The sequence below is a fragment of the Tamandua tetradactyla genome, chromosome 1 (assembly GCF_023851605.1).
Source record: "Tamandua tetradactyla isolate mTamTet1 chromosome 1, mTamTet1.pri, whole genome shotgun sequence".
NCBI classification, from domain to species: domain Eukaryota; kingdom Metazoa; phylum Chordata; class Mammalia; order Pilosa; family Myrmecophagidae; genus Tamandua; species Tamandua tetradactyla.
This window is the reverse complement of record NC_135327.1, coordinates 61,388,745-61,653,484: the sequence shown is the minus strand read 5'-3', so window position 1 is coordinate 61,653,484 and position 264,740 is coordinate 61,388,745. Positions and strand designations below refer to the sequence as shown.

The 264,740-nt window shown below is 53.8% G+C and overlaps 11 protein-coding genes across 27 annotated transcripts in view; 6 read left to right on the top strand and 5 right to left on the bottom strand.

Moving 5' to 3' along the window:
- The window catches only part of MYT1 (myelin transcription factor 1), a 142,772-nt gene extending 80,978 nt beyond the window's left edge, over positions 1 to 61,794 (bottom strand). The window contains exons 1-20 of the mRNA XM_077157179.1: positions 61,571 to 61,794; positions 47,106 to 47,206; positions 38,383 to 38,437; positions 36,003 to 36,065; positions 35,680 to 35,919; positions 33,848 to 34,645; positions 31,448 to 31,582; positions 28,678 to 28,768; positions 27,323 to 27,436; positions 23,136 to 23,350; positions 21,660 to 21,784; positions 20,588 to 20,851; positions 18,909 to 19,063; positions 17,037 to 17,099; positions 16,859 to 16,927; positions 12,589 to 12,651; positions 12,152 to 12,235; positions 10,581 to 10,802; positions 9,964 to 10,055; positions 9,444 to 9,547 (exon numbers count right to left, since the gene is read on the bottom strand). Of these exons, the coding sequence (XP_077013294.1) occupies positions 9,444 to 9,547; positions 9,964 to 10,055; positions 10,581 to 10,802; positions 12,152 to 12,235; positions 12,589 to 12,651; positions 16,859 to 16,927; positions 17,037 to 17,099; positions 18,909 to 19,063; positions 20,588 to 20,851; positions 21,660 to 21,784; positions 23,136 to 23,350; positions 27,323 to 27,436; positions 28,678 to 28,768; positions 31,448 to 31,582; positions 33,848 to 34,645; positions 35,680 to 35,919; positions 36,003 to 36,065; positions 38,383 to 38,437 (2,952 nt within the window). The 5' untranslated portion in view covers positions 47,106 to 47,206; positions 61,571 to 61,794. The remainder of the gene's footprint in view (positions 1 to 9,443; positions 9,548 to 9,963; positions 10,056 to 10,580; positions 10,803 to 12,151; positions 12,236 to 12,588; positions 12,652 to 16,858; positions 16,928 to 17,036; positions 17,100 to 18,908; positions 19,064 to 20,587; positions 20,852 to 21,659; positions 21,785 to 23,135; positions 23,351 to 27,322; positions 27,437 to 28,677; positions 28,769 to 31,447; positions 31,583 to 33,847; positions 34,646 to 35,679; positions 35,920 to 36,002; positions 36,066 to 38,382; positions 38,438 to 47,105; positions 47,207 to 61,570) is intronic.
- Positions 61,795 to 96,658: 34,864 nt separating this feature from the next.
- OPRL1 (opioid related nociceptin receptor 1) lies at positions 96,659 to 101,336 on the bottom strand. 3 transcript variants are annotated; one of them, XM_077161783.1, is made up of 3 exons: positions 101,085 to 101,336; positions 98,708 to 99,063; positions 96,659 to 98,506 (listed from the first exon to the last, which is right to left on the bottom strand). In XM_077161783.1, exons 1-3 carry the CDS (start codon positions 101,315 to 101,317, stop codon positions 97,983 to 97,985), a joined length of 1,113 nt encoding a protein of 370 aa, XP_077017898.1. In that variant the 5' UTR covers positions 101,318 to 101,336; the 3' UTR covers positions 96,659 to 97,982. The 3 variants fall into 3 exon arrangements, with proteins under 3 accessions (XP_077017898.1, XP_077017909.1, XP_077017915.1); XM_077161794.1 differs by having other exon boundaries at positions 101,100 to 101,336; XM_077161800.1 differs by having other exon boundaries at positions 101,045 to 101,112.
- A 4,333-nt stretch (positions 101,337 to 105,669) lies between these two features.
- LKAAEAR1 (LKAAEAR motif containing 1) lies at positions 105,670 to 107,413 on the top strand. Of its 2 annotated transcripts, XM_077161771.1 has the most exons (5): positions 105,670 to 105,728; positions 106,178 to 106,344; positions 106,565 to 106,980; positions 107,101 to 107,223; positions 107,302 to 107,412. In XM_077161771.1, the coding sequence occupies exons 2-5, from the start codon at positions 106,209 to 106,211 to the stop codon at positions 107,356 to 107,358; spliced, it is 732 nt and encodes a 243-aa protein (XP_077017886.1). In that variant the 5' UTR covers positions 105,670 to 105,728; positions 106,178 to 106,208; the 3' UTR covers positions 107,359 to 107,412. The 2 variants fall into 2 exon arrangements, with proteins under 2 accessions (XP_077017886.1, XP_077017880.1); XM_077161765.1 differs by having other exon boundaries at positions 107,101 to 107,413.
- Positions 107,414 to 110,594: 3,181 nt separating this feature from the next.
- RGS19 (regulator of G protein signaling 19) lies at positions 110,595 to 116,822 on the top strand. 8 transcript variants are annotated; one of them, XM_077117653.1, is made up of 6 exons: positions 110,911 to 111,229; positions 113,511 to 113,608; positions 113,753 to 113,886; positions 115,081 to 115,155; positions 115,424 to 115,658; positions 115,737 to 116,814. In XM_077117653.1, the coding sequence occupies exons 2-6, from the start codon at positions 113,579 to 113,581 to the stop codon at positions 115,926 to 115,928; spliced, it is 666 nt and encodes a 221-aa protein (XP_076973768.1). In that variant the 5' UTR covers positions 110,911 to 111,229; positions 113,511 to 113,578; the 3' UTR covers positions 115,929 to 116,814. The 8 variants fall into 8 exon arrangements, with proteins under 8 accessions (XP_076973749.1, XP_076973754.1, XP_076973768.1 ...); XM_077117635.1 differs by lacking the exon at positions 110,911 to 111,229 and adding an exon at positions 111,546 to 111,744; XM_077117634.1 differs by lacking the exon at positions 110,911 to 111,229 and adding an exon at positions 110,595 to 110,652 and having other exon boundaries at positions 113,511 to 113,886; positions 115,737 to 116,822.
- Positions 116,823 to 117,209: 387 nt separating this feature from the next.
- Positions 117,210 to 125,833, bottom strand: TCEA2 (transcription elongation factor A2). Its single transcript, XM_077117628.1, has 10 exons — positions 125,573 to 125,833; positions 122,824 to 122,886; positions 122,366 to 122,471; positions 120,749 to 120,830; positions 119,465 to 119,595; positions 119,206 to 119,262; positions 118,953 to 119,107; positions 118,719 to 118,865; positions 117,609 to 117,680; positions 117,210 to 117,418 (listed from the first exon to the last, which is right to left on the bottom strand). The coding sequence occupies exons 1-10, from the start codon at positions 125,642 to 125,644 to the stop codon at positions 117,410 to 117,412; spliced, it is 894 nt and encodes a 297-aa protein (XP_076973743.1). The 5' UTR covers positions 125,645 to 125,833; the 3' UTR covers positions 117,210 to 117,409.
- Positions 125,834 to 142,471: 16,638 nt separating this feature from the next.
- Positions 142,472 to 144,355, top strand: SOX18 (SRY-box transcription factor 18). The gene is made up of 2 exons (XM_077117623.1): positions 142,472 to 142,907; positions 143,155 to 144,355. Exons 1-2 carry the CDS (start codon positions 142,553 to 142,555, stop codon positions 143,967 to 143,969), a joined length of 1,170 nt encoding a protein of 389 aa, XP_076973738.1. The 5' UTR covers positions 142,472 to 142,552; the 3' UTR covers positions 143,970 to 144,355.
- A 7,502-nt stretch (positions 144,356 to 151,857) lies between these two features.
- On the bottom strand, positions 151,858 to 155,174 carry C1H20orf204 (chromosome 1 C20orf204 homolog). The gene is made up of 7 exons (XM_077157166.1): positions 155,142 to 155,174; positions 154,859 to 154,985; positions 154,634 to 154,741; positions 154,483 to 154,538; positions 152,665 to 153,282; positions 152,405 to 152,557; positions 151,858 to 152,256 (listed from the first exon to the last, which is right to left on the bottom strand). The coding sequence occupies exons 1-7, from the start codon at positions 155,172 to 155,174 to the stop codon at positions 152,119 to 152,121; spliced, it is 1,233 nt and encodes a 410-aa protein (XP_077013281.1). The 3' UTR covers positions 151,858 to 152,118.
- A 548-nt stretch (positions 155,175 to 155,722) lies between these two features.
- Positions 155,723 to 224,813, bottom strand: PRPF6 (pre-mRNA processing factor 6). The gene is made up of 21 exons (XM_077117619.1): positions 224,610 to 224,813; positions 222,683 to 222,851; positions 221,686 to 221,804; positions 204,623 to 204,701; positions 203,938 to 204,114; positions 203,570 to 203,725; positions 189,045 to 189,139; positions 188,433 to 188,589; positions 187,438 to 187,600; positions 176,469 to 176,587; positions 175,247 to 175,465; positions 168,223 to 168,345; positions 164,890 to 165,011; positions 163,162 to 163,300; positions 162,333 to 162,452; positions 161,730 to 161,906; positions 160,785 to 160,918; positions 159,944 to 160,035; positions 159,035 to 159,149; positions 156,591 to 156,717; positions 155,723 to 156,014 (listed from the first exon to the last, which is right to left on the bottom strand). The coding sequence occupies exons 1-21, from the start codon at positions 224,678 to 224,680 to the stop codon at positions 155,862 to 155,864; spliced, it is 2,826 nt and encodes a 941-aa protein (XP_076973734.1). The 5' UTR covers positions 224,681 to 224,813; the 3' UTR covers positions 155,723 to 155,861.
- Positions 224,814 to 227,258: 2,445 nt separating this feature from the next.
- Positions 227,259 to 231,706, top strand: SAMD10 (sterile alpha motif domain containing 10). Its single transcript, XM_077117622.1, has 5 exons — positions 227,259 to 227,364; positions 229,256 to 229,437; positions 229,569 to 229,740; positions 230,144 to 230,284; positions 230,393 to 231,706. The coding sequence occupies exons 1-5, from the start codon at positions 227,259 to 227,261 to the stop codon at positions 230,413 to 230,415; spliced, it is 624 nt and encodes a 207-aa protein (XP_076973737.1). The 3' UTR covers positions 230,416 to 231,706.
- Positions 231,707 to 234,134: 2,428 nt separating this feature from the next.
- On the top strand, positions 234,135 to 244,786 carry ZNF512B (zinc finger protein 512B). Of its 4 annotated transcripts, XM_077117602.1 has the most exons (18): positions 234,151 to 234,195; positions 235,856 to 236,046; positions 236,273 to 236,415; positions 236,748 to 236,876; positions 237,009 to 237,613; positions 237,714 to 237,940; positions 238,040 to 238,111; positions 238,194 to 238,340; positions 238,468 to 238,592; positions 238,857 to 238,949; positions 239,067 to 239,165; positions 239,290 to 239,460; positions 239,604 to 239,798; positions 240,128 to 240,229; positions 240,500 to 240,562; positions 240,916 to 241,014; positions 241,301 to 241,522; positions 244,130 to 244,786. In XM_077117602.1, the coding sequence occupies exons 2-18, from the start codon at positions 235,923 to 235,925 to the stop codon at positions 244,163 to 244,165; spliced, it is 2,652 nt and encodes an 883-aa protein (XP_076973717.1). In that variant the 5' UTR covers positions 234,151 to 234,195; positions 235,856 to 235,922; the 3' UTR covers positions 244,166 to 244,786. The 4 variants fall into 4 exon arrangements, with proteins under 4 accessions (XP_076973729.1, XP_076973717.1, XP_076973720.1 ...); XM_077117614.1 differs by lacking the exon at positions 236,273 to 236,415 and having other exon boundaries at positions 234,135 to 234,195; positions 235,921 to 236,046; XM_077117605.1 differs by having other exon boundaries at positions 241,301 to 244,786.
- A 188-nt stretch (positions 244,787 to 244,974) lies between these two features.
- Positions 244,975 to 257,406, top strand: UCKL1 (uridine-cytidine kinase 1 like 1). 4 transcript variants are annotated; one of them, XM_077117576.1, is made up of 15 exons: positions 244,975 to 245,104; positions 251,810 to 252,000; positions 252,119 to 252,225; positions 252,336 to 252,506; positions 252,583 to 252,654; positions 253,033 to 253,222; positions 253,345 to 253,406; positions 255,015 to 255,034; positions 255,969 to 256,067; positions 256,133 to 256,226; positions 256,319 to 256,381; positions 256,470 to 256,592; positions 256,714 to 256,821; positions 256,892 to 257,048; positions 257,120 to 257,406. In XM_077117576.1, exons 1-15 carry the CDS (start codon positions 244,986 to 244,988, stop codon positions 257,197 to 257,199), a joined length of 1,656 nt encoding a protein of 551 aa, XP_076973691.1. In that variant the 5' UTR covers positions 244,975 to 244,985; the 3' UTR covers positions 257,200 to 257,406. The 4 variants fall into 4 exon arrangements, with proteins under 4 accessions (XP_076973691.1, XP_076973693.1, XP_076973706.1 ...); XM_077117578.1 differs by lacking the exon at positions 255,015 to 255,034 and adding an exon at positions 253,913 to 253,929 and having other exon boundaries at positions 257,120 to 257,405; XM_077117591.1 differs by lacking the exon at positions 244,975 to 245,104 and adding an exon at positions 245,191 to 248,898 and having other exon boundaries at positions 251,813 to 252,000.
- Positions 257,407 to 264,740: the final 7,334 nt, after the last annotated feature.

Here is a 264,740-nt window from a genome sequence, read left to right as displayed (position 1 = left end):
ACAGGACCATGAACCTGACTGGATTACTAACTTGATAGGACCATTAACCTGACTGGATTATTAACCTGACACAATCTCTAACTGACAGAACCACTAACTAATACTTCTAACCTTTTTATAGGACCACTAACCTGGCAGGACTACTAACCTGACAAGATTCCAACCTGACAGGACTACTAAACTAAGGTCTACTACCTTACAGGACCTCTAACTCCTTAGAGGAATATTAAATTGATATGGCCTCTAACCTGACAGGTCCATGGCCAGGCAATACTAACCTGATAGGTCTAACCTAATATCTACTAACATGACAGGACCACTAGCCAGACAGGACTACTGACCCTGAGAGGACAATTAACCTGATAGGACTATTAAACAGACAGGACCACTAAACTGAAGGATCTATACCCCTGACAGGAAGAGCAAACTGACAGGATCACTAATTTCATAAGACTACTAACTGTGACATGACTACTAACGTGGCAGGACAATTATCCTGACAGGACCACTCACTTGACAGGTTCACCCACTTGTCAGGACCACTAAACTGACACAATCATAAACCTTACAGAACTACCACTCTGAAGGTTTTATACCCATGACAGGACTACTAAACTCACAGAACTACTAACCTGACAGGATCACTACCTGAAGGATTACTAACCGTAAGGATTACTAACTTAACAGGAGCACCTTTCTGACAGAACTACTAACTTGATAGGACCATAACCTCAAGGATGTCTACTCTGATCCGACAACCAACCTGACAGGACAACTAACTTGGTAGAACCACAAACCTGACACAGCTACTGAACTGTAGGATTTCTACCCCTAAGAGGACAACTACCCTGTCAGCTTTACGAACCTGACAAGACCACTGATCTGACACAACTACTGACCCTGACAGGACTACTAACCTGACAGGATTATAAACCTGACAGAACCACTAACCAGACAGGACCACTAATCTGAAGGATGTCTACCTATGATAGGTCCACTCCTGGGTGGAGCCATTACATGACAGTACTATTAACCTGACTGGATCACTTACTGACAGGACCATTGACAATAACAGTACTACTAGGATTAACTGGAAAACTCGAGCTCTAAGTCTAATAATCCTAACAAGAGTACTGATCCTGACAGGACTATTAACCTGAGAGGACCACAACCTTACAGGATTACTAACCAGAGGATTTCTACCCCTGACAGATTCACTTACGTGACAAAATCATTAACCTGACAGGACCACCTATTTGACAGGATTACTAACCTGACAGAACCAAAAGCCTGACAAGATTACTAACCAGACAGGACAACCAACCCTGACAGAAATACTAACCTGAAAATACCACTAACCTGACAGGATTTCTCACCTGACAGGACATCTAACCTGACAGGACCTTTACTTTCACAGGACCTCTAACCTGACAGGACCATGAACCTGACTGGATTACTAACTTGATAGGACCATTAACCTGACTGGATTATTAACCTGACACAATCTCTAACCTGACAGAACCACTAACTTAATATCTACTAACCTCTTTATAGGACCACTAACCTGGCAAGACTACTAACCTGACAAGATTTCCAACCTGACAGGACTACTAAACTAAGGTCTACTACCTGACAGGACCTCTAACTCCTTAGAGGAATATTAAATTGATATGGCCTCTAACCTGACAGGTCCATGGCCAGGCAATACTAACCTGATAGGACTAACCTAATATCTACTAACATGACAGGACCACCAGCCAGACAGAACTACTGACCCTGAGAGGACAATTAACCTGATAGGACTATTAAACAGACAGGACCACTAAACTGAAGGATCTATACCCCTGACAGGAAGAGTAAACTGACAGGACCACTAATTTCATAAGACTACTAACTGTGACATGACTACTAACGTGGCAGGACAACTATCCTGACAGGACCACTCACTTGACAGGTTCACTCACTTGTCAGGACCACTAAACTGACACAATCATAAACCTGACAGAACTACCAACCTGAAGGTTTTATACCCATGACAGGTCTACTCAACTGACAGAACTACTAACCTGACAGGATCACTAACCTGAAGGATTACTAACCGTAAGGACTACTAACTTAACAGGACCACCTTTCTGACAGAACTACTAACTTGATAGGACCATAACCTCAAGGATGTCTTCTCTTGATGGGACCACTAACCTGACAGGACAACTAACTTGGTAGAACCACAAACCTGACACAACTTCTGAACTGAAGGATTTCTACCCCTAAGAGGAAAACTAAACTGTCAGGATTACGAACCTGACAAGACCACTTATCTGACACAACTACTGACCCTGACAGGACTACAAACCTGACAGGATTATAAACCTGACAGAACCACTAACCTGACAGGACCACTAATCTGAAGGATGTCTACCTATGATAGGTCCACTAACCTGGGTGGAGCCATTACATGACAGTACTATTAACCTGACTGGATCACTTACTGACAGGACCATTGACAATAACAGTACTACTAGGATTAACTGGAAAACTCGAGCTCTAAGTCTAATAATCCTAACAAGAGTACTGATCCTGACAGGACTATTAACCTGAGAGGACCACAACCTTACAGGATTACTAACCAGAGGATTTCTACCCCTGACAGATTCACTTACGTGACAAAATCATTAACCTGACAGGACCACCTATTTGACAGGATTACTAACCTGACAGGACCAAAAGCCTGACAAGATTACTAACCAGACAGGACAACCAACCCTGACAGAAATACTAACCTGAAAATACCACTAACCTGACAGGACTTCTCACCTGACAGGACATCTAAACTGACAGGACCTTTACTTTCACAGGACCTCTAACCTGACAGGACCATGAACCTGACTGGATGACTAACTTGATAGGACCATTAACCTGACTGGATTATTAACCTGACACAATCTCTAACCTGACAGAACCACTAACTTAATACCTACTAACCTTTTTATAGGACCACTAACCTGGCAGGACTACTAACCTGACAAGATTTCCAACCTGACAGGACTACTAAACTAAGGTCTACTACCTGACAGGACCTCTAACTCCTAGAGGAATATTAAATTGATATGGCCTCTAACCTGACAGGTCCATGGCCAGGCAATACTAACCTGATAGGACTAACCTAATATCTACTAACAAGACAGGACCACTAGCCAGACAGGACTACTGACCCTGAGAGGACAATTAACCTGATAGGACTATTAAACAGACAGGACCACTAAACTGAAGGATCTATACCCCTGACAGGAAGAGTAAACTGACAGGACCACTAATTTCATAAGACTACTAACTGTGACATGACTACTAACGTGGCAGGACAACTATCCTGACAGGACCACTCACTTGACAGGTTCACCCACTTGTCAGGACCACTAAACTGACACAATCATAAACCTTACAGAACTACCACTCTGAAGGTTTTATACCCATGACAGGACTACTAAACTGACAGAACTACTAACCTGACAGGATCACTAACCTGAAGGATTACAACCGTAAGAACTACTAACTTAACAGGACCACCTTTCTGACAGAACTACTAACTTGATAGGACCATAACCTCAAGGATGTCTACTCTTGATGGGATCACTAACCTTACAGGACAACTAACTTGGTAGAACCACAAACCTGACACAACTACTGAACTGAAGGATTTCTGCCCCTAAGAGGACAACTAACCTGTCAGCTTTACGAACCTGACAAGGCCCTGATCTGACACAACTGCTGACCCTGACAGGACTACTAACCTGACAGGATTATAAACCTGACAGAACCACTAACCTGACAGGACCACTAATCTGAAGGATGTCTACCTATGATAGGTCCACTAACCTGGGTGGAGCCATTACATGACAGTACTATTAACCTGACTGGATCACTTACTGACAGGACCATTGACAATAACAGTACTACTAGGATTAACTGGAAAACTCGAGCTCTAAGTCTAATAATCCTAACAAGAGTACTGATCCTGACAGGACTATTAACCTGAGAGGACCACAACCTTACAGGATTACTAACCAGAGGATTTCTACCCCTGACAGATTCACTTACGTGACAAAATCATTAACCTGACAGGACCACCTATTTGACAGGATTACTAACCTGACAGGACCAAAAGCCTGACAAGATTACTAACCAGACAGGACAACCAACCCTGACAGAAATACTAACCTGAAAATACCACTAACCTGACAGGACTTCTCACCTGACAGGACATCTAACCTGACAGGACCTTTACTTTCACAGGACCTCTAACCTGACAGGACCATGAACCTGACTGGATTACTAACTTGATAGGACCATTAACCTGACTGGATTATTAACCTGACACAATCTCTAACCTGACAGAACCACTAACTTAATACCTAGTAACCTTTTTATAGGACCACTAACCTGGCAGGACTACTAACCTGACAAGATTTCCAACCTGACAGGACTACTAAACTAACGTCTACTACCTGACAGGACCTCTAACTCCTTAGAGGAATATTAAATTGATATGGCCTCTAACCTGACAGGTCCATGGCTGGGCAATACTAACCTGATAGGACTAACCTAATATCTACTAACATGACAGGACCACTAGCCAGACAGGACTACTGACCCTGAGAGGACAATTAATCTGATAGGACTATTAAACAGACAGGACCACTAAACTGAAGGATCTATACCCCTGACAGGAAGAGTAAACTGACAGGACCACTAATTTCATAAGACTACTAACTGTGACATGACTACTAACGTGGCAGGACAACTATCCTGACAGGACCACTCTCTTGACAGGTTCACCCACTTGTCAGGACCACTAAACTGACACAATCATAAACCTGACAGAACTACCAACCTGAAGGTTTTATACCCATGACAGGACTACTAAACTGACAGAACTACTAACCTGACAGGATCACTAACCTGAAGGATTACTAACCGTAAGGACTACTAACTTAACAGGACCACCTTTCTGACAGAACTACTAACTTGATAGGACCATAACCTCAAGGATGTCTACTCTTGATGGGACCACTAACCTGACAGGACAACTAACTTGGTAGAACCACAAACCTGACACAACTACTGAACTGAAGGATTTCTACCCCTAAGAGGACAACTAACCTGTCAGCTTTACGAACCTGACAAGACCACTGATCTGACACAACTGCTGACCCTGACAGGACTACTAACCTGACAGGATTATAAACCTGACAGAACCACTAACCTGACAGGACCACTAATCTGAAGGATGTCTACCTATGATAGGTCCACTAACCTGGGTGGAGCCATTACATGACAGTACTATTAAGCTGACTGGATCACTTACTGACAGGACCATTGACAATAACAGTACTGCTAGGATTAACTGAAAAACTCGAGCTCTAAGTCTAATAATCCTAACAAGAGTACTGATCCTGACAGGACTATTAACCTGAGAGGACCACAACCTTACAGGATTACTAACCAGAGGATTTCTACCCCTGACAGATTCACTTACGTGACAAAATCATTAACCTGACAGGACCACCTATTTGACAGGATTACTAACCTGACAGGACCAAAAGCCTGACAAGATTACTAACCAGACAGGACAACCAACCCTGACAGAAATACTAACCTGAAAATACCACTAACCTGACAGGACTTCTCACCTGACAGGACATCTAACCTGACAGGACCTTTACTTTCAAAGGACCTCTACCTGACAGGACCATGAACCTGACTGGATTACTAACTTGATAGGACCATTAACCTGACTGGATTATTAACCTGACACAATGTCTAACCTGACAGAACCACTAACTTAATACCTACTAACCTTTTTATAGGACCACTAACCTGGCAGGACTACTAACCTGACAAGATTTCCAACCTGACAGGACTACTAAACTAAGGTCTACTACCTGACAGGACCTCTAACTCCTTAGAGGAATATTAAATTGATATGGCCTCTAACCTGACAGGTCCATGGCCAGGCAATACTAACCTGATAGGACTAACCTAATATCTACTAAGATGACAGGACCACTAGCCAGACAGGACTACTGACCCTGAAAAGACCACTAACCTGACAGGACTTTTAACCTGTTGGGACCACTAAACTGACAGGACAACTAAACTGACAGGGTTATTAAACTGACAAGGCTTTTCACTTCCAGAGGACCACTAACCTTACAGGACCACTAACCTGACTTGATTACTAACCTTGGGTTTTTCTACCCTTTATAGGCCACTTCACCTAACAGGACCATTAATCTTACAGGCACACTAAATATAAATTACTAACCTGACAGGACCAAAAGCCTGACAAGATTACTAACCAGACAGGACAACCAACCCTGACAGAAATACTAACCTAAAAATACCACTAACCTGTCAGGACTTCTCACCTGACAGGACATCTAACCTGACAGGACCTTTACTTTCACAGGACCTCTAACCTGACAGGACCATGAACCTGACTGGATTACTAACTTGATAGGACCATTAACCTGACTGGATTATTAACCTGACAAAATCTCTAACCTGACAGAACCACTAACTTAATATCTACTAACCTTTTTATAGGACCACTAACCTGGCAGGACTACTAACCTGACAAGATTTCCAACCTGACAGAACTACTAAACTAAGGTCTACTACCTGACAGGACCTCTAACTCCTTAGATGAATATTAAATTGATATGGCCTCTAACCTGACAGGTCCATGGCCAGGCAATACTAACCTGATAGGACTAACCTAATATCTACTAACATGACAGGACCACTAGCCAGACAGGACTACTGACCCTGATAGTACCACTAACCTGACAGGACTATTAACCTGTTGGGACCTCTAAACTGACAGGACAACTAAATTGACAGGGTTATTAAACTGACAAGACTTTTCACTTCGAGAGGACCACTAACCTTACAGGACCACTAACCTGACTTGATTACTAACCTTGGGTTTTTCTACCCTTTATTGGCCACTTCACCTAACAGGACCATTAATCTAACAGGCACACTAAATGGACAGGACTACTAACAAGACAGGATTGCTCACCTAATTTTAACTAACCTGACAGAACCACAAACCTTAGAGGACACTAACCTGACACAATTACTAGCCTTAAAGGACTGTGAAGATATGGTCTACTAACCTCACCGGAACACTAACTTGACAGAACTAATAACCTGACAGGATCACTAACTTAACAGTAGTACTAACCTGCTAGATCCAGTAACCTGACAGGATCAGTAACCTGAGAGATCCACTACCCATCATACTAACTTCAGAGGACCGCTAACCTGACAGAATTACTGACCTGATAGGACTAACCTAAGATCTACTAACCTGACAAGATTACTAACCTGACAAGACCACTGACTTGATAAAACCACTACCTGACAGCACCACTAACATGACAAGACTAATAACTCGACAGGGTTACTAACCTGACAAGACTATTAACCATGAGATGACCACTAACTTGACAGCACAACTAACCTACAGAACTACTAATCTGTCAGGACCTTTAACCTGACATAATTACTAACCTGAAAGGACTGCTGAGCTAAAGTCTACTCACCTCACAGGACCACTAACTTGGCACAACCAAACAAACAGGACCACTAACTGGACAAGACCTCTAACCTGACAAGACCACTTAACTGACAAGACCTCTAAACTGACAGGACCTCTAACCTGACAGGACCACTAACCTGACAGGAGCACTAACCCGACAAGACCTTTAACCTGACAGGACCATGAACCTGACAGGACCCCTAACCTGACAGGACCACGAACCTGACAAGACCACTAACCTGACTGGATTATTAACCTGATAGGATCTCTAACCTGACAGGACCACGAACCTGACAGCACCTCTAACCTGACAGGACCTCTAACCTGACAGGATCTCTAACATGACAGCACCTCTAACCTGACAGGACCTCTAGCCTGACAGTATTTCTAATCTGACAGAACCATTAACCTGACAGGACCACTGACCTGAGTGGACCACTAACCTGTCAGGATCTCTAACCTGAGAGGATCCAATGCTGCAGGACGCCCTCGTAGGGACCACCAGCGGGTTCGGGTGCCCCCTCACTCAGGATGGGTCCTCACCCCCACTGGAGCCCTTGCAGACATAACACAGAAGCCACTGAGCAAGAAGCCTGAGACCAAGTGACTGAGGAGCAGACTTGCACAACTCAGTCACCGTCATGAGCCCCGCACGTGGCAGAGGAGCCAGGACTTTGCCTAGATGGCATCTTGACTCGACATTCCTTGGCATCCATCTGTGAGCCAAGGAGTTGCCATTGTCCAAGCAGCCCCATGTCATGGTGTCTGCTCTCAGCAGCCAGGGAACAGAAGCCCTACCTCCATCAGACTCAGCCTGTGGCCCATGAGCCCCAGCCCCAGCCCCAGCCCCAGCCCCAGCCTCAGCCTCAGCCCCAGCTGCAGGCCCAGCCCCTTCCCCACAGCCCCACAGCCCCACAGCCCCACAAGTCTGACAATCACCCACCCTGAAGGGAATGCCTAAGGTATTGGCTGTACCAGACAGATCCCACCCACCCTGGCCCCCATCCTGATGTGCTGTCAACCCTGCCAGATTTGCTGTGCTCACAGCCCTCCCCTACTTCCCTGACTTGTGACCAACGACTGGCACCTTCTGCCACCTACAAGACACTGACAGCCACCAAGCATGAGTGACACCAAGCACTGAACACCACTGAGCACCACCGAGCACCAGGTACCACCAAGCACCAGGCATCATCAAGCACTGAGTACCACCAAGCACCAGGCACCACCAAGCACCAGGCATCATCAAGCACTGAGCACCAACGAGCACTGAGTGGCACTGAGCATTAGGCATCACCAAGCACTGGACACCACTGAGCACTGAGTGTCACTGAACACGGAGCACCACCGAACACTGAGGCCCCCACCCAAGCTTGAGCACCACCAAGTACTAAGCATCCCAAAGCACTGGGAATCACCAAGCACTGAACACCACTGAACACCACTGAGCACCACTGTGCACTGGGCAGCACCAAGCACTGAGTAACACCAAGCACTGAGCACCACCATGCATTGAGTGTCACCAAGCACTGAGCACCTCCAAGCACTGAGCACCACCATGCACTGAGTGTCACCGAGCTCTAGGCACCACTGAGCACTGGATGCCACTGAGACTGAGCATCACCAAGCACTGAGAACCCACATCACCCAGCTCAGCCCTTGGGGCAACTTTGACCATGGCTTGACCACTGCCCACCTCACAGAAGGGGCTAGGATGGAGGGTGGGATCCATGGTGAGTGTGAGGTGCTGGGGTGGATGAACAGGGGCCTGGATGCAGTGTAGGGGGCTGGGTGGGAGATCAGGGCTCGGATGCAGCTTGGGGTCTGGAGCGGGAGCCACCTGTGACTGCAGCTTCACCATGGCGGCCTCCATCTCTGAGTTGGACTCATTCAGGTCGCGGATCTCCTTGTTAAGCTGCTTGATCTCCTCATCGTTCTCTAGCACTGCACAGAGAGAAAGGGGTCATGGCTCTGCCTCAAAGCTGACAAGGAATCCAGAGCTGGCCCATGGTGGGACCTGGTCCCAAGAGGGCCTTGGTCAGCCGGGTTCCAGGCTGAGGCTGTCAGTGCCAGCGTCCATGCTCACCATTCCCCATTCACTCTGGGACACAGAGTCTGAGTTTGCCTTGGACGCTTTTAGGGCTGTTTGTGGTTTGCCACCTGGCTTAGGCCACAGGTGGGGAATATTACTCTCTTTGGTGGGAATGAACTGCTGAGATAAGTGGAATTTCCCTGATGATGCCGCATGTCCTTGGCTCCCTCTCTCAACAAGCTAAGGGCAGGGGTCCCCAGACTTCCGGGCTCTGCCCCCAAATTCCACCCACAGTGCAAAGCGGAGCCACGCTTGTCGGTATCTTTACCTTCACTCGTCTTGAACTTGGTGCTGAGAATCTCATCTCCTGAGAGTTTTCCTTTCTTTCCAGCAAAAGTCGCTCTGGGGCAGCCAGACAAGCTAGAGGTGGACAATCGGCATTTGGGGACAGTCTAAGGCCATCCTGTCTCGCAGACGACCCCATGGGCCTCCCCGGGGCTGAGCGCCCCCTCAGCCCCTAGGGCCCCCCTCCCTGGTGGCTGCAGCCACACTGACTGGCAGTGCTGGCCGCTCGGCCGGCCCCCTGCGGACACCCCAGGCACCTCCACAGTGTGGTCGAATGCAAGAAGACCTTGGATAGAGGCTTTCTGACGGAAAATGCATAAAAACGTGTGCATTCTCAGGTGTAATTTTACTTTTATTAGTGATTTTACCCCAAAGGAACCCAAAACATCCTGGGTACAGGTACCTCGGGCCCAGGGGCAGACTTAGGGGAACTCCACCGGACCCTCCCAAATCCTGTTGGCCCTCCTCCTCTCCCCCTCCACTGCACCCCCAGCACCCCCACCACTCAGGGGCATCGCCCCACCCTGGGCTGCGACATGTCCTTGGCTCCACTGCCTGCATGTGGGCCTAGCACCCAACCGCCCCGGCCCTCCCTGTCACCTCCGGTGGGTGAGGAAGCTCCCGTTGGCATGGCCGGAGCCGTCACAGCCTGGCGTGGGGCAGGTGGGCCCCTCATTCTTCAGCGCCTTCCAGGGGAACGGTGAGCCGTTGAGGGGGCCATCCTTCTGCCTTCGGGCGGCCAGCGGACAGCCCGATGCGCTCCTGTGCGACGCGTACTTGCCACTTATGTGGCCGAGCCCCACACAGCCTGGGACCGGGCACCTGCACACAAGACGGGCTGCATGGGCGCAGGTCCTGACCCGCCTTCCAAGTGGGAACCCCAGGCAGAGGGGTGCAGGCTGTGGGGGCAGCGGGGCCCCCGGCGAGGAGACTGGGCCCCTAGGCAAGATGAGGGCTGGAAAGGACACATCAAGGTGGGGACGCACAAGGGGTAGACACCACTCGCAGGGTCAGATCTTCAGGATGCAGCAGCCGTGGGCAGCACAGCCTAGGGGGCGGCTTGGGGCGCCCGCGCTGCCATCCCTGCTGCTGGCAGGGCTGGCTGTACAATTGTGGTGAAAGGAACTTCCCACAATGCGCAGCCGCAGCTTCATCTCACACCAGCAGACCTAGGAAGCAGCCTCCTTCCCCCGCAGCCCCGCTGCGCTGCACCTCCATGGTTCCCACAGCTGCCTGCGAAGGGCCCAGCCTGCAGCAGACACAGTGACCCATCTCCGAGGGCACCAAGCGGAGGTGCCGCTGGCTGCCTCCATCTCTTCTGAACTTGCTGACCTGCCCCTTTAGTCACCCCACCATGGGGCTAGGAGATCACATCGTTTTTATAAAGCATAATTGACAGCACATTAGAAACAAGAAAATTGTTTTCTGTGTTAATTTGAAAAATGCTGATCTTGATTTTAATCATTGGCAAGTGCAGCACAATTCGCTTCCAACATCCTGCCAGCAGGATCCTGGCTAAGTCCCTAACAGTGCTACACTCCTATCAACTCAAGCAAATTCCTGAATTCTCGGGAAGAAAAGTACTTTTTACTGACCCCAGCACTTAGCCTTCTCAATACCAGCAACTACATGTTCTACATCAATTTAACATTTGTTAGTTTTGTTGCAAAACATGACTAACCAAACCACAGCCTTGCTACGCCAAACAGCTGGCAAGAGCCCCTCCAGGAGGAGAAGGCCCTTGAGACAATCCCTCTGCCAGCTGCAAGCTTCTCCACTGACCCAGGGCAGCGGTGGAGCCACCCGTGTCTCTACTCACTTGCCTTGGGGACCACCCATAAATGGGGTACACGGAGACCTCCAATGGGAGAATGAGCTTGCAATGAGTCCCACTGAGTGGGTTCCTTTGGGGCAGGCAGGCCTGAGCGCCCTCACTGTCCCCCCATGGCCCAGCTTGGATCCTAGGGCAGACAGGACACATCCCAGCCCCTTGTCATTGTGGGCCCTTGCCTAGGGCTGACCTCACGGATGCCTCACTGGACACAGGCATTTCTCCCACCAGCACCAACGGTCCGGCCTCAGCACTGTCTTACTCTTCCCTCCCTGCCTCCCACACCCAACCCAGTGCATTGTGCTCAGTTGTGCAGCCTTTAGTGCCTGCAGCGACTTACTTCATGAGCTCAGGGTCTTCTTTGTCGTCCTTGGTGGGCGTGGTCTTGACCCCACTTTTCTTGGCCCGAGGGCAGCCTGACAAACTGTTTTTGAAAGAGGGAACATGCCTTCATCTCCACATACTCACCTGCCTTGCTTGCCGCTCCCTCAAGCTCCCTCAATTTTATCTGGCATGTTCTGTGACCCCCGGCCCAGACAGGCAGGCAGAGCCCACGATGGACCTTGGGCCACTGCACAGCCCAGGCCTCTGGTTGCCATATGCTGCACTCCATCCCTGTCCCTGTTCTCAATGCAGGGAGTCACCTGCTTGCACTGGGAAGCAGCAGCACTTCAGGTTAAAGACAAAATGGGCTATAGCGCTGGCGACGCTCCTACCTGCCCAGAGCTGCCCATCCAAGGCCACCCACCCACCGCCCACTCCCGATCCAGGCCTCACCTCCGGTGCGACGCATAGTTCCCTGTGATATGTCCAGAGCCATCGCAGCCAGGTGTGGGGCACCTGTGGAGGAAAGCGAGGCTGGGACCAGCACCCCAGCCCCCGCTGCTTCCAAGGGCCCTACTCCCCAAAGGGGAGGTCCTCTGTCCTCTGCCCTCCTGGGGCCCTGCCTCCTCCCTCCAGCCCTCCCTGGGCACCTGCCCACAGGAAGGCACCAGGTGCAGGAGCCCCCGCTGCTGCCAAGATGCCGACCTGCCTGATGCCCGCCCCATCACAGAAGGCAGGTTCCAGGATGCATCTGGAAGGTGCAGACGTGACATGTGCTCACAGGAGGGCTGCTGTGAGGCACCTATTATGTGCAGAGTCCTGTGGCACTGCAGATTCTCACTCCACAACTTCACACGCCTGTGGCTTTTTTTGAGGTAGGGAGGGGAAGGCGACGCACAGCACAAGACCCATGTGTGCCCAGAAACAGCTGGTGAGGGTGGCACGGTCTCCATAAACCGCCTTTCCCCCACATGGGTTGGGGGGCGAGTGGGTCCCACGCGTGCCACAGCAGCAGCCCCAATCCCCAGCCCTGCAGGCAGTGTCCCAACAGCACCGGGACCCTCAAGCCTAGGCCTCCTCTTGTCTGCACATGGGAGACTGCAGCAAGCTGTTCTCTGGCCCCACAACTGGGGCCAGGCCACACGGACACTGTCAACCCTGGACGGACACTAGTCTTTCCATTGCCCAGAGAGACTGACAGAGGCTCAGCCCCCAGGGCCATGGGGTGGGCCTGCTCCTGTGCACCCTTCCTGGTCTTCGACCCCACAAACGCAGGGCCCAGAATGGAGACATCTCCCCTCCAGGTGGTTCGGCGGCCTGGGCACCTAGGGGACCCCATGCCACAGCCAAGCTTGCCCCGGGCGCCCCTACCTCCTAAGAACCAGAACCCTGCAGACCCCTGTGCTGCTTCCCAAACCCTGAGAGCCTGATGCTAGCTTGTTGCCATCAGAGACCCCTGCCCACCCCACCCCTTCTGCAGCATCTCAGCCTTTCTCAGGGTGCTCTTCTGGTGCACACATCAGACTCCTCTGGCCTGGCCACCAGCCAACCTGTCAACTCTTTCTTCCCCCATGTCTTGACATAACTCAAACCCATTTTCTGTTACGACCACTTCTCTGTGGTCACATTTGGTCAATTTCTAACCCACATCTTTTGAGCCAAGTGGGGTTTGCATTTCAGTGGGCACCACTCACCACCCCACCTAGAAGGCTCATGTAGGTCCTTACAGCGTCAAGGTAGTCCTCGGCTGCATAGGGCCCCACCTCCCCCATCTCAGTGGACCCTGGATGCAGCTTGCTGAGTTTCAGGCCCCCTCTCATGCCTCTGTGTGCAGCTCCACTGGCCTTGCGGCCAGTCCCCCACAAAGTATTGAGTGGTGCCAGAACCCCCTACAGCTTGAGAAAGCTAAGTCCAAAGGAAGACACAATGGCCCACATCTCCTGCTTGGCACCTCCTTTTCAGCCTCAGGGGACTGCTAATAAGGCTAAAGAGTCAGTGTTGCAGAGGTAGCAGCAGAAGACGTGGCCACTATAGCCAGGGTCACTGTTGGGAGGTGCCAGGGCCCAAGGGCTGCAAATGCCACTCTAGGCTCAACAGAAACAAGCATGTGCCACGAGAGCAGATCCACAGGGGCGGCCCTGTCTTGGTCACTGACCAGGCAGCCCAGAAGACAACACCATGTTCTGCCTGTCCATGTCCACCCTCCATGTCTGTGTCCATAGTCATATTCATATCCATGTCTGTGTCCATGTTGTCATCTGTGTCCACCACCCATGTCCACGTCTGTGCTGCCATCTGTGTCCATGTCCACATCCACGTCCACATCCGTGTCCACGTCCATGTCCACCATCTGTGTCCCCCATCTGTGTCCACGTCCATGTCCATGCTGCCACCAGTGTCTATGCCCACATGTCCACATCCATGTCCACATCTGTGCCTGTGTCTGTGTCCTTGCTGATCTGGCAGTGATCTCAGGAAGAAGGTGCAGTGTCCGCAGGCCAGCAGTCCACCCTCCTCTCTGCTGGGCCTCACAGAGCCCCTGAGCTCAAGGGCACCTGTTCCTCCACAGTGGCTGCCCTGCCCCCTCATGGGGTCATGACTTGACCACAGTCCTGAGAGTCATGTCCAAGAGCAAGAGCACGTGTGTCATGCTGTTGGGAGCCGGTGACAACCCTGGGCAGCTGACAGCACTGATCTTCCTTAGACTTCCTCAGAGCCCCTGCCAGCTGTGGAGCCCAGAGTCTGCGGCCCCTCCTGCCACCTGCTTCCAGCCCAATGTGTGGGCAGAGAAGGAGAGTCCTTATTTCAGGGAAGTGCTCTGCTTGGCAGTCCACCTGAGGCCCGACTGATGGGGTGGACCACCCCCACCTGCCAAAGCCCATTGTGCCTTGCAGAGGTCACAAAGAGAGCCCTCAGGGGGCCCAGTGCACAGACAGTGATGGGCTGGCAAAACCAGTGCTGGTGGAAGGGAAGAGTGAATGTCTCGGGATTCATCTGAAAACAGGAAACCTGCCACCAACTGAGACTGCTGCTGCACCTGCGCTTTGAGAGGAAGCCACCTGATGAGGTGCAGATACCTTGGCCCATCGCCCCTCAGCTTAGGGGCCACCACCAAGCCTGATGCTCAAGTGGTGGGAGCAGAGAGGGAGGAAAAGGGGGTCCCATGCCCAGAGGAGGGGCAGCACGGGTCTATGTCCAGCCCAGGCCAGGAGGGGGCCTTTGGAGAGGTTGGGGGTGCCTCAAGCCACCCACCCCAACATTGCTGAGACCAATAAGGAAGATTTTTTTGTTGCTGTATCAAAAGATTTTGGGGGGGTTAAAGTTTTTCCTGGGGACTTTTTCTTAAGAGGGCCTTTCCAGATCCCCAGAGAAGGAACATCAGCTGCTCATGTGACCCACATCCACAGCTCTAAAATTACTCAACCCCTTAAACTGGAAAGTTACTATAATGTTTCTTCCTAGGTAGAAAAGAAAGTAGAATTGGAAATGAAAATCGGAAAAACAAGCACAAGAAAAGTGGCACAGAAGAGGAAGGAAAGGAGAGAAGAAGCAAGGTGGGGATGGAGAGATTCAGGGGGACAAAAGGGACAAAGCATCCCAGCTTTCGATTCCTGGGGCCTGGCGGATCAGGTGCGGGCGGGGCCTAGAACATGAGTGAACACGTGGACCTGCCACATGAACCAATGAAAATGCTCATGTGAAAAGCCTGTTGGAAGCCCTGCCAGGCCCTGTCTATGTGCAGTGACACATTCCTCCCCGGACCAGCCTCCAGAATAGACACAGCCAGGCTAGAGGGTGGCATGGGGGTCTGAGCGCCCTGTCCCATTTCCAATCCAACTCAGGCCCAGGAGCCCTCATCTTGGAAGCACCATGTCCCTGCTCCCAGCTGGACCCCAGAACGGGATAAGCCAGTGAAGCTGGGGGACTGGATTCAATGACCCCCAACACAGAGGCCCATGGGAGGGAGAACACCCCTGAAAGGGATGACCTGAGAGGATGAGGCAGGTCCTCCTCCCACCAAAGTCTCTACCAGAGCCTCCACTTTGGCTCAGCCCAAGGCCTCTGATGAAAGCCCAAGGTTCAGCCGAAGGCAGGGAAATCCAAGACACAGCAGTGCCCAGTTCAAACCCGCAAAAGAACAGATATGCCTGGTTGGCACAGGGTGTCAGAGTGGGTGAGCCAGTGTCCACAGGGCCCTGCCTTGATGTGGGGGGCAAGGAGGAGCAGAAACAGAGATGAAGCAGCTCAGCCAAGAAAAAGGGTGAGCACAGAGGAGTGGCCAAGCCAGAAGCAGTAGGAGCAGCAGCAGGAGGTTGAGGGGGGGCTTCTTTCATCCCCAGCATCCAGTTCATTTAGCAAGAGCCAAGCAGTCTGCAGCTCACTGGCCACACAGATTTATGACCACAGACAGTTCTGGGCTTTTCCTAAATCTCTGAGGCAGTGAGGAAAGCAGTGTCCAGGCAGCCCACCAAGGGCCCTCGGGAGAGGCTGGGCCAGGCTACCATGGCCTCTGCCTCCACAGGGTGCAGACAGATGGAGCACTCAGAGCGGGGAGCCCAGCCAAGTGGATCACCTCCCTGGCCCCGGTCTCCACTGCCCCCATCCCAGGAGGCAGAGGCCAGCCTGGAGCTGGAGCCTTGGAGAAGGCTGGTTAGGGCTGAGCCTCCCAGGAGGAGAGGAAAGCAAGGTGCCAGGAGACAGGAGTCAGGGAGCGCAAACGTACTTGAGGTCAGCAGAGTGAGCAGCCATGAGGTTTCTGAGGCTCTTGTCAGCAAGAGGACAACCAGAGAGGCTGAAAGAGAAGAGGTGGATGTCAGGGTAAGCAGGAGCAGTGGAGAGGGAGAAAGAAGGACCAGACCCACCACAAGCACCCAGGCCAGACCGGACCCGGCGGGACGAACCTGCGGTGGGAGGCATAGTTCCCAGTGATGTGGCCGCTGCCGTCACAGCCAGGGGTGGGACAGCTGGACAAAGGAAAAGAGCGTCAGAGCTGCAGAGCAGGGCACATGGTTCCAGGCTTGCCCCCACAGCGCCTGTCTAGGAGGGCTGGAACAGCGCACCTCCAGGCTCACGCTGCATCCTCGAGGCACAGCCCCTCGCCTCTGACCATTAGCTTCTCCCACGCAACTTAAGAAGGAAAAGGGATCAAATTAAAATTGAAGGGAACTTAGGATGCTCTGAAGCATGTGCCTACGGACATGTAGACAGAGCATGCCTGCCCCTTGCGGTCCTGAAGCAGCATGGCCTTTCCAGGGGAGGGGACAAAGTGACAGTAGAGAACACCACAGGGCTGAGGGCAGGGGGGCCCTGGGAGTGAGCTCTGGGCACGTGGGAGGGCTGAATCCTCAGGCCACCTGTGCCCCAGGGACCTAGCCTAGCTTCTTCCATGGAGCGTGGTAGTTGGCCTCTAAGGAAGGGTAGCTCAGAGCACTGGTTAGTTAGAAAGCCACAGGCATTTGGCTTTGAGATGACTTTTAATCACGGTGTAGCTCACATGCTCTTCTGGTTATGTCAATTCCATTTTGAGAGTGGTTCCCCTTTCCCGGGCACTCATGAGATTGGAGGGGGACCCCTAGATGCAGGGGGTCAGCAGAGCCAAGAGTGATGGGCCATAAAGCATCCTCTAACTACCACTCACCCAGGAGCAGGGCTAGGGATGAGGTCAGGATGAGGTCAGGCTCAGAAAGGAGGTTAGTCTCAGGGACAAGGTTAGCCTCTGGATGTGGTTAGGATGACATCAGACTCCAGGAAGAGATTGGTCTCAGGGATAAGGTCAAAATGAGGTTGGGATGAGGCTGGGCTCAGGGATGTCAGAACAAGTCAGGCTTGGGATGAAGTAGGACTTGGAGATGTCAGGCTCAGGGATGAGGTCAGGTTGAGCTTGGGCTTAGGGATGAGGTTGGGCTTGGGGATAAGGTTGGGCTCATGATGAGGTCAGACTCAAGTGCAAGTCAGTCCAAGAATGAGGTCAGAACAAGCTTGGGTTCTGCGATGAGGTGGGGTCAGGACGAGCTCAGGTTCAGGAACAAGGTAGGGCTCAGGATGGGATCAGGCTCAGGTCCAATGTCGGGCTCGGGACGAAGCTGGGCTCTGGGATGAGGTAGAGTTCAGGACAAGGTCAGGCTCAGGGACAAGGTAGGGCTCAGGATGAGGCTGAGCTCTGGAATGAGGTGGGGCTCAGGATGAGGTCAGGATCAAGTCCAACATAGGGCTCGGGACGAGGCTGGGCTCTGGGATGAGGTTGGGCTCAGGACAAGGTCAGATTCAAGTGCAGTTCAGCTCAGGTATGAGGTGAGGATGGTGTTGGACTCTGGGCTTAGGGACATAGCCAGGATGATGTTGGGTTTGGGGATAAGGTTGGGCATGGCCCCTGGTCACCCCAAGGCCCCTGAGGAACTCTCTCTCAACTCCCCGCAGTCCCCCACCCTGGTCCTGCTCTGTGGCTGAACAGGGAGTTCTGTCTTGCTCTCAGTCACTTTCAGAGGATGATGTCAGAGCCCAGTGCAGTGCAGAGGTGCTGAGGAACCTCTTTCAAGGGTTGCCTGCTGCCCAGCTGGGGAGGATTCTCGAGGAAGAGGCCCCAGTCTTTGCCTCAATTCCTCAAGGCACAAGAGGAGTAAAGTGAAGTAGGCTGGAGGGTGGTTAGAGTGCCAGAGTGAGCAGAAAGCCCCAGTGGAGGAGACCCGACCGGTACAGGTTCAGGCATTGTCACACTCCTTTCCAGACTGTAGAAGCTGCTCCAGGAGTCCTGATGGCTGAGGAGGGCAACTTACGTAAGCAGCTCCTTCTTTATGTCCTTGGAAAGAAACTTCAGCTTGAAATTGGTTAGCGTGACTTCCCCAGGATACTTCCGCTCCTCAAAATTCTCTTCCGACACTTCTTGGTCATCTGCTTCAGAAGAAGCAAAAGAATGGGCTGCTGGCTCTGACTGCAAAAAACCAGCAGGGACATGTTTTAACTGGCTGGCGGGGAGGCCCGGGCGGTGACCCGGGGTAGGGCTGAGGCAGAGGAACCCTAGGACTGGGTCCAAGGAGGCATTTTCAGGAGTGTCCTGTCTTCTTGGTCAGGTTGGAGGATTTATTCCCCCAAACACAGAAAACAATGCCTCTGAGGTGCTAGGACATCCCCACCCCATCCCACCAGCCAGAGGCCACATTTCCGGGCTTCTGTCTGGACAGGGAAGGTGGTGGCCCAAAATGAGGAAGCCCAGGGCCCGTGGGTCACCAGCACTGATGCTGCTACTGAAGTAGTTCTAAGCACAACAAAGCGTGGCGTGCTCTGAACCGGGCACTGGACTCTGGAGACAGCAGACACTACATAAATACTCCTTAAAATGACATGAAGAAGAGGCTCAATTCCTCACAGGCACAAGAGGAATAACACAAAAGTCATGAATTCTGATGAAAACAATGACAGGGCCTGCAATTGCCTGGCCCGATACCCATGCCCGGTGTGACACGTTGGTCACAACGGCATGCAGGAACGGCTGTGAGAGAACAGCGCCGTGGACACTGTGTGTACTGGGCACAGCTCCTGCCATAAGGGTCAGGGTTTTGTAAGAGTCAGCAGGAAGGGGGCTGCTGTATGTCAGGATTCCAAGCCCACACTGTCCCAGAACCCTAGACAGGGCCCCTAACCCCAGGCCTGCCGCACCCCCTGAAGAATGGGATAGCTGCAAAGCCAGCACGAGGGGGCATGAGGACGAGATGATTTGGCCTTGTGAGGGCAAGACCGTGGTGGGGTGGGAACGCAGGGGAACTGGCAGACCTGGCCATGCCATGCCAGCCCTGGAGAGATGCCCACATTGCTGGTATAGCCCGGGCTATGCAGGGGCCACTCCAACCTCTGGGGCTTGCAGCCACAGGGCCTGAGCACTGGGAGCTGAGCTTGGCCAGGTAGCACACACACCTCTCAGGGAAAGCCCAGAGCCCACAGCCTGTGTCTGAAAGGGAGAGCATCCTGCACTTCCCAGCTCCAGTGTCAGTCCAGGCTGGGACTTGGGGCCCATGGCCAATTCCAGGGGCTGCCAGGCTGTGAAGCACCTGCCTGCACCAGCAGATAAGTTCTGCAGCTTGGTGGGAGCATGCAAGTCCCAGGAAAGTTCAGAGACTGACATCACCTGTGGGATCTGAAAGCTCTGCTCTTCCCCTCTCCTCACAGAACCTCATGTTCATGCCTGATCTTGTGCTCTATTGGGACAAGGCCACAGAGACAAGATGCAGCATGGCCTCTGGGCTGAGAGATCTAAGAGGGCAGATGGGGAACAGTGATGAGACCCAAATATGGACACAGGCAGGACTCCCCCAGAGGTTCTGTCAGAAGCTCATGGCAGGGACAAGTTCACTGTGTTATCCAGCCTGCCTGCCACCTCTGAGTCTAACTCCACAGCCCATGGCCCACAAACCACAATCTCTTGATCCCACGACCCCATGGGCTGGTACATGGCACCCACCTCCTCAGGCTCCTCCTCGCGCTGGCGGCTGGGCTTGGTATAATCCAGGGGTCCATCCCACTCATCCTGGCGGGAGGCTTGGCTAGACTGGGGAGAGGTCAAAGAGCTGCTGGTGGTGCTGGTCAGGCGCTGGGGGGCCTCAGGCGACTTCACACTGGGACTGCTGCTGCAGCTGCTGCTGCTGGGGAAGGCGCTGTCGCGCTTGCGGTGCTTGCGCATGCTCAGGTCCAGGGTCCCATTCTCATCCACCTCAATGTCCACAGACTGCAAAGGCAAAGAGGAAATGGCATGCCTGCTTCCAGGACTTTCTGACCAGTGAGTACTAGAGAGAGCCCAGGCAGGTTCCTTTGGAAGCCAAGAAGAAGCCAATCAAGGGCAGGAAGTCTTTGCAAAGAAAGAACTGACTTACCAAATCCTGAAACTTTCAGGGAGGACACTCCACCCTGTCCTCTCACTTTCTCACAGAACAACAAATGGACCCTGAGACAAGGCACAGCATGCGCTAGACTGGACCATCCAAGCCAAGAGTATAAGAGCAAACACCAGACACGGCAGGCACACGTGGAACACAGCATGAACATGGATATGACAAGACACACATGGGACATGGTATGAGCATGGACATGGCAGGTACACATGGGACCCAGCATGAGCACAGACATAGCAGAAGACACGTGGGGCCCAGCATGAGCACAGACACGGCAGAGGACATGTGAGATACAGCATGAGCATGGACATGGCAGGCACATATGGGACATGGCATGAGCACAGGCATGGCAGGCACATGTGGGACACAACATGAGCACAGACATGGCAGGCACATGTGAGACACAGCACAAACACAGATATGGCAGGCACACATAGGACATGGCATGAGCACAGACATGGCAGGCACACGTGGGACATGGCATGAGCATGGACTCAGACATGGCAGGCACACGTGGGACATGGCATGAGCACAGACACAGCATGTGTACAGCCACAGACACGGCAAGCACAGGTGGGGTGCAGTGTGGCTCAGTGCCCCTTCCCTCCTAGCTCCTCGGTTCGACCCCCTCAAGGACAGACTGACCTTGCTGGGGGGCTGCTGTGGCTTGGTGCTGAGGTTCTCGGGCCTCTCCCAGCAGCGCGTGGAGAGGTTCAGGATGGCGGTGGCAGCCATGTGTGCCGCCTCAGCATCGTGGGCGTAGTCGAAGCCTGTGAAAGGGGGTGCTCTTCACACAGGTGCTGGGGGCCTGTGGTGGGGAAAGAGGCCCAGGAGAGGGGTCTGGCCGCACAAACGGAGCAAGAGCTGGCTGATGCTCAGCTGGACCGGGAGGCAGTGCAGCCGCATGCCAGGGCACTTGGGGGATCCTGGGGCCTGCTTACCCTCCCTGCCCTCCTATTGGGCCACATTTTGACCTGATCAAAATTTGGAGAAAAAGAGAAAATACCCCTCAGATGTTCAGCCAACGTGTGAGCTCCAACAAAAACACGTCTATCAGAGACCACTTCTTGCGACCAAAGAATCCTCCAGTAGGATGCAATGTTTTAACTATCACTCAAGGAAGAATATTTTGTAAAAACACCTCAAAGAGTGCTACCATGTTTAGACTGACTATGGGGTCCCGATCACTGGCCACAGCCTTCATAATGCAACATTGTTACTTTCAGTTAACATGAAGCATGAGGCAGCACGTTGTCTCTTCTACGGGTTGTAGCGCAAAATCACTTGCAGGCAAGACGCTTCTGAGGAGTGGCCATGCTGCAGGCGTGCCATGGAAGGCCTAAGCATGTGAATGCACAAAGGCAGCAGGCGTCCCTGCACTGCGACCTGATGGGCACGTTCTGTCAAAGAGGGGAAGCTGGTACGTGCGTCAGTCAGGCATTTTTTATGTTAACATGCAGGATGCACATCACTGCTCAGTAAGATCTGTGTCTGGGGGCCAGCCCCACCCCAGGCTGGATGCCACTTTTCCTATTGTGTTCCCCAGGGGTGCTTTTCCATTTCCTGTGCCTTTGCACAGCTGAGAGGCTTTCCGTCCACAAGTCAGTGAAATGACAAGAGCAGCAGAGTGACCACCCTTGAAGGTTTGTAGGAACAATTTCTGTCAGTACAACTACCAGAACATGTATTGCTGACATTGCTAAAACACGTCGCTTCCAACATGACAGTCCCGGCCAGAAAGCAGAGGGCTTTGCAGTCAGGGTAAGGCCCTGCCCAGACTCGGTGCTGGGGAGCCAACACCCCATCTCAAGCACCAGCGCCCTTTAGACAGAAGCAGACCAAACAGGCTATGAGGACAAATGGAGAGTGGACAATCTCCCAGGATGGACCATGGCAGCAGTTTCACTCTTAAATCTTTGGACCTGTCCACCCAGAGTAACCGTGAGGCTCATGGGGATGCGGGTCAGGCATGGAGTCAGCAGCCACAGGGGTCAGGAATTGAGACCCCAGCCCTTGAGGCCCAGCCTCAGAATCAAGATGCAGCACCAGCTCCTCCAGTCCTTGACTGCCCTTCCCAGAAGCAACATGGAAGGAGGAATGAAAACAATTCTCCCAACTTACATTTAAAGGCTTTAGGTGAGGTTTCGCTGGTCTGAATCTTTGGGGCAAGCATGTGTTTGCCAAAAACCTGAGCATCGAAACTCGCATAGTCGAAGGTGACCTTGGAGAGCTTCTCCAGCTCCTTGGCCAGGCTGGCCCTGGGCGTGGTGGGAGCCACACTGGGCCTATAACTCCCATACGGTGGGGCCTCCAGCTGCTTCACGAAGCACACAGGCCTGGGGTGCAGGGACAGAGACACAAAGCCTGTGACAACAGGGAACCAGGCCCAGGCTCCCCCTGCCCTCTCCACACCTCCCGCCCAGGCAGGGGCCCCACAAAACTGTGAGGGTACAGACCTGCACTCCCCTCTACTCCCCATCACTGATCTTTGTCACAGCTCTATTCCTGGTGAGCTTTCCACAGGCTGGCCCAGAGTGCGCATGGAGCCTGAGGAATGTGCAATGAGGGGAAGCGACTGGGACCTTGGAGAAAACATGGCCATGTCTTCATGCAGGGAGCAGCAGCCAGAACAGGGAGCCAGAGACTCTCCCTAGAGCTTATGGGAACATGTTTCAAACAGTTCAACCAACAAGCAGTGTGAGCCAGGGAACCCCCTGATACTGTGTCAAATGTTAGGGACTCCGAAATCAATAGGTCAAACTCTTGACCTTGAGGCTTGCTGTGGTGAAGCTTATGTATATAGCAGAGAAGCTTAGCCTACCTATAGGCTTGCCTAAGAGTTACTTCTGGAGGACCTCTTTTGTTGCTTAGATGTGGCCTCTCTCTAAGCCCAACTCTGCAAGAGAAATCATTGCCCTCCCCACTGCATGAGACATGACATCCGGGAATGAAAGTCTCCCTGGTGGCATGGGAGATGACTCCCAGGGATGAGCCTGGCCTTGGCACCATGGGATCAACAATGCCATCCTGACCAAAATGGGGAAAAGAAGTGTAACAAATAAAATATCAGTGGCCGAGAGAGTTCAGATAGATTCGAGAGGCTACTCTGGAGGTTGCTCTTACACAGGCTTCAGTTAGACAATTCTACCTATCAAAACCTGCCAAACCCCAACCAGAACCATTCCAGCCAATCCTAAAGAACACCTTGGGCAATATATAAGCTTCTACAAAGGTTCCAGCACTACGATTACTTTACAGAAACCTACGACCTCCAGATGGAGACTGGACGAGGTAAGTCCTGAAAAGTAGAGGGGCCAGCCTCTCCAGAACATCAACTAGTTCCATCCCCCTATTTCATATTGTCAACAGCCATTTCTAACATGAAAAAGCTAGAATGGCTATAGCCCAAATATCCCTAAAGAATGGGAGAAAGATCAAATATGATGGTGGAGTTATACAGACAAAGTTGGGTTTAACAAATAAGTATGACAGCTGAATCATATTGCTATTTCTTTTAGTCTCCAGTATCTTAGAGTACCTAGAGTTGTAACCCATTCCAAACTCTGAAATCTGTTCTTCAACTAATTGTTGTGATGTACTTTGAAATCCATTACTTTTTTGTATATATGTTACTTTTCAAAAAAAAGTCTAATGTGATAAATGCACAGCTATATGATGATATTGTGAACCATTGATTGCACACTTGGGATGATTGCATGGTATGTGAAAACATAATATATATCAATAAAAATAAATATTTTTTTAACTCAACAAAATGGTTAAAAAAATGTAATTAAAGAAAATATCCCCCAGAAGTGAGTGTGTGCCTAAAATGGGGTGTTTCTGCCTACAGATTGTACACCCAACTTTGGTCTTAAAATAGGGAATATCTTGAGAATATGCATGAAATGGGTTATATCTGCTCCACCACAAAAAAGGTAATAATTCTGTCTTTTAATATCTGTCAATTGCCTACGATGCATCACATTTGGGTTTAATGCTTACTCAATGACAAAATTGCTTTTCTTTTGAAAAGAAAAACAGTGTAAACCCTTGACAGAGAGTCTAACAGGGAGTCACTTGAAGGCAGAAATCCCCCGCCCAGGAGCTTTTGGAGATTCCCAGCAAGGAGGAGGTCCGAAGGTGTCTAGGGCTACCTGCCTGGCTCAGGGCAGGGGCTTGACCCTCAACCTGTCTCGGCTGAGAGCAGGAGCTGGAATGGACCTGCCCCAGCCCCCTGTCTGGCCACTGTACATTAAACTGCACACTGGTGCGATTTTCAACAGACTTGCTGAGCCAGAGCTCCAGCCTTCGGGATGCAACAGCAAGTGCAGCAGGTCTAGCAGAGTGCTGGCAGAGCCTTTCACTTGGCCCCAGCCCATGAGACGAGAAATATGGCCCAGGGACAAGACCCCACACTAGCCAAAGGGAGTCTTCTGAGACATGGAATAGCCACCAGCACCAGTGAGGACTTCCCATTGCCATGGGAATGAAATGCCATGATCGCCCGTCAGTGTCATGAGCTGAAGTAGAAGCAGACTTTTCTCTGTACAGGTGAACACGGGTCCATGGCTCAGGCTGCTGCCTCCAAGTATGAAACCAAAACCATGACTCCCAGTGAGGCCGTGGGACACACAAGCTACGCCCTCTCCCACCAATTGGCTCATCCAGCCTCTTCCCCAACCCCACATCCACCCCACCCCATCTCCCAATCGCCCACCCTCACATCCCACAGCCCCACATCCCACCCATGACAGCGCCATGGCCTGAGGTGGGCAGCCCTGATGAGCTCCGAGCCTCTGGCTTGAATTTTCTCTCCTGACAGCAGGGCTGATGGCAGCACCCACAGGAGCCATGTGGTCTGCAGAGGCCATTGCTCCTCCACTCTTCAGGTCACAGGGAGGAGCCTGAGCATCTCCAAGTCAGCTTTCAAGGTCCTTGGCTAACAAGAGCCATGTCCGTGCATGTGCACCCCAACACACGTACACACACAAACATGCAAGCACATGCATGCTTGCACCACACATGCACAGACATTCAGGCACTTGCACATACTTGCACATGCATACACAAACATGCGGGCATGCATGCGTGCACACACACATGCACAAACATGCAGGTGTGTATGCACACACAAACAAACTTGCAGGTGTGCACACACTTACACATGCATGTATGCACACAAACATGCAGACACATGCATGCTCACACACACACATGCACAGACATGCAGGCATGCACACATTCACACATGCATGTACCACAAACATGCAAGCTTGTGTACACACATGCACAGACATGCAAGCATGCACACGCTGGCACACTGGCACATATACAAACATGCAGGCACACCCACACTTGCACAAGCACATATACATACAAACATGCAGGCATGTACACACTCACACACAGAGACATGCAGGTGTGCACACACTCACACATGCACACATACACATACACAAACATGCAGGCATGCACCCGCTCACACACACATGTGTATAGACATGCAGGCATGCACGCGCAGACATGCAGGCACATGCACACTCACACTTACATGCACAGACATGCAGGTGCACACACATTCACACATAAATGCACACACACAAGCATGAAGGTGCATGCACACTCACACACACAAGCGTGCAGGCACATGCACACTTGTACATGCATGCACACACACAAACATACAGACATGCACACTCACACATGTACACACACAGGTGCACACTTGCTCACACAAACATGTGGGCACACACATGCACAAACATGCAGGCACACAAATGCACAAACATACAGGTGCATGTCCTTACACACACAGGCATATGCACAAACATGCAGGCATGCATACACACACCAAGAAAACATGCAGGTGCATACACATTCCCACACACATGCACAAGCATACAGGCATGTGCACAAACATGCACACACAAAACATGCAGGTGCTCATACTCACACATGCACACCTTGTGTGTACACTGCCTATGCACCGTGTGCCTGTGCCAGCCCTCGCCCTCGGGGAGGGTCTGTCAGGGGTGCAGGAGGCAGAGGACAGGCAGAGACCAGTGGCTTCAGGGCTGCCAGGACAGGTGCGGCCCTTGGCTGCAGGTCTACTCTTCCCAGCAGGACCCCACACCCTGTGGATGGGCGGATCCTGAGCACCCTCCCAAACTGCCCTCCAGCGCCGTCCCTGGGAAGCTCCAGACCCCCACCAGGCATCAGCGTGTGTGTGCATGCACACACACATATATGTGAGCACACATGTGCACACAAGAGCCTAGGACAGTGCTGTACCTCATGTCACTCACCTCAGGGTCCGATCTGAACTGGAGCTGCTCTGGGGAGGGTCCCCTGCCTGTGCTTGTGGCTTCTCATGAGATTTGGCTAATTTTTCGGCAGCAGCGATGGGACACCCTGACAAGCTGGAAGAAGCAAGGGGGTCATAAGAGCCTCATGGGCCTTCCCGGGCCCACGGTGCTGTCATCAGTTGGAGAAACAGATGCCAGGAGGACACCCTCAGGGGAATGCACAGGATACCCTAACCCCTTTATCTGCACAGCTAACGCTTATACAGGATCGTCCTTCTCGGGGCACAGAAGGTGCCACATGGGGACAAGAATCCCACAGGCAGAGGCTTCCTCTTGGGCTGCTGCTCTCAGGCCCTCAGACTGCATGGAAGGTGCTCACTTTCCACTTGGGGAAATTCTAAGCCAACGGTTAAGAGATGAAGCAACCTCCCCCAGCATGGCCCAGCCCTGGGCAAGGGCCCTGCAGGGTCTGTCCGACAGGCCTTGCCCCCACTGCTCACTACATCCCAGGGCTGAGCTCTGAGCATAGCCGCTGCCTCCCTGGGGTCAGGAGGTCAGCAGACTCAGGTGTGCATGGAGCCCCAGCCCAGACCCCAGCGCGGATCCCAGCCTGTACAAGGCGCAGCCGATGTGAAGATGAGGGGACGTGCCCGCTTAAAAAGAGCCCAATCTCAGACATGGAGGGAGAGGCTCTATCTGTTGGACATGATCATCCATGAGCCAGAGCACTAGCTCCACCCAGAGAAGCAACAAGGCATCTTTCACCCGGTGTAAATGCAGCATCTTGTAGGAATTTACTCTCCTCAAAAGGTGCGGCCTCAAAGGCTCTGGGGTCCTGCCAGCAGCAACACCTCAGGGCGTCCCCGGGCACTCTGGGAGAGGCCAGGAGACAGACGGGCTCTGGTCGCCGAAAGTGGGCACCCAGCGATCACCAAGGCCAGCATGTGTTCCGGGAGCTTCCACCTGGGCCTCAGCCCTGCACAGAGTGGCCCATCCATTCCCCACAATTTAATCCAGCCTGAGCAGGCCCCTATAGTCTCCACCCTTTCAGCAGCCCACAGTCACCACTTGGCTTCCACACAAGCAGTGGGCCTCCCCACACACCCCCATGCCCCCTGAGCCTCCAGCCCTACCCCATACTCCCCCGAGCCCGCCTCCAGCCTCTCCACACACTCCCCAGTGCCCCCTGAGCCTCCAGCCTCCCCACACACACCCACGTCCCCTGAGCCCACCTCCGGCCTCTCAGAACCCCCAGCTCACAGGGGTTCGGCAGCAGACTTCTGAATGCTGCCTGCTCCCCCCAATCCCCCACATCACCTCGGGCAGGTGGGCAGAAAGGATGGGGTCCCAGGTACCTTCTATGTGTGTTCCGGTTGCTATTCACGTGGCCCTGCCCGGTGCAGCCGGGAGTGGGACACTTCAGCACATTCTCGTGCATGGCCAGAACTGCAAGGGAAGGTGTGGGGCAGAGGATGAGGGCACAGCAGGCGGCAGTGCAGCCAGACAGACAGGCCGACAGGGCATCCTGAGTGCAGGCCCACGACCGCAGCTACCCCAGTCCCTCAGCCTGCCCAGGCCCAACCCCCACCTATCGTACCAGAGGCCAGACTCAGCTCTCAAACCTCCATGTGTTTTGCCCGTCTAAACTCATTCTTCCCCAAGAGCAGACATGCCCCCTTCCCCTTTCCTCCCATACCCTGGTAAACCCTAATCTGCTTCCTATCTGCAAATTTGCTATTTCCAGCCATCCTGTATAAGTGATATCACACAATTTTTGTCCTTATGTGTCTTACTTATTTCAATGAGCATAATGTTTTCAAGATTCCTCCGTGTTGCAGCACATCTCATAACTTCATTTTTTCTTGCAGTCAAGTAATGTTCCATTGTGTGAAAGTACCACATTCTGTTAATCCACTCATCTGCTGATGGACACAGGTTGCTTCCACCTTTGGTTATTATGAATAGTGCTGCCATAAACATTGGTGTGCAGATATTTATTTGAGATACTGCCTTAAAAGTTTATTTAGGTATACATGTAGAAGTGGAATTGCCAGGCCATATGGTAGTTCTCTGCTACTTTCCACAGTGGCTGCAACATTTTACATTCCCACCAACAATGCATTAGAGTTTCAATTTCTCCACATCCTCACCAACATTTGTTATTTTCCATTGGTTTTGTGGTTGTTGTTGTTGTTTCAAATAATAGCCATCTTAGAGTATGTGAAATGGTATCTCATTGTGGTTTTGACTTATATTTCCCTAATGGCTAATGATGTTGAACATCTTTCATATGCTTATTAGCCATTGGTATATCTTCTTTGAGAAATGTGTGAAGTCCTTTGCCCATTTTTTAAATGGATTGTTTGTCTTTTTGTTGTTGAGCTGTAGGAGTTCTTTATATACTCTGAATATTAAATCCTTATCAGATACATGGTTTGCATCTTCTCCCATTCTGTAGATTGTCTTTTCACTCTCTTGATAATTTACTCTGATATGCAAAAATTTTAATGAAGTTTTAATAGTCACATTTATCTACTATTTCTTTTATGCCTGTGCTTTTGGCATTATATCTAAGAATCCTTACTGAGTCCCAGGTCATGAAGATCTGCCCCGTCTAAGAGTTTTACAGTTTTAGCTCTTCTCCATAGGTCATTGATCCAATTTTAGTTTATTTTTCTATATGGTGTAAGGTAGGGTCCACTTTCACTCTTCGCATATGGATATCCATGCAATGGGTGTCCCAGCACCATTTCTTAAAGAGATTATTCTTTCCCCAGTACATATGCTTAGCAATCGAGCTGGAAATCAATTGCCATAGTAACGGATCTATTTCTGGACTTTCTATTCTGTTCTACTGTCTGTCTATTCTTATTAGCATACCACACTGTTTTGAGTACTATAGCTTTGTAGTACAATTTGAAATTGAGAAGCATGAGCACACCAGCGCAGTTTTCCTTTTTTCAAGATTGTTTTGGCCATCCCATGTGAATTTAAGGATCAGTTTTACAATTTCTGCAAAAAAAAAAGCTGCTGGAATTTTGATAGGGATTGCATTGAATGTGTATATTGCTTTGAGTAGTATTGACATCTGAACTACATTAATTCTTCCAGTCCATGAATATGTGATGTCTTGCCATTTACGTAGGTCTTTAATTTCTCTCAGCAATGTTTTATAGTTTTCAGGGTACAAGTCTTTCATATTCTTAGCTAAATTTATTCCTAGATAATTTATTCTTTTAGATGCTCTTATAAATGGAATATTTTCCTAATTTCTTCTTTGGATTGTTAATTGCTAGTGTTTGGAAACAATTGATATTTTGTGTGTTGATTTTACACCCTGCCACTTGGCTGAACTTGTTTATTAGCTCTAATGGTTGATCTAATGGTCTAATAATCATGTCATCTGCAAAAAAGAGATAGGTTTACTCTTCTTTTCCAATTTGGATGCCTCTTATTTCTGTTTCTTCCTAATTACTCTAGTTGGCACTTCTAGAACAATATTGGATAGCAATAGTGAAAGCAGGCATTTTTGTGTTGTGCTTGATCTTAGTGGAAAGCTTTCAGTCTTTCATCATTGCGTTTGATATTAGCTGTGGTTTTTTCATAATTGGCTTTTATCGTGCTGATAAAATTCCCCTTCTAGTCCTAGTTTTCTGAGTGTTTAACAAAATGGATGCTGGATTCTGTCAAATGAGTTTTCTGCACCTACTGAGTTACTCACATGGGTTTTCCCCCTTTCCTTCTATTTGTGTGGTGTATTACATTCTAAACTTAATTTTCACAATAACTTCTTCTGGCCTAAATGTGAAGACAAGTGCCTTCCCCCTCAGAGCCTTCCACAGCTCAAGTGCACTGTGGCTCTGTCCTTCTCCTGTTCTCCCTCCCCTCTCACGCCCCCAGCAGCCCCTCCCAGTCTATTCCCCTTAGTGTTGGTCATCCCATATCTGTGGCTCTTCTGTGGCTCTGGCCCAGGTACCTCCACGTGGACAGCTGGGCATGGCACATGTCCCAGCCTTGTAGGGCTCAAGTTTGGGCTCAGCTATTTGGGGAGCAAAGAGAGGGCAGGGCCAGGGAGCCCCTCCTTGTGGAGCCCCCTGGTCTGGGGGTGGCTGGGGAGCCACTCACTCTCCGGGGGGATCCTGTCCTTGTGGGGGCAGCCCGACAGGCTGCGGTGGTGTGGGTACAGGCCAGTCACATGGCCGGTGCCGTCACAGCCTGGCGTTGGGCATTTGATCTCACGCTTTTCAGCTCTAGAAGGGTCTGAAACACATAAGAAATATCAGTTAGCAGCAGGAAGGCAGCCATGAGGGAGGTGGTGAGCAGAGGGAGGTGAGTGGCAGTCAGGGGCAGGGTGCTGCCTAGAAGCCCGAGACAGACATGGCTGGCAAGGAGGGGCCCTGGAAGAACTAGGCTGCCCGTTGTCCACGTGGAAATGGGAAAGCTCGGGGACTGCCCCAATCATCCAAATAGCAGGACATGCCGTGTTTCTACAGGAAAATCTCAGGTGTGGCTGGACTTCTTTGTTCTGTCCCTGCTGCTGACACTGTGCAAAACCCACTAACTCTGGGGAGCCGACCAAGCCAACAAGAGCCCCCCGTGGCAGCCTCTGCACAGAGAGGCATGCAATGATGTCACTGCCCAGCTGTCCTTATAATTTTTCCAGAATGAGGAAAACAGGGTAACTTCCCATGGCACAAAGCTCAGTGAGTGAACCTGCTACCCTGCACTGACCTAGGGGGGCCCTGCCACATGTGGGGACTGGAGGGGACATGTGTCCGGGTGCAGATGACCCTCAGGGCATGGCCAGTGCCCAGACTCCTCTGGGTGGAGTTAACCCCTCCAGAGGGGCCAGCTCAGACCTGGCCCCACCCGGGGGAGGGCTGGGCCCAGCAGGAATGGCACTAGGCACCTTTGGCGCCCAAATCTGAGCTCCTTCTGCCTCTTAAGTATGCTCCTCTTGCACCTCAGCACTGTCCAGGATTGCGCCTGCTTCTGTGTCCTGATATCTGTCTCTGACCCAGCCCTGCCCAAGGCTCCCAGCTCAGCCCCCTATAGCACCCCAAGATGCTTCCCCTGGGCCCCCAAAATCTATCCCTGAAAGCAGGACCCCCTTAATCTGCCCCCCTAAATGTCTTTCCCAAGACCTGAGTCCCCCAATATCAATTCCTGGGGTGTCTCTATGTCTTTACTTTTCATTCAGTGCCCCATTACAAGAGTGTCCACCCATGTCCACCCTGACCTGCGAGCTGGCTACTAGGGTCTCGGATTGACACCCCATACTAGGTCCCCATACCCACCCCAAGTCTATGTCACCCTAAAATGTGTCTCCTCAATATCATCTCCCCTTCATCCTGTGTCTCCCTGTGCAACATCCCCTCAACTCCTAAGCTTGAGTCTGTACTGGTTGAATCTGGGACCCCCCCAACGGCTGCACTCCAAGTCTGTGTCATCCTCAAATCCTGCCCCCATCTGAGTCTCCTCAGTTCCAGTCCTCTGAGCTTGTCTCATCCTGCATGGGAGACCTCAGAACATCTGTCCCCAGCATCTCTGTTCCACCTGGCAATGCCCTGAGCTCTGTCTCCTTCAGGTCCCTGCCTCTCCCAGACCAAGTGTGCCCGCCCAGTCCAGGTATGCCCACTCAGCCCAGGTGTGCCCTCCCAGCCCCAGGTGTGCCCGCCCAGCCCCAGATATGCCCGCCCAACCCCAGGCGTGCCCACCCAGCCTTAGGCATGCCCTCCCAGCCCAAGTGTGCCCTCCCAGCCCCAGGTGTGCCCGCCCAGCCCAGGTGTGCCCTCCCAGCCCCAGGCGTGCCCTCCCAACCCCAGGCGTGCCCTCCCAGCCCAGGTGTGCCCACCCGGCCCCAGATGTGCCTTCCCAGCCCCAGATGCACCTGCCAAGCCTCAGGTATGCCCTCCCAGAGCCAGGTATGTTGCCCCAGCCCCACGGCCATGTCCCCCACATCTCTGTTTTCTGCTGCAGTGTCCAAATCGGCCCCCGGTGGAAGTGGACATCCCTTTCCCCATTCTTTGTTGGTCTCAGACCTCAGGCCAAGCAGGCACATGAACCGGCAGAGCCAGCCTGTCCTCGGGAACTGATGCCCCAAATACAGATGGGCCTGGGCCTTCAGCTCCAGCCCCTTCCCCTTGTGGGCCCCAAAGCCCCCACAGAAGCCCAGCCTGGCAATCTTTGCTACAACAGAGGCCACTCAGCAAGGCTGGGGGACATGTTCCCTCCCCCTGCCCCTCCTGCCTGCCCAGCTGGCCCCAGGCCTGGGAGAGGGCCACGGTGCCCCAACATTGCTAAGCAGACCCGGCACAGGGGCATCTCCTTCCCAGGGCATGTGCAGTGAGGTGCAAGTTCTGTGCAGCCCAGTCCTCCCCAGGACGATGTCCTCTGCCCCAGGAGGTCCGGGCCGGCCAAACCCTCTGGGCAGCAGAGCCCTGCCCCTCCCTGGGCTGGCCCCACTCACCTTGAGGCCTCAGCTCACAGCCCCACCCACCTGGGGGGCCCGTGTGCCGCCCCTACCTTTGCCATAGAAGCTCTTCCGCGCAGCGTCCGGGGCCTTCGCTGCCTTCCCCTCGCTGGGGCCGCCCGGCTCCCGGAGCACGCACACCTGCCGGGCCTTCAGGGCGATGGCCTGCTCCAGGAGGCCCAGGTTCCCACGCGTCATCACGTCATACATCTCCGAGGCGTCTGTGGCTGCCGACCTAGCGGAATGGGCGTCCTCATCCCTGCCATCATCCGAATGCGCCTCCACGACACCAGGGAGCACTGGTAGGGGGCTGGGGGACACGGGACCTTTCTGGCCCGAAGTGTGAGGGCTGTCCTCCCCACAGACCACCCCAGGGGCTGCCTCCTCCTCCTCCTCTTCCTCCTCCTCCTCCTCTTCTTCTTCCTCCTCCTCCTCCTCCTCCTCTTCTTCCTCCTCCTCCTCTTCCTCTTCCTCCTCCTCTTCTTCTTCCTCCTCCTCCTCCTCCTCTTCCTCTTCCTCCTCCTCACAGTCCGGGGTGGCTTTCTGCTTCCCAGGCTCTCCACTGGCCAAGCCATCCAGGGGCCGCTCACTGATGACCTCCACCACCTCCTCGGCGTCCTCTGGCTGGAGGAAATCGCCTCTTTCCCCGATGTCGCTGGCAGCCCCCTCAGCAGCTGCCTCCTCCAGGTGCACCTGGCCTGGGTCCCCCGGCAGGCTCTGGTCGGCAATCTGCCCCAAGTTCAGGAGAGACGCAGCGACGATTTCCTGGCAGCTGCTGCAGCTGCCCCGGGACGACACAGTGGGACTGCGGACAGGGCTGGCACCAAGGCGCGGTGGGGCAGAGCCCCTCCCTGCACAGAGCAGAGGGGCCGCATGGGCTCAGGCCCCCGCCCACCCCACACCACAGGGAGACGCCAGGGACTGGGAGCCAGACATGGCCATGCCCCCAACCCCGGCCAAGCCTACGGAGCAGCGAGTGAACACTGGCACACCACTCATTGTACCTGTGTTTTCTCAATCACATGCAACCCCACTTTATAAAGTGAAGCTACTCCCCTGGGCAAAGTGCAAATCTTATTTTTAAAATGTGTTTCATAATTGGCCCAAATCTAAACCTTTCAGCAGTAGAAACCAGGATTCACTGGGCCCAGGCCTGCGGGGCTGGTCGACAAGGACCCAGGGGCCCTGCGCCCATAGCCACCACAGCCCACGTCTAGCCCCTTTAGGCCACCCACGCCAGAGGCCAGGGCAGGGGCTGGACATGCAGTTGGGCTCCCCAGGCTCCCGGGGATGCACCTGTGCCCTGGGCCACCAGATGTAGCGGACAGGGTACGGCATGTCCAGTCCTGGGCTCAGGGCCACAGCCCCCTCCCCACTGTTCCAGGTGCCCTCTGCCAAAGGAGCCACCACCCTGGCTAGCCCCAGACACCATCCCAGCACCTGCCCTTCAAGCTCCACAGCCAAGCTGAGCCCTCAGAGGGCCAGGCAGCGGTCTCCAGCCAGGTCACACGGCCAGGACGGGCTGACCACATCTCTAACATGCGCACAGACACACAGACACAGTGGTTCTGCCTACCACCTCTCCACCCTCAGTCGTACCCCACACATGGGGTGTCCAACAGACTGGGGGTGTCCCACACTCAGGGTTCCACATGCTTGGGGTGTCACACGGTTGGGGTGCCACACACTTGGGTGTCACATGCACAGGGTGCCACACACTTGGGGCAGGTGCACCCCCGCAGGCCCCTCCTCAGGAAGCTGCACATGTCAGCACAAGACCTGCCTTGTTCTCAGGCAGGGCTTTCTCTGCGCCCTTGGGCCCCCCCAGAAGCCCCCAGGGCCGCTCTAAGCGCTCTTTATTCAGGGAGAAAGAGCAACAAAGCACCTTCAGCTGGCTCTGAGCGATGAATCTCCTCCTGCCCCGACATCTCGGCCTCGTCCTCCTCCAGAGTTCCTTCCGATTCATCCGAAACAGAGGCTCCCTTCACCTCGGCGTCCTCGCTGCCGTCGCTGTCCACACTGTAGCCCTCGTCAGGGCCAGCGCAGTGGCTGTGATTTCTCTTGGTCGCCAGGTGCTCCTCGCCACCCTCCACTTCCTCCTCTTGGCCAGCGGCAGCTCTGCAAGCTGGAGGGACGAGGAGAGAGCTGTGACCCTACCCTGCACCCATCACACCCCCTGCCCAGAGCCCCACCTCCACAGAGCCTTACCTCCGGTGGCGGGAGTACTTCCCCCGCACATGCCCGGAACCCGTGCATCCTGGTGTGGGGCAGCTGCGGGAGAGGACAGGATGGTCAGCCAGTCCCTTGCCCAAGCCACCACCCCCGGCAGACCGCCTCCCCCAAAGGCCCCCAGAACAGCTGCTGGCAGGGTGAGAAAGTGAGTAAGAACTCATTACAGCTTCTGCGCAGGTACAAAGGTCCTAAAGCCAGCACTGCCCGTCCTTCCCTTTCCACAGGGCCAGCACCTCACAAACACGGCCACAGAACTTCCATGCACCAGAGGCCTAGTCCCTTCCTGCGGCTCAGGGGCAGACGCCAAGTGGCTCCCAGTTCCCCGAGGGACCTGGACAAGAGAGCCCAGACCCACCCTGCCCAGGCTGCAGCAAAGATGCCAGATCCACTCCGGGCATGAGGGTAAGAGAGGCCAGAGAACAAGAGAGGCGGCGGTGGGGCAGGGGCCAGGCAGACTTGCCCCGTTTTATTATGCATCGAGCCACCTTATCCTAATTGTGGGGCCTGTTGTCTTTGCTTTTGCTGAAGATCTAGCTTGGAGATTTTACACAAACAGCTCCTTGTCATTGGGGTTGAAGCTGAGGTCCCAATTAGTCAATAATCTGAGTTAATCAGGCAACTTGTGGCGGCCACCTCTCTGGCCCCTTCCTCTCTCAGCTTCAGAACAAATACATCTGCTCTGGATTGCTGTTCTCCTGCCTTTCCAGGCACAGGAGGCCCAGGTGCTTCAGCAGCTGCTGGATCCTCCTCCTGGTCACCACGGCCCACATCGAGCACCAAGGAGGTGCCCCTGTCCCGAATGGAGGCTGCAGGTGCCTCTGCGCTCCTGGTCTGCCCAACCCACAGTCCAGGTCCCCAGGCTGTGCCTGCCTTCAGGGAGGCCTCGTGCTAAGGACCCCCTGCCTCAAGGAACCCCCCATGAATAGACGACCTGAAGCTTGAGTCCCAGCCAGGGCTGGGCTAAAAGCACTCAGATGTATGATTAAGTTCCTCAATTGGATAAACTTTAACCCCTGAGCCTCAATTTCCCCAAACACCTGTGAGGTAGGGCTCCCAGCACCAGGCCCTGCTCCCAGGAGTTTCGCCAAGGCCCTAACTTTACAGCTAGCACAGGCTCAGGCTCTCATGTACTTTAACTCTGGAGCCAGTACAATCTCACAGGGCCCTAACCCTAACCCTAACCCCTCAGGGTCCTGACCCTAACCCTAACTCCTCAGGAGGCTCTGAACCTAACCCTAACCACTCACGGACCCTATCCTTAACAACTGAAAAGTGTTTGGAGGGAGAGAGGATTGGGGGGTGCTGCAAGGCACGGTACTGATGCTTGAAAGCTCGGAGGAATCTCTGCCAGGGGTGGCAGGTACCTCTGGCTCCAAGGAGTGCCCCTGGCTGCAGGCCACCTAGGTGAGCTGCCGCTGGGAAGATCATGGGTCCCCCTGGACACCAGGAGGCAAAGGTTGCTGGGTCTAGGAGCTGGTGCAGTGACCACGTCCTCCCCGCACATCCCCCTGGCCCTTTCCTTGGCCATCAGCCCAAATATGAGGTCTCTGCCCTTATCAGGGAAGGAGGCCTGGGGCCACCCATTTCTGAGCCCCCTCTGGGCCACAGACCAGAGCCCACAGGTAAAGGTGGGCGCCGCAGCCCCCAGCCCCCATCTCCTCGCCCCCCAGCCCAGCCTCCAGGCACGAAGAACTGCTCTCAGGCTGCTCCTTCATTATGAGGCCACAAGACTCTGCCTGGACTTGGGGACCTCCTATCGCCAGCGGGAGCCCCTGGTGCCAGGCCATGGCTCATCTCAGCCCCCCAACGCTGCGCACTGGTCATTTCGGGGCTGGGGAGGCAGTCTAAGCCCCTCTGTGTCAGGTCAGGGTCTGGGACACACACGGGGGGCCCAGGGGAAAGTCAGGAAGGAAGAGGGCACAGGGGGCATTTGTGCCAATCCAGGAGGGCTGCGCACACAGGCCCCCACCCCCCAGAAACCGTCTTACCTGAGTCAGCTCCTGTGGCCTCTGGGCCCTGGAGGAAGAAGGGAACAGGGAAAGCACAGTAGGGTTAGAATACAGAAGCCACTTCCCCACCCCGAACTGCGGGTCTGTCCCGACATGCCACCTGTCCAGCAGGCATCCAGGAAGAGCCCTTGGGCGGGGAACAGACTCAGGCCCTGCTCAAGCCAGCCTGCAGGCTCTCGGTGCCAAAGGATGAGAGCAGTAGAAGGCATAAGGCTGCATTGGTTCCCGTGACCCCAGCACCTGCTGGGGAGCAGTGCGTGGGACTCGAGCCTTCACTGTGGGATCTGTGCTCCTGAGCAAAAACATGAGGGCGCGACTTGTCAGCTAATGAACAGCACTGCACTCACCTCGGGCAGCCTTGGACCGTGTGCGAGCTCGCTTGTCCTCACTCTCCAAGCTCATCTGCAAGTAGAAAACAGCTGGATGTCAAGGGGGAATTCGCGGCATCTCCCCATAAGGACAGGGTCCCTGGGTTCCCTCACCAAGGGGAATCTATGGCCCCAGAATGACAAGGAACAAACTCAGAGGCCGGGAGGAGGGCTGCAGCCAGGCACAGCAGGAAGGAGGGACTGCTGGCTTCTAGAAAGAACCGGGCTCCTCAGTCTACACACCACCTGGAGTGCGTCCCCCCTGCCCCCCACCCCCACCCCCCCCACCTCAGCCCCAGCGGCCCTGGCCCAGCACACAGACCTGGCTCTCCACGGCAGCAGGAGGAGGCGGCCCCACCCGCCAGCTTCATCTGCCCCAATGTGCAGCCAACACCCAAGGCCTTCAGTGCTTCAGAGACCACAGAGGAGGATTCACAAAGGGGATCCACATAGGGGGGTCAACACAGAGGGGTCCACGCAGGGGGTTCACAGAGGGGGACCCACACAGGGGGATCCACAGAAAGAGGTCCACAGAGGGGTTGTCCATGAAGGGGATCCACAGAGGGGACATCCAGGCCACAGGGGAGGCAACCTGGGTGTGCTGCAGTTGTGTCCAGCGAGGACCTGCGGCCCTGACAATGTCGTCCCCAACAGGAGGGAGTGTCCAACTCATGTCTACACCTGTGGGCGGCAGCTCGGGGGCCTGGAGGGGCAACCGCAGGGCCCTAGCTGCTCTAGTCACCACATTGAAAAGGTTTACACATGGCAGATAGAATTAATTGTAATACTAAATTTTATTTAACCCAGTACATCCAAAATCAATACATGCATGATCAGTATAAAGGTATCCATGGGACACTTTGCACTCTTGCTTGTACTAACGGAAATCGGTGTGTGCCTCTGCCACTGTGCGGTGGTGGCCCCCAAGGCAGGCAGTGGTCTCAGGGGACAGCCAGGCCCATCAATGCTGCCAGGACAGGCGCCCAGCACTGCCCAGACCCCAGACCCACTGGCTGCCAACCTGAGCCCACACAGCATCCTGCCCTTGGCCGGCCATGGCACAGGGAGCCTGGGGGGAGCCCCAAGAGTGTGATAGGCTGGGGGACAACGAGAAATTGTGGCTACACGTCCCTGTACAGTGTCTGGGCAGGCAGGACCGAGGGGGGCTTGGCTGGGGACACACTTGTCCACGGGAGGGGCAGGCAGATGAGTACCAGCCCCAAGGGGTCCACACAGGGGTCTATACAGGGGGTCCACACAAGGGGTCCACAGAGGGGTGTCCACGCAGGGGGATCCACAGAGGAGGGTTCACACAGGGGATCCACACAGGGGGGTCAACACAGGGGGGTCCACGCAGGGGGACCCACACAGGGGGATCCACAGAAGGAGGTCCACAGAGGGGTTGTCCATGAAGGGGATCCACAGAGGGGACATCCATGCAGGGGGTCCACGAAGGGGGGCCCACAGAGGGGGGGGTCCAAAGAAGGGGGTCCACATATGGGGGTCTCAGAGAGGCATCCACAGAGGGGAGGTCCATGCAGGGGGTCCAGTCAGGGTGTCCATGCAGGGGGGGTCCACACAGGAGGGCTCACAGAGGGGGTCCACGCAGGGGGGTCCACACAGGGGGGTCTATGCAAGGGGTCACACACGGGGGAGGTGTTCACATGCGGGAAGGTGTTAGAGCATGGTGGGGGTCAGCAGGCCAGGGTGTTCAGCAGGGGGGGGGAGGGGTGTTGGTCACACATGGGACAGGACACACAATGGGGAAATACGACAGGCCAGGGGGTTCACACACAGGAATGGGTGCTGCCGGTGCTTCAGCCCTGCCCCTGCAGTGGGGAGGGTCCATCAGCAGCCACCCAGTGTTCCTTCTCCCATGGCACATATCCCAGCCAGGCAAGAACCCCTTACAAGGTTGTGGGGGAAACGGGAGAGCCAGGGGGCTAGGAAGGGCAGCAGTGCCCGGGTATCACAGGGAAAAGAAGGAATTCCCCAAACGAGGAAGATGGAACGTGGCATATGGCCCGCAAGTCGCACGCTAATATGCAGTGATTTATGTGATTTGTTAAAAATGAAAAATCAACTGATTGCATATGTAGAATGGAATGATTTCTAAATGTTGTTAGTTAATTTTTTTTAATTAATAAAAAAATAGAAAAAAAAAAGAATGAAAAATCAAAACCTGTAGTAATTTACACAACGTGTCAACTCGGGGCGCAGAGCAGGAGCTCGAGCCGTGCACCGATTCACCTCCCAATCAATAGAAGACAATTCCTATGATCTGGAGATTCCCTGCAGACCGAGGTGCACATACTAAGAGAGGAGCAGGTGTGGAAGGGACTTGACTGTGTGTGTGCGAGCCTTCAAGTATGCACTGCACCAAGCTGGGAGCTGGCAGGTGCCTGCCCTACAAGCCACACCGCAGGGCTAATTGCCAACCCCTCATGTTCAGCCGAAACGCAATCTACAACTCTTTTTTCTTTTTTTTTTTTTGGCCAGTTTTTCCCAAGGAAATAGGCAAGCATTCTGCTAGGTTAACATGTGCTGTGGCAATTTGGATTTCCTGCAGATAAATCATTCAAAAAGCAGAGAACAGGGAGGTTGCAGAGATGTGTCCTGGAGCTGCCCGTAGGCACAGCTAACAGCTGCAGCATTCATTTTGTCAAGCACCTTTCTGTTTGCAATTCATCTGCATCAGATAATCACTGAGCACGAGGTTCCCTTCATGCATGTAGCTTTCATTTCTAAAGGAGGAAAAGCCTTCTGTGGGAGGAAATACCAGGCTCTTTAATATCAGAATGAGTTAGTGAAGAGCTGAGTGACTTGAACTCCAACAAGGAAGCAGGGACTTTGATTTCTGAGCACTGAAACTGGCAGTACTGGGTGGCAGAGCAGACATCGGACAGTGGGGGCACAGTTGTAAAAACCACTGCCAGCCAGTTTACATCATTACCTTCTCAGTTGAGCTCAGAGCACTTCACAGATGGGTTCTCTGCTGTCCTCCTCATGACTGCAAGATTGGCATGCCCCACATTGCAGATGGAAAGCTGCTGCCCATGGCAGACCCAGGCAAGAGCACAGACAGCACCCAGCACCCAGAATCAGTACCCAGTACCCTCTACTCAGCACCTGGCACCCAGAACCAATACCCAGCACCCAGAACCTGGGACCCAGCACCCAGTACCCAGCACCCATCTGGCACCCAGAACCAAGCACTAAGCACCCTCACCCAGCACCTGGCACCTGGTACCCAGAACCCAGCACCATGCACCCAGCACCAAATCACCATATTTGTGGGCCCTGTGGCAGCTCCAAGGTCAGTTTATTGATGGAAAGACAAAGAGTTGCTTCCCAATATTTCATTGTTCTACTTTTTCAAAAACCCTTACATTAGTCCAGCACAGAACAACCAGGTCTCTGGTTTTGTACAGGTTGCAAACATCACAATGGCCTCTAGCCTGGAGGGTAAAAAGGCCTCTTTGTCATAGCCAAGGCTAAGGCAGGGTCAGGTCAACTTCACTTTCACCCCCACTGTGGGACCCAGCAATCCCAATCAAACCAGCTGCCTGTACTGTCTAGTTTTTTATTATCAACTTGATTCTGTCACCCAGAGCATGTTTCAGAGCTTCCCTGTTCTCCTTCAACCTTTTCTTCATTCTAATATTTCATTAGTTCATTCTTAATAGGAAACATGAAAACTAGGGGAGGAGAGCTGCTTATGAATGCCGACATGCAATGTTTCACCCCATCTTTTCACAAGAAAGAGTGGTCTCTTCATCAGTCCTCTAACCTGCTTTATTAGGACACATAAAAGTAATGGTCACTCAAGAGGGCGTGTCCACCCAGTCTGTCCGTACTTTTTTAGTAAAGTCTAAATTAATTATGTAAGTTATTTTAAAATATACACCATTCTCACCCTGATGTGGCCCATTTTTTAAAACTCATTTGCATTACAGACAAAACTGAGTTGCTTGGGCGGGCCACGGTGGCTCAGTGGCAGAGTTCTCATCTGCTGTGCTGGGTGACTGTGCATGCAAAAAAAAACTGAATTGCTTGAATTTGACATTTACAAATTTAGGGACTGAGACAGCAGCTGAAGTGAGTAGCCCTGAAGCGGCCTGGCCCGGCCGGGCTCAGGTTGCACTGGCGAGTCAGGCATGGCCACAACACTCTTGGTTCTCGTCTCTTATGGGGACAGTGGCCTCGGGCTTGACTTCCCAGTATGGCAGGCTGGAGCCTGTTCACCTGCCCCAAAAGGCCCCATACCATCCTCCCCTTTACACTGAGGCTGCTCACCTCCCCACCCCACTCTGAGCTGAGCCCTGCCCTGCAGTCCCTCCCTCACTCCCCAGTCCTTCCCTCACACATTTCCCCCCAGTCCCTCCCTCACCCCCATCCCTCTCTCAGAGCCATCCCCTGGCTCACCTTTCTGTCTCTGCCTCATTCACTTTCTCTCTCTCTTTTTCTCTTAGGTCTTCCAAGGGCCTTCAGAGCCCAGGAGCCCCCCATCTCTCCACCTCGTTTCTCATCCCTTCCACAGGGACAGCCAAAGACTGTTCAGAGAGCAGACCCTCAGCCGCCTGGCTCTGCTCTTACCCTTGCCTTGGCACCGTGGTTCACACATCCTTCACTCCAGGGCCTCATCTGCCTCCACACATGCTCAGCCTCCCCGCCGACACACAGCTCTGGGGTGGGCCCTGGGAGACTGTGCCCACCTCCAGCACCTGCCCCTGGGCTGGGCCACAGTGAGGGGAAGAGTGGACACAGCCAGCAGACTCAAGGAGCCCTTGGGCCCAGCCCCAGCCCACCTACACATGCCATGAGGCCCTGAGGCCACCCAGGGACCAAGGAGAGGGCCTACATCATGGCCACTGCCATGGATGCTGCCTCGGAGAGGAGCTGGCTTGGGGAGGATGCAGGCGGAGCTGCTACCCATCGTGAGGCAAAGCCACGGGGTCTGAGGCTCCCATGGCCCCCTGCAGCTGTGGCCGAAGTTGCCAAATCACTCTCCACCCTGCCACAGGAGGCAGCCATCAGCTGGGTGGCAGACTAAACCCCAATCCCTAGAGGGGGTCCCAGGCCGCTCAGTGGGCTTCAGCTGTGGCTGAAGCAGTGGTTCCTGGTGCTGCAGGTGAAGAAACATGCAGCCGAGAGGGCCAGACAGAGAAAAGGGGCTGGGACAAACTGGGTCCTCCTGTGACAGGCAGCAGTGTGGGGGCCACGGATAGGCATGGGACAAGCCCGGCCCACAGGGATCCCTTGTAAGAGGGCAGGATAAACATTCCTTATGTCTTCTTATTTGGATTCTGTTACTTGCAGCTGAAAGTCTCCCAAACAGAAAAATCCAGAAGTAGCACAAGCGAGCGTATAAATGCCATGCACATTGCATAAACCAAGGATTTCAAGGAAGGGAGAGATGGGTGTGAAACAGGGTAGTTGGAAATGGCTTCCTGGAGGAGGGCAATCAACCCTAAGAGCTGGAGACCAAGAGAAGCTCAGAGGGGGGCTTGGGGATGGGCAGGGGTTGCACAGGGGAGGCAGGTCCCTGTGTGTAGGGCTGACCTGAGGGTGGTCAGGGAGGGAGGAGCTGGATGCATCCTCGGGTGGCCAACGCCTTCTCCCCAACCCCCACTCCAACCAGCCACCTCTCTCTCCTCTGCTTGTTTGCCTCACAGCCTCATCCCCATCTGAAGCAAACACATGCTTGCTGTGCTCCCTCCTGCAAAGAGAAGGCAGCATGCTACAGGACATGTTTGCTGCTGTGCCGCCAGGGTCTGAAAAGCATGTGTGTGCTCAGTACATGCTATTTAAGGATGGACAGAAGGATGCACGGACAGACAAAGGAAGGAAGGAAGGAAATCCTGGAATGTAGCAAGGGGGGGTCAGAGGGGGCTAAGCACAGACAGGAGTGTGGGGACCTGGAGCCAGGACAGCGGTCTGGCCTCCTGAGACCTTTGAGGACAGTCACCAGCTCTGAGCTAGAGAAGGAGGCAGGCTGGTGTTTTGGTGTTTTATTCTCCAACATATATGTTGCAATAGGCAAAGCTGGAGAAGTTAGAACACACTGAAGAAATATTTTAAATCCATCAGCTCCCAGTGACCCTGTGGAAGATTCAACCTTCTTGTATACCTCTTTTCCTCTGAGCAGACTCAAAAGAAGGGGGGGGCATTGCCTGACTCTGGGGGGCGAGGACCCAGGGAAGTCATGGGAGGTGAGAAGGGAAGAGGGACATCAGCAGGAGAGGGCAGGGAGAGTGGCCGTTTCCTGCCCTGCACTTGAGAATTGAAATGCAGCATCTGGGTACTTTTCTTGCACCCAGCACTCCAGTGATCCCTTTGGCTGCAGCCTGCCTGGCTGTCCCTGCCCCCTGAGCAGGCTCCTACTTGGAAGTTGTAGAAGTTCTCCTACCTCAGAACACCCTAGCAAAAATCCTGCTCTCCATTCTCCAGCCCCCCAAAAGCCATCAGTCTCCCCCTGATTCCCTGCAGTGTTGGTTCCTGACCTCTTCTTTGGGAGACGTCCCACTGTGTGTCTGACATCCCACCCACTGTGTGACCTACCTGCAGCTGAATAACCCACGGTCATTTTCTACCTCCCTTCGCTTGTAGACAGACCCCTCCCATGTGCTATTTACTAAACACATGTCTCAGATGAGATCCAGCATGGGATCGGGGCGCACTCCAACCTCAAATTAGAAATTATAGCTCTATAATAGATGCCCATTGAAGCAGCCATGTCCGCTTCCATCTGTTAAATACTTCAACCTAAATGGAATTTCCACCCACACAGTTTTGCAGAAACATTGAGTTCGGCCAGAAAAGCCATACATCCTTATGCCAAAGCATCTGCCCATCTGGCCTTTCAGGGGATCCACTCTGGGTGGCAGGAAGTTGGGCTAGCAGAACCCCCATTCCTTCATCAACCTTCTCTTTGGTTCCATAATTCTGCAGCACCCAAATAGTTCATTCTTCAAAGTCAAAAAGGACTTTAAGGAGTTATATTATTGCATACTGCCTAGAATGTGCCCAAACTCACCTCCACCCACTTCCTGGAACACCCGCCCACAAATCACCCTGCGCTGTCCACATGCCTGGTGCTGAAACCAGAGGCCAGCAGCACCAGTGAACACCTCCCAGGTCTGGGTCCAAGATGACAAAGGCTGGCACTGATGCCACATGGTCTGGTGGCACTGCTTCCTCCACACCTTCCACTCCTGTGCCCTGCATCCTCCAAGACCCTCAAAAGGCACCCCTGCCCAAGCCAGGTGAGTCTCCTGGAAATCAGCTCCTTCATGGACATAGCCTTCCCCTTGCCCAACTCTCTCTGAACTCCAGCGTCTTCATTCCGAAGAGGTACCATTCCTGTTTAAGCTGGGACCAGGAAAGTGACTCTAGGGCAGTGTCAATGTTGCCAGACAATCAGTGGGTTTGTCCACTGGGACTGAGCCTTGAGCTCTCCCATGCCGTCCACAGCAGGTCCAGAGCCTGACAGTGCACCGTGCTGGGCCTGGGAGTGGCCGCAGCTTTGCCCTTCACTGACCTAGCTCCAAGAAGCTGCAGCACACCTCCCCAGAGCCACTGGCCTCCTGCCAGGGGACTCTGGTGACCAAGTGGCTTCTGCCCAGGAAGCTCCTTTAGGTCCTTAGAGCTGGACTAGGGTGAGGTGAAAGAAGCACCTTTCTTGGTGCAAAGTTTAAGAGGGAACCAAAAACTCAGATATCAAGATGCACACTATTTTAATGCAACATTTGTAAAAATCAAAATTAATACAAAAAATCCGCGATGAAAAAGTATCAATTAGTTTCCAATAAAGACAGGATTGATTTAAATTAAAAACCAAAAAATAAAGGTGATACTTTTTTGTCCCAGGTTCCAACAGGCTCAGCAGGACACTGTTACTCTTACTGGAATAAAAATACAGGTGGAGGGGCTTAACAAGGTAGATGCTACAAAACAGCCAAAATGCACATTTCAGTCATCAGATTCAAAAGAAAAATGTTGGGCTTTGAGAGTAAAATGCACCCTCACATGAGGTTCCTGCTTCAAAGAAGGGGGTGTTCTCTATCCTCAGATGGGAGCCCTGGTCTCGGTGGCTATTACCGGGGTTGTACCTCAGACCCTGGACAGAGAACACGTCTACATGTCAAGGAAGGGCCCACTCAGAATCCACCTCTATTTCCACCTCCAAGGGACACAGGATCCCCGGGGCCTGGCTTCACCCACAGCGAGGGGAGGAGGGGTCTAGAAGTGGAGCTTGGCCTTGGAGAACCTGGACTCACCGTTGGTGGGTCTAGCAGGTCTGAGCACACCATCTGCCTCCACTTAGGAAGATCGGAAAAAGCAAGATCAGCAGACCACATGCACTTCTGCCAGCCAAGTCTGCTTTCAGAACCCAAAGGGACCCTTTCAGAGCCCAGGGTGAGCAGAGGACGGGGTCCTGGGGTACACTGTGCTGCCTGCTGTGATCAAAGCAGGGCTCTGGTGGGGATGTAAGAGTGTGCTGCCACATTTTAGTGGTATCTTACTCAAAGTTGTATTTCTTCCTTTAGCGTCAAAGTGATCAGAGCATTCATAGCCTTATTTCCCATTCAGCCTCCAAATCTGGACTCCGTGTTTCATGCCCAGGGGCTGAGAAGAATTTTGCATGGACAGCTTGCCAGGCGGAGCCCCAGGAGGGGCCATAGACCCTCCGAGCGCCTCACCTTGCTGTGCCTGCCCAGGAGGTTTTTTGAGGTTCTGCAGCTGTTCGTCCTGTCTCCGTGTGTCCACCTTTGACTCAGCAGCTCACCCCGGAACTCATTTTCTGAAGGTTTAAAAAAATACAGCGTCAGAGAAAGAAACCGAGACGGCTGCTGACCAGCTGTGCTGGCTCAAGTGGAGAAAGCAGGAGTATGTGCCAGTTACGCAGTCCACCTTTCTGGAGTCCACCAGAAGGGCAGGCAATGACGGCAGCCCATGTTCTTGGGACCAGAAAACAGCACCCTCTAACTCAGGCACTTTTCCCAGACTCTGAGCGCCTCACCTGCCTCTGCACCCACCCTGCCAGCTCCATGCCCACAAACAGCCTTTTCAACCCCAGGGGGCAGGTGCAAGTCCAGGTGAAGCCTGCCTTGGGCACACTTGGTATTTAAGCTCTCCAAAGTTAAAATTGAGCTCACTGATAAGTAATCATTCACATCACAGCTAGGTCCTTCAGTGCCCCGGAACAGTTCACAGTGCAGACGCACATGCAAAAAAGACTGCTGGGCACTCCTCCCGGGCCCCTGAGGCCACCCGCCGGCCCCAAGCTTGCCCCCCCAGGACCACAGGATGCTTTGTCCTTGTCCTCGGTGTTTTTCCTGCCCCTGTGCCCTGCCTCTCTCCAGGGCAATGCCTCCAGTTAATATTTAATTCCTCACATAAATTCATATGTCTAAGCAGAGGCTGAGCACATCAGCTGGACATGACAAAGAAATGCCTTGTGTACCTAGTCCCTGCACGTCACTCCATGTTTCCATGGCAACCAGCCTTCTACAACTGCGGCATTTCAAAAGAAGGTCATTAAGTAACCAACAATAAAACAGGAAATGAGCATTCCTGCATTCTGCTTCTTCTTGGGGAGCTCTGAGTTCTGCTGAAGACAACCCTGGCACACACATCAGCTTTTTCCTTTGGCGATTTTGATCTGCATCCCCAAGTGCTGTTTTCTCTGGAGCCCGTGGGGGGCACACTGGGAGGGGCTGTCACACAGACACGTGACCCAAGACCCCACAGTGCCCCTCCCTTCTGTGGCCCAGCCCCGAGAGAGCCTTGAAGGAACCAGAGTTCTGCCCTCACTCTAATAAGGGAGCACGCAACCCCCAAGAACTGCAAAGCTCTGTAAAATGGGCCCCGGGCAGGTGGGAGGTGTCTCTGAGTGGGGGCAGGGCACTTCCCCGGGTGATCAGATCTGAACCCACGGAACAGATGCCACAGCAGCTAACGAGAGGAAGGAGCAGAGAGCCCCACCCCACGGGGTGGAGGGATAGTGGAGCGGACTTGGGCGAGTCCAAACATGAGTAAGCAGGAGTCATGCTGGTCACATTGGTGACACGCGGGTGTGCAGTGGCCTCAATGGTGATGGACTGCAGCTAAGGTGTGTCCAGGCCACGGAGCAGCTGGGCTTTGCTTCCTGCACATCCTGTCACAAGCTGGGATGACAGGTGGGGGTTTGCAGGTGCCTGGAGTTAGCAGCTGGGAAGAAACTCATCCATGGCAGGACTGTGGCTGCCCCCAGGAGCGCCTCTCCCACACCTGCTATCGGGTGCAACTGGCAGGTGGGGGCGTCCGGGAAGAAATGCCCGGGACCCTCCCCCCTCCCCAAACTCCTTGGTGCCAGGGCAGCTCTGGCCTCAGCCCCAGGGCCCACATGTGCTGGCCACACACCAGGGCCTGAGAAACGCCCACTGCAGGCAACACTGCCCACAGCCATGCAGCAGCTTCTCTTGGCATGCTTGGCAGCTGTCCTGGCACACAGCACACAGGTAGGATCACGTAGGAGAGCACGACCTGCACCTGATCCACTCCTTCTATGGGAATTTCATGGCAGCAAACTGCAGTTCCGACTAGTGAGCCAGGAACACATGGCGGCCACACCTGGGTCTACACATAGGGAGGACCATCCTGGAGTCATGCTCGGGTCCATGCATGGGGAGGACCATCCCAGGGTCACGCTTGGGCTCACGTGTAGGGAGGATCAGCTGGCGGCCACACTTGGGCTTACACGTAGGGAGGACGATTCCAGGGTCATGCTTGGGCCCATGCATAGGGAGGATCATCTTAGGGTCACGCGTAGGGAGAACTGTCCCAGGGTCATGCGTAGGTGCGACTATCCTGGGGTCCCACTCGAGCCCACGCGTGGGGAGGATGGTCCTGAGGTCAAGTGTAGGGAGGATCGTCTTGGGGGTCACACGTAAGGAAGACGGTCCTGGGTGCACGCATTGGGAGAACCATCCAGGGGTCACGCATAGGAACGACCATCCTGAGCCCACATGTTGGAAGGACCATCCCAGGGTCATGAGTAGGGACGACTGTCCTGGGGTCACGCATAGGGATGAATTTCTTGGGGTCACACGTAAGGAGGATTGTCCTGGGGCCATGCACAGGGAGGACCATCCTAGGTCCACAGTCGGGTCCACACATTGGACTGTCTTGGACTGTCAGCAGCTATCATTCTTCACTGTTCCCGAGATCCCTGGCAGCTCATGGGGCGCCAGACACTGAGCCTCACCCCTCCGGCCCAGCCCACTGGCCGCACAGAGGAGCCCTGGCCTCATGAGCCAGCCATGAAGTGAGCCAGCCGACCACTCCCAGCTGGTACGGCAGGCACAGGACACTCAGTCCACACAGAGCTCAGGTCACCCCTGGAGTCAGGCCGCTGCAGAGGCCCTGAGGGGAGAGCTGTATGTGCCTGGGCTACCTAGAGCCCTTGCTGGGAGTGAGGGTCCTCCATGGGCTCTGGCATTCCACAACACAAGACTGTGCTATGGTGGGCTACATCCCCCTCCTCAAATAAAAAGCAAATGTCAGCAAGGCTAAGAAGGGCCAGGAGGGGTGATGGAAAAGCAAACGCTCCCAGAGTAGCCTTGGAGTTTGCATCTCTGGTGACCAAGGCTGGCTTTGAGGCCAGAGGCTGTTAGTAGCCCCCCACTCCCAGCATGGGAAAGGAGGGCAGTCGTCGTGGGAGTGGTCACCTCTCAGCTTTCCCGTGCCCTCACAGTCAGTTGGGGTGTCTCCCTGCCATCTCCATGGAACAGGAAGCTGTCCTCTCCCTGTCCCAGCCCCAACAGGAGGTGTGGTCTCTCTCGGCTGAGCCACCCCTCTCTGGACCGGGTACCTCACTCCTTCCAATACTTGGTACAGATGCTGGTGGACAGTTGGGTAGTGAGCTCTTTTGGTGGGAGCCAATGAAGTGTGTGTGTGCACGTGTGCATTTGCACTATGTGTGCATGTGTGTGTGCACGTGGCTGTGCTGCATGTGTACGTGCATGGTCGTTCTCTGGTTCATATGTGTGCATGTGTGTGCACTGTGCGTGTGCTGCATGTGCACATGCATGACCATTCTCTGGTCAAGTGTTGTCCATCATGGTCCATGGCACAGTCACTGCCTCCACTGACCATGAGCTCCTTGGAGACAAAGCTCATGGATCATTCATGTATCATCACCACCGAAGTCCAGCCTAAGGCCAGGCCTGTCATGCTACCCAGTAGCTCTTTGTTGATGAATGAATGAATGAATGAATGAATGAAAAGATACCAAGTTGTGGTCATACCAGTCCAAACCATCATCTCCAGGCCTTAGATTTGTGTGTTGCACTTGGAACAATGGAAAGGAGAGGTGCGGCTCCCTCAAAGGATGTACTGGAATTTTTAGGAGGGATATGTGTGACAACAGGCTGCAAATCAAAATTATCAACACACTCCCTTAAGTTGGGAAATAGTTGATACAATGTGAGCATCACAGAGAGACATGGGTATGGAAAGAGCTACCACCGATCCCACCCCAGAGAGGCACATTTACATTGTGCCTTGAGTGAGGCAGAGCACTGTGGCCTTGTGTGCACAGTACATGGCAGTGGCTGGAGCATCAAAGGGTTAAGAGGTGTACCCTGATAGAAGCAGAGAGACTGTGCAGAAAGTAGAAAAGTGACTGAAACTTGGGGTGATAGAAATGAGATTCAAACAGACTTAGAGTCTGTTTATGGTCTAACACTACTTAGACGAATGTAATCCCTATCAAACTCCCAACTGCTTTTGCTGCAAAATTCAACAAGCTGATTCTAAAATTTCTAAGGAAATTCAAGGAATTCACAATAGCCAAAAACATTTTAACAAGGAAGAACAAAACTAAAGAACTCACACTGCCTCATCTCAAAACTTGCTACAAAGCTATAGTAGTCAAAACAGTGTGGTGCTAGCATAAGGACAGACATATAAACCAGTGAGTAGAACTAGAGGTCCAAAAATAAAAACACACATCTATGGCCAGTTGATTTTCAACAAAAGCACTAAGACAATTCATGGAGAAAGAATAGGCTTTTCAACAAATGATGTTGGGACAACTGGATATCCACATGGAAAACAATGAAGTTGGACTCCTATCTCACCCCATACCTCAAAATTAACTCACAGTGAACCATAGATCTAACTGTAAGAGCTAAAACTCTTAGAAGAAAACATAGGGGAAAATCTTCCTTTGTGTTAAGCAATGATTTCAAAAGCGCAAGTGATAACAGAAAAAAATGATATATTGAACTTCATCAAAATTTAAAGTTTTTGTACTTCAAACCACACCATCAAGACAGTGAAAGGATGGAGAGAAAATGTTTGGGAATGACATATCTAATAAGGGATTTGTATCCAGAATACAGAATTAAAAACTCTTAGAACTCAATAAGAAGAAAAAAAGTAACACAATTAAAAATGGGCAAAAAAAAAAAAAAAATGGGCAAAGGATTTGAACAGGCATTTCTCCAAAGAAGTTACACAGATGGCCAAAAAACACGTGACAAGGTGTTCAACATCATCAGTCTTTAGCGTAATGTGATTCAAAACCACAGTGAGATACCACTTCACACAACCAGGATGGACATTAAGAAAAAAAAACAAAAACAATAAGCAGACAATAACAAGTATCAGTTGGGACGTGGAAAAATTGGACTTCTAATAAACTGTGGGTAGAAAAGTAAAATGGCTCAAGCACTTTGGATGCCAATTTAAACAGTTCTTTAAAATTTAAACATAGAGTTATTGTATGACCCAAAACATCCATTCATAGATGCATATCAAGAAAAATGAAAACACATGTCCCCACACAGACTTGTGCACAACTGTGCACAGCAGCTTTATTCATACTAGCTAAAAAGTGAAAACAACCCAAATGTTCAACAACTGATAAGTGGATAAATAAAATGTGTTCTATCTGTACAACGGAACATTATTCAGCTTTAAGAAGGAATGAAGTTCTGATACATGCCACAACACAGATGAACCCTGCGACATGATGCTAAAAAAACGAAGCCAGAAACAAAAAGCCATATATTGTGTAATTCCATTTATATGAAATGTCCATAATAGGCAAATCCGTCGAGACAGAGAGTAGATTAGTAGCTGCCTAAGGCTTGGGGCGGGGGTGGGCAATGTACCGACGGAGAATGACCACTTTCAGTTATGGGGCTTCTTCCTGGTGTGACAAAAATGTGCGAAAGTTAAATTGTCATGATAAAAGCACAATAAATAAATTAAAAACCGCCAAACTGTGCACTTCAAATGGGGGAATGTTACAATGTGTAAATTATATCCCTAAAAAGCTGTCTTTAAAAAGAACTCAACAGCACATGTGGGGGCGCCCACATGGTCACAATCTCAGGGGTGCTGGCTCCTGCCAGGGCAACTAGGGAGACCTCTAGCCTCAGCTCTGGCCACCGATGGGAAGGCCAGCCAGGCCCAGAGTGACCTGAGTGCGGCCGCAGCACCAACACCAGGGCCGTCCACTAGAAGTCTCGGTGTGCTTGGTGCAGCCGTGGGGAACCGCCTGGCAGATGCTCCCCTCTGGAAATCATTTCCTGCCTCGAGGAAAGGCCCCCACCCTGAAGGCACACAGTGGCCAGGGTTTGCTGTGTCCACTGCCCCCATAGCTGGCCAGATTGAAGAGAACACCCAGCAGGGAGGGAGAAAGGTTAGGCCAGAAACATTGGAAAGCCCCCGTGCACCCAGCCCATGGGCCCCAGCAGCCAAGTGGGGAGGCCCTGGGCAAAGGCCCTTGGCGCCCAGAAGTCCACCATCCTGACCAGCCTTGGCCCAGGGAGCTCTGGGACAGCAGGAGCCTGCACCGGATGAGTGGACAGACGTTTGGGGATGCACAGCCCACTCCCTGCATAGAAGATGGCCTGGAGGGGAGGGGCAAAGCCAGGACCAGGGGACTGGATGGAGCTGGGGAGGTGACAGGAGAGTGGATTTGGAGCATGGGACACCGCTGTCTGACTTCCCAATCTGGAAGTAAAACATGAACCAAATTGAAAAATACAATAGAAGAGGTGGGAGACAGAAGTGAAGAAATCTTCTCAAAAAGTGAGCAAAAAGATAAAGAGACAGAAAATAAGGAGAAAAAACTGAGAAAAGGGGAGGACCTGACATCAATTTGGGAGTTCCAGAGAGAATCAAGAAAATTGGAGAGAAGGAATATAATCAAATAATATAAAATTATTTTTCAGGACTAAAGGAAATTTTTTTCTTACACAAAAGGCCCACGAAGTGCACACACAGAGGAAGCAGCCTGCCCTGCATTCAAGCCAACCATTGCAGGGATGCTTCTCACAGCGTCCAGGGGACAGGCCCGGCACGGCCTGTGGTTCCCCAGCACAAGGGGTGAGCACTCGATTCCAGTCCAGCCTGAGGACCACCGCGTCCGGCTGCCCCAGACAGCCCCAAACACGTGGGGACGCAGCCCCGGCCTCTGCAGATGGGGCACCCTGACCCTGCGCTGGGATTCAGGCGGGGATGTCTGTGGGAGGGCGTGTAGGGATGGGGAGGGGGCTCTTGTGCACCAGGGCCGGCAGAGGTCAGCACGCAGTGGGGTGGGGAGCTGGGGCAGGGAGGGTGACCGTGCAGCCACGGCAGCTCCTCGGAGGCACAGGAAGAGGCTTCGTGCAGTTGCATCGGGAGTTGCATTGGCAGTTGCATTGGCAGTTGCATTGGGAAGGGGGAGTTCTGGAGATCCACGTGGAGCAGCACTGGGATCGGTCCCACCACAGTCCTCGTGGTAGAAGAATAAGCACAGATGTGAGCATGTGTGCACACCCACACCCTCGCTGACAGGTCAGGCTCTAGGGTGACCAGGGCGTCTGCAAGGCGACCATGTGGGCCAGCCTGGGGACTCCATCGCACCAGGGATCCCTCGAGCCTCAGAGGAGATGCTGACCGAGACTGCTGCCCACAGGGATCGTGGATCCAGCCAGCAGCAGGCACAAGCCAACCGACAGTCGAGGCAGAACAGGACAACTCTGCAGTTCCAAGCCCCACATGCTGACCTCGGCCTGCCCGGGACCCCACGCTGGCCACCAACTCGTCAATGGCTCTGGGGTGGTTCTGACCCATCCCTGCAGCTTTTCTGCAAGTTTGCAATCGTTTTCAAACACATTTCTAAGAATAACAGGCAGGCATGGGGAGTGGCTGGTGAGGGCTCTGCAAGATGGGAAGAAGGCACTCAGCCCCCTTCCCGCTCCCTGACACCCCAGGAAAGCCCCTCCCAGCCCAGCCCATTTGCATCCAGCAGTGGGGCAGCAGAGGGGCAGGCCAGACCCCATCCCCTTGCCAGCCTGTAACTGCCCAGAGCCGGAAGGTACACCCACCTCCCACCCTCAGCCTCACTCCAACAATCACCCTCACTCTAACCTCTCACCCCTCACCTCTCACCCCACACCTTCACCTCTCACCCCACACCTTCACCTCTCACCCCTAACCTCTCACCCCACACTCTCATTTCTAGCCTCACCTCTCACCCTTCACCCCCACCCTCACCCTCACCTCTCACCCTAACCTCTCAACTCTTACCCCACACCCTCATCCCTCACCCCTTATCCTCACTACTTACTTTTCACCCCCTGCCTCTCACCCTTCACCTCTCACCCTTTACCTCTCACCCTTCACCCCACACCATAACCACTTTCCTTCCCTCCACACCCTAACTATTCACCTCTCACCCCTTACCTCTCATCCCTCATCTCTCACCCCTCAACTCTCACCCCCACCAATCACCCCCACCTCTCACCCTTCACCTCTCACCCTTCATCCCACACCCTAACCTCTCAACCCTCACTCCACACCCTCACCCTTCACCTTTCGTCTCTCACCCCTATCCTCACCTCTCACCTCTCACCTCACCCTTCCCTCTTGCCCCAACCCCTGCCACTGGGCACAGTGCAACCCCCTCTCTCCAGCGAGGGCCCCCCTATGGAAGGACTTTGGTAGGAATAACAAGCAGGGCCAAGAGGGAAATGAGGGCACGTTTTGCTCTTTTTCAGCTGGAATTTAGAGAAAAGTAAAATGAAGACCTGCTGAGTGGAGCAGACCTGCTTTTGCTGAGTTTAGGTGAAAATGAGAGGAGCGGGTGGCAGGGTGGGGGGAGCGTCCACAGTGCTGCACTCTGCGCGTTTCTCTCATTATTTGGAGCCCAGCCCTGCCATATCCCTGATCGAAGCTCGCTGCTGAGAAAATGATAGAGATGGAACTTCCCCGTCACCCTCTTTCCTTTCATTTATATGCAAATAGTGACCTTTCACCCAGCCTGTCTCAAAGAAGTGTTTCCTTAAACATGCAAATAGCATGTTGCAGGCGGCTGCTGGGGCTGAGGCTTTTTTATATTATTATTATTATTCCTTTTAACCTCACCAACACTGCAAAAACAATGGCTAAACTGCTCGCAGTAATAACGACTTTCCAAACTGAATCGCAGGTCCCAGCGGCACCTGTCACGGGGGCACAATCTGGGGGTGCCCGAGAACCCCCTGCAGAGGGCAACAGGACAGGCGGGGGCTGCAGGCGGGGCCGGAGAGAGCGGGTGCACCCCACACCCTGCTTAAGGCTCACTGCAGCGCCCTCTGCTTCCCTACCACATCCCTGAGAGCATGGCTTTTCACAATGCACCGCCAGGCCTCCCTGCAGCTGCCTGGATGCTCGTCCCCTGTTCCCTGGCTGCCTGTCCATCTGTCCCCTATCCACCTGGCCCCTGGCCCCTGGCTGCCTGTCCACCTGTCTCCTATCCACCTGTCCACCTGTCCCCCGGCCACCTGTTGGCTGGTGCACCCCGAAACTGGCTGGGGCCTGGACAAACCAGGCAACAGTTCTGAGGGGTAAGGGGAGTGGGAGGCGGCCCTGGTGGCTTCAAACAACCTTTGGAGATGCACCTGCAGGACTAGATCCAGCCAAAGCCAGTGAAGGGACAGGGCAGGCGCCCTCTGCCCTGGCCCAGTACTCGTGGGCTGCTGACAACACCCCAGTCCTTCCAACCCAGGAGCCAAAGCCAAATAGAGGCAGAGCAGGCAGAAGAGCAGCCCAAGAGGAGCCCCAAGGACAAGCGTCTGGAGGGGCAGCAGGTGGGGGTGGCCACTGTCTGTCCCCACAACACCCACACCCTACCACTGTCCCTTATAGGCCCAGAGACTTGGGGAGAGAGGGGTAACAAAGATCAGAGGCACACGTCTCCTTGTCAGGGTACCCATTCTGAGCACCAAACCCGAACTGAATTTTGGGGAGCAGCAGAGGGTTCAGTGACCTGGGCAGCGAGCGGGGCGCCCACAGGAGGGGCTAGAAGCGCTGGGCGGGGCCCAGCCACGACAGCAGGCCATAGCCCTTGGGTAAGCCCCTGTAGGACTCCGGACTAGCAATCGGATTCGGATTCGGAGGTGAGGGGGGCGTGGGCCGAGGAGTCATGGGGTTCAGCCGCTGACCGTGCACTCCATGGGGGCAGGTGGACAAGGTCTCTGGACACCACCCAGAAACCAGAGGTCGCACCCCCTTCCCTGCAGGCCAGCACAGCCACGGGCCCCTGGCATCTCCACGGACTCTCCAGCCCCGGTGCTTCACACTCTTAAAAATTCTGAGGCCAGCAAAAGCATTTGTGTCATTTTATAAAAAAAAAAAAAAAAAAAAAATTCGGAGGGTTTCTTGTCGGGGTGGGGGTTGGGGGGTGGAAGGGGAAACCACCTCACAGCACCCCGTGTGGATGCACGAGAGGCCCGGGGCTCACAGCAGGGTAAATGCTCACGGAGAGTGTACCGGGAGGGTGCAGGACTGGAGCCAGGCACAACAAGGCCACACAAGGACCTGAACCACTTAGACGAAACCAAGTTAAACCACAAAAACGAAAAGAGGCGCTGCTTCAGTTTGGATTCTGTGTCTCTGTGGATGGACGTAGCCTTGGTTTAGCAGAGGCAGAAACGACTTCAAGAGGCAAATGAGGGTGGAAAAATCAAAACTGAAAATTCTTCAACTAAGCGTTGACGTAGTTTTTTCTTCCACCTGATATTACATCAAAGCCGTGAAACCCCAGCAGGGGCAGCCTTGCCAGTGTCCCCAGGCCAGCAGCTGGGGGCCTGTGGGATAGGAAAGAACAGCCGGTGACCAGGAGGTTGGGGGGGGGGAGCTGGGGAAGTGGAGGGATGGGGTGGGGGTGGCAGACGGAGGTCACACTGGGGCAGGCCAGGCCATGGGTGCTGGCCTTGCGCCCAGAAGCCCTGAGCTTTCACTATCCAGCAGCAGAGCGAGCGCGTCGGTCTGAGACTGGGCTTCCTCGCGCTCTCAGCCTGGCCACTCCAGGTTCCCTGTCGGTAATTTCTGGGTTCCCAATTTCAAGGCCCTGTTTTTGCCCAAAGAAAACTTTGGTAAAGTCGATGTGTGAGAACTGGAAACTCCAGCACTCAAGCCGACCATGCCACTGGTGGTTGACCACTGACCGGCCGTTCAAGCCCTGGGCTCTGGGGTGCCCAGCAGCATGTCCACGTTGGATGAACCCCAAGGCCAGGCCCCCAGTGAGGGCTGCCGCACCTCAGGTCAGGGGCCACCAGAGAAGTCCTACCCTGAGAACCCACCAGCCTCATGGGTGGGGGGCCGCGTGCACGTGGGGAGGGCCGCTACCAACCCTGCCCGGCCTCTGCTGCTGCTGTCTGTGGGCCAGGGCTCACCCACCCACAACGCCAGGCCCCCACCCAGCAAGGAGAACTCAGAGGCCAAGAGCCCACCACCAGGCAGAGTGGGGGCTCCGTGGAGGTCCCGAGGCCATGCTGTGAGGGCAGGGCTGTGTCCGAGAGACCCTGCCCGTGCACACCCTCCCGCCATGTGGCCGGAGAATGGGAATTTTCCAGGAGACAAGATGGAGACGAGGAGAGGACACAGTAGCTCTGCCAGAGCCCTTCAACCAAATTGAAACCATCATGTGAGAAGCCAAGCATGAGGCGAGGGGCCCTGGCTGGCTCGTTTGCGGGCAGCTGAGGCCGCATGGCACATCCACCCGCCCTGTCACCCAGAAGCAAAGCCACCCCCGGCCACCTCTGACCCGCACTCTTGCCCCTCCTCCAGAGGGTACCGCCCTCCAGCGACCCAGGCCCAGGCAGGGGCCTGAATGGAGCTCCCAGCCTGGCCAGCACGCTCCCGACAGCTCCTTGACACCCTATTCCTGAGGGAGCCCCAGACGCCGCGACCACAGGCATCCCACCATGCTGGAAAGCCTCGTCCTTCTCCAAGCTAAATGGCCATTGCAGGTGCCTCCGGGGGATTAACCTTCCCTCTGACTTCCTTTCCTTTCCATCTGGTGAAAATAACATTGCTTTTTTTTTTCAAGTGCAGATTTAAAAATGAGAGAGAGCTGGGATGGTGAGTAAAGCCCGGCTTCCCACAAGCCAAGGGCAGGCTCGTGGCTGAGCTGATGGGGCCAGGCCTGCACCAGGTGTCCATGAAAATGAAAGGGAGAAAGGGGAGACTGCAGTGATGCTCTGACACACTAGTCTGTTCTCTCTGAAGTAGGTTTGGTGAGAACCTGAAATTTTAAACATTCTAATTTAGGTGAGAATGCCTTTCTCTCATTTTTGTTTTGAGTTTTTTAAGTGACATTTGGTGGAACTTGGCCATCCATTAAAGACAGAAAATATGCCGAGAGCCTCGGGACATGGCTGAGGCCACAAATAGCATGTTCTACACTCCCCCCCCCCCCAAACTCCTCTGCAGGCCTGTGGGAGGGGGAGGGACAAGGCCAGGTGGAGTGGCCCTCGGCAGCCCTGGGGCTCGGGGAGGGGAAGCCCCTGGGAGCAGCGCCTGTGGGCAGCACTCTCTTTTCTTCTGGGAAACGGAGCACGTTGGGAGCTGATTAACCTCCTAATGATGCTGCTTCTCAAAGACCATTTTCCTGTAAATGCCACAAAAATCCCGTTAAAATGACATCTGTAGACAACAAGCTTCTGGTTTATTCACGAGCAAGTTCACAAGGAAAGGGCACATCAGTGAGGCTTTAGGCTGAGGATGGCAGCCCGGCCACGGGCAACACCGTGTCCTTCCACGGCACCGCAGTCAAATACAAACCTCAGGGCCAAGCTCAGGCGACCCCAGGCCAGTCCACCTCCCGCTGCCCAGCTGGCTTCTCCCTTGGGAAGCCAGCCCTCCCGTCCTCGCTGCCCAGGGGCGGGTAAGCCCCCATGGCTCCCTCTTTCAAAGCAGCCGTGGGAGGAGGAGCTGGGCTGTACAGCAAACTCCAGTTTTGCAGACACCAGCATCGGCAGCATGGCCTCAATCCTTCCCTGCCCCACGTGCTCCCACCACACAGGCCAGCATGTCCTCATCTGCACATTTAGTGACCCCCCAGGAAGGAGGAGGTCAACAGAGCTTGGGAGTAGGGAGTGCTCTGGGCAGTCCCAAGGAGGCGCCCACCACTCCTGACACACCACAGCTGGTCCCTACCTCCCCACCTAGGCCAGCCTCTGCTGCACGTCGGCTGCCTGGAGCCAGCATCCCCACTCCACCCCCTCAGCTGTCTCCTGAACCCCTTCAGCTGGACCTCATAAATGCCAATGTGATCTTGGGACAGAGCGATTGTGTAACTGCCGTGACCTCTGTCCACTGAGCAGGGTCACCTTGGAGGCAGCCCTCCTCCCTGGGGCACTGGAGGCATTTGGGGCGATGAGTGACTCCTGCCTTTCCAGAACCTTCCTTGAGGCCCAGGAGCCTGGTTCTGAGCCGTGGGCCATGCCCCTGGCTATGCTAAACATGGCATCTGAGCTTCAGGGTCCAAGGAGGCCAGGATGGAAAGGCCTCTCTGTCCAAGTCTCTGTGGCTCCTGCCCAGCTTTGGGATTAAAGAGCATCCCACAAAGGGACCCCTGCTGGTTCGAGTGGCCTGCACAGTGCCCAGGGCTGGGGGACATTCTAAGGACATGGAGCAGAAGAATTCTTGAGGCTACAAGAAAACAGTCTCTGATATGGCCTCCTCTGCACAACCAGAGGGGCATTGGGGGGGGCAGGGGGGAGGTGGGGAGGGGCCAGGACGCTGGAGTCTGCCCTCCTGCCCTTTTGTTTACCATTAATTAGCCGGCCACACGGCCAGGGAGCCCAGGGCAGGGCCCCCCAAGTGTGGGTCCTGGGACCCAGCAGCTGGTGAGGGTCGCTCAGCCCCCTCCGGGCCAGAGAGCAGTCAGGGCGGGTTCAGCCAGAGTCTTGGGAGGGAGGCATCCATGTGCAGCACCTTGCCCAGCTGCCTGCCTGCCTCCCACCAGCTGTCCAGGTCTGCCCCTCAAGTCGTGGCCTCAAGTTCCTCCAGGATCTCATTAAACCCCCAGGGAGAAACTTCCCCCCCCCCCCCCGCAAAAAAAATGCCAGCTGCAGTCCTCACCGTTGCCCAGCACTGCCCAACAAGACAAGCCCTGGGGGCAGCGGCGGGTGGGGACCTCAGGCTGCCCAGCACCTAGCTGCCCGCAGAAGTGACTGAGGACATGACGCCCATGGCCTGGGGCACGCTGGTCCCGAAAAACGGCTCGGATGTACTTCTCAGCAAACCCTGATTTCTCATTTCCAATGTGAGAACGCAGTGACATCAACACCACAGGAGCCCAGACTCGACCCCACAGTCACAGAAGATGAAAAGGAGCTGAGAGCATCCGCCGAGGGTCCAACCAGCGCCCCTATCCTGCCGACACGCATCAGACGTGGTCCCCTAAGTTTGGAAACAGGTGAAACAGGTAAAACGCCCGTGTGCAGGTCAGCCGCGCGAGTAAAGGCCCGAGCCCAGCCGGCTGTCCCCGCGTGCAGCCGTCGCCCCACGGCCACGGACGCATCTGCTCTTCCTCATCCAGAAACACCCACAAAGTTTCCCGCCTCGGTACCGGCCTTTCTCAGCTGAACGTCTTCTGTCAGACACAGAACATGTCCGCGAGAATCTCACGGAGGCCGAGAGCACGCGGGGAGGGGCAGGGCAGGGGAGGGAAGCAGGGCCGCGCACTGAGGAGAAAGCTGGTGCCCCCGCACTCCCGGAGCAGCCCCAGCCCCTCTCTGCCTGCCGGGGAAGCCTCCGTCTGAGGCGCTGCCGGGCGCTCTCTCCCCGGCCGGTCCAAGGTGAAAAGCCGGGCGCTGGCTTCTGCCTTTGTCAGCGAAAGAACATAATATTGACTTACCTTTCCCCACAGCTATTGTCTGACGACTTTCAGAATGACATCACGGAAAAGCAATCATGAAATTTACATGGGGTGCGGGCTGCGCGGGGAGCAGCTGCCCTCGCAGCGGTCACATGTGGGGACGACCGTGTGCGGGTTTCAATTAAGTCTCTTCTCCCGTCAGTATGCGAACTCCTAAGCCAGCTCCGGCGACGTCTCATTTACTTAATGACCGCTCTCATTAGCGCCGCGGCACCGGCTGGCGAGGAGGCTCCTTTGTAAATACGCTACCCATGAACCCTCGGGGCTCCAATATATCTGTTTACTCTCCGAGGTGAAATAAATTTACAGTAGAGCATCAAAAAGATGGATCTGCTGACTTGGGGAGCGAGCGGCACCCGGCCCGCGGAAGCCTGACCTCCCTGTTCTCAGCCTAGCCGACAGGCGGTGCCTGCGTTTGCCCGTACGGATTCATAATTTATATGCAGTATGATTGGGGGTTCTTTTATGCAAAACACACAAAAGGGCAAAGAAGGTTGCAATCGCCATCCTCACCCCCCTCGGCTTCCTCCGCCAGTGGTACAGTCCAATAATTCCTAATAGCAGCCGCCCAGAACGGCAGATGCCCGGTGAGCGCAGCACAAGTGCTTCACAATATTTATTGGTGGCTGGGAACATGCCGCGGAGAAGTTATTTCCCTGATGAACCGGCAGCATTACATGTTGGCTCATCTGAATATTCAAGTGCTGTGACTTCAGTAGGTATGTATTTTTGTTAAGTGTGTAAAAGGCCACGGGCAACAAAAAAGACACACAAAGTATAGATCAGGAAAAGGCACTGTTCTTTTCCTACTTTCCTTTTCTATTTTAATTTTTAAAACAACAAACTCCTGTCAAAGAGATCATAGAGACCCCCTCCCGCACAAATATGCACCCTTAGAGCCTAGGACCCATCCTGTCAGAAGAAGCGCTTCGCTCAAGTTTTCTCTTCTGTCTTTTCCCAAGTCCTTTTTAAACTGCCTGAAATGAATTATCCAATAAAAATCAAGAGAGAAAAATCTATAACACACACAACAGAAGCTCCCACCCACTCTTTAAGCAAACCCCACTGTCACTTTCTCATCTCAGTTTGTGATTTTTTTTCCCCAGTCAGGGATAGATGTAGGAAGTTCCTCAGGAAGAGTTCCCAAGAGCCAGGCTATTCTGTCCAAATTCCCTTTTCCTCTGACCAGGCAGTAAGGAGCTGCCCTCGCCACAGTGAGGAGGTGACCTAGCGGCAGATACCGCAAAGACGCAGGTTACCAGACAGTTCGGCAAGAATCATGGCACACAAGTTCAGTACAGAGATTCCAGCTGACAGAAAACACTATTTCTTGGTAAATTATGCAGGCACACAACTCTCCCAACTTAATTAGTAGTAAAGGGTTCAAGCCACCAAAAACATGAAAAAGACAAAACTAAAACACAAAGCTTTTGCTAAGACAGTATGTTCTGAAAATCAACAACTCCTTTTCTACGAACAGTTATTTTTAATATGCAGTGTGTGCTCTCACAACTACGTATAAACCAATGAGCTTCATCTTAAAAGCAAGCATATTATATCTTCATGCACACACATTATTCTCAACAAATAAAACACAAAATGCACACAGGGCAATCTTGTAAATTGAGCAAGAAGAAATTAGCTCAAACCCACACTGGTCAAACTTGAGATGAAATACCAATTAGCCAAATGAAAACAGTTGAAGCTCCTACAATGGCTGCCTACCATTTCTTATTCTTCCATAAGCTCACATCCATTAGCATAAAAGGGCATACTCAGTTGAGAGCACTCCTGAAAAGCCATCTTCTATCTCCTCTGGACATGTGGTGAGTGCTAGGATATTTTACATCCCAAACCTTTGGCATTCAGAAATTCGATTAAACCCTTATCGGCAAGCTGCAGGCTCAGGGCAGCCCAAGCTCCATTGTTCCACCTCAAAGATAGAATCAAAGGGAGGGTCGTTGCTGAATCAGCCTTATTCCCCAACAATAGCCTATGTTTTGTGAAAGCTGTTCAATCCAGACATGTAACCATCAAACTTAAGAAACAACAACAAAACAGAGGAATCCATGGGAAGAAATCAATATATGAACAAAAAGACCTTGTGTGGCATAATTATTTTTCCAGGTAACAGAAATTATATTTGCACAAGCTTAAGTCCTTCAGCATTTGACATTTTCCCCTCTTGAATAGCATGGCCTTCCTAAGATGAGAAGCTCTGGCAGCTGGAGACGGCACCTCTAGAGCCACCTGAGCGTCCACAGGGCACTTGGCAACTTCAAATCAGAATCTGTCACAGAGCTGCCACGGATAGTTAAAACTGCAGGAACCGGTTCAGAAGAGGGATTTTGATGAGTAAAGGTTCAAAACATTTAGCTGAACAGTCAAAAAAAACAAAGGAACAAGTGTGGGGCGGAGAAGGACTTTTCCGCCGTCCCTGAAACCTGCCGACTTCTCTCCAGACCCTGGGCTGGAGTAGCGGACAGCACGGTCAGCACTCTGGACAGCGTCCTCCCCGCAGCCGGGCCCTTTGTTCACATCTGAACGGGTCTCTAAACTCTAGACGGGGAGAGACAATTCCACACCCAAGGCTCCCAAACAAACAGATACCTGCCTGGAAGGGGCAATAGCAACTTGTGATATAAAACTCTTATGGGGGTAAGAAAATGGTCAGGATGTTTAAAATCATTAACTATTTTCTTTTCTATAACTAAGCATGGAATAGATTGTTCCTTTGAGTTTTACTTCATGAAAATCTATTGAGTGCTGCATGTGACTTTTTAATTTTAAGTTTGGGAAGTTCCACAGGGAAATAACTTCTGTCTGTTTGGTGGGTCCTTGTATTCCGGGAAGGGGAGGGGGGGGTGCAGTGCAAGACACGACCCGCGGCTGCAGCCAGGCGCTCTGAGGAAGTGCTTTGTGCGAATCGGGGGAGAGGCGTAATGGCCGCTTAGCTGGCAAGATCATTACAAATGAAGGATAATTACTTGTGCAAATCTGCACGCAGACATTCCAAGTGTCAATTCATTTGCTTTATAAAAACTCTTTCAAGTAATTTTGGTCTAAACTTTCTGCATTTGTAATTGGCACCACCTTGTCCGGTGACCAGCTGGGGGTGAGGGTTTTCTTGTTCCCTCTGAAAGCCCCCTGCAGATGGGCGCCTGCCTTAGCGCCGCAGACGACAATTAGGGCGGTGTGTGCAGGAGAGGCGGTCAGCATTAATATTGCATGCAGCAGCTGAGGGTGGGGGTTGCTGCCCCAGGCAGCCCTGGCAGATGGAGCAAACAAAACGCAGAGCCACTTTTGCCTTCACTTTGGGCTGACTTTGTGTGCCTGTTTTACACTCTCCTTCAGGCTCACACACATTTTCACCCAGGTTGCAGACCTCTCACCCTCTCCTCTCTCGCACACACTCCCTGGGTCATACTGTGAGATGGTTTCACGCTGACACATCGGACACAGGCCCTTTCGTCTGACACTGCGTGAACACACGGACACATACACGAGCTGTTGCTCAAACACACCGGCTCTTGGTGAGGGGTTCCGGGGACAGCAATGCCTTCAGGAGGGAAGTGCTGGCCACCCCCCAAGAGGAAGGCGTGAAGACATGCATCCCTCTCCCACCCCATGCCTTCCCGGTGGCCCAGGGCCAGCAGAGCGCACAGCCCATCCCACCCCTCGCAAGCCCACCCTGGACAGGCCCTGGGCAGTGGGTCACATGGCCAGCTGGCGGGGCTGTGCCCAGCATCCTTCAAGGGGCCCTAGCCTTGCTGTCACCTCCTTGGCTGCCCAGGGCGCTGAAAGTGGGGACACAGCCAGTGGCCCCTGCAGCCTCGCGGCAGCAGCACACCACCACAGGGTGATCTACGCACCCAGGAAGGCCCCGCAAGAAGTCATCCTCGCCGGCACCCAAATCTTCATGTGGAAAAGTTGCCACACAAACTTGTGGGTCCTGGAGTCCTGGGGCCCCTTCTGCCTCCAGCAGAACAGGGGTGGGAGTGGGAAAGCCAGACAGAGGACGCTGCAGCCAATGGGGTTCATGGGTTTCAGACAATGGCTCCAGCCCCCGCCCCTCACAGGAGACCAGGCCAGCCCCTCCCTGAGCTCCTTCTCGCCGGGATGGAGGGAGATCCCAGCCTGCTGGTGATGCTGGTGAATCCCACATGTTGCCCCTTTCCACATTCTCACCCCACCCAGTAATCCGAGCTTTGGGTGCTGGGTCAAGGGAGTGGGCAGTGTTGGTAGAACCAGACCCCAGGGAGCAGGGGCCATGGGTGAGGGGTCAGCACCAGGTTAGGTCCAGAGCTGGTGAGGGACCAGACTAGGGAGCGATCGGTTCTACAGGGACTTTGGCCTCCACCAACAAGACACACCCCCACAGAAAGGGTAAATAACTGAGCAATGTCCACTGCCACCACCCGTCCCAGGGCAGAAAACTTGGAGAAAAGGCTGGGAGAGGTGTAGAGAGAGGGTAATTCCAGGAACCGGAACAGTTTCAACCTCCTATGGAACCAAGACCCTGCAGGCAGAGTCTGGGCATACAAGAGAGAGGGGCAGAAGGAGCTGGCACTGACCAGGAAGAGCTTTGGTTTGGACCTTGCATCAACTCATCCAGATCAGGATGGGGAGGTGGGAGGTGGAAGTGGAGGTGAAGGTGGGAAGTGAGAAGTGGAGGTGGAGATAGAGGTGGGAAGTGAGAGGTGAAGATAGAGGTGGAGGTGGAGGTGGGAAATGGAGGTGGAGGTGAAGGTGGGAAGTAAGAGGTGTAGGTGAAGGTAGAGGTAGAGGTGGAAGTGGAGGTGGGAAGTGAGAGGTGGAGATGGGAAATGGAGGTGGAGGTGGAGGCGGAGGCAGAGGTGGGAGAGGTATGAAACAAGGACCTTACTTGGAAGATTAGAGTCTTATCAAGCAGTGTCTGTGACCCTTCGCTGCCACAGGAGACTTTTGGATCAATAAGCTTGGCCATGTGGTCACCCAGTTTCACGCTTCCTGCCCACTTACCAGCTTCCTGTGCTGAATGGAAGAAATACACACCCTGAGAACCAGGACCCAGTAAACTCACCGCCCCAGAGCCCCCCACCCCCTTCTGCCCGCAGCAGGGCGTGTGGCTGGGAGCAGCTTCCTGGGCTCCCCTGGGCTCCCTCACTGACAGCCCAGGGCTTTGCAGGCTGACACGACGCTGTCCACCGTGTCAACCTGGCACCGACCAGCCTGCAGGTACCCTGGACCTCAGGTTCCTTAGCTCCACTCTGAAGCTTTGGGTGGGGGCTTTTGGGTGAGGGGTGTTTCCCCCGGGCACCATTGGGTCTGCAGCCTCCCTGCATCCCCCCCACAGGAGCGTCAGAGAGGGGTCTCAGCCCAGAGTCAGGAAGGACCCAGAAGTGATCCTTGCAAGCATGCAAAGGGGCGTGGTCTGGGCAAGCTGTTTTCTGAGGTCAGCCACGCCAGGGCAGGGGGCCGTGATGCGAGGTCATCCACCTAGGCTCTGAGCCAGCTTGGTCCTAGGACAGGATGGCACCGGGGTCACGGCCCTCCATGGGATCCTGGCATCCGTGGGCAGCTCATGGCAGATTCAGCAATGGCTCAGCCCTTTCTGCAGGGCGTGAGCCCCGAAGAACAAGGAAGGAGGCCACCGCCAGAATAGCAGGACACTCACTGCACAGCCCAGGGAGACAGAGCTCATCCTGCAGCATGTGCAATCTAGGTCAGACTGAAGGAGGGACTGGCAGCAGCCCAGGCAGCGGTTTGCATCCTCACAGACCACAGCTGGCCTCAGGCAGGGCAGGGACAGGCCGGGGCCGGGAGTGGGCTACAGGAGGGGAGAAGAGAGTCTGTGCAGGGCCCAGGATACAACCTCAGCCTCGTAGCAGTGGGGGGTGGGGGCATGTGGTCCCAACAGGACACTGACCCAGATGGCGTGTGTGAGAGGGACACAACCTGGGAAAAGGCCTCTGGCCAGAAGGCAGCACCCCAGAGGAGCTCCGGGGGTAAGATTGGACCTTGCGGGGGGGGGGGGGGGGGGCTCATGCAGCCAGCTGGGGGCATGCTTGTATCCGGTATTGAGGGAACCCAGGGGCTGGGCAAGGACACAGGGGTGCCTGATGGTTTTGGGGGTCCCCAGAAGGCTGGGACTTCAGGACTGAGAGGTGGGGAAGAGAACTAAGTGAAATGAGATGAGCCAGGCAACGAGTGAACAAAGCACAGGCACAGGCACACGTGTGACAGACAGAGGCAGGATGGGGCAGACCAGGATACCGAGGGAAAAAGAAGGAGCTGCAGGGGAGACAGGCAGAACTCCAGGGCCTCAGGGAGCAGGTCGTGGGGGTACCCCAAGATTTCGCTGTCACCGAGAACCCCCAGCATCACTGCGCACGCACACGCATATGAACAGAGGGACGGCCGCGCTGCTCCAGGCTCTACGTAAATGACTTTGGAACTGTCCCCAGAGCAGATGGCCTTGCTGATACGGCCACCAGGTGACCAGAGAGAGGAGGGGCCCTAGGCAGCCGTCCGGCAGGCCTGGCTGGCAAGTATCCTGAGGAGGGGGATGCAGGGAGGCTGCAGACCTAGTGGCACCCGAGGGGAAACACCCCTCACCTGAAAGCCCCCACCCAAGGCTTCAGAGTGGAGCTAAGGAAGCCTGAGGTCCAGGGTACCCCTAGGCTGGTCGGTCAGGGGAGCCACCTGCTGGGGCTCTGCCCCAAGATGCCAGGGCAGGAGCTTGGACAACTGATCCCTAGGTGTTAGGGGCAGTGCCCGGCTGCTCCCAGCCCCCACACCATGGCAAGGGGTAGAGGAGAGCCTGGCCCTGAGCATGGAAGCCTTGAGGAAGGTCTACGTTCGCCACACCACCCTCCCCTCCAACAGCCCCCAACCCTGTGGGGCCTTCCCCACTTGGGGCTCGGTCCAGGCCAGGAGAAGTCACCCGGGGGGTACCCGCATGTGCAGGGCTCCCCCACCTCCTTGAAAAGCTAACAGGGTGTCCCCTCCCCCACGCAGAATGATTTAGACGGGTGAGGGGCCACAGAGGGACTGCAGGGGTGCCTCCTTCATGGGGAAGCACAGCTCAGGGATGCTCCCGGTGAGGAGGGGGCCAGAGGCGGCAGATGGGAGCATGAGCAAAGCTGCAGGGACAGCAGGAGGCAGCTGAGATGCCTGAAGGCCATGTCCACTGGATGGCCACAGAGGACATGGAGCAGGAGTCCTTAGGGCCTCAGCCTGGTCATCTGGGACTGCCCAACTGACCAGGGTGCCTGAACCAGGTCAGACCTCACAGCTCTACCCAGGACCCCAGGCCCCACTGTCCCCTGGACCCCAACCCAATTCAAGCACCAAGTGTCTCCCCAAGGCAGACACTGGGGTACTGCAGGGCCCAGGCCCCCCACTCACCACACACGTGCACGCAGACAGCCTCGTCAGCTCCCCACCCCAGGAGCCCAGAAGGGTGGGGTGGGGAAGAGGCTGCAGGAAAAGTCCCACTCTCTATGTACCCAGACCCTGCCTTGCCCACTGTCCACAAACAGGCCCCTACAGCCTCAGTTCCTCCTTACACCATCCACACAGGCAGCTTGCCAATTGTCAGACAAGGACCCGAGGCTATGATGAAGCACAACTAAATTCCCAGGGGAACGAAGGGCAGATCAGAGAGTCCCCCAGACACCACTGCCCTCTCCTGGTGCAGGATCACAGCCCCAGTGGGGGTCAGGACGCCATACCCTCATGGCCATTATTGGGCCACCTGAGCACCTTTGTGCAAATGCCACGTGAGCACAGGATGGGAGCCAGAGACCTGGGGAGCTGGGAAGGGGTTGTTTCAGGGCCAAGGGCACACCCCCACCCTAGAGAGTCCCATGTCTGCCAGGGAGGTCACTAAGACCCTGGCTGGGAACACCAATTCAATAGGCTAAACCTTCGATCTTGGGGTTCGTCACTATGAAACTTTTTCCTGCAAAGGAGAAGCTAAGCCTACTTGTAATTATGCCTAAGAGTCACACCCAGAGAACCTCTTTTGTTGCTCAGATGTGGCCTTTCTCTCTAAGCAAATTCAGCAGGTGAGCTCAATGCCCTCTCTCCCTACATGGGACATGACTCCTAGGGGTATAAATCTCCCTGGTCATGTGGGACAGAAATCCCAGGATGAGCAGGGCCCTGACATCAAGTGATTTAGAAAAACTTCTTGAACAAAAGGCAGAAGAAAGAAATGAGTCAAAATAGTTTCAGTGGCTGAGAGATTTCAAGCAGAGTCAAAAGGTTATCTTGGAGGTTATTCTTACACATCATATAGATATTCATTTTTAATTTATGGTGTATTGGAGTGGCTGGAGGGAAGTACCTGAAACTGTTGAGCTGTGTTCCAGTAGCCTTTATTCTTAAAGACGGTTGTATAAAGATGTAACATTTACAATGTGACTGTGTGATTGTGAAAACCTTACATTTGAGGCTCCTTTTATCCAGGGTATGAACAGATGAGTAAAAAAGTATGGATAAAATAAATAAATAACAGGGGGACAAAAGATCAAATAAATTGGGTAAATGGAAATGCTAGAGGTCAATGAGAGGGAGAGATAAGGGGTACGGGATGTATGGATTTTTTCTTTTTTCTTTTTATTTCTTTTTCTGGAGTGATGCAAATGTTCTACAAATAATCATGGTGAATATATACAGCTATGTGATGATATTTGAGCCATTGATTGTACACCATGTATGGAACGTATGTGTATGAAGATTTCTTAATAAAAATATTTAAAGAGAAGACCCTGGCCAGCACCCAAGGCCCTGGCCTGGAGAAGGGCTGCTCAGACTCAGCCCTTTCCATAAAGCTACTGGGGCCTATGCACACAGCCACAACGTCTCATTGGAAAACCGTCAGGCCAGTTAGATCGTGGTCATGAACAGGACACCTAAGCCTAACCCTCACATGCATCAACACAAGGTCAGGCTAATATCCCCAGGTTACAGGCTCAGAAAGGTCAAAGGGCTTCCCTGAGGCCACAACCAGGTATGGCTGGGGGCAGAGCAGGTTCCAGCCCTGCTGGGATTCACAAAGTCTCATCTCCTGGTCCACATCCGCCATAACAACTTGCAGGAGGCTCAGTCACATGGCGTCCCTGTAGGACAGGACGTGCGTGAGAGCTTCCACCAGGGACCCCCATGCAGACCCCAGGGTGGAACCCACATGCACACGGGGTGGGCAATGCCAACTGACAGACATACACCCAGGTACACACCCGCATCCACACCTGGACCTGCCTGGGTGGGGGAGGGGCACAAGCACATGCACACATACACACATGCATGCACTGAAGACATGCACAGACACATGCACGAGCATGCATTGTGCATACACACATACACTCAAGCACACACACAAGATGTCCACAGACGCACACACATGCACAGACATGTGCACACACAAGCACACTCACAAACATTCATAGACACATGCACAGGCACGCACATGCATTCATGCACAGGTGTGCACAGAAGCACACACACACAGGCAGTCCTAAGACCATACAGACCCCCAGGTCTAAATCACAGTTGTTGCCGCATCCAGAATGCACAGAAGACACCTCCCCGGACATCCCATCCTGTGCCCTCGCTATCTCCATCTCCCTCATCCATCTGGGTCTGAGTGGGGCTCAGAAACAAGGCCAACTTGCTTCCAAATTAAAAACCCCAGAAACCCCATTAGGCTCCAAATTAGCCAGGCAGGCTGCAGGCCTGCCAATGCAGCCATTTCCTGTGTGCGACTGAGCACACATGAGCCCGATGTTTGTCAAGAGCCTATTTTCCCACTGCCCCACAGAAAGCAGGTGCCCGGAGAGAAGCAGGAGGGAGACTTATCTGAGGATTATACTTTTAGGTTAAAATTGCCTCCACTGTCTCTGACTCTGGTGTCCCCGCCCTAGGCCCAGAAAGTTTGTGATCATGTTCATTTTCTTACAAAAGGGCAGGGGTAGGCCCAGGGCAGAGCCAAATCCAGACCTGCACCTGTCCCTGGGAGGTGGGGCTGCCCCGAGGGGCACAACAACTAGCCAGTCTTCTCAGATCACCTCCCAAAACAAACTCAAATTAATTCACTTCAGAGGCGCCTTGCTGGCACAACAGCACCAGCCCAGTCCACTGGTCTGCTCAGCCAGGTCCCCGGGTCCAGGCACTCTCCACCTGGAAAGCCACATGATTGGTTCTCTCAGGTCCCCGGGTTCCCCTTCCAACCTCACCTTCTCGACAGGCTGGTCCTGACCTGCTCGCCTTGGCCCCATCCACCGATCAACCTCAGACACAGAGTGCAGCTGAAGGGTGCACTGTGAGTGCCATTTACTTGCCTGTCTGCCCCCTAGGTAGACACTCCCCATGGACAGGGATGTGGCTGTTTGTGTAGAGGCTCCAAGTTCCCACAAGAGTTTCTTGGCATTGAGGGCGCTCCTTAATGTTTGATGAATGAGTGAGTTTGAGTGAGTGGTGAATGAACTGACTGATGTTCTGAGCTCTCCCCAGAGCAGCCAGTGAGATTTTAAAATGTAAATCAGCAGTGGCTGCGCACTGAGGACACAGCAGCCTCCCAAGTCCAGACGCTGCCTGAAGAGGCCCTGCCCTGTGCACCCCGATCCCAGCACTCCACCTGCCCTCGCAGGAGCTCCTCCTCAAAGAGGGCACCCTGGCCCTCCAAGCCCCCGTGAATGCACATGCCCACTGTGCTTGCTGCCCCCATAGAAATGGGTGAAGCCAACTATGTGTTTGATTCTTACCCAGTCCCCCAGCTGAAGGTGAGTCTTCTCCACAGCACCCCCACAGTGCCCGCCCATCCCCACGGCACCCCACAGTGCCCGCCTACGCCCATGGAAGGAAGGATGGATGGATGGATGGATGGATGGATGGGTGAGTGGGTTAGTGGGTGGAATGAGATGAATCAGAGGGAGTGAAGGGCACCTGCTTCCAGGTAGCGTTACCTGAGCTTGCCCTGTGAGCTGGGGCAATTCTCACCCATCTCTTGTTTGTACCTTCATTGGGTGAAAGTAAAATGCCTCCCTCAGTTTGACCTGAGTTGGGAGGTGGGGGGACACACCCAGAAACAAGGACCTTGTAGCCGGAAGCCACATAGTCCACACACACCCTGGTCTCCCCATTAAAGGGTTGCCTCCACCTCACAGCAGGCCAGTGCATCCTGATACAGAAAACCCCAAACCACGGGGTCTCTGTCATCAGCAAAGGGACCACGACTTGGGTCCTTTCCTGTTTGGGCGCCTGTCTCAGCAGCCACAGCTCAGCCCCACCCCTCACCCCCCCGTAACTTGCCTCTCCAATGCCAAGAGTCTCCCAGGCTGGGCTGGGCTCTCCAGTACCCCCTCACCACCTCCTCACCACTCCTGTCCATCCGTATTCCACAGATCCACTGCCCAGCAGTCTGGGGGGCAAAGAGGGTGAGCAGGACATTGGGAGCCCCAGCCAGCATTGCTAGCACTGGAGGTAGGGGGGACACTGGCTACCCTGGGCACAGAGCCACACTGCCATGAAGCTGCCCTCTTGTAAATGTGGGGGGCAGCTCCTAGAGGCCCAGCCATGTTCTTGGCTCACTAGAACCAACCCTTTAGGTACCCACCTTCTCCCAATCATGTGGCCTCTTGACCAGAAGGTCTGTGGGGGCCACTGGACAGGGGGGTCTGTGAGATCATCCCCAGCAGGCCTGGCAGTAGGGAGCACTGCTCAACACAGGGAATCCTGTTTGGACATCAGGGAGTGACACTGCAGGCCCTGGGGACCCCATTGGTGCCAGTCACAAGCAGAAGCCCAATGCTCCTCCCGGGTTCCAGTGCCCAGGCACCAGGATGGCAGCCACCATCCCATAACAGCAGCCTCATCACCCCATCACTGCAACAGAACCTGTCACCCAAGACCCACCTGGCTGCGGGTGCCTCACACACCCTGTAATTAACTACCCACATCTCCAGCCACTGATGAGAAAACTGAGGCCCAGAGGTTGAGCCTTCGCTCAGGGTCACATTGCCTAGCAAGAAGAGGGCAGGAATGCTGTGTGCACACACAGACATGTGCACATATTCAAATCCAGGCCTTCGGCCTCCAGAGGGTTCATGAACACTAGGCTCTAGGGCCTGCAGGTGGGAACCTGTATGTCAAAGAAATGACAGAAGCTTCCAGGAAGTGCTCAGCCTGAGGCAGATGCAGGCACAGACACAGGCTGCACAAGGGGTTGTGTGCATGGCTGTTGTGAACTGTACCTGTGTGCCTGTGTCTGCATGCTTGTGTGTGCATATAATGTGTGCATGTCTGTGTGCAAAGCCAGGTGTGTATACCCATGTGTGCACATTTGTGTGTGCATGTCTGTGTGTATACATCCAAATGCACATGTCCATGTGTGCATGTCTGTATGTGCATGTCCATGTGTGCACATTTGTGCGCTTGTCCGTATCTGCATGTCCATGTGTGCATGTTTGTGTGTACACATCCATTAGTGCACATCTTTGTGTACATATTTGCATGTGCATGTCCAAGTGCACACATCCATGTGCACATGTCTCTATGTGTACACATCTGCATGGGCTTGCCTGAGTGTACATGTCCATGTGCACATGTCTGTGTGTGTATGTCCATGTGTGCACATCCGTGTGCATATGTCTATGTGTGCACACACCATTCCTGCCCCCACAGAGGGGATGGGGATGGATAAAGCTCAGAAGAGACACATCCTGCCCCTCACCCACAAGCGAGCCTGCGGGACCAGCCCCCTTCAAGCAGACCTGATGTGTGTGAGCTCTGCCTCCCCACCACCCTCCACTCCCTGGTGGTCTACCTTTTCCCCCTCAGGCTATGAGACCCTCCTTGCAGTGGCCACGTGGGGTCTGCAATCCAGCACATCATGAATCTCAGGCTCCCACAAGCCTTTGCAAGCACTGACCCCTGCAGAGAAGCTCCGTCCCCCCGTTACTGCAGCAGCAGTCCCCGTCTCGAGGGTGAGCATCCTTGCTCCACAGGCTGACCCGGAGCCCTGGGCCTCTGGTTCTGCAGCGCTGCCTAGTCCCCTGGTTTCTCCTGCTAGACAGAGCCACCCAAGACACAGTCACAGGCCACAGCCAGAAGCTACCTTAACTGCTTTGCCTTCTGCAGCTGATGTCTTCTTTGCCTCTATTAGGTGGTTTCCACCTTTAGCCTCTAGGTGGTTTCCACCTTTAGCCTCTGTGGGGCCGTTATACGGGACATTGCATCATCAGGAAGTGAAAACTGTCCTGGGAATGGGAGTGAGTGTAGGGAGAAGTCATGGCTGTCAAGTGTCTTCTGAGACCTGACCGCTTCTCGCCACGCCCTGGACTTCTGGGGGCAGAGGGGAGGAGGCAGTACTGTTGGCCATGAGGCCCCCAGTCCCTCAAGGCTAAGCTCAGTCCAAGCCCAGGGACCAGCACAGGGCAGCCAGGAGTCTCTCCCAGGACCTGAAAGCCACCCCCCAGCTGGAGGGGCCCACACACTGTGTCTTGAAACAGCAGTGACCTGAGGTCGGAGGTCACAGCAAGGCTGTGGGTGGTCCCAACATTTCTAAAGGGGTGTTCCTGAGTTGTGAGACCCCCAAAGCAGTCCCCTTGAAGAACTGCAGTCACCCCTTCCCCAGGCCAGCTGCGGCCAGCTTGGGGGCCAAGCGTAGTGGGTGCATGGTAGGGTCCGTTCAAGGCTCCGTGCATGGGCCGCTAGTGTGGGTTAGGGGGCTGCGTTCAACAATGAGGCCTCCATCACACCCCTCAGGCCGGCTCAGGCAGAGCCCCCTAAGCCTGCCCAGACCCCACAGTGCTGCCACGGGAAGCCACTTTGGCTCCTTGCGTGAACAGCATCGTGGCATCCCTGCTGCGTTGGGGTATCCCCTCCTCGACAAGGACCCCCGGCTCCTCACACTGCACTCTGCCCATGGGGTCCTCTGTAAGCTGCCTTCACACCCCCTCTCCTGGCCTCTTCCACCCACCCCCCCACCCCATCCCCACAGGCCCCTGTTCCTCCTCATCACACCTGGCCCTGAACAGGAACCTGTGTTCCCTCGGCTAACTGGTTTCTCAACCAGACCGTGGGCCAGCAGCCGCGTGTGCAAGGGAGGAGCGGCCACTGCCCGGCACGCCCCGTCTGTGGGTGGCTGCAGCACGGGGGTCTCACCGAGGAGGCGCAGTGAACAGGCCTCCTTTGAGAGGCTGGGGGAGCAGGGAGGGGCAGGCCGGAAGCCCTGGGGGGCGCATGCCGCCCCACACAAAGGGCTCTGTCTGCAGAGGCAGCCGGCGCTGCACCTGCCCAGTCCCGTGAGCACAGACTCCCCCCACCAGGGCAGCGAGGGAGCACTGGCGGGGAGCCCAGGCCTTTGACCGGAGGGGTCCCAGTGTGCCCTCCATGACCCCCAGGCTCACCCCCAGAGCTGCAGAAACCCCATCCCCCAGATGTGGGAGCAGACCATGCTGCAGTCACTCTGAGTTCAGGAGAGTCAGGGAAGTCCAGGTGAACAGTCATGGGAAGGTCTGTGGGGGAGAGAGGGAAGGAGTGGGAGAGAGAAAGAGCAGGGGCGGGGGTAGCCGAGTGGAAACCAGAGCCAGCGTGGTCCCCCTGGCCAGCCCCCCAGCTCCTCCTTCCTCACCGGCTGGGCTGGCTTAGAGGACGGAGGAGAATCGCCACGTGCAGCAACCCCCGTTCCTCCCCCAGCCCCCTGATGCCCCCACATCAGCCCCACTTAGGGGCTGGGTATGACCACAGCTCCTAGCAGGCACCCTCCTCCCCCCTCCACCTTCCTCTCCCCCACCCCCTCCTCTTCCTCCTTCCCTCCTCTTCCCTTCCCCCTCCCCATCTCCCCTCCTCCCTTCCCTCCCTCCCTTCCCCAGCTCAGAGGAGGAGAAAGCAAAGGGTGGGGGCTTGGGAACGTCCCACCTCTCATAAGCCCCGTCCCAGGCAGCAAGGAGGGACTCTTCGGAGAGAGACAGAGTGGACAGAGGCAGGACCCCAGAGGCTGCCTCCGCCCCGCCCGCAGCAGCTGCCAAGCAGGGAGGAGAGGAAGTGGGTCCCTGCTGCAGCCCGCCTCCAATTCTCTCTAATTGCTTTAAAGTTGTGCTCAGGGGACTGATTGAAAACAGAGTCTTGGCAGGGGCACGGCTGCCCAAGAAATCAGACATCCATCCCCCACCTCCACGCAGACACGGGGGGCCTCGCAGCAGCTCAGGCCTCCAGCCAAGTTGGCTATTTGTGTCCGGACCCCAGGCCCAACCTAAGCCCCAGCAAACGCCAGCATAGGACACATGACAGGGATGGACAGGAGGGACAGGTGGTACCCCAGTCCCTGAACGCGTGCTGAATGCACAAGAGACTTGGGGCGCCCACCGCAGGCCCCACGTGCCGGCCAGAGATGGGCGGAGGGCTCCCACGTGGTATGCTGTGTTCCTGCCGTGTTCGGGCACAGGAGACCCTCCAAGCCTGGGCAGAAGACCACAGACCCCAGGGGAAGAGGACCGGGAAACCTGGAGCTAGGACGAGTGTGAACTTCACCAGTTCAAGACGCTCTGGAGCCCCCACTGGGTCGCTCTCCAGCCCCCTCCCTGAGCCCCCACCTCATGTGCACACCCACAGGCACCCGGGGCCATGTGCTGAGACTGGTCCCTCTTTTTCTCTTGGAGCAAATCCTCTGTGGGGGTGGATCCTGGCATCCTTCACCACCAGCCACCTTTGGCCGAGACACTCCATCCATTGAGGAGCTCGAGCAATGCTGAGGGGCTGGGACGGGGTTCTTCCCCTCCTCCTGTGAGGCTCACCCACACGTGGCACACCCAGACCCCCGATCCCCAATCCCCAGCCCTCAGGGAAGCCCCCACAGCGTCCCCGGAGATCCTCTGCCTGTCCTCTGTCCCAAAGGGCATGATGGGGGTTCAGGCGCGAGGGCTCGGCCCTCCCTGGACAGAGAAGGACCCCAAAGGTTCCTTCCTCCCACCATACCCCATCTATGCAGAGACCCCCAGGCCAACCTGAGCCCCCTCTGACCTCCCACTCCAGGCTCCTACCCTGTCCTTCACCTGCAGGTCCAGTGGATCCTCCGACAGCTCGACACATACCTCCTGGCCACACATAGGTGCACACACCAGACAAGCACCGAGCCCACGTCCAGGTCGTGGCCAGAGCTGTTTGCTGGTTTCATTAGAAGAGGGAAGCAGCAGAGGCCGACACGGACGGGCCCCGCTTATGCAGCTGGAGGGAGGGGCCTTGGCCTGTCGCCCTCCCTAGATCTGCCAGCGCCCCAGGAATCTCCACCTGCCTCTCAGAGGCCTCTGTGCTCACCTTCTACATGTGCACACACATGTGCACACACATTCACACACACATGTACTCTTATGCATGCACACACCCACAAATACACGCTCACATGTGCACACGTATGCATGAAGGAGCACTGTACATTGCATGTGTGTGGCTGCAGGTGCATGAGTGGCAGGTGTACACCATTTGTATGCACATGTATCATGCACACACATATGTGTTCACATACACACATGCCCTGTTGAAGCTCCAAAATCGAAAGCTCTGAATATGAATCCAAAGATCCTCTCTGGCCCCCCAGCCCACCTGGGAGCTGCCGCTGGTCCATCAAGACCACTCTGCTGGGGCTGGGCTCTGGCCCTAAGGCTGACCTGCTGAGGGGAGAGGGAGGAGCAGAAGGCAGGAGATGCCTGCCATTCAGGGCAGCGGCTGGGAGAAAGGGCCTCAGAGCCCCCGACAAGGGAGGCTGGCAAGGGTGGTTTCATTTTAAGGGACAAACAATGGTGTGAACAAATGCAAGCCCCAACGCTTTATGAGGAAGCATGAGCTGTAGTTCCACAGGACTCAGAGAGCGGGGGCAGGAGCTGTATGTTGGGAACCTCAGGAGTGAAGTTTAAGTTTGCACAACTCCTGGCCTCCTGAGAGAGCTGTGAAAAAGCCAGAGGGAGCAGAGACTCGCCTGAGGACTGGTGAGACCTGGAGCTGAAGCGAGCAACAGCAGGAAAGGGCAGCAGGCACCAGGCAGGACCCAGGGCCAGGCCTCCCGACGATGGGAACTGGCTGCAGGAGCCACAGAGCAGGAGGCAGAAGGGCCGCGCAGGGTAGGGTGGGGGGCCACCCACTCAAGGGAGCATGACCCTAGGGGCGCAGCGGCTGCTGGGCCCCGAGAACACATGTAGGTGAGAAGCATCAGACTCAGCAGGACTCAGGGAAGTGGGACTGTTGGTGGCTGGGTGATGAGCTGATTGGAAAAATGAATAAACAGCAATTGCCTGATGAAAAATGTTTATGGTGCAATTAGCAGCTGTGCCATAAATAAAAGTTTAACTGTGTTTATTATAAACTTGTTGAGCCACAGTTCTCATGATTGAGCCTTTCAAACCCTGTTACTCCGCAAGCACCTTCTGCACGATGCATAATTAGATGTGCTCTCGGCTTCAGAAAGGGCTTCTGACTCATTTTTCTTCTGTGGCCATCTCGACCCCACTATGTCTTGCACAGCCCAGGCCAGTGCCCAGTCCCTGAGGAAGAAAGGATAGGCACGGTCGGCGTGGCGCCCGGAATCTCATCACCATCCCTGCCCTGGCGACACCAGGTGCGCCTGCTCTCCTGTGTTCCAGGTGGCTGTGCTTCAGTCTGACTCAGCTCTGAGCACCCCTCCATGGAGGCCGGCCCCGGCCGCCCACCCTTCCCTGAGGAGTCTGCCCTGGACGCGCCCGCCTCCCGAGCCCCTCCCCTAACCAAAGCCTGCCTGGGATCCTAAAAAGGCCTTCTCTGCCCAGCACCCCTGGGCTCACCCTCTCCACGCGGTACTGCCTCATCCACCCCCACCCACTTTCCTCATCCAATGTCTTCACCTGCGCGCTGTCCACCTGCCGCCTACCCTGAGGGCCCTGTGCCCTCTTCGAGGTGTTTATGATTTTTCCCATGTACAACACACAAGAACAGTATGCAACGGTTTTTCGTTCGTCATAATGTAATCATGCAGAACAAAACTCTCAGCAACTTGGTTTTTCCACTTGACTTTCTCTTGGAGGTTTACCCGAGTTGATCTGGTCCATTGTTCTAACCTGATGTGGTATCACACGGAACTGCTAGGCGCAGCCCCGCGCTTTCCTGTAGGGACACTGTGTCTTCTTCCTTGTCATGACCAGAAACTGCAGGGCTGCAGGTGGAGTCAGCGCCACACCAGGCCCCAGGTCACTGCGCCTGCTCTCGGGTGCCAACTCCTCATGTGGCCGGGGTCCATGGGGCAACCCAGGCTCAGGAGGGTGGTGTCCCTACAGATACCCGCAGCTGCCCGGGATGACCACAGAGACTGGTGAGGCCCCTCCCATACCCTCACCCACTGGGGAGCACTGGGGCCTGGTACCTTCTCTTCAGAGCCGGCCAACATTGCTCTCACTGCCCCAGAAGACCCTCTGGCGGCCGTTTGCTTCCACAGATATCGGGGTTCCCTGCGTCCAAAGTGCAGCTCAAACCCTGTGCAGCCATTTTTTCACCCAGAGAGGGTGGAAACAAGGCCCTGGGCCCCCAACCATCTCTCCCCTGCTCCTGTCTGAAAAGCTTGTTGCTCCACAACCTATGGTGCCCGTTTTCTCTTGTCCAGTGTGTGCTTTTCATACGCATTTCAGCATCTTTCTATATTTTGAAGACTAATCTTTGCTGCTTGTGTGAGTTGCAAGGGCTCTCTCACACTCCAGCTCCTCTTCCCATCTGGCCTGAGTTGCCCGTGCCCACTGCCTTACACCCACTCGCAGACCTGCCCCTGCCCATGCCCTCTGCCCTGCATTCCACACACACCAGCCCCCTGCCTGCGCCTGCGGCCCCTCAGAACCAGCCAGGGCCCTCCTGGCAGCAGCCACACAGCACTTTGTTTCTTCACACTTAAAAATATTTTGAGTGTTTTAGAGTCCTTTTCATCAAAGAAGCAACAGAGCTGCATTGCTAACTTGGAAGCAGAGAGGAAGCTTCCCAAGCGTGTTTTCCCTTGACCGTCACCAGCCCCTTACTTCCTCTTGCCACAGGACCTTTGCATGAGCTGACAACCCCTTTTCACCTTGCCCTGGCCCACAGGTCACATCCTCGCAGACCAGTTCTCACTTTCTTCCCTGTGTTTTCCTTCTCTGCTGAGGACATCTCCCCAGAACCCCCACCCCCGACCCTGGCCCGCTGAGCATGTCTCTCTCCCGCACTGGCCTGCGAATGATGGCAGAAAGGTGAGCTGTCCCTTTAATTTCTTCCCCTGGTAAAGCTTCTTGACTACAAAAACAACATTTTAATTTAAATTCTGATTCCACATTCATTCTCAGAGTGGCTCTGAGCAGGATTTCATTAAAGGCTTTAATAGATTTTATAGGACTTGTCACACCCGGAAAGGTGATGAAGCAAATGCATTTTCTCTGCTTCCAGAGTTTCAACAACAGCTCAGAAAACAAATTTACCATGGAAATGCAGAGCAGACCAGCCTGGTCCAGACAAGTGAGGGCCTCACCAAGGTAAACAGAGAGCCACTTCCAGAGGAGCCAAAGGAAACATGAGGCCCGAGCCAGGCCAGGGGTTGAGCAGGTCCTGGGTGGCCCAGCTGCAGCCTCCCCACCGAGCCCCCCACCAGCCTTGAGCGGCCCTGCCTTAGGGCAGGGGGTGCCCGTGTGATTTTGACCTGGCTGCTTTCCCTCTTTTCTCAGAGAACATGGCCCTGAGCCCAAAGGGGCCAGCCACTAAGGTCCAAGCTCACCCCAGATTGCTCAGGGCTGCTCTGACTCTAAACTGAGCATCCCTCATTCCAGCGACCCCTCATGCCAGGTAAACTGGGAAGGTGGGCCCAGGGGTGGCCAGGCAAGGGTTCCTCATGGGAGGAGGCGCTGGTCTCCCACTCCCCTGCCCCCACGGTGTGCAGCCATCCTCCCAGGGCTGCCCCCCCAACCCCCACCCCAGGCTGGCATTGGAAAGGTAAGGGAATAGCCCTGCCCTCGGCCTCCACCTGGGGCACCCATGTCCTAACAGGCGGGGCTGGACATACTTTGTGGACGTGCCCAGTTCCTGGACTGCGCTGTCAGTGCACCTGTGGAGGACAGAGTGGGGGATGTTTCTCCCCCAGGGGCCTTATCTGAGGCCTCGCGGGCCTGAGGGGACCCCAGAGGGCTTTCTCTTCACTGCACCCTTTATCTGGCCTGCCCCAAAGCTCCCACCTCGAGAGTACCATCTGCCTCCGGGCCTGTATGCTAGAGGAGTCAGACCTTAAACCAAAGCAAACTATTGTAACCACGCACAATGGCCAACCATCACAGGAAAGATTGACTACCTAGCATAATAAAAGATCTGTATAAAAAAGTTACCATAAACCAAGACAGAGGTGAAATAAAACACAGCGAAGTATCTGCAACCCACCCCCTCCATAGCCCTAGGGACTCTGCACAGAGGGTGGGCCAGGGGCTCAAGCTGTGATCAGGGTAGGAAATGCAAATGACTTTGAAATAAAGTTTTCTATTGTGAAATACAGCATATATACAAAGAAAAGAAAGAAAAAGCAATAATTTTCAAAGCACACGCCAACAGGCAGCTACAGAATAGACTCCAGAGTTTGTCGTGGGCGACCATTCCACTGTCTCAGTTTTCCTTCCAGCTGCTCCAAAACACTAGAGGCTGAAGGAATGTTATATGGTGACTCATACTTATTTGTTAAATCCCATTTTCTCTGTTACACTTCATCCCTCTCCTTTAATCCTTCTCCCAATCTACAGGGATCTTTGGGCAATGCCCATTCTGACTTTTTCATGTTGAGAAGGAGTGTCGACACTAGAGGATACGGGGATGTGATTAACTTATAATCATGGAGAGGCTGGTCCCTCAGGTTTCAGGATTTATCTGGTCTAGGCACCCTCTGGAAATGATAGGTTCCAGGAAAGCAAACTTAGCACATGAAACCTTTATAGAGTCTCAGTTTGAGACCCAGGTGTTCTTAAGAGTCAAAAGGAGTGATGTTGGTTGGGATTTAGCACACCATAGCAATCAGCACTATCTAACTGAAGCTTGCATAGAGCAGCCTCCACAATAGCCTTTTCACTCCATTTGATCTCTCTTGGCCACTGATGCCTTATTTTATTACACTTCTTTTTCCCTTTTGGTTAGAAAGGCATCATTGATCCCACGGTGCCAGGGCCAGGCTCATTCTCAGGAGTCACACCCAACGTTGTCAGGGAGATTTTCATCCCTGAATGGTTTATACCACATGGGGGGAGGGCACTGATTTTCCTTGCAGAGTTGGGCTTAGACAGAGAGAGAGGCCACTTCAGACCAACAAAGAGGCTTTCTGGAAGCAACTCTTAGGCCTCATTATGGGTAGTCCTAGCCTCTCCCTTACAGAAATAAGTTTCATAAAGGCAAGCCTCAAAATCCAGGGCTTGACCTCATTTCTTGGGAGTCCCCAGTGGTTGAGAGGGCACCCGGGGTTTCCCAGATTGGAGAGTTTAATAGTTCCTTATATGTATTCTGCCTTTGGACCCTCAAGGGGCTCTACCAATACTTCTTAACTATCCACCCACCACAGTTTGAGGTGAATCCAAGTATTATATTAAGCTATAAAGAAACAAAGGCCTTGTTCCCATTCTGGACTCCAGGAGTTTGGTTTGTTTAAATGAGCTATCCAGAGCAGCGGATTTAGATCGCATGTTACTGAAAAATTCAGGTTCTAGGCACAATAAACCTCTCCGCCTTTGGTCTCATAAAGTAGCTACAGGTCTAGAGTACATACACTATCGTCTTCTACCCCGTATTCTGATTTACCTTAGTCCCAGCCAGGTCAGCTTTGTTTTTTGTTTCTGATTGAAGCCTGATCTCTTTTTCAGTCACTTTAACTGTTACTGTATACAGCTATGCTAACTTTCAGGACTGTAGCTCTTCATTTCTGGGTCTTAGGTGTCACAGAGTTCCTCAGAGTTCCAGGGAAATACCAGCTGATACACATATAACTCAGCATCTCAGAATCTAGAACCACATTTACAACTTCAGGCTAAGGGGTGGCTCTGTAAGGACTTACAATGTAGGCTCCAATGTTCTTACAAGTATTTTCTGAGAGAGACCTTAGCATATTTGTTCTTTTGTTTCTGGCTTACTTTGTACAACACGTCTCCAAGGTTTGTTCCGTTTGTTGTGTGCCTCTCGACGTCCTTCCTTTTTGTAGCAGCACCACATTCCATCAGATAAACACACCACAGTTCACCATTCTGCTTCTCAGTCATTGCACCCTTCGGCTCCTCCATCTACTGGGCATGACGGATGATGTCCAAAATAAGCCAGCCACGCCTTACAGTGTCACTTAGTTGTACAATCAGCAGCACTCTCAATTTTAGACAGCTTTCATTGGTCTATAGCAGCAAAAAAACAAAACAAAACATCACCAACTATCAAATCAAAACTACCCTTTACCACTTGCAATCCCCTCTGCAGTTAGTTGACCCTCTTGGTGCTATGGCAGTGTTGATGTTCTACTGTTAACTACTGGCATTTTTACTCCACCCCCACCCCCCATATCCCTCTACTATTGACTCTTTGTCCACTATTGAACCATTGAAATATTTCACACGATAAGTTATTTATAATTGTAGATTTAATCAATAGGATACATGGCACTACACACCCCCTTTCACTCATATTCACCTTCGGTATGGCAATGTTACTTACAACCCCACTAATTAGCTACCGCCACTTCTATCTGTTCCCTTTCATTTAGGTTCAACCTCATTGGGTAGCCTTTCCCCTGTCTCTAGCTTTTGTGTACCTCTAGGTCTGCTGTATCTAGAGTGTAACCTCTGAGTTTATCTTTACCAGAGTCATAATAGTGAAATCATACAGTATCTGTCCTTTTGCATCTGGCTTATTTCACTCAGCATTATGTCCTCAAGGTTCATCCACATTTTCATATATTTGGGGACCTCATTTTGTCTAACTGCTGCATAATATTCCATCATATGTGCATACCACATTTTGTTTATCCACTCATCTGTTGATGGGCCCTTGGACTGTTTCCATGTATTGGTAATTGTGAATAGTGCTGCTATGAACATCAGTGTGCAAATATCTGTTCATATCACTGCTCTCAGAAATTCTGGGTATATACCGAGTATTAGTATTGCCAGGTCATAGGGAAACTCAATATTTAGTTTTCTAAGAAGCTGCCAAACTGTCTTCCACAGTGGCTGCACCATTACACATTCCCACCAGCAATGAATAACTGTTCCTATTTCTCCACATCCTAGTCAACATTTGTAGTTCCCTGTTTGTTTAATAGCAAGCATTCTTATAGGCCTGAGGTAGTATCTCATTGTTGTCTTGATTTGCATTTCCCTTATAGCTAATGAGAATGAGCATCTCCTCACATGCTTTTTAGTTATCTGTGTTTGCTCTTTAGAAAAGTGTCTAGTCACATCCTTTGCCCATTTTATGATTGGGTTTGTTCTTTTGTTGTTGAGCTCTGAGGGTGGATTTTTGCGCCTTTTTCTGATGAGGATCCCAAATCTTCATTGGATTCTTAACAGTCACTGAGCCCTTTTGAGAAGAGTTGAGAATTCCTGCCAGAGAGCTCTGTGACGTGGGACAGTTCCCTTAGAAATATCTTGATGTCTGAAATACAACTTAAACCTGTGATTCCCAGCCCTGGCTACACACTATGAAAACCTGGGCAGTGTTTCAAAAATACAGCTGCCTAGACCCCAAGCCAGTCTCCAGGGTGGGTGAGTGAGTAGAGCTTTTTTAAAAACACCCAGCTGATTCCAATGAGCATCTAGGACAAAATATTCCACAGACACAAATGCTCCTCCTAAGATTTGTACCAAGTTCTGATGGATGTTTTAATTGTCACTATTAAGGATATTTGCCTCCTGTTTAAAGCCAGATGCATGTTTACCTTGGGTTTAATTTAATCTGTAGAATTGACTTGGTTTCTTTTACAAATTACTAGCAAGTTGAGAATTAATTGCTGCACTGAATTCTGGCATTATCGTCCTGCTTTGGGGATATAAAACTCAGGTTGGGTTTTACTTCTTAACTCAGACTGGTTGCTATGAGAATGACACTGACCCCATAAATCAGCTCATGGGAGTTTTGACCAAATTTGTACCTTGTGCTGCTCTTTCTGGCCGCCAAAGGCAATGCCCCTCTCCAGAGGCCTGTGCCAGCCCCATGCCTCGGGGCAACCGTTGGGCTCCGCCAAGTTCTCCAGAGACGCAGCCCCCACTCTGCGGGACCCCGTGCTGCCCACACCCTCCATACTTCTCACACAGCTCCTTCTCCCGGGAGGACGCACCCACCCACGGCAACAGCACTCAGCTCCCTGGACCTATGACCTCACTTCCTACAGCAAAGCTCCATCTGTGCACCAAGAGCACATCCAGAAAGGAAAAGTCATTTTCCAGAATGCATCACCTCTCGATGAGTACACCTGTGCAGGTGGACATCCCAGCTGCCAGGAGGTGGCAGGAAGAATGAGTCTGCCCCCTGTGCTCACAGAGGTGGAGTGCGGGGAGAGACAGGAATGCCACAGTCCCCCGTGGTGCATCTCCTAAAAAAGCAGCACCCACCTCCCCCAGGGGACAGCTTCAGGCCAGCACCCAGGCTCTGGGCCTGCATCCACAGACTGTTCTCTTCCCCGGCTGCCATGGCTTCCTGAGGGCCAGTTGCCCAGAAAAAAACAAAGAAGAAACAAGCACAAGGCTGGGGAATAAAACGACCCTCACTGGGACCCCACGAAGAAACTGAGGGGCAGGCTTAGCCCTGGCTGCCATGGCCACAGGGATGGGGCCTGAGTGGGGGGCCCAAACCCATGTGCCCCAGAAGAGACGTTTGGGGGATGCCAGTGGCGAACTGTCCTTCCCAAGATTTTTGACCATCATAGCCATTCCAGAGCCAAAACCTACACCATGTTTTTGAAGAGCCCGGTTGTCTGACTTTGCAGAGTTCTCCTTCCAAACCAAAAAGGATTATGAAGGAAGAAATGCCTTAAAATGACCAGCTGGCAGCAAAGAAAAGTTCTGCAGCTGTGTCCTCTGAACACTTTAGAGGACAAACTCCCAAGTCCCTGGCAGTGAGCAGGGATGAATGCCAAGGGAACTGGCAGAGGCCATGCCTCTGTGTTTAGATGAAGCCCTTACACATCACCATCAACATGATTGCTCATCCGTAACCCACCCGTCACCCCAGGTGCACAGTCCGCAGGAACTATGCTGTCTTGTTCACCAGTGACCCCCTCCCCCAATTCCAAGTGCTGGTCTGGCAAACATAGATAGATATGTTGAACAAATGAATGGAAGGGTGGGGATGGATGGGTATGAATGGATGATGGATGGATGGATGGATGATGGATGGATGGATAAATGGGTGGAGGGATTGGCAGATGGGTGGATGGGTGGATGGATGAGTCGATGGATGGATAGAAGGGTAGGTAGATGAATGGATGATGGATGGATAGTGCTTCCCAGATTCCAGGGTGTTTTAATATACCAGTATCTCATTTCATCCTCACAACTGAAAGGTATTGTTTCCCCAGACGTGAAAGTGAGGGTTACAGTAGATTGAATCAGTCCCCCACAAAAGATATGTTCAAGTCCTCTGGGTATGAACCCATTTCTAAATGAGAACTTTAAGGAGGTTATTACTAACGTGTTGTGTTGGTTCAAAAGGATTTATGTACCCTTGAAAAGCCTTGTTTTAATTCCAATCAGTCTTGTGGGAACAACGGTTTCTTCTGATCCTGTCCAGTGCTACAGGTTGGAAATTTGATTATGGTATCTCCACAGAGATGTGGCTCAATCAATTGTGAGTATTAAACTTGATTAGATAGAGACGTGTCTCCACCCATTCCACATGGGTCTTGATGAGTTTACTGGAATCCTATAAAAGAAGTATTTTTAGAGAAAGCTTCAGAATGCCACAGAACCACAAAGCAGAGAGCCCACCAGCCAGTAACCTTTGGAGATGAAGAAGGAAAACCTCCCGAGGAGCTTCATGAAGCAAGAGGCCTAGAGAGAAAGATAGCAGACATCTCCATGTCCACCAAGTGCCTTTCCAGCTGAGAGAGAAACCCTGAACATCATCAGCCTTCTTGAACCAAGGTATCTTTCCCTGGATGCCTTAGATTGGATATTTCTATAGACTTGTTTTAATTGGGACATTTTCTCAGCCTTAGAATTGTAAACTAGCAACTTATTAAATTCTCCCTTTTAAAAGCCATTCCATTTCTGGTATATCACATTCCGGCAGCTAGCAAACTAGAACAGGTGTGGACCTAGGAATAGGCCAAATTGAATCAGGGTGAAACTTAACCCATATAACTGGAGTTCTTATAGAGAGAGGAAATCTAGACAGAAACACAGATGACTGAACAGAAGAAGTAGGAATCAGGAGAACCTATGTGACAGCAGCTGAGATGCAAACCAAGGAATCCCAAGGACTGCAACAATTCAGAACGCTAAAGACTCCAGGAAAAAGCCTGGGCTGTCAAGACTTTGATTTGGGAGTCTAGCTTCTGAAACTATGAACCAAGAAATTCCTGTTGTTTAAGTCAGCCAGCATGTGGAATTTGTCACAGCAGCCGTGGCAAACTAAGGTAAGACTCAAAGAGTGAAGAGGCTTGCCCAAGGTCACACAGCCCAAGGGTACACCCTCAAGGTCACACAGCTGGCAAGACAAACCTGAAACTCCAGCCCAGGACTCCTGCCATCAGACTTCACCATTCTCTGTCCCGGGGGTACCCACAATCCCCCTCAGAGCCAACTCCCCATGCTAAATCTGTCACCAAGCCTGCGTGCAACACACCTCCACCCCTTGCTCCCAGTTTGGGGCCTCCAACTATATCCTCCACCAACCTTCTACCCGGTGTCTGGCAGGACTGTGTGGGGACACCAATGTGGCTGCCACGGCTGTCTAAACTCTCTGTGGCTCCCAACTTCTCAGGACGAAGCTTAGCACCCCATCATGGTGTGAACACTCACCGGGCACACCCTCCCCTGCTCCTCCACCCCTTTCCTGGCCAACTCCCACTCACCCTGAGAATTACAGCTCAGCCGTCCCTACCCAGGAGCCCCCCAACTCCCAGGCCAGTCCCAGCACACACTTGCAGCAAGACACTGTGCTCTGGTATCTCCACCCAGAATGGAGCCCCTGCCCCACCCCAGACACCCACCTGCCCATAAACCTGTGCTGGGGGCCCCACCCGAAACCCCACAGGCACCCGTGAGCAGGCCACTGGTACCTGGTAAGAGGGAAGGAGTGCAGGAGGGCCAGGTGGGGCCTGCTAAGGATCTCCCCGCTGGGCAAATGTCCTGCTCCTCAGGGCAATGGTCAGAACTGACCACTGGGGGTCAGCATTGAGTTGCATCTCACAGATGCTGGCTAGGCTCGGAGCTGGAGGGGCTTGACCATCCCAGAGCTGCCCCAGCCCCAGGGAAAACAGCTGCCCCCTCGGTCAGGCAGACGGGGCTGCAAGGAGAACGCCTCCCAGGGCAAGGCCCCAGGACTCAGCTTGTGCTGGCCTCCTGTCTCCCAGTTCGCTGCACAGGTCAAGGAGCCCCCACGCAGCCTCCAGGAAGCCCTCCTGCACTGGGGCCTGCAGCTTGCCACTCTTCCCCACCACACTGAAGCTCAAATGAGTGAGGACAGGGAGGTGGGGTCACTCGTCCTGGGTCACACTCCAGTCCTGCCCTCCCGGGCACCACCCGGTCTACCTCCCCCAGAAGGACCAGGCCACAAACACATCCTTGACTGGCCAGGTCTAGAGCACAGGTCCACAGGGCTCTTGGCCCAGGCCCAGGCACAGTGACTCTTGGCCATAAGGGCAGCCTCTGGGGCTTCCCAGCACCCTTGGGGGGCGGGGCAAGGGGTGTATTCAGTGTCTCGATAAGCGAGGCCCCCACATGCCTCAGCAACAGGAGGTATGGAGGGAGTCCTTCGGACTGGAAACCTCGCCCAGAAGATGAGCTCAGGGTCCTTGTGGCTTCCTGCTGGCAGAGCTCACCTCGACACCCACCTGCGGGGCGTGCTGTGAGGGCCCATCCCCAGGGACCCGGCCACCAGGACCAGCCCTCTGTGCTGCTGCAGTCCCGAAGCTGCAGGAGAGTGTGCAAGGAGCCGGGAGGGAGATCCCGGGGCCGATGTGGGGGTGAAAGGGAGGTGCCACGGCTGCAGCCGACCAGCAATAGGCCCAGGCGAGCCCTCAGGGCCGCGAGGCCATGAGACTGACCAGGGAATTGGTTGAAGGTAGAAAGAGAGCGCACCAGGAGAGAGGCCGATGGGGGTGGGAGTGGGGAGGGGCACTGGGACCACTCAAAGGTGCTCAGCGCTCAGCCATGGTGGGTGTGGGTACAGTCCAGCCCAGCACAGCCACCCGGAGGTCAGAGAGCAGTACCTCTTGGGCCCCCAGCCAGCCCCATGGCCAATGCTTGCACCAAGCTTCCAGCATCTTGGTGTTTCTAGGACAGAGGGGCATTCAATGTTGAAACCAGGACTGTCCTGAGAAAATGGGATGGCTGGTCACCCCGCATCCCACAGAGGGACACTCGAGGTCACGAGGTCACCAGAATGTGGCTCTTGAGAGGGGAGGGCCAGAGTGGATGCAGTGTGTCTGGAAGATGCATCACCCACACAGTTGCCATGGCAACAGGAAAGCCAGCAGCCAAGGACCGCTCCTGCCAGGGAGGGGCCGAGCCCCCAGTTCTCCCAGGGCTGGGCAGGACACAGGCCTCTCTTCAGGGTGAGGGGCTCCCTCAAGATGGCCTTGAGTTGCAGCTCTGAGGTCAGCCTGGCCACACCCAGGCCCGGCATGGACACAGCCTGCCCCGTCTAGCAAATGAACAGACAGAGAAGGAGCTCCATGATGTGTCTGCAGAGACTTGGGTATAGAAGGGGATCTGACTGTGGACCAAGGTGGGGTCCCCCAGGCTCTTCCTGGGCAGCTGTCCTGCTGAGCTGGCGTCTGCCCAACACTTGTTCCCTCTCACCCCAGGCCCTCTCTGGGCTCTGCTCCTCGGCAGAAGCCGCGAAGCCCTTTCTGCCCCATCCCTGCCAGCCTGGCTTCCCCTGGGGGCCTCCAGCCTGAGTTCCGGCCCCAGCGGCTGAGCAGCCACTTCCAGGTGCCCCCAGGTGCCCGGCCCTGCGCGCTGCATTAGGGCTGCTGCGCTCACAGTGGCCCGAGCCCACACCCTAGTTCCTGGCACTCCTTAGGAGAGGGTCTCTAGTGGGGTCAGCCTGGCAGGGGGAGCAGCTGAATGTTGGTCCCAAAAAGGTGTGTCCTGCTTTCTCAGGACCTGTGAATATAACTTTATTTGGATAAAGGGTCTTGCAGTCAGAATTGAGTGAAGGATCTCGAGTGAGCCATTCTGGGCTCTCCACAGCTGGGAGGCGGGATCCCCGAGGGCCACAATTCCAGGGGCTGGTGGAGGTGGGACCCCCAAGGGGCCGCCTAGCTGCCCTGGACTTCGGCTTCCGGCCCCCAGAGCCCCCTCCAACTGTGGTGATAACGCAACCACCACCTCCACCTGGGCCCGCACCTGCTGGCCTTGACCTCTGAGTCAAATCCCACACTCTGAGGGGCACAGACAGGATGCGATGGCCGCCTGGCCATCCGTGAGGTCAGCTCTGTGCCCCTCCTTCTCCAAAGCTCAGATGGCTGCACCCACCTACCCACTGCACCCTCCTGTGGCGCCTGCCTACCTATAGCACCCACACACCCACCCCAGCACCTGGCCTGCATCGGAGTCTGTTGCTGGCTTAACAGGGAGCACAGAGCAGCCCCCAGGAGGGAGGCCAGGGTGCGGCAGGGCATGACTGGAGTCCCCAGAGCTGAGAGCACCCCCCAACCTGGAGGTGCCTTCCTGGGCTAGAGCAGCAGTGAAGGGCCCGGCCTCATGGGTGCCACCCAGGCCGCTGGCCCTTGGGGCTCCCCTTCCCCTCCCCTTGGCTGACTCCCCTCCACCACCACCCTGCAGGGACCTCCTCAGGGCCCGCCCAGCAGCCTGCTTGTCTCCTACCCTGGCTGTCTGCACCCTCCAAAGGGCATTTGAGGCAGAAGCTTCTCCGGGCCCAGCTGCCCTGAGTCACTCCACATCCCTACCCTGGCTTGGTGTCCCCTACCCACCCTCTGCAGGGACTGAGGGACAGTGCAGGACCTACAAACTGGGGCCTCCTGCCTGGGGCCTCTGCACTACAGAGGGGGCTCTGAATCTACGTGGAAAATGGCACCTACGGGCACAGACCCCACAGCCCCCACTTCCCAGGAAGCTCTGCGTCCTCAGAGAAGACCAGCCCTCCATGGCTAAGCTGCGTAGCCATCCACTCACAGGCTCCTGGGGGCCTGGCACACCCAGACACACTCGCCGTGCAGAGCCTGTAGCAGCAGGGGAGGGGACTGGAGGGCACACAGACACAAACACATGCGTGCAGGTGCTCCAGGCCCAGAGGCTATGTACCCATGTATGCTTGCAATCTCTAGGCATGTGTGCATGTGCACATTTACATCCATATGAGTGTGTCTGTGTGTCTATGTGAATGTCTACATGTGCACGTCTGTACATGTGTGTCTCTAAGTAAGTCTGTATGTATGTGTGTATGCATGTGTTTATTTGTGTCTGTATGTGGATATATTTGTGTGTCTGTGAGTGTATTTGTGCGATTATGTGTCTGTGCATGTGTGCGATTGAGTGTATATCTGCGTGTATTTATGCATGTGTGTGTCTCTGTGTGTTTGTATTTGTGCATGTGTCTGTGTGTGTGTGCCTGTACAGGTGTGAGCCCATGTGAGCACTAAGCATCGCAGCCAGAGTAAAGCAGGCTCGTGGGCTCTGAGCAGCCTCTGGCCCCTGCCCAGATCCCCAGCCCACCCCCAGCCCCACCCTCCTGGCCCCTCCTCTCCACCTCCCAGGCAGCTCCCAGCCTCCCGCAGAATCTGATAAGGCCCCATCATCTCTACTGGGACAACCTGGTCAGCCCAGGGTGGGGGAGCATTTGCAAGCCTGAGGGCTGGGGGGGCACACAGTATGGAAGGGGATGAACCTGGGGTCCCTAGGGAGAGGAGGGGCATCTGCGGCCTGCGCAGACCCCCAGCTCCCGGTCCCAGGCCCGCTCACATGTGAAAGGTCAGGAGAAGGCCACAGGCCAGCCAGGCTGGACAGGAGAACAGAGACTGGTCGGGAGGCTGAAGTTCTTGGCTTGCAGAGTGCAATGGGGAGCCCCAGGAGGGCTGTGTCTGAGGGACTCCCACTGAGATGCTGGACTGTGGCCCCAGCCCTGAGAAGACCCACCTGGAAAACCCAGCTCTGCAGGAAGGGGATGGGGTCTTTGGGGCCCAGGCTGCGAGTGCAGTGGGAGCAAGGAGGGTCAACTGCAAGGCAGGCTTGCAGCAAAGATCCCCCCCTGTGCTGGGCACATGGGGCAAGGTGGGGACACATGATGACACAGGCCGCCCTGGGCCTGATTCCCAGGAGGCCCAGTCCCCCACCGATACCTTGCACAAGCCTGCCCCTCTGACTGTGAATTAACCCAGGACTCCCCTCACCTACCAGCACCCCCCGATCATGACAGGCAGTTGCAGGGCTACAACCCCAGAGTGCTTCACACAGACCCCCCAGTAGCCCAGGGCCCCCCACCCTACCTGCCTTGGAATCCACAAATGCAGACTCGGGAAGGGGCGGCCACCCCAAGCACCCATCCTGACTCATGCCAAAGAGACTCGGAGACCCCTCCATGCTTGCCTCACCGTGTGTTTAATGGCCAGAGGGGTGGGCCCGAGGAAGCATAATCAGTGCAGGAGAGTGAACTGTTCCTACCACTGAGTGCTGCACAGCTGAGGGGCTGGGGGGTGGGTCGGGGGCTGGTGGGAGGCTGGGGGGCTTGCGGGGGGTGCAGGGCAAAGCTGGAGGCCTGAGGGGGGCGGCCCAGGGACTGGCCCAAGACACAAAGCATAGCTGGGTGGCTGGGGGAACACGGGTGGCTGGGGGGCCCGGGTGGCTGGGGGGAGGTGCAGGGTTCAACACTTTTGACCAAGGACATGGCACTGTGTGCACGGTTTCGTGTCTGCTATTCCTTCAGCAAAAGGCAAAAAGGCAGTGAGTGGTCTGCAGCTGACCAGTTCTACTCTGCAGCCACTTCAGGAGAGCCAGCCCAGGTGCTGGGAGTCTCCAAAGACTCCCCAGTGCCGTGTCTATAGGCATGTGTGCATCTGCAGGGCGCACCTGGCCAGTGTCAGGGCACGACTGGGTGCCTTTGCACCTCTGTCCATGACTCACTGTGCATGTGCGTGTCTTGGTGCACCTCGTGTGCCTGCCTGTGCCAGGGGTGCCTATAGGCACCTGGGCTGCGGGGCCTGGGCATGCTACCGAAGGACCCTGTTTCTGAGTTTGGGCATTGGGGGTGGGCCAGGGAGGGCCGCTGTAAGGACCAATCCAAGCCCCTCCCTAGAGGCCAGCAGCTGCTGCCTCTGCAGGAAGAAGGGAACAGGACGAGAACTGCCCAGCCACAGGCGCTGCCCAGGAGGCTGAGAGCCCCCAAGGGCCCTCCACGATGTGGCTAGCGAGGCCCCTGCATCACCGAGGCCAGCACTGAGCACTCAGCCCGAGCTGGTGAGGTTACTGAGGGCTGACCCCAAAGCTTTTGGTTGTTTCTTCCCTAGAATCCAGGCCCAGGAGGGCCCTGCCCAGATACCCCAACTCAAGGGCATCCCCAGACACAGGCTGCAGCCTCCAGGCAATGGCAACCCTTTCCTCAAGCCTCCCTGGGGACAGCAGCTCCTCCCTGATCGCCATCAGTCTGCACCCCTGTCTGTGCCATGACAGCCCCAGCCTCAGGGCCCAGCCCAGGTAGACGGCTCTGGAACCAGGCTGGTTTGGGGCCAGTGTGCCCACTCGCCACCTCCCGTGGGCACCTGTGTGTGTGCAAAGCCACGTTGTCTGCTCTGTGGACATCCTGCCACCTGGCCTCCACTGCAGCTCTGACGGGGACCTGTCCAGATGCCCACACCGGCTCATGTGCAAGCCTTTGCACACCTTTCCAGATGGGCTCCTGTCGGAGCTGCTGCGCCCCTTCTCAGGCCACCGCCCTAGTGCCCCAACTGCTTCCCCTCCCACCAAGGCTCATCCCTTGAAGAGACTGCCCCAGGGTCACAGCCACCCCGGGTCACAGTCGCCCAGGGTCATAGCTGCCCCAGGTCACAGCCGCCTAGGGCCAAAGCTGCCCCGGATCACATCCACCTCAGGTCACACCTGCCCTAGGTCACACCTGATGCATATCGCACTTGCCCTAGGTCACAAGTGCCCCAGGTCACACCCACCCCTAAGTCACAACCACCTTGTGTTCACGTCCACCTCATCACAACCTCTGTCACACCCACCCTATCACACTTGCCCCATTGCAGAACCACCCCATGTCACACCCTGTCACACTCACCCTGTCACATCCACCCTGTGTCATACTCTATCACGCCTGCCCCATATCACTCTCACTCCATGCCATACACCCATGTCACGCCTCCGTGTTCACACCTACCCTGTGTCACACCTACCCCATGTCACACCTGCCCTCAGAAAGATGGAGACCTGCAGAGGCCTGCTCTGGGGCCAGCGTTTGTCTCTGTGTCCTGGACAGCCCGGCTGGATGGTGGCAGGATTTGGACCCTGGCCCTGCCCCCACCTGCCCTACCCAAGCAGACAGCCCTGAACACACAAACATTGCAGAAATACTGACTGTGCGGGTGGACAGACTCCTGGATGGCTCCTCCCATGACCTCTCTGGGGATCCAGGGGGAGTCCGGTGGGGCTCATCCTGGGCTAGGGGCCATATGTCACAGCAGGACCCTCGGCAACGCCAGATGTGGCTGCAGAGCTTGCCAAAGGGGCCCCGCAACGTGCTCTAGTGGCTTGAAACTCTCTGCCATGGCCCACGCCCCTCAGGCCCCCCCGCCATCGCCCATACTCATCGTGCCTTCCAACTGTCACCCGTGCCCCTTGTGCTCCCCCAACCCGCACCCCTCATATCCCACCGCCGTGGCCCATTACCCCTCGTTCCCCACCTGCCATCACCTGTGCCCCTCATCACCTCCCTCACTGTGGCCCATGCCACTCATGGCCCCTCGCCGTGGCCTGCGTAAGACACAGGGCCCTTCTGCCAGGACCTCTGTGCCCTGGTCTGGAAAGCACATCTGTTACCTGCACCCGGAACTGTGGCCTGGAGCCTGGATTTGGCAAGCACCAGCTTCATGGCACAGTGCAGTGGGTGCCCAGCGTCAGCAGCTCAGAGACCAGTGGCCATGAGGGCAGTGGGACCACAGGCAGGTCCCTGTGGGCCCCTATGGGGGGCCTTGGCTCCCATTGCTTGGCCCCATGTCCGGTGATCCACCTCTGTGAGCAGCCCACTATCTTCCTATATGACCCTCCTCTGTCCAAAGAGCCTTATGACCCAGAACTCCGGCCACCTGCCCACCTGGCATGCAGGATGGCCACTGGCCACACATCGAGGCAGTCCCAGAAAGGGGCCTTCACCTCAACATCACTCTGTCCACACAGGGCTCTCTTCACTGCAAACAGGGCAGCACCTGCTCCTGGCCACGAAGCTGAGGCAAGCCATTTGCAGTAGCCCAGTGTGTGTGGCCAGTCCTGTCGCCCAGTTCAGCCTCTGTCGTGCAGGCTCTTGCCCGCCTCTATGCCCTCACCAGCCCGGGGTGTGCCACAGTCCCACTGCTCCTCTAGAAAGTCAGGAGCCACTCAAGTGGCACTGACACTGGTTATCCCCCTGACAATACCTCAACAATTATCAATGCTGCATAACAAATTTCCCCAAAACTTGGCAACTTCAAACCACACATATTCATTATTGCACAGCTTCTGTGGGTCAGGAACTGGGGCGCAGCTTAGCAGGGTGCTTCTGACTGAGGGTTTCATGCAATTTCAGTCATGGTGTTGGCCGAGTGCATGTCATCTGCAGGATTGACTGGGGTTGGAGGACCTGCTCCAAGGAAGGTCCCAAGCTCGCTGCGGGCAGGACATCTCAGCTCCTCACCCAGGGTCTCCCCGTCCTCATGAGCAAGTGATCCTAGAAAGAGCCAGAAGGATCCTGCAGTCTGGTCCAGTGGGAAGGAGCAGCCACTACACCAGGAGGGCTCAAGAGGTGCAATAGCTGGCTGCTTAGGTGCAAGCAGGCGTCTCCAATCCAAGCCCTGTGAGCCCAAACAGAGCCCATCCGGGAAGCTGAAACACAGGGCAAGTGAGCAGGACCATCCGGGATCTCCCAGCCTCCCCATCTCTGCGCTAACCCAGAAACCCAGCCAGCTGCCCTGGGCAGAGGCACGGCAGACTGTGGACAGCTATATCAGCCTGCAAGATGACCCCAACACAGTTCAGGCCTGGTTTCGTGCACAGGAAATCAAGCTTATCGCATGCAAAGCTACATGAAGATGCAGAAATCCACAGCTCACAATGTTCTCCAGACAAGGAACACACTCCCCCAATCACTAGGAGCCCCCGGCCTGGCAGGGGAGGCAGGAGAACGGGTGCCCAGTTCACCTGCAGGAAGAGCATTTGCAAAACAGGCAGGAGAGGCTGGTTCTCAGGCAACAAGGACAGCGAGCCCCCACCCCCTGGGGGCCCTGCCAACCCTGTGCTAACTCTGTGAGTGCAGCTTCCATTTTGGCACCATTTCCAATGAGTTCTGGAGACAGAGCAGAGACTCAGAGGGAGATGATGGGCAGATGCGGGGACCCCCACCCCCAGGCAGAGCGCGCTGCCCCTGAGGGTGCAGCCCCTGGGAGACACATGGTTCCTCCCCTCACCCCGCCTCCCTATATGCAGGAGCAACGTATGCAGCGTTGACAGCTTCCAGAAGGGAAAAGCCTCCTGGAGTGGCCCAGTGGTACACAGGGACAGGCAGGGGTAGCGCTGCACCAGCACATGCATGACGCCACCGTGGAAAGAGCCACCGGGCAGGGTCAGGACAGACAGGCTCTGGGCAGCAGTGCCTCGCTGAGGGGGTCCCTTCAGGGGCACTGCCCTGAAGACCTGGGGCACAGGGCTGCGCGGGGCGTCTCCGGGCGACGTGCCTTGAGCCTGGAGTATGCAGGTCAAGACCCAGCAGGGGAGAGCCAGGCACAGGTCCCTCAAAGCACGGGGTGTCTGCGTGGGTTCCACGTTTTCCCTGGGAGGCAGACGCTGCCCGCAGTGTCCCCGCTTCCCCCCATGCCAGGAGGCCCACTTAGTCTGTGAGGTCAGCACGGCGGCCTGCCCTTGGGCTCACTGAGGTCCTCGGCCAGCACCCCCGGGCCAGCGCCTGCCTATACGGCAGTGACCTGTGTGAGCTCCGTGTTGGGCGTGGATGGGCTCTGTGGGCTGACGGGCACCAGGGGCAGGTCCACGCCTAGTCACGCGGGCCGCGGCACCGCCTCTGAGGTCCTGCAAGCCAAGGCCACGTCCCTGGCGACGCTGCGCACCCGATCAGACGCTTGGCCCTCTCGGCGCAGGGCAGACGTGCAGCAGAACCTGCGGAAGCAGGCCTTGAAGTTCTCATCCAGGAAAGCATAGAGCACAGGGTTGAGGCAGCTGTTGACATAGCCGAGTGCCGTACAGAAGCGCAGGACGGCCACGGCGGCCTCACTGCCCGGCTGCACGCCCAGCCCCTGTACCAGCACAAACACCTGTACAGGCGTCCAGCAGCCCACGAACACGGCCACTACCACAAGCACCAGCCGTGTGATGCGCCGCAGGTTCCGGTCCTTCTCGCAGGAGCCCGAGAGCAGGCGGACACTGCGCAGCCGCCGCACCATGAGGCTGTAGCAGACGGAGATGATGAGCACAGGCACGACGAAGGAAAAGAGAAAGACGCAGACAGCAAACACAGGGCCCCAGTAATCCTGCGGGGCGGGGATCTCCACCAGACACTCGGTCTCTGCAGGAAACCAAACAGGGACAGGGCTCGGCTTTAGGGGACGGGCGGAGGCCAGGAGCAGGGGGAGCACCGTTGGAGGAAGGGGAGCATAGAACTACGGTAACACAGTTCTGGGGAGTAGGTGGAGATCAGCTCTGGGGAGGACAAGAGCATGGGTCTGGGTGGCAGGGGGAGCACAGCTCCAGAGAGGAGGCCACTGACCTTCTTCCTCGGCCTGTGCGGAGCCCATGATGGCCACAGGAATGCCAACAGTGGAGGCCAGCACCCAGATGGCTACGTTGACGGCCTGGGCTTTGCTGGATGTGCGGACATCAAGGGCGCGGATGGGGTGGCAGATGGCCACGTAGCGGTCCACGCTCATGGCTGTCAGGGTGAAGGTGCTGGCAAACATGTTGTAGTAGTCGATGGCAATAACCGCCTTGCACAGGGCATTCCCGAAAGGCCAGAAGCCCAGGAGGATATCTGTGCCCTGGAAGGGCAGTGTCAACAGGACGAGCGTGTCTGCCAGGGCCAGGTTAAAGATGTAAATGTTGGTGGCAGTCTTCATCTTGGTGTGTCTGTGGGGAGAACAGGGAGATGAAAGGCTTCACTTGGTCACCCTGGCTGGACCTGGCAGCAAAGGGCCAGGGGCTACTCCTGTGGACCACCCCAAGGAGCGTCCACTCTGAGGCCTTCAACATCGGAGGCCCCAGAGGAGCTTGTCAAAATGCAAGCTCCTGGCCCAACCCAAGGCACCACGTCTGGTCTCAGGGGATGAACCTTGGGGCCAACATCTTAACAAGCTTTGCAGGGGTTGCTGACCAACAAGAAAGGGGTTTAGAGTTTTAAAGAGCAGACTGCTTTGGGAAAGCTGAGGCTTGCAGGGTGCCAGAGCACACAGATGACTCCCCATGAACAAAGCAGCAGGAATCATAAGAGAAAGAACTAGAATGCCCCCTTTGCAATCTCTCCCAAGAACCCTTTTGACTAAAATGCTGGCCCAGCAGCTGTCAGCAGCTTCCAAGGGACCTATACCTATAAGAACACAACAAGGCTTTCTCCAGCCGCACTATTGCTTAGTGAGGAGACAGATGATGGTGACAGGGACAGGTAGAACACTAATGGTGTCTGGTTGCATCCAAAACAGTGCTTGGAAAATTGTAGACACTTAATAAATATTTGTTGAATGAACTAATGGTTGGTGATAATTGTGGTGATGGTGGAGAAGGTAGTAGAGACGGTGTAATGGTGGTGACAATGGTAATGGAGGTGGAAGTAGTGGTGAAAGTGGTGGAGGTGAGGGTGGTGGTGGTGGTGATGGTGGTGATGGTGGTGATGATGGAGATGGAGGTAGTGGTGGAGATGGAGGTAGTGGTGGTGGTGATGGAGATGATGGTGATGGTGGTGGAGGTGGAGGTAGTGGTGTTAGTGATGAAGGTGAGGGTGGTGGCAGTGGTAGTACTGATGGTGGTGGTGGTGGAGCTGGAGGTTATGGTGGTGGAGATGGAGGTGATGGTGGTGGTGATGGAGGTGAGAGTGGTATAGTGTCAACCCCAGAGGTGACAATGTCCCATGTCAATTTAGCTGCCATGAAGGAATCTGGCTAGTTCTTCCTCTGAAAGAGGGACTAAGAATAAGAACAAAGATGGCTCAATTGTAGCCAATCTCCCTCACTTTCCAGATGGTGAAAATGAGGCCTGGAGGGAAGCAGGGCTTGCTCAGTGTCCCGCAGATGACCCCCGGCCCTGTCCTCCCTGCACTAGCATGTTCCTACCCCTGACCCCTCTGGCTAGTTACCTTGGAGGTCATAAGGGGCCACTTGCTTCAGAGCCCTGAGGACACTCTTCAGAGTCACATTGTCTTGGGCCAAGTAAGAACCTCACCCTGACCAGGTCCTTCACCTGCTCCCTACCCACTGAAGAACACCCTATGGCATTTGAGACAACACTCCATCCTCAGCCCCTTTATGCCCCTCTCATCTGGTCAATCCCACAGCCCACCACACCCCTGCTCAGGACATCATCCTTTTCTGCCTGAGCCATCTCCAGCCTTCCACTGCCCAATCCTCAACTCCATATGGAACCTTCCTGGCCCCGCCCCTATGCTCCCCCAGCCGCCCATCACCCCCAGCCTGGCCACCCTCATTCTGGCAGCTCTCAGCATCAGCAGACCCCGGAGGTGACCGAGCCTTGAGCCATGGGGCAGAGTGAACAGGCCTATCCAAGAACCAGGTGGACCATAGAACTGCCTCCAGGGACACTGCTAGGAGACCATGAGGCCAGCCATATCGCACCCATCTGAGATGGACCCCGCCCATCCCCTCCTGCCACCCCTCCCCTGTCCCATCCACTGGTCAAGTCACCTTCCCCAGAGGAACTGAGAGTCCACAACTCAGGAAAGTCCCCAGCCCTGGACAGTGTGACCAGGGGTTTGATAGGCTGTTCAGTAAATCACCCTCCACCCTCATCCTGACAGCCTCCTGCCTTGGTTTCCCCCTCTGCAGAAGTCTGATTGGTCAAGACACAGTGGCTTGTAGATGGGCGCCTGGGGTGGGGTCACCTTATGGGGCTCACAGGGGGACCTGCAGGGCCAGGCCTACCTGAGGATAACATACATGACGAGGCAGTTCCCCAGCAGCCCGCCTGCGCACACGGCCAGGTAGAGCGCCACGACGGTCACCTTGAGCCCCAGGGGCAGGAAGGCCCCACGGCTAGTGTTGAGCAGCAGGTGGGGGGGCAGCAGGCTGTGGTTGGGGCTCAGGAAGGAGAGGTTGCCTTGCAGGTGGCTGCCGTAGAGGACCTCCCAAAACGGGGCGGGGAAGAGGGACTCCATGTTGACCTGTGCAGCCACTCGGCACCTGGGGCCAAGCTGAGAGAGACACACTGTGGCTATGCACCAGAGCACACGTGCAGCGAGCTGTCAGAGCCCAGCACGTGGGCCCAGCAGGCAGCCACGGGCCTGTGGCACACACACACACATAGGACACAAATGCACGCACAGGACATGCAGGCACATGAGTGTACTCAGCACATAATGCACACACTGTGCACAGGACATGCAGGCACACATGTGTACATATAGGAAGCACAGGTACACACTGCACACAGGATGTAGAGGCACAGGTGCACACACAGCAAATACAGGCACATGAGTGCACACCTACGATATACAGGCACACATGGGCACACAAGACATACTTGCACACACAGTACTTACAGGCACACATGTGTGAACACTAGGACACATGAAGACACGCAGAAAGGTATAGACACAGTTGGGGGCAGAAAACAGAGAGGTATGTGCATGCACAAGCACAAGGACAAGAACTCAATCAGGGGTGAGTTACCCCTGAGACACGTCTCTACCCAGAGACTCATGTACACACAGCAAGCATATGCAGGACCACAGGGACATACAAGTACACAGAGAGGCCCACACCTACCCTTGTGCACCACCACACACACAATCAGAAAAGCCCATGACCCCCAGGACGTGGGGCAGTGGCCCCTTTCTGTCCCTCCCCTAGCTCTGCCTGGAGAAAGTGCAGCCCTTGGGCAGGTCGCCTGCCCTGCCCCCACACCTGGTGCCCAGGCCTTACCTCGGGACCAGTGAGGGGACCCTGGAGAGAGACCCCAGCCTCCACAGGCCAGCGGGGCAGCGTGGAGCAGGCCAGAGGCTATCCCCTGCTCACTCAGCCCTGCTGGGGCTGGGGCTACGGCTGCTGGCTGCTGCGGCGGCAGCAGCTGCTCCTTCTCCTCTGTAGACGCCAGACCAGACGCAGCCGCGAGCTGCGAGCCAGGAGCTGGGGGAGGCGGCGACGGCTGGGGGAGGGGCTGTGCGGCCGGCAGGGGGGAGCTGCCGGGAGGTGGGTCACCGCACCCAGGCCCATTAGGGCCCCACAGAGGACACAGACAGCTATGCTGCGGACCAGCAGGCAGAGTGTGGCTCAGACAGACACAGGGAAGAGACATATGGACAAGGAGAGACACACGTACAGGCTCAGACGTGGGACAGGCATATAGACACGGGGCAGAGACCTGGAGAGACTCACAAACACATGTTGGCAGACTCGGACATGTGTGGGGACCGTGGCCGAGACCCAGGGGCCGGGGTTATGCGCAGGCCTGCCCACCCCAGCGGGGCACATGTGGACCTGGCCCATGTTGCCCAGCCGGGGTCCCCACAGCAGATCCCCTACCAGTCCTGGCCCAGAGGCTCTCAGCACAGTGGAACCCGGCACATTGGGCCAGACCTGAGCACCCAGCATCCCGATGCCAGTGGCCCTGCCCGACCCTGCCACCCCAAAGGTGGCAATGGCAGAAGAGGCCGAGAGCCACTTACTGGCATGGCAGAGACAGGACTTGAACCCAGGTCTGTCTGTTGCTTGAATCATCGGCCACGGCCCGAGCCTGTGCAGCATGCATAAAATCATCTCCTTCCCAGCAGACCCCTGACCTGAGTCACCAGCCCCGTCCCACAAGGTCACGCCTCCCGGCTGGCTTCAGAGGCGATTCAGGCCCAGAGCATCCATCTCTAAGAGTGGGGCCTGGTTGCTAGGTGACGGCTGCAGTGTCGCTAGGCTACCTGGAGACAAGGCGAGGGCTGCACAGCCGACGCCCCAGGACTCAGCTCTGTACCCTCACTGGAGGCACTTGGGGGATACATGTGCACACACAGCACATCCAGAGACACACTTGGGGTCACTCAGGGCCATGTCAAGTGCAGACGTTCGTAAGGACACGCCCCACGCACGTTCTGCACCTCTGTACAGCAACGTCCTGTGAGGCAGGGGTAACAGGCCCTCTTGTGCCTCCCCCAGGCAAGCCAACCACCAGGCTCATGGGGCTGGGTTCGGGAGTTCGCGAGGGTTCAGGGTTCAGGGTTCAGGGGCCACGCGAGGTTCGGGAGTGTGGGGATGCGACCAGGCAGCCTCAGACCCCCATGGCACCCCACCCCGTGGGCCTGTCCGGGTCTGAGCTGCCCCCAGCCCCCAACCTTGGCCCTCGACTGCCCCAGCCTCTCACCCCTAGTTCCCCTGCCCGAGAAGGGGCCCTGGGGGCAAGGGCAGGCCCACCCCTGCTCCAGACCTGCTCCCAGATGGGTGTCCTACCCACTCTGGTGCCTGTTCTCACTCGGGCTTCCCCTGTGAGTACCTGGCCCAGTACCCCCGTTCTCACTCAGGCTCCCCCTGTGTGTACCTGGCCCAGCCCCCCTTTTTGCCTTCTGCCCCTCAGCCCAGATGGAAGCCTGCCTTGTTCCCTCCACTCACCCTGCTAACGCTGTAATGCTGCCGCCATGTCCCACGGACCCCCATAGAGCCCCAAGCTACAGATGGAGGAGCGGCCCTGCCTTATGGGGTAGGTCGGGCCAGAGTTCCCTGGGCCAGGTGGTGGCTCAGTCCAGGGCCCTGCACGGCTTTCTGAAAAGGGGACTCCCTAAAATGCACCCTGAGAGGCAAGGCATAAAAGGGACAGCGGGGGACACGCGTACAGGGGTCAGAGACATGCACAGCCTGTGCCGGCGAGGTCACCCCAGGATGGAGGAAGCACCAGACGCATGCAGCATGAACAGCACTTAGAGCCCAGCAGGTGCCTCTTGGGGCTCACAGGCCACGTTTGGGGGTCACAGACACTTCGGCACAGCCTCGGTCCCCAGAGGGAGGTTCGCATCTGCAAACCTGGACAAACACCCCACTTCTCTTTTCCGCCAAGTAGGCGGGACTTCCCTGTCTTTCCTCAGCCCAGGTGGCCACAGGAGTCAGTAGGGAGCACCCAATGCAGAGTCCTGCAGCCACTCTGGCCCATTAAAAAAAATTAAAGTATTTTAATAATCTTGAGTTTTGCCATAAATGAAATTAAACATTTGTGATTTAAACTTTTTAATAGTTACATACAGAGACAAAAGATATGAGTTCCAGCTTTTTGATATAGTATTAAATGTTGTCATTTACTAAAACAGGCATTTGATTGTGGGGTTTTATCTTCAGGTTTTGGCCCCTCTACATGCATTCAGAACTCAGCATGTTCATCAGCCCTTGAAGAGCATGCAAGCCCAAGCCACAAAACTGACAGCCGAAGCCCGCCGGCCCACACCCCTGTGCTGAAGGGACCAGACAGGAGGGGGCAAAGTTTTTCAGTCTTACAAAAACAGAGGGTCACAGCCCCTTCTTGCAAGAGAACGAAAGAAACAGCCCAGCCCCTCTGTGCACCCCCACCCAGGAGCCATGCGCCCATCACACTGCCCCCAGGAAGCTGGGGGGAGGGTTCCCCATGAGGCAGGCCAACGTCCTGGTGTCCTCAAGGGCTCTGGAGGAGGGCCCACCCAAACCCGGGTGCACCCCAACAAGCCGGCTAGTGCTGAAGCCGAGAGACAGGTGGGGCGAGGGCTGGGGAGGGGTCCCAGAGGCCCCTTCCACCAGGAGGTTAAGAGCAAGTTTCTGAATCCCAGGGCCAGAAAGACCCACGCCTCAGCAGAGATGTCCCCTGAAGCAGGATAGCCTCCCAGGGGCTCCTCCAGCACATCTGCGGGCCCAGCCAGCCCCAGCCTCAGATGGGTGTGGTCATCTATGGTGGACTTGCTCTCGTTTCCGTGCACATGAGTTAATGAAATATAGAATAAACTGAGAATACATAGATAAAGTATTGAATTAACAAATTGGGGAAACTCAGTCACAAAATAAATACATTGTGAAATTAACAAATGCAGAAATAGATGACACTACAGAAAAAGAGGACTCAGAACCTGGAGATTTAGGGCTCACCGAAACCTGGTCTGGTCTTGGGGAATGCCTGGGACCCCAAACTGGCCCTGGCAGAGTGAAGGGTCCCGAGCTATGCCTGCTTTCCTCATCCTGTGACCACATGCAGTGACACTGAGGGGGGCTGCGGGGCCGGGGCAGAGGGACTCACCGTGCTAGCCGGGTTCCCAGCCCCCAAAACCTTGTCCCAGAAGATCCCTCAAGCCAGGACACAGGCCCCAGTCCCCAGAACTGCTTCTGGGATACCAGAGGGGCCAGGCCAGCCCCCGAGAGCCCACAGTCACCTTCTCTCCGACCCATAGCCCCCCAGAAGGGGTCAGGGAGGTCTCCGAGTACCCCGAGCCCGCTCTGTGGGTGCCCCTCCAAAGGTGCCTCCCACCCCACTGGGTTGGGGGAGGGGTGGCATGTCTGGTTGCCAGGCAACCGTGTCAACAAGCCCAGAGAGTCCCACGCTGAGGTGAAGGCCCCCACCTGAGAAGGCAGAAGGTACAGTGGGGGCCCAGATGGCTGGGGGAGGCAGTAAGAGGGCGAGGGGGCGGCCACAGGCCCAGTACGGTACTAGGAGGGGACCCTTGGCGCGTCTCTCTGTGGCCCTTGTGGACCCTCCTCCACCCCACAGCCCCACCCGGGGTCCTCCAGCCCCAGCAAGGAACAAGCCAGGAGAAAGGAGGCCCTGTTGCCCGAGCATGTGTCCCCTCAGCTCTGAGCCTCTTGCATCCCCAGACTGATAGGGACATCATTGCATATATAGGTCAGTGCTTACCCAGCTTCTGCTAGGGTCCTCCACTCCTGCCACCCCAAAACCCCAATAAGAAGCCGAGGGCCCTGGGCCAGTGAGGAGCAGAAAGATCAGCCCAGCCACTGGGTTGGGGGTTGGATGCCATTAACTGCTGATAGTGGGTGCAGACATGGAGGGTGGAGTGAGCACTTTGCAGGAGATGGTCCGAAAGGCCTCCCCAGGACCCCATGTGCTCGCCACCCCCGGCAGAGCCCGGCATCAACTCAGAGGTCTGGACCAGCATTTTCTCAGCGACACTAAGCATCCGTTCAGCGGCAAGGGCTTCCTCAAGTCACCTGTGGGCTGGAAAGTTCCAGCTGCCTGGTGAGCAGGCTCTTCCAAGGGGCAGATGGGCTTGTGCCAGGCTGGAGACAGGGGGTGTGCCGGGAACCCCTTCCACAAAGATGCAGGGGCTCAGGTCCTGCAGGAGCTCAGAGGCGAGCAGGAGCTCAGAGGCGAGCAGGAGCAAGCAGCCCAGCAGGTGGGGAGCAGGCAGGGCTAGGCCCCTCTGGGCTCCACACCAGGGCGCCCTCTCTCAGGGCAGGGTGGAGGATGCAGCCGCCAGAGGGGGCTGCGGAGGCTAGGCGCCAGCGCCCGCGGGAGCAATCCAGGAAGGGGGTGCCGGGCACAGGGCCCTGCGAGGAGCGCGCCAAGCAGGCGCCCGCGGCGAGGCCACCCAAGCCAGGTTGGGCGCTGACGCCGGAGGAGCTGGCGGCCATGGGCCCCGCGCAACGCCACCGCTACCTGCTCTTTGGGGATCTGCTGGAGGACGTGGGTGTGGCCACGTCCCTCTTTCCTCGCGAGTCGCTGGAGCCGCTGGCCCGCATGCCTGACCCGCGCACATGGACACAGCCCCTGGAACCGCCCGCGCAGCGCCACAATCAGCTTCTGGGCGTCCTCAAGGCCGCAGAGGCCGGCGGGCGGGTCCATGCCCTGCGGCTGCGCTACACCCGCATGCGGGTGAGGCCTGGCCCGTGGCACCTGCGGGGGCGGAGGCTGTCCAAGCTGGTCGGGGGAGTCCGCGGAGGTTAGGGGCGGGGCCATGAGTCTCGTCCGCCCAGTGACCCTTGGGGCCCCCAGGCGGAGGAGATCTCGCTCCTCATCCAGCAGCAGAAGTCAGCACGGGCCGCCGTGCGCCTGGAGCTCTTCCTGCCACCGCAGCTGAAGCCCACGCGGGTCCCCGATCCCTTGGACCGCCAGGAGGTGCCGCCAGGTGCAGGAGGGAGTGCACAGGGGGGCGTTGCCCCCCAGCATACAGGCCCCAGCCCTTGTCCCTCGCAGCGGAGGCGTGTGGAGACCATCCTGGAGGAGAGGACCAATGGCAGCATCTTCCCATGATGACCTGACCCTGGCAGAGCAGACCGTGCCCACTGCTCCACATAAAGTCCTGTCTCTCCAGTTGCCTCTGGCCTTCTTTCTTTCCCTTCCGGGCACAGTATAGACACTGCCTCTAAAGACCCGCTGTAGCCGTGCCCCCAGCAAAGTAGGGAAAGGCGAGTGGGTAAGTAATGAAGTGAGGGAGAGGAACAGCTCTGTTCCCCCCAACCCAGGGCTGCCCCCCAGCAAACAATCCAGAGCCCTGCAAGTCCATGGGGGCGCTATGGGGGGCGGGGAGGAGACAAGAGCCTGATTCTGCAACAGTCATACCTCCCAGAAATGAGGGCAGGTTCCAAGAGAAAGTGAGGCTCCAGTGGACCCCAACTAACAGATTATCCAATGGAGGAGGTTGGCATTCTGGGTAGGGGGTATGACTGCACAAGCATAAGTGTGGCCAGTTGGAAAGCTGCCTCAGACAAGCTGCCCACATGGCCTGGGGAACTGAGAGGCCCCTCAGTGAGGCCCCTGCCATGCCAGACAGAAAGCCTGGCCCTCAGGTCTGCCTCCATCCTGAACCTCCTCCCGCACCCCTCGGTCCCTCCCATTCACATACGTGGAGCACAGGGTCACCCTGACAAAAAGCCAGCCTTCTATAAAGCCTCCGAGCTCCTGAGCAGATGTACCAGGGTGCCATGACAATTGCTCCCCCCAACGTGTGCCCCCGCTGCAGTTGGGCTCCCCCTGGTCCCCTCTCCCTTTCCCAAAGGGGCATTCGTTCCTGCCAGAGCTAGTACCTCACCCCAGAGGCCAATCATGGCTTCGACGGGGTCAGCAGGGATGCGGTGCCTCTGCCCACTCAGTCAGCCGCCCTCCCAACTTCACCTTCAACCCATCACTCTTCCTGGGGTTGTTGCTGCCTTGGCCTGGATCCAAGCCCGGAACTATGTGGGGAGCTCAGAAACTGGGGGCACTTCTGGGAAGGAGGGGCCACTCTAAAGAGGAGAACTCGGAGCATCATCCGGAGAAATGGGGAAGGGACAGTGTAAGGGGCAGGGACAGGGGAGAGATGGGTCAGGGAGGTAGAGAAGGTGGGCTTGGCAGGGGACAGGGAGGGGAAGGGAGGCAACTTCTGACAGGACACAGCTGGCTCTGGGCACCCTCCCTGCAGCCACACCCAGCTGGCCACCTCCTCCTCAGACTTCTCTGAGCCCCATTTCACCTTAAAAATGGAGGTCACGCGGTTGTTGCAAGGGGGTGCCATAGGGGAGAGGTTCTTTCTGCATCAGGCAGGCAGGCATGGGCCCAATCCCTGCCAACGGCTGAGGGACAGGGCGGAGACAGACACACAGATCCCAAGGAGAGTGCCAGCAGGACAGTGGGCTCCTGCAATGTTCTCCTGCCCCAGGTCTCAGGTGAGCACCCAGAGGCCCCTGGACCCCCATCCCTGGTCGGGGATCGGGGTGAGACAGAGTCTCCAGGACTGGGGAGGCAGTTAGGGAAAGTGGCTGAGGACACTTTTTTGGGGTTTGCTGGGAGGGCTCTTCTGACTTGCAGAAAGTGCCATGTGCTGGCAAAGTGCAGGGTCGAGGTCCCAAGTGATGAGTACAGGGACTGGGGGCTGAAGCTCTGGAACCTGAGAGCCCCAGACTTAAGTCCCATCTTCACCATCACCGGCCATGTGGCCTTCAAATTATTGGTATATGGGAGTGATCTTACCCAGTACAGCTCTTGGGAAATACAAGGGGGTCCTTTTCCAGAGGAAGCCACACTGAGGAGGACTTACCAGGAAGGATGGAAAAGGGCAGAGGGGTGGAGGCTAGGGGAATGGTGAGAAGGCCTGAGTGAGTGGGCGGCATGAGAGAAGTGCATTGATCCCACCCATTGCCCGCTGCCCTTTGCACCCGCACTTCTCAGAGGCACGACACTGAGGAGGGTCGACTATCTGCGGTCAGTCTCAGACCATGACCAGGCACTTGCCTGTCTTTTCCAAGCCCCCATCATGTCCTCATACACAAAAATGCAGAAACGATGCCCGACACTTGGGACAACTGTCTGAACAAAGCAAGCCCCAGCCGTCTGCTGGGTGCTGCCCAACGGCAGCCAGGCCCCAGGCTGACCCTGGCCCTGACTGAGGGCCCACTTCATTCTCTGACCTCGCTGCTGTCTCCCACCCACCCCTACCTCTGCAGCTCTGGAAGAGCCAGAGCACTTGCCCAGCACCCCCAGGCCTGGGCCCGCTTTTCTTTCAGCCATGGCCACTTCCCAGTCTCCCGGAAGGCCCCCAGGCCACTGAGTGCCGCAGCCCCTGCCCTTCCACCCTCTCACCTCTGGCGCAGCACCGGGTCACCCACCCAGTGGGCGGCTCCAGGGCTGTCTGGCAGACAGGAGACCACAGTACTTGCTGACTGAGGAGCACACGGCCCTTTCACCACCCAGGGTTCTGTAAAGTGTGCTCACACGCGACTTGTGCAACTGGAAGGCATTTTGTGAGTGAAACAGGGCCACACACGGGACCGCGGACACACCACCCATTGCCAGAGCAAGGTCAGGGCCACCCTGGCATGGGCCCAGAGCATTCTGGGATAAGGCACTTAACCCGCAGCTGTGCCTAAAAGAGGAGAGCCCTCCAAAGAGAGGAAAGGGCACCAATGGCAAAGGGGACTGTGCAGTCTCTAAATGCCAGGACACTTTGGGGCCACTGAGGTCTAAGAAAGGCCTCTGACAGTCCGCTCCACACTGCCCATGGATGCCAGAGCGGGAAACCCCTACTGCCCAGGCTTCTGAACCCGACTTGGGCGATGAGAGGCGCGAGCAAGGCCCCGGGATCCATGGGACAGCCCTTCCCAGAGTGGGTAGCACGTTGGTGGGTCTCTCGTTGGTGGCCTCGCACCAGAAAGGAATGTCGTGGGCACCCCACAGCTGGCCACAGCTGGAATGGCGGGTTCCAGAGCGGGGCTCACGGCCACACCCCCGCCTCGGCCGTGGCAGCCCGGAAGCCCCACGACCAGCTCCTCACCTCCCGGGGCCCATCCCAGGTGGCCGCTGGGCTGAGGTGCCGCGCTGGTCTGGGTGGGCGGGAAGGGGGCGGTGGAGTCGTGGGACCCCGGGGCGGGGGCGGGCGCGGCGGCGGGGGCGGGGCGGGGGCGGACGGACACCTCCCCCGTCCGCGCGAGGAAGTCCCGGCCCCGCGCTTTGGGGAAGTGAGGCCAAGGCGCCTGCGCACTGCGTCCCGCGCCCCCTCCCCGACTAGCGGGCGGGGACCTGGGAGCGCGCGGGGCCGGCGGCGGTAGCGCGGGCGGCACGGGAGCGCGACCGGTGAGTGCGCGCGCGCGCGCGCGGCCCCGGAACGGCGGCCTGCTCGCTCCCGATGCCCGGCCGGGGGCAGTGGGCCAGAAACCTACGGACCGGGCGCTCGAATCCGTGCCCCGGGGACTCCCGGCTCCGGTCCACGTGGCCCCGGGGCCGTGGCGGGACTGGGACCCACCCCCCGCGCGTGGGGGAGGGGCGCTGTAGCCAGGTTCCCCTTTTTCTGCAGCTCAGAGCCTGGGGAAGTGATTGCTCAAAGGTGGGGGCCGGAAGGACCCAGGTTTCCGCGTCTCCCGCCCCCCGCCTGCCTGGTGGGGAGGGGCCGAGGCGGGACACCCTTTCCGCCCCCGCCCCCACCCCAGTTGGATCTGGCAGCCACTCAGCCGTGGGCGCCTGAGGGGAGGCGCTGCGCCCCCGACCCCAGCCGATCTGGGCTCCGGCGCCGGCCTTGTCCTGAGCACCGCAGGGCTGTCTCCTGCCGTCGGACTTGAGTACCTCCTGCTGCAGTGCACGCCCCTTCGACAGCTAGGGTGGGGCCCCGCGCGAACCTGGCCCCTCCCGCCCCCACCCCGCCTTTGGGTCGCTGGTGAGTGAGGCGAGTTCCTTAAGCGGAGGATGGGGTCGTCAGAAGCTGGAGGATAGGGTCGTAAGGGAGGAGACGGGTCCAGAGCACCTCCAGCCCCGAGGGAGCCGGGCGTCGCCCCCACCGCTCCAGAGGCGGGGCCTGGCCGTAGAGGCCGGGCGGCTGGCTGAGGGACCCGGCCGGGGCTCCCCCACAGCCCAGCCCCGGAGGGCTGCGGACAGGAGAGGGCGGCGGCTGGTTCCGCAAGCGGTGGGAATCGGGCCCTCGGTCGTCCCCCCCCCCCCCCCACCAAAGGTTACGGCATTTTTTTCTGGGATTGTCACATTTTCTTATTCTTTTTTTGGACTGGGCAGGCTCAGGGACGGACGTTCTTTTTCCTTCTGAGGAGCGGAGCGGCAACGATTCCCCAGGGAGCCTCTGTCCCCAGAGGCCAGGCTAGCCGTCTAGAAAGACTCTCCTATCTCAGAACTGGGGGCCAAACCCCCAGAACCGCAGCGTGAGGGGCAGGGGGACCTTAGGTCAGGCCGGTACCCGCCCCCAGAGACAGAAATGCCCAGAGCCCCAAGAGGACACGGCGTGGGGCCCCAGTCCGGGTGACGGGCTGCAGGGACCCAGATCCAGGGATTGAAAAGAAGGGGCGTGGCCTCCACCTCTGTACCAAACTCGGCCCCCAGCATCCTGGCCTGCACCCCAGGACAGGCCCCTCCTCCACTTCAGAAGTGTCTGGAGCGGGCAGCGGAATGGGAGACAGTCGTGAGGGTGCTGGGGGAGGGAAAAGGACTGGGGCCCTCAGAGAACGGGGGGCGGAGGAGCGTGGGCAGAGGAGGAAGAGTGGCTCTGGGGAAGTCACAGCCCTGTCTAGGGGACAGCAGCGAGACCTCAGGTTGCCACTCCCCTTCCTTTCCCTAGAAACCCGACCCCAAGAGAAAGCCGTGCTACGGGGTGCTTTCTGTCTCTCCGCTGCCGGGGATGCTGTGGGACGCAATTTGAGGGGGGCCCTCAAGATCCCAGGGGAAGCGGGGCAGGGGATGAGGGCCGGTGGGAGCAGGGCGCCCAGGTCTTCGTGTGAGCTCCAGGCACTGGCCGGTGGACGCGGAGCTGTGGCCGGCCCTGTGCTGGGGCCTCCACTCCTCTCCTTCCTGGGAGACCCTCCGTGCCAACAGCTACGGAAACCAGGGATCAGGGCCATGAGCTCCCGGCTGGGCGGGGAGAAAATAAAGTGGACCAGGTCATGAGCTTCCTGGCCGCTGGATTAGCAGATGGTCTGGGGGTCAGGGCGGCCTGTGCGGAAGCGCCGAGGTCGGTGGGCGCTACCTGGGGCGAGGCGCGCGCGGGGGAGGCGTTCAAAACTGCCTCCAGGGCACTGATTGGCCGGGCCTCGGCCTCGCGAGCGGACCTGGGACTTGTGGTCCGTTCCCCGCGACTGGGGGCGGCCTCACCCCTAGAGCCCTCCCTGCGTTGGGGGCGCAGGCAGAGGTTCTGCGCCGGGAAAGGGGCCGCGCACACGCGGGGCAGGACGCGGCGCCTCCAGCGTGTCCCCCGCCGAGACCCCCTCCCCAGCGAAGGGACCGCGTGGCACCGACTGCCGAAGATGGGCGCCCGGGCCACGGCGGTTTCCGTGGGCGGGGCGGGGAAGAGGGAGCGTGCCGGGCAGGGCCAGCGCGAAGGTTGAGGGGCCACCTGCCCCCCCCCTCGGGAGGGCCCCCTAGCCTCCCGGCCTGCTCTACCTCCTGCACATCGGGAAATCCAGCCCCAGTCTCCCTCACATCCTCCAGGCTGCAGGCCCAGCCTGCTCCTGCTCTTTGGGCACATAGGACTCTTGTGGAGAAGCCCCACCTAACTCTATCCCCACCCCACTCTGGGCAGAAAACCCCAGATGAAGGGCACTGGGTAAGGGGGGCTCCGAATGTGTGACCACCACCCCGACCATCAACCTAAGGGCCCCCATCCCCTTGGGGTGGGGCTGTGAGCCGGAAACCAAGAAAGAGGAACCCAGGCTTCCGGCTTCCCAGGCCAGAGTGGGTGGGGGTGCCCCAGAACTGCCTGTGGGGACCTCATCTGGAGTAAAGCCTGGGTCAGGGGCCCGAAGACCCCTCCCCACTCACCCTGGACCCCTCACAACCCCATTGGGGCAGAGTGGGGTCTGGAAATGGGAGACAGGAGCAGGTGCTCCATGGGGCAGAGAGCTTGGCAAGGGAGAGACACTCCCTCCCCCAGCACCCTCCTGAGGGCAGACAGGGGCCAGGGTCTCAGCCCTCAATCAGAACCTTGCCTCTCTCCCCAGACCCCCAGGCTGCAGTGAGGGTCCCGGAGCTGGCACCACGGAGCCTGGGGGAACCCCTCTGTCCATCCATGCCTGCCCCACATGAGGCTGAGAAGCAGGTGCACCCCCACCCCCGGGGGAGCTGGGGTGTGGGTTCAGGCTGGGTGGGTGGCTCATGCCCTAGGGAGTGTCGCCCCCTGTGGGCAGGTGGGAGGAAATGGGCAAGTGGGCTCTGGCCTGGGCTGAGTGCTCCCTCCCCCCAGTATACAGGGCCCGAGGAGGCGGACCAGCCCCCCTCAATGTCCGGTCATGATGCGGGCCCCCCAGTGGCCTCCCCGGCTGCCCCCAGCCGCAACCCCTGCTGTTTGTGCTGGTGCTGCTGCTGCAGTTGTTCCTGGTACGTGTGGGCTGGGGGTGAGTGTGGAGGGGTAGGTCTGGGGTACAGGCGTAGGGTGCAATGGCTGGGGTGGGGTCAAGCCTCATGGACAGGTTCCCCTCCCTATGCTCCAGTGAGCCAAGCAGCCAGCAGAGCACCCAGGCCCTGCTCCCCAGCCCCTCATGTCCTCTGAAGGCAGGACACACACTACTAGCAGGGCCCAGTGGTCAGGGCCCCTCCAGGAGTCGGGGTGTGAGCCAGGCTGGGCCTGGAGTCCTCCGAGGAGAACAAGGCAAGCAGGAATCCCACAGAGGGCCTGGGGCTGTTGGGGCCCCTCTGAGGAGGGGGGTGTGAGCAGAGCCCTGGAAGATGGCAGCCCTGAGAGGACGAGGGGAAAACTCCAGCATGGGGTCCACCGCACAGGGTCTAAGGCGAGGGAGCGCTGTGCAGCAAGGGCAGACGTGGTGCCTCCAGATGAAAGGAGGTGTCTGGGCTTTGGGACCGTTAGGTGTTCGGTGGGCCGAGGGCTGCTGGGACCCAAAGTGGGATTAGATGACCAGTGAGAAACCAAGGCCTGAGCCCAGGCCAGAGTTGGGGGGAAGGACAGCAGGACAGGTGGCAGCAGGGATGGGGATTCATGGTGACAAGGGCCTGCTAGGAGCTCTGACTGAGGGGTGGGGGCAGGAGGGAGATGGGAGGACAAGAAGAGGGACTGGCCTAGTTCTGAGGGAGGCATGGGCTTGGGAGATGGTTCTTGTGTGGGAGGGAGGGAGATGCGGGAGAGAGGACTCCCCAGGGAGAGTCAGGTGAGCCCCAGTGCCCAGTGGATGGAACCTGCACACAGGCCTAGTTGGGGGAAGGGGTAGGGCCGAGGGCAAGCAGGTGAGCACATAGGGCCCCCAAAGGCAAGAAGTTGGGGTCCCCACCTCAAACCCTGCAAAGAAGTACAATGAGGGTGCAGGTGGTGGCAGTCAGCAGCCTGGACAGGTGGATTCCAGAGGGATGGAGAGAGGGAGGGGGACAGAGCACACTGGGAAAGGAGCAGGGACTCCAGTAGATGCCCCTCTCTACAGCGGGTTTACATGTGCCAAGCACCACATCACGTTTTCCTGTGTGTGTAGTATGTTCACACATGTCTGTTTACCCATGTGCTGAGCCCGCGTCCATGGTATCCACGTAAGCCAAGGGCAGCCACCCCCTTCTTTCTGCCATCAGGAACGAGGAGCGGCGGCGAGCATGGCGGGCATCTCGGGATACCAAACTGCAGCCCCTGCCCAGCTGTGAAGCCTGGTGAGTCCAAGGCCCATGTGCTTGCATGTGAGTGTGCATGTGTGTGGGTTTTATATGCATGTGTTTGCATGCATGTGGGTGTGCATATATGTGAGTGCACGTGTGTGTGTGTGTGTGTGTGCAAGCATGTAGATATGCATTGTGTGGGCATTCTCATGTGTTTGTGTGCAGGTATGCATGCGTGCAAGCGTCTGCATGCTAGGGGTGGGTCCAGGCACAGGAAATGTGGGCCTCACAGGCCTGATGGACCTGGTCCTGGTGCCTGCAGCGTGGCTCCAAGCCCCGAGGAGGTGCGCAGCTGGGCGCAGTCATTTGACAAGCTGATGCACAGCCCAGCTGGGCGCGCCACTTTCCGCGAGTTCCTGCGCACGGAGTACAGTGAGGAGAACATGCTCTTCTGGCTGGCCTGCGAGGAGCTCAAGGCCGAGGCCAACCAGCACGTGGTAGACGAGAAGGCGCGGCTCATCTACGCAGACTATGTGTCCATCCTTTCCCCCAAGGAGGTGCGCAACCACTGGCCGGGTTGGGCATGGCTGGGCAGGGTGGGGTGTGGCCTTCATGACAGCCCACCTGTCCCCCAGGTGAGCCTGGACTCGCGCGTGCGGGAGGGCATCAACAAGAAGATGCAGGAGCCATCTGCGCACACGTTCGATGACGCACAGCTGCAGATCTACACACTCATGCACCGGGACTCCTACCCCCGCTTCCTGGGCTCACCCACTTTCCGCGCCCTGCTGCACAGGGGCGCCTCGGAGTCCTCATCTGAGGCCTAGAGCTACCCACCTGGGCAGCACAGACACGCTCGGGACTCCCAGCACCCCTGCCAGGGCAGAGTCTTGGTTCCCTTTCTAGGCAGGTTCACAGGTGCCTGAGGGCTCTGGCAGCCTGGCCAGGCCTGCACCTGAGGAGCCCCAGGCCCTCGCGTGCATGCTCCAAGGTCCAGCCAAGGGGCAGGAGTGAGGGTGTCCGAGCGCAGACAGCTCCTCCCTTCCTGCCCCAGGTACTCGCCAGGCTCCTGCAGGGCAGGAGCAGGCTCCCTCCTGGAGGCCACCTGGGGGCCACCAGCCCCAGGAGCACACCCCCAACCCCTCCCCAGCAGTCACGGGCCCTGAGAAATGCCTTCGAGAAGAGAACTGCTGCTCCCAGCTATTTCATCACACATGGAGACCTTCAGACCACTGCTGTTCACACCCTGGAATCACATCTGGGACCTCAGAACCAGCGTGGAGGCAACAGGACCCTGATTTCTATTTTATAAACTCATAAACTTTACAGCTAGAAACGTCCTTACTTTACGTGTTTTATCAAAAGAAAAAAGAGAAATATTTATCTCCATTTTTCTGCCCAATAGGATGTCTTACTATCAAAGATGTGTTTTAAACAAAGTCTGTTTACTCAATGTTCAGAAGGGCTAGAGAAGGAGAAAGCAGTTCCAGGGCCAACACTGCCCGCTAGGGCCTCTTGGAGCCCCCTAACCCTATGGCCTGGCCCAGAAGAGGGGCTCTGGGTGTCCTCTGCCAGGTAGAGACTGGCCCTGGGCTCTGCCCCGCCAAACACATCCCAGACTCCTGACCCTCACCACTCTTTAAACAGAGGCTCCATAGGCAGGCTCTGCTTAGCCCTGCCCAGAACATATGGACTCCAGCTGAGCAGAACACTAGTCCCACAGTGCCACCATAGGCCTGGAGGGCACAGCCCCTGGCAGGTATCAGAGGCTGTACCCCCAAGGGCTGGCCACTGCTATCCAGATGGAGGCAGCCAGTGCCCGTGTACACACCCCACCACATGTATACCTTCTAAGGGTGCGCACACCCCACACACTTGTGCTATGCACACAGCACCCACCCTCACCTGCAGGCGCGCCGGGCAGAGCCTCCTGTCCTCATCAGGCGTCACTGTCACCTGGCACCGTGACCCACTGCACCTCCTCCAGTTGCTGCCTAAACCTGGGCAGGGGGGCATCCATAGTAGAGGAGATGGAACAGGCATGAAAGGCAGGCCCAGCCGGCAGCTAGAGCCGGGCATGGCCTAAGAGGACAACAAGGACAGCTGGGTGGCAAAAAAAAAACATTTAATAGATCTGGAAAAAGGGGAAAAGTTGCACAGCAGGCAGAATGGGGGTGAGGACAGGGCGTGTGCCCTCTGGGGAGGGCCAGGGCAGGGGGCGGGGGGTGTCTTCAGAGAAGCTGTGTCTGGCAGAATGCAGGAGGACAGACCAAGGGTCAGCCAAGGCTGAGGCAGGGTGACCAAGAGTTCAGCAGAACTGCAAGAATTGGGACGCAAGGCTGTGACCCCAGCAAGACCAAGGACTGGATACCCCCTCAGAATGCCCACCCACCACCTCAAGGCGCCCAAGAGGCTGGCTGGGCAGGAACCTCTGTTCACATGACCAGGCACCACACAGGCCATGGCTGCTGACCAAAGACAACCCGGAGCGGCCGCGCGTACACTACCTTCCAGCGGTTTCCACACTCATTGCAGACAACAAAGGTGGTCATGGGCTCATCGGAACTGCGTGTTTGCACCTGGGGGAGAAGGGGGAGTGATAGTTAGAGGAGACCCCCAGCCAGGCCCCAGAGCCGCCTCAGGGGCCCAGCCTCTGGGCAAGGCTCTCTCTGCAGCCTGGCCCCATGACGTCCTGAGCTGAGGCTGCCCAGAGACCCCCATGTTCCTGAACGGGCCCCAGCCTCTCCTGCCAGTCTCAGTCCAGGCAACTCCCAGGCCTATGAGCCTGGCAGGACAGACTCCATCGCTGGGCCAGCACAACGCCCCACAGCATACCCACAGGTCTGAGAGACGTGGGCACCTGCCCCAGGGAACCTATGTCCCACATGGGGGCACCTCCCAGAGGGTCAGGAAGAAGACATCTAACCACTGAGGCCCCTCCGGGGACAGGCTGCGGTGCACTCACTTCCAAACAGAGAATGAGGGAGGTTCACAGGCCCGAGGGCAGGCAGGCACCTCGCACTCATGCCCCGACACCAGTCCTGACGGGCCTGGGCTGAGCAGGCCCCTAAGTAGCAGCCAGACAGGCAGCCCAGCACCCTCCACCATGCCTTGGGGACACCCTCCATGCGGTGTCTGTGTCCTGTACCTGGGGGCCTTAGAAGGAGCTCCTTGAAGGTCACCACCACTCCCTGGTTCAGGTGGGGACCCACCCCGGCAAGCTCACACCTACACTGTCCATGCCACGAAAGGGAACCCCAGCCCAGCCGCGATCAGCACAGACACACCAAGGTCCGACATGGAGGAACCCTGGCCCCTGACTCAGAAGCCACTGGCATGACCCACCCCACACCTGCCAAGACCTTCCCCAATGGCTGAAATTGTGGGCAGTGGAGCGAAACTGATGCCCAAGGACACCTGCACTAGGTGCTCACTTGGGCATAGATGTGTAGGGTGCACACTTGGGTGTAGGTGTGGGGCGTTTACCCAGGTGCAAGTGTGGCAGTGCTCGCCCGGGTACTGGCACTCACCTGGGTGTGAGTGTGAGGCATCTGCCTGGGTATGGGTGTGGGGGGGCTCGCCCGGGTGCAGGTGTGCATGGGTGTGCGGACACTCACTTGGGTGTAGGTGCAGTTCTTTTTCTTGCACTTGCCACAGGTGAACAGGTCAGTCTGCGTGCCCCCCGTGCGGGCCATCTGGTGCTCACGGATGGCTTCCTTGGTCATGGCCCTGCGGATCTCCTTCAGCTCCTCGCTGGCCATCTCCTGGGGCGAAGGTCCGTGGGCTCAGCCCACCCGCACTCCTCCTGCCCCTTGCAGGGGCCCCTTCCCCACTCCCTCCCCACAGCGCACCTCCGATGTCATAACAGCGATGCGCTGGGGCGTGATAGCCCCACACAGCACATTGCGCCGCAGCTCTGGGTTCTTGGCATCCCTCAGGTTGGCGATGCGGCTGCGCACGCGGTTCTTGTACTTCATGTGTGTGTTCCCAACATCCCGGAAGATGTGTGTGACTAGTCAAGGCTGGTCCCATCTGAGGCCTGGCTGCAGGCTCTAGGCCCCTGTCCGTCCCCACCCCAGGAGCCCAGCCCTGCACAAAGGATATATTCCTCAATCTGGGCTGACAGACGCTCGCAGTCCGCACCAACAGCCGCGTGGTCGTCTATGAGGGGAGCCGCCAGCAGCGGCCACACAGGGCGCTATCCCTGCAGTCCGTGCATCTCACCTGCCACCCTCTGCCTACCCAGCACCCCAGCGGCCTCCAATTCCAGGAGGGCAGCCGTGAGCTGGGGAAGGGGCAGGGACTCCCCAGGCCCCCCAGAAGCACACCTCGCGGGCAGCCAGCCCCGGCCCTGGGCACTCACGGTCCGTCCGCAGGGCAGCGGTCAGCATCTCTCGGCACTTGTTGCGCACGGCGTCACAGGTGACGGGCACCGGGGGGAACGTGGTGATGCGGGGGGCCGCTGGCATCCTGGGGGGCTCCAATCTCTTGCGGCTGCAGGGGCATGCCGCTGGGTTCATGCACAGCCCATGTGACCCCCAGCCTGGGGTCTGGCCCGGGGACAGCCTCCAAACCAGAGGGGCCACATGAGCTGGGGGTGCAGTTCACAGGACAGCTGGCATCACAGCCAGAGTACCCATCGGTGAGACCTGACAGACCCTGAGGATTGAGCAACACCCAGGGGGACCTCACTGCACACATACCTGTCTGCACCCCAGACAGGAGCTTCACCCAACAGGCGATGCTGGAGCAGAGGGAGTGGGACCTGGAGGCCCGGGTGTGGGACAGGAAGCACGTGGGCAGCCACAGCCCCAGTGGGTCAGGGCCACGGTCCCCAAATGAGGACACACCTCTAGCCCCAGCTTGGCCTCAGACCACTGTCACCACGGGCCAGGACAAGCGTGGGCATTCAGGCCACCGTCAGGGCCCAGGGCCCAGGCCCAGGAACACCCATCACTGCCAGGTCAGCAAGAGGCAACGACCTACAGCCGCTGCAGTAGAACGGGCTCAGGGGCCGCAAGACCAGCTTTGCTGTCACAGATGACCAACCATCAGGAATAAAACAGGCAAGGACACCTCCTTCCAGAGGCCTGAACGGCCAGGCTGCAGCTACCCAGCCCAGCCCAGCCCTTGCGCCGTGTCCCCCAGCACCTGCAGGAAGCTAGCAGGAAGCAGGATGTCCCAAGGGGAGCAGCTGCAGGTGCGCAAATGAGGTGGTCCCGGCATCCTCCCCGCTGCCCACTCACCCGACCAGCCCTTCGCTCTCCAGAAAGCACTGGGGGGAGCTCACCAAGGCCAGCTGGCCACAGCCAGAATAGGACAGGAACTGGCTGGAGCAAGGCCCCTCTGACCAGGGGGGGCTCACAGGTGCCGGCACCTTGAAAGGGCAGCTCGCATGCAGACACAGACATACATCTGCTCAACACAGGGGGCCAGCAGCCAGGGTCACAGGTGGGGCCAGGCCCAGAGGCCCCATGTCAAGAGGAACATTTGAGGAAAGTTCTAAAGGGGCCAGCTGACCACGTGGCCTCCTGGCAGGAGACCCTATTCACAAGGAGCTCCCTCTGAAGGACCCCTTTCCTGCAGAGGAAATAGGCATGGCGCTCCCAGCTTGGCCTGGTCACCACAAAGCAGCGTAGCACACTACCTGGGATCCTTGGCTCCAGGGCTGTCCTTCGAGGATGGAGTGGGTACAGTCCTCTGCTCCCGGACAGTGGCGTCTGAAGCATCTGCAGTTGACAGAATGAGGGGGGGTGGGCAGGAGGCTCACTGGGTCATCAGGGCAAAGGAGAAGATGGGGCCAGGCTAGGAGAGGAAAGCAAACCACCCCCCAGGAGGCCAGAGGAGCTGCTGAAGGGCTCCTGGGCGAGGGGTGAGAGGGGGGCTGCCAGGGGGTCAGGGAGGCAGGAGGTGTCAGGGGCATGCTGGGACTCCCAGGGGGTGCGAGGGGCTGCTGCAGGGACCCTCTCTCAGCAACCTGTCAGCCTCAGCAGATTCTGCCACCCCTGTCCAACACCCCTTCCCCATAAGTGTTCCCTCCCCACTCCATCCCCAGCTGCCCATTTTGGCAGCGCCTGACCCCAGTGTACAGAGGTCCACCAGGCAGCAGCTTGCTGCACGGTGGGGGGAGGCCATGTGTGTACGGACTTGGGCCCAAGCAGTGGAGGACCACGGCACGCAAGCCGGACTGTGGCCACCCTCACCTCCCTGAGCCCCTGAAGAGCCATGCTAGGGCCCATGCTGGGGCTGGGATCTTGCCATGGTTGGGGCAAGGGCCCCAGTGCCCATCCCCGGATGAGGACTATCCCCAGCCACAGGCACAGTGCACCTGTCCCACACAAAGCCCGACGGCTTGCAGGACAGAGGGAGCCCGATGCTGGTGCTTTTTGCAGGGGCTGGCGGACAGAGTCAGGGGGCAGTTGGGAAGGGCGAAAGGCCTCCCAGCGTTCACAGGGGGCTGCCTGCCTGTCCGGGGTGGGGGGCATCACTGTTGCTGGCCTCAGGAAGAGGCAGGCTGTCTGCCCAGCCTCCCAGCCCGGGGCATCCCATGTGCCTTTCCCTGCGAGTGACCTTCATCTCGAACCGGCCCTGCCAGGGCTTCTCTTCCTCAACTATCCTCAGTGCTGATCAGCCAGTCTTTGTCCTGACTCCCTTTTCTCCTTGTTCTCTGGATCTCCCTCCCCAACACACATGCTTCCCCCATGCATGTGTAGCATGCAACACACATGCTAGCCAAGGCCTCCTACAACCCTGCCTGTCTGAGCCACCGCTGAAGAGGCCTCCACTTCCTGGGACAGGCTCTGTCACTGCCCTACTCCCAGGCCTTCCCCACATGGCTCCATCCTGGTCACCGAACTGCCAGCCACCCCGTTCACCCCCATCCTGCCGCCAAGAGGGCTTACTGTTCAGCAGTGGCCACGGCCACTCGATACACCACTGCCTCTGGTCACCTGCACCAGTCCCTCCTGCCGGCCCGGACACAGTCCCCTCTCTCTCCCATTGCAGACACTGGCCTTGCTGGTCCTCCAGTGCTAAGCCCCCACCTCTGCTCCCCTTCTGCACGGATGCCAGCAGCATGTCAGGCACCCTGCAGATGGCCCCAAAGGCCACGGAAGGCTTCTAGCGATGGGCAGACACTGCCCGACTCCTCTCCCTACCTCCTAGTTAAACAAATGGCCAAGGGCAACATAAGTTGAGCAGCTGAAAGCCAGTGCTTCTCAGGGTACCCCTGACCCCACCAGGCTCATGGATGCTTGACCCACACCTAGGAGTTTCTTCCAGGACTTGATCAGCGACTTGGCGAGAGCAATGACCTCCTCGTCTGAGCTCTGCTTCCGCAGGGCATTGACGGACATCCCGATGCGGGTAGACTGCAAGGCAGGTGGGGGAGGGGCGTAAGGAGGCCTCTTGGGGGCTATCCCGCCTCACACAGCCCCACGGCCCCCCAGGCAACGGCAGAGTAGTCCCTCCCCATCCATTTGGGACCTGGAGCCTCAGCAGGCCCCCACAGCCCCCTCAGCAGCCCCTGCCAAGGACACTGCCAGCTCAGCTCTAAGAAGCCGAGAAGCCATGAAAGGATAGAAGTTCCCAGAAACATGTGTTAGGACAGAGCCAAGCCCGCGGGCCCAGGTGCCCTGACCAGCCCCCCAGTACCCTGCAGGCCACCCCAGCTCTGAGCTCAGCGAAGCTCACAGGGACTCACCTGGGCTCACAGGGACTCACCTGGAGCAGACGCAGTGTGACGGGCATGGCCTTCAGCTCACGCAGCAGGTCCATTGCCCCCTCCTGGAAGGAGAAGGGGACCTCAACTAAGCGGCCTTCAGGAAGGTCAGTGGAAAGGGCAGGGGGAGTCAGGAGGGGGCAGGCAGTAAGAATCTACATGCCGCCCAGGCCAAAAGGAAATGGGACCCTCCACCTGGTGACCAACATTGCAAAGTGCCTCTCATCAGCCCGGAGGGGCAGGAATGAGAAGGACAATCCAGCCCAGCCTTCCAACCTGACAACTTCCTCATAACCACCTTACATCACTCTCTAATCTAGACCCCACAGAGGCCCAGAAGAGCATCTGTGGGGCACTGCACCTCCCAGCAGGTGATTGAGAGCCACATCTCAGGGGACAGTATGGCCAGCCCAGAGGAACAAACAGTCAACCCAGGTAGGTGTGGTCCTGTGTCTTCCACCCACCTGTCCCCATGTCTTGGGCAGAGGTTGTGGGTTTCCCTACTGAGGACCCCACCAGGGGCATGTCCTCCTGCTCAGGACAAACCCTCAGTGGCATCGGCTGATCTGGTGGGCCCAGCTCTGCACCTCCACCCCTCACCTGGGCCATGATCCCATGGGTCTTCCTCCTCTGACCCTGCCCCCAATCTGGCAGATGCATCCCCTCAGCTCTTCTGTTCCAATACCCCTGGTGCTGCCAGCCAGCACTCAGGCGCAGAGTCCCTCCCAGTCCCAGCTAAGCGGAAGCCACATGCCTCAGGGCCTTCACGCCTCCCTGGAGTACTAAAGGTCTCACCTCTATCCTTCCTCCAAATCTTTGCTCCAATGACACTACCTAAGCAAGGCTTTTCCTATTGAAACTGCAACCTGTGCCCACCCTACTTGACTGCCTCCAGATGCATCACTTTATCCCATATTGACATGTCTCTCCCCACCAGACAAGGGCAGGGGGCCAGGGATGACCCCTGAGGGATCAACAACCCAGCCACCCAAGGGAATAAGAGTTAAGAGGTCCTGAAGCCTAGAGGCTTTGGGGGGGGGGGTGGGCGGCTCAGCTGGACACTCCCCACCCCCACCCCAGGCTGCCTCTCTGCTCAGCAGGCCCCACCCCTGGGGTGACTTCGGAAGGGACAGACAGCCCCGCCCACCACTCATCCCCAACCAGTCTCCTGGGGACCAGAGGAGGCATAAAAATGTCGGTGTGGGAGCCATGGCTGCGGCAACGACTTCTGGCTTCCCCAAACACAGCCCCACATCTCCGGAGGGACTTCAGACGCTTAGGCAAGCTGCAGACTCTGACGGGTGGAGCCCCCCACCCCCACCCGCCCCTCTCCCCATCTTCTGAGGACTGAGCTTCCCACCTAGACACGACCCTCAGTGCGCCCTCCCTGGGTCCCGTGATTTTTGGCACACACACCCAGCTTGGGCATTATCCTGTTTGTCTCCTTTACCAGGGGAAGCGACTTCGTCCCGCAGTCATTTCTGGAAATGGCTACATCAAGGCTCAGCCTCGCCTGGGCTCTCTGTTGGTCCTTTCACGCACATTGCGCACAGACCCCAGGACAAAAGCCCGAGCAGGCCCAACTCTGACTGGGTGAAGGGCCAAGTGGGAGCCGCCCCTCCCCATGCATCCCCAGGCAGACCCCAGCCCAGAACCCGTCACCCGAGATCCAGACTCAACCCTACCCAAAACCTCTCCCAAACCAGCCTGGAGGTCTACACAGGTATCTCAGGCCCATGACTCACCCCCTGGGTCAGGCCTGAGAGCAGAGCCGCAGCTGACACCCCTGGAGGCGCCCCATGAGTGCACCCCAGAGGCCCCGCCCCCAGGAGCTCAGTCTGAAGGAAGAATAGGTCATGTTTCTTGAGCAGAGTGCCACTGCTGTCTGCGGCAGGACCGCGGTGACCCCTCCCCACTACCCTGTGGGCAGGTGCAACCCACCAAGGATGCTTCCTGAGTGACCTCCTGGGGGCAACCCCAGCATCCTGGGCCATCCTAGCGGCCATGGCACTGTGCCTCCGAGTAACAAAGGACTCAGGTGGGTCCTCGGGGGTCTTATAAAAGCCCACAGGCTTCAGCCTGAAGATCTCTACACATCGACCCCCCCCCCCAAGTCGCTGCAGGCTGCGTTCTGGCTAAGGGAGCGAGGGAGCGTTTATTAAAGACCTGGACTTTGGGGATGGGGGTGAGGGGGTCGCTGCCTGGAAAGGCCTCTGGCCTGTGAAAAGGGATGAGAAGGAAGACCTAGGGGAGGCACTGGTAGCTGCGGGGAAAGGGGCTAAGGGAGTGAGGAGCTCAGACGGAGGCGAGAAAAGGGATGGGGAACCTGGGCTGAGAGAAGCTCTGAGTTGCAAACCAGGGTTGAGGAGGGGGAGATCTAAAGCCAGAGAGGCCATCCAGGCAGGAAGGGAGGAAGGCCAGGGGGGCGGGGCAACCCCAGGAAAGTTTCCACTGGCCCGCGCTCGGGGGTCACAGCCCAGGCTTGAGGGTCTTGGTGTGGCGGGAGGGGTCTGAATTCCGGCCCGGCGGTTCACGGGAAAAGGTCCGGGCCAGATCGCGGTCAGTGCCGGGGGCGCGGGGTTGAAGGCAGAGGTGGCCCCGGGCGGGGGCTTCGGACTGAGGCGGGGGTCTCCCCGCGTCCCGAGGCTCTGCCGGGACGGGGTCTCGTCCTGCCGCTCGGGGCCCCAGGCGCGGACGGCGGGGCCTCGACGGGGCGGGGGTCCCGGGTTCCTGGCGGCCCGCGCCCCTCACCGCGCTCTTCTTGGTCACCATCTTGTCCAGCCTGCGGGCGATCCGCGCAATCTCCTCCTCCTTGCCCATCATCGCCACCGGGAAGGCGCCCTAGCGCCCGCCGCACCAGTCCCGGCAGCCCGACTGGGACCCCAACCCGATAGCCGCTGCCTCCCACACCGCAGCGACTCCCAGCCCACCGCTGCCTGCGCAGCCCCGCCGCGGGTGGGAGACCTTCGGTTCAAACACCCAACCCCGCGGCCGCCGCGCTGCATGTTGGGGCGCGTAGTTCCCGCGCCCGTCCGCCCCGCGCGCGCTCCCTGCATCGGACCACGACTCCCAAGCTGCCCCGCGCGCGCTCACAGCCCTCTGGGAAGTGTAGTCCCGAAACTGACCGTCGCCGCGGCCCGTGCCAGCCGGAAGACTCGCAGTACCAGAAACCACCGCGAGGAGGAGCTGCGGGCCGCGTCAGCCCCGGGGGTTTGCAGGGAACGCAGAGGCTGCAGGGCAAGGGGCCGGGCCCTGGAGGGTGGTCCGCCGGTCCCGGGTCGGGGGCCGTGTTACGCCCCGTCGCGGGCCCCTGCGTTGCCTCTGAGGCTTCTGCGGGGGTCCGGCAGTATTGGGTTTGTGTCTGGCGCCTTCGAGCCCGTTCCCTCACACGGGTGACCCAGCAGAACCTCCCACCCCACAGCCCTGCTCACCAAACCCCCCGACCGGCCCACCACCACAGAGACCCCTTCCGCCCGGGTGGCCTGCCTCTGCCCGAAAGTTCTCCCTCGTCATACCCAGACTCAGTTTGGGTTGACCCCAACCGCTACTCAGAAGGTCATCTCTCCAAGACCCAGCTTGGGGGCGTCCGGGAGGCAAGCATAAGCTGGAGGCTGCTGACTCAGGGGTCAGCCTGGCGGGCTAGAATCCCGAGCTCTACACCTCCAGCCGTCCTTGGACCACTCCGTGCCTCCATTTCCCCATCTGTGAAATATAGAGGACAGTACCTGCCTTGCAGTGCTTCTGGCAGGTTGAATCGTGATTGATGTCAGGCACTGAGAACAGCCTGGGATGGGGCAGTTAGAGTCGTGGTGCCTGTGGTTGCAGAGCAGATGCTCAGGGTCGGGACCTGGCTGGGGGTGGTGGTGGGGCAACAGGGGCAGCGTCCATATTAGATGCCTGCCACTTCCTCAGCAATGCAGACGCCAGGGTGGTCTGCAGGAGTGTTCACGATTCTGGGGAGGATGCTCCCAGATACCCTGGTTCTCAGTGCCATTAATGATATATGACCCAGCTCTCAGCAGTCACAGTGAAAAGAAAAACATGGAGGAGTGTGGGGCAATGGTGGAGTAGGAAGTTCCAGGAATCAGACCCTCCACAAAGCAAATACTGAACTGAAAAGAACTGTTCAAATCAACTATTTTAAAACACTGGAGTCTAGTGGAACACTGTGCAGCATCCAGAGAAGAGCAGGAGGAAGAGGCTGGTAAATTGAATGAGTATCAGTGAATTTTACCCTCATGCAGGAGCTCCCATTCCCCTGTCTAGGACAGGCAACATGGGGACTCCTGGTACAGCTTGCTGGTGCCAGGGTAGACTCTAGGGAAATAAGCCTCCAAAATCCGGGCCTGTGTGGTCTAATCCCTGATCACAGCTCCTGATCGACTACTTAAGATCACTGAGGGGTCTGACTCAGAAGCACCTAAAGTTCCCACCTCAGGCAGAGGAGTTTAAAGAGGCAGTACTTATTTTCTCCCTCTTTTCCCTTTCCATAACCATTTGGGAGTAAAAATTGTCTAGAAAAGTCACAAGTTGACAGCTCCAGTCTCAACAACAACAACACAAACTAGCAATCCCAAAAGAGTGGGAGAACTATGTTCCTAGACTTATAACAAGATAATACCCAGAATGTACAGTTCTCAACAGAAAATTTAAAAACACCAAGAAACAGGATAGTATGACCCAATCACAGGAAAAAAAGAATTTGCCAGAAACCAGCCCAGAAGAAGCTCATACACTGGTATTAAAAGTCAAAAACTTAAAATCAACTGTCTTAAATATATTCAATGATCTAAAGCAACCCAATATAAAGAACTAAAGGAAATTAGGAAACACTGTCTTAACAAAATAAAGAGATGGAAATTATTAAAAGGAAGCAAGCAGAAATGAACTGAGATGAAAACTCATCAGATTCAACAGCAAATTTGAACAGGCCAAAAAAAGGATCCATAAATTTGAAGACAATACAACTGAAATTATACAGTATGAGGAGCAGAAAGAACGAAACTATGAAGAAAAATGACAGAGCCTGAGGGAGCCGTGGGACACCATCATAGGTACAACATACTCATCACCGGAGTCCCAGAAGGACGAGAGAAAGCGAGAAAGAGGCAGGAAAAATGTTTGAAGGAATAATGGCCAAATCTAATGAAAGAGATGAATTTAAGCATCCTGGAAATACGACAAACTTTAAGCAGGACAGACTCTGAAAGATCCATTCCAAGATACAGTGTTGCAAAACTGTCAAAATGCAAAGCTAGAGAAGATGTTGAAGGCAAGAGAGAAACGAGTCTTCACATGCACGGCAACCCCGATACGAGTAACACACTTCTAATAAAAAGCAGTGGAGGCCAGAAGTCAGGGAGGCGGCACATTGAGAGACTTTAAAGAAAAAACTGTCTACCAAAAATTCTATACTTGGCATAATTATCCTTCAAAAATAATGGACACGGACAGGCAACCGTGGCTCAGTGGCAGAGTGCCGGAGACCCGGGTTCAATTCCCAGTGCCTGCCCGTGTAAAAAATAAATAAATAAAATAAATAATAAATAAAGGAGACTAAGACATTTACAGATAAACAAAAGCTGAAAGAGATCGTTGCCACAAGACCTAGGCTGCAAGAAATCCCTTTAATGAGTCCATTAGGCTAAAAATGAAAGGATTCTAGATGGTAACAAGGAGCCATACGAAAAAGTAAAGGTAACGTCATATGTAAACATAAAATCCTATATTGTTGTATATATAACAGGCATGAATTAACAGGCAAATGTGTAAAATCACATTTAAACTCGATGTTAATGGACATACAATGTATAAAGATGTAAACTGAGCCAGTAACAAAATAAAGAGGGAGGGAAAGAAATATATGGGAGTAGAGAGTTTGTATACTACCGAAACTAGGTTATTACTACTCAAACCAGGTTGTTATTTTAGGATATTAATTGTAATTAAAAAGGTAACTTCTAATAAAGTTAAAAATATATAAAGAAAAGGAAAGAAGGGAAGCAAATTGTACACTATAAAAATGCAACTAAAAAGGTGACATTTTCCACTGAGCACATGCCATTCAAGTTTTCTGTTGATTGCACCACTATATAAAACAGCAATGCCAAGGGGGTGGGGGGCAAATGAATGTTGTGCACACTTTGAATTACTTTGCATGGTCTCATTTGAGATAATTGGTGTAAGAATCGTTGACTTTGTTTTTACATTTGGAAACATCAAACACAAATGAAAATGAAAAAAAGCAACTACATATTTTTAAAAGATAGTAATGGAATAATTGAGGAACAAAAAGGCTACAAGACATACAGAAAACAAATAGCTAAATGGCAAAAGTAAATCCTTCCTTCTCACTTATTACCTGGATGTCAGTGGAATAAACTCACCTATTAAAAGGCAGTGGATTTAATCCAATCAGTTAAAGACTTTTAAGGGAGAGTTGATGACTTCGACAGTCAGAAGAGAGAATTATTCAGTTTGCAGCCTGCCCTACAGAATTTGGACTTGTGCATCCTGCAGTTGTATCAGACACTTTTATAAATTCTCATATTTACAGATATCTCCTGTTGGTTCTATTTCCTTAAAGAACCCTGACTAATACAGCTTTGGTACTGGGAGTCCTTCTTGGGAAAATTAAAATAATTTTTTAAATATGAAAAATGTGTTTTTGCAATTGGTTTTCTACTCTAATTAGTTTCAAAGGCACTAATGACTCTATTCCCAATAATCAAGGCGGCTCTGACAGTCTGTGACATAAGTTGGCGATACAGATGAACAAAGTATCACCATTTGATTCTCCTAGTCATATGCTTATATGAGACAAGGCTCTGGGTGACAATGTTTTTGACACAGTTACAGAGTTTCGGGGGGGTTAGAGGTATAATGATGTTGGTTGGTTGTGTTAGATACACTGAATATAGTTAGAAGAGAAAAAGATGAACTAAAGTCTTCAAATTTGCAACTTAAACACCATATGAAAGATGTTAAAGTTTCTTTGTGTGCCCTGAAAGAAAATCTTATTTCCTGTGGTCACAGACTTGAGATCTCTGAAAATCAGACCCACAGTCTCGTTATATAAGTAGCAGATTTACGACATAAACTGAATTCTCAACCTTGCAGGATGTCTGCTATTAAAGTAAGGGTTTTGACTGAAAAAGCATGGAATCCTGAAAATTGGACTGGGGTCCTATGGGTTGATAATGATGGCATGGGTTGGAATCCTGGATTCTGCTGAGTTGTTACTAGATAAACCTGTAATGGTGTGTCCTGAGTAAACAGCCACCCCACCTCCAGCCTGCCCTGAGAAACGGGCCCCTCAACCACCACCTAAAGAGATTAACCCTTTCAGTGCCTGCTAAACTTGTAACCACCTCCCCTGGGGAAACAGCCTTCACCCCTCTGTCTGGAGAGATTAATCCTGTTTCACAAGATGAAACTGCAACAAAATGCCCTGAAATAATTGGCTTGAAAGATACTTTTAATGCTTTTCATGACCCACCCCTTGAAGGTTTTTTCCAAGACCTATAACTAGACTAAAGTCCCATCAGGTCCTGAAAGGTGAGGTACAAGATGTGACCCATGAGGAGGTTCACTATATTTCAAAAGAACTGCGAAAGTTTTCCCATTTATACAGACAGAAATCCGGGGAATCGATGTAGTGATGGATATTAAGGGTGTGAAGTAAGCGTGGAAGGAATATGAAGTTGGATTACACTGAATTTTTTATATGGCCTCACTAAGCAGAAATTCTGCATTCAGTGTTGTAGCTCGAGGGGTTAGAAAAGGTGTTAACAGTTAGTTTGGGTGATTAGCTGAAACATGGATCAAGAGGTGGCCAACTGTGCTGGTTTGAAAGGATATATGGCCCCTAGAAAAGCCATGTTTTAATCTAAATCCCATTTCAAAAAAGCAGAATAATCCCTGTTCAATATTGTATGTTTGAAACTGTGATTGGATCGTCTCCCTGGATGATGTGATTTAGTCAAGAGTGGTTGTTAAACTGGATTAGGTGACGACATGTCTCCACCCATTTGGGTGGGTCTTGATTGGTTTACTGGAGTCCTATAAAAGAGGAAATATTTTGAAAAAGACATTCAGAGAGAGCAGAGCAGAATTACATAACCATGAGAAGGAGAGTCCACCAGCCAGCAACCTTTGGAGATGAAGAAGGAAAATGTCTCCCGGGGAGCTTCATGAAACAGGAAGCCAGGAGAAGAAACTAGCAGATGATGCCATGTTTGCCATGTGCCTTCTCACTTGAGAGAGAAACCCTGAACTTCATCGGCCTTCCTGAACCAAGGTATCTTTCCCTGGATGGATACCTTTGATTGGTCATTTCTATAGACTTGTTTTCATTGGGACGTTTTCTCAGCCTTAGAACTGTAAACTAGCAACTTATTAAATTCCTCTTTTTAAAACCCGTTCTGTTCCGGTATATTGCATTCCAGCAGCTAGCAAACTAGAACACCAACATTACCTGAGATGGAAATGCCAGAACTGCCCTGGTATAATGTAGATGAGGGGATCCAGAGGCTTAGAGAGATGGGACTGTTAGTGTGGATTTTTCATGGGAGACTTGCTCACAGGAATGTCCAGAGGACACACCTTTTATCAAGACTCTGAAAAATAAATTTGTGAGACTAGCTCCATCGTCCCTGAAGAGCACTGTAGTTGCTCTTCTCTACAGGTCAGATATTACTATGGGAACTGCTGTCACTGAGCTGGAATCCTTAAGCACAATAGGGATAATTGGATCCTGAGTTGGCAGAAGCCAGGTGACAGCAGTTAATTGCCAGAGACAAGATGGGCATAGCCACCATAATGGACAGCAGACCCAAAACAGCATCCCAAAATACTCAGAGTCAAAAGTCTCTGATTCATAGAGACTTGTGGTGTTAGCTAGTAGATCATGGGGTACCTAGAAGTAAAACAGATGGGCAGTCTTCTAAATTCTTGCGTTGTATAAGCAGAAGAGCTCTAGGTCAAGTGAACTGAAGTCTAACTTTAATTAAAAAAAACAGAGAGTCATGGCCCATTAATCAATTCTCAGACTTGAGACAGATTACAGACCCTTGGATGAAGGAAGGGCCAGTTGTCCTTGGGGAAGGACCCCGTAACACTGCCCAAAATTTACACTGTTGGCATTCCCCCCAGCCTTCCCCAAGGAGACCTACGGCCTTTTACCAGGGTGACTGTGCTTTAGGGGAAAGGAAATGATCAGATATTTGGGGGATTATTAGACACAGGCTCAGAAGCAATATTAATTCCAGGAGACCCAAAACATCACTCTGGTCCACCAATCAGAGTAAGAGCTTATGGAGGCCAGGTGATCAATGGAGTTTTAGCTCAGGTCCGTCTCACAATGGGTCCAGTGGGCCCCTGAACCCATTCTGTGGTTATTTCCCCAGTTCCAGAATGCATAATTGGAATAGACATACTGAGCAACTGGCAGGATCCCCTCATTGGCTCCCGGGCTTGTGGAGTGAGGGCTATTATGGTAGGAAAGGCCAGGTAGAAGCTGCTAGAGCTGCCCCTACCTAGCAAAATAATAAATCATAAGCAATACTGGATTCCTGGAGGGATTGCAGAGATTAGTGTCACTCTTAAGGGGTGGTGATTCCCCCCACAACCCCATTCAACTCTCCTATTTGGCCTGTGCAGAAAACAGATGGGGCTTGGAGAATGACAGTAGATCATCATAAACTTAACCAGGTGATGACTCCAATTGCAGCTGCTGTACTAGATGTGGCATCATTGCTTAAGCAAATCAAAACATCCCTTTTGCCTGGTATGCAGCTATTGATCTGCAAATGCTTTTTTCTCAATAGCCATTAGTAAAGACCACCAAAAGTTTGCTTTCAGGTGGCAAATCCAGCAGTATACATTCACTGTCCTGCCTCAGGGGTATATCAATTCTCCAGCCCTATGTCCTAATCTTGTCCACAGGGGCCTTCATTGTTTCTCCCTCCCACAAAACATCACACTGGTCGGTTATATTGATGATATCATGATGACTGGACCTAGTGAATAGGAAGTAGCAACTACTCTAGATTTATTAGTAAGGTATTTGTGTGTCAGGGGATGGAAGATAAATCCAACAAAAATACTGAGGGGCCTTCCACCTCAGTGAACTTTCTAGATGTCCAGTGATTTGAGGCATGTTGAGATATACCTTATAAGGTGAAGGATAAGCTGTTGCATCTGGCCCCTCCTATGACCAAAAAGGAGGCACAATGCCTAATTGGCTTCTTTGGATTTTGGAAACAACATATACCCCATTTGGGTGTGCTACTCTGGCCCATTTACCACGTGGCCAGAAAAGCTGCTAGTTTTGAATGGGGACCAGAACAAAAGGAGGCTCTGCAACAGGTCCAGGCTGCTGTGCAAACAGCTGTACCACTTGGGCCATTAGATCCAGCAGATCCAATGGTGCTGGAAGTGTCAGTGGCAAGTACAGATGCTGTCTGGAGCCTCTGGCAGGTCCCTACAGGAGAATCACAATGCAGACCCTTAGGATTTTGGAGCAAAGCCTTACCATTTGCTGCAGATAACTACTCTCCTTTTGAGAAACAGTTTTTGGCCTGCTACTGGGCCTCAGTAGATACTGAACGCTTAACCATGGGCCACCAACTTACCATGAGACTTGGGTTGCCTGTCATGAGATGGGTATTGTCTGACCCACCAAGTCAGAAAGTTGGGCATGCGCAGCAGCACTCTATCATAAAATGGAAATGGCATATATGAAATAGGGCCACAGCAGGTCATGAAGGCACAAGTAAGTTACATGAGGAAATGTCCCAAATGCCCATGATCTCCACTCCTGCCACATTACCTTCTCTTTCCCATCCCAGAGCTATGGCTTTTTTGGTGAGTTCCCTAAAATCAGTTGACTGGTTCTAAGAGATAGCTTGGGTCTGGTCTATAGATGGTTCTCCCAATATGCAGGTATCACCTGAAAGAGGACAGTTGCAGCGCTGCAAGCCCCTTTCTGGGCTATTTCTGAAGGACAGTGATGAGGAGAGATCCCCACAGCAGGCAGAACTTCAAGCAGAGCACCTGGTTGCTCATTTTGCTTGGGGAACTGCCCGGAGGTGTGTTGTAAACTGACTCATGAGCTGTTGCTAATGGTTTGGCTGGATGGTCAAAGATTTGAAAAGAACATCATTGGAAAATAGGTTACAAAGAGGTCTGGGGAAGAGGTATGTGGATAGACCTTTCTGAAAGGGCAAAAAACCTGAAGGTATTAGTGTCCTATGTGAATGTTTATCAGAGGGTCACTACAGCAGAAGAAGATTTAATAAATAAGTGGATGAAATGACCTATTCTGTGGATACCAATCAGCCTCTTTCCTCAGCCACTCCTGCCATTGCCCAATGGGCTTATGAACAAAGTGGTCATGGTGGTAGGGATGGAGGTTATGCATGGGCTCAGCAACATGGACTTCCACTCACCAAGACCGACCTGGCCACAGCCACTGCTGAGTGCCCAATCTGTAAGCAGCAGAGACCCACACTCAGTGCCCAATATGGCACCATTCCTCAAGGTGATCAGCCTGCTACCTGGTGGCAGGTTGATTATATTGGACCACTTCCATCATGGAAGGGGCAGCAATTTGTTTTAACTGGAATAGACACATACTCAGGATATGGGTTTGCCTTACCTGCACACAATGCTCCCACAAAAACTACCATCTGTGGATTTATGGAATGCCTTATCCACCATCATGGTATTCCACACAGCACTGCTTCTGATCAAGGAACTCATTTCACAGAAAATGAAGTGCAGGAACAGGCTCATGGAATTCTCTGGTCTTACCATGTTTGCCATCATCCAGAGACAGCAGAATTGACAGAACGGTGGAATGGCCTTTTGAAGACCCAATTATGGCACCAACTAGGTGGCAATACCTTGCAGAGCTGGGGCAATATTCTCCAGGAGGCTTTGTATGCTCTGACTCAGCATCCATTCTACATGCTGTTTTTCCCATAGCCAGAATTCATGGGTCCCAGAATCAAGGGGTGGAAATGGGAGTGGCACCACTCGCTATCACCCCTAGTGATCCACTATGAAATTTTTTGTTTGCTGTCCCTGCGACCTTGAGCTCTGCTGGTCTACAGGTCTTATTCCAAAAGGAGGAGTGCTCCTGCCAGGAGACACAACAGTGATTCCATTGAACTGGAAGTTAAGACTACCACCTGGTCACTTTGGCCTTCTCATGCCTCTAAATCAAAAGACAAGGAAGGGGATTACTGTTCTGACTAGGGTGATTGACCCTGACTATCAGGGGGAAATAGGACTGCAACTACAACAATGGAGGTAAAGAAGAGTTGTCCTGAAATACAAGAGATCCCCTAGGGCATCCTGTGATTAAAGTCAGTGGAAAACTGCAACAACCCAATCCAGGCAGGAATACCAATGGTCCAGAAACTTTAGGAATGAAGGTCTGGGTCACTCCACGAGGCAAAGAACCATGGCCAGCTGAAGTGCTTGCTGAGGGTAAAGGGAACATGGAACGGGTAGTGGAAGAAGGTAGTGATAAATATGAACTACGACCACAGGACCAGTTACAGAAATGAGAACTGTGATAGAACGAATACGTCTTCCATGTTTTGCTGTATTTGTACATAAAGCAAATATCTTTGTTTTCTTCTCTATTATATCCCCTTATGTGATGTAAGTTGTATTGTTCATGTCATATTATATATGTTATAGGACACCAAGTTTAAGAGTGAATATTACCCAAGGACTTGTACCCTGTTCTGGAGAGATTTAGTTTATTTCTGGTTGTACACAGGACAGTTGAGTATTGTTAGGTGAAAAATACATCTGTTATTGTGTTCTGTGTAGATATTAAGTGTGTTTCGGTACAACTGGTTTCATTTGTAATCCTACACATTTACGGTGTGCATTCTGAGAGCCACAGCTGCCAGGGGCCCTGGCACAGAGGGGGCCTGGGGCTGCCTGTCCCGGGAAGAGGGGGCCTGGGGCTGCCTGTCCCAGCCAGGCTCCCTCCCTCCTCTGAGAACTGCCATCTCCTGAAGTTACCAACTGAAGCTCGGCAGAAGCCTGGGGCTCACACGGGGGAAGACTGAGGCGTGTGGCCAGAACAAGGGGTGGCCTGCTGCAGGAGGCGCTCAGGGCTCCTGTCCCCAGCTTGGCCTGGCCAGTGTGAACAGCAGCCTCTGGGTGGCGGAGGCGAGCCACAGACTGGCTGAGCGGCCTGATGGCCAGACAGGGAGCACACTGCAGCCGGCTGGTAGTGGCTCCAGGTCACGGGACCTCAGGGGGGTCACACCCCAGCTGGCAGCCTTGGTCTTACCTGTAGGGTGGCTTCCTCCTCAGAGGGGCTCCCCAGCAATACAAGCCCCTCTTGGGGTGCTCCTGGGCCACCAGACCCATCCTACACCTGCAGGAAGGGGGCGCCCACCCTCATACCCCAACCTCAGAACAATTGGTATCCTTCAGCCCAGGCACTCACCCAGGAGCCTGGTGCTTCCCAGGACACACAGTAGGTGCCCAATAAATGCCTGAGTGAGGGGCAGATGGACGGATGGAGGAGGAAGGAAAGGGGCGGGTGCACGGAGGGGCACAGGCAGGTGTGGGGTGGCAGGAGATGACACCAACATTGGAACCCGTCTGACCCCTGGACCCCATGCCCTAGGGCCCAGCCGGGCTCCCTCCATGGCTCTGGCCTGAAGGCATGACCCACAGCCCCCCACCTCGGGAGTTCACTCTCCTGGGTCTCTGCATGAGCTTCCTGGGTACCCTTACCTCCAGCACCACGTGGCAAACTCCTACCCAGGCTTCAAAACCCATTCAAACACCTCCCATCTCTGAACGCTTCTGACCCCAAGGCACAAACTCCACCAGGTCCCACAACAAGAAACATACTCTCTTCCTAGGGTCAAGGCTTCCATGGGGTCTGAGGATAGGCAAAAGTCCATACCCTTCCACAGAGGATAGACCAACAGAACACTAGACCCCAGGCCTGGGGCTGAGTTCACCACAGCTCTTCCTTAAGGGATTTTGCCTCCTCCTCCAGGGAGACTTCCATGCATTGCTTCCAACAGGCAGCTCATTCAGTGATGTCTATGGAAAGAGATACTTGGACCTGCCCTCTATGAGGACCACAGCCCTGTCCTGGGTCGGACCGGAGAGACGTACCCCAGTGCGGGGAGCGGGAGCTGGAGGGGCAGACATGGGCTGGCCACGCCCAGCAACTACCCAGGGGCTCCTCCCAGCAAGCCAGGAGCACCTTTGGCCCAGGAGCCCACCCCTTCCCCTTCCCCGCCCCCTGCCCACGTGAGACATGGGAAACCCGGGACATTTATTTTTCTATTTGTGTCCCCGCCACCCCCGCCTGCCCAGGGTTGGCCGTGACCCTAGCGGGTCGGCGTCCGCGCTTCCTTCTGGCCAGGGCAGGGGCTGCGGTGGGAAGGCCCAAGCTACTGAGCTCACACAGAGCCCCCCCTCGCTTCCCATGACCCCGGGAAGGGGGCTGGCTGGCAAGGGCTGGGGCGAAGTGCCTCACTCCATTAATGAGCCCCCCATCCTGCTGGCCCTCCCCAGCCCAGGCATCTCTAGCTGTCCCAACACCCCACCTCATCAGACACTTCCATCCAAAGGGGTGCCACAGGGGCTCTGAGGAGCCTCTCTGAGGCCAGGTGAGGCAGATGGGCTGAGCCTTAGGGCCCGAGGGGGCTGCTTCTGCTCGGCCGGCTGTCACCACTGGGGCTGGGTGGGGCCTCCCACTCTAGGAGCCTCGATCCCCCATTCTGCAGAGTGGGACAGCTGCCCCCTGGGCAGGGTCTCATGGAAAGTCCCCAGCCTTGGCCCTGGTCCAGCACCACCCCCCAACCCCAGGCAGAGCTGGGGGGAGGCAACGGCATCCCCCAGAGGCCTCAGCCGCTGCTCCAGGGCTCACTTTAACAATGAGCTTCCCCCACACAATTCCCAGAAACGCTGCCTCCCGCCCTGCCAGTGGCTACCCCACCCTCCCCTCCCCAGGGCCCCGGCAGCACAGGGGTCAGGGGCTGTGGGTGAAGGTGCAGAGCTGACTCACAGGGGGGCAAACCCAGGGGCCCTGCAGCCCCGCCTGCCCAGGGCCCAAGCACACTGGCCCCCACCCTACCCTTGAAGAGAGGAGCACCGCCCCCCCTCCCCCAGCTCCTCTTGGCTGGGGTCAGCCCGTCCTTCCTGCCTCGCAGCCTGTCACCACCCAGCAGTGGTGCCTGGGCTGGGGAGCCAAGTCAGCTCCCCTTCCCCTGCTCACAGCCCCACCAAGTACCCAAGTCTTGCTCAGAGAAAAGCCAGATCTTTGTCCCCTGAGCCCCCCATACCCACTCCAGGTGCTCTTCCCATCTCCCTGCCCTGGGGCCTTTGCATGCCCCCAGCATGAGACATTCCCCCCCACCCACGGTTCCTCCCACCTTTCTGTCAGGAGGTGGCTAAATGCCACACCAAGGAAGGGCCACATCTACCCCAGCACCCCCATACCTGGCACCACCCCCTGCAGCCTGGGTCACTGCTGAGTGCCCCAAATTCTGGCCTTTCTGCAAACGTCCTGCAGCTTGCCAGGACGGAGGACCCATAGCCGATGCTGAACGAGGAACAAACAAGCGAGGAAATGATTCCTGCCTGAGCCAGGGGGTGGGAGGTTGGGGGGTCGGGTGCTTGACTGTGTCCCCAGCACATCTGGCTGTCCCAGCCTGCTGAGCTACCAAAGTCAGGGCAGTGGCAGAAAAGACATGCACAGCTGCAGACTTGGCCCCCGCAGCACCAAGCTGGGGCGAGGGCCGGGCAGGGTGGCTGCCCGGGGGTCACCTGGGGTCACTACTAGAGGGATGACTGTGGGGGCTTCTTGGGATCACCTGGAGTGACCACATGGGGCTGACCCAGGGGGTGACCGCTGGGGCACCCTGTACCTACTTCTACCCTGGTTTCCCCCTCCCTGGTTCCCAGGGGGGCTGGCCTCACTGCATTCCCTGCGGGCTGCTGTCACACAGAGCCCAGTAGGGGAGGGTGGGGCCAGGGCTGTCAAGGTGGCCCTGTGCAGGGCACATAGAGGGCCACCTGGGGCCAGACACACAGGTGTGCAGAGGGGAGCCCCTCCCTGAGGAATGCAATGCTCAGAGCCCTCCACCCCAGGCCCGAGACGCCAAGTCAAGGCTGTCAACACAGGTGGCCTTGGGGACACAGCCGGGTGGGGGACTGAGGGATGCGGTCATTACAGGGGCCGGCCGGGCGGCGGGGACCAGGAGGCCGCCTTCCTTCCTGAGCACTGCTTCCTGGCCCAGCCCTGCCGTTGCCACGGAAACCAGGGCTGCCGCCCCTGCCTGTTCCCATGGAGCCCCAGCTGCATGGGGGGCAGGGAGGCCACACAGACGGTGGCTGCCAATCATATGACCCCCAAGACACCCCACTCTCATCCAGCACCCCAAAAGTTCCCTGCTCAGAATCCCGGGACACCCATTGCTGCAGAGGCCGCACTCGGCCCGCGGCCAACTGGAGGCAGGTCCCCATGACCCACGCTGCCCCAGAAGGCACCTTGACTCACAGCACCCCAACATCTCACAGCACCACACCCTCGCCCTCCCCCACCTCAGGCTCCAGACCCTCACCCAGCCCCAGATGCCCTCCTGGCAGGGGTCACCCAGTTCCTGCCCCACCCCCGCTTGAGGGCACCTCGAGGGTGCTTACTGGACACATGGGCGGCAAGTGGCCCCTGCAGACCAACCGACACTTGTAAGGGCCTCAGCAGGTGAATTCGCTCACCTGCCTGAGTTCACGCAGGCAGACCTGCTCATGCCTCCCTGACCTCCTCTAGAAGGACACTGGCCACATGTCAGGGCATCCAGTGGCCCTGCTCACGCCAGGCTCCGCCTCCCAAGACTGCGCAGGAAAGCCCAGGCCGTGGACCACTGTCCCCAGGTGAGGCCCCCAGGTCCACTGAACCTGGTTGGGCACTGGCTGAGAGACATAGCTGCCCACAGGTGCCCCTGGATCTGGGAGACCTCCCTGCACCCCCACCCCCTGCGCCTACAACCGTAGCTGCGCAGAGAGCAGCACACCAGCCCCAGACAGGGCGCCCTGGGTCCAGAGCCATAGCTTGGGGGACCACCCCCGGCGCCCACCCCCACCGCAGGGCCCCACCCCCACCCTGGGCCCGCACCAGGCGATGACAGTAATTGGTCCCAGCTCCACGGCTTCTGCAGTCGCCAGGGCCAGGCTGGTGGAGCCTGTGCGGTCTGCGCCCCGGGCAGCGCCTGGGAGGTCCCGCCACCCCCCTGGAGCTGAGCAGAGCCCCCACCCAGAGCCCCCAATAAGACTACCCAGAATGCTTGGCAGGGCTCACCCGCAGGGATCCAGGCTAGGGGAAGGTGGGGATCAGGCAGCCTCCTCCCCACGTCCCTGTCTGAGGCTGAGGGGGACACTCAGCATCCCTCCCAGACCAGGCCAGCCTGAGGGGGGCCAGAAACTTGGGGACCATCCTAGACTTGAGAACCACCCCCTCCCTTAGGGGCGCCAGCTTGGAGGACAGATGGGCGTTGGGGACCCTCCCCCCTACTGTTGGACACTCAGAGCAGGACTCCCCCTTGTCCATGCTCGGTGCGAATCCCAGGCAGCCCTCAACCCCCGGGTCCACCTCACCCCACACACAGGCAGACACACACAGACAGGACCACAGACATATGTACCCAGAACACGCAGGGACCACCCACAGAGACCAGCATCCAACGCCTGGGGCTGGGCTACGCCCACAAAAGCCCTCGCTCAGCCAAGGGAGCCCCCAGCCCAACAGCCCCCAGGTCAGGGCCACCCCTACTGCTGTCCCCACCCTGTATGCTTCCCCATCTGGACAGTGTGTCGGGCCATAAGTCCTAACCGTGCCAGGCAGCATACACCTGAGGACGGCCTGACCCAGCAAGGGGAAGCAGGCGCTCCAGGAGGTTCCCACCCTGCACCCCCGCCGCCCCCCCAGCTCACAGGACCCAACAGAGGACACCTGGGCCGCAAAGCCCAGCCAAGAGGGAGGGTCAGTGGTTGGTGCCAGGCAAGGCAGCCGTCCCGGTGGGGCCCATGGGGTGTTGAGGTAATGCTGGACCCTGCCCTGTCCATGCTCCCAACAGCTCGGGCAGCTCCAGCCTCTCAGGGGCTGCAGAGCAGGTGGGCAGGGCCCCCAAGGGGACTGCAAATCTGTTCCATGTGCAGGTACCACAACAGAGGAGGCCAGAGCAACGTTGGTCCAGCCCAGCCATTGCCCAGGAGAACCCTGTGGTCCCAGGACCCCATGAGGCTGCAAGCAGAGGGGGCCCAGGTGCAAGCTCCACCACAGCCCCCATCAGGGGCCACCCACCTGACCCTGAGCCAGAAGAGAGCTGGGGAGGAAGAAGGAGATGCCAGCAAGTGTCTGGGGCAGGGGGCAGGGTACCCCCTGCCTGGCCCCTGCATGGGGCAAAGCCACCTCCAAGTGCCCTGAGTCCCATTCACAGTAGGTCCTGGGGACCCAACCAGGCTCTGAGAGATCTGGAAACCGTTCTCGGAAGTCCAGTCCTTTAATGCATGGGCTGGACAATCCCTGCTGAGGTCAGAAAGGAGAGAGCATGCCATGGGGACAGGATAGACACAACTTTCCTGGGAGGATAGCAAAGCAGGAACAGCCACGGGTGGTGGGGGGGAGGGGGAGCAGGGGGTGCTGTAGAATCCGCAGAGGGACCGACCACCCCATTCCTCCGGACTGGCTGTGCAGGAGCTGAAGGGGGCTCCCAGCTCTGCCCACCACAGAGGCCTGGAGCTGCCCACATCTGTGCGTAGGGCAGCTGGTACTTGGTGCAGAGGAGGAGGTGGTCAGGGGAATAGTCACAAGGACCAAGAGCCCCAGTGTCCCAGCCCAGAGCCCAGTAGAACCCCCACTGGGTTATGGGGGAGGGTGGCTGGCGCCCAGGGAAAGGCCCCTGGCTCCTTGGGGTGGGGAGACACAGCAAGCAGCTGGGAAGCTAGAGGCCCTAGCCCCCGCCCTCTCTCCCGGGCAAGCCCCTCCGTCGGCGGCCGCAATGGTGGCCTGGGCTGTGGGGACTCGACAGCTGACCCACTCCCCTCGCGACAAGCCTCCTGCCGGCTGTTCTCCCCGCTGCGGCCTCCCTCCCCGGGTCTCCGTTTGGGCAGGTGATGAGAGGATGGCCTCCAACTCTGCCGAGGGCTGGGAGGGGCTGCGGGACGTCCTGTGGCCGAGAAGCGTGCGCCCGCCCCAGTGCGCTCCTTCCAGCCTGACGCCGCTGGGAGCTGGGTCCCCCCAGCCCAGCCCCGCGGTGGGGGGGGGTGTTGCATGCGGCAGACGCGGACGCTATCACCCTCCCCCATGGCCGCCACGGCTGCCTCCAAAGAGGAACCCCTTCCAGAGCCTTGTCCACTTGGCGGGGGGGCGGGGGGGGGGGAGGGGGTCTGCCCCTCAGAGAGGGCGCGGGGAGCGCGCGGCAGGATCCGGTCCTGGCCGGAGAAGAAAGGAGCTGCGCAGAGGGGCGGCCCCGGTCCGCCCCGCCCCTCCCGTCCCGCCGCCGATTGGCCCCGCGCCGCTATATCTGGGCGCCCGCCCGGCGCGAGGCCGCCGCCAGTCCCCACCGCCACCCACCTACCCGTCCCGGTCCGCCCGTCGGTCCGCCCGGCCCGCAGTGCCCGCCGTCGCCGCCCACCGCGCTCCCGCGCTCCGTTCCGCCCCGGCCGCGCCTAGCTGGAATGCAGAGATCGCCGCCCGGCTACGGCGCACAGGACGACCCGCCCGCCCGCTGCGACTGTGCATGGGCCCCGGGAGCCGGGGCCGCCGCTGAGCCGCGCGGCCTCCCTGCCGCCAACGCCCCGGCCACTGCCGCCGCACCCGCCTCGCCGCGCAGCCCGCCGCGCAGCCCCCCGCGCAGCCCCGAGCCCGGGCGCTATGGCCACAGCCCGGCCGGCCGCGGGGAGCGCCCGGCAGCGGACGAGTCGCGCATCCGGCGGCCCATGAACGCCTTCATGGTGTGGGCGAAGGACGAGCGCAAGCGGCTGGCGCAGCAGAACCCCGATCTGCACAACGCGGTGCTCAGTAAGATGCTGGGTGAGCGCGGAAGGGGGCCGGGGCGGGGGAGGGAGGAAGAGAGGGGGCGCGGGGCCAGGAGACAGGATGGAGCCTCTCCTTCCCTCGGGGGCCTGCGCCGGCCGGGCCCAGGCTAGGGGCGGGGGCCGGGAGCTGGGTGGGACTAGTGCCCTCCCCTGGCGGCGCGCCCAGGGCGCATGGAGGGCCCAACTCCTTAGCCGCCTCGGCGCCCGACGGCGGCCCAGTGACCGGCGCCCGTTACCCGCAGGCAAAGCGTGGAAGGAGCTGAGCGCAACGGAGAAGAGACCCTTCGTGGAGGAGGCGGAGCGGCTGCGTGTGCAGCACCTGCGCGACCACCCCAACTACAAGTACCGGCCGCGCCGCAAGAAGCAGGCGCGCAAGACCCGGAGGCTGGAGCCCGGCCTCCTGCTCTCGGGCCTGGCCCCGCCACCTCCACCGCCGCCGCCGCCCCCCGAGGCCTTTGCCGCGGCGTCTGGCCCGGCCCGCCCCTACCGCGAGCTGCCCCCGCTGGGCGCCGAGTTCGACGGCCTGGGGCTGCCTACGCCCGAGCGCTCGCCGCTGGACGGCCTAGAGCCAGGCGAGGCCGCTTTCTTCCCGCCGCCCCCGGCGCCTGAGGACTGCGCGCTGCGGGCCTTCCGCGCGCCCTACGCACCCGCCGAGCTGCCCAGGGACCCAGGCGGCTGCTATGGGGCGCCCCTGGCCGAGGCGCTCAGGACCGCGCCCCCCGCCGCGCCGCTGGCCGGCCTCTATTACAGCGCTCTGGGCGCTCCCGGCCCGGGGCCGTTCTCTGGCCCGCTGTCGCCGCCGCCAGAGGCCCTGCCGCTGGAGAGCACGGAGCCCCTGGGGACTGCCGCCGACCTGTGGGCCGACGTGGACCTCACTGAGTTCGACCAGTATCTCAACTGCAGCCGGACTCGGCCTGACGGCGCGGGGCTCACGTACCCTGTGGCGCTGGCCAAGCTGGCCCCCCGGGCTATGTCGTGTCCCGAGGAGAGCAGCCTGATATCTGCGCTGTCCGACGCTAGCAGCGCCGTCTACTACAGTGCGTGCATCTCGGGCTAGGCCGGGCCTGGCCGCCTGGCGCACAGGTTTCTCGCCCAGCTCTGCTACAGCTGTCTGCGAGTCACTGCTCTCTCTCTGTCGCGGGTGTGTGTTCCGGGTGCCTGTAGCAGCCCCGCAGGAACGCGTACCCATTCTGCATCCCCAGCCACTTCTCTGGGCTCGTGGCCACCCACTGTAGGGAACATTGCGTGGGGCACCCAGTCCTGGGTTTCCAGGAAGCCCGGGACTAGGACTCCTCGCCCTGCTCTGCCAGGGTTCTGTTTCTTGAAGCACCTAATCTTTTCCTGCAGTGCATTTTCTAGAAGCACACTGATTTTTTTTTACCATGCCTTTTTTATATGCATAATACAATATATTTAATTTTTAATTAAACTTTTTAACTTTTCCTTCCAAGGGGTGTATCTAATCAGAAGCATCAATGTAGCAGGGCATTCTCAATGCCAGGAAGAACAATGCTGGCCTTCTTAAAAAGGAGGCGCTGAGTGCTGGGTTCCTAGCTGGCACCCTGGGACCCTTGGCAGGCCAGACCTGCCCCCAATAAGCTTCTCGCCCCCCTCCCCCTACACGTGAGTCTGTGCAGCAGCCTGGGGTGGGGGCGGGGCTGCAGCAGGTCCTCAAAAAGGGGCCCTGGACATGCCTCCGAGTTCCCAGAGACTGGTGTCCCAGCTTGGTCCTTCATGACCACTGCCCCCACCCCCACGTCTGTCTCAGCACCCTCAGCTGCTCCCTTCTCTGGGTGGGTGGAGGACATGATGTGTGGACCTGCCACCTTCCCAGCCCTCCATTCCTCTTGAGTCTTCTGCCTTAAAGCTCCTGCCAGGTCCAGGGACTGGATGAGGCTGGCAGAGCCCCCACCTGAGTGCACACCTGGGGAGGGCATCACAGGGCCAGGGCAGGGGGCTCTAGCCTCACAGCCCAGAGCCCCCAGCTGCTTCCCTGTGACCCTGCTGAGGGGCTCACATGCTCAGGGATTGCTGCTGACAGTGACCGCCAGAGATTTTCCCCAGGAGAGTCCTCCACACACGCTCACACTCCTCCGGCCAGCCATCCTCATCGACGAGGGAATCCTGAACTCTCTTGTCCATTCTGCCCCAGCCCTGCGTGCTCCCATCCTGGTGCTGTGCTCATTCGTGGCTCAGCCACTGGGGCACCACTCCCCACGGGGCAGCGGGTGGTCAGGCGGGCCCCTGTGAGGCTCTGTGCAGTTCCACATGTGTGGAAAAGGTGCCCTGTGTGTGTGTGTGTGCAAGGGTGACGCTCCAGTGGTGCCGTCAGTGTTGATGCCTGCAGGTGTGCACAAGCCTCAGTGCCCCTGGACATGGGTCTGTGCACCTGGAGGGTGGGATAAACGGGGGTGGGGAGCTGTTTTATAGATGCCCTACCCCTCAGAAGATAGAACTGGGGACCCACCCATCCCCTTCCCATTGGCACCGGGCCCAAGATACTCAGACAGAGAGAGACAGACAGAAAGGGACAGAAGTAGACAAGGACAAACAGAACAAGAGCAGGCAGGAAGGCAGGAGGTAGACTCCAAGCTGGACAAGGAACACACAGAAATCAACAGGCTGCCCAGAGACGCCTGCTCTACTGCTTCAACCCGTGGAAATAGCTCCTCCTAGAGCCTTGCTGCTTGGTCAGGGGCATTTTCTGTCCTGTATATTCCACCCCAGAGATACCCGTAGACACACCCAGAGAGGGGTGCCAGACAAGCAGACGGCGTTTCCATCTGCATCTCTCATGTGTTTCCTGGTGCAGGCACCAGGACACAAGTTCAGCTTTGGTCTACTCAGCCGGTCCCCATCCCTCCCAGGATCTGCCCCTTGAGGCTGTGTCTATGCTGGGTGAGAGCAGAGCTGGGAGTCCCTCTGCCAAGAGCCAGAGGCTGGAGGCTGGGGGTGGCCAGTAGCTGAATCAGAAGGGGACACAAAAGGGGCCTGGCCAGGCTCCCTGTGTGGCTCCCGTGGGAGGTAGCTGGTTCCAGCAGCGGCAGCTCCACTGTCGCAGATGGGTGGGGCTCCTCACAGGACCCTCTGCCTGGCCCCTTCCTGAGGAGACCCCATCCCCTGTGTTCCCAGGCTGGACCATGGTCCTACTTCTCCACCTGGCTCCAGCCCTCTGCACCAACTTCCAAGCCCTCCCCCAAGGGTCCGAGAGGGAAGACCCCCCCCCCCCCCAGCACCTGATGAGTTAGGTCAGCCAGGGCAGACCCAGGCAGCCTAGCTCCTGGCGGGAAGTTCTCGCCGCCCTGTTGGCACTGGCTGAGGCCCCCCTTCCCTACCCCAGGCCCGGGACCCAGCCTGTCCCTAGAGAGATATCATCAGGCAGTGGCGGGGGTGGGGGGTGTTAGGCAGGGAAAGTGGGGCTGAAAGCAGGTGCTGGGCACGTGGGGGGCACCAGCGCAGCCACGCACACCTGCAGCTGCATGTGCAGGGCCCCATACTTACCAGCTACCACACCTGGCCCCAACGAGGTCGTGCTGGGTGGGGCAAAGAGAGCATGTGCGTTTGGGGGCCCAAGTCACCATGTGGATGCAGAGAGCTTCCCCCCCTTCCATCTCTCCACCTCAACTGGATGAGAATTCTAAACTCCAACCACTTCGTTTCCATTTCACAAAATCTACATATATGTTTCCAGTTTCAAACACAATGGTTTTTAGTATCTTTGCATGTTGTATAACCTAGAAGCTGATTTTAGAAGTTCTTCATCACCCCCAAAAAGAAACTCCATACCCAGTAGCAGTCGCTCCCTATTTCTCCCGTTTCCCCACACCTGCCGGCAGAGGCAGCCACTGTCCTGCTTTCTGTCCCTAAGGATTTGCCTCCTCTGGATGTTTCCTGGCACAGGAACCCTGCGGTATGTGGCCTTTTGTAACTGCTTCTTTCACTTCGCATCCCGGCACTGGCGCCTCCTCGTTGTGGCGGGGATCAGAACAACACGTCTTTGGGCGGAACAGTGTTCACCTGCTGACCTGCACTTGGGTTCTCTCTACCTCTGGCCATCGGGGACACCCATGTACAAGCATTTGCACGGATGTGTGTTTTCTTTAAAATCTATGTGAATTTACATGTCTAATGACCAAATTTGAACAAGCTCCTATGTTAGAGCAGTTCCCCACAAAGGGGGAGTCTACAGGGGCTGACTTCCTATCCCAAATAGTTCCCCCAACACCAAGGCTCTTTAGAGGTGACTCAACCCTTGCCCCAGGCTACGCCCTCCCCCCAGGCAGCCAAGCCGGGCCGAGGAGTGGGCTCCAGGCCAGAAATGGAGGGTCTTGGCCAAGTGGGGGAGGCCAAAGCTCTAAGCCCAGGACGGGGGCTGGGGGACACAGTGGAAGGGCCATGTTTCCTTCCCATTGTGTCGGCACCGCTCTGGCTTCCTCTATCCCCAGCGACCTCAGCACAAACACGGGCCCCCAGGGAGCCGCACACAGCGGCTGGGACAGAGCCTCCAGGTGTCCTGCCTCTCCACTCCTGCCAGGACGCCACGCCACCGCCCCTCTCCCGTCTCCCGTGCCCCCCACGCCCCTGTCCGCCTGCGTGAGAAAACAGGAAGGGGCGCACGGCAGCGGCACTGGGGGGAAGAACAGGCAGCGCAGGAAGCGCAGGAAGCGGGCGCCAGGCGCGGCGCTTATCTCGGCGCGCAGCCCTGCACCCGGAGCCCCAGCCTGACGCCACGCGGCCAGAGACGGGGGCGCCAAGGGCGGCAGCACTACTCGGCAGACACCCCAGGGTGCCCCACAGGGCCCCTCACTTTGCAGGCACAGCTGTCACAGCTAAGATGGGGGGGGGTTGGGCACAAAGGCCAGGTCAGGATTCCACTGACTCAGGTTGCGCATCTCCCATGAATGTGAACAGAGGTTCCCCCAAGACAGCTGGGAGGCCACTGGGCCCGGTCCAGTTGGCAGGGTGTCCCCCCTCAACCCACACGTGCACTGAGCCCCTACTTCATTCTCCAAAATCCTGACCTTCCCACTTCTCCCCAAACACCCCCCCCCGCCCCCACACACACAGGTGCAACCTCCTGCCTCGTTCTTCCAGGTTATTATATGGGGGGAGGGGTACTGGGAGTTGTTTGTTTCTGTGTTTATTTACAAAGCATGGTCTTTTCCTGGGGAAGGGGCAGGATGAGGATGGGCCTCTCCCTGGTCCCCCCCCCCCCCCCAGGGACTTGAAGGCCACTGGCAGGGACAATGGTCCCAGCACCTGGCAACACTCTTTCCCCAAGTATTTGCTTCCTGGGGCGAGGGGCTTGTTTGTTTCCGAGTCAACTACAGCTGGGGCAGGCAGCCTTGCCCACCTGCACAACTCAGTTCCCACATGCACGGGCACACCCAAGGCCCCAGGCGCAGGTGCTTCCCCCACACGACACAAGGACCCTCTTCCATTTGCCAGTGACTGAACGCCCCCCTCCAGACCGTCCTGAGCACCCGGCCCTGCCTCACCCGGGGGCCTAGCACAGTGGGCACCCACTACCACCCCTTGCTAAGCTGGGGTGGTGGCTGGGATGAGTGGAGAGGGTGCTGGGGCCTGTTCGGCTGAGGCTGCAGCCCTTGTTAGGGGGACACAGTTCCCCTCCCTGCAGCCTGCCACTGGCCTGAACTGCAGAAGCAGGGGGGGCACGCCGTGCAGTCGTGATTCCCTTTGGTCTCGTGTATCCAGAGAATAGTTTGCTGGGCACCGAGTTCCTGATGTTCTCTCGAAGGTTGCCATCAGGGAGGCTGTGTGGCCCCACCTTTCTGCAACCTGGAGGCTCTGGACCCCCAAGGCTGTGGAGTGGCAGCACCTTGGCCATCAGCCCCGTGGGCCCGCCTGCCAGCCCGGCACAGGCACATACTCTAGGCCCCAGGAGTCACGTGTGTGGCTCGCCTGTCGCCTGCCCTCGCCCAGCCATGCATAGGGCCCTGAACAGCAGCATTCAAGGAGGGGAGAACCAGACCTGAGGTCATGGGCCTCAGGCTGCTGCCCAGGAGAGGCTGCCCACAGGATTAGGCTATGTGCTGCTCTGCCCCGGGTGTCTCCACAGCCGACGACCCTGTCCCATGGCTCTGAGTTTCTGTCCATCTCCAGGTCAATTCTGGGCAGTTCAAGCCAGCCAACATTTGTCAGGCAGCTCATGTGTTAGCCTAGGCCAGGTGCTGGACGCTGCAGGGGACCTAACAGCCGGATAGTCCTTGTCCTCATGGTCCTGCCTGGGGGGCCAGAAGCAACTGCCTTAGAGTCATGAAGAGTACTGGGGTGGGGCTGGTGGGTACCGCAGTGTCCAGGGGCTCCCTGCCCTGAGCCTGGTGAGGAGAGAATCACAGTCTCTGAGGGTATTTTGGCAGCTGCGAGCCTATGTGAGCCTCTGCACTGGCCTGGCTGGGATGTCCCACTCTGTTCAAGGGAGCTTTGTCCTAGAGGCTAGGCAGAAGCACAGGTGACAGACTTAAAGCGACACACCCTCAAGTGGTCGAGTCCCATGGGAGGGGTGAGGATTCTTGCCCTATTAAGCACTGGCCTGTAGTCACAGCATGCTCACCACTGTTACCATCTGGCTGGGAGGAAAGATGGTTTCTGCAGGGTCAATAGCCTGTCCCCACAACCACAAGGTGGCCGAGTCCCTCCTCATCAGTATGGTCAGCATGAGTGGGATTTGGGCGAGACAAAGTGCACTCTGAGGCTGCCTGCATCGCTGACGGCCTCAAAAGAAAGGACACACGGTGGACGGTGGATGCTAAGACTGCAGAGATCAAACTAGGGGTGGGACTGGGTTCTGCTGGTGCCTGACCCCAGGGGTGCAATTTTCCAGGCAGACAGGCATAGACCTCAGGGGACTGCTCAAGAGGCAAGCTTTCCAGGTTGACAGACAGAGGGAGACCCTCAGGGCAGGAAGGGTGAAAGAGGCTGGAGACCAGGCAAATTAGGCAGCCTGTCCCCAGGCTGAGAGCAGAGACACGCACCTGCCCGGACATGCTGAGACTCCACCTTCACACATGGCCCTGCACACGTGCTTTCAAAAACACTACCGTACACACAAAAAAATTTTGCACACACTCATGGACAACACCAGCACACATGCTACCAGCCTTGTGCACGTGCACAGACACCCCTGCATGCACAACTGCATGAGCATGCTTGCACACACACATATACACCCTCCTCAGGGAGATTCTGGCAGGAACTCCCAGTAAGTGAGGGCACCTCTCCCACCCTGAGCCAGGAGGGCAGATGGCAAATATATTCCTGATACTGAGGCCTCTGCTCTTTCTCCACCCCCAGGAGGCTGTGGTTTCTGGTTGAACCTTCCTCACGCAAGGGGGCCTTCCTCTGTTGCCCAATGAACCCCCAGGTTCCCCAGCACAGTGTCTGGCCACTCTCAGCAAGGTGGATGGCATCTGTGGGTCATCTTGGGCGTTCCAGGAGAGGGGTGTTCCCCTCACTAACCCCACATGGGGGTCTTCACGGCAGTCCTCTGAAGACCCAGTGTAGAGTGAGCCCAAGTGCAATGAGCCAGTTCCCCCAGGGAAAACCCGGGCCTGGCAAGGCTGTCCAAGGGGGCTGGGGCCCTTGTAGAAGGTCCTTGCTGGCTGCCCCCATGGGAGGAAAGCACTGGTGTCCAGGCCCAAGCCCCTCTGTATGCATGTTTCAGCACCCCAGGCCTCATGCACCAACCAAATGGCCCTTGCCTGGCTGCAGACAAGTCCCAGTGGCTGAGCTCAACAACCCCTCGGACACCAGTCCACATCTGATGCCCTCTGTGAGGGAGAGCCTACATGTGCATGCTGCTCTGTCCATGGTCCCGGGTTCCCAGGCCAGAGGCCTGCCCGGGCAGCTGTCCAGTTACCATTCCCACAGCCCCGCAGGCCGGCTCCCCTCATCCCGCACCCCCACCAGGGTGCTCTAAGACCAGAACCCCTGGTGCCACCTCCTGGCCACCTTCCCGCCCCCGCCTCCTAAGCACACTACAGCACAGCTCTGAGCAGCCTGGCAGGGGACGCGGTCTCACCCACACACACCCTCATCCAGCAGGCCCCTCTCCCCTGCCCCATGGCCTCGGGTCGTGGTGTGCAGAGCAGCAGCCTCAGCCGGCCTGGGTGTGGGGCAGAGCCCAGGAGGCTGCAGGAACCCCACACGGACCTTTCCTCCCTGTGGGATCTGGGGCAGGTTTCCTAACCTCTCTGGGTCTGTCTCCTCATCTACGAAGGAAGTGCAGCTGCCCAGGCAGCATGCAGACAGCAGAGCCATGGCTCAGGGCCAGCTTCTGGGGTTGATCCTTGCTTGCTTGTGCTGATTCTCCTCCCTGAAGACCTTTCTGCCTTACTTGTCTGACGGGCGAGGCCTGCTTTAGAGCCCCAGGTTGCCTCCTCACATGGGAGTGACAGTGGGGCAGCTGATAAGCACTGAGTTCACTGTGGTGTTGCCCCTGGGGCCTCCCCTGCCCTTCTCTCCTCTCAGAGGACTGGGGAGTGGGGTGGTGACCCTGGGCCTATGTGGGCCTTAGGGCAGGGGCACCTGAAAGCCCCAAGGCTGGTCCAGAGGCTAGTCCCAAGGCTGCCTGATCTGAACCACATAGGGGGCTGGGGCCCATCCCTCGAGCCATCATGGACCATCCCTCCCGGGGCTGCAGGAAATGACCCGGCTGCACTTGCAGCCAGGTCCAGGCTGGCTTCCCTTCAGGCCAGTTTCCTTTATCCGGTTGTTTTGCTCCGAATTCACCCAAGCTCAGCCTTTCCCTCCCCCCATTTCCACCCTTCCCCAGGCGCTAAGTGGAGTGGATAGGATATGCCAAGTTTTAGACGCCCAATGGGGTCGCCCACATGCCCTCCCCTCCCACATGACCCAGCCCGAAGAGGGAGTGGAGTCCAGCGTCCCGCGCCTGCCCCCTGCTGCCCTGGCCGGGGCACCTGACAGCTGTGGGGAACTGTCGCCCACCCCCACCACCCCACCCGGTCACACCCCCACCCAAGCGTCGGGGTCCAAGCCAGCAAAGGGCCAGGCGTGCAGCGTCAGCTCCATTTATTGAGAATTCCAGACCCGAAAGGGAGTGCCGTGTGGGGCTGCAGGGTGGCCTGAGCCCTAAGGGGAGTGCGGTCAAGGCTGCTGGCAAGGCTCATCTTGGCCTCCCACTGGCCCATGCAGGACATGGGGATCAGACTCCAGGGTGGGGTGTGCTAGGAGGTCCCAGCAGCCGCGGAGCGCAGCGAGAAGAGCTTCTCCCAGCAGGTGGCGACCGCGTCCAGGGCCCGCAGCAGGAGCTGCCTCTGGCCACGGCGCCGGGCAGGGCGAGACTGCTGACGCTGTGGGCTCCGCTGTCAGGAAGAGGTGGTCAGTGGCCATGGGCCACCCGCACTGCTCCACTCTGGGGGAGGAAGTCACCGCCCAGGTAGCTGGCCTAGTGCGGGCACTAGAGGGGTCCAGGCCGCCCCCTCCATCACGCGCAAGCACAGGGACACACACCTGGTGCCGCGTCTTGCAGTGGCGCCGCATCACGGCCTCAGTGCGTACAGCCACGGTCCACGCCGCCTTCTCCAGGTCCCCGCTGCGGCCCTCGGATACTGCCCCGCGCAGAGTACGACCCAGGGACGCGATAGACAGTAGGATACTGTGCTCCTGGGGAGGGGGGGGTGGGGAGAAGGCTGGGAGTTGGGGGACAGGGGAGCAACACCAGGAGGGCCAAGAGAGGGGTTAGGGGCGAGTGAGGGGGGACCTCTCCCTACCTTTTGGGAACCACAGGAGGCTCCTGGCCACAGTCGCCATGGGGGAGCACCAGCTCTCGTCAGGTTTGTCTGAATGAGGCGGAAGTGTCTGGAGCTTGTGGTCCGGTCAGCCCGGGACCCAGCCCGCTGCACAGCGGCCTGCAGGTCTTCGAAGATGACAGCTCGGTAGTGGCGCAGCACCTCCGCCACGCTGCAAGCGCGGGGCCCAGTCCGGCCCCAGGCCACCCCCAGCAGCACCAGCAGAAGCACCCAGAGCTTGGGCGTAGGGCGCACCTGGAGGGGACACCAGGTCAGCTCCGCAGGCACTTTGCTTCCAGCTTCTCCTAGCCCCCAAGGGGTTGCCTTCTCTGAGCCAGTTGCCTTCTGTGAAATGGATACGGCCCAACAGGCCCTAGGCAATGGGGTCCTACAAGAAAATCCCCTGTCCTGTTTCAGGGGATGGAGATGAGACCCATAAATGAGAAGGAATTCAGATGCACCATGCAGACAACTGCAGGGTGATGGAGCCGAGAAGGGCCGAGGAGGCAGGGATGTCCCAGCAGAGACTATGGGCACCTGCCCCTGGGTGATACGGTAGTGAGGGTGGCAGGGCAGTAGTAAGCCCCCGGGCAGCCCCCACTATGGACACAACCCCCACCAGGGCTGGGCTCTTCTCCCACTAACCCCCTGCCCCTCAGGCCCCACATCTGGGAGAAGGCCCATGGTGGCTCACCTCTGCTTGGCAGCCTGGCAGCTTCTGTTCCCCCTACCCTTCCTCAGTCCACAGTTCTGCCATACCTACTCAGAGAGCCATGGCAGCTAGGAGTCCCCTTAACCCCCAACCCAAGTGGGACAGGGGATGAGGGCTCAGAGCTCCAGGCCACACCCATCAGAAGGGGAAGGAGTGGGGAAACCCCCAAAAGTGGCGGCAAGGAGAGAGGAAAAGGGAGGAAAGAGGGAAATGGGTCTTACCCACATTTTGTCCCTCCAGACAATCTGCCTAAAGGAACCCCCTCCCCCGTTCCCCCAAGGAATGAAGGGGACTAGGCTCTCTCAGACAAGAAGCACCCCCCACCCTGTAGCCCACAGGAGCAGATAGCAGCAGATAGCTGCTCCAGAAGGTCCCATATGCCACATCACCCCCTCCCGGCAACCGCAGGCTGGAGTCAGACTCACAGCCACCTCTTAGAGCTAGAAAATTAATCGTGTGAATCGAGTGAAACCAACAGGACTCCACTGCAGCTTCCCGGCCCTGGCGGGGAGCCTGACCCAGCAGCACCCCAGCCAGCCTCCAGGTGTCCCGAGAAGAGGCTTGCCAGAGGCACCCAGCAGTCAAGAGCAGATGCAATTAGCTGTGACCCTTCTCAGAAAACACCCAGACATTCTGTTCAGGCACTGGTCAACATGGGGGACACCCAGAGGCCCGCCTCGCCTGCTGCAGATCAGAGTCCCAGTTTGAGTGGCAGGATAGCCAGGGGGTGGGTAGCTGCCCCAGTGAGCTGGCCTCGTGGGGTGACCACTCGGCAGGTGAGCCTGTGTTCCAGAAGGGAGCTGGCCCCACGTTGGCAGGGGGGGAGTGGGTAGACCCCCCACCCTACCGCTGCCAGGAGGGTTGGGCCCACGCACCATCTGGATTGTGGTGCTGATGGAACCAACTAACAACTGCCCCAACAAGGGAGAGGGGAAGCTGGAGCAACCCCACCGCGTAACCCCCTCCCCAACGGTGGCAGAGCTGCTCACCATGGGCCTCTCAGGGTCGGAGTCCTCACCCCCGCCAGCGGGCTGCACACATGATCCTCAGGTCCTCAGCCAGAGAGCACAGCTCTGTGCTCCCGCCACAGGCCGGCCGATGGGGTTCCGCGGAAGTCGGCGGTCTGGGCTTTTGAAGTTGGCTCCTTAGAGCAAAGGGGTGGGGGGGGAGGGAAGGAGGAGGGAGGGCTCACAACTCTAACCCTGCCCCCTCCCTCCCATCCAATCTGATTCCGTCCACCGGCCCCAGGGTGCTGCAGCTGTCCGGGGCCCTCTCTTGCCGTGCCCGGGGACTCGGGGGCCTCCTGTGGGTCTTGGACCAAGCAGTTGGCGCCAGGGGAGCCCTGCTCTGTCCAGATGGCCCGGTGGGGTAAGGCAGCATGCGGCCTCAGCTGGGGGAAGGGGCAGCCTGCTCCAGAGGTCCCTACAGACGCCCTCTCAGGAGAGCCATGTGGGCGGGACCTACCTGGCAGCCCTAGTCCAGCAGCCTGCCCCACCCCCAACCTGTTCCCTCCATTGCTCCAGGAAGGAGAGAGCAAGACGGAAAGGACCCCATGGCCACCGGCCAGGTCCCCAGCCTCAGCGCTGATGGTCTGACACACACAGACTTAAGGCCTGAGGAGGCTTCTTACCGCACACATTCCAGATGGGGAGCATTCAGCTTCCCAGGTGGGACATTTTTCAATCTCCAGACAAGGACATTTTAAAAGAATGGACCTGCTCATCATAAATTAGTAAAATAATCTCACCTGCCAAAGCACAAACACCTCTTCCAGGCACATGTCCGTTCCATGCTGTCCTCCCAGGGGCCCCCAAGGCTGATGCTTGGCGGTACTTCAGAAAGCATGGGACTCCCCAGGTAGGCTCCTGGCCGGGAGGCCCCAGGCCTCACTGCTCCCACCTCCCTTCTCATGGCGCCTCAGGCCTGCTCACAGCCTCACATGGTGGCCAGCCCTCCCGTGTCTGCAGTCCCCTCTGCCTTCAGGGCCCAGGCCCTCTTCTCCAGGAGGTGGTGGCTAGCACCCAAGGAGGGAGTAGAGGAGGGCCAGACCCTGCCACAGGGCTTTTCTCAGAGGGGGTTGTGACTCAGGACTCTCACACCCCCCACCCTCCCAGAATCCCCATGCCACCCATCCCTACCTCCTCGGGAGGGGACGGCTGCCTGCAGAGGCTCTGCCCATTAACAGAAAGTTCCCAACCTGGCACCCTGCAGCACCTCCAACAGGTATAGCACCTTCCACAATCCCACATGTGGGGAACTCTGGTGGAATGGTATGGCAAAAGTGCACACCGAGGGACGATTCGATGAAAGGAACAGGTGACCAACCCAACACATTCAATTAAAAACATTTAATTGAAGAACAGGCAGACATCTTGGACCTTGCTGCCCCTCCTTCCTCTGAGGGCTGTGAGGCACCTGCTAGCCCACACCGGGCAGGAGCACCTGGTCCTCACATGGGGCTGGGTGGCTAGAAGGTGTTCTTGATCCCTGCGGCCACCAGCACAAGGACCTCACCAATCTTCCTCTGCCAGTTGGTGATGTCCTTGGACACGGCACACCATAGCTCCCCATGCCGCGGCTCTGCATTCTCACAGCGCTTCCGTACCTCCTCTTGCTGCTCCTGGGGGGTGACCACAGGTGGCTGAACCAGGCCTGCTAACTCTGGGCACCCTGACCAGTGGCGGTGGGATGGATGCCATCTGGTGGTGTAAAGGACAGGCAGCCACAGGGACAGCCTGGCAACCCTTCCACCTTGTCTGCTGGCACCTAGGGGCAGCATAGCCCATGAGGAACACTGGCTGCGCTTCCGTCTGGGGGAACTGGTAGCCATGCCCAACTCAGGCTCAAGAGGACAGAGCCCCCTGTACCCAGACAAGACTCAAGGCACCAAGTTCCATCCTTATTTGTGCCATGACCCCAATGCCCCAATCCACAGACGTGCTCAAGTATGTGAGCAGCTGCTTGACATGTCCCAAGGTCCAACTCTCAGGTGGCCAGGTTGGCCCTCACAGCAGCTGTGGAGGCAGGGAAGGGCACAGGAACACACTGAGCCTCCCTTGCTGTGCTCAGATCTGCTCTCACGATCATCCCCACCCACTCATCCAGGTCCCTGGACCACGGGAGCAGAGGATGGTCACGGTCCCAGGGGCTGGTGGGAAGGCCACACAGGGCTAGCCCAGTCAAACTGATAGCTCACCTCTGTACCGTGCTGCAGCTCAAACTTGTAGAAGAATGCCCAGGCGTCCCCTAGGTCTGAGTCGATCTTCACAGTCCGGTGGAACCACTCCCTGGCCTTGGTGATCTTCCGCTCACTCCAGAAGAGTCTGTTCCAGAAGGAGGAGGAGGGAGCTCAGATGAGAGGCTGCCAGACACTGGGCTGCCTCATGGGAGAGCCAAGGCCTTAGAGTGGAGGGGGTGGCATAAGTGGGCGGCCCTTCACTCAAGCCCAGCTCCCTCCTCTGCAGGAGCTCAGCCACACTGGTTTTCACACCCCACCACGTCAGCCTTTGGTCCCCAGAGAGAAACGTGTCTGCCAAAGAGGCATGGGCCCCTGCTGCTCTGATGACCCCACACCACCCAGACCAGTGCCACAAGGCCCAACCAAACTGCTTGTTAAAACAAAGCACACCCAGTTCCCACATCCAGGAGCAACATTTCCAACTCATCGATACTATCATGTTGCTCTTGGACAAATATGAAGAGAAAGAGCAAATGCAACAAATCCAGGCTCTGATCAGGTTGTGATACGTTAGGCCTGCTCCTTTAGACACCTTCAGGAACATTCTGCCATCAAGCCCCCAGTAGGAACCCAGGCACATACGGAGAGGCTGGGCCTCTGTCAGCCCAGGGGCTGTAGACCTCACCGGCCAGACATGCAGACATGGCACCTGACAGCCAGACCTGGGAGCACAGGCAGGCTGGAGGCCACAGGGGTCTGGATTGGTTTAGAAATCAAAGGGTCTCTGAGGAGAGTCCTCAGACTCTGCTAGGTAAGGCAGGCAGCTCAGAGGATAGCATAGAGGGCAGTGGTAGGGGCAGCATGGGGACATGCCCTGACCTGTGGGACTGTCGGTCACGTCCACCCTCCACTCAGCCCCACCGCCTTCTACAGCCAGAGGCACTGCAGGCAAATGCCTGCCACCCATTTGGTTTGGTCTAGGTTACTAAACTGAGTAACTTCAAGCCCTGATAGCTTGATTGGTTTTTAAGCCTTGTGGTGTCCTTAATTGCTTGGTGTTAGATAAACTGTGATTTCAGGAGCTCAAGCCCTGATAGCAGACACACAGAGCACCAGCCTGGGAGCAGCAGGGAGGGACTTGTTTACCTTAACTAAGCCTTTTACAAGCCTTTATGACCATCCTATCACAGTGCACAGGGCAGGGTGGAGGGCACCCTGGAGCACAGGCTGGCCCCAGGTGCCTGTGGGAGCCTCTTGGCCAAGGGACCTGGCAAGGCCCTGCTGGGGCTCAACAGAGTTGTGAGCTCCACCCCCCACCCATCTCACCCCTTGCCCCACACCAGCTGAACAGGACCCTGAAGGTACCCAGACCAAGTTGGGGGGGGTCACCACTCCACAAGCAAGCACCACTGCCAGCCAGGAGACTGGTAGGAGAAGGGGAAAGCAGATGCCAGGATGGGCACGAGGGGGCTGGCTGCCTTCCAAATGGCCACAGGGTGGAGGCCAGAGTGCACAGAAGGTGGGGGGCATGTGTCAACACACCTCTTCCCCCTAGGGAAGCCTCCACCCTGAGGAGTGAGGACCAAGGCACCTGAGTGCTCCCTGACAGCCACTTCACACCCTCAGGATGTTGGTCACCTCCATCCTCTTTGTGGTATACCCCTAACCCCTTCCCGGCCACTGATACAGACCTGGCTCTTCATAGGAAGCGCTCTAGAAGGAGCAATGAAGCCCGTGAGCTCAAGATGTTCTCAAGGCCTTCCATACGCTGGCCCCCATATACACAGGACCCCTGTGCCCAGGCTCATGACCTCGGCTATGCTGTGACTTCTGCTGCAGCACAGCACCCTCCGCTGCCTGAGAAGTGCTGCTTACCCTTCAAGGTCTGGTCCTGGAGTTGTTGCCTTAGGGGGCCTCCGGCCCAGCCCCCATGGCAGCCTGCAAGGCACACGGCCATGTGGTTTGAGGGCCACCTGCAGGCTTCTCCCTGCCCATTAGACCACATGCTCCTAGCTGACGGCCTCAGCAGGCCTACTTTTGCATACATGGCAGCCCAATCTGTCCAAAACCACCTATTGGGCGAGACTGCTCCAGGACCACAAAGGTGTGAGAGTAGGTGGGCTTCCGCCCCACAGGATAGAAGTACATTTCTTGGCAAAACCCCTTGCAGCCATAAAAAACTTTGTTTACTAAACTAAGGCTGACCCAATATCACCAAGTTTTTCTCTCTTTTGTAAGCCAAGCCATGTAAGAATGAAGTGAAAGATCACAAAGGTGAGGAGAGCTGCTCCCCCAGAAGGGGCCCCTGGACAGAGGGAGGTGCTTACACCTGGCCCCGAGGAAACAGAGGAGTCTGGGGTACAGCCTTGGAGGCGTGCCTAGCTTGGGAGGCCCAGAGCACAAGCCCCTCATCACAGCGCTGCAGCCTGGTCAGGACAGCAAACTCCACAGAGCCCACTCACTTGGCCACAGCGAGGAGCACATGGGGGTCGTGCTCACACTTCTTCAGGGCGTCCACACTCTTGGTCTTCCTCTGGGGCCTCGCCTCGAGGAAGATCGCTTCAGACCACAGGATGCCTGGCGTCAAGAGGAAAGGCAGTTACTGCAGGGCCAGCTGCCCTGGGGCGACCACCAGCCCTGGGCCTCCTGGGGCCTGTCTGGTCCTGCCTGCCGCTGGACACAGAATTTGCTGGGGACAGGCCAGAGGCCTCAAACTCTCACCTGCCCCGAAGGCTACAGCTGATAGGACTTTTCCCAAGGCCACTTGCTAACAAGTACCCCAAACCTTCAAGGTTTTGTTCCCACCAATTCAGAAATTTCATGATTTTCAGAAGAAAATCAGAAATGCTAATGAACACTTCTGTGGAAAAATGCCAATTCTGGGGTAGTGTAAGATAAAAAAATTTAGAAACAACCTAAATGGCCGATAATGGGTAAGTGGTATAGTTTTGGTATCTCCACACAAGAATGCTATGAAGCCATTAAACAGTTATATATTTTTAGATTTAAAGATAATAGAAAAGGTACAAAACGAAATATACAGCGTGACTTCAATTTTTTATACCAGCATGAGCAGGAGTGGTGCTTTCTGAGTAGTGAGGTTACAAGTCATTTTTATTTCCTTTTTTCCCCCTCCACATTTGTTTATGCCACATAAGCATTGCTTACAGACGTAGGATAAAGTAATGAAAGCTGAATTTCAAAAGAAAAAGAAGTGGTAGCATTTCAGAATGTGAATTCAACCTCTCCCATCTTGAGACTTGGAATTTAGTTCAAATGTCTTCAGGACCAAGTTCAGCCAAGACCGTTGAAGAAAGAGGTGTGCACTAAGGCAAACCTCTCTGTGAGGCCTCCCACGGGGCTGCCCTTACCCGAGTTGGGGCACTCCTGTAGTGCCTTGGCCATGAGCGTGTTGGCAATGTTCTTCAGTCCTGCCCGGTACTCCAGCCGCACGGACTCCAACCTGAGGAGAAAGAGGCTGAAGCAATGTCCAACACCAGCCGGCCACAGCTCCCAACGGGCCCAGCCATATTCTGGTAGCTTCTGGAGGAACCTGAGAGGGCTTAGACTCGGTAAGTAACAGCAGCTCTGAAGAGCATGACCACGACAGCTTGGGCTCAGACCAGGCCCACTGGAACACGGCCACCTGACGCTGAGACCAAGCATCCTGACATCACTCAGGTGAAAGCGAGGACACATGAACAACAAGGACGACACACTGGCCACTCTGGGAGAAACCATCGCCACAAAAGAGGCAAAGCCAGACTTCCTGGTTCCTCCTCTGGCTTCTTCCTCTTGCTCCAGCTCTGTCGCTTTAAGCCACACATTTCTGTCTCTGCATGTGCTGTTTCGTATGACTAGAATGCCATCTTTACCTGGTAAACTCCTACTCACCCCTCAAGGCCTTTCCCAGATGTTACCTCTCCTGTAGAGCCTGCACTCATGGCTTCATCCATCTTTCATGCCAGTTATCATTAACCCCTCACTTCCCTGGGTGCCCTCTATTAGAGCATGAAGAAAATTGCATCAAAACCAATCTCCAGGCCCCTCTAAACATCCGGGCTGAGCCCTTCCAAGGGAGGGACTGTGACTCCTTGTGGACAGCCCTGACCACCCTGCCCACAACTGGAGCAGGAACTGCCCACACCAATAGCCAGCTGAGTGGCTGGGTCAGTGAGGAGGGTTCAGCAGCTTGTTCCACCCAGGACTCACCACAGGCCAGGGTTCTTTGGGTTCTTCAGGCGAGACTTCTCCAGGATGGCCCGTGCTCTGGTCAGCTGTCCAACCTTTTCCTCCAACCGGGACAGCAAAAGCCACAGAGGTGTGGAGTGTGGACATTTCTTCAACTACAACCAAAAAATAAAAGTAAAAGATGGTTTGGGGCAGGGAATGGGGGATGGAATAGAGTGGGTGAGCACAGCTGCTGTTGTGGCTCACCCGGGCAGTGGGCGCGCTGCTCTGTGCCTTGGCCAGGATCTGGTTCTACTCCTGATCCACAGAGCCTCAGAGTGAACCAGACAAGAGCTGCCTCTAGCCAGGATGTTTTCCCTGCCTGCTAGAGCCACTGCCCAGGCAAAAGGCCAAGGCTGCTTCCAAGACCCTGGCCTCTGGGGACAGAGACAGAGTCCATTTGTCTTCCCAGGGTCTGTGCCCACAGAACCTTTTCAGATTATTGTTTCTTTTTAGGAATCTTATACCTGAACAGCTCAGGACTGATGGCCTTGGTGTGGGCAGTTTAAGTCCCACCTATCAGTGGTGAGTGTCAGGGACTGGCACTGCTGTGGCCGGTTCTTCCCAGAGAGAAGGTAATACAGGCCCCTTCATGCTACGAGGTGTGGCTTCTATGTGTACGTTTCAGTTTACACACGTCTACGTGTGTATACAGATTGGCCTTCATCTTATGTGCATTGGGACCTACCTCCCCCCAAAGTGCAGTGTGGGCAGCAAGCTCTGTAGAAGGAAAAAGCAAAGGATTCAGAGGGAGGAGACCTCAGTTCCGGTCCTGAGCCTTAGCTTTAAAGCTGGGGCTTCACTGAGTCCCTGATACCAGCCCTCCACCCCCTCATCCCCAGGACACACTAGGCAGTTCTACCAGGGCCAGGGCCCAGCTCAGGACCCAGGACAGGCTGCCCTGAGGAAAGGGGCCAAGCAGCTTACCCCCTGGTTGTAGGCTTCCCGCGCCTTCTCCATCAGCCCCTCCTGCTCCTCAACCTGACCCTTCATCATCCACAGCTTGGGGAAGTCCTCATAGGGCCTCAGCGCTTCCTCACACAGTGCCTGGGCAGCAGCGGTGTTTCCCAGCACCCACTCCAGCTTCACGGACTTCATGAACACCTGTGGGACAGACCCCGGCGCCATCACAGAGTCCCACCATGTGGGCCCTCTCCCCGTGGGTGCTGGGGTTGCCCCAAGATGATGTCTTTCTAAGAGCTTGATGAATCCATGCCTCATGTGACTGACTCACTTCAGATGTAATTTAGCCTGCTGTACTTAACGTGTTTATGTAAACTGTAACCTCTCTCTTTTGGAATAATGTGAAATATAAATAAATGAATACATTTTAGAGTGAAGTATCAGAAAATGAGAATTTTTAGAGTGCCACAGCCTTGGTACTGACAACACAACACATTCCTGCACCTTACACTTTCCCAAGGCCACGTGATAAGGAGGTCAGAGCCACTCCAGCACTGATGGGAAATGCCCATCCCAGGGCATGGAGGTCCCTGCATGTACAGGTACCCCTGGCCTGTTGTGGCTCACCCGGGCAGTGGGCGCGCTGCTCCGTGCCTTGGCCAGGAGCCTGCGTGCTCGCTCATACTCATTGTTCTCCGACTCCAACTTCACAGCTGCCAGCCAGATCTCCTCACTGTTGGGGTTGGCCTGTGGGAACACAGCAGCCCCATGGCTGGTTTAGGACAAATTGACCAGGGCCAGATCCCACTTTATCAGAAAAGCAGTTGCCTGGCAGCCAGCCATCCTTGCCTTTGCTCAGGACTGCTCTGGTCTAAGCCCTTCCCAGGCTAACAGATTAAAGAGCAGACTCTCACCCCAAAACCCAGGCTTACCTGAAAGACAAGCAGTTCCACACCACCTGGTACAGACATGAGGCCTCCGCAGGGCACATGTGTGGCAGTGGTTGAGCCACTGTCCCGAGGGCCCCCTTCCTTCCCAAGAGCCATGTGGCTCCATGAGCCACCCTGGGACAACCCTCCTTCTGTACATGGGGCTGCATGGCTGTCACCTTCCCTGGGGACCCCACGTGCCACCCGGGGACAACTCTCCTTCTGAAAGTGGGGCTGCATGGCCACCACCTTCCCTGGGGTTCTCACATGCAAGCCACCCGGGGACAACCATCCATCAGCATGTGAGGCTGCGTGGCCCCTACCTTCCCTGCGGAAGTTACTGCTTGCTCCTGCAGTCACACTAAGTGGCAAATGCCCACCAGCTGGGGGCATTTCCCCCTCTTGAACCAATAAAGAATGTGGAAGGTAGCTCAAGGCTGGGCTCCTTTGCAGCCTTAGCTATCTGCAGACGAGGCGCATGTGCAGAGACTAGTGCCATGGGGACTTGGGGGTGCAAGCACACCCACCTGGAAGGCCAGAGCCAGGATGCTGCGGGCTGCTGGCACATCACCCGCCAGCCACTTGGACTTGGCCCCCATGAGCCACAGCACCTCCGCCTTGGGGCAGTGGGCCACGGCCCTCTGCAGCAGCGCTTCCAGGGACTCCCTGCAAGAAAGGCATGGTCACAGGGCCACACCACAGGCCTGGGCATGTGGATGCTCTCGGCATCCTGCCAGCACTCCAAACACAGCTGCAGCTCCAAAGTTCGCCACTATAAATGAGTTATCAGACTTTACGATGGGGAGAGTGCGGGGAAATCTTTTCTCTCTTTAAAGGTCCTGAAATCAACTACTGAACAGAGCGCTACAAAGCAACTCATTGTTTAAATACCGCAAGTCTGATAAAGGGACTTCAGAAGAGACCTTTTTATAGCTGAGTCTATAAAAAGGAAAGGAGACACTTTTTTCATCTTTAACCATAGAATACACCCTGGATCTATTGATAAAGATTATGATCCTCAGTCTATTCTTATGGCATCCCAAAAATACTGTTGTATCGGGAAAAGCTATTTTAGGTCACTACTGAGCAACCCCTGCACTCTCAGGGCATCAGGCCAGGCCCTAGCCCCTGTAGACCTCTTCCTCTCACGGTGAGCAGGGACGTGGCCTCCTTGGCCTCTGGGTCTGGAGCAACAGGTCAGAGCCACATGGCTCTCCCAAGGAGCCATCAAGCTAAGACTCCTCCAGTCACATACTGAGCCAGGACGCTTGTGTGGAGGCCTGAAATGGTAGCTCTCCAGGGCATCACGTGCATATCCCCATTCCTCCCAAGTCCTCCCCTCTCCCCAGCCTCTCAAGCAGGCCCTTGACAGATAGGCCCTTCCCTCCAGGGCTGCGGGTCCAGTCCACCTGGGGTGAACTTCCATGCTGTGAACAGGCAGGTGAGGAAGGGGCAGCTACTGAAACCCCTCAAACCAGCTGGTAGGGTGTAGGGGCTGCAGTAACTTAAGTGGAAAGACTCCCTGAAAAGTCTGAGATGAATCAACCTTACCAGAAACAAGAATAGGGTTCAATGGTCCCAGTGAAGCCTGAGAAATCAGCCTGGTCTGTCCCTTTCCAAGCCCCAGGGCCTGCTCGAGAGGCTGGGGAGAGGGGAGGACTTGGGAGGGACGGGGATGTGTGCATGATGCCCTGGAGAGCTACCATTTCAAACAAGAAATTGCAACACCTAATTTAATCAGCATTTATATTCAATAAGGCAGACCCTAAAGGTGTTTTCAATTAGAGAGTACAATTAAAGAAAATTGTTGAGGACCTCCTCGGAGCACAAAGTCTAGCCAAAACCCAAGGGCAGCTCAGCTTAAATGAAAACCATGTCTGCCTCCCTAACCCCAGATGCCGCCCCCCATCTTCACTGTGAGAAGCTGCTGCCTGGGTGCTGCCTCTAGCCACCAGCCTCACCCCTCAGGCCACCTGGGTGGTCGGACACTTGGCCTTCCAGAACCCCAGAGCCACTCAGGCCCCGGTGCCAGCCACAAAGCAGTGATAGATAATCCTATCACAGAAGGGGCTATAAAGATTAGCCCAGCTGCAAAGTCCTGAGGGCCATAAAACCCTCTGCCTTCCCCACGACCCCTAGCTTGACCCCCCCACCGCACACGTGGGCTTGTGGAAAATGAGATTTCAGGTCAGTAGCTGCTCAGAGCACAGCCTGGGGCTGATGGCAGGGAAAGAGCTGCTGGATCCACAAGGTACCTGGTGCCGTGGTTCTTCTCAAAGTATGCTGCCCGCAGCCACACACTCTTCTTGCTGGGAAACACTTGCAGGGCGTAGGCGTAGATGGCTCGGGCACACTCCAGAGCACCATGCGCCACACACTAGACCAGACAGAATATAGATCAAAGGGGTAGCCCAGTGCAAGCAGGGATGCCGGCCCACAGGTGGTGCATCTCTAAAAGCTGACAGCTGCTAGATACTGTCAGGCACTGCTGGGCCCTAACTGAAAGGGCGGGGAAACTCAGGGACTCTGGCACAGGGCACCTGGGACCTGCAGCCTGCTGGAGCCAAGGCAACTCCCCAGCCACGAGTGAAAGGTGCATTCACGCAGGGCTGAATACCAAGCAATTTGCTCCTTTGTAAGAATTAGCTGTAGTGTATGCTTTCCATTATAAAAATTACACAGATAGAAAAACTGCAAAATGTAGGAGAACAAAAAGAGAAAGAAAAAACTTAACCATTCAAAAAAAAACAAGCACAACATCATTCTAGTTTCTCCCATATTTTCTTCTCCACTCTAGTGATTTTATTCCCTGGTTAGTGTCACACAAAACAAACAGGATGATTAGTCACTGTTTGCATGACTAAGCTCCCAGATACTGGTTTAACTGACCTTTCCTAACACTAGAACACCAGAGACCTCTCAGCAGAAGCCCAGACACCTGCTCTCCCAAGCCTCTCAGATTAAGGGGCCTCAATGCCAGCCACTCAAGACTGCCATGAGGGAAGCCACTGACCCCACTGCCTAGAGACACCAAAATTGCTCCTGTACCAACAAAGGGGTGGGAATATTAAAGTGTGTGAGAGGAGCACAGACTTGCAACTGTGAATGCCAGTGTCAAAATGGGGCTGAGCTGAACTAAAGACAAGGGCCTGCGCCATGGCTTGGGCTGGGAGCACAATGGGAACACTTGCCTTCTCAGAGAGGGGCATCAATACCTTCTGATGTCCAAGTACTATCCAACCTGGAAACAGTTGTGGAGCAGAAAAAAGGAGTGGGGCTAAGACCCCCTCATTCAGACCCATTTCCTCCTGGGTCATGGGTCTTACTGGCTCAACCGACCAAGCACTCAGGATAGGCCCTGCCACAGGACGCTCAGGAGGACCGGTCAAGGCGGGTATGCCAGCACAGACTCTGTGCACAGATTCTGCTCTGCAGCTCTGCTCAGGGAGGCGATGTGCAAAGCCTCTCAAGCCTTGTGACAAGAGGCACTGTGCCCAAAGTCTCAGGGCAGGCTGGCACAGGCAGGAACCCCAATATCCAGAACCCCTGTCTGTACCCACTGACTCAGCTTGTTTGTGACTCTGGGTGGGTGGGCCAGGCTGCTGCAGAGCACTAAAAAAAGATGGTCCACATCCAAGACAAGATAGACTTCCGTCTTCACTCTAGGATCACGCAGGGCTCTGAAGAACAGCTGGGCTTCCTTCAGTGGATGTGAAAGGGATGGCAAGAAAGAGGAGAAGAACTGAGACAGCACATGGATTTCTGTTTCCACTGTCTGCAGCCACAAAAGGAGGCCCTCATGTTGTCAAAAGCAATAAAGAAAATGGAAGAAAGGCAAAGAAGTTCTGCTCTAATTCATAAGTAAAAAGTGCTCAATGACCAAGTCCAGGTTCTTTCGCATACTGAGGAATTTTCTTCCAATACAAAGACTGTGTGGATGTCTGGTAAATTACTTTTCATACTGTCTTATATCCTAAAAATTGCATAATGAAAAAATTATTTAAGAAGCCAGGACAGTTGGCTGTGTCTTCATCCACTGAATGAACTCAGTGTGTACGAGGCTGCCTGAGCTGGGCTACGCAGATCGTTAGGTGCAGCTGGGCCCCTCACCTGCTCCGGTGTTCAGGCCCACACCCAGCTCGACTTCATAGTAACTCATGGCAGCAAAGGACTAAATTCCACAAAATAGAACAAGAACCCACAAAATAAAACAAGAACCCACAGTCTATCCTGGGATAAATATGTTAATAAATGCAGTAATGAGGGAAAAAGGAAAGCTCCTCATTATAGTAAAAAATCATCATTGGGTAAACACCACTGCAGTAACAGACTCCACCATTAGTGGAGCCTAATACTAACGGGTAGAATTAGAAAAGGATATTTACATAGTCTCAAAGCATCTTCCCACTGGACACTTCTCAATGACCAAGAAAAAACAGTGACTTTCCCATGGAAACCTAGCAGGCATTAGGCATCCCTCCTGGACACACCTGAATAGACACATGCCCCGGATGCCACAATGAGGTTGAGACCACACCACTGCCACAGGGACACAACCACAACCTACTAGCAAAGTGGCATGAGACAAATTAACACCAAGGGACTGTGCTCCTCAAGAAGTCATGAAAAACAAGGAAAACCTCAGGCCCTTGCCCAGGCTAAAGGAGAATGAAGAGACCTGACAATGTGGGAGCCCGGGCAGCTCCCAGACCAGAGCATGGCTTTCCTCCTGCTAAAGGGACACTTGCCAAGACAAGTGGGGAACCTTATGTTATGTAATTTTGATTCATCAGTATTAATTTCCTGCTTTTGATAACTGTGCTGTGATGGCACAAGAGTGCCCTGTCTTAAAGAAATATACACTGATGTCTTTTTTTACATGTAAAGGGGCATCATGCCTCCAATGTACTCTGCAACGTACTCTTGAAACAGTTCAGAGCCAATGAGGTATGTGTGCATGTGTGCATGTGGGTGCATGTGTGTGCAAGTGTGCTTGGGTACAAGTGCACGTGAAAAGGACAAGGCAAATAGAGTAAAATGAGTAACTCTGGGAAATCTGGGTGAAGGGCATATGAGAATTCTTTATACAGTTCTGCAACTTTCTGTAAGTCTTATATTATTTCAAATAAAAAGGTAAAAAAAAAGAGAGAGCGCCACATCTCTATTAAATACCTTAAACACATCGAACCAACTCTGACCAATAATCTCACCTCTGGAAACCTATTCTAAGGAAATAATGGCAAAGGAGGAAAACCTCTGTATGCAAAATGCTTTCAGAGGGGCAGAAGTTCCTCACAGAAGCAAGGGCGTGGGGCCGGCGTAATGGCCAAGAGGGGACAGGGAGAAAACATTGCTGCCCCCACCAAGATCTTGGGCCCACCTGCTGAGGGGCCCTGGAGACCTCGCAGCACTCAAGACCACAGCATGCAACAGCAACCATGCCAGAGGATTCTGACTATTCTGAGTTCAAGTGCGAGGGTGTAAGATCAGCACCTGGCACATGTTAAGTACTCACAAAATGAGCTTGACACTTTCCCTCTGATTCCAGCTACACTTAAAATGAGGGCTGCATGGCAGCCTAGACTCACACTGTCTGCGTCCTCCATCCAGGTGTGCTTGCGGTCCTCCTCCTCGATGCCAATGCCAATGACGGCACGCATGACCGCCTGACAGGTGGCCACGCTGCCAGCCTTGTCACACTCCTCAGCATCCTGAAAGAAGGACACAAGGCTGAACTGACAGCACAGGGTTGCAGGCCTCATAGGTCTCTGAGTTTCACTCCACGTGGGACAGAAAGGCACTGCTACAAGTTACAAACTACAGAATGAGTCCCATAGTCAGACTCGTTCTAAAAGGACCATTGGGCAGCTGAGTGGTAGGGCAGAAGGGAAACACGGCACAAGGCCCTGCAGGAGAGGAAGAGGGTCTGGGAGGACTCTGGTGGTCTGGGTAATCAGCAGCTGGATGAAGGGGGCTGCCCTTTACTGAGGTGAGAAAAGCCAAAGGACAAAGGTGAGCTGAGATGGGGAGAGCTGTGACAGAATGCTGGGGAGATGAAGGCAGGGCTGTGTGCAGGGCCTGGAGGGCACCCAGGGCAAAGGTCACATTTGGAAATTACTGGGGTAAGCACAAACAAGCCAAAAAAGAATTAAGGACTAAACTACTGACACTAAGAACGTGAGGAGAACCCAGCAAAAGGAGAATTTTAAAAGTGCCCTATCATGGCAGGAGTGGAAAAGGGTTTCAGGTGACAAGTAGAGCAGAACCTGGGCCCAGGGAGGTAGAAGCTTCTGAGAGGACTTTGGGGAGAGTGAAGGGCCTCACTGGAGAGGGTTCTGGAAAGGCTGGGGGAAGCCAGGGAACACACGGCGCAGTGGCCGGCGCACAAGGCTGCTCAGGAGGTACAGCACCTGAGTGCAAAAAAAAAAAAAATCCGAAATTAAACCTCTAGAAATGAAAACTACAAGATACTAGATGAAAAATACACTAGATGAGATTATTGGCAGATTAGACACTACAGAAGAAAAGATCAGTGAACTGGAGTATAGCAAAAGAAACAATCCAAAATTAAACCAAGGGGGGAAAAAAAGAAAACAAATAGAGCGTCATTGAGCTATATGAGTTAACATAATGCTTAAGCCCAGGAACCTAAGAAGGATGTTCACTCCCACGACTTCTATTCAGAATTGTATCAGAGGATCTAACCAGAGTTAATTAGACAAGAAATGAAAGGTACCCAGATTGGAAAGGAAGAAGCAAAACTGTCTCTATCTGCAGGTGACATGCTCTTGTAAATAGAAAATCTCAAGTAGCCACTAAAAAACTATTAGAATAAGTGAGCTTAGTTAGATTTCAGGACACAAGATCAATATGTAAAACTCAGTTGTGTTTCTATGTACTTGCAATGAGCAATCTGAAAATGAAATTGAAAAAACAATTTCATTTAAAATAGCATCATGAACAATAAAATAACTAGGAACAAATGTAAGCAAGGAGATGAAAAAGACTTGCACACTGAAAACTATAAAACATTGCTAAAAAAAATTAAGGAAGATCTAAATAAATGGAAAGACAACCATGTCCATGGATTGGAAGACTTAGTGTTGTTAAGATATCAATACTCCCCCCCAAAGTGATCTACAAATTCAACACAAGTCCTCTCAAAATCCAAGCTGGCTTTTTTGTAGAAATTGACAATCTGATCCTAAGATACACATGGAAACCTAAAGAACCAAGAATAGCCAAAGTAATCTTTAAAAAGAACAAAGTTAGAAGACTCACACACCCCATTTACTATAAACTTACTATAAAGCTACAATAATCAGGAGACAAAAAAAATGGTCAGCACAATACTGCCTAACTGTAATGTAATTATGTTGGAACGCTGAATGAAGCTGCATCTGATCTATAGTTTTTTTTTGTTTTTTTTTTTCTTTCTCTTATATATTTTTGTACTTTTTATTTTTATTTGTGTTTTCTCTGTGTTATCACTTTATTTCTTTTTCTGTTGTCGTGCTATTTCTTTCTCTAAATCGATGCATATGTACTGAGAAATGATGACCATACACCTATGTGATGATATTAAGAATTACTGATTGCATATGTAGAATGGATTGATTTCTAATGTTGTGTTAGTTAATTTTTTTTAATTAATAAAAATAAAAAAATAAAAAAATAATCAGGAGAATGGGGTACTGCATATGGATAGACATAAAGATGAATGAAACAGAATTGAGAGTCTAGAAATAAGTCCATATATTTATAATTACTTGATTTTTTTGTACCCAGGTAATTCAACAGGGAAAGAATAGTCTCTTCAACAAATGATGCTCAGGCAACTGAATATCCACATGCAAAAGAATGAAGCTGGACTCCTTCCTATCTCACATCATATTCAAAAATCAACTAAAAATGGATCTCAGATATAATTGCTAAAGCTATAAAATTCTTTGAAGAAGATATAAGAGTACATTTTCATGACTTTGGGTTAGGGAAGGACTCTCAGCTATCACACCGAAAACACAAATCACAAAAGAGTAAGTAGATAAATTGGACTTCATCAAAATTTAAAACTTTTATGTTAAAAATGGCACAATCAAGATAGTAAGAAGACAACCCACAGAATGGGAAAAAATATTTGCATATAACATATCTGATAAGGACTTGTATCCAGAATATATACGGAACTATTACAACTCCATAGTAAAATAATAGGCAACAATTATTTAAAAACAACAGAAAGACAACCCAATTTTAAAATGGGCAAAGGATTTGATTACAGCCTTACTACAACATGGATGAACCTTGAAAACATTTTGTTAAATAAAAGAAGTCAATCATAAAAGACATCATATTGTATGTTTCCACTTATATAATAAGATGCCCAGCAAAAGGAAACTTATAAAGACAGAAATTAGAGTAGCGGCTGTCTGGGGCTGGGCGGGGAGGGGGAGTGACTGCTAATGAGTATGGGAGATTTCTTTAGGTGATGAGGAAAAACTACTGTGAGTATACTAAGAAAAAACACGGAATTGTAGGGTATGTGAAAGTAAAGCTGCCTTTCAAAAATGAAACAGAGGAGGAAAAAAAAATGGAAAGTCCATCAGTGAGCTCTGGGACAATTTCAAATGTCCTAATGAACATAACTGGAATACCTAGAAACAATGGGGAGGGGAAATATTGGAAGAAACATGGCAAAAATTTTTCCATTTATCATGAAACCTATAAACCCACAGATCCAAGAAGCCCAAAGAAGACTAAGCATAAGAAATGTGGTGGAAACTACACCAAGATACATCGTAATCAAATTGCTCAAAACCAGTGATAAAGAGAAAATCTTAACAGACAAGTATGCATAGAGGCACCAAGATGAGGGTGGTAGCAGGTGTGTGGCAAACAAGACAGTGGAGCAGTGTCTTTAAAGCACAGAAAGAAAAAAATTATCAACCTAGAATTCCATACCCAGTGAAAATATCTTTCATACACAAAAATGAAATAAAGACTGTTTGCAGACACATAAAAGCTGAAAGAATGAATTACCAGCAGAACTATACTACAAGAAGCATTAAAGAGTTTAGGAGCCAAAATGGCAGCTTAGTGAGGAGTGGGATTTAGTTCCTACTCCAGAGCAGCTAGTAAATAACCACGAACAGTACAGAACAACTGCTGGGGCCACGTCAGTTCTGGACAAGCTGGACCGGCTGCAAGCCCACCCAGAACTGCGAGTACCCCAAGCCGCAGTGGCCGGTGTCTCTCCCCCACAGGTTGCTTCCCAGAGGGGATAGGAAAGAAATTTTACTAGCAGCAGGGGCTGAGTGCAATCAAGCTCCAATTGTGGAATTAATTAACAAATTCTGACTACTAAAAATAGGTCCCCAGCCTGGCTGAACCTCAAGTAAAAGCTGAGGTTGCCGGTTTTTGCCCCAGTGCAGAGGGGGCAGCACTGAAGGAAAAAGAAAAAAAAAAACAAAACCAGAGGTATTTTGGATTGAACAGCACAAAATACTTGAAAAGGTCTGGACCCTGAAGGAAAGGAGTGGGCACACAGGACCTAGAGACACACAGAACAACGTACCAACTTAAACTCTTGATTGGCAAACCTGAGGAATGGGGGTCCTGTTCTGAAAAGAATTTTTTTTCTTTTCTTTTTTGTGGCTGTGTTTCTAGGCTTGACTGCTCTTTGGATATAGCTGCAGGGCTTTTCAGGCTCTAACTGCCCCAGGCATGGGCAGAATTAAGCTTGTTTGAGAGTTTGTCAGGAAGCTGTGCCTTTCCCAGGAAAGGGGTGGGGACCAGCTTAGGTAGAATCCCTTCCTCAAGGAATTCAGACCCCAGGGTCTGGAAAAGTGAAGCGATTAAAGCCAGCTTACAACCTCTCCGCTGTCTCAACCACGACCCCAGCAGAGAGAGACTGCTGCAGTTAAAGGTACCACATCACCTTATGCTGGTGAGACCCGCAGGCAGACAAGCACCACTGGGCAGCATAGGAAAAACACAGAGTCCAGAGGCTTCATAGGAAAGTCTTTCAACATGCTGGGTCGCACTGTCAGGGAAACTGACACAGATGACTCTTTCCTTCTGACAGGAGGTCAGTTTGGTCTGGAAAATCTGACTGGGGTTTATAATACCTACGTAGACCCTACTAACGGGGAAAAAAAAGGTACCATACAGGCAGGGCAAGAAACAAGAAAACAAGAACTGAAAAATTCTGATCTGTTAAACAAAACTTAAGCTAGAGGGCTAGAATAAGCTGAACTGAATGCCAAAGAACAGATAGACAACAAAACCATCCAGCAAGAAAATTCAAGGTACAAAAAGTGAAAGCAATCTCCAGAATAAATTAAGGAAATTAAACGCCTAGACAAAAAATAACAAATCATACTAGGAAAACTGAAGATACAGCCTAGTCAAAGGAACAAATCAACAATACAAATGAAAAAAATTCATACATACCTTACCCCTTATACCTCCCTTTCATTGATCTTCAGCATTTCAATCTACTAAATTTAACATTTGTTCCCATTATTTATTTATTTTTAATCCATATGTTTTACTCCTTTAGTAGATTGAAATGCTAGTGATGAATGAAAGGGAGTGATAAGGGGTTGTGCTGGTTTAAAAGGAAGTATGCCCCCTAGAAAAGCCATGTTTTAATCAAAATCCCATTTTATAAAGGTAGAATAATCCCTATTCAATACTGTATGTTTGAAACTGTAATCAGATCATCTCCCTGGATGATGTGATTTAGTCAAGAGTGGTTGTTAAACTGGATTAGGTGATGACAGGTCTCCACCCATTTGGGTGGGTCTTGATTGGTTTATTGGAGTCCGATTAAAAGAAGAAACGTTTCAGAGAATGGGAGATTCAGACAGAGCAGCACCACAAAGCAGAGAGTCTACAAGCCAGTGACCTTTGGAGATGATGAAAGAAAACACCTCCAGGGGAGCTTCATGAAAGCAGAAGCCAGGAGAGAAAGCTAGCAGATGATGCCGTATTCGCCATGTGCCCTTCCAGATGAGAGAGAAACTCTGACTATGTTCGCCATGTGCCCTTCCACTTGAGAAAGAAACCGTGGACTTCATCGGCCTTCTTGAACCAAGGTATCCTTCCCTGGATGCCTTTGATTGGACATTTCTATAGCCTTGTTGTAATTGGGACATTTTCTCAGCCTTAGAGCTGTAAACTAGCAACTTATTAAATTCCCATTTTAAAAGCCATTCCGTTTCTGGTATATTACATTCTGGCAGCCAGCAAACTAGAACAGGGGTATAGAAAAAAATAGGGGAAACAAAGGCTAAAACATAATGGGTAGATGGAAACAGTAGCAATCAATGAGAGGGAGCGGTAAGGGGTCTGTATGAGTTTTTTTTATTTCTTTTTCTAAATTGATACAAATGTTCTAAGAAATGGTCATGGTGATGAATATACAACTATGTGATGATATGGTGAGTTATTGATTATATACCAAGAATGGAATGATCCTATGGTAAGAATGTTCATGTTTGTATGCTGTTATGTTTAAAAACAAACAAACAAAAAGCAGCATTAAAGAAATCCCCTCAGGTGGAGGGAAAGTTATGCCAGACACACTCCTGGATCTATAAAACAGGGAGAAGAGCAATGAAAACAGTAACATGGGTAAAAAAAAGAGTATAGAAATAACGAAAGGGGCTCAAACTATTCAGTTAAATTTTACAGGGACAAATAACATGAGATCTTATATCAGTATTAAAAAAATACACACACCTGCCCAAAGACAGAACAGGGCCATCTGTCCTCACAACCCCTATAGAACAAATGTAAAGGTGTCCAGCAAGGGGCAGGTCAGGCAACCAAGAAGATGAAGCAACAGCATAGCCTGAGCAAAGGAAGATGACCACCTCCTTGCCCTGTCCCTTACATCTGAAGCACTGAAGGTGGCACAGTGCATTCAGAGAAGAGTAAGCAGGCAGTTGCAGCAGGAGGCAGCAGAGAAGGGAGAATGGGGTGGGGGTAGGGGTGCCTTCCAATGTAGTGGGCAGTAGGTAAAGGGAAGGGGCTTGTTCTGTAGGGTCCTCTTGGAAGAGTGACGTCTGGGTGGTAACAGTGCAGGCCAACATATAGAAGTGTTCTCCCCTAGGCAGAACTATACAACATGCTGAGCCCACCAATCCCCAATGCTGGGGTTGGCAAGGCCCCACCCCATATGCTCACTCGGTGGGTGACTCCCTGGAGGAAGGCAGGAGATGGGAGGTGAGCCTCAGCAACTGGTTTACGTGCTCCCTAAAGACCTCATTAGCCACATAATTAGAAAGTTAAGAAACAAGGAAGAATGAAGCAGCCATAACACTTTCTCTCTTCCGCTTTGAGGTGATGTTATTGCTGCTGGCAAAGTGCCACAAGTCGCAGGTGTCCACAGGCTGAAAGTCCCTTCAAAGTTCCCTACATATGTGCTCAGGGCTTGCCTGCGGGGAGCTGTGACTGTGGTCTGGCCACCCCCGTGCCTGCTCCTCCTGCAGCATGGGGACTCTCAGAAGCCACCTAGTAGTCTCCAACTTGTTCGCCAACAGGCAGGAAGACACATACTTTTCAACCGGACTCGGTGACACCTGAGGGCAGGTGGGCCGGGCCTACCTGGATCCACTGTTCGCGGTTGATCTCCACACCGTTGGCCCGCAGCGAGGTAATGGCGCGGTCTATGATCTTCTCCACCATCTGTGTGTTCCCATTGGCCTCCTCCAGCTTGGCGGCTGTGATCCAGATGTGCCGATCTGTGGGGATGTTCTCCCGGGCCTTGTTTAGGACTTTGCGGGCATTTTCGTAGGTCTCTAGCCTCGCCAGAGCTAGCCAGAGCTATACAAAGAGGACATCGGAAATAAGACAACAGCAGCTGAGATGACAGTGCAAGGACAGATGGGAGCCAGACTCCATGGATCCCCCACAACTCTCAGGAATGCCACTCTAACAGGTCTCAAGGGCCTAAATGGAGCCTGTGCACTGTTGCAGCAGCACTTCTCACGTGCTGCCCTTCAGGACTGCTCTGACTGACTTGGTGACCAGAGGTTCATATGTGAAAAGCTAACAGGCGCCCAGTCAAATGTCTGAACACTAGATGTGCACAACATGCCACTCTCCACCCAGGGGCTAGGGAACAGGATGTGCAGGACATGGCACTGCCCACGCAGGCTAAGAGGACAGACAAATGTCCAGCTTCTGGGGTTCTGACATTGAGCACTGTTGATTCTGTAACATTCCAACACCAAAAATGTGTATGGGCTCTACTTATTTTTATGCAAATAAATTAAGATTAATTTTGTTTGGAGAATTTCACAATATCCCTTAAGATAATTAAAGACATACTAGGTGTCATAACACCAAGAACAAAAATCACTACACAGCATGTTGAAAACTGGAATGCTTAAATTTAAAGAAACTCAACTAGCTTTCAAGCTGGGTGATGACCCCATGTTACACTGGCAGAAAAATATATATCAATGTCTTCCATCACACTGCTACCCTTTAGCTCCCATCACAAACTTGGGACTGAATTAAAAGGCATGGACCTTGAATAAGGAGACTAGCAATGAATTTTCTGCAGTGGTCAGGGCTGAGCTCAGAACCTATTCCACACGTTCATCAGGTACAAGGCCTAAGCCAGAACGACTGCTCTGTCCAGCATCTGGGTCACAGAATAGCGTCACCTGATGGCACACTGCCTTACAGTCCCAGAAACTTCAGCATGGGGCAGCTCAGTGTCCAGCTCACGTCACCTAAAACAATGAGCTTGGGCTCAGGCCCAGATGCAGCTGGAAGCCCTGGGCTTGGCATCTTACAGGTGGCGCCATTTCAGACTCACCTCCACGCTGGTGGGGCAGCACTCTACAGCTCGGCTGAGCATAATTCTGGCATCTTCTGGCTCTTCCAGCTCAACAGCTGCCTTCCACAAACGGACAGAGTTTGGGACATGCTCAAGGGCTGGGAAAGGTCAAACAAGAAATCAAGTAATGGAAAAAGGGAAGTGGAAGAATGCTTATGTGCCCTGAGAATGCTGGTGCCAGAAGGATAAAATGGAACCTCCCTGGGGTGGCAGCCAAGGGTCTATGGGCCAGACTTACAGATGATGAGGGGCCTTGCAGAAACATCAGGTCAGGGACCATGACAAACACCACGAATACAGAACACCTTGGTGAAGTGAAAGCAAAGAAACTTTCAGATTGCTAGGCCCAAGACTGTTAGGTCATGAAAAGGACTCAGCATACATACATGGATGAGCCTAAAAACAGTGGGCTGAGTGAAAGGAACCAGTTACAAACGAGCTCACACTATATCCCTTTATATGAAGTTCTAAAACAGACAAAGCTGACCAACTGGGGGTAGGCGACTAAATTAGGATAAAGAAATAACAGCAGCTTTCTCTGGGAGTGCACAGAGATTAATGAAGAAGAGCTGCAAAGGGGAGAAGGCAAAGCCTCACATCTCAAAAGGCACATGCGTTTGTCAAGACATCAAACCACACATTACATTAAGATATATGTAAATTACACCTCCATAAAAAAATATTCTAACAAAGAAAAAACTGCTGAGTGGGAAGAATCAAGCATTTATTCTATTTTTCCTTGAATAAACTTTATCTCAGAGTAACCAGATAGTGGCTACAGGAAAGTTCTTCTTTACAAAGAATTACAGTAACATAAGTTAAAAGAATGATAGAATTATAAAGCCGCCATTTTACAAGCCTTGATGAAGTGATGGATCTAGGTTATGGTCATCAACGGTTGCCAAAAGCCTGAGACAAAAGGCTACTGGAGAACTCCTTCAAGAAAGAATTAGGCTGATGGTGCCCGAATCTGCCGATCTACCTGACACTGCAAAAAAGGGGTGATCACACACAGTTGACACAGAAGCTACACCATGTAAGACGCTTCCTCAACCAAAAAACCCAACTTGCATCTGATCTAGTCACTTTCCAATTTATCAGGAACACAGGTCACGTAGATATCATGGGCTACAAAGTACAAAATCCAGAATGCAATGGGGTATGGTGACGACAGGATAAAAAACCCAATTCCTTCAAATTATGAAGCAGGGGCTAGGATGAAGTGGAATAAGTTAGAAAAGACACAGTGAACAGATGGTGATGTCTGTACTTTAGCTCCTGATCAACAGTGTGTGTGGTGGACACAGCAGGACCATCAGGAAGTCTGAGTACTGTGGACTCCAAGTGATACAAAGAAACTGTTATTGTGTGACTGTGGTTAGTTTGATTATCTTTAAGTATCCTTACCATTTTAGAGGTGTGCATTAAAATATTTGCAGAGGAAATGATTTGATGTCATTTCTAAAGAAATCAGTGGGGGGGGGCATAGCAGACAGGACAAGAGTGGCTGCGCGTTTGTACCTATTAAAGCTGAGGGGTGGCACAGAGGGTTGTCTGTTATTTTTCCTGCCACATGTTTGAAAATTAACATCTACATAAACAAAGAAAGGTATACATGAGAAATGATCACCCAAAGAGGAAGGGGTCAGCCTGGGCAGGTTGGAGTGTGTGAGTGGAAGACTGTACGACTGACTGTGTGTGTGCGCTTGTGTACTTGTGATGGTATAAGCAATTGTGTAGAAACCACTGGAAAAGAAAAAAGACCCTCACTCTGCCTCTCTTGGCGCCTGAGAAGATGGCAGCACAGCTGCCTGCATTGGTGCCGTCTGCACGTCTGGGTAACATCTGTCAGTTACCTACTGCACAAGCTGTTTCCAGAAAGCTTGCAACCAATCAAAATATTTCAGATAACTGGAGGACAGACAGTGCTGCAACATCTACTTCCTAGAAAGGCAAAAATGCCTACTCCTATGAGTTCCATTGCCCGGCAAGCTACGAGAGACTCTGTCACATTTGATTATATCCTGGGGATGGATGAGAGCAATCTGAGCAATGTGAACAGAAAAGGCAGTGAAGTTCAGAACTGCAAGGAAAAGCTGAACTGGGTGGGGGCTGTGAGTAGCTGAAGGTCCCCACCTCGGGAACGACCATGCCCTCGCAGCCAGGTGCCATGGAATAGGTACAAGGAAGCCACAGTGGGACAGCTGAGAGCCACGGGACTGCTGCCTCTACAGGGATGTTCCGGGCTTTTCTGTCACCCACTCAGTGTGTGAAAACTTACAGCTCAAGACCACAACATTTTTTTAGTTGATTTATTGTTTCTTATCTTAAACAATAATTGTAGATGGAAATCCTGTTGTGTTTGGCAGAAGAAATAATTAATAAATGAATTAAAATTTTTGATTCAGACAGTTTATGGGGTATACTGAATGTTCTTAAACAAATTGGACATCTTGCTCCAATTATAAAAATAGTGGAACAAACAAAATATAATGTTTTGTGCATGTTTTGTAACAATTATTTCTTTCCAATGTTTAACCTTAAGGTACTGTCCAGTGATGGTTAACACTCTGATATTCTTAATATGATCTTAATAATAAAAATATCACTTTCAGGCCCATTAAGACTTGGAAATAATCTTTTTTTTTTTTTTAATAATCTTTCTTTTTATTAAGCGTATAACTTGACCGACAAATGTCCCCTATTCACTGACCTCTCTCTTCACCCCTGGGCTTTTTATTGAATTACATTCTCCTAGTTAAAGGAGTTCACAATCTTCAGAAATCCTAGAATGAGCTAGGACTCAGCATCAAGGGATTGAGAAGACCTTCTCGACCAAAAGGGGGAAGAGAGAAATGAGACAAAATAAAGTGTCAATGGCTGAGAGATTTCAAACAGAGTCAAGAGGTTATCCTGGAGGTATTCTTACACATTTTACAAATATCTCCTTTTCAGTTTAAGGAGAGGCTAGAGGGAAGTGCCTGAAACTGTAGAGCTGTGTTCCAGTAGCTGTGTTTCTTGAAGATGGCTGTATAATGATACAGCTTTCATAATGTGACTATGTTGAGTGTGAAAACCTTGTGCTGATGCTCCTTTTATCTACGATACTGACAGATGAGTAAAAAAATATGGATTAAAAATAAATAAATAATAGGAGGAACAAATGTTAAAATAAATTGAATAGACTGAAATACTGAACAATAAAAAGGAGTGGTAAGGGGTATAGAAAAAAAAATAGGGGGAACAAAGGTTAAAATCTACTGAGCAGATGGAAATACTATTGGTCAATGAGAGGGAGGGGTAAGGGCTATGATATGTAAGTTTTTCCTTTTTCCCTCTTTTTCTGGAGTGATGTAAATGTTCTAAAAAATGATCATGGTGATGAATATACTACTATGTGATGATATTGTGAGCCAATGATTGTACACCATGCACAGAATGTTTATATGTTAAGAATGTTCACGTTTGTATGCTGTTTTGGTTTGATAATAAGAAATATATTAAAAAAAATTTTATAGAAGAAAGACTGTATTTACTTCCTAGGCCTAAAATATGCATTGCTGTGAAAATCTGCTTTCTGGATACAAAAATGAGCCTTATTATTCGGAATGGATATTGAAATTATCTAACACCACTTCTAACGATTAATACAACTATGAAAAAGTTTTGGTAAGGGATGGTGTGGTGATGGATGCACAATATTGCAAATGTAGTTAACACCATTGAATTGTACATTTGAAAGTGTTTAAATTGGGTGGGCCACAGTGGCTCAGCAGGCAAGAATGCTTGCCTGGAATGCCAGAGGACCCAGGTTCGATTCCCGGTGCCTGCCCATGTATAAAACAAAAAAAAAACCAAACAAAAAAGAAAGTGGTTAAAATGGGAAATGTTATGTTGGATGTATGTTACTACAATAAAATCTTCTTTTAAATCTTCAAAAAAAAAAAAAGGAGTTCACAGTCTTGATTGGAAGTATTCTGATTCACATATAATCAGAGCGCACACTTGTACATTAAAAGGATAGAAAAGAGGACAATAAATGGAATAAATTTTGAGCGTTATTCTTAATTTCCAGTTTATTCATGAGGAAGTCAGCTTTTTGCTCCCATTTGTACCACTCTGCCTCAAAAATTTAATTATATCCAGAAAGGACACTGTATGAGGTTTCACCTTATGCTCACTTTGACAAATGTGTCTGTTTTATATGTACATGTAACCCAAATGTCAAATATTATATATTGGCTTAATGGGAAAAAGAAAACAGTTTAAGAAGCTGGAAAAAGAGAATTCTATTATATTGAAATTCTTAAACAATACATTAAGTGTTCTTTTATCAGTGTTTCATTTATAGGTAAAATACAGGTAATTTCTGTGTACTCCAAGATAACTATAATTCCAAATTCATTTGGATATATATCAAAAAAAAGGTTGCTTTCAAAATAAACTGGGGAGTATAAAAATATAATTGAGGGTAAGCAACAGTGGCTCTATGGCAGAATTCTCACCTGCCATGCCAAAGACCTGAGTTTGATTCCTGAAGCCTGTCCACGTCAAAAATATATATATAATAGAGATATAAAAAAAAAAGGAAGAAAGAAAAGAGTCCAAAGTTGCTGCGGACTGAGTGCTGGCCTGAGAAGCACGAGGGTCACCCAGCCTCCCTGGGGCTCGGGGGCACAGGACCCCCAGTAAGAAAGGAAGGCAGAAGAGGCTTCAGCGCCCATGGTCCAGGTAGTCCAAACATATCCTAGGGAGCAGAGCCTTCCTCAGATGCAATCACACTCATAAGCCCCAAATACCAAACAGGTAAAAACCACGCTTTCCGACCTGAGGAGGGGACAAAGTGATCTCATTTCCGCAGTAGCCTCGAGGCTCACTCACAGGACCCCCAGGCCTCCATAGAGCCGTCTGGAGACTGTCCTTCCGATTCACTCACTCTAAGGATGAAAGACCAAAATCTGAGGGATGTGCCCAGGGCTGTGTGCCCTTGGTAGGCAGAGCCCAGAGTAATGACGGGAATCTCAGGCCTCCCCTCTTAGGTCAGGGACAGTGGCTTCCCTGAGGTAACAAAGAACATGACTGCCCAGGCCTTTAGCTGTGTTTCAGATCACTGCTGGAAAACCAGAAAGCTTTTCAGACAAATCCCAGAGAATCGCTTGCTTTTTGTTCACACAAGCCCACCTTGCTTAAAACATTTAAAACTGAATGCTGCAGCATTATGTCATCAGCTGAACTCACAAAACTATAAGACCTCATACGTGAAAATAAAGGCACGGGCTGGGAGCAGACCAGAGACCATGCTTCTGGGTGGGTATGGGCAGCCTGAGGGCGAGGATCCAGCCTCAATCTGAGAGGGGGCTTCCCTTCTTAGAGCCCCTGTCGGCTAGACCAAGGCAGCTCCTCTTGGGGTACCTACTCCTCAGGCCCATCCCCACCGGCAGTGCAGCATGCCTGTCAGCTAGGTAGAAACAGCATGCTGACCCAACCCAGCAAGAGGTACTAAGGCAGATGCACCAGACAGGGGGAAATTCAGCCCACAAATTCGGGTCCAGCCCTCAGGTCCAGCCCTCAGTGACGTTTCAAAGGGTCCAAGTGGCTGGAGCAAGTCAGGACACCCCTTCTGTCATCAAAAACTACCTGAGGTTGCACCTGGTACCACCTACCACAAAAAAAGATGTCCCAGGCCTGGGGGTGGGGGGTGCATCTTGGCTCTGCAGGGGCTATTTCCTGAGTACTGTGAGGCTGTCTGTTGTGAGGGGTTCAAAGCAAGAGGAAACTCGGCAGCCATTCCAGGATGCAGTGCAAGTCGTGTAGGGCCCAGCAGATCAAGGCCCCTTAACGTCACTGTGAACACAGGTACTGCCAGAGCCTCCAAGAAGTCTCAGCAGGAGCAGCACAGCACACCTCTAGGGTTTGGAACACAGCCCCACTCTCATGCAGACACCTGCACTCCTGCTGGGAAACAGATCCTGGCAGACCGAACACTTGATATGGGTGTCAAATAACTGGGTGCATCGGACCCACCAAGCCCCAGGGCTGGGCACTTGCAATAGCAATCCCTCCTTAGGGAGGAGCAGGGGTGGCAGCAAGGTAGGGGGGCAGGGCTGACTGACACATGGCAGTCTCCCCCATCGGACTACTTGGAGGGTATGTGGGGAGTGCCAGCACTGAATGGAGGAGGGGCCTGCTGCATTCTCAGGCCCCAGGCTGATGCCTGGAAAGGCAGCAGGGAGGCAAGTCTCCCAGAGCAGGGCTCTGAGCAGAGAGAGGCCACCAAAACTATGGGTTTACACAGATCCCTGTGAGAGAGCTGAAGGCCTGGCACGCGTTCAGTGCCTAGAAGGAACCACATCAGATATCTGGAGATGTAGGAAAAAGTCAGACTCCCACACGAGTGCTTGCCAAAGTATGCCCTGCCAAGGACAGCTCCCAGGACCCACAGCCCCCACCTGCTGGCAGGCCCATCTGCAAGGGCATGGAGGCAGGAGCCTAGCTGTGCGGGGCTCGTCCACTCGGCTCCCTCACAGGTCTGATGTGACAACTGTACCGCTGGGTGCTCCTATTTCCCGCCACAACCCAGGGCTGGTCCCCTCACAGGGACTGCCCCTTGTGGGGAATAGCTGGCAGCCAGGCAGCAAGCTAACATCATGGTACCCCTTCCATCTTGGAGGGGCAGAGTGGGTCTCCCTGGGACAGATGTGCCTTCCCTGCTTAAAATGCTTCTGCCGGCATTGCCATCCACGGAGTTGTACCATCTGCTTCTGACCATTCCACAGCTTATTTCACAGCAAAAGAAGAGCAATAACAGCTAAGGCCCACAGGACCCACTGGCTTGCCATGCCCCTACCACTTAGTACACTAGCTAGGAGAAGTACCTGGGCCATGGCCTCCACCCCACAGGATCCAGCTAATGCCTCCAGGGGGCTCACACGCTGCACCTCCCAGTGTCAGGGGTGCAAGCCCAGGGCCCTGCAGTGCAGGCGCCTCATGCCCACTGGCGGCATCTGCGCTCTCAAGTCCTGGCCCCAGGTGATCCCACAAAGCCCGGGGCTGGGGTCTGACTGCACTGGGAGCTGAAGCTGCTCCCGTCACTCAGCCTCCTGGTGTCCTCACACAGCCCTGGCTGGTTAGATAAACCCACTACAAGGGCACGACTGCTGACCTGCCGTGCGGCAGAGTCAGGGGTGCCCGCCTGTAGACAGGGGCTTCTCTGAGCACCCCTGAGCATTTCCGTTTACAAGAGTGAAAGCAAATGGGCACGACACCAGCCCCGAGCTTCCACAGAGGTTTGACAACCCTGAACCAGACTCCACTCGCTTCCTGACAATTTGAGTCTCCTTCTCCTGCCACCCACTTCCGCAAGTCATTTTACTGAGGAAAAGGAATTGTATCATGTGTCTGCCATCCAGAACCCACTCTCTCCCTTTTCAAAGCAATTTTATTGATATATTCATACAACACATGCTCCACACGAAGCAGAACCCCAGTCTTTTGAGCCTTTCACGAGGTAAGAAAAGGGGCTGACCTGCTTCCTGCTGGGCTAAGGGTAATTTCCCCAGGAGAATCCAGGCAGGAAATGGCAGGGAGACCCTTGCCACTACCCACACGATAGCTGGCAGCCACAACAAAAAGAAGCCAGGGAGGGTGTTTAAGGGTCTGCCCGCAGTAGTCCCGGAACTTGGAGAAGTGGTGCAGTGCGGGAGACTGGCTGCCGGCCCACGACTCTCAGTGCCTGTGGCTCAGTGAAGCTCATGCTTTCCCAGAGTCAGTCCCCTTACAGGGGACCCTTGTCTCAGTTTAAAAACCTCCGTTTTCATGATGTTCACCACTTGGAGGCCACCTTTAACTTGGACTAGAGTAACCTCTCTATGCAGTAAAATGAAAAGCACTGCCCACCCCCACCCCCCCCCAAAAAAAGTTAACGGGAGCTACTGCAGCAAAAAAGGCAAGACCAGTAAGGATTCAAACTTTCAGAAACAAAGGTTTGGGTCACCTTTCGAGGTAAAGAGCAGCAAAGATGTCAGCAGGGGGCAACGGGAACACAGGTGGGTGGCAAGGGAGAACCTCGAGCTGCGTGCTCTTCCTTATCTGTGCTACATGCAGGGGTGGGGGTCAGGGCTGCGGGAGGCCATCAGTAATATAGAAAGCTATTTTCCCCCCTCTTTTCCCTCTTTTATTATTCTAAGTGAGAATTCTTGGTGATGGTGACGCTGGCAATTTCATCTTTGAGTCAGAGAATGCCCAGGTGGGACTGAGGCTGCACCTAGACACGCCCAGGCTGATGGCAGGGCCTGCATCTTGGCTTCTGGCAGATCGGCGGCCACTGCGGATCCCTGTGATACTTTACAAGGGGCTTCTCACAGGTCAGCTCAAGACCGTGTTAAATTACCTCAGAGAAGCTCTGCTTTACCAGCCCACCCACAGCGTGAATGAGCTTCAGCAGGTGCAAAGGAAGCACTGTGATCAGTACAGGTCTTTAAAGAAACCCTGAAACCCTGACATGTTTCCAACCTGGGAAAGAGCTGGTGGAGCAAACACAAGCATGAAGAGGACACGGTGTTCATACAAGAGCAGCTACTGCTCTGGGAGGGAGTGGGTGGAAGCTGGCCACATGTGCCATACCCTGTACTTGCAGTCAGGATGTATTTGTGACAGCCATGAAGTCTGCCATGCTTCACAGACCAGAGTTTATAGTGTCATAAAAACCAACTCCCTTTTTATACAATCACATTAACTATCTGAATAAAATAGAACTTCACAGAGATCACTATGAGCACAAGTTACCTTAAGGGTGTTGACAGGAGACAGCCAACAATCCAGCAGCCCCAGACCACCAGACACCTAAGAGCCACCACTCACTGGCTGCACACTGCTGAGAACTTGCCATGTGTCACCTCCGTCCATCCTGAAAACCCTCCTCCCAGTCTTCCAGATAAGTACAGCAATGCTCAGTCAAGCACCAAGGCAAGGCCACATAGTCACACCCAGGTCTCAAACCAGCACTGGAAGCCCATGTTCTTATCACAGACAGCCTTTCTCCCAACAGGGGACCAGGACCACAGCTCTACCTACCTAGAACCCAGCGCTCATCTCCCACATGCCACAAAGAGACACACCCTGACAGGTGCCACCAAGACATGGCATGGTATCCTAAGCTACCAATGGAAGTAGCTGTCACCTCAATTTTCAAAACTCAGGTCCTTAGAGTGATGGCTGTCTTTTAAGTGCTCCCTAACAGCTAAACAAAGCAGTGCATGGCTCTGTCCCTACTCCAAGATCAGGGGACAGCCAGGATCAGGCAGGGAAGCAGCAGCAGAAATTTCAGGCCAGTCTAGCAGGACATGCTCCTTTCTACCTCAGCACACCTCTGTATGACAGAAAGCAGAGCTAGGAGGCCCACCTGCCATGCCAATCAAGACGGCCACTTCTGCAATTACCTCCAAGGGCAGAAATCACTTCAACATCCCCTACAGGCCCATCTCCAGGAGCTTTTCCTCTACAATCTGAAGCCAACTGGGAACGAAGCCAAACAATCTGGCAGTGAATAGGGAAGTGGCCACAAAGAAGCTCAGACCATCCATCAATCTGTGGCAGGGAGAATCCAGTGGCACTTTCCCAATAAATCATGCTAATTATACAGTTTGGTGTGGTTTTCATCAGAGAACAACTTTCCTGGCTGAAGAAGATGAGAAGTTCATGTCTACAAACCAAAACCGGTACTAACTTTCTGTTCATAGCCTCGTTATCAAGACTGACCCTGAGTATTCAACAGGCAGCTAGGCTACATTGCGAAGCCAGATACACTGAAGGAAAACACACACACATGTGAGCATTCACGGCCATGGAGAACTGGAGAGCACATGTCACACGCAAGGCAGAACACATGTGGCCTTCAGCAAAAAGCCCCTCATCTGCAGCCCAGGCCCTCAGTGTAGAAGTCCCTGCAAAACAAGCCTTCATCTGATATTTCACCAAACACACATCTTAAAAACCAAGAGCTAGAAATCTCTTACTGAACACTGCCTGATTCTGTAAAATGCTCCTTATTTTACACAGAATACACTATTCAGGTAGGATAAGTTGTTTGCATAGTTAACTCCAGAACAGTACTCTGGCTAACACCCGTTATAGAGGAAAGTCCAAAAGTAGCATCTACTGTGGTTCAAAGAGAAATACTGTTCTTTTTATCAATTCCATAATAATTAAAAAATAAAAGTTCTATCCAGGCAGTTGGCCTCCCTGCACATAAACCATTCCTCACTTTACCAGATAGCTGTGGCTTACAGCAAATGCTCAATTGTTCAAAGCACAAAGCAAGAAGGTAAGGCCCTCCTGAGTGTAAAGTTTTGCAGTTTCATTAGATCAAACTGCTCACCTCAGAGGAAGAAGTTTAATTCAGGTGCCGCTCTGGTGAGCCCATGTGACTGGGTGAGACTGTTAACACCAAGGGACACTGTGTCTTTCACATGTGCTGGCCCCCTTGTATCAGAAAGCAGACAGCCAGCACACCACAGGGTCTGCTATGGGCCGCCCCTGGCTTGTTGTGCTCCAAGTACGATGTCAGTCAGCCAACAGCCCTGGGTAGGTTCAGACCAGTATCATTCCTTTCTTTGTAGTAAAGAAAACTGGACCACAGTGGCTGCCTACCTCATTCAGGGGCACACAGCTGGAAACATGCAAAGGGAGAGGTGGATCCCAACATCTAACTCAGAGTGGGATTCTACCACCATGGCACCCGCTTGTACCCTCCATGGAGGGTCCAAGCGCTAAGGAAAGCAGGCCCAGCAAAAGGGCTGGGGAAATATCACCATTTTTACTCTCATCAGTAGCCTGAGCAAAGGAATAGGAAAGCTGTTCTTCAAGAACATGGGCAATATGAAGGGAAGGAACAGTTCCCCTTTCAGAGGGACAACTTGTTTCTCTGAAGAGCTGTCCCCGGTAGGCTCACCTTTCCTGAGGACACGCTTCTTCGCGCGAATGTCTGTCTCCAGCTCTGCCGCTCTGATGTAAATCCTAACAGACTGGGGAAGATGTCGAACGGCTTGGGCCACTACAGCCTTAGCTGTGTCCCCAGGCTGCAATCTGGCTGCTTCCAGCCAGACATCTTCACTCTACAGGCCAAAGAGAAGAGCAGTAGCAGCTCTTATAAGCTGGAACCCCAAAAGAACAGTCAAGCACCCCCAGAAGTATGTCAGAGCACTTCTGAGATAGGGCTGGGCGCATTTGACCCATGGGACCCTGAGTTCACAATCAAATGACAGTTATCTCGGACTCAAAGATGTGAGCACCAGAGGTCCTCCCTGTACTGGCAGTGCTGGGCAGTGGGCTCTAGCACACCCATGGTTGAGAGAGGACCACACACAATGATTGTAAAGATGGTATGAGAAAAGAACACAATTTGCCCTGAAGGAAAAGTCAACTACAAACAAAAGAGCAACGTACAGGCTGGTGACTGCATATATGTTTGCTGGTAAGGGCAGATGCACACTCACTGTTCTGGCACAATGAGTATGAGGGTTCCTTTCCCCATCAGGAGGACCTCAGGCCACACAATCAAGCCCATGGTCACTTTACTTGGAGAGTTTTATAGTTCTTTTTAAAGCTGACATAGTATCTTTCAAGTTACCATTAGCCTTTCAGGTACTTACATCAGATATAGACAAGTTGGCAATTGAGCCTTTTTTTAGTTAAGAATGCCCAATGACCTTCTAGGTGATGAGGAAGTAGGGCAAAGGGATCTGCCACTACAATGATGGCAGACCAGCCTTTGTTCTGAGGTAAACAAGTAGAGCAAAGCTCTCCCCGACCGTTTCACATCCTCCTCTGCCTGTGATCTATGAGTTCTGATGCCAAAAGGCAAACATTTATTCTCCATAGTTTACTCCATTGGCATTCTAAGGGCATAGACACAGAGGCTACAGCCTCCTCAGCATCCAATCCTACCTTTGGGCACATTTCTGTTCCCTTCATAATAAGGTTTCGAGCTACTTGTAGCTTCCCAGTGACCTCTTCCAGGCGGGCTGATGCAATCCATGCTGGCGGGTGATGAGGATTCGTCTCTCGAACAGACTTGAGGAGTAGTCTTGCCTTCTTGATGTCACTAGAAGAAAGCACAGAGGGTCAGCCATCACACTGCCAGGGATGCGCCCAGACTCATGGAGAAGGCTGGATGCACAGAGCCTGAAAGAATTCTCAAATCTGAAGTCCCAGTGACATGAATCAACTTAAAGCTGTAGTCACCACTACTCCAAGCTTCTGTTTAGCATTCACACCAACATCTGAGAACCTGCTGAGAGGACAAGCACAGGTGCTGAGCACTGATGAGGAAATGAATAAGAAGCAAGCTGACTGCTACCCTGTGAAGGGCAGGCACAGACTTGGAATCTTTTTAAACACTTAATATATACAAATGGATACAATTATGTTTTAAATGAAACGCCAAATATTTCACAATATATTTTCTTCAAACAGCCACATAATATTTTGGCTGCATAGAAAACATTCTCGGCAACTTCAACTCCCATCCTAAACCCACTGATTCTGCCAAATACTCACTTGATGTCCCCTCCATGTGTGGGAATCATGGAATTTAAGTCCGTCAGATAGCCTTTGGGATCAACCACAGTCTGCCCACTCACTGAATCAGACACCTGGCAAGACAAGTCAAGCCAAGAGTCAGGTGGACATAGCCAGGGAAGCCCCAGGAAAACAGTGGGTCCTGAATAGCCCCCCAACAGCCCTGACGACCAGAGAGTGTGAGACTTCGGCTGTAGAAACCACCTTCACTCAGAGAACACTTTGTGATGATGATAAATTTATCTACAATGATTTATGTAAACAAAGAAACCATAAAAGTCCTAGGAAAGTCCTGGTGAACATAAAAAGGGTCTGTCTCTAAGAACGAGTGAAACCCAGGAATCAAAAAGTAAAAGATAATTTCAACTACATTTTTTAAAAATAAGCATTTCACCCCATATGACTTAGACAAATGCTATTTGACAACATCAAATCTATGTTGATGGACATACACTGTATAAACAGGGATGTGAGCCAGTAACAACATAAACAGAGAGGGACATACAGGAGCAGAGATATTGTACACTAGTGACACTAGGTCGTTACTAGTTTAAAATGTTCATTGAAATCAAAGTTAACCACTAAGAAAATAATTTAAAAAATAGAGAAAACAATACAGTACAAAAAAGCAACTAAATACAAAATAACACAATTATGGAGTAACTGCAATTGATTTTTAGATTTTACACCAAAAGCAAAAGCAACCAGAGAGAAAACAGATATAAAAGACTTCATCGAAATTAAAAATTTTTGTGCATCAAAGGACATTATTAAGAAAATGAAAAGTTTGTGAGGCATGCAACTAGGTAAATGAACCTTAAGGACAGTATGTTAAATAAAATGTCAGAAACAAAAAAGACAAATATTATCATGCCTCATTCATATGGATTTACTATAATATACAAACTCAGAGTACTGAAGTTGAGATCATTGGTTATCAGGTTGGGGCCTACTGTAAAGGTTCCTAGATTGTAAGCTCTTATAGCAGTCACATATATTTAGGAGTTGTAACTGATATTTCTAAATTCTGAGATGCTGAGCTATTGGTAAATAACCTGGTCATTCCCTGAAATTTCTGGTATTTCACACCTGAGACTCAGAGTTAGAACACTGAACCTATGAAACTCAGCATTACCCATTTAACAACTGATAAAAAGCTGAAAAAGTGATCAGACTGTGGAGAGATATGAATGAAGCTGATCTGTATAGGACTAAGGTAAATCAGAATACTGGGTAAAGGATGATATGGCCCATATTTTCAAATTTCAACTTCTGTGTGAGAACATAGAGAGAGATGTTTACTTGGTGGTAAATTTATATTTTGGGCAGCACATTATTTTATTTAACTTGTATGGTCAGTTTACTTGAATACCATAATTACATGGAATCTTGAATAGGGAGTGACCTGGTTTGTTCAGGTTAGTGTGATGCCCTGATCCTAGGATGATCTGAACGGTAAATAAAGAAGTATTATAAAAGTTCCCTTGAGGGAATGAGGAGAAAGGGCAATATTCAATTTTCCCATTTGGAGAATTCCTGATATTCTCACAAGCAGTGAGAACAACCAAATCAATAGGCCAAGCCCTCAATTTTGGGGTTTGCCCTTATGAAACTTTTTCCAGCAAAGGACAGGCTAAGCCTACTTAAAATTAGGCCTAAGAGTCACCCCCAGAGAACCTGTTTTGTTGCTCTAATGTAGCCTCTCTCTTTCTCAGCTGACACGGCAAGTGTCACTGCCCTCCCTGCCTCTACATGGGACATGACTCCCAGGGGTGAAAACTTCCCTGGCAATGTGGACAGAAATCCTAGGATGAGCTGGGACTCGGCATCAAGGGATTGAGAAAACCTTCTAGACCAAAAAGGGGAAGAGAGAAATGAGGCAAAGTGTCTATGGCTGAGAGATTTCAAACAGAGTCTAGAGGTTATCCTGGAGGTTATTCTTACGCATTATATAGATATCACCTTTTTAGTTAAGGTATATTGGAGAGGCTGGAGGGAAGTGCCTGAAAATGTAGAGCTGTGTTCCTGTAGCCCTGTTTCTTGAGGATGATTGTATAATGCTATAACTTTCACAATGTGATTGCGTGAGTGTGAAAACCTTGTGTCTGATGCTTCTTTATCTACGGTATGGACAAATGAGTAAAATACAGGGATTAAAAATAAATAACAGTGGGAACAAACGTTAAATTTAGTAGATTGAAATGCTAGTGATCAATGAAAGGGAGTGGGAAGGGAGATAGGAAAAAATTAGGGGAACAAAGGCTAAAATATATTGGGTAGTTGGAAATACTAGCAGTCAATGAGAGTGAGGAGTAAGGGGTATGGTATGTATGAGTTTTTTCTTTTCATTTCTTTTTCTGAATTGATGCAAATGTTCTAAGAAATTATCATGGTGACGAATATACAACTATGTGATGATATTGTGAGTTATTGATTATATACCAAGAATGGAATGACCATATGGTAAGAATGTTCGTGTTCGTATGTTGTCATCTTTAAAAAAAAACAACTTCCCCATTTGGAGAATTCCTGATATTCTCACAAGTAGTGAGGACAACAAAATCAACAGGCCGAACCCTCAATCTTGGGGTCTGTTCCTATGAAACTTAGCCCCACAAAAGATAGACTATGCCTACTTAAAATTAAGCCTAACAGTCATCCCCAGAGAACCTCTTTTGTTGCTCAGATGTGGCCTATCTCTCAGCCAATACAGCAAGCAAACTCACTGCCCTCCCCATCTCTACATGGGACATGACTCACAAGGGTGTAAACACCCTCGCAACATGGGACAGAAATCCTAGAACGAGCTGGGACTCAAGGGATTGAGAAAACCTTCTTGACTAGAAGGGGGAAGACAGAAATGAGACCAAATAAAGTGTCAGTGGCTGAGAGATTTCAAATAGAGTTGAGAGGTTATTCTGGAGGTTATTCTTATGCATTACATAGATAACCCCTTTTTAGTTTAAGGTGTATTAGAGAGGCTAGAGGGAAGGGCCTGAAACTGGAGAGCTATGTCCCAGTAGTCACGTTTCCAGAAAATGATTGTATAATGATACAGCTTTTGCAAAGTGACTGTGTGATTGTGAAAACTTTGTTCTGATACTCCTTTTATCTATGGGGTGGACAGATGGGTAAAAAATATGGATTAAAAATAAATAAATAATAGGGGGACCAAATGTTAAAACAAATTGGGTAGAGGGAAATACTAGTGATCAATGAGAGGGAGGGGTAAGGGGCATGGTATGTATGAGTTTTTTCTTTTTTCTTTCTTTTGCTGAAGAAATGCAAATGTTCAAAAAAATGATCATGATGAATACACAACTATGTGATGATACTGTGAGCCATTAATGTAACCATGTATATTTGTTTACAATAAAAATATTTATATATTTGAAGAAAAAAAAGAAAGTGAAGAGACAACCTATAGAATAGGAGAATATATTTAGAAATTATTTATCTGATAGGAATTCAATATCTAAACTACATAATGAACTCCTATAATTATTTTAGTTCAACTAGTATCCAACTAGTTTCAGTGATATAGAATGCTCTACTTTCATACATCTTTGTCCTTCCCCCCTTATATTGTTATTGGCTCAGACTGCAGATTACATTTCTATACATTATATGACCATTAACACATGTCTGTTAAGTCATTTGGGGGTAAAAAGCAGTTATAAACCAAAGTATAATAGTACAGGATTTTATATTTACCTATGTAGTTCCTTTTATCAATGTTCTCTGTTATGGCTTTGATTTACTGTATAGTTTCCTTTTATTTCAGCCTAAAGGATTCTCTTTAGCATTTCTTATAAGGCAGGTCTTCTCATACTAAACTCTTTTGGTTTTTTATCTGTAAATATCTTAATTTTTCCTTCTACTCTGAAGGACAATTTTGCCAGACATAGAATTCTTGGTAGACAGTTCTTTCTTTAAATATGCCATCCTACTGTCTTCTGGCCTCCATGGAGTCTGTAAATTTAACTGGGGATTCTTTGCATATGACAAGCTGCTTCTCTCCTGGTTGTTTTCAAAGCTGCTTCTCTCCTGGCTGTTTTCAAAATCCTTTCTCTTTGGATTTTGAAAATTTTACTAAAATATGTCTTGGTATAGGGGAAGAGAGAAATGAGACAAAATAAAGTGTCAGTGGCTGAGAGATTTCAAACAGAGTTGAGAGGTTATCCTGGAGGTTATTCTTACACATTTTATAGATATCCCCTCTTTAGTTTAAGGTATATTAGAGAGGTTAGAGGGAAGTCCTGGAACTGTAGTGCTGTGTTCCAGTAGCCATGTTTCTTGAAGATGAATGTATAATGATATACCTTTTGCAATGTGACTGTGTGATTGAGAAAACCTTGTGTCTGATGCTCCTTTTATCTACGATATTGACAGATGATTTTAAAAAATGGATTAAAAATAAACAAATAATAAGGGGAACAAATGTTAAAATAAATTGAGTAGATTGAAATACTAATGAACAATGAAAGGGAATGGCAAGGGGTATAGAAAAAAAATAGGGGGAACAAAGGTTAAAATCTATTGACAGATGGAAATACTAGTGGTCAATGAGAGGGAGGGGTAGGGGTGGTATGTGTGTGTTTTTTCTTTTCTCTTTTTATTTCTTTTTCTGGAGTGATGCAAATATTCTAAAATATGATCATGGTGATGAATATACTTCTACGTGATGATATTGTAAGCCACTGATAGTACACCATACACAGAATGTTTGTATGTTAAGAATGTTCATGTTTGTATGTTGTTTTGGTTTGATAACACAAGATAAATTAAAAAAAAAATCTTTCCAACTACAGTACCAACCACAATAGACTCATATAACCAGGAATTATACCATATTTGTAAAATTATAATCCATTTAATTACTTATCCACAAAGCAAGTGAGTCAGAGTTTGAAATATCTACAAAAATCCACTGCTCTCAAATAATATCCAAAACAAACATAGGGGAGGAGGAATATCCCATTTCTCTAGACCCATGGTAACATATTTTCAAAACTTACTGAAATAGACCACACTCACTCATTTGAAAGGCAACTAATTTTTAAATCACTGTACACTGACTAATTTCTTCACCATCCACAGGCCAGGTTAAAATTCCACTAATTTTCTAATGTGTAACCTGTACATAAAATTCTGAGCTTATCATAAAATTCTGCAACTAAAGCAACCAAGTAACTTGCATACTTTGTATAATATGACTCCAACTGTTAAGAAATTAATCTGATACCAGTCATAAATCTAGGTTTCTAGAGATATGAATTTTGTCACTATTTTAAATTTTCTACAATAAAATTACTCCTAACATAATAATTTAAATGTACTGCTCCACTCTATGGATTTCAAAACCATTAATATGATTTTTACTTCTTACTAATATTATTACCTCATTGATATTTCCAAATGTGGCAATGGGTGCAATTAAAAAGTCCAATCATCCTTTACTAAAGTCTGTTAGATTCACTATCATCTTTAATTTGTGTCACCTAGCTGAAAAGAAATGTCTTGAAATGTCCATATTACTAAAAAGATCTGATTCATTTATTTCCTTGTATCAAATTTCCTTGTTAATATCTGGTATATTAGTACATGCTCTCTCAATGGCCCAACAAATCTTCCACATTTCTCATCTTTTTGGAAAAGCAAACAGAAAAAGGGGAAGGAGAAGCATGTCACTGCTTGCTGTTCTATCCTAACACTTAAATAAAGCTGTCACTTCTTAATAAATAAAAAATAATAGTAACAATAATAAAAAAAGAGGGAAACATTTTGGAAAAAGGTACAGAGCCCACATAGCCAGGGACCTTTGGAGATGAAGAAGGAAAATTCCCCTGGGGGAGCTTAATGAAACAAGAAGCCTGGAGAGAAAGTTAGTAGATATCACCATGTTCACCATGTGCCTTTCCAGTTGAGACAAACCCTGAACTTCATTGGACTTCTTGAACCAAGGCATATTTCCTTGGATGCCTTAGACAGGACATTTCTATAGTCTTGCTTTAGTTTGGATGTTTTCATGGCCTTAGAACTGTAAACATGCAACTTCATAAAGTTCCCTTTTTAAAAGCCTATATAGATAGATAGATAGATAGATAGATATGTCTTGGTATAGAGCTCTTAAGGGTCCTGCTTGGAGTTTGTTGAGCATTCAGGATATGTAAATACATTAGATTTGGGAAGTTTTCATCCATCATTTCTCCAAATATTTTTTCTGCCCCTTTCTTTCTCTTGTCCTTCTAGAACTTCAATGGTGCATATGTGGTATGTTTGATGGTATCTCATAGGTCCCTCAGGCTCTGTTCACTTTTCTTCATTATTTTTAATTTCTGCTCCTCTGCTGGTTTGAAAGGATGTGTGTTCCCTAGAAAAGCCATGTTTTAATCCTAATTCCATTTTGTAAAGGCAGCCATTTCTTCTCATCTCTGTTCAGCATTGTATGTTTGAAACTGTAATTAGATCATCTCTCTGGAGATGTGATAGAATCGAGAGTGGTTGTTAAACTGGATTAGGTGACAACGTGTCTCCACCCATTCGGGTGGGTCTTGATCAGTTTCTGAAGTTCTATAAAAGAGGAAACATTTTGGAGACAGGAAATTCAGAGAGCAGAGAATGCTGCAGCACCATGAATCAGAGAGTCCATGAGCCAGCGACCTTTGGAGATGAAGGAGAACGCCTCCCAGGGAGCTTCATGAAACTGGAAGCCAGGAGAGAAAGTTAGTAGATGATGGCGTATTCGCCATGTGCCCTTCCAGCTGAGAGAGAAGCCCTGACTGTGTTTGCAATGTGCCTTCTTACTTGAAAGAGAAACCCTGAACTTCATCGGCCTTCCTGAACCAAGGTATCTTTCCCTGGATGGATACCTTTGATTGGACATTTCTATAGACTTGCTTGATTGGGACATTACCTCAGCCTTAGAACTATAAACTAGCAACTTATTAAATTCCACTTTTTAAAAGCCATTCCGTTTCTGGTATATCGCATTCCAGCAGCTAGCAAACTAGAACAGCTCCTCACACTGGATAATTTCAATTGTCTTGTCTTTCAGTGTGTTGATCCTTTCTTCAGCCTGTTCAAATCTGTTGAATCTAATGAGTTTTTCATTTCAATTGCTATAATTTGCAGCACCAAAATTTGTTTGTTTCTTTTTATAATTTCCATCTCCTTATTCTGTTCAGACAGTATTTTATTAATTTCTTTCAGTTCTCTGAACCTGGCTTCCTTTAGCTAATTGAACATATTTAAGACAGCTGATTTAAAGCCTTTAATTAACACTCCAACATATAAGCTTCCTCAGGGATAGTTTCTGGTAATTTCTATTTACCTGCAAATGAACCATATTTTCCTGTTACTTTGTGTATTTTGTAATTTTCCATTGGGAACTGGACATTCTGAGTATTATCTTGCTATAACTCAAGAATCTCATTCTCCTGCTCCTCGGGGATTGTCAGGTTGTTGATTTTGTGGCTGTTGAAGGCTGGAGCCAGGAAACTGAGTTTTCAAAACTAATTCTGCTTCTAGACAGGGAGCAGAAAGAAAAAAGAGAAGGAAAAAAAAAAGGTACTGGCTCTTCAAGACTCTTCTGTCACTTTTACTGAGGGTGATTGGAACAACAGCCGCCCTCAGACCTGGCCCTTCAGCAATCTGATACAGCTAATCAAAAGCTGTGATCAGCAATCATTCCACACTCCCCTGGATTTTGGAAGCCTACGTCCTTACAACTCACCCCGGCACCAACAAGCTGTACCAGGAGCCTGGACTGTAGTCCCCACTGCTACCTGCCCCAAAGCTGAGGGATGATGGATGGAAGCTGCTGTAGGGAGGATGAAACTCACTAATATTACCAGTTTATCAGCCTTCTTCCTCCAGTTCTTCCCTGGATGCAGCAGAGTATTCCAAGAGACTCCAGAGTTTCAAAATAGTCAATTCAGATGGCTCTTGCCAGTTAACAGTTGTTTGTGTGGAGGACTAACACCTGGAGGTTCCCATTCATCCATCTTCCCACAATCCTCCTCTGAAAACTCTTTAATTTTTGTGAAAATGAATATTAAAATGCATCCCTTCATGGCTTCTGCTTTGCAGAGTTTTCTAAGGCCCTGATCCTCTAAAGTGGAGTGTGCCTTCAGCACCCCCAACACACTGCAACCTGTGTGCACCTTGGGGGTGGTCTCAGCCCATTCTGAATGCAGCATCTCAACAAATATTTGTAATTGAAATCATACATCACCGGAAATCTGTTTACCTTGAGACAAAGTACTTACAAGAAGAGAACTGAAAGATGAGTTACATTCTCAAGAAACTATTAGGATTCCAGATTTACTGACTGTTTCAAGTAGCACTCAGAGTATCTTCTTTTTTTTTCAAATAGAAGGGTTTTTTTAGAGCAAATAGGTAAGAAATTAATTAGATACAAATTAAGAGGACATGTGGGCACTTTCACAAGTAAAGAAAAATGGTAGGTGAGAGGCCATAGGCAATGTGGGCCATTTGCTTTTTTTTTTTTCCAATCATCACACAGTTGTGCATTCATCATTACAATCATTTTTAGAACACCTGCATCACTCCAGAAAAAGAAATGAAAAGAAAACAAGAAAAATCCCATACTCCTTATCCCTCCTTCTCCCTGACCATTAGTACTGCAATCTACCCAATTTTTTTAACCCCTTATCTCCCATGTTATTTATTTTTTATCCTCAAGTTTTTACTCATCTATCCATACCCTAGATAAAGGGAGCGCCAGCCATAAGATTTTCACATCACAAGGTCACATTGTAAAAGCTTTATAGTTATACAATCATCTTCAATAATTAAGAATCAAGACTACTAGAATATAGTTTAACAGTTTCAGGTACTTCCATCTAGCCACTCCAATACACCATAAACTAAAAAGGGATATCTATTTAATGCATAAAATAACCTAAAGGATAATCTTTCAACTCTGAAATCTCTCAGCCACTGAAACTTTATTTTGTCTCTTCCTCCTTTTAGTCAAGAAGGCTTTCTCAATCCCCTGATGCCAGATCCTGGCTCATCTTGGCAGTCCTGTCCACATTGCCAGGGAGATATGGACACCCCTGGGAGTCATGTTCCACGGACAGGGGAGGACAGTGAGTTCATCTGCCAAGTTGTCTTAAAGAGAGAGGCCACATCTAAGCAACAAAAGAGGTTTTCTGGGGGTGACTCTTAGGCATAATTATAAGTAAGTTTAGCTTCTCCGTTGTAGGAGTAAGTTTCTTAGGGGCTTACCCTATTTAATTTGTGTCCCCACTGCTTGCAAGAATAATAGGAGGGTGGGCCATGGTGGCTCAGCAGGCAAGAATGCTTGCTTGCCATGCCAGAGGACCTGGGTTTGATTCCTGGTGCCTGCCCATGTAAAAAAAAAAAAAAAAAAAGAAGAATAGGAATTCCCCAAATAGGGAAGCTTAATATTTCCTCCTTTCTCCAAGTCCCCCAGGGGGACTCTGCAAGTACCTTTTTATTCTTTGCTCAAATTATTGTGAGATGTATCAGGGCATTACATTAAACTACAAAGCAACAAGATCTTACTCCCTATTCAGTATTCCATGTAATTATGGTGTTCGAATAAACTGACCATACAAGTTAAATTAGATAATGCACTATCAAAAATATAAGTTTTACATCAAATAAACATCTCTTCTAAAGGCCTTCTTACAAGAAAAAGTTATGATTTTTTTTGTGAGAAATTCATCCTAGAGAAAAGATTTTAGAAAGCATACTGAGAGATGTTCTCCTGTCACATAAAACTTTCCTACTTGAACTCTTAAAAACACTTGAGGGTGGTGCAACAGTGACTCAGTGGCAGAATTCTCGCCTTAAATGCCAGAGACCTGATGTTCTAGTTTGCTAGCTGCTGGAATGCAATACACCAGAAATGGAATGGCTTTTAAAAGGGAGAATTTGATGAGTTGTAAGTTTACAGATCTAAGGCCGAGAAAATATCCCAATTAAAATGAGTCTATAGAAATGTCCAATCAAAGGCATCCAGGGAAAGATACCTTGGTTCAAGAAGGCCGATGAAGTTCAAGGTCTCTCTCTCAAGTGAGACGGCACATGGCGAACACAGTCAGGGCTTCTCTCTTGGCTGGAAGGGCACATGGCGAATACGGTGTCATCTGCTAGCTTTGTCTCCTGGCTTCCTGTTTCATGAAGCTCCCTGGGAGGCGTTTTCCTTCTTCATCTCCAAAGGTCACTGGCTGGTGGACTCTCTGCTTCGTGGTGCTGCAGCATTCTCTGCTCTCTCTAAATCTCTCATTCTCCAAAATATTTCCTCTTTTATAGGACTTCAGAAACTAATCAAGACCCACTCAAATGGGTGGAGACATGTTATTCCCTAATCCAGTTTAACAACCATTCTTGACTAAATCACATCATCCAGGGAGGTGATCTCATTACAGTTTCAAACATACAGTATTGAATAGAGATTATTCTACCTTTATGAAATGGGATTTATATTAAAACATGGCTTTTCTTAGAGGGCACACTTCCTTTCAAACCAGCACATTCCACCCTCTGGCCCCTAAAAAAGACATGTTTTTCCCATATACAAAATACATTAATTTCATAACAATATCAGAAACCTTAAACCTTTCAGTAGCAATACAAATGAAGCAGAAAATTAGAGACAGTATAAAATCTCATCAAGTCAGTTACAGCATGGTCTGTCCTAAGGCAAAATTCTTTCCATTTGCTCTGGACCTTTGAAAACTCATAACACGTTGTTTGCTGCCAACATACAAAGGAGGAACATTCATAGGATACATAAACACATTTCCATAGGGAGGAAGGAACACAGGGGTCACCAGATCTATACAGTTTCGAAAACCTGCAGGGCAAAGTCCATTAGATTTCAAAGTCTGAGAGTCATTTATCTTCAGGGTTTTAGAAAGTGGCAGTCCCACCCTTTCCAAATGCCTACGCAGAGGCCTGCCTCTCTCCAAATGCAACCTTGGGGGATTTGGGGGAGACCACCCTTTTTTCGGCTCCACCCTCTCCAAGCATCAGGGCTGCACCCGGGCTCTCTGCCATCTCCAGGGCATACACTCAACCCCTCCATGTGGTGGCAGCCAGGCTCTCCCCAAACCCCAAGAAATGTGCTTCACCTTCTCCAAGGCCTGAGGTGGCATTTCTTCCACTGCAGCGAGGTGGAAGGCCCATTCTCTGCCTTTGGGGCAAACTCACCCTCTCCACGTGCTTGGGTGGGTCTGCCCTCCTGGCCCGAGGCTTCTTGACTTTAGAGCTCAGTCTCCACGGCTTTGCCTCTGAAGTTATTTTTCCTCCAATGTGTCCCTTCTCTGAAACCCTCAGTCCAGACTGGCAGTAACTCTGTTTATACAGGTTCCACAGCACTCTCGTTGGCTTTCCATGCAGCAGTGTTGGATCATGCCCATCAGACATAAGGAGTTTCCACAAATCTTTCCTGGATAACTCCATATCTGATTCTGGCTTTCTCTGAAATGTCTGACTGGTTTCACATTTGGTTAAATCCACACACAGGGCACTATACTCTGGAGTCTCCCTTTCTGTAGGCCCAGAATTTTCCAGGACCTCAATTTCTGGTTTCTTTTTACTCAAGAGTTCAGTTTTCACCTTATCTCTTTCCTGTCGCATTTCACTATAAGCTGCAAGGAGAAACCAGGCTGCACTTTCCACATTTAATTTGGAGATCTCTTCTGCTAAATATCCAAGTTCATGGCTTTTATAATCTGCCTTCCAGCCAAAGCCACTAGTCAATTTTGCCAGATTATCTGCCATTTTAAAACAAGGGTCACCTACCTTCCAGTCTCTAATAACACGTGTCTCATTTCTAAGGCCTCATCAGAGGTATCTTTAGAATCCACATTTCTACCAACAATCTCTTCAAAGCATTCTAGGCCTTCTCTATCAAGCTTCTCACAACTCTTCCAGATTCTTCCTTTTATCCATTTAAAAAGCCGTTTCAACATGTTTGGTATTTGCAAACCACAGCAGCAGCACCCCACTCTCCGGTACCAAAATCTGTCCTAGTTTGCTAGCTGCTGGAATACAATACATCAGAAATGGAGTGGCTTTTAAAAGGGAGAGTTTAATGAGTTGTAAGTTTACAGATCTAAGGCCGAGAAAATATCCCAATTAAAATGAGTCTATAGAAATGTCCAATCAAAGGCATCCAGGGAAAGATACCTTGGTTCAAGAAGGCCGATGAAGTTCAAGGTCTCTCTCTCAAGTGAGACGGCACATGGCGAACACAGTCAGGGCTTCTCTCTTGGCTGGAAGGGCACATGGCGAATACGGTGTCATCTGCTAGCTTTGTCTCCTGGCTTCCTGTTTCATGAAGCTCCCTGGGAGGCGTTTTCCTTCTTCATCTCCAAAGGTCACTGGCTGGTGGACTCTCTGCTTCGTGGTGCTGCAGCATTCTCTGCTCTCTCTAAATCTCTCATTCTCCAAAATATTTCCTCTTTTATAGGACTTCAGAAACTAATCAAGACCCACTCAAATGGGTGGAGACATGTCATTCCCTAATCCAGTTTAACAACCATTCTTGACTAAATCACATCATCCAGGGAGGTGATCTCATTACAGTTTCAAACATACAGTATTGAATAGAGATTATTCTACCTTTATGAAATGGGATTTATATTAAAACATGGCTTTTCTTAGACGGCACACTTCCTTTCAAACCAGCACACCTGAGTTCCATTCCCAAAGCCTGCCCATGTCAAAAAACAAAAACAAAACAAAACAAAAAACCCACCTGAAAGGACAATTTCCAAATCTGCTAAAGACTTTACAAATGAAGAATTTCTGCTGTTTCTGAACATATTCGTTACAACTAAGAAATTACAGTATCTTCGGGTGACCTGGCACAAAAACTGACAGGTATGAGGGGTGGGTTGAGCAGAGACCTCACCCCTGCTTGGTGGGCACCTGATCCTAGGGAGGTGGCCTCTGCAAGCTGCTTCAACCAACTCAGAACCAGATCCTCCATTTGCTCTATCACAAGGTGTTCAGCTGAGGTTATACAAAATAAGGAAGTGGTCTCAATTCTGAATTTGTTTTATGACAAAAAAGGTTTTCTTCATTGTTAATGAATACAATTTTAGACTATTATTAAAATATTGATTTCATCATTTCTACTTCTGAGTTTCTTTTATAAAGTGCATGACTTTTTTTTTGCACTGTAGCATATATATACAATTTATAAATTGCTCACAATATAAATTGCTCACAATTTTCTTACTGCCTGGCATATAATCAGTCTAACTGATTATATGGTCAGTGCTTTGGTGGCTCCCTTTTCCCATTTATGTCTTTCTTCCACCTGAAATTAATATTAGTAAATTGCAAACCTTAGCATGTATTTGAGTGGCCTTGGAGGGCTTGTTAAAACACTGCTCCTGGGGTGCCCCCAGAGGGCCTGGCTCAGGAGGATGGGGCCAAGAAGGTGCATTTCTAAGAGGTCAGGGCAATACTGAAGCAGTTGCTCAGGGGCCACCCACACTTGGAGGGAAGAGAACTAGCCTTAAATTTCTCAGCAAGTTATCCAATCATGCTAACATTCATCTTTTTCCCCAGTGAGTTTAAATACCGCTTTATTATAAATTAAAGCGTGCAAATACATGGTCCTACTTCAGGACTCTCTGGTTCTTTATAATGACTTATTGTTATGAAAGTACCTCATAATTTAAATATTACATCTCTAAAATGTTTTATGCTCTAATACCTGTTTGCACTAATCTGTTCCTCTTACTCTTTAGATTTTTTTCTGGTTCACTTTGCGTAGAGTCTTCCAGAAAACCTGCAGAATCCAATTAACAAAGCAAACAAAGACAATCCTCTGTTGGTATTTTTATTGGTTTTTCACTGAAATTATGGATTAATCTAGGAAGAAATAATCATAACATTTATATTATCTCTAAGTACATGGTGTCTTTCCACTTATTGAAATCTTTTATGTCCCGTAAACTTTTCAAGTTTCCTTCGCACACACACTCAGTTCTTTGATAGCCTGTCACTTTGTAAATGGGGTCTTGTCTTTCACCACATATTTATCAGGTTATTGTTCACACATGGGAAAACAGAGGTGATGCTACATGTTAGTTTTGTAACCAAACATGTAATGAATCTATCTTAGTACAACTGTTTTTTATCTGATTCTCTTTGGTTTTCTAAGTAAACAATCTATAAACAATTATAGCTTTGTCTCTTTCCCTGCAATTTGTAATAAACTATCATATGAAAAAGAAAACTGCAGTATGTATGCTATGATGCCACTTTACCAAAATAATTAAATAGTTTTATTTTATATAAGGAGAAAATGTAAAAGTCTATTTGTCAAACTGTCAATAACGGTTTTGTCCCTAGGTGGTGAGACTTGAATCTCATCTCTGTTCTGAAGTTTACTTTTAAAAAAAAGATAAGCATATTTTAGTTTTATAATCAGAAAATTTTTTAAAATCCCATCTATAGGAAAATGTCATGACACATAGAACTATTACCTGGCTCAGCCTCATGTCCATTAAAGTGTTCCTTGCTTGGCCAATCTTCCTCATGTCCAGCTCACCTGTGCCAGGTGTCATCAAACCTGGTGTCATGCCACCTGGATATGGTGTGTTCAATCCGCCAGGATAGGGTGTATTAAGACCTCCAAATTGCTGGGGGGAAAGGAGTTAAAAAAAACTGGCTTGCATTTTCATGTGCAAGAGCTTATTGTCTCTGAAATTCATCCAATGGCCTGAGCACATGTAAGCTGCACACAAAAATCAGCCACTGCACAGCTACAAAGCTGCAGAAGCACTTAATCCAACACCACCACCCACTGTTAGCAGACCAAAGAGCCATATTTTCCTTCTTTTCAGATGCTCACAGTTTGTCTGGGATCCACGGAAGTATGGTTCTCTCCAGTCTGTAAATGTTTGGCAAAGAAACTGTCAGGAACAGGGGTCAGCTTTTCATAGCGTGGGTTTCGCTGACGTTTGTTTCTGGCATCGCCAACTTCAGGGATACTCAGCCACTCTTCTTCTGTGACTTCCGCCAATTTTCTCTGGAAATATCCACCCCCAAAACATTAATTTCATACGTGCAAGTATAATTATGTTTTCCTTCATCCCTAACCCCTAAAGCATTGTGCCTTGGAAAGGATTTTGATGCAGAAATGGTTTTTCTACTCCACTTAGAAAAATCAATTAACTGGATGGCTCTACTTTACTAAATTTTAAATTATTCTGTTAAAGCCCAGAGAATATAGTTTAGAAGACCTTAAAAATAAATGGAGTTCACATTACAAAGAAAATAAGTTCATTTATCCTTTTTCAGTGGAGAGAGGAAAGGTCTTTTATATATACATATACTCATATATATATATTTATACAACATATATACATATGTACATATAATTTAACATTTTAGCAGGAACATTATTCTACCTGCTACTTTCTGAATTAAACAAATAACAAACTTAATAAAGTTTGTTCAGTTTTATGCCAGAACAGTGTGGTTCTCTGTGGTTGGATACACTGTACTAGAAACAGCATGCAATTCAACCTGCTTACTTTCAGATCTGAGAACTGCTGTTGGATTTTGGGGCGCTCCATACGGTATTTCTCAATTTCTTCTTTCTCCCTTTGCTCCCTAGGAAATAAGATGTATACATGTGTTAAAAATGCTGGACGTCAGAGGATAATTGTGGAAGATAGTGGGGTAGGGAGCTCCAGGACTCAATCCTCCCACCACACGATAAGCAAGGCAGGAGCCATCTGAAACAACTATTCTGAAACTCTGGAGGCCAGAATGCTATACAGCATCCAGGGAAGAACAGGAGGAAGAGGCCAATAAACTATACTAAAGAACAGTAAATTGGGAGAAGATGGCGGCTTAGTAAGACGCGTGGATCTTAGTTTCTCCTCCAGGACAGCGACTAGGGGAGTAGAAACGATACAGAACAGCTCCCAAAGCCACGAGAGAGATAAAAAAGACAGCGTACCCCATCCTGGAACGGCTGGCTGGCTGAGAGAACCCGCTCTGGTGAGATCGCCGAGGGGCGCGGGCTTCACTGGGTGGGGCGGCAAGCGGCCGGAGTCACTCCCTTCCCCCTTCCCCGGCTGGCTGGGAGAATTGGACAGGCGGTCCCCTCAAACGGCGGCGGCTGGCGTCCACACCACGCGCGCCCAACCGGACCAACTGAGAGAACTGGATCGGAAATCCCCAGGCCGCGGAGAACGGTGACGGTGGGGGGGGCCCCTTCCAAACCCGTGACTCCCCGGGAACGTGCACTCTCCCAGGCAGGCCGCTGCGGCTGGCGCCCTCCCGTCACGCTTGGCGCCCCGGGTCGACTAGGAAATTCGGACGGGCGCTTTCCTGGGCTGCGGCGGCCAGCGACTCTCCCCGCGTTCGGACCCCGGGCCGGCTGGCACTCTTCCAAGCCGCTTCGGCTAGCGAACCTCCCGGACGGCGAGAGTTTTCCAAAGTTAAAGGAACCACAGCACCTTTTACTGGTGGGACCCGCAGACAAACGTGTGCCACGAGCGCCACCTACTGGGCAGGATAAGAAAAAGAGAACCCAGAGATTTCACAGAAAAATCTTACAACCTTGTTGGGTCTGACACCCAGGGAAATCTGACTAAATGCCCAGGCGCCAGCAGCAGAAGATAACTGTCCACGCTCAGAAGATTGAGAATATGGCCCAGTCAAAGGAACAAACCAATAGTTCAAATGAGATACAAGAGCTGAGACAACTAATGCTGAATATACGAACAGAAATGGAAAACCTCTTCAAAAATGAAATCAATAAATTGAGGGAGGACATGAAGAGGACATGGGCTGAACATAAAGAAGAAATAGAAAAACAAATCACAGAACTTATGGAAGTGAAGGATAAAGTAGAAAAGATGGAAAAAACAATGGATACCTACAATGATAGATTTAAAGAGACAGAAGATAGAATTAGTGATTTGGAGGATGGAACATCTGAATTCCAAAAAGAAACAGAAAATATCGGGAAAAGAATGGAAAAATTTGAACAGGGACTCAGGGAATTGAAAGACAATATGAAGCGCACGAATATACGTGTTGTGGGTGTCCCAGAAGGAGAAGAGAAGGGAAAAGGAGGAGAAAAACTAATGGAAGAAATTATCACTGAAAATTTCCCAACTCTTATGAAAGACCTAAATTTACAGATCCAAGAAGTGCAGCGCACCCCAAAGAGAATAGACCCAAATAGGCGTTCTCCAAGACACTTACTAGTTAGAATGTCAGAGGTCAAAGAGAAAGAGAGGATCTTGAAAGCAGCAAGAGAAAAACAATCCATCACATACAAGGGAAACCCAATAAGACTGTGTGTAGATTTCTCAGCAGAAACCATGGAAGCTAGAAGACAGTGGGATGATATATTTAAATTACTAAAAGAGAAAAACTGCCAACCAAGACTTCTATATCCAGCAAAATTGTCCTTCAAAAATGAGGGAGAAATTAAAACATTCTCAGACAACAGTCACTGAGAGAATTTGTGACCAAGAGACCAGCTCTGCAAGAAATACTAAAGGGAGCACTAGAGTCAGATACGAAAAGACAGAAGAGAGAGGAATGGAGTAAAGTGTAGAAAGAAGGAAAATCAGATATGATATATATAATACAAAAGCCAAAATGGTAGAGGAAAATATTATCCAAACAGTAATAACACTAAAAGTTAATGGACTGAATTTCCCAATCAAAAGACATAGACTGGCAAAATGGATTACGACCCAGCAATACCACTGCTAGGTATCTACTCAAAGGACTTAAGGGCAAAGACACAGACGGACATCTGCACACCAGTGTTTATAGCAGCATTATCTACAATTGCAAAGAGATGGAAACAGCCAAAATGTCCATCAACAGACGAGTGGCTAAACAAAACTGTGGCGTATACCTACGATGGAATATTATGCAGCTTTAAGACAAGATAAACTTATGAAGCATGTAATAACATGGATGGACCTAGAGAACATTATGCTGAGTGAGTCTAGCCAAAACCTAAAGGACAAATACTGTATGGTCCCACTGATGTGAACTGTCATTTGAGAATCAGCTTGGAATATATCATTGGTAACAGAGACCAGCAGGAGTTAGAAACAGGGTAAGATAATGGGTAATTGGAGCTGAAGGGATACAGACTGTGCAACAGGACTAGATACAAAAACTCAAAAATGGACAGCATAATAATACCTAAGTGTAATGTAACTATGTTGGAACATTGAATGAAGCTGCACCTGAAATATAGTTTTCTGTTTGTTTGTTTGTATCTTTTGTTTTTGTTTTTTTCTTTTTCCTTTTTATATATATATATATTTTTATTAGTATTATTATTTTAATTCTCTTCTCTATATTAACATTCTATATCTTTTTCTGCTGTTTTGCTAGTTCTTTCCCTGAATCGATGCAAATGTACTAAGAAATGATGATTATACATCTATGTGATGATACTAAGAATTGCTGAGCGCATGTGTAGAATGGAATGATTTCTAAATGTTGTGTTAATTTCTTTTCTTTTTTTTGATTAATAAAAAAAAATTTTAAAAAAAAGTAAAAAGAAGAGAAAAGCAATCCATCACATACAAGGGAAGCCCAATAAGACTATGCGTAGATTTCTCAGCAGAAACTACGGAGGCGAGAAGACAGTGGGATGATACATTTAAATTACTAAAAGAGAAAAACTGCCAACCAAGAATTCAATATCCAGCAAAACTGTCCTTCAAAAATGAGGGATAAATTAAAACATTTTCAGACAATAAAAACCACTGAAAGAATTTGTGACCAAGATACCAGCTCTGCAAGAAATACTAAAGGGAGGGCTAGAGACAGATATGAGAAGACAGAAGAGAGAGGTGTGGAATAGAGTGTAGAAATGAAGACTTATGAGTAAAGGTAAAAAGAAGAAAATTAGATAAGACATATAAAATCCAAAAGGCAAAATGGTAGAAGAAAATACTACTCATACAGTAATAACACTAAATGTTAATGGATTAAACTCCCCAATCAAAAGACGTAATGGAGAGGCTGGAGGAGACTGCCTGAAAATGTAGAGCTGTTTTCCAGTAGCCATGTTTCTTGAAGATCATTGTATAATGATACAGCTTTCACAATGTGATTGTGAGACTGTGAAAACCTTGTCTGATGCTCCTTTTATCTACCTTATCGACAGACGAGTAAAATATATGGAATAAAAATAAATAATAGGGGGAACAAATGTTAAAATAAATTTAAATTGAAATGCTAGTGATCAGTGAAAGGGAGGGGTAAGGGGTATGGTACGTATGAATTTTTTTCCATTTTTTTATTTTTACTTCTTTTTTCTGAATAGATACAAATATTCCAAGAAATGATCATGATGATGAATATGCAACCATGTGATGATATTGTGAATTACTGATTGTATATGTAGAACGGAATGATCAAAAGTTAAGAATTTTTGCATTGGTTTGTTTTAATATTTTTCAAAAATATTTTAAAATTTTAAAAAAATTAGGCCTAAGAGTCACCCCCTTGAGAACGTTTTTTGTTGCTCAGATGTGGTCTCTCTCTCCAGCCAACACAACAAGCAAACTCATTGACCTCCCCCTCTCTATGCGGGACATGACTCCAAGGGCTGTGGCCCTTCCTAGCAATGTGGGACAGAAATTCTAGAATGAGCTGGGACTTAGCATCAAGGGATTGAGAAAACCTTCTCAACTAAAAGGGGGAAGAGTGAAATGAGACAAAATAGAGTGTCAATGGCTGAGAGATTCCAAACAGAGTCAAGAGGTGATCCTGGATGTTATTCTCACACATTATATAGATATCACCTTTTTAGTTAAGGTGTAATAGAGAGGCTGGAGGGAACTGCCAGAAAATGTAGAGCTGTGTTCCAGTAGCCATGTTTCCTGAAGATGATTGCATAATGATATAGCTTTCGCAATGTGAATGTGTGATTGTGAAAACCTTGTGTCTGATGTTCCTTTTATCTATCTTATCAACAGACAAGAAAAACATATGAAATAAAGATGAATAACATGGGGAACAAATGTTAAAATAAATTTAGTAGATTGAAATGCTGGTGATCAGTGAGGGGTAGTGGATGGGGGTATGGTATATAACAATTTTTTTCTTTTTCTTTTTTTTTTCTATATTGATGCAAATGCTCTGACAGGTGATTGTGGTGGTGAATATACAACCATGTGATGATACTCTGAGTTGTTTATATCCCAAGAATGGTAAGAATGTTCATGTTTGTATGTAGTTGGTTTAAAAAAAAAATTTTTTTAAAGAAAAAAATATTGCTCAGATTAAAAAAAAAATTATATGGAAGGGAAAGAAACCGCGAATAGGTAAAGATATCCTAAGAAAGAAGAGTCAACTGGGAAGTCTATAACTTTCAGACTTTAAAGCTTACTATAAAGCCACAGTGGTCAAAACAGCATGGTACTGGCACAAAGACAAGACTAACCAGTGGAACAGAATCAAGAGTGCAAAGATTGACCACCAAATCAAATGTTCATAAGGCCCCCAAATCCACTATATTGGGACAGAACAGTCTTTCTAATAAATGGGCATGGGAGAACTGGATTTCAATAGCCAAAATAATGAAAGAGGGCCCTTACCTTACACCCTACACAAAAATTAATTCAAAATGGATCAAAGACCTAAATGTAAGAGCCAGCACCATAAAACTTCTTGAAAAAAAATAAAGGGAAACATCTTCAAGATCTAGTAATAGGAGATAGCTTCTTAAACTTTTGTTCTAGTTTGCTAGCTGCTGGAATGCAACACACCAGAGACAGATTGGCTTTCAATAAAAGGGGATTTATTTAGTTGATATATAGTTCTTCAGAGGAAAGACAGCTAATTTACAACAGAGGTTCTTTCTTATGTGGGAAGGCATAGGGACATCTCTGCTGGCCTTCTCTCCAGGCCTCTGGGTTCCAATAACTTACCCCGGGGTGATTCCTTTCTACATCTCCAAAGGCCTGGGCTGAGCTGCAAGTGCTGAGATGAGGTATGCTGAGCTGCTTGGGCTTTGCTATGTTGAGCTCTCTCATTTAAGCACCAGCCAATTAAATCAAGCATTATTCATTACAGCAGGCACACCTCTTAGCTGACTGCAGATGTAATGAGCAACAGATGAGGTTCAGGTACCACTGGCTCATGTCTCTAGCAAAAGAACTAGGTACCTTCTTCACCTGGCCAAGTTGACACCTGAACCTAACTACCACAGCTTTACACAAGCTATGAAAGAAAATACTGGAACATTTACTCACTGTTGGTGTGAATGTAAAATGTTTCAGCTGCTGTGGAAATCAGTTTGGCAATTTCTCAGAAAACTAAATATCGAGTTGCCCTATAACCCGGCAATACCAATATTTGGTATATACGCAGAAGAATTGAGGACAGTCTGACCATGTTTGCCATGTGCCTGTCCATTTGAGAGAGAAACCCTGAACTCTATCGGCCTTCTTGAACCAAGGTATCTTTCCCTGGATGCCTTAGATTAGACATTTCTATAGACTATTTTAATCAGGACATTTTCTCGGCCTTAGAACTGTAAACCAGCAACTTATTAAATTCCCCTTTTAAAAAACTATTCCATTTCTGGTACACTTCATTCTGGCAGCTAGCAAACTAGAACAGATTTTGGTACCAAGAATGGGGTGCTGCTGCGGTTTGCAAATACCAAACATGTTGGGAATGGTTTTTTACATGGGTAAGGGGAAGATTTTGGAGGAGTTATGAAGAGTTTGATAGAGAAGGCCTGGAATGCTTTGAAGAGACTGTTGGTAGAAATGTGGACTCTAAAGATACCTCTGACCAGGCTCTAGACAGAAGTGAGGCATGTGTTCTTGCAGACTGGAACTAAGGCAATCCTTGTTTTAAAATGGCAGATACTATGGCAAAACTGACTAGGGGCTTTGTCTGGAAAACAGATTTTAAAAGCCATGAACATGGATATCTAGCAGAAGAGATCTCCAAATTAAATATGGAAAGTGCAGCCTGGTTTCTCCTCACAGCTTTTAGTGAAATGCAACAGGAAAGAGGTAAACTGAGAACTGAACTCTTGGGTACAAGGAAACCAGAAACTGATGTTCTGGAAAATTCTGGGCTTCCAGGAGGGGAGACCTCAGAGTGGTGCCCCATGTGAGGATTTGGCCAAATGCAGAACCAGTCAGCCATTTCAGAGAAAGCCAGGATTGGACATGGAGTTATCCAGGAAGGATTTGTGGAAACTTCTAATGTCTGATGGGCATGATCCGAGGCTACTGCATAGAAAGCCAACAAGAGTGTTGCAGGATGTGTATAAAGAGAACCACTGCCAGTCAGGTCTGAGAGGGACAGAGAAAGGACACACTGGAGGAAAAATTACTTCAGAGCAAAATGATGGTGGGGGAGGCATGAAGTAAAAAAGCCTCAGGCCAAGAGAGTGGACCCACCCAAGACATGGAGAGGGTGAGTTTGCCCCAAAGGCAAAGGATGGGCCTTCCACCTCATTGCAGTGGAAAAGTTATACCACCTCAGGCCTTGGAGAGGGTGAAGCACATTCACTGGAGAGCCTGGCTGCCACCACATGGAGGGGTTGAGCATGTACCCGGAGATGGCAGAGAGCCTGGGTGCAGCCCCAATGCTTGGAGAGGGTCGAGCTGAGAAAAGGTGGTCTCCCCAGTGTCCCACTAGATTGCGTTCGGAGAGAGGCAGGCCTCTGCCTAGGCCTTTGGAAAGGGTGGGACTGCAGCATTCTAAACCCCTGAGGATAAATAACTCTCAGATTTTGAAATCTAAAGGACTTTGACCTGCAGGTTTTCAAAACTGTATGGGCCCAGTGACCCCTGTGTTCCTTCCTCCCTACAGAAATGGTTATATGAATCCTACAACTGTTTCTCCTTTGTATGTTGGCAGCAAATAACTTTTTTTGAGTTTCACAGGTCCAGAGCCAGAGGAGAATTTTGTCTTAGACCAGACCATGCCTGCAACTAACTCTGATAGGAGTTCGTACAGTTTCTAACTTTGTATTTCATTTGTATTACTACTGCAATGGTTTAAGGATTTCTGGTATTGTGATGGAATTAATGTATTTCATACATGGGGAAAGCATGTCTTTTTTAGGGTCAGAGGGTGGAAGGTGCCGGTTTGAAAGGATGTATGTACTCTAGAAAAGCCAAGTTTTAATCCTAATCCCATTTTGTAAAGGCAGCCGTTTCTTCTAATTCCTATTCGGTACTGTATGTTTGAATCATCTCCCTGGAGATGTGACTCAATTAAAAGTGGTTTTAAACTGGATTAGATGGAAATGTGTCTCCACCCATTCGGGTGGGGGTTGATTAGTTTACTGGACTCCTATAAAAAAGGAAATATTTTGGAGAAAGCAGGAGAATCTGAGAGAGCAGAGAATGCCACAGCACCATGAAGCAGAGAGTCCACAAGCCAGTGACGTTTGGAGATGAAGAAGGAAAATGCCTCCCAGGGAGCTGAAGAACAATCTAGCAGATGACACCATGTTCACCATGTGTCTTTTCAGCCAAGAGAGAAACCCTCACTGTGTTCGCCATGTGCCCTTCCAGATGAGAGAGAAACTCTGACCATGTTCGCCATGTGTCTTTCCACTTGAGAAACCCTGAACTTAACTGGCCTTCTTGAACCAAAGTATCTTTCTCTGGATGCCTGAGATTGGACATTTCTATAGACTTGCTTTAATTGGGACATTTTCTCGGCCTTAGAACTATAAACAAGCAACTTATTAAATTCCCCTTTTTAAAAGCCATTCTGCTTCTGGTATATTGCATTCCAGCAGCTAGCAAACTAGAACAGGCAGTAACACGAATAGACATTTGCACACTGATGTTCACAGCGATACTATTCACAATTGCCAAGAGATGAAAACAATCCAGGTGCCCATCAACAGACAAATGGCTAAAAAAAAAATGTGGTACATACATACGATGGAATATTGTGCAGCATTTAGGCAAAATGATGTTCTGAAACATATGACAACATACATGAACCTTGAGGACATAATACTGAGTGAAATAACTGAGAGAAAAGGACAGACATCATATGATTCCATTATTATGACTCTGATAAAGCCACCAGTGTTTTACAGCAGTTAGAAGAAAAATCTGAGTTGAGGGCACAGGAGCCCATGTCAAACTCTGGGAACTGTCCTATAGCTGCCTGTTGAAACATGCTCTGAAAATTATTCTTTTCTTCTTTCTTTTCCTTGTATATATGTTATATTTTACAACTAAAAATGCCTAAAAAAACAAACTATAGGCAGTTATATAAAACAAATTCCTGAAATAAAAAACCCTATAAAACATTATCCAAAAAAAAAAAAAAAGAGGATATCTCAACAGACCTAAACAAGTAAAAATATTGACTCAATAATCAAAAACCTTCCAAAGAAGAAAAGTCCAGAATCAGCTGCTGTTACTGGTAACTTCTACCAAACGTTCAAGGAAGAATTAACATCAGTCTTTCTCAAATTATTCCAAAAAACTGAAGAGAAGGGAACACTTTCCATGAGGCCAGAATTAGTCATTACCCAAGTCAAATAAAAAAAATCACAACAAAATTACTGAACAATATCTTTTATGAATATAAATGCAAAAAACCCTCAACAAAATACTAGCAACACCATTAAGAGGATTATACACCATGAACATGTGGGATTTATCCCAGGAATGCAAGGATGGTTCAACATACAAAAATCGGTCAACCCAGGGACACAGATATTTGCACACTGTTCTAGTTTGCTAGCTGCTGGAATGCAATATACCAGAAACGGAATGGCTTTTAAAAGGGGGAATTTAATGAGTTGCTAGTTTACAACTCAAAATTCTAAGGCCGAGAAAATGTCCCAATTAAAACAAGTCTATAGAAAATGTCCAATTTAAGGCACCTGGGGAAAGATACCTTGGTTCAAGAAGGCCGACGATGTTCAACGTTTCTCTCTCAGCTGGAAGGGTACATGGTGAACATGGCAGCATCTGCTGGTTTTCACATGGCTCTACCAAAACGGATTCTCTCCAAAATGTTTCCTCTTTTAAAGGATTCCAGCAAGAATCTCCACCTTCAGTGTGGGTGGAGAAAAACCTCCACGGAAATCATCTAATCAAAAGTTACCACCCACAATTGGGTGGGTTACATCTTCGTGGAAACAATCAAAATGCTCCCACCCAGCTATACTTAATGAGAATCAAAGGGCCTGGCTTCTCTGGGGTCCACCACAGATTCAGACCAGCACACATACCAGCATTCATAGTGGCATTCTTTACAATTGCCAAAACATGGAAATAACCCAGGTGTCCATCAATCAATGAATGAATAAATAAAACGTAGTATTCACATATGATGGAATATCAAACAGCTGTAAGAAAAAACGAAGTTATAATGCATCTGACTACATGGATGAACCCTGAGGACATTATGTTGAGTGAAAAAGTCTTACACAAATGGACACATATTGTAAGACCTCACTAATACGAACTAATTAAATATAAATAGCAAACTCCTGGTGTTAATATCTAGATCATCGGTCAGCAGAAGATAGAATGAAGGCAGAGAATGGGGAGCTGATGCTCAATTTGTGCAGAATATATAAAAAAAAGTTGGTTGTCAATGTTTGGAAACAGATGGAGGTGATGCCAGCACATTATGGTGAATATAACTAACAGCGATAATATATAGGTGCAACTGTGGCTGAAAGTGAGAGTTTAGGGTCGTGTGTGTCACCAGATGGAAAGTCAGAGGATTTAAAACAGAACTTCATAACACAGTGAAGCCTCTCTTTAGGATGAAAATGTTCTAGAATTGAGTGTGGTGATGAATGCACAACTTTGCAAATATACTAGAAAACAGTGATTGTACACTTCAGATGGATTGTATGATATATGAATTCATCTCAAAAAAACTCTTTAAAAAAGCAATGTATTGTTTATTTATACAACTTTCATATTTACAGGGAAAATTTTCTCATATTTATAAAAAAGCCCACATGATCATCAACAGACACAGAAAGAGCATTTGACAAAAGTGAAAACCCTTTTATGACCAAAATACTCAGAAAACTAGGAACTGAAGGGAACTTCCTCAAATAATGATAAAGGCCATTCATGAAAAATCCACCGCTGACAAATATCATACTCAGTGGTGAAAGACTGAAAGCTTTCCCCCTAAAATCAGGAAAGCACAAGGACACCTGCTTTCAACACTGCTAGTCAACATCATACTGTAAATTCTGGTCAGAGCAATTAGGCAATAAAAAGAAATAAAAGGCATCCAAATTGTTGGGATTAAGGTTATTCAGAATACAAGGGTAAGGAAGACATTGCCTGTATTTTAGAACTTTGCCTACTCTATGAGAACAAAGGAAGAGAGGTATATTTTGGCCAAAACCTAAATTTTCTATAGCACATAATCTAACTTGGCCTGTCTGGATAGATCATTTAAACAATCCAAACACAGGGAGCCCAGAATAAGAATGAGGGCTTTTAATCCTATATAGCTTAATGAAATGCCTGGATACATCTCAGAGTATATTAAGCAGATAATCAAAAAGTATTGGCAATGTCCCTTGAGGGATGAGAGAAAAAATATGGAACCATTAAAATTTACCACTGGGGAAACTCCTGATAATGTGTCAAACATTAGGGACACCCAAATTAACAGGCCAAGCCCTTGATCTTGAGGTTTGTCCTTGTGAAGCTTATTTATGTAGCAGAGAAGCTTAGCCTACCTATAGGTATGCCTAAGAGTCACCTCTGGAGGATCTCTTTTGTTGCTCAGATGTGGCCTCTCTCTCTCTAAGCCCAACTCTGCAAGTGAAATCATTGCCCTTCCCGCTACATGAGACATGACATCCAGGGATGAAAGTCTCCCTGATGATGTGGGAGATGACCCCCAGGGATGAGCCTGACCCTGGTACTGTGGGATCAACAATGCCATCCTGATCAAAAGGGGAAAAAGAAGTGTAACAAATAAGGTATCAGTGGCTGAGAGAGTTCAAATAGAGTTGAGAGGCTATTCTGGATGCCACTCTTATGCAAGCTACAGTTAGACGCTGCAACCTATCATAGTTTGCCAAACACCAAACAAAATCATTCTTGCCAACCCTAAAGAACACCTAGGGCAATGTATAAGATTCTACAGAGGTTCCATGCAGTAGGGTTACTTTTCAGAATCCTACACCCTTCAGATAGGTCCCTAGACCAGATAAGTCCTGAAACCTAGAGGGTCTAGCCTCTTCAGAACAACAAATTTCATCCCCCTACCTCATATTATCAATAGCCCCTTCCAACATGAAAAAGTTAGAACGGGTATAGCCCAAATACCCCTAAAGAGTGGGAGAGGGCGGGCCACGATGGCTCAGCAGGCAGAGTTCTCGTCTGCCATGCCAGAGGACCCGGGTTCAATTCCCGATGCCTGCCCATGTAAAAAAAAAAAAAAAGAGTGGGAGAACAATCAAAGGTGATGGTGGAGTTATACAGAGAAGGAAGGATTTAACTAATGAGTATGATGGCTGAATCATTATACTGATATTTCTTTTAGTCCCCAGCGTCTTGGAGCAGCTAGTAGTAAAAAGCTAAAATTGTGAAATTATAACCCATCCCAAACTCTGAAATCTGCCCTACAACTGTTTTGGTGTACTCCGAAATTCATTGCTTTTTGTATATGTATTATTTTTCACAAAAAAAGTCAATTGCAATAACTGCACAGCTAGATGATGATATTGCAAACCAATGATTGTACACTTTGGATGATTACATGGTATGTGAATACATAATATACATCACTTAAAAAAATAACTTCAAGAAAAAGGCATTCAAATTAGAAAAGAAGAGGTAAAACTATCTCTATTCACCAACGACATAATCCTTTATTGAAAACTTCCCAAAGAATCCACAAGAATTCAGCAAAATGATAGGTTCAACACACAAAAATCAGCTGTATTCCTATATGTCAGCAATGAACAGTCCAAAAAGGAAATCAAGAAATAATTCCGCTTACAAAAGCATCTAAAAGAATAAAATATCTAGAACAAATTTACGCAAGGATTTAAAGGACTTGTACACTGAAATGGAAATACTACCCAAAGTGATTTACAGATTCAACTCAATCCCAATGAAAATTCCAACAGCTTTCTTCACAGAAAGGGAAAAGGCATTCATCAAATTCACATCGAAAGGCAAGGGGCCCTGAATAGCAAAAGCCATGCTGCCTAAAAAACAAGAAGGTTTGAAGACTCACAATTCTCAATTTCAAAATTTATTAAAAAGCTACAGTAATCGAAACAGCATGGTACTGGCCAAATGACAGAGACCAATGGACAGAATAGAGAATTCATGAATAAATCCTCACATCTATGGCTAAACAGTAGAAACAACCCCAGTATCTATCAACAAATGAATGAATAAACAAAGGGTGTATTCCATATAATGAAATATTAGTCAGCCCTAAAGAAAAGAGTTCTGAAACATGCTACAATACAGAACTTGAAAGCATTATGCTAAGTGAAATAAGCCAGATACAGAAATACTGTATGATTCCATTTATGTGAAATATCTAGAATAAGCAAATTCAGAGACAGAAAATAGATTAGAGGCTGTCCATGGCTGAGGAGAAGGGGAATGGAGAGTTACTGCTTAATGGGTACAGAGTTTCTGTCCGGAGTGATGAAAAATTTTAGTGGCATTGGTAGGACAACACTGTGAATGCAATTAATGTCATGGAATGATACACTTAAAAATGATTAAAATGAAAAGCGTTAATGTTATATAAGTATACTACAATAAAATAAACAAATGTTTAAAAAATTATAGAGTTCATAAAAACTGTGAATTGACATGCATTAAGTAGTTAACACTACCTAACATTAAGAACGATTTCAATTTCCCTCCAGACAGTGAAAAGAAAATATCAGTAAATAGGAACTTGACTGTTTTATGATAAATGATGTATTTGGAAGAAAATATGCACCTGTCCATCAGCTCAAGATGATGAGATACCATGAGCTCCCGATGTGAAGCAGCACCTATCAGGTATTCTGGCCAAAAACGTTCAGCCTGATTTTAATCCAGCCTCTGGATGACTTCCACTCACAGGAAATACAAGAGCAGAAGAGGCTAAGTGACATTCTGAGGAAACAGTCAGCCATTCGATATCAGAAAAGGCCCACCTGTATAATGATTGATGTCAAAAAGTCAATGTCAAGGACTTCCGGGAAGATGGTTGACTAGAGTAGCTCAAGATTAGCCCTGTTCCATGGAAATGTTAGAGAAGGGACAGGAGGGTGACTGAGGTGGCAATTCAGGAGTGCAGCTGACCTGGGAGAGCCTTCTGCACTACATGCAGCAGCCCTGGTTGCAGAGACCAAGGGACTGAGAGGCAGAAAGTTGGAGCCTGGCGCGGAGCCTGCGGAAGTGCACGGACAGGAACACCAGACTAGGAAGTAAGCCAGGCCATGTTCCTTGGGTGCACTACCCTCACCAGTGCTGCCCCATGACTGGCTACTCACCCCAAATCCCATGCACCTGAATCGTGTCACCTGCTCCCATTCCCCACACTCCAGGCACCCCCACCCCACCAACCCCCAGTGCATGTACCTGCCCCATACCCCCACCCCAAGTACAGCCCAAACCACCTCTCCTGTACCCCTCCAGAGCACTATCTCCCCCTCCCTATTTCCTGCAGGCTACTGCCAGCGCATGAGGGTTGTGGGCACTAACCTCCATACGTAGGCTACCCCTGTCCCCCACCTATAGTGTCGGACAGCCTTACCCCGCCATCCATCAGTGCATCCATTTATGGCACTCTTAGGCCCATGCATGTGCACAGGCACCCAGTCATGTCCTTCAGCTCTGGGAACCACATGCTCCTCAGCCTCACTTCCGAGCTCTGAGAAAGTGCCAACCTGCGCAGCTGGGTCACATCTGCCCCCAATCACATAAGCATAACGCTGACCTGCTGCCACAGCTTTATGCATGCACACAAATGGCCCCATGCCTTACACCAGTGCACACCAGGGTTATGTACCCCTAGACCAGTACACCTGCACAGCTACATCCTCCCTAGCTGCTGGGCACCCACATTCACAAGCATCAGCATAACATCCCCAACCTGTGACCATACATGCCCTGAAACAAATCACCGTACTGAGTGCTCCACCCTGTGCCATGCTCCCTGTTGTACAACGATCCCACAAACACAAGGCCTTAGACTACTGAAAGAAATCAACTCCCAAAGTAAATCAATCAAGATATTTACATGCAATGAAGACAGTAGAAGATACCTAAGTATATTACAATGCAGACAGATATAGCCCTGCCTAATGACCAAATTAAAAGACCAGAGGAGACACAGACATTGGAATAACTAATCAAAGATGTTCATACAACTCTACTTAATAAAATAAGTGGATAGCAAATGACATAAAGGAGATCAAGAAGATAGTAAAAGAACACAAAGAGGAATTTGAAAGAATATAATAGAAAAACAGCGGAAACCACAGAGATGAAAAACTCTGTTGACCAGATAAAAAACATACTAGAGGCACACAACACCAGACTTGAAGAGACAGAAGAAAGTGTAAGCGATACAGAGGACAGGATAATTGACTTCAAAGAGTTAAAACAGCAAATGGCAAAAAAGATGGAAAAAATTGAATTGGAACTCAGGGAAATGATCGGCAAAACAAAGTGCACAAATATAAGAATCACTGGTGTCCCAGGAAGAGAAGAGTAAAGGGCTAGGAAGAGTAGTTGAGGATATAATGTGGGAAAACTTCCCAACCGTCATAAAAGACATATATATACAAGTCAAGGAAGCCCAACGAACTCCAAACAATAAATCCAAATAGGCCTTCCCCAAGGCACATACTTATCAGTCTGTTAAATGTTGAAGAGAAGCAGAAAATCCTGAAAGCGGCAAGAGAAAACAATCTACTACATACAAAAAATATGAGAGGATCATATCTCATGAAAAACTCTGGGATCTGTTCTGTAACCACTTGTTGAAGAGTGTTTTGAAACTATTGCTTTTATTTCTTTGCTTTGTATATATACTATACAATAAAAAAGTTAAAATCCTAAAAAATGAAAAAAAAAGTCAATGCCATGAAAAAATGTTTAAGGGAGGGAAGGGGACAATTCTAATTAAGAGACTTAAGAGAGACCACAGGATGAGTGATCTGATTATATCCTGATTTGGAAAATTGCAGCCTGATGACATTTTAGGGACAAGTTGGGAAATTTGAATGTGGACTGGATATGAGGTAACAGGGCATCATGGTTGGTTTTATCGGATGTGGAAAAGGCACTGTGGCCACAAAGGAGACAGGATACTCAAGTCCTTAGGGGGAAGTATCACGCCTAATGTACTTGGAAATAACACGGCAAAACACAACCGAGTGAGCAAATGTGCAGTGTGACAAATGTTGAAATGAAGTGGGAGGAACACGAACGTCTCGGTACTATTCCTCCTACCCACGTGTAATGCAAAATATTTTCATAAGAAGTTTTTTTCTAAAACCACTTAACACAATGACTTTTTGTATGCATCCCTGCCACTCACTGTTATTTTCTAATTGAAAAAATGCCAGACAAGTAGAATTATGTCTTCCTATTTGCAAAATCACTCATGCTCAATCACTATGTATATAAACACAGATTTAATAATAGCCTTTTAAAAAATTCCCCAAAGAATTTTTGCATTTCACTCTGCTAAATGATCTTGAAAAAAATACAAAACTCTACATATGTTACAGGAAGTCACAAAATTGCATCTATAATAAACAATACTTAAACAAAGAGGAAAATAAACCAAAATTTAACTCATTTTCTAGGCTTATGAATAAATGTTATCCTACCCTCTTACCTATACTTAATCTATTTCCCTAATATTCTATTGTGAGAATTATTCTTTTGGAATTTTTAAAACAAAGAAGTTAACAAGGCAGTAGAATTTAGGCAAAGCATGTTAGCTTAGCATAAATTTCCCCAGAACAAGGACAGGGAATTCAGAAAGTTGCCATACCAACTGGGATGCTCAGGCCACATCAATAAACTAGATTTGGAAACCAGAGTTAACAAGCATCTGTTGGGGAGTCCCTTCCAGAAAACACCCAGGACCCTGCTGAGGAGCAATCTTATCTCCACTGAGGGAGCACAAGGATCTCTCCTTGCTCCCTCTCTCCAGGCTCATGGACTCTGCTGTTTAACCATGCCTGACTTCTAATGCGTACAACATGCTTTCTTAAACTACACATACCACCTGCCATGAGGATTTAAATGTCTTTTTGCTATCTTTAGTCAATCTCCAAATTACTTACTACAGATTAATTAATATCCCTGTGCTCACTTCAGAGGCATTGACACGAAACACACTCAAAGCAATCTACTAAAAACACCTGCCAACTCCTGGAAAACCCTTAGGTCCCACTCCCACCCCTAGGCCTTAAGGCTGCTCAGTACCCCAACTTTCATCCAAAGGATGGCCACCACAGACCCAGACTCAGGGGTCCTCAGAGCTGAGCAAACACACATACCATTCTTGCAACTTTCCCCCAACTCCAAAATTCAGGCAAAACGAAACAAGTGTGAAGGGCAACAGTTTGTTTTACCTTCTTTCTTTTCTTCTTTCATCCATCCTTTTATCCAGAGCTGCATAAATGGCATCTGCTTCCTCATCGTCTTTCTCATAGGGTCCACTGGAGAAGAGACTCCCAGCATAACCGTTAAACTGAAAACCAAAAATTGTGCTAATGAGGTAAGCATTTCCTCCCATACAAACCCCACCAGTAAGAGAAAACATCTCTAGGTGGAAAATGCTCACTGAATAATCTCTTTCTTCATACAAACCAAAATTAAGAGATAAGCTACAAAATAACTGATCAGTGCTTTTCAAAATTGTCAAGGTCATGTTAGACTGAGGAGCTGTCCCAACTGAGGAGACTAAGACAACATGATGACTAAACATAACAGGTCCTGGACAAGGTCCTGGGCCAGAAAAAGGACATCAGTGGAAAAACCGGCAAATTTACATGACCTATAAATTGGTTAATAGTACTGTATCAGTGTTTAATTTTCTGGTTTCAATAATTGCACTAAGGTTATGCAAGACGTTAACATAAAGGGAAGCCTGGTGAAGGGAACTCTGAAATTTTTTCTGAATTTTTTTTTTAATCTTCCTGTCACTTAGGAAAGATGCCATTTGTTAGCATACACCTGAAGGAAATGTCAACTCACCAAAGACCAGTTACCCAACTCACTAAGAGGGTGAGAACTAAAGTAAAAGAAAACAAATGTTATCACTAATAACACTCTAAGCTTTCATCACTAAATACCAGCCAAGACAAAACACCAAGGCAATGGTTCTAATATTTGCAAGTATATTTCCTCTGAAGAGACAGCAAAAGAGCACATTTCAGTGTTTTTCCCTGCTCTCCTCACACTCTGCCAATGGCATCCCATGAACAGCTGAAATATGAAATGTACCTGCCTTCCTTGAGCATGCTGGGTAAGAAAACTGGTCAGCCCTTCTAGGGACTGGCAGGGAGCCCAAGGAAAGTCCACGACACAGGAGGTCACCTCATAGGGTCACCACATGGGGTCAGTCACCTCATCGTAGTTGGTGTCGTTCAGATCTTCGTCATCATCATCTGCAGCCTGGTTTTTCTTCATCTGGTCACCAACGGTCCTCTTGCCTGGCGGTGCATGGCGGTCATCTACTGGGTCATTTGCGTCCCGGGCGGGCCCAATGTCTGACCGGGTGGTGAAGCCAGTGGCACTGCGGGAGAAAGCTGCTCAGGGGATCCAAGAGGCCCACCTGCACATGATCCGGGTTACCCTGTTCCCGTGTTCTCCCAACCACCCTCCTTGATAACCTACAGCACCTTTTTTTCTAACATCTGTGAGAAACCTCCAAAAGACATTGGTGGCTATTGTCTTTGGGCAATAAACCTTCCAAGGGGGTTTATTGGGGATGCCAAGGCTCCAAGTCTTCCCTACTTTCTCTTCCACACAAGATGCCCAGAGAATCAAGTCATCCTTTCTCCTAAGTTCCAGCCTTGCATTTCCAACAACCTACTGATCATCTCTACCTTGACATCCAATGAGTCCCTCACACCAACTTGGCCCAAACCAAGTCCTCTGTCTGTCTTGCTCTGCTCTGGGCTGTTTCAAGTGGTGATGGCAGTGCCAAGGCAGGCACCAGAGCATCACCTTCGCCTCCCTCCTTCCTCACCTCCGACCAATCTGTACCCAAGTCCTACTGATCCTACCTATGGGCTATCTCCTCTCCCGACCATAGGACTCCCATCTGGTTGGGAGGCAAATGAGCCTTTCTGCCTCTGGCCTTCTCCTGCTTAAACCCATGCAAGCACTGCTCTAAACAGGCCATCTCAGTCGCCACCACTTTTCCTAAGCCTAACTAAGCTCAGACTGATGTCCAAGGCCCTGCTGACCTCCAGCATCTTTCCCTTCACCACATGATCCATTCACACTGGCCTCCTGCTGTGCTTTCTTCCTCAGTGCTTCTCCCTTTTTTTTTTTTTTTAACCCACACAGAATGTCAGCTTCTGCTCTACCTCTGCCACCTTTCTACATCTCTAAAGTCAACCCTCCTTCAGAACCTGGCTCAAATGCTGCCACAGAGGATTCCCTAGTCTTGGGAACCCCAGAGTTCTCAATCAGTTCCTCTTCAGGTTATTTATGCAAATGTCTCACCTCACCTGAACACCCACGAGAGAAGCTCGTTAGTTTTCCTAGTCAAATGACTAACTAAGCAAAGAAAATAAAGACTGTTCATTTATTCAACAATGTATGTGTTCTGTGTGATAAGCATTGGGACCGGATTTCAAGCCTCGCAGATGCCATCCCTGTCCCTGGGGGACTAAGAGTTTAAACAAGCAACGTGAACGCTACTAGAGAGAAAAAACAGGGTACTAGAAGCTGCTACAACTGAGGCGCCTCATGCAGCCTGGATAGTCAGGAAAAGTTCAGTCACGTTTAGGTCAAGACCGGCAGGAAGAGTGGGTGATGCCTGGCCTGGGGAGGACACTACACATGAGTTTCTACTCCAGGGTGGTTTTACAGCGATATTCCTCAACACGGGTCTCTAAGTGAAAAGTTACATCTCTGCTGAGGAGCAGGGAGATTCCTACTTAGGTCTTTGCTGACCCCGAGCCCAGCGTTTCCCACGAGGCTCGGGCCAAACCACCGCCTGTCTTTCAGATTGTGTGGCTGCAGACTTTAACTTTTATTATTGTTCTTGTTTGGCAAGCTACCCTAAGTCCTGCTGTCTCCAGGGGTTAAGCGTGGATACAATCAGAACGGTCCTTCCCAAGTGGACAAAAAAGCAGAGATGCAGGTGGGAGAAGGCCGGGTCAGAAAGGGAGAGTGATACCCAGCCCGATTCCGTCTCCCTCTCCCTTCCCAAGCGCACCTCCCGCCGCCCCGGCCCCGCCCCAGGACCCCTCCCCAGGCACACACCTCCCGCCGCCCCAGCCCGGCCCTCAGTCCGCTCCGCAGCCCGCCCAAGCCTCACCCGCGGCCCAACCCCGGCACATAGCCCAGAGGCGCAGGCATGCCCAAGAACGGTTTCTTCTTCTTGTTCATGGCGGCGGCGGCTTGATCGGAAAACTACAAGGCCTCAAACGCAAATCCAGGAGCACTGACGCCGAGGCTTCGCCGCGGACACAGGACGCGTCCCGCGTCACCCGCGACCCGGAAGCATAGTTCGCGGTCCGCGCGAAGCCCCGCCCACCCGCGGGGGTTGGGCGGAAGTTCCTCGAACGCTGTTTCCGGCAACTCCAGACCACTGCTGTAGTGCTGGGATGCTGGTGGCCACGTCTGCTGGTGGCCAGGTGGGCAGCGCCCGTCCGGCTCGAAGGGGTCAAAGGGCCACAACACCCAGGACAAACCCTGCGGGACCCTAACATGGCGCCTGTGGCATTTCTGTTTTCTGAGTGTTGAGTGTTCTCAGATGCGTTTCGCGAGGAGGCCTTCCTGTGCTAACAGGACCCCTCCCCATCGAAGCCAGCCCGGCTGCCAGGGTCCCATCCTATTCGGCCTCCGCTAACCCCCCTGCCCCTCAGAGCTGCCCTGGTCTTCCAGACAGGCAGGCCCTAATGTCATCTGAGCAGAGCTGCACGCCCATGTGTGTATGTTCTGATTGTGGGCAAACCTGTCTGTTGTGCATCTCTTGTACACAGATTCCCCGGCCCCAGTTGAGCCGCTGGTCCCTGGCAGTCAATCCAGGGACTCCCGCTGCGGTCGGGCGGCACCCGTGCCCTCAACCGTTCCCTGAACATTCTGGTGAGGGCCCGAGCCCTGCCTGTTTTGTTCACTGCACGTCCCCAAGCCGAGTGAACATCAAGGCCCCTGCAGACATGTCCACATACACGTCAGTATGTATGCATGGGCAGTCACAGCATGTGGGTAAATTCTGTGTCAATGTTGTGTATTGGTGGGATGTGCTCAGGTCAGGTTGCATATGTGTGCATATATTTCGGTGGACATGTATGACTGAAATCTGCATGCATTATTGCATGTGGATGTGCATCTTTGCTCATTCTGGCTGGGGAGGCATCCTCCACTCCCGAACATACCTGGGGGAGCACCGAGGCCCCTCCCACTCTTGACCACATCTGCTCTCTGGCAGAGCAGGCAAAGGCCAGCTGGTGCTGGGCAGGGCGACCACACACTTTTCCCTGTGCCCTAGCCCACCTCAGCACTTTTCACTGGGGAACCCAGAGCAAACACATCCCTCCTATCTCATATAGCCTCCCTCTCCCCTGCAATCTTTAACTGAGCCTCACTCATCTCAGTCCCTGAGATGTGCAGGGTGCTGCACCAGACGCTCAGTGTCCTTCTGAAATTCACAGGATGGTGGGGACAAAGGAGAGATAAAACTGGTGTCTCCGAGGTGACCATGCCGGGCCCACTGGAGGAGAGGTCTGTAGAATGCGAATGTGTGAATAAAAGAGTGAACGAATAAATTAATGAGGTAGTGTCTACGTGGGACATGACTCCCAGGGGTGTGGACCTTCCTGGCAATGTGGGACAGAAATCCTGGAATGAGCTGAGACTCAGCATCAGGGGATTGAGAAAACCTTCTCCACCAAAAGGGGGAAGAGTGAAATGAGACAAAGTATCAGTGGCTGAGAGATTCCAAACAGAGTCCAGAGGTTATCCTGGAGGTTATTCTTACACATTATATAGATAGCACCTTGTTAGTAAGGATGTAGTGGAGAGGCTGGAGGGAACTGCCTGAAAATGTGGAGCTGTGTTCAGGTAACCACGTTTCTTGAAGATGATTGTATAATGCTATAGCTTTCACAATGTGGCTGTGTGATTGTGAAAACGTTGTGTCTGATGCTCCTTTTATCCACCTCATCAACACACGAGTAAAACTTGGAATAAAAATAAATAATAGGGGGAACAAATGTTAAAAAAAATTTTGCCTGAAATGCTAGTGATCAATGAAAGGGAGAGGCAAGGTGTATGGTATATATGAATTTTTTTCTGTTATCTTATTTCTTTTTCTGAATTGATGCAAATGTTCTAAGAAATGATCATGATGATGAATATGCAACTATGTGATGATATTGTGAATTATTGATTATATATGTAGAATGGAATGATCAAAAGTTACGAATGTTTGTGTTTGGTCTTTTTTGGTATTTAATTTTTTTTTTAATTAATTAAAAAAAATAATGAGGTAGGTAACTTGAGGGAGGTGTTAGGAGGGTCTGCTCTGGCTCTTGGTTTGGGCTCCTAAGGGTGGATGGCCCAGAAGTAGGTACGATTCGCCCCCCTCACCCCAATACAGGGGACCCAGTAGTCCCCACGATCCCTACCTCAGACGCAAGTTCTCCTTGCGTCTTCGGAGCCCTGCCAGGTGCGGACGGACGCCCTGTGCCCTCGCATACAGTCTTTGCACACGCAGACCCGAGCGCGCGCGCGCGTGCGCGCCGCCACACCGCCGAGCTCCCAGAGCGCGCGGGGCGCAGGGGCTCTGCGGGCAGGTGTCTCGCGCGCAGACTCGCCGGCCGCGGAGACCCGGCGCTGCTGACCACAGCGGCTCAGGCGCGACGACCCGCTCAGGCGCGGGGGGCGCGGCGCTCGGTGGGGCGGGGCAGCGGCGCGCGTTCCCCGCTACCACACCAGCCGCGGTGCGCTCGGCTAGGGGCGTATGCGCGCGGGCCCCATGTTCACCGAGCTGAGGTCCAAGCTGAGCCCCCCAAGGGGTGGCGCCGGGGCCGTGCGCGCCGGCTTCGGGGAGCGCCGGGATGTGGATGGTGAGCGGGGCCGCGCCCGGCTAGGGGCTGTGGAACGAGGGAGGCGGGACCCTGCTGGCTTGGAGCGGTGGGGTGCTGAGGGGGGCGGGCCCTGGCCGCACAGGGTCCCCTTGGCCTTTGTCCTGTGTGGAGGGTCGGAGGAGGGCAAGTCGACTTAAGACCTTAAGGACCAGTGCGCCCTTGGCCGGGCTCCTGTCGCCAGGCTGGCAGCACACTGGGGTCACCTTTTTCTTCGCGCGCAGAAAACCCTATCTGGCCCTGGCAGCGAGGCCGAGAAGGTGTGAGGTCACAGCCCAAATTGCTGCCTACTCCTCATTCCCTGCTAGAATTCCGACGTTAGACTGGGAAGGACCCACCGACCTGTGGACGGAAGCCCCTTCCCCTAGTGCCAAGCAGGAAATGGGCGGGGCCCGGCCAACCCCGGGCAGGTGCGCGCGGGGGCGGCCGACTGGCTTCCTGGAAGAGTGCGGGGAGGTCCGGGCCCAGCGCCTCTGCCCTGAATGGTGCGGCCTTAGAATAAGTCTTTGCCCACGTTACTAGAAGACAATTCTCGGGGTGGGGCCCACACCGACCCCACCCTCCGAGTCTGACTCACCACCTCAAACTTAGAGTCACTTAGGTACAGGTGGAGGGCGTAATTCCCAACCTGGGGGAGGTGGAAAGAGAAGGGTGGGATGCTGATTTGCTTGTGGGGAGACTTCCTGGGCACACGCCCAAGCCCGGCCCCAGGCGGTGGGGACCCGGGATTGGTCTTGGAGAGGAGGTAGGGTCTCTCCTTCTAGGGCTAAAGGGGGAGAAAGGAGCACTGGCCCTTGGCCTCAGCACGGACCCCTACCCTGCTGACCCAGAGCTTGGGTCCCAACTTCCTGTCTCTCCCACCACTTCTCTTGACTTTGCCACACGGAGCTTTCCCCTTCCACCCTTCCTGCCTTCCCTTCTTTCTTCCTTCCCTCCCTTTTGCTCTCTCCTTCCTTTCTTCCTTCCTTCACAATGTTTCTCATGGACCTTCTGGCTCCTATCAAGGTGAATGTCCTGCCTGATCTCATTTCAGCAAAGATCCCAGAAATGACTGTAAAGCAGATGCTTGACAAGGGTGATGCAGCTGGTGGGGGACGAGGGAGTCTGGGCATGCCATGGTTCCCAGGCCTGATGCGTGTGCCACACCTGTGCTGAACCAGTATGCGCCTGCCTGCACTGCCACATGCCCAGTGCTGACCTGGGCCTGGTGACTCCCCATGGCCGGGCAGGGAAGGGGGCAGCCCATGCAGAAGGCAGCAAGGCAGGAAATCCCTACATGTGTTTGGGGAATCCTGACTGTCACTTGCCCAGAATTCGGATTTCTCTTCGATGAGTCATGTGGGTGAGCTGCAGCAGGGGCTCGGTCAGGCCTCGAAGACCTGGTGCAGCTACAGAGACTGGGAGTGGTGAGCGGTAACAATCAGGAACACATGCTCAGAGGCCCCCACTTACACACGTCCAGGTATCGGGGACACTGAGGCCAGCCTTTCTGGTGGCGGGTCCTACACATTTGTGTGTGTGTAACACATGGGCCAGCCCCAGCTAGGAAGGAGTTGGAGCTGCCTAGGATAGAGTCCTCACCTAGCTAGGGGTCAGTGACCCCCTGTGAGCTGGGAGACAGTCTTTCCTGCTGCAGGCAGTCCTCTGTCTTCAGAGCACAGGCTGGGGCTTGGAAGGGGAAAGTGTTCACAGTTCTTCATCTTTGGGCCTGGTGGCCACCTCGAGCCAGCTCCCTTCATGATTCCTCCTGCCTCTGGGGGCTTGGGACCGTCATTAGTAGAGGGGAAAGGGGGCTGAGCTGGGAGCTGGCTGGGGGAGAGGAACCTCTAACTTCACCACTGGCTGCCACTGACCAGCCTCCCTTGCCCTCCAGCCACCGCCCATTTCAGCTTCTGCCGGACCCTCCTGGAACACACAGTGTCAGCTGAGAGCATCCCCTGCCACCTGCCAAGGACGCCAGGTGCAAGCCTCACCTGGCATGACCCCCGCAGCCAGAGGGCTGCCCGCGGCCGGCCGGTCAAGCTCCTGCAGCAACCCGGCACAGAGACCCCCCAGGTACGCCCTACCCCCAGCCTGACCCTCCCTGGGCCACCACCCGTGGCTCCACTTGCCCCACCCCCACCCCCTTCAGGGCCGGCTGCACTCTGACCACTATGGCTTGTGCAACCTGCCCCACTCCCCTGCAGGGCCGGCTATACTCTGACCACTACGGCCTGTACCACACAAGTCCCTCGCTGGGCAGCTTGGCGCGACCCGTGGTCCTGTGGAGTCAGCAGGACGTCTGCAAGTGGCTCAAGAAGCACTGCCCCCACAACTACCTCGTCTATGTCGAGGCCTTCTCCCAGCATGCCATTACCGGTACCGGGCAGCAGGCAGGGTCTCCAGAGAGCCCCCTCCCATCACCCTCACCTGCCTTGGCCTGCCGTCTCTTGTTGGTTTCTACCAGAGAGCCAGCCCCACCCTCTGGGATGTGTGCCCCGTCTCTCGCTCTCTGTATGCCTCTCTGCCTGTCTCCCAGTATCTCCATTTCTGCCTCTGTATTTTGCTCTCCATCCTTGCTTCCCCCTACTCAGGCTCTGTGTGTTCCTGCACCTGTCAGTGTCTGTCCCGATTTTGCATCTCTCTCTCTCTCTCCATGTCTCTCTGCATCTCTCACTGTCATTCTCTCTGTCTGTCTCTGCCTCTCATTCCCTCCCCCTCTGTCTCTGCCCCACTCTCAGTACCCGAGTTGAGCTTAGCTCCTCTCCTTTTCCCACCCTAGGCCGGGCACTTCTGAGGCTGAATGCAGAGAAGCTGCAGCGGATGGGGCTGGCGCAGGAGGCGCAGCGGCAGGAGGTGCTGCAGCAGGTGCTGCACCTGCAGGTGCGGGAGGAGGGGCGCAGCCTGCAGTTGCTCAGCCAAGGTCAGTGGGCGGGGCTGGAAGCAGGCGAGGTCCCAGCCAGGGCAGAGCAGATGATGCCAAGGCTGCTCCCTGCAGCCTGCTCCTCCCTCACCCCCACCCGTCCTGCAGCTTCCTTCGGAAACATGTCCTAGCTGCTGCCTGAGCCTGGAACCGCAGACCCCAGCACTGTGACCGGAGCCCGTGACAGAGGACGAGGCAGAGCTGGCTGCATAGCTCCCCTTGGACCTTGCAGGGCACCCAGTGGCTAAGCCCCCGAGTGGACAGTCCAGCCCAGGAGCCTCACCTCCACTGTCTCTGGTTGGGCATTCCAGATGCCCCCGGGCCAGGCAGGCAAGGAGCTACATAAGTGTGTCCAGCCGCCTGGGACCTGGGGCCTGAGCCCACCATGGTGGGGGCTGCAGCTGCTGGGGGCACGGTGGGGGTGGATATCCCCCAGAGCCCAGGGAGTATCTTTATTTATGTTCCTTCCCCACCTCAATGACCCAGTGCCCACGTATCCTGCATCCTCTGGGGCGTCTCTGACCTCTCCAAGGGGCCAGGCCTGCCTGCCTCCCTGAGCACGCTCTGCCCTGCGCTACCCGTTCCTGCCTGGTCTTGCTGTTTCTAGTGACAGCGGCCAGGCTCTGTGCACAGCGCCTTCAGCACAGCCTGTGTCTACACTGGCAGACAGAGGCCAGAGTGGCCAGCCCATGGCTGCACCCACTCTTGCTGGCTCCTCCCCAGCACTGGGCACTGGGCTCAGCAGGGCTCTGAAGGGCCCTTGGGCTGCATGTTTGGGGTCTTGCTGGTTTTTCTATTTTGTTTGTTTGTTTGTTTGTTTGTTTATTTAATTTGGGGTCTTGCTTGTAAGCCCCTTTCGTGCCCACTGACATGTGTGGAGAGTACCTCCTCAAGGGTTCCCATTACCCCATCCCAGGAACACCAGGGCGCACATGCAGACTGTCCTGAGGGCTGGCAGCCGGCATGTGCAGATGCCCCTACAGTATCCACCCACCTGGAGCCAGCCTTGACCTGGGCAGTTCCCCGGACCAGAAGGGCAGGGGTGGTTTGGGGTCTGATGCTGCCAACAGAGGCAGCAGGGTGGCTGGCAGCCCCTGCCCCCTTGCATCCCTGGCCTCTCCGGGTCCCCTTGGGGCTCTGAAAATCTCAGGGACAGATAAGGCTGAGCCTCCAGCCCCTCCTCACGTGCCCTGAGCTGGCCGTGGGTGCTCTTGCCCATTCTCTGCCCCAGGAGCCCCACCCCCACCCCCGTGCGTTGCAGGAGCCCCTCATTTCCATCGCCGACTGAGGACGCCCTGCCTTGTGCCCTGGCGAGGCCGTGTTGCTCCAGGGCCTTTCTTATCCCCCCACCCCCCCGTCTTGTTTTCTCTTCCTCGTTTTGTGTTTATTTTTTTATATTCTGAGGAAAAGATCAGAAATAAACCTGGTTCTCAAGTACCTGCGCGCTGACGGGGCATGGCGGATGCTGCGCTAGGCTTAGCCACCAGAGGGCGGCGGTGGGCGGGACTGGGACTGTCGTGGTGCCCCATGCAGCACTCCTGCATCCCTGCCTCTCTTACAGGGACAGTGGCCACAGGATTTAGGGGACACGAAATCCAGGCTCTCACAGAATCCTTAATTACACTTGCAAAGACCTTTACCTGAATTAGGTTAAATTCACAATTTCTGAAGATCACACAAGGATGTCTTTCTGCCTCCATTCTCCAACCTCCCCAAAGGGCAACTAGAAAAAATACACACAGAGCCTTATCACACACTAGCACACCGACACCAGCACCCAGACTCACAACCCACACACTGACACAGACACAGCGACACCCAGACTCACAACCCACACCTTGACGCAGACACAGCGACTCCCAGGTTCACAACCCACACTGACACACACAGCAACTCCCAGACTCACAGCTCACATACTGACACGATGCCCAGACTCACAGCCCACACACTGACACAGACACCCACACTCACAACCCATACACATGCACTAACACTGAGTGACACCCAGACTCACAACTCACACATGCACTAACACACGTAGTGACACCCAGACTCACAACCCCCACACACACTAACAGACCCAGCAATACCCACAGTCTAGACTCACAACTATGTCTGTCCTCCATGACTGGGCAGATACACTCCCATTGTCATATTCTGCGCTGCAAATACATGTAGAAACCTAACAGCCCCTACTGACACACCTGCCTGCACACATACCAGCAATAACCCTGACTGACCCTCGATGATACAGGGACCCTGCAGAGGCCCGCAGCCCACCCCACACACCTCCCTGACACCCAGACACATAGTTCACCAGATATACCCTGGCACCCTGATGCCCAGAGGCCACCGCGGGGGCACCCCCTTGCTAGCAAGAAGACTGATGCTGCTGCCTGACACCAGGTCTCTCCAGCTAGCACAGCTCACACACAGACGCCCTGACATGGGGGTCCAGAGCTGGATACTTCCTTGCCCCACCCCCTCAACAGACACCTGAACCTCCGTGGTGCAAGCTGTCAGCTTGGACACTCTGCAGGGGGCAGGGACCCCAAGGACCCCAGACCCACACACAATCGCCCCTCCCACAGCCCTACAGAACCAGCCCCTAGACCAGGACAGACACCCTGGCCCCTGCCTCCAGGAGGCCCCTTCCTTCCTGCTCCCCCACCTTGGTAGGTTTTCCAGGGAAGGCAGGAAGGGCTGAGCTGTCTCCCCCTATGGCCTCCCTGTGTCTGCTCACGTTCTGAACAACCCATGGGGGCCCAGCAAGCGGAGGGCTGTGCCCAAGTGCACCCATGTCTACCCTGCCCAGAGGAGGGCGCATCTGGGGGTTGGCATGGGAGGGATCTCAGGAAAGGGGTGCACCTTGTAACCTTGGTTCCCAACTAGCAATATCCAGCTCACACCTGTTTTGAGGAGTCCAACATGTTTGTGTAATGTAAAACTGGCACTTAAAAAATTCTAAACTTAGTTTTAATTGTAAAAGTAATACATGAACATGGTAGAAAAAAAATAGTGTAATTGTATGAAGGGCACAAAACGAAGGTGTGTGCTGTTAGCAGATAGGGATGGTTCTTGTGGGGAGATGCAGACCCTGCTCCCTCCACTTTTTCACCAGCTCAGGAGTTCCCCAACCCCCAGGGAGCTCATAAAGGTCTTCCCCTGCTCACTCCCCTTGCCCTCCAGGGCTCGGCCCCCTACTAACCCAGACTCCACATTGCCATCCTCCCCCTCGAGTCCAGTGCTGGGGAGCAGGAGAGCAGGAGAGAGGCGGCCAGCCTAGGACAACTCCAGTAGAGGAGGAAAAGAATGGTCCATCGGTCAAGCAATGCCAGGAGGTGGCCAGAATGGACAACAGGCCTGTTCCTGCTTTGCCAGCCCCTCACTAAGGCCCCAAGGCCAGGAGAACGGTGCCACCCCCCTTGCCCCACCTCCCCGGTGCCCAGGACGTGGGAAGCATCTAGTCGCCTCAATCAGTGTGCACCGGGTCTGGGGCAGCACCCAGTGGCGCTTGTCGCGTCTCAGTTTATCCCATTGACCACGAAATGCCTCCCCCCCAGCATAACTGGCCACTTGACACTGGAGGCCGGCCTTACGGATCAGCGCTGGATCCCCCGATCCGGCCAGAGCAAGCCGGGTCAGATGGGCCCCATCACCCCCTCTTTGCCTCAGTCCCCCGGGGCCCGCCCCCTCCCCGTCGCGGAGCGAATGCAGGAATACCGCGAGAGTTCGCCCCCTCCCCCCCACAGTAAAACTGTCAAAGGTGGGAGGGGCGGGAGCGCGCATGTGCGCAGCGCGGCGCGCAGCTTGCGCCGCCCGCACCCCGCGCCCCGCGTCCCCGCGCCCCCCGCACCCCCCGCGCACCGCGCCCTGTGCCCCGGGCCCGCGGTCCCGCTGGGCCGCCGCAGGTAAGCGCCCCGGCACGCGCCCCCGCGCCCCGACTGCGCCCCGACCCCGAGCCGGCGCGCGACCCGGCGGGCCCGGAGGCCCCCGCCCGCCGCCCCCGGCCAGCGCCAGCCCCGCGCCCGCGACTCCGCGCCCCTGCGCCCCGCCGGCCTCCTGTCTCCTCCTTCTCCAGAAAAAGTCGCCATTTTGGTTCACTGCCTTCGCCTCCCCCACCCCAGCCCCGCCGCGGGCGCCAGCGACCGGCCCTTCCGGGGCCAAACCCGCACCCTGCGCCCGCCCCCGCCGCGCGCCCGGGCCGCAGGTGACAGGTGGTGACAAGGCCGGGCCTCCAGGGCGCGCCCGCGGCCGGCCTCCCCCGCGCGCCCGGGCCTGGGCCAGGGTCCGCGGCCGAGCGGCCCGCGCCGCGCTTGGCGAGTCCGGCGGCGCGAGGGAGGGGCATCGTCGCCTGCGGATAGCACGGGCGGGGCGACTCCCGGGTGGGGACCGGAGCGGGGTGGCCCTTTCAGGTCGTGGTGCCCGAGTGAGTCATAGGCCAGGATGGGAGGAGAGGTCACTCCAGACCCCTGGACTCTCGAGCTCTCCGCCCAGGCGAGGAAGGCTTGAGAAACGGGTGCGGGCCAGTGGCCCCGCTGCTGGTGGGGAAGATTGTGTCTGTGGTGATCGCAGGCACTGCGGTCCCCTAGGAGGTGCGCTGTGTACTTTCCCAGACAAGTTTGCCTGGCTCCTCAACCCCTCACCTCCAGCAAGCCAGAGGTACAGCATCCTCCTTGGCAGTGGGCAGTGGCTGCCCTGACCCCTGGCTTCATGTGACCCTCCTGGCCCAGCAGCCTCTGTTCCCTCCCCTCTGATCTAAGTTAAGCTGCTGTGGGGGGTGGCCCAGACCTTGCTCCCTGATGCCCCCTCTCCTGTGGCCTTTGGTGTCCCGTGGGAGGAGCTGATGTGGCTGGACATCCAAATCCACATCTAGTCTCGGGGGTGGGGTCTCCTGACGTGCGCAGGACAGGCCCTGGGTGGCAGGGTGACCCTCAGCTGGTTCTGGGCCTCACCACCTGTGCTGTGACATGGTCTCCTGGAGTTGTGCTGCTGGGTCCAGAGGTGGGAGTCTCAGAGGCCTGGGGCTGAGCAGGAGCTTCCATTTGGATGGGGGTCCTGGCAGGAAATGTAGAGGTGGTCAGGCAGGACGTCGCAGCTGGCATGAGGACCAGGTACCTACTGGAGGCAGTTGAGGTGCCACCTCGGTGGCTGCCCATCTGTGTCCTGGAGAAGATTCAGAGGTGCCTGGTAGGGGAAGGTTGGCACTGCTTTCAGTTTGGGGGGAGCAAGGGGGACAGGGGCCCCATGGAGCTTTGTGGGAAGGTGTCCCTGGGAGCTGGGAACTGGGATCTAGCAGCCTTTACCGGTGTTATTATTATGCCCCAAGGGATCCTGCACATCCCACCTCTCCTGGGATGCCCAGCTCACCCCCCAGCGCTGAGTGTAGGCTATGGGGAACACAGTTCCTGGCCTACTTTGAGACTCTGTATCGGGGAACAGAGGGAGCCAGCAACAGTCAGCTAAGTCCTTCCAAGTTGATTGTGTCCCCTGGACACCATATGGGGGACCTCGGTGGGCAGAACCCCCCAAATCAGCAGTCTCCCTCCCCCACCTGGCATCTCACCCTAGGTCCTGCGGAGGTCGATGCCCACTGGCCAGGACAGGCCTTCACGAGCTGTTCACTTGCTCTGCAGAGATGACTGACCCCTTCTGTGTTGGAGGAGGCCGCCGACTTGTGGGGTCCAGCAAGAGTGGACCTGGGAGGGATGGAGGCCGGAACGAGGTCCGACTCCCTGTACTCCACAGCCCCCCGAAGCTTGGTAAGAGGAGTCAGAACCAGAGGCAGACGTAGGTGTCGGGGGACACCCTGGGGGCTCTCCTGTGGTGGGGACCTGCTTTGGAAGTAGCCAGAGGCCCTGGGTCCTTGCCCCAGGCCCTGGAGCCCCTGTGGTTGCAGAGCGAGGCTTGTGGGCCTTACCAGCCTCGTGTAGGCAGGCGATGCCATGGGAAGCACGTTCTCCAAGCTTTGGGTGTCATATGCTACAGGGCTGCCAGCGGTCCGAGGTGGGCAGCCTGTGCCTAGCCAGGCCCCACTCTGCTTTGACCCGGGGAGTCCGGCCTGCGACAGGACGGAGGGAAAGAAAAAGGGGCGGCCGAAAGCTGAGAACCAGGCCCTACGAGACATTCCCGTGAGCTCCCTGGGGGCTGAGGGGGAGCCCGCCCTGGGGATGCCTCTCACCGATGCCACCACCCCACTCTCCATACCCCTCCCCACTGGCCAGCAGCCCAGAGTTTGGGGCGTGCTTACTGGCTGGAACTGTTGGAGTGGCCAAGTGGCCTGGTGCCCCCCATCTTCCTGGGGTTGCTGTGAGGTCCTAGGGGCCTAGTCTGTGGAGTACTTAGCATACATTTGGCCCTTGGTCATGGCGCGGGTTGGGGGTTGGTTCCTACTGCAGGCCCTGGGAGGGCTCTGCTTTGGGGCCCCGGCTTGGGTCAGCAACCAGCCTTTCTCCACACCCAGCTCTCTCTGATGAACCAGTGGAAGGACGAATTCAAGGCCCACTCGAGGGTGAAGTGTCCAAACTCGGGGTGTTGGCTAGAGTTCCCCAGCATCTATGGGCTCAAGTATCACTACCAACGGTGCCAAGGGGTAAGGGCCTGGGGTTGGGGGTGAGGAGGCCATGCCCACCACTGCCCTGGCCGTCAGCTTCCTCTCCTGCCCACGGGGGGTATGCTGCCCAAGGCTGGCAGGCCCCAGCCCACACCTGCCCTTGCCGCCCAGGGCGCCATCTCAGAAAGGCTGACCTTCCCCTGCCCCTTCTGTGAGGCCGCATTCACCTCCAAAACCCAGCTGGAGAAGCATCGGATTTGGAACCACATGGACCGGCCCCTGCCTGCCCCCAAGCCTGGCCCAGTCAGCCGGCCGGTTTCCATCTCCCGCCCCGTGGGGGTCAGCAAGCCCATTGGAGTGAGCAAACCTGTTACCATCAGCAAGCCCGTGGGGGTCAGCAAGCCCATCGGCATCAGCAAGCCAGTGACACTCAGTAGGCCTGTGCCAGTCACCAGGCCCACGCCGGTCAGCAAACCTGTGCCCGTCACCAGGCCGGTGCCAGTCAGCAAACCTCTGCCAGTCACCAGGCCTGCACCAGTCAGCAAACCTGTACCGGTCAGCAAACCTGTGCCCATCACAAAGCTTGTGACAGTTACGAAGCCCGTGCCTGTCAGCAAGCCGGTGACGGTCAGCAGGCCCATTGCAGTCAGCAAGCCGGTAACGGTTAGCAGGCCCATTGCCATCAGCAGGCCCACAGCACCTTGCAAAATGGTGCTGTTGACCAAGTCTGAGAACAGAATGCCTCGTGCCATGGGGAGGAACAGCGGTAAGAAAAGGTATGGCTCTCATTCCAGGTTGGGGTGGTTTTTGGCCGCAGCCTAGGACGACAGGCCCAACACCACACCCCACCTGTCCTCACTCATTCATTCCCTGTAGGGCCGCAGATGCCCTGGATGCCTGCCCCATCCTGCCCAAGCAGGCGAGGCCTGAGAACGGGGCACAGGGCTCATCTACTTTGGGCCAGAGCTCTGGAGTCCAGCTGAGTGCAGGCCCCTTGGGCAGTACCCTCTGTCCAGGCAGCAGGGCCTCGGGAGGTCGGGAGGTGCCACAACCTGCAGGCCCCGTGTCCCCACCCGAGGAGGATCCGGAACGCACCAAGCACAGTAAGAGGCGAGCCCAGGGAACTGGGTACCGCAGGGGACAGGCCTCCAGGTAGTTATTTGACCAGAATCTTGGCCCCTACTTTCTCTCCCCCGAGTCAGGAAGGAAACAGAAAACACCCAAGAAGTTCACGGGGGAGCAGCCGTCCATTTCAGGAACCTTTGGACTCAAAGGTGAGAGCCGGCCTGCTGGGGCCTCCAGTGCCTCCATGTCCCTGCTGCCCACACTCACCTGCCCGCCTGTGTGTGCACACAGGCCTGGCCAAGGTGGAGGACAAGGCTCGCGCCCACCGGGCCAAGAAGCAGGACGCAGTGGGTGCTGAGGATGTGCGGAAAAGAGCACTGCCCACCCCCAGCCCTGCCGGCAGGGAGGCGCCGGCCCCTGTGGCCCTTCCAGCCCCAGGTGGGGGCTGCTGTGGGGTGGGAGCTGAAGACAGGCTGCCCTTGTATGTGGGGGTGGGGGGACCCGGGAGCCCTGGATGCCACGCGTGTGCCCAAGTGGTAGTCCTGAGGCCCCAGCCTGCCCACAGGTGGTCCCGAGGAGCAGTGGCAGCGGGCCATCCACGAGCGAGGGGAGGCCGTGTGCCCCACCTGCAGCGTGGTCACCCGCAAGACTCTTGTCGGGCTCAAGAAGCACATGGAGGTGTGCCAGAAGGTGCGCTGTCCCGGGGGCCTGCAGGGAGGGTGGGCTCCGGGCCAGGAGGGGCCAGCTGGGTGAGGGTGGGTTGGTGGAGAGCAGGGCAGGGGTCCAGTGAGGAAGGTGGTGAGGGGGTCAGCAGGGGTCTGGTGGGAGGGGTGGCTTGGGGGGCATCTGGGTTCTGGTGGGGGATGGCTTGGGCAGAGTGGGGCATCTATGGGGGATGGCTTGGGGGGCAATGTGGGACCAGGCCAGGCCTGATGGGCAGGGCTGTGCCTGCAGCTGCAAGATGCTCTCAAGTGCCAGCACTGCCGGAAGCAGTTCAAGTCCAAGGCTGGCCTCAACTACCACACCATGGCGGAACACAGTGCCAAGGTGGGGACCCCACCCACAGCCGACCTTTTGCCTCACCCCACCCCTCCCTGACGCGAACCTTCCTGGGGGCAGGGTTGGGGGCCCAGTGGTGGGTGCTGATACCGGGCCTACCCCCAGGTCTCTGATGCCGAGGCCTCGGAGCGCAGTGAGCAGGAGGAGAGGGAGCGGCTGCGCAGGGTACTGAAGCAGATGGGAAAGCTGCGCTGCCCTCAGGAGGTCAGTTAGCACCAGGCCTGGGAGTGGCAGGGTGTGGGGACAGGTAGGACAGTGGATAGGGGGTTGGCGTGGCCCAGGGCAGGCGCCCCCAGCCACGGACCTGACCTCTGACCCTGACCCCCAGGGCTGCGGGGCCGCCTTTTCCAGCCTCATGGGTTACCAGTACCACCAGCGGCGCTGTGGGAAGCCCCCCTGTGAGCTGGACAACCCGTCCTTTCCCTGTGTCCACTGTGGCAAGACCTACCGCTCCAAGGCTGGCCATGACTACCACGTGCGCTCGGAACACTCAGCCCCGGTGGGTGGCCACCGCACCTGCAGCCCACGTGTTCCCATGTCCCCTGCCCCTGTGTCCCACCACCCACAGGCCGTCCGTGCTTTCTCTCGCACCACTTTGGCTCCACAGGGCACATCTCATCCCCTCATGTTCCTGACCTCCAGCCCCCCGAGGAGCCCATGGACAAGCCCCCCGAGGCCGAGGAGCTGCTGGGTGTGGAACGGACCCCAAGCGGCCGCATCCGCCGGACGTCGGCCCAGGTTGCCGTGTTCCACCTGCAGGAAATCGCTGAGGATGAGCTGGCCCGGGACTGGACCAAGCGGCGGATGAAGGACGACCTTGTGCCTGAGACGGCACGGGTAGGCTGCCCCTGTCCCCTCACTCCGGGGCCTGGGGCCCTCAGCCCTCCTCTGGTCTCTGGACAGGACACACCTCAGCCCAGGCTACCCTGTGGCCCCCGCCCCGGCTCCCGCATCACTCTGGCTGCCTCCCTGGCTAGCATTGACCACCCCCCCGAGGCTCGCACTTCCCACCCATGGCCCCAGGAGGGACCTAGTCATCCCTGCTTCCGCGGGCACTTGTGGGTTTTGGTCTCCCTCAGGCGGGGCCTCTGTGGCCCCAACTCCTGGCCAGCCTGATGGCCCCATTAGCCCAGGATCCCTGGACTCACCCCGCCGGCTCTTCACAGCTCAACTACACTCGGCCGGGCCTCCCCACCCTGAACCCTCAGCTGCTGGAGGCCTGGAAGAACCAAGTCAAGGAGAAAGGCCACGTCAACTGCCCCAATGAGGTGAGCCCAGCAGAGGAGGCTGCAGCAAGCAGGCCGGGGTCGCGGTCAGGGAGCCCATCCCCAGGTCTGGGCAGCCCAGGGTCCTCTCTGGGTGGGGGTAGGTGGGGTAGGGCCCGAGGCATTTACCTTACCAGGAGGGCACCTGCCTCTTGTCTAAGACCTTGCCCCACCCAGGACTCCAAGGCCAGGTGCCCCTCCCCCCCACCTCGGGCAGGGGTACGCACCTGTTGGGGGAGGCCTGCCACCCCACAGCTGCCTCCCTGCCCTCAGTGCTGTGAAGCTATCTACTCCAGCGTGTCCGGCCTCAAGGCTCACCTCGCCAGCTGCAGCAAGGTCAGTCCCTAGGCCTGCATAGGTGTGTCCCAGCACGGAGTGCTCATCTGCCCTGCCCACCTGTGGGGGAGGAGGGAGCCACCTCCTCCAGGAGCCAGGGACTGCCAGCCCACCCCTGAGCCTTGCCTGCAGTGAGGATGGGTTTGTCCCAAACTGGCACCAGAGCCTTGTGTGTCCAGTGCCCTTACCTAGGAGCCACCTTGTTCTGGGGGTGTCCAAGGCAACCTCGTGGGCCCCTGTGGCCACAGTTCTCCGTGGCGACCCCCCACCCTCAATCACAGGGGAACACCTCAGGGTGTCGGATTGGGGGCTGGGTCTGACACCCAGGGTGCTGGACTGGCCATGCGTCCTAGGGAGACCACCTGGTGGGCAAGTACCGCTGCCTGCTGTGTCCGAAGGAGTTCAGCTCGGAGAGTGGAGTCAAGTACCACATCCTCAAGACACATGCGGAGGTATGTTTTTTGGGAGGTCAGGGATATGGACAAGGTGAGAGGAGTGGGCGGGGGCAGAGGGTGGCAGAGAGTGGGCATGGGGGTACAAGGGAATGGGGTGGCAAAGGGTACAGTGGCTAGCCTGAGCCGGGTGGGGTGGACCCTGGGGAGGGGCCTGAACCAGGGCAGGGCTGAATGAATGTCCAAAAGCGAGCCATCTGGGGCTTTCACCTGAGTGGTGGCCAGCTGCCCTACAAAGCTGAGGCCCACGGGCTTTGCACCTTCACAACTGCTTTTTATTCTCTAGAACTGGTTCCGTACCTCAGCAGACCCCCCACCCAAACACAGGAGCCAGGACTCACTGGCACCCAAGAAGGAGAAAAAGAAAAGTCTAGGGGGTGGGAAGAAGCGTGGCCGCAAGCCCAAGGAGCGGCCACCTGAGGAGCCTGTGCTCAAGCTGCCCCCCAGGCGGGACGACTGGCCCTTGGTGGGCAGAGACAAGGGGGGCCGGGGCTCCACAGGTCGGAAGGTGGGAGCCAGCAAGAGCCCTGAGAAGTGAACTGGGTGCCCAGCAGGTGGGTGGGCCTGGGCCTGGCGTGGGGGGGCATGCTGTGGCCTTCCCCTGCCTCCAGTTCCCTAGCCCTCCTCTGCCCACTCCTTTGTCTGGTGTGGGGGTGACCATCAACTCCCTCTCCCTGCAGGTGGCCTTCCCCTGCAGGGCCTTGCCCACCTGGGCTGGGGCTGCCTGGGGACTTGGCTGGAGGTGGCAGCCTGGCCCAAGAAGTGCAATAGTCTGAGGGCCTACCTGGTCCCGCGGGGATGGGAGGAGGGCTGCTAACGGGGCCTCAGTGCCAGGGAGTGGTGCCGGGGAGTCGCCGTTTGGTCCTTGCCGCCCATGCCTCTGCTGTCCCAGGCCCCTGCAGGGTCCCCACGCTGCCTCCTCCTAAGGACTGGAACGGCCTCCACCCTTGCAAGGCTTGGGGTCACAGATGCCCACGGTTCTGGGCTCTTGAGGGCACCTGAGCAGCGGGGGCATCGCCGCCTGGGCCCCACTTCCACCCCAGCACTGGAACTCCAACCCCTCACCTACCTCCCAGGACAGACCTCGTGTCTGACCAGCATTCACCCACACTCCGGCTCGCCCCTCTGCCCTCCTGCCAGTGGTTCCTCCGGCTCTGCTCTCTACCTCTAGTCCTGCATTCCCTGTCCCTGCATCCCCTGCCACTGATCCATGTCCACCCTTGTGGGAGAGGCGGCCTCTCCAGTGGAGGGGTCTCCCTGGCCCTCCCCAAAGGTGCTCCCCACTTGGGACAAGGGGAGAAGAGGGACAGGAGCAGGCTTTCAGCACTCTGGTGTGTGGTGGAGGGTAAGGGGCCACAGGGGCACTGCTGCCTCCAGTCTCACTGACACCACCAGCCTGGGCCAGGGCAAGCGGTAGGGCAGAGACAGGCTTGTCTGGCTCTGGGGTCTGCCTGGGACTGGGAGCGGTATGGGGTGCTCTCAGGCAGTTGGCGAAAGGGCCCCAGCCCCTGAGGAATTGCCTCTGCTGGAAGGCAGCTTTCCCTCCTGCCGACCTCACTGGGCCCAGTGACCAAGTTCCAGGGGCTCTCACCTCCCCACGCATACCTGCCTCTTTCTCATTGTGTGGTCATTTGATACAGGAGTGGAAGGCCAGCAAGGGGGAGGGGGCTTGACCAAGGCCCTTGCAAAGTGGCATAGCCAGGGCCCCACTGTCGCCCCTTACTGGACTCTCATGATGGTTTGATCCCCAGCTTGGGCAGGCATTGGGCAGGGCGTCCAGGGGTCCTCAGAGGAGGTGGCCTTGCAGTCTCCCATTGCCCCTCCCTGGGCCCCACCTTCTAACTATGCCATGGAAAAGAGAAGGAGGGCAGTCATAGGGGCTGGATTTGGACCGAGGCCATTCTCCTTTGCGGGGTGGGCTGCAGGCTGAGGCTTGGCCTTGCCGATCCTGGACGATGTGAATTTTGATATTTGCCCGTGTGCGTGTGACTTCTGGGTGTAGTGGATGCCAGTCTTGTTGCTGTGACAAGTAACAAACCTTTTCTTTTTTTATATTCTGTTGTTTTATATGAAAACTCACAACAATCTGACAATTTGGTGCTAAGGGTTTCCTGGTGCCAACCACAGGGCTGGGCTGGGGTGGCTCTGCTCTGTGGGCTGCCTCCTTTCCGTGTCCTGGGTAGGAAAGCCAGCTCCGGGGGGGGCTCTGGGGGTAGTGGTCCCCTGTGCACTTCCTGTCTCTGGCTTTTTCCTTTGTTCAGAAGGCACTGGCCTTCGGCAGCCTGGGCCTGGGCGGTTAGGCCAGGAGATGCAGCAGGTTCCACCTCATATGCACACCCTCGATGTGGTCAGAAAGAGGGCAGTGTGGACAGGGATGGCTCAAGGGGTATGTGAGGGAGAAGTGGGCAGGAGCTATGGAGACAGGGGATTTCTTGTGTCCCTGACTGTCGTTTATGGTGTGCGGTGGGCCAGGGGCCTGGGGTCAGTGGTGGAGCAGGCGGGAACCTCCAGGTGGTTCCATCTGCCCTTGTTACCGGGGGCGGGAGGTGGGCTTACCTCGGTACCGCTGCCAAGGACAGGCAGCTCACTCCCTCTCAGGTACTTGGCCCTTGGGGGAGGAGGGATGCTGGAGGGTGGGTTTCTAGGACACCCTAAAGTTCACAGGTAGCCCCTAGTGTGGGAGCCCCCATCTAGAGGTGCTGGGAAGAGGTGGGGTCCTGGGTAACTTGATATTAAGCACTTTAACCCCCTTCTTTGTCCTTCAAGTGGGGCTGGGGCTGCTGCTAAATGTGACTTTTTGGTTGGACCCCTATTTTACCCCCTTTCTCCACATCTCCACCCCTCCCTCCATCCCTTCCAAGGCCTTCCTGGTAGAGCTCTGGCTGGTGAGGAGCAGTGACCTGCAGACCCCTCCTCTGACTGGGTGGGCTCTGGGTGGAGTTCAGTGGGTCTGTCCAGTCCCCTGGCCCACTGGTAGCTGTAGGTCAGGTGACTGCCAGCCCCACTGACATCCTCAGCAGGAGGGGCCAGCATGACCCCTGGGACATGGTGGGTATTGGCCCTACCTGGAGGCCCAGACCTGGGCATGATGCTACAGTTGAGTCCCTTTCTGCAGATCTACCTCTGGCCCACCCCATTCCTCTCGTCCTGAGAACAGGAAAAGAGCCCACTGCCTACACACAGAATGCGGGGCCGACTCAAGGGACTGACACTTCACACAAAATAGGATGCACTTTATTCTTGTGCACAGGCAGATGAGGGTGCCTCCTGGTGTGATCTTTGGCCCTCCCCACCATAGCCTTCCTGCTGTCCGTCTAAACCTGGAGAGTAAACCATGGTTTGGACTGAAAAGAGCCAGTGCCCTGGCTTCGTGGATGGGTGGGCTGCTGCTGTGTGACCCCACTTATTGGCCCCAGTTGTTTTGCACTGGAGGCTTGGAGGGCCAGCCAGTCACTTCTTTGGCCTAGTGGTCACACATCTTATCCTTTGGGTTTCTTGGCTTGGAATTTTTAATGCCAGTTCTCAGTACATAAGTGCATTTTGAAAGAGATTCCAGCTATCACTTGTAACCATATATATACATATATATTCTATCTACAAAGTGTTTATTTGCAAGATGTTTTGATGGTGAGCTAGGGCCCTGCCCACCTTGTGAACCTCTGTCCCTGGTCCACGTCCCTGCCCTGCCCCCAGCCTGGAGCGGGTACGGGGGTGGGTCATCACCTGTATGTATTAAGAATGACTGTATCAAATAAATGTTTATTGATCTTTTTTTCCAGGGTTTGCATGTGGCTGAGTTTGTGGTACAGTGCGGGTAGGGGCCGCTTCCAAGCGGTACAGTCCAAGCGGGATACCTGGCCGGGCGTGCACGGCCTGCAGGGCCTGGCCGTCCGTGGGCGCGCGCCGGGCGCGCGCCGGAACCACAGCTCCCGGCGGCCCCTGCGCGCGGCGCCCGCTAGGCCCGGAGCGCCATGGCGGCTCCCCCGCGCTCCGCGGCCGCCGCCCCCTCGTCCCCGCCGTCCCCGGCCCGGGACGCGCCTGAGCCGCCGGACCGGCAGCTGGGCAAAAGCGAGGCAGTGTTGGAGGACCGGTAGGCGGTGGCGTGCCCTAGGAGGGCTGGGGGCGCGCGGGGAAGGGGATGGCTGCAGCCGCAGCAGCCACGTGGGCCGGAGCCACGTCTCGCTTGGTAGGCCCGGCCCACGCCTGCGAGTCAGGACAGGGAGGTGGTCCTCTCTGTGCCTAGGGTGGCTTCACTGTACACCCCCCCCCACACACACACACACACCTGCGGAAGCACTGTGCGGTCGGCAGCCTTGGGGCCCAGCTTCCTGGGGGGAGGGGCTCCCTGGGCTGCGAGGGACGGTGAGGCCTGTGGCAGGGACGTGACTGTGGACCTTGCCCAAGCACCCAGTTGACGTCGGCCCCCCCAGAATGGGTGAAGGCTTGGTGGACCGACCCTATTTCTGCCTCTCAAGACTGCTCACAGTTTTAGTCCCAAGTGGACAGGGTATCGGTCTGCAAGTCCCCCGGGGTAGTGTGTATCTGTTGGACACCCCAGTACTGCAGCTGATCAGTCTTCTGGGATCTGCTTAGGCCCCTGCCCCTGCCTACCTTTACCTCCTTTGTAAGGTAAACCCCACCACTCACCACTCTGGGAGCCACACGGTGCAGTGCCTTCAGACTGCCCGCCAGGCTCTGCAGGGGCTTGAAGAACATGAAAGGGGCCATTGTGGGGTGCAGCAAAGGCACCAGCCTGCTCTGACCAGGATTAGTCATCCTGGAGGTACCTTGTGGAGGAGGAAATGACTAACAGGAAGGATCCTTGAGCCTTTGAAGCTTTGGCGACCAGGGACCTCCGAGTCCGAGGGAGAGGAGTGGGGTGAGGGTGCCTTGGCAGGAAAGCACCTCCCTGCTCTGAGGGAGCAAGGTCGGTGTTCCCAGCCCCAGTCCTTCCCAGCGGTGGTGACAGGAACCTGCCTGGGGCCACAGAGAGAACTCGGTCTCCCTTTTAATAGTAGGCAGTGGGAGAGCAGGAGCCTGTGACCCCTGGTTGGTTTTGAAAGTTGGTTTATTTAACCGAAGATCAGAAAAGGGAAGGCAGGAACTGGGGAGGCTGTTGGGAAAAGCATTCCATAATTGGAGGCTGTTGGGAAAAGCATTCCAAATTCCATAATTTGACCACACAGATTAGTGGCCCCCGTGGGGCTCCGGTGCAAGGGGTGATGCCCTCCTGCGGTGGGAGGCAAGGACCATGTTGACCTGGCCTGGGGACACAGAGGAGGAAGAGGCAGCCCAGAAGCCAGGGCAGTTTTCTTCCTAGAAAGCCCCCTTGATCTTACTGGAGGCCTTGTCTGCGGCCTTCTGAGCCTAGGCCAGGCATTCTTTACTGGCCTCATGGCTGTTGGTGGTGGAATCTGCCCACCCCTGCAGTGTCACTCCTTGAAGGAACCTTGTTGGTCCTGCTTGTAACTCTTGCTAGTGCTCTCCCCATACTGGGAACTCCCCGTAGAGTCCTCCATAGATAAGTGCATCTGAGTGACTCCTTTGTAAGGTAAACCCCACCACTCACCAAAGAAGAGAGCTGGGGCTGTGGGTGTGGAGCCAGGCTGGCTGGGACCTGCCCTGAGCTGTGGGAAGGAGGAGACTGCTGGGGGTGCAGTTGTTTTGGAGAGTTCCAGGGTGGTGGGGGCAGGCCAGTACAGAGTCCCTGATACCTATTTCAGTCCCTTTAGTGTGCCCCCCCCAAAACCCCAGGGGCCCTGCAGCTCAAGGGCATCTCTGAACTGCAGCACATGTGGGAGCCCTGGGGCCAGCACCTCTCTTCTCTGCTCTTATTTTCTCATTTAGCAAAACTCCATTAGATTTGGGTGATACACCTGCCAAGGGGGGCCCTTGGTCTGCTATGGGGAACGAGGCTAGGCGGTGGTTTTCTGTCCCTACCAAGCTGGGGTGGGGTGCGGTCCACGGCTAATGGGTGGGGCCTTAGGAGGCTGTACATAAGAGCTGGGGTGGTACCACCGCTGCAGCCCTTTTTTTGTTTGTATATTATAAGCACTTTCTTATGGAATTATATCGGTTTCAACATCCCATAAAACACCAAAACAGTCTTATCATTAGATGCTATCTGTAGTGTTTTTGGCATTGCAGATGGTACAGTGGAGACAGTCCTGTTTCTAAGTCTGCCGTCACCAAGCACACTGCAGCCAAGGCCCCGAGGCCCACAGGACTGGCCTGTCCGGCAGCTGCTGATGCTCTCCCTGTTAGGCTGGGTTGCGGTTCTGAGCCCAGTCTGACTGTGCTGCTGCCACAAGTGGGATGGCCAGGCCAGGGGAAGGGACACTGTGAAGGTGACAGACAACCTCGACCTTGAAATGGGGGTCTGGTCTCCTAAGCTAGAGCATGGCCACTGGATGGATGCCTGCTGGTCCACTCCACCTGGGGGCTCTCTGACACCTTGTAGGCACACAGTAGACTGAGAGGCTTCAGCCAAAGGGGATCAGGGCATGTTGAGCCTGGGAGGCCAGTGCAGGGGGCACCTGTGCAGTTATCCCACTCGGCTCTGCTGAGGCCCCAGCACTGAAGGGGCTGCGCAGGGGTGCTGAGCCCACCCTGGTGAGAGCAGCTTGTCAGGGCCCATGCTGCTTTGTCCAGGTGGGTCTAAAACCTGGTCTCTCGCCCATGGTCCGCATCCAGTGAGGGTACCCAGGGTGCACACTGCGGCTTAGCACAGCCAGGCTGGTAAGGAGCCCAGCCCCTGCCCCCTCGGCACAGGCCAGGCTACGGAGGACCTGCCCAGGGATAGAGGGGCAGTGCTCTGTATTTGCAAGCGTACAGGCCATTCCTGCCTCCAGGTGTCCCCAGAGGGCACACAGTTACCTGGGCAGCCAAGAGAGGCTGCCATGGCAGCAGGGAACCAGAGGGTGCTTGCCAGCGAGGGAGGCTTCTGGGATGGGCATTCCTTGCAGGCATACCCTGAATCCTGCCAGGCTGTTTCTTTATGTAGAAAGCCACCTGGCAGCGAGGGGTCCAGGCAGGAGGGCTGAATAGGGGGAAGTGGCCTGGGCCAGCTGGGGTGCTTAACAGTTCAAATCCTTTTAAAGACTTCAGTGTAGAGATCGTGAGTGGACCCACCCTGGACAAGGGTCCAAACCTATTTCATTGGGGTGAGAAGTGCTGCCACGGAGGGACATGGCTGCACCCCAGATGAAGGCTGAGTAGGAGCGGAGAGGTGACCTGCGGGTGGGGGCAGGGCAGTTATTCTTAGCCGTGGCAAGTATAGAGTTTCAGATTTGTTTATGCCTGTCAGAGGCACCTTGGAGCCCACTTAAGCACCAACCAGGTTGGCAGGGCTGGGAGGGTGAGCCAGACAGGCAAGGGTCCAGAGCTGTCTCCAGGGGCTGGGCGAGGGTGCAGGCAGTGCCCGGGAGAGGCGCGTGGGCAATCACCACTGGCCAGCTTGGGTGCTAACCTGGCCACCCTCTCCAGCAGAGCCGCAGCTATTAATATCGGGTGCGCAAACACCCTCCGCCACTGATCCTCTTAGAGCGCACCCTAGGCTGGGGCACCCCTGCAGGACCGTGGGCGGCCTCTGCCAGCCTCTGCCTGGCCACCCCCAGGCGGCAGGAGTAGGCTCTCATGGAGGGCAGCTCCGGGGGCCAGTGCTCCTGAGCTCTCCTGGGAAACGCGGGAGTCCCAGAGAAAGTGTGTAAGGCCCACAGGCTCGCCACCAGCCCCCCAGCCCCGGACGCACACCCCTTGGAAGCACCTTGTGGCTCCGAACCCGGTGCCCACTGGACCCCACACACGCTCCTCAGCCATGAGCAGCCCCTCTGCTTACCCTGGCATCAGGATCTCAGGGTGCTGGGCCCTGGGTGCGGAAGGCAGGTGAGTCTCTGGCCTGTTGACCTGCGCTTGTGGCCAGGGAGCTGGCTTCCAGCTACTCCCTGGCCCTGATGGCCCCTGCGCTGGGGGTCTGGATCTCAGGAAGCACTTGGGGTGGGAGCTCGGGTGTGGGGTGGAGCAGGGCGCAGGCACCCGGCTTTGCTGGGGCTCTCAGTGATAGTCAGGTCTTGGGTTGAAACAGATTATTTTCATCACAAAAGAAGCATCCTTTTCCACCATGGAATGGGAAATGAGGTCTTTTGTGCAACTTTTGCCATCACCAGGAATCTTTTTTGTGAGACCTGAGTAGGGTGAGGCTTGTCATGAGGCCCTGGGGACTCCAGTTCAGCTCCTGCAGGCAGACGGGAAGCAAGCTGAGCTGGGCTGTGGGCGCTAGAGTGATGCTGTCCAGGCCAAGTCCTTTTTGGCCTCTTTGTGATCCGCCCCCCCCCCCCCCCCCCCCAGCCTGTAGAGTTTTTCCTGTGAAAGGTTTCTGTACAGCTGGCTATCGGCAGCACATGCCGTGAAAGGGGCTCCACAGTGGTCATTTCAGTGGAAAAAAAGTCACAGATGACAGGCCCAGCAGACTATAGGGTAAAAATGGGAGCAGGACCCGGGAGCAGGCCAGGAGCTTTTTGCTAAGTGACCGCGTCATGCTTGGGCACAGCCCCACTGTAGCCTGCACATGGTCACCGCATAGTACTGTCCGGGGCCCGTTCCTCTGCTGTCAGCTCTTTGGTGGAGAGTTTGCTCTGAGCTGAGTATCAAGTTGAGGTCGACATGCCCTGTGGTGTGAGCTTGGGCAAAGGAGGGGCTTGCCCTGGCCCTGAGCTCTCCAAGGTTGCAGGCCCCCCCTGCTCTGCTGTGGCTCCCTGGCACTCAGGTTGCTTGCCTTTTGTCTGTCTGCCTGGGTGCCCTGGTGAGCAGCCTGCCTCTGCCACGTCCCTTCTCCCTCCGAGGCTGAGAGCTGTTTGGGCTGGACAGAAAGAAAGGCCTGCTTGGAGGCCTCGCTCAGCCACACGACTATGTACAGGGGAGCCCTGTCCCTGCCATTGCCCTCAGGCCCCTGCTGCGTGTGCCTGCCCCCACCCCCACAGCTGGCATCACTGCTTCCCATAGCGCTGTCTGCTCAGCCCCACTACGACGTCAGCTGCCAGCTCAGCAGCCAGACACTGGTTAGTTGCTGTCTCCAGGGCCTCTGGGGCGGCGCGAGCATGCAGACTGGCTGATTGCTCCAGACACTCCCTTGTGGCCGAGAAGCGGGAGGCCCCTGCCCCTTGTCTCTGGGGACAGGAGCAGACTGTTTTCCTTGTCAGATACAGACAAATGGCTTTGCTGCTTAGACTTGTACCCGATTCTATTGTCTTGGCCCTTGAGCGCTGCCAATAAGAACTGTCACGTGTTCACATCAGCTTTAGCTAATTCCTCCACGGCCCTCTGCACTCCCCACATGCTGTGCACATGTACACACCTTCTCCAGGTTCTCAGCATTGCTGGGTGCTCTGAGAGGACCACACAGCTGGAAACCTCAGGGCTCCTGAGGTAGAGATACACATCCCCACAGTAGCGGAAACTGGGGTCCTCAGGAGGCCCTGCCCTGTGTCCCCACGGGCTGTTTCCCAAGGTCAGGTGCCTACAATGTGGGCAACTCTGCAACCCTGGCTGAGCGATACCACAGGATGACAAACCCAGACTCAATGGAGGTCCCCAGGTCAGTCTCCGGGGATAGCTCTCCGGCACATCTGCTCCTCGCTGTTTCTGTGCACATGCAGCCATACCCATGTGTCTGTATTCACGGGAACACCGGGGTGGTCGCCATTTGCCTGCCTTTACATCAACAGAACCACATGTCTGTGCAGCGTGCTTCCTCACCTCACCATGTCAGTGCGCAGGTCCCCCTGGCCTGGCTCGGGGCTCCATGGGGGGCTTGGTGACTGAAACACTGCAGGCTGTGGGTAGTGCCTCCTGCCTGGTATCTGCTGCGACTGCCTGGCTGGTCAGCGGTCGTACTTCTGCACAGCTCCCCACACAGTGATCCACTGGGCCTCCCAGGCAGGAGCCACCACCACTAGGTCAGTCTCTCCTCAGTAGTGGCCACCTACCTACCACCTACTGCCCAGCCATCTGCAAACAGGTACCGACACAGCTGTGCAGCCCAGAGGCCAAGCAGGTAGCAGCAGCTCCTGACTGTCCACTGGTCAGCCAGAGCTAGCCTTCTGAATCAACTGTCTCTCCCCCAAACCTGCCTCCTGCTGGGGGTTCAAGGCCTGGGGCCAGTTGATAATTGCAACCCTTTTTGTAATAAAAACCAAGAGAAAAATCAGCAGGGATCTTTACCATGACCCCTGCAGGTGGACCGAGGCAAAAGTGGGCTCTGCTCGCCACCATCTTTGGGGGCTTCCCCAGTGGGCACTGTGAAACAGGCTGGGCTGTGGGCAGGATTGAGGTGTGGGCTCTCCAGGCAGCAAGGAGAGGTGTTTGCAAGGCCCAGGAGGGATCACAGACAGAAGGGGTTTCCAGAGGTCTCCCTGCTCAGGTATCCCCTCTTGCCCTCTGTCCTGTGCTCTGATGACCAGTGAGGCCAAGCCACAGCATCCCTCTGCTTGGAGCCTGCCCATCCCCTGTAGGCAGACCTGGTCCCTGACTGAGCCCTTTTGGGAGCCCCTGCCACCCTGCGTGTGTATAGGCCTGGGTCACATGTCTGGGCCTCAGCCTTCTGTGAATCGGGTTTCATGCTGGGGGTACTGCTGTGAGGTTGGACCCCCCAAGGCTCCACTGGGGGGCTCACTGGCCTGGCAGAGCCACATCCTGGGGGGCCCCCACTGCAGCTGAGCCTTGGGGTCGGGGGGGTGGTGTGGGGCTTGGCCGTGGGGGCCCCATGCCCTGGCTGAGCCTAGGGTGACCCTCTCTGCAGCAGCTGCGCTGAGTCCCTGGACAGGCTGCTCCCCTCTGTGGGTGCAGGGCGCGCACCCCGGAAGCGTACTACGAGCCAGTGTAAGTCAGAGCCGCCGCTGCTGCGGACCAGCAAGCGCACCATCTACACAGCAGGGCGGCCGCCCTGGTACAACGAGCACGGCACGCAGTCCAAGGAGGCCTTCGCCATTGGTGCGGGGCCTGAGCCACTGTAGGGTGGGGGATGCAGGGCGTGGGGCCCAGGCCAGTGCAGGGTGGGGTGCCCAGGGCCTGGGGCTCTCAGCCAAGCCTTTGTTTCCACCCTCCGCAGGCTTGGGAGGCGGCAGTGCCTCCGGGAAGACCACAGTGGCCAGGATGATCATTGAGGCGCTAGATGTGCCCTGGGTGGTCCTGCTGTCTATGGACTCCTTCTATAAGGTGGGCTCTGCCCCAGGTGTTCTGTTCCTGCAGGGCTTCACCAGGGCCTCCCCTGGCCCTCAAGCCTGCTGTTGAGCAACTGCCCCACACCCACTGCCCACTGCCCCCAGGTGCTGACCCAGCAGCAGCAGGAGCAGGCCGCCCACAACAACTTCAACTTCGACCACCCTGACGCCTTTGACTTCGACCTCATCATCGCCACCCTTAAGAAGCTGAAGCAGGGCAAGAGCGTGCAGGTGCCCGTCTACGACTTCACCACCCACAGCCGCAAGAGGGACTGGGTAGGTGGCAGCCACACGCAGGCTGGGGCCCCCAATGCACCCTGCCGGGCCCACGCAGCTCCATGGTCTCCTGCAGAAAACGCTCTATGGTGCTAACGTCATCATCTTCGAAGGCATCATGGCCTTTGCAGACAAGACGCTGCTGGAGGTGAGTTGGGGGCTCAGGCATGCCCCCACATGACTCCCCAGACCCGGCTAGACCTGCCCTGCTCCATGGAGTCCCCATGGGAGGGCAGGTGAGGCCCTGGGATTGGAGCCCCTCCTGCAGCCTGGTGGGTGCTCTGCATCCCCTGCAGGGGTTTCGAGGGGCACCTTCTTGTCGAGCCTAGGCATGGGAGCCCACTAGGTGCTGACCCGGACCCCATGGAGCTCTGAGGCTGACGTGAGGTGGGGGCCCCAGCTCTACCATCTTGGCATGGCTCCCCCTTTCTAGTGCGTGTGCCTGGCAGAGACCCCAGCCCCAGGCTCACCCCCTGCAAGGACCTGGGAGGGGCTCAGCTCCTGCACGCCCTTGTCATTGTCACAGCTGCTGGACATGAAGATCTTCGTGGATACAGACTCAGACGTCCGCCTGGTGCGGCGGCTGCGGCGGGACATCGGCGAGCGGGGTCGTGACATCGAGGGTGTCATCAAGCAATACAACAAGTTCGTCAAGCCAGCCTTTGACCAGTACATCCAGCCCACCATGCGGCTGGCCGACATCGTGGTGCCCCGGGGTGCGTGGCGAGTGGGAGGGTGCATGGGAACGTGGGGAGAGGGGGCGTGGGGACACGGGAGGGGCAGGCCGTGCGAGTGGCAGCCCTGTTGCCCTCACCCCCATGCCGACCCCCACCCCCAGGGAGCGGAAATACAGTGGCCATCGACCTGATCGTGCAGCATGTGCACAGCCAGCTGGAGGAGGTGAGGACCCAGCTGCCCGCAGTACCCCCTGCTCGCTGCCGTGCTTCTTGTGTTGTCATCACAGCCCTCGGGCCCGTCCCACACCCCACCCTGCCTTCTGAACCAATGCACCCCCGACTGCCCTGGCCCTGGGCTTCCTGCAGGGTGGAGGGGCACTCGGTCCCCTAGGCAACTGGGCACCAAACTGCAGCTGGCTAGGGGCTTGGGCCTGGCTTCCTTCCCAGCCAGTAGCCTAGCCAGGCCGACCCTGGGGCTGTGGGGGGCTCAGTGCTAAGGCACAGGGGCCAGGCCACCCTGGGAGTGAAGCAAGCCTGGGTGTCCCGGCCCCACTCAGCCCTGGCTCTGGGCTTACCGGGAGCTGGCAGCCCCAGCCACAACCAGGCTCCCAGGGTCATGTAGACAGTGTGCCCCTCCCAAGCCGGGCCCTCTCCTGTGGGCTCTGGGCTGCGCAGCCGCCACTGACACCACCCCCTTCGTTCCCTTGTCTGCCCACATCGCTGCCACAGCGGGAGCTCAGCGTCAGGTAAGGCTCTCCTGTCCGCACTGTCCACCCAGAGGGAGGGGTTTCCATGCCCAGGCCAGAAGGGCACTCTCCCCTGAGGCCCCGCTCCCCACAACGTCCTCATGAGAGGTACCAGGCCTGCTGCCCACCCCAGCCACAGAAGACCAAGTGGAGAGGCTGAGGGCCTCACCCAGGGCCGCACAGCTTCACCCTCAGCATCCAGCCTGGAGGCTGCTGCACTGTGGGTGCTGGATCTCCTCCACCAGTACCGCCAGGGCCTTGGGGCGTTGGCCACAGATGTCCCGGCTGTCAGCGGGCCTGCTACCGCCTTCCCAGCCCACTGATCCCCAGGACCCAGGACCCAGGACCCCAGAACCCCATGTCCCAGGCCTCTGGGCCCCCAGGTCTCTGCCTCTTCTCTGGGGACAGCTGTACAGTGACAGTCAACTACGGGGCTTCCGCCTGGGACCCCACCTGCAGTGGGGGGGGTGGCCAGGAGCCGGTGGCAACACCTGTGTCCTGGGCTGTACCCCGACCTGTCCATGAGAGTGTCCGGTCTGTGATTGGAGCTCTTGCTGAGGTGGCAGTGCCCTGCTCTGCTCTGGCTTCTGGGCTCATGCCACATGTTGGAAATGCCTCCAGCCCTAGGTCTGCTGCCCCTGCCTCCCCCCAGCTTCCATCTGCTGTCCTTGCATGTGCCTCTGCCTGGCTCTCACCAAGGCCAGGTACTGAAACCTTGCCATTTCGGGCTTCTTTTGAAGACTCTGTTCAGAGAAATCAAACAAAAAGTTTGTAGGGCGTCCAGCTACCTTCTCTCTCTGGTCAGCCACACAGGAAGTGGCAGCTGGGGCCTCGCTCACTTTCTTCAGATACTGACATGAGCTGGGGCTTGTGCCTGTGCTCAGGCTCCGCCCAGTGTCCCCAATGGCCACAGGCTCCCGGCCATCTTCTCTGCCACAGGCCAGCAGGCCAGCACTCTGCTAGCTCCACAGGGACCACCCCTCCTCTGCCCTGACTAAACCATCTTTGTTCTTTTCCTTTTCTTTATAATCCCCTCGTTTCCTGCCTTGTTCCCTCCCTGACCATAATCTCCACCTGGCGAGCAGAGGAAGCTACGCTGGGACATGTGAGGACAGAGTGCAGCCTGTGCATGGAGCTGCCTGCGCTGGGGGCCTTGCCCCCCCCTTCCCCTCCTCCCTCTGGACGCATGCCCCTGCACCCATCTTCCTACTGCTCACAGTTCTCCACCTGCCTGTGCCACTGCTTCCCTCTCCTCCTGCTCCCTCCTCCTGCCAAGTGCCCCTTTGCCTGCTCCCCCTCCTTCTGCTACCCCCTTCTGCTAAATGTCCCTGCACCCCTCCTCCTGCTCCCCCCTCCTGCTCCCCCCTCCTGCCACATCCCCCTCTTTGCATGCCCCTGCCCCCCTCTCCTACTCCCTCCTGCTGTGTGGCCCTCCCACTCTCCCTGTTCTACTGCTCCCTGCTCCAGCTCCCCTCCCTCTCCAAGTATGGGTTGCCTATCCCTTCCCAGTGCCCCTCTGCAGCACTCACCTGAACTGGCCAGGTTCTGCAGGCAGCCCTGGTGCCTGCTTTGCCCCCATCTCAAGGGGAACTGGCCAGCTGCCCTGGAAAGGGACACTGGACCTCTGACCCTGCTCCCCCCAGGGCCTGGGGTGAAGGTCTGTCTCTTCTTGGGCACTGCACACAAGGGCCCCCACCCTCTGTTCCTCACCCCCTCTGCTTCCTCTGAGCCAAGGAGCCCCAGTTTGGGAGGGGACTGGCTTCCTCCAGCCCCTATCCCTTCTGCTTCCTGCGAGTGCTCTGTTCTGTAACCTTTGCCCTGCAGCAAGGGTGTGATCCAGGGGACACATGGGGGCTTGGGCCCTCTGCCACAGGTCAGCCACAGGGAGGCAGCAGCTGCCCTGCATGTCCTGCTGTGCTGACAACTACTGCCTCCCAACGCTGCCTGATGGGCAGGCTGGGGGTGGGGGCCAAGGCTTCCAGAGCTCTGGAAGAAGACTCCCCTTCTTGAAGGCCCCAATTGGTCACTTGTGTCCCCAGGGCCGCGCTGGCCTCGGCACACCAGTGCCACCCGTTGCCGCGGACGCTGAGCGTCCTGAAGAGCACGCCGCAGGTGCGGGGCATGCATACCATCATCAGGTGAGACCCCCGCGGGTGGGGGGCGGCCCTGGGGCTCCGCTCGCGCTAAAGCCATGCACCCGCAGGGACAAGGAGACCAGCCGTGATGAGTTCATCTTCTACTCCAAGAGGCTGATGCGGCTGCTCATCGAGCACGCGCTCTCCTTCCTGCCCTTCCAGGTGCGGGTCTGCCAGATGGGGCGTGGGGGTGCGGGTGGGAGTGGGGGTCTGTTCGCGCCCGGTCTCACGGCGCCGCTCTCCGCTGTGCGCAGGACTGCGCTGTGCAGACCCCACAGGGCCAGGACTACATGGGCAAGTGCTACGCCGGGAAGCAGGTAGGTGCGGGCGGGCAGGGCAAGGCCGACTTGGGTGGGGGAGGGGCGGGAGGACCGCCGAGCCTCTTAACCCCGCATTCTCCCCCAGATCACGGGCGTGTCCATTCTGCGTGCGGGCGAGACCATGGAGCCGGCGCTGCGGGCCGTGTGCAAAGACGTGCGCATCGGCACCATTCTCATCCAGACCAACCCACTCACTGGGGAGCCGGAGGTCTGGGCCGAGGCACACTGGCGCACCGGGCGGGTCGGAGGAGAGGGCGGGGCCGAGGAGGAGGCGGGGCTGAAGCAACTTGGAAGGTTACCAGGGCACCAACCTCCCCCCATCCTCGCAGCTCCACTACCTACGGCTGCCCAAGGACATCAGCGATGACCACGTGATCCTGATGGACTGCACCGTGTCCACGGGCGCCGCGGCCATGATGGCTGTGCGCGTGCTCCTGGTGAGGGCCAGTCGGGGGTCGCAGGGCTCCAGGCTTGCATAGGGTCTCATTTGCCCCCTCCCATCCCCAGGACCATGACGTGCCTGAAGACAAGATCTTCCTGCTGTCCCTGCTCATGGCTGAGATGGGCGTCCATTCGGTGGCCTATGCATTCCCGCGCGTGAAGATCATCACCACGGCCGTGGACAAGCGTGTCAACGACCTCTTCCGCATCATCCCGGGCATCGGTGAGCTGGGGTCGGAGGCTGGGTGGGCGTAGCGCCGGGAGCGTGCTCTGCAGGGCCCCCTCTTCCTCTAGGGAACTTCGGGGATCGCTACTTTGGGACTGACACGGTCCCTGACGGCAGCGATGAGGAGGAAGTGGCCTCCACAGGCTAGGCCCAGGCGGCTTCCCTGTCCTTCCCCTCCACCCCCCCATACCACCACCCCCGCCCCCATGCCTTCTACCTCCTGGACATGGCTCTCGGGAGATGCTCACTTATTTTAATTTCTAACAGTGCTGCCGGTATATCTCAGTCTACATCTTTTATAAGATAAATAAAGTTTTAGGAATGCAGCTTGTGGTTGGTGAGTTGGGGGAGGGAGCTGGGCTTGGAGGAGGGTCACACGGGGGGCAAAGGGTTCGGTCCTTGGAGTAGTCCCACACTCTGCCCCACAGCTCGAAGGCCACCTGGGCAGGACGCGGGAAGGGGTGGGGACAGGGCCTCAGTGGGCCAGAGACCCAGCCTGTACCAGCTCCTGGACGCCGTGAAGGCAGGTTTCTGTGCTTTCTCAGGCTCCTGACCTGGGCACTGTGGCCTGGTGTCAGTGCTGCTGCACCCAGACCTGGGAACCCAGCACCCAGCCCCGTCTCCAGGCCCAGCTTTCTCACCCCGGGCCCCTTGGGTGTCACATCGCCCCCCCCTTCCCCACCAGGAACCCTGTCATGGAAAAGCCAGTCATGGGCGGGGACAGGAAGTTGCTGGGCGGGGAGCCAGGCCAAGCGCAGGCAGATAAAGGAGGAAGGCTTGGCCAAGGGGCTGTCAGGCCTGGGACACAGGACCAACATAGTGCCCAGAGGTCAGTGCAGGGACTTCTCCCACCCTGGTGAGTGGACCATCTCCCATGCCTCCAGGGCCCTCCCGTCCTGTGTCCGTGTCTACCTGTGGCCAGGAGGCAGCACAGTGGTCCTGCCTGGGGCCTCCTGGGCCAGTGTTGAGCAGTGTGGCAGGGCTGTGGGATGGGATCCGGGTAGCTCAGGGACCCAGCGCCAGGCCTTCTGGCCCATCTTCCCCATGAGGAGGAGGAACAGGGCAGGGACTCCTCCACCACCAGGCACCCTCCTGAGCCCTGTTAGGTGCTGAGCCAGGCCAAATCCAAGAATGAAGCAAAGCCACACATGTACACACGTGTGCACCACCATCATACACGCACACGTGTCCACAGGTGCCCGATGTAGCTTGGGGCTAGAAGGGTCCCCCAGTCTGCTAAGCCAGCAGCCCTGGGGCCACATGGGCCCAGCGGCGAGCTCTCTTAGGGTGCCTGTCTACCAGGGCCGGGGCCCTCATTGGACAGGAGCCCGGACCTGGTGCAGTCAAGCCACAGGGTTGTGGCGCTGGTTCTCGGGCCTACTTCCTGCCAGGGCTCATATGACTGACAGAAGTCGACCGCCTTCCAAAGGGCCTTTGGGGAGGGGATTTAGGGTGCCTGTGGGGTGGGGAGCACCTCCTCAGACCTCTGGGGGCTTCCTGATCCACAGTTGTAGACCACGCCCTTACGGCCTGCTGCTGGACACACCAGGGGCTCTTGGGGGGTGGGGGAGCAGCAGGGTGTGGGGGTGAGACGTGGCTGTCCTGCTAGGGTAGAGCTCCTTACCCCCAGAAGCTGATCTGAGCTGGGGCACACTGGCCTTTGCAGCTGCCCTGCCAGGCACGGGTGTCCCTAGGCTTGGTGGAAGCTGGGGGTGTTTCTACTGTGTGTGGGGTGGGCACCCAGGAGGAAAAGAGAGGAGAGCCTGGTGGTCCGTGCTGCAGCCCGAGATGGCCCTGCAGCCTTGCCCTGCTGTTTGGGAGGATCCCTAAGGAGATGCACTGGGCAGCACCCCCAGGACTGTCCAACCTGAGAAGGGTGAGTCTCAGGGTCCATCTCAGGTTTGTCAGCCCACGAGTTGCCGCCCGCTCCCTACGAGTGCTGGAGCAAAGAAGGGCTGGGTGGCCAAGCCTGGCCAGGTGGGGAGACTGGACCCCTGCCTCAGGACATGAGTTCCCACTGCAGATGCAGGGTAATAAATGGCCCTCTGGGCAGGACCGCACCCCAGGCCCTCCAGAGCAGGGGGCTCCTGGGGAGGATCTAGGAGGAAATGCTGGCGGCGGCGGTGAGGCAGGGTGGGGGATCAGGAGGCAGCTGGACCACACATGGGGATGGGTGGTGGGAGGCAGGGGCCGGAAGGTGAGGACTGAGGCAGCCAAGGAGGGTTCTCAGATGAGGAACTGCAGGTGGGACAGGGTAGGGCAGAAGGGGGCGTCAGTGGTCTGCCCCAGGGTGTGGCTGTATCTTCCCGGATGCTGAGGTTGGCAGTGACCAGCATTGGGTCTTTGCAGATGGGGTGACCCAGGATGGGGCCCAGGGAGGCAACAGTGACCCCATAGGTGGCCCATCCTCTGAGATTGGGGTGAGGGATAGAAGGGAGCTGAGGAGCCCGGCCTCTGCACCACGGGTACCCCCCAGCCCAGCTCCGGAGGAAGGGGCTGGGGGTCGGGGAACAAGGGCAGCAAGGCCCGCCATGGTGTCACGTGTCCAGTGGGCGGAGCTGGGTGGTGGACCCTTCCTCCCCGGTCCTGAGGTGGCGCAGCCCGAGGGGAGCCAAGCTGGAGCCTCTTGGAAGCAGCTCAGAGGGGCTGCGGGGGCACCTTCGAGGTTCCCGGCTGTCGGGAATCCGTGGTTGAAGTGAGGTGCGACCTGGGCAGTGCGGCGTGGTGGGATCCTTCTGGAGCTGTGGGGCTTGCCGCCTACCCCCACCCCACCCTCACCCCACCCACATGGCTAGGGTCGCTGGCGATCTGGGAGACCCCAGCTGCCCACAGAACGCGTCCCTCCCCCCCAGGCCATAGCCCGGCGGCACACCCCGGGTCGCGGTGCTGCTGGCGCTGCGCTCGTCCGCCGCCCTCCCGCGGGGCCCCAAGCCGGACCGGGGCCGAGGGCTCGCGCGACCCCCCCGCCCCACGGCTGGGGGCCGCCCGGGAAGCCGACGGCGCAGAGCTGCCGCTGCACGTATTCCCCCAGATACTGGTCCACGAGCGAGCACGCCGCCTCCTGCTGCAGAGCGTAGGCAAGTGACTGCGGGACGCGTGGCCACGGCGGATCCCGCGCGCCCTCTAGGCCTTGCGGCCCCCGCACGCTTCGCAGTCCCCTAACTCCTGTTGAAGCTTCCATCGGCGCCCCTCCATGGGTCACTCCGGAAAAAGTAAAAAGTCCCCCTTCGCGCCCTCGCTCCGGAGAGAATGGGGAATCTGCTTCGCGGCCGTCCCGTCTCAACCCCCCCCAACCCTATCCCTTGTCTGCAGTTCCTGCAATAAACCGGTTCAAATGGTGGCCCTGTCGGCGTGGACTAGGGGCCCTGGGGCGGAGAAGCCCCTGGGACGCGGTTCTCAAGAAGGCTCTTCCCGTAATCCTCGCGAGCCCCGGACCCTCGGGGTCTCCACTCCGGGTGAAGTCTCCGCTTCCTCGGCCGGGCGCGCGGTGGCGAGTGATCCCGGCCCTCCTCGACAGAAGTGGGGCTGCGCCCAAGTCTTCGTCACTTGCCGGGTGGCCACGCGCTGGCGCAGGACCCCGAGTGCGACTTCACGATATGCGCCCGGCGAGGCTCCTGAGCCCAAGGCTTCAGACTTTTCCCCACGCGATGCACACCCATTCACTGGCCACCACGGGGCGGATGATGCTGGCCAGATTCACGGAGGGCCCCCTGGATGCGGGGCTCACCGGCTCCTCCTTGGAGTACCCCGCAGGGACGCGGGTGAGAGCAGGCCCTGCAAAAGCCACAGCGGCAGTGGACCTTCTTCCTCTACCCCCTCCTTCTTCCTCCACTGTGGCGTCCGGCCCCAGCGCTGGTGCCTGAGTTCCTTGGACCAAGTAGGGGGAGGTGGGGCCGGGGGGAGCGCGCGCTGCCTCCCACCCCTCCCGGCCACGTTCTCCTCCAGGGCTGGCGTTATTCATCCCCCTCCAAGAACCCACTTCCAAGATTTTCAAAATAATAAACCTGATATTCAACCTGATTAAGAAAACTCAGAAGACCAAAACGGTAAGGAAAGCTGCCAAAGAAGGTTGCCGGGCAGTGGGGAAAGAGAGGGCAGGAAGGAGGGGAGGGTCTGCCTGGGGGCCGTGAGGCCTGGGTGCCCACGGGTGGAGGCAGTGCTCACCAGCCATAGGACTGGAAGCAGCCCTTGTCCTCAGTGCTGGGCAAAGATCAGACAACATGAATTAGGTGCACACACATGGACTCACTTTTTTTTTTTTCAGACAGTTAAGAACATTTTATAGGTTCTCACTAAGAGCTAACAAATAATCCGAGAAGTCATTTTAACAGCGAAAACCAAATTCTTGTTTTGCATGAAAATACGTCTGATAAGAAAACTATTAAAAACCTTATGACCCTTGAGCATGTCCATGTCCTCTCTCTTTTTAACAAACTTTATTTTTTTAATAAAATTTACTACTTATTCCTAAAAAAAATCCTTATGAAACTATAAAATCTTAGCCAACCTTAACCAAAACCTATAAAATTCACTTCCAACAAGATGTCCACAACTTTCTATATTCATCCATTTTGTCCTACACATTCCTGTTTCTTATTCTGCAACAATCAGTTATTTAGGGGGAAAAGTACTCTCTTTCCTTAACAAAAACACTTCCTGCATACTTTACATATTTAAATTACCAAAAGAAGATCTTGACACATGCATTCCCTTTTTTTTTCTCTTTTGCCTGGGCAGGCACTGAGAATCGAGCTCAGGTCTCTGGCATGGCAGGCGAGAACTCTGCCACTGAGCCACCGTGGCCTACCCTGCATTCACTTTTTTAAAACAATGTTAGCTCCAGGGGTGGTTCAGTGGCCGAAGGCTCGCCTGTCAAGCAGAAGACCCAGGTTTGATTTGCCCCCAAAAAGATAATCCTGAATGAAACACTCATATCGCACGTATTTAGTAGAGCGGGAACGGGGTAGGTGTCATTTTAAAAGCCTGTGGTATGTATTTCTGGCTGTGTACACATTTGGCAGCAAGGTTTAACACTGTCGTCACAGAAACATTGGTGACGACACCGGGAGGGCAGCTGGGACTGCGAGAGAGGGGCAAATGGGTTTTCAACTGGCAAGTCATTTTTTATTTTTTATGGAAAAATCAAAAGCAAAACGACTCGTATTTCTTATGTCTGAATGGAGGGCTTCAAGATGTTTTATCCTTCATGCTGCTTTGATTTTTTCAGTCCATTTTAAATTAGCAGCAATAAAATCCTACTCCTTTCTGAGATCTTTCTGCCTTGCCCTGAACTAAGACCAAAGGCAGAGGGGCAGCCCCGAGGGAGGGGCCCAGGGCTTGAGAGGGGGCATCCTGGGGAGGGAGGGACATTAGGCCACGTACCTAACATGGTACAGCAGCCCTGGGACCTGGCAGTCAAACCTGAGGGCCTCTTAGGTTCAGCTGAAGGCACAGTCTCTGGCCCTGACCCCAGATCTGTCCCTGCCATACCCCAGCTGGGTGGTGGTGGCTGGAGGGCAGGGAGCATGGATGCTGGGGAAAGTGTCTCGGGCTCTGTGGGCAGAAGGCCACCACAGGCCTGGACACCTCCAGAGAAGGGGCTGTGGGCTGCTATGGAGCATGCCCATGGCCCTCATCCAAGCCCATGTGCTCTGGTGGGGCAGGACTGGCTGCCCTTCCAGTCACACTGCCGGCCACTTTCCAGGCAGTGGGCTGGGCCGGCAGGCCTGGGACTTGTTTTCTCTCCACCAGATCCCTGGGCACAGGTCGGACAGCAACCTCTGCCTCTCCCTCCGCTTCTTCCATGGTCTCAGAACAAACCTGCTCTGTGTCCAGGGTCAATCCCAGGGTTGACAGAGCCGGGTAACAAGTCAGGAGTTGGCTAATGGCAGCCCCTGCCACAGACTAGGCCTACCTGACCAAGTACGCAGCTGGTTCCAGAACCGAGTCCAGCATTGCTGAGGGAGGAGTGGGTCTTGGAAAGGCGGCACCACATGGGCAGCCAGAGGGGGCAGGGCGCTGGAGGGGACAGCCCTTCAGGCACACTTGGGGGCAGGACCTTCCCAGAAGGTTCCAGAACTTGGCGTGGAGGCTGCCCCGGACTGACAGGCCTCAGTATATGCCTGTCCTTTCCTTTACTCCATTCTTGGTATTAAGTAAAATCGAGGCCAAGGCCTGTGCCCCCCAGAAAGGGCTCTGCAGGGACCAGGATGAACGCCCGACGGCGGCTGCAGCCGATGTTGACTCGCCCAGCAACAGATGGCTGTGTAACTCGGTGGCAACGCTGACGCTGCCAAGACCATGGCCAGACACACACCTGTCCCAGCCAGATGCCAGCACAGGGTCTCAGGAACAGGTCTGAGGACAACTACATTCCAGACACACTTGCATTTAAATGTGTAAAAGAAAATATGCTTATATTTACCTATACTCCCAAGTAAGTTTCCTTCCCTTAGCATGCAGTATTCCCATTTTTCTGGATAACAAAAAATACCAAAAGGTGCATCTGGAGGACCCTCAGCCCAGCCAGCCCCTTTCTGCCACAGGGCCCCACCCAGGGTCCACTTCACAATGGCAACTCCGGTCACTGATTGTGTCTGACACTTAGAAATAGGTTTTGATGCTTCTGAGGGAGTTCCCAGCCACCACCTAGATTTCACCTGGGGAAACACACCTGAGGGTCAGGTAAGGATGTGGAGGCCCTTGAGGACTGTCCCAATCAGCTCCACACCCTGTCACCGCCACAGTGTAAGCCCACCCTGGAAAGAGGGCCTAGCCTGGGCCCCGGGGCAGGAGGGTGCAGGCCCTCAGGTGGCTCCTGCCTGGTAGACTGTCCTCATACACAGAGCACTGTCTCAGTCCCCACCCCACCCCACCTCCCGTCTACATCTGGAAGGACAGGCAGACTCAGGTCTGCTCACTCAGAGAGGAGGAGCTGCTGTAGATCTGGCCTTTATGTCCTTATGCTTCCCTGTGAGCAGCAGCGGCCCCTGCAGAGCACATGCATACACATGTGGACACTCATACACATGCAGACACTTGCATACACACATGGACTTGCAGGTGGACACAGGAAGACACACATGCAGACACACGTGGACATGCACGCACTCATGCATGCAAACTTACACACGGACACATGCACACATGCACTCGCGCACATAAGTGGAACACACATGCGGACACTTGCACACAGACTCTTGCACACATGCAGACACTTGCTACAGCGGGAGCTGGAGCCCTACTCTGCAATCACAGCACAAATGTTTTTTGTTTCAGTTCCACAATCAAAATAAAAATGCAGAACAGGTGAGTTCTGTGCCACATGGGTCCACAGCTCTGAACACTGAGAGGGACGAAATGGACTAGTTCGGCCCTGCGCCCGCCCAGGGTGAGAGCCTGAGGGACGCCCTTCCTGACCAACCACGGCCCCAGTGGCCTCTTGCCCAGATGACAAGCCACACCCTTGGCTGCACCAGCGGACTCCACAAGGAGTTTGTTGGGGCCCATCTGAGGTCAGTGCTGCTGGCAGAGCTCAGGTCTGCAAGGCCATGAACATGGCTGACCCTGCTGCTGACTTAGCCTTTCAGGGCAAAGAGCTTGGACCCACCAGCACGGCTAGCAATGCTCTATCTTTCTCTAATGGGTCCCACCTTGACTGTTCACTGCACTGACTGAACAGCAGAGAAC

What these genes read in the sequence shown, in the direction of transcription:
- OPRL1 (XM_077161783.1), bottom strand. Translation starts at nt 101,317, where the DNA reads ATGGAGTCCCTCTTCCCCGCCCCGTTTTGGGAGGTCCTCTACGGCAGC. An exon ending in GTCATGTATGTTATCCTCAG is followed by an intron (nt 99,064 to 101,084) that starts GTAGGCCTGGCC and finishes TTCTCCCCACAG; the next exon opens with ACACACCAAGATGAAGACTG. An exon ending in CGCACAGGCCGAGGAAGAAG is followed by an intron (nt 98,507 to 98,707) that starts GTCAGTGGCCTC and finishes GGTTTCCTGCAG; the next exon opens with AGACCGAGTGTCTGGTGGAG.
- LKAAEAR1 (XM_077161765.1), top strand. Translation starts at nt 106,209, where the DNA reads ATGTGCTCGCCACCCCCGGCAGAGCCCGGCATCAACTCAGAGGTCTGG. An exon ending in TGGAAAGTTCCAGCTGCCTG is followed by an intron (nt 106,345 to 106,564) that starts GTGAGCAGGCTC and finishes CTCTCAGGGCAG; the next exon opens with GGTGGAGGATGCAGCCGCCA. An exon ending in TGCGCTACACCCGCATGCGG is followed by an intron (nt 106,981 to 107,100) that starts GTGAGGCCTGGC and finishes TGGGGCCCCCAG; the next exon opens with GCGGAGGAGATCTCGCTCCT.
- RGS19 (XM_077117634.1), top strand. Translation starts at nt 113,579, where the DNA reads ATGCCTGCCCCACATGAGGCTGAGAAGCAGGTGCACCCCCACCCCCGG. An exon ending in CTGCCCAGCTGTGAAGCCTG is followed by an intron (nt 115,156 to 115,423) that starts GTGAGTCCAAGG and finishes TGGTGCCTGCAG; the next exon opens with CGTGGCTCCAAGCCCCGAGG. An exon ending in CCATCCTTTCCCCCAAGGAG is followed by an intron (nt 115,659 to 115,736) that starts GTGCGCAACCAC and finishes CCTGTCCCCCAG; the next exon opens with GTGAGCCTGGACTCGCGCGT.
- TCEA2 (XM_077117628.1), bottom strand. Translation starts at nt 125,644, where the DNA reads ATGATGGGCAAGGAGGAGGAGATTGCGCGGATCGCCCGCAGGCTGGAC. An exon ending in CGCTGCCCTGCGGACGGACC is followed by an intron (nt 119,263 to 119,464) that starts GTGAGTGCCCAG and finishes CTCCCCTCATAG; the next exon opens with ACGACCACGCGGCTGTTGGT. An exon ending in GTCAGCCCAGATTGAGGAAT is followed by an intron (nt 119,108 to 119,205) that starts ATATCCTTTGTG and finishes GACTAGTCACAC; the next exon opens with ACATCTTCCGGGATGTTGGG.
- SOX18 (XM_077117623.1), top strand. Translation starts at nt 142,553, where the DNA reads ATGCAGAGATCGCCGCCCGGCTACGGCGCACAGGACGACCCGCCCGCC. An exon ending in GGTGCTCAGTAAGATGCTGG is followed by an intron (nt 142,908 to 143,154) that starts GTGAGCGCGGAA and finishes CGTTACCCGCAG; the next exon opens with GCAAAGCGTGGAAGGAGCTG.
- C1H20orf204 (XM_077157166.1), bottom strand. Translation starts at nt 155,174, where the DNA reads ATGTGCCTGGAAGAGGTGTTTGTGCTTTGGCAG. An exon ending in TGCTGGACTAGGGCTGCCAG is followed by an intron (nt 154,742 to 154,858) that starts GTAGGTCCCGCC and finishes CCATCTGGACAG; the next exon opens with AGCAGGGCTCCCCTGGCGCC. An exon ending in CCTCCTGTGGTTCCCAAAAG is followed by an intron (nt 152,558 to 152,664) that starts GTAGGGAGAGGT and finishes CCCCCTCCCCAG; the next exon opens with GAGCACAGTATCCTACTGTC.
- PRPF6 (XM_077117619.1), bottom strand. Translation starts at nt 224,680, where the DNA reads ATGAACAAGAAGAAGAAACCGTTCTTGGGCATGCCTGCGCCTCTGGGC. An exon ending in GAAGCGTGTCCTCAGGAAAG is followed by an intron (nt 176,588 to 187,437) that starts GTGAGCCTACCG and finishes GACCTTTCCCAG; the next exon opens with CCCTTGAGCATGTCCCAAAC. An exon ending in GGATGGAGGACGCAGACAGT is followed by an intron (nt 165,012 to 168,222) that starts GTGAGTCTAGGC and finishes TGTCTGGTCTAG; the next exon opens with TGTGTGGCGCATGGTGCTCT.
- SAMD10 (XM_077117622.1), top strand. Translation starts at nt 227,259, where the DNA reads ATGCGCGCGGGCCCCATGTTCACCGAGCTGAGGTCCAAGCTGAGCCCC. An exon ending in GGAGCGCCGGGATGTGGATG is followed by an intron (nt 227,365 to 229,255) that starts GTGAGCGGGGCC and finishes CTTGCCCTCCAG; the next exon opens with CCACCGCCCATTTCAGCTTC. An exon ending in CCGGCACAGAGACCCCCCAG is followed by an intron (nt 229,438 to 229,568) that starts GTACGCCCTACC and finishes ACTCCCCTGCAG; the next exon opens with GGCCGGCTATACTCTGACCA.
- ZNF512B (XM_077117602.1), top strand. Translation starts at nt 235,923, where the DNA reads ATGACTGACCCCTTCTGTGTTGGAGGAGGCCGCCGACTTGTGGGGTCC. An exon ending in CCACAGCCCCCCGAAGCTTG is followed by an intron (nt 236,047 to 236,272) that starts GTAAGAGGAGTC and finishes CATATGCTACAG; the next exon opens with GGCTGCCAGCGGTCCGAGGT. An exon ending in AGGAACAGCGGTAAGAAAAG is followed by an intron (nt 237,614 to 237,713) that starts GTATGGCTCTCA and finishes CATTCCCTGTAG; the next exon opens with GGCCGCAGATGCCCTGGATG.
- UCKL1 (XM_077117576.1), top strand. Translation starts at nt 244,986, where the DNA reads ATGGCGGCTCCCCCGCGCTCCGCGGCCGCCGCCCCCTCGTCCCCGCCG. An exon ending in CTATGGACTCCTTCTATAAG is followed by an intron (nt 252,226 to 252,335) that starts GTGGGCTCTGCC and finishes CACTGCCCCCAG; the next exon opens with GTGCTGACCCAGCAGCAGCA. An exon ending in GGCATGCATACCATCATCAG is followed by an intron (nt 256,068 to 256,132) that starts GTGAGACCCCCG and finishes ATGCACCCGCAG; the next exon opens with GGACAAGGAGACCAGCCGTG.